Source organism: Bactrocera neohumeralis, chromosome 4, assembly GCF_024586455.1.
Source record: "Bactrocera neohumeralis isolate Rockhampton chromosome 4, APGP_CSIRO_Bneo_wtdbg2-racon-allhic-juicebox.fasta_v2, whole genome shotgun sequence".
NCBI lineage: Eukaryota > Metazoa > Arthropoda > Insecta > Diptera > Tephritidae > Bactrocera > Bactrocera neohumeralis.
In genome coordinates this window covers 87,860,057-88,148,414 of record NC_065921.1, presented here as the reverse complement: position 1 = coordinate 88,148,414, position 288,358 = coordinate 87,860,057, and the positions used below count along the sequence as shown (strand labels likewise).

The 288,358-nt window shown below is 38.0% G+C and overlaps 1 protein-coding gene and 1 long non-coding RNA gene across 2 annotated transcripts; both read left to right on the top strand.

The window, feature by feature from the left end:
* Positions 1–59,015: 59,015 nt before the first annotated feature.
* Positions 59,016–227,186, top strand: LOC126755612 (uncharacterized). The gene is made up of 13 exons (XM_050468311.1): positions 59,016–60,260; positions 74,972–75,257; positions 154,449–154,584; positions 173,643–173,851; positions 174,881–175,125; positions 185,707–185,779; positions 195,837–195,988; positions 196,267–196,474; positions 197,746–197,876; positions 203,615–203,768; positions 204,188–205,174; positions 214,824–215,518; positions 225,349–227,186. The coding sequence occupies exons 2-13, from the start codon at positions 75,155–75,157 to the stop codon at positions 226,051–226,053; spliced, it is 3,798 nt and encodes a 1,265-aa protein (XP_050324268.1). The 5' UTR covers positions 59,016–60,260; positions 74,972–75,154; the 3' UTR covers positions 226,054–227,186.
* LOC126755613 (uncharacterized) lies at positions 113,283–118,157 on the top strand. The gene is made up of 2 exons (XR_007666510.1): positions 113,283–113,525; positions 118,040–118,157. It is a non-coding gene; the product is annotated as an uncharacterized LOC126755613 (long non-coding RNA).
* Positions 227,187–288,358: the final 61,172 nt, after the last annotated feature.

Genomic DNA, 288,358 nt, shown 5'->3' with positions numbered 1-288,358 from the left:
TTTTCTCTTTGTTCCTTGCTAAGGGCGAGTTAAACGATTCCATGTGGTCTAACCCAAAAACACTGCAACCAAATACTTATAGTATTCCCTAGTTTTCTTCCAAAGCCACCAGTTCATACCTATCTCCTTATATACTTGTATGTATATATCCGAAGCAAGAGACTCTGACTGTGCCGAGAGAAAAAAATTTATTGAACCAATCGTTACAATTCTTTAGAAACATTCAAAATAAGCTCCTTCTGCGTCGATGCAGTGCAGCCGGTGCGATTTCCAAGCATTGAAGGCGTCACGGAAGGCATTCTCTGGAATAGCCTTGAGAGCCGAGGTGCATGCTGCTTGGATCCCCTCTATCGTCTCAAAATGCATCTGGGATGTAGGTACTGTTCACAAGAAAGACGGTGTGAGCCAGGGTGTTGTTGTGGTGCAACTCTCAATCGGCTGCCATGTCTTTTCGGACCCGATTGACCCTTCGTTTGAGTCTCTTGAGGACTTTCACTTGGCGTTGACGATATGTCCAGGAGGAATAAATTCATGGTGGACGATGCCTTTGATGCCAAAAAGACAATGAGCATCGTTTTCACTTTGGATTTGCTCATTGCACGGTCTTCATCAGCGACCTCTTCCCGGCCCTCCAAAAAGGCTTGGTGCCAGTAAATGATTTCGCTTATCTGGGCATCGGCATCAAGAGCTATAATGATGCTATCCTAGAGATCTAATATAATATTTGCGAATCGCTGCTGTAACAGATAAAATTAACACACTGCAAGTCGCTCAAAGAATCCCTGCTTCTTATTGGTACAGAAGCATGGACGACTTCGAAAAGTAATGAGTCGGCGATTGGAATGTTCGAGAGAAAAGACCTTCGCTAGATTTTTGGCCCCTTGTGTGTACTATGACAACTATCGTACCTGGACGAACGACGAGCTGTAAAAGCTGTATCACGACTAAGCAAATAAATATCTAGCTCCAGCATGAATAAACTGAACAGCAGTCCAGCAAATAAAGGGTTCGTTGAGAAAATCGTTGGGAAAAGAGGTGGAGGTAGACCGTGTCTCCATCCGTTTCCACGGCAATGGGGTCAAATTATTCGGTTCCCATGACAGTCGGGTCAGAGTAACCGAAACGGATCCGGATTTCATTCTTTGAAATAACGTCAAGAATGTTTACTACCGTTGGAACAACAACAATCGTGTCTCCAAAACATTACAGAAAAAGCAGTGATGCAATTTGATGTACCAAGACTGGAGCAGACGATAGCAGAGACGCCTGGAAAGGATTATTACGTGAGGCTAAAATCCCGTAGGGTTTGCTAAGGTAAATTATTATAAAATTATGACGCAAAAACTCGAACGGAATATAATAGAACAGAGTAAACTCTGTTTATGGAACTCCGTTAGCATTAGCCAGCCATTTAGCAGCCATCTGTCAGATCTGGTGTTCGTGCGGTGGCTTTTCTGAGCGAAAGCTTCTATTATCGTTACCATCGCAGGGTGTACGTTCAAATATATTCTGTCCGTTAACCTGGTTAACTTAACCAAGACTTAGCCAAGACTCTTTCTTTCGGTAAATAACCTTTTTTAACCAAAACTTAACTGGCAGATGGCGGCTGGCAATCAGATATAGAGAGTACGACTCTAAATGAATTCCTTACCTCGTAAGCACGAGATCTGCAGTACTTCAACTAAATTTCTGATGCCTAACGTTTGCCACGACTCAAGTATGCACACCTATTAAGCTAAACATCAACTAGTGCAAACTATACTACTGAGCGCCCATAAACAAATTGTCTATGCAAGCTTGTGCTAAAGCCAAATCAATCAACTTGAGAGTTGAAGAGTGAAGCTGTCAACTCCGATCAATTTCCACACAATCGATTCGGCAGGATTTGTGTTTGCTTTGCTGTTAGCGTTTAGCGGTCGCGGCGCTTAAGCGAGTGCTCATAGCACTAAGCTTTGTTGCGCCTCCCCCCACCACGCGAAGTCGTTGAACTTGCCCAATTAATTTATGCGCGCGTTGCCTGTGCTTGCACTGGTGAGCTATTGGAGTGCATGCATGTTGTTTTTGGTTGGTTTTGTTGTTGTCTCTTGTTATTACTACCATAGCATAGATAGCTTAGCGGCGCGCTGCTTAAGCACTATCTGTAGCCTTTATGCCACATTTCGCTGCCGCAGCATTCGCCTTTGTCAGCCATTGCTCTATGCGCCTTTGCTTTTGGTGTTGTTGTTGTTCGTTGTGTGCGCATACGCACAAGTGTACTTGTGGTGTTGTTTGTTGCCTTTGCACTCGTAATTATTCATCATCGTCATAGTCAAGCGAGTACCCATAGACGAGCACATACACACACACTCCCACATGCGCTCGCCTTGGCTGGCCTTCGCTGTGGCTCAGCGCTTACGTACGGGTGGCCATTTAACATATTTTGATATTCAGATTCATTGACAAGATTAAAATGTGCTTATGTCAAATTGCATTGACAGCATTTTTTCGCTTGTCAATGCCGCCATTGTTAGCGCTGACTTCACATGCATGCGCGCGTGTGTGTGTGTGTGGCGCACAAAGCTTTTCTAGAGTCTCTTGTCACTGCCACCCTTTGATGGCGGCGGCGGCGGAACTAGGCGTGCATAGCGCGGCATGGCCTTACTACTACTAAGCTAACAATAACAACAACAACCAACACACAAACGCGCCGATTAAGCCTGTGTATCGCGCTATCTTTAAGACAATGTAAACGCCAACGCGTACAAGCGCTTCGTAATACAGTCACACACACACTCGCAGTTACCGATAGCGCGCAAGCTGTCTTATGCGGCTTATGCCGTGTTATTGCTATGCGCGTGCGTGTGTGTGTCGTTTTTATCTACAAATGCATACTTTTTAATTACGTCCCTCACATACTGGTCGCATTGGTTGCTGGCAATGCCCGCTACGCGCCTCGGAGTGGAGCTCAAGTGATGCGGAAATTTATGAGGTATTAGATATTCGCCCTCGCGCCGCTATTGTTGTTGGTATTCTTGTACGCTGTCCAACAATTAAAGTGTTGAGTTCGCGTTCCTCGCCGCAGCACAGAGCTGCGTGGCGCCCCGTTTTCATTAATTTAACATTGCTCGCTTAACTGTTAATTGCAAGCAAATGAGCCAAGGAATTGTATTGTGGATTTATCTAAGTACGCGCATAAATAATACTTACGCACTTAAGTGAATTAAGCATTCTATAATAAAACTTTCTATTAACTGCAGCCAATTGAAGCAAGTGAGTGATGGAGTTGGTGGAAGAGCTAGTGGATATGAGCCGATGGAAAGGCGGCATTCTTGAGCAGAAAGGAACACTAATTCTGGCGATCGACATATTGAGTTTAATGGTGACTGTATGGCGTAATGAATGTTGGTCGCCAACAGAAATTAATTCATTTCATATCATAGGAAAAAAATTTGCATATTTTATATCTAAGGGTTCTATACTTATGTATATATTAAGGGCCATTTCAAATTTAATAAAACTCCTAAACTTAAACGATATGTGCTAAGGATTATTCTGAACAAATTTGCCTAAGAGACTTTGGGTCTAAAAACGCCTTCGAACCAGCGATTTTTAAGGCAAAATTGATTCTTCTGATTTATTAGCGTAAACACCGCTTCAGCGGTTCAGCCAGTTGTTCTTCCTTTTCACTGTTCAGCGCCAATTGGAGATTCCAAGTGTAGCCAGATCTCGTCCACCTGATCTTTCCAACGAAGTGAAGTTCTTCCTTTTCCTCGGCTTTTCTCGGCGGGTAGAGTGTCGAATACTATAAGCCCGAAATGACATTTAATGCTTTTGTGAACTTTGATATTCTATTCCTATTTTCTCGGAATCGCCCAGATCGGCAAATTATTATTCAGATTTTTTACACTTGGCAATAAAAGCACTGGCTCGAAACCGGTTTTAGACCCATATTCTCTTAGGAAAAGTTGTTCAAAAAAAATATAATAAAGTACACATTTAACATTACATAGTGTGGACACAAACCAAACCAACGTAACGCAACGCGTTAGCAGTGACACAAACCGATGCGTAATGAGCAGCAAGCAAAGCAATCGAATTGTAAGATTGTAAGTTGGTCTGTAGAACATTTCCCGCAATTTTTTCTATAAAAAAAATCGATCCGCTCTAATAAATAGTGATCACACAAATAATTTTATTTGTAGCCTTACCTAGTCAGGTTAGCGATAACACTACGTTAGTGCAGGTTAGATTATTGATTCTATAAGAAGGCGGAGGATTTATAATGTACGTTGAATGTCATAAAGTATAAGATGCGAGGTGTTGCATCTTTGATCTGGTACAGGCGGCACATACGAGCAGGAAGAGTTGAATATATTCTATTTCATTTCTTTTTAAGCAGCTTTTTCAATTTCAGTTAGCAATCACTAAAATGGTCAATCTTTCAGAATAAATTTCAATTATAACTCCTACAACCGTTTAAAGGTGACCGAAAAGCTCATTAGACCTCTAAGGAGGACCTAGCGACGGTAAAGTTACTAGTTGCTGGTCCACGCTTTAGCTGGTATAAAGCTTAACCATCCAGTCGTGAACCGCAAGAGCACAACAGAGCTCTTAGCCGTTTCCAAACTGTGGTTAGCGTAACTAAAATACCTGACCTAGTCAGCTCTGCTTTCCTGTTATAACGCTGTGCCCAGGCAACCAAAGTAGTCTAATCAAGTAGTAACTAGAAGTCAGAGATGAGCAGTCTTCATCCTTTCACTAGTCTTTTGGTCTTGAGCGTCGTTCAGCTAGAATAATATCCTTCTCTGTTATCGCAGTGGACAGTCACTACGCCGCAGGAGATAGTACTCCTGAGCAGAAGAAGCATTGCTACTTTTATAACAGCCATTCGCGCTTTGAAGACGCTGCAGTGGTCGGGAAGCCTATTATACAGTTCGTATATTTTCTGATCGTTTGTTTAATAGTAAAGTCTACGAAGCTGTAGTTACTTTAAGGAAGATGTACTAGTTTTGTAGAGTGTATTCCGAAGTTTTCAGTGGATCGTCCTACAGAGTAAGCTAGTTGTAGTACCACCAGCAGGTGAGTAGCGCCTTTGGGGTTCGGTCCGTCAAATAAGGGATTGAAATATAGTTTTTAGTAATAATAATGGTAGTAGATCTTCAAAGTTTAGGTGGAAATATGTCAGAAACTTTCTATAGGCGGATTCAGGTGGGTTAACTTAATCAGCGAAGTTTACTCGATCTTGCTTTCCGAAGCCGTTATAAATTCTTCATAATTAGACGATTTTTTTTGCGAGTTTTTGTATATCCGCAATGCAGGATTGTGATTGGCTATGATTTCAAAATCATGAGGGTTCAATGAGATTTTTGGCTTCAGTTCGTAATATTTCGGGATTTGACAACTTTAGTGCTGCAATCTGGAAACTCACAGTTTTAACCTAAAGTTTGAAACTTTTGTTATTATACATCTGAGTTTGTGTGTCTGGACATACGAGCGCTATTTGCGTCATTTACAGTAACTTATAATGTTCAGCTTCAGTCGAAAATCCATCACAGACCAGTGTTTGTCGATGATATGGTGAATTTAATCGAAGTCGGAGATCAAGGACTTCCTTAAAAAGGACATACATATGGATATAATAGGTTGTTAAAAAAGTCTTGCGGTATTTTCGCCAGTTTTGCGCTGAAAGCGCGTAGTTCTAGTTTTATTCGTCGCATCGGGTCATGCTATGCCTTTTTGGAAAGCTCATTTCAAGCGCTAACACGTGTTTGATTGATTGTCGTTTCTTTTAAGTCGTTCGTGAGTTATAGCGTCGCAAACATGGAGCAAAATAAAGAGAAAATACGGCATATTTTACAGTACTACTACGATAAAGGTAAAAATGCATCTCAAGCCGCTAATAAAATTTGTGCAGTTTATGGACCCGGTACAGTTTCCATTTCCACCGCAAAACGATGGTTTCAACGTTTTCGTTCTGGTGTAGAGGTGGTCGAAGATGCGCCACGCTCCGGAAGGCCTGACTTTTTTGACAACCCATTATATACACCAGAGTATATTATATATCTCCCTCCCTCTCTCTCTCTCAGTTCCAATTCATTTAGATTTTCTTTATCAATTTTGAGAATTACTTAAGTAAACAGTCCATCAGATTAACTTAACATACACTTCGAGCGGTCATAACAAATATTTACGAGCTTCTTGCAACACTCGACGGCAACAATTTTTCGAGCAAATAAAGTGCTGGCCATTAAGTTGTAACCATTAGAAAATTGTACGCGCCAACACGGACAAATTTGTCGTCGAAATGTCACATTTGTTATGGACAAAAGTGGCCACAGCTAATAACAATCAATATACGCTGCATGTGTGTATGTACGTATGTGTGGGTGTGTGCAACGCCCACCACTTTTGTTTTTTTTTTTCAGTTTTTGCTGGACGCTAATGACTTCATAGCGCAGCACAGCGATTAACACTTTACCCGTGCAGCGAATGTTGCAAGTACTAGTTTCTGTTGTTTTTGTTGTGGTAGTTGCTGCACACCAGCTATCGATGACACGCGCTGACAACTTGTTAACAACATAATTTATTTGCTTTCAGCGCAGACACGGACACTGGCGCTTCCGAGAAACGCCGCGCAGCGCTGCTTGGCCGCCGACCGCGCGTCGTTAGAATTACAACGAGACGGCGGAAAAAGACAATGGCAGCAGGAAAAAGAAAACAAAACAACAGCAACACAGCAACAACTGATGTTTGCTTTTTGCTGCAATTTTTTCCGCCTCAAATCGCTCATTGATAGCGGCGAGCGCCGGTGAATGGCAATTTGAATTGGCAACTTGAACAGCTTGTGAGTGGCGTCTTGCCGCACGCTGCGACACCCGCGTCGCCACTGGCAGTTATGTCGTTGGACACTAAAAAATTGCATACTAAATTAAACCGAGCAGCCGGCGAGGCGAGCGAGACGAGACGCGCGAAAGCCACCGCCGCAGCTAACCTTCTCGGGTAGCCGTCTCATCCACGGCAAACGGCAAGCGCCAAGTGGCATGTGGCAAAGTGGCAACAGCCAACCATCAAGTGGCAAAGTGGCAACTGGCATTTGGCGTGTGGCAAACGCAAAAATGCAAACAAAAAGTGGCAAAAAACGAAAATAAGTAAATAAATAATAGAATAAATTGTGTCGTCGTGTCGCCGTAGCTACTCGTTTTGACGTTATTACAATAACAAAGCGCGGGGAAAATGGCATAGCAATTTGGTAGTCAGAGTGGAAAATATTGTATGTCCGCCCTACTCGGCCGTGCATTTGTTGGTAGGGCGTGCTGGCGCTCGACTGTCCACTTCGTCATTTGTCAATGTCGTCAACGTCGCCTGCGTCCGTCGCTCGCTTCCATCAATGGTTGTTGTACATATCAGACTGCTCACTGCTTGGCAAGTATGGCAAGCGCCGTGGATCGAAATTGATGTCTTCCCGGTAAGTGACGTTCGTTGTTTATTATTATTACGAGCACTTATTGCATGATTATGTTGAAGTTGTTGTTGTTACTGTTGTGTTTGTGCGAGTATGTGTCCATTCATCATTGCCTGCATTTGGCATTTTCTGTTGTTGCTGTTGTCATAGGTTAATACTTTTTCGTTGTCAGCCAGCTATCTGTTCGCTTAATAACTGCTCGGAAGTACTCCGCCGGAATAACAAAAAAAGCACATGCAAAGTTCTGGTACAGGGTGTCAGGAAAAGTGTTGAGATGAAAACCATGCCGCAACTTTTCGATTTTTCGTGAATATTATTATTATCCACTTGGGTCAATTGGAATGTAAAGAGGTTTAGAATTAAGAAGTTGAATAACAGGCCACATGAAAAGTTCCCGGCCAACCATATTAAAACACACATTTTTGTCAAAATTCTTTTTTTTTTTATTCAACATATTTCACTGATTTCAGCTATTCTCCAAATTTTCGATACCATTTTTGTAGTACGATTTTGCCTTTCCTTTAATATGGCCCTCAGTTTCGGTGATCACCTCTTCATTCGGCAAAAATCTCTTCACAGCGAATGTTCTTTTGAGATCTGAGTACAGGAAATAGTCGCTGAAGGCCAGATCTGGAGAATATGATGAATGCGAAAGCAGTCCGAAGCCCAATTCATGGTTTTTCGCCATAGTTTTCACTGACTTGTGACACGGTGCATTGGCTTGGTGAAACAGCACTTTCTTTTCTTCAAATACAGCCGTTTTCCGGCGATTTGATCTTTCTTACGATTCAGTGGCGCTGTTTGAAAGTCGCTGTTGATTTTCCTATCTTCCTTTTTCCAATAAAAATAATTCTATACGCAACCCAAAATACAGACGTCATAACCTTGCCAGCAGACTGTTGCGTTTTTCCTAGCTTTGGAACGGGTTTATCGTGTGTAATCTACTTGAATGACTGGCGATTGGTATTCGGGCTGAAATGATGGAACCATATTTCATCCATTGTGACTTATCGGCGAAAAAATTCCGTTTTATTACACTTGAACATCTCCAAACACTGTTCCGAATCATCAATTCGTCGTTGTTTTTGGTCAAAAGTGAGCTCACGCGGCGCGCACTTGGCACAGAGCTTGCTCATAGCCAAATATATTCGTGAATGATGTGATATGCACCTTCAGTTAATATGCTTAGAACGACTCCTAGCTCAAACAACTTCACTTTACGGCCATCCCAAATTATTTTGTGGACTTTTTTGATGTTCTCGTCGGTAACAACCACTTTTGGGAGTCCACTGCGTTCACCGTTTTCGTTACTCATATCATCACCTCTAAGCTTAGGTTACCAATCCTTGATGGTTGACTTTCTTGGAACAGTGTTCAGAAACTCGTTATCAAGCCAGGGGCGTAGCTTCAACTACAATTTTTCTCTTCAAAAAGCAATAAATTAACAATATGTGAAACTCATTTTTATCAATTTTTTTGACAATAACTAAAGTTACTCCACTGAAAATTATATAATTCTTAAACTAATGAAGGTTAGGTCTAACTAAAAATCTAGTAGCGCCATCTATGTAACAAGATGGGGACTTTTCAGTTGACCTGTTATGTCTGGCAGTAAAAATGGGGTCCAGCCGGACTTACTGGGACAATCGACTTACTTTTTTCCAGAATGTTTTAATCAAGAAATTGAACCAGATAACTCCTTTCATGAAAACTAGACATGACTAGACAAACAACTTTTGTACAGAACCTTACCCAGAACGACGGCTTTACTTGGGCAGCTGGAGTTAAGACCCACAGTCCGTGGAAATCTTGTTTTGCTACTGCACTGACAAGTTATATTTTTCCAGTGGGAATGATCTCTAACTATTTCCTCGTGTAATTCCAGCACTCATTGAATATCAGAAATGTATGCAGTTAGTAAAATATCAATATCTCTTTCAATAAATTCTCACATTCGCTTGCATATGTAATCTACTTATTTCCACTCCCCGTCTTCCAAGTAACCGAGGCAATGATGTGAAAAAATTAATGTCCAGCACATTATACTCATTGCACTCGCTTTGCGCTCATAAATAAGTGCACGTCGATTCCATTAAAGCATTACAAGAACATTTCATTTAACCTTGACCTAATAGACAAGATCAAAAAAATCATTGTTGTCTACATAATTTGCACCCCTCCCGCACATATCTATTATGACCTATATGTACTATACCTGCGTATTGATTTTGCACTCAAACTTTTTCCATTTTAACTACTATTCTCTTCACCTCACTTCCCTAGCCCTTATGTGCGGTTCGGCATTTGACTTGAGGTCAATTTAATGCAAAAATATGCTGGACATTTAATTTTCGTAGGCGTTTGGTAGGCGTTTACCGTACAACGGCACTCATTAAATGACAGCGTAGACAGGGTTGTATTCAGCAGCTCATACACCCTCACTCAGCTGTCATTCGCTCTCATTTGTCCCTTACTCGTGCACATTTTCGTACGTATTTTATTAATCTACAAGGTTGTGGTCGCAACTGTGACCGCTTTTTGCCGCTCCATCACTCAGCGCTGATGCCATTTGCCATTTGACATTTGACAAATTAGAAACTGTCACACGAAAACATTTCGCATTTTCTTACATAGCTCTCTTTTCGCAGAATATGAGGTATATGCCATAGATTTCGCCGTCTTGCTTGTCAGCGTCTCTAATGTCTTTCACTTGCCATGCGAGATGTCTGAGCTATAATGTTCGTATTACTGCGGTTACAATGGTTTAGCGAGAAACTGTTAAATATTATGTCACATGTCATATGGTTACGTATCTTGAAAGCTTTTACTGTGATTTTGGTAACTGGGAAATGTGTCTGATAAAATGTCAAATAGAGGATGATGAGAAATGTTAAATTAAGTTGGCAAAGAAATTCTTAGAAAAGAAGAACGTTTCAGGGCTAGTACGTCTCCAGTATATTAAATACAATTATTCGATAGATTCACAACTCAAACTTTTCGTTACAGTAATACAAAAAGACAAAAGAATGAAAGCTTTGAACAAAAATGGGGAACATCAAACCTGCCAAGTAGGCCAAAGTCTGTAGAGCATTTTACTATCTTTTCCCCTAGGATAACACTCTTCTTATTCTTTGGCAATACAAAAGTGAGTCCGTCTGGGCCGAGAATCCGAAACTTGGCCAGTTGCCTTAATCACTTGCGAAGTCAAGCCAGATGCACATCATAAGTGCAGACAGAGCGCTGTGCAGTTGGTACTTCCATTGGATGCGTGAGTGGCCTTGCTTCTTTTGTTCACCCAGTCAAAGGAGCGAGCATCATCTTCCATCCGAACGACATGGCTTAACCAGCGTTGGATTTTTATGCGCTCAACTATATTAATGACACCGTGGAGCTAATGCGGTTCGTGGATCTATCTTCTTCGATATTCATCGTCCAGGCGGACGACTCTAAAGAACAGCTCTCGACTGCTCCAAGTAATTTTTCATCTGGGGTCGTCATCGTAAAAGCGTAATTTTTGTACGACGAGAGAGGGATCTGGTGCGATCCGATCCCGAAGTAGCACCTGCTGGCAAGAATTTGTGCATGATCTCCAGGCTCCAAGTTTTGGTATTTATTTAAGCTGGCGACAGTGACGTAGTTCACAAAACGCGAGGAATGTTTTTGCCTAAGTTCTAGGTACTTTGACTTGCCTTTGTTTCCCTAGGCACCAACCACTTTCGTTTCGTTTTCAAGGCTTGCAAAGGCTGGTGGCTCTGTTGGCATGACTTATGACTCCCAATAGAATTGTTCGTTTAAAGTAGACTGTTCCACTGCGGTTCAGATTAGCGACAGGTATACCTTGTCCGGCGTTATAGTGAAAAAGATGCACGAGAGAATAACCCAGCCTCAAACATCGTTCGGTATCGGACAGCCCGGAGGGGTGGTGGCTGTGTTGTTAAGGCTAATGCCTCCAATGGTATTGTTCGTTTAGGGTAGACTGTGCCACTGCGTTCGGTATCGGACGGCTCGGAAAGGTTCTTCTCGATTTTAACGGAGCTGATGATTGGGCTCAACGTCATTCTCCAGAGCCTTATGAGTTTCGCAGGGATATCAAATTTTGGTAACCTTAGGACAATATTCTATAGAGACTCAATTGTCAATCTTTGAATTCCTGCAGCATACTCCTTCTTTCAGGGGCAGAACTGAGTGTTTTAAGAGTGCGGAGCATATGTCAACACATTCAGCCTTCAATAAAGGAGAGGTAAAACTCAGTGTTATTTAAAATTTTTGGTTTAAGGAAACGAAAACGAAGAATCGTATAGAAGAAGCAGTGCAAATCACTGAACTTAATAATTCTGCTCTGTCTCTCTTTCTTCATTTTATTCGCAATATCGAATAATTCACTGCGCTTTCACCTCATTACTTATCTCACTCATTTATTTTAACGCACCACTTCACGCTCATAACCACAGCCAGCCGAAACCACTACTAAATCGGCGTTAATTTATCGCCAAAAAAGTGACGATTGCGCATGAGCCCATTGTCCTTACTGCGAACAGCACACAGTCTTTCGGTGACTTACCCACAAACCTGCTGTGGCACGATAATTCAAAGCGAATGCACTTGAGTGCCCAAAAAGTATGCATCCAACTATTTACAAAACATTCAAGATTGTTGCACCTACGTAAATGATGCATTACTTGGCGGACGCCTTTCACCACACGGACTACCGGCGCGCAGCCGCCGCTTCCCAGTCACAGCAACGGCGATTAATCATAATTGCGTAGGCTGGTAGCCGCCAGCCAGTGCGCACCAAGTACCAAGTAGCGGCCCGTAGCGTTAAGTGCGCTTGCAACCGTTTTTTGTTGTTGCTGCGCACCACATTGTCTCGTTGCCACTGCAGCTAAGCGCTGGTCACTGAGCTCTTCAGCGCGCACTTGATATCCGCTGTGTCTGCTTCGCGCTCATATCGCGGCGCTGCGCACATTCAATCTGTATATCGGTGTGTATCGGCGATTGTTCAGCGTGGCGTTGCCAACAATGTTGCATCTTAACCTTAGCGCTGTTTACCAAGTTTACCATGTTAACATTGTTTATTTACGCTACTTGCTCGCGCGCTGCTTGACATGTGTACGTGTGTGTGACTTGCGGTCGCTGTTGTTGCAATAATATTTATTTGATTTATATGTGTATATATTTTTTTTGGTTTTTCCATTTACCTCGCTTTGTGTGTAACTAATTTACGAAAAAAGAAAAGCAGCGCAGACATACGCCTTGTTGTTGTGTGGCACTTGAATAGGAAATGAGCCGAACAAAGCGCGCACTTCCTACACCAACCTCCCTGGGGTATTTGGGGAGCGTTCAAGTGCGCTGCGACTGTGTGCGTGTGCTTTCTTGGCATTTCGTATTCAAATTGGGTTAAATAAAGTCTTCGAGACAGCTGATTTATTTCCACTGTACTGATAAACGGCTGTCTATTTGCATAACTACGATATTTGTCAAGTGTTTATTGTTTATTCTTGGCTGTAATGTGTTTTTTCTGTATCAACAATAATTATCATTAATTTGATTGTAATCGTTAACCAATGTAGCCCTCTGTGCAGCCACGAACGCGACTGCCAAGGCTGTAGTTGGATTGTGTGAAAATGCTGGTGAGTTGTGGGCGCGCTGGCAAAGTAGGAGAGCACGAAGCGGTGCATGCTTCAGTTTGGCCTTTATGTCTTATATGAAATTTTGACAATTCATTAGAGAATACTTACGGTAACTGTATGTCATTTTCGTGAGATTGTTGGAGATTAAAAATGTTTTTTTTTTTTATTCAAAGAATAAAGCTGGGAGAGTTTGTAGTGCTGCACGAAAAACGGTGTATGAGTAAGACGTCCTGGTGTCACTGCTTTGTCGCTTGTTAGAGACAAATTTTGTGTTTATGAAATTCATAACCGGGGGATTACTGGAACGTAAAATGGTTGATGGGTGAGTGTATGCCGAGAATACTTTGAGTATGTCAGTTCGTTTAGCTGAGAATTCAATCTGTTCCAGAACACTACTTTGAAAACACTCCTAGGGTCTTACAAGGAAACTTCAGCTATGAATGTGCTCCGCATAATATTTTGATAAAGTAAATTCCTCTCCTAGCTAATGCCACTGGCTTTGATTTAAGGTGGAATCTGCAAAAGAATTTGGCTCTAAATCATGAACGCATCATACTCTTTATAGAGAATTGGTCTATTGTGCCCTCCCCTATATCACACATGGTAACCTAGATCCAGCATCCTGGACAATTCCAGAAGCCTGCTGTTCGCGACTGAGGTGATGTGACCCCTGTCCACGTGGATGAAACCTAGGGTCTTGAGCCTGCTTCTCCAAATTGCTGGGAAATCCAGAATCAGGAGTTATTGGGTTCACTGTTCCTTGTTGTAGAACCGTCAGTTTGCGAAAGAGTCTATGCCCATGTTGGTTAATTGCTTGCTGAACCTGCAGTGCCCTGTATAGAGCGCGACAAGGATTTTGTCTCTGGGGAGGTTTATCATTTTCTTAAACCGTGCGAGGTTGTACCCTCCCAGAAGCAGCTTGGCATGGCACATTCCTGCTACCAATTCTGTTCTCTCTCCACACTCTTCTCTGTGCGGAGCAGCTCCTTAAAATTCTGAGACCCCACTGCAATTCATGGTTCTGGCCCTATCATCGTGCTCGCTACCGCAGAGCGGGCTAGTTCGTCGGTCAGCTCATTGTCGGCTACCGCTCTATGGCCCGGCATTCAGAGGAGATGTATCCGGTTGCACATTGATAGGCGGTTCATCCTTCCTATACATTCCTCCTCTAAAAGCGATTTAACTTCATACACTAAGCTCGCATTTAGTGCCGCTTTGACAGTCGCGAAGTATGGCGATACGCTGATTGCGATAGTTGCGGTGGAGATTGAGTTCTGCGCACTGATTTATAGCAAAGACTTTTGCTTGAAAGATGCTCGGAAAACGTCCCATTGATAATGATAGTTTGGTATGCAATCCCGCAATGCCTGCTCCAATGCCTTCGAGCCGTCAGTGTACCATTGAATAGTGCTGCCGCTCTGCAGTACGTCGAGCGTTGAGTCATTCCACTCCGCCTTACTGCCGAGAGTAATTCTAAAGTTCTTTGTATAGTTAATCTTCTTTATAACGCCGTGAAACCTCCTTTAATCACTTTGTGGCGCTTATTTACACAGAAAGCTTCTGGTTCTAAGTGTATCGTGAAAGGTCTTATCAAGGTTGCAATGAGGAATATGAGGTGGAAACATCCAGAAACTTGCTCCTCATTGTACCGCTTTCGTCAGGCTAAGGTTAAAGCATCTCGGTTACCATACTTTTTATGAACCCTGTTAATCGGCCGTTGGAATTTATATTAGCCGACTCAGTAACTTTTTGAAGGCTCTAAGCGTTTTGTCGATATGCGACGTTCTATTCGATCCATCCCTAGGAGTTCTGGGGCTCTTTTTGATCCATACCAAAGAGTTCTGGGCATCACAACAAACAAGCGTCTCTAGCGGTCGAAGAAGGATTAGTCGTGTATTTAACACAACCTACCCACACGGATATAATCCGCCGGAAAACCAAAATAGTAGTTTAAAAAGCTTTTGCTGTCAAACTAGCGGCTGTCTCGTAAGCTGGCCATAACGTAGTCCGCTATAACTTCACTTAGGCTAAGAATCCCATTGATCCTTTCAACTTCTACAATCTCTAAAACCTCTAACTAAAACCTTTCTCTTACCTTTTACCTTACTTTTTCTCTTATATATTACGCCTAACAATTTCCCCTCACAAATTCTGCTTCTCCGGACAGGAAGTACCTATTAACTGCTATATGCGACTGCCACCACTGTACCCTCTATTGTTGGCACTATTTGCTTTGTGGACTCAAATGAAATTTATCTTGTGCCACTTAGTATGTGCGTTGCAGCTGCTGCGTGTTCCCCCAAAAGAAAAGCTGAACTCTGTTTACCTGCAAAGTAAATTTTGGGCTGACGCAACATTTTATTGTTATTTTTGTTATTTTTGGCATTGTTGACTTTATTGTCGCTGTAACAATATTGACTTGGTCCATGCTTAAACAATTATATTTCTTTACCACCGTCTTTTATTAAGACTATGTTTTTCTTTCGGGCACAAGTGAGACGCTGGTTTTAAAGTTCGACTTTAATTGTTTGGCGTGTAATTTTCAGGTGAAAATGTTGTGCTTCTTTCGGTGAATTCTATTTTTTGCTGACTTTGTGCTCTGTATTCTGTTTCCAGCTTTGTTTGTTTCTACTTTTGTGCTTCATTGCAGCTTTCTCCGTTTGATTTGTGACTACCTTTTGGTATTTATTTTATATTTTCGTCCACTTTGGCGAATTTTTTCTTAATTTTCTGTTTTTTGTCACTTCTTTCTCAAGTTTTTTGTCAATTATTTTTCTTGCAACATTCGCAGCACTTTCATTTATTTTTTAGTTTTTAGCGTGCCAGCTCAGGCTTCTCTGTTTTCACTTGGTTCAATGTGCCGTGTCTTCCTTGTTGATTTTATTTTATTTATTTTTGTTGTTTCTCGCTCATCTGCTGTCAGTGTTGACAATTCGTGTTGTTTGACGTTTCGCTCGTGATTACACGCAAAAGCTGCTGTCAACTGCCTGCAATTACAGGAGATCACTTGGTTTTCATACCATTCTATGGAGGACCGCTGCTGTTTTGTTGTTGCAAACACAGTTTCTCAGCTGTGAAAGAAACAAATATAGGATTCCTTAAAACGGAGGAAAAAAATGTAAGGCTGTGCACACAGTGAAGCGGACACGACAGCAAAGCGATTATAAGTTATAGCAAGTAAGGCAGGGCTAAGTTGGAGTGTAACTGACAACTGGTAAGAATGAAAGCCGGTGAAGTACACTTAGGTGCATATGGTTTGTTAGCTAAATGCAGTCTCTACGAATTTCTATAATATATCTCACAGATTAACTGACATTTTCGATAAAAATTTGGAGATTGAAACTTTGATACACATAATCGGTGTCTAGGAGCTTGAATGGCTTTGGTAAGATTTGGACAATTTTTATCACTATACATCGCTTCCAGGAACCATGGAATGCGTGGGGATACGTGGACACTGGGCTGAAGTCACAAAACTACACAAAATACACCCCGAGCGCATTTAACAAGGTGAGATTAGGCATATTGGTGAAGAAAAGTCTAGTTTGCCATTCTTGGAGAACAAACTGCTGTGGAAGAAAGAGTAAGGAAAGCCAAGCTTTATATGCGTGCAGGCAGATGGTCGGCGCAACCTGGGGGCTCTCTCCCTCTCTCATACACTGGTGCTACACAGATATTATTAGACCAATTTTGTTCTACGGTGAAGTAGTATGGTGAACAGGCATACGGAAATCCACATACCGCAAGCCAATGAGAAGTGTTCAAAGGCTCTCTACGCTGTGCATAATGAGATATTTGAGAACAACTTCAATGGCGACTCTTAAACTGGTACTAAACCTGTTACCTATAGAACTCTTCATTGAAAACTGCGCAGCAAAATCGGCGGAACGACTAAAGGCTGCAGGAAAATTTGCATATCGAACCTTCGGGCATGGCTCGGTGGGTAATGGCGGTTGGGCAAACACTACAAACTACATGACTCCACTTTTCAACTGGGAAAGAAGGTTCAAAGTAAACATAGAAAAATATGACCGGCGTAAAGCTATGTTAGCTAAGAGCAACACTCTAAACATCTATGCGGATGGCTTGAAATTAGACGAAAGGGTTGGGGCGGGAATATACTGTCCAGAGTTAAGCATAAGGCAACCTTTTAAGTTGCCGGACCACTGCAGTATATTTCACGCTCAGGTCTTTGCTATTGCGAAAGCCGTGGAGCTGTCCTTTAATGCATTTGCCGGCAGTTCCAGAGTCAACATCTATGTAGACAGCCAAGCAGTAATCAAGGCAGTAACCTCGTATCGCATTTCGATCAGAAGTGTCTTGGGAAGCAGGGCAGTAATGGCGAGTGTCGTCATAAACAAGCGATTTCACTTCTACTTGGTGCCAGGCCACAAAGGCAACGAGGGCAATGAAATAGCGGACGAGATTGTCAAGAATGGTGTACGGCTAACATTCGAAAACGTGATCAACATTAGGAAACCCATGCTTTGTCTATACGCCGATCTTGACAGAAGCTTGGTAAAGAAAATCAAAACCCGATGGAACGAGCTACATGATTGCAAAACTGCCCAAGTCATGTGGAAAACGGTAGATCAGAAGTACACAAAATTCCTACTGGCACTTAATAGAAGAGACTGTGGGAACATGAAGATAATACTAACTGGTCACTGTCTGGTGGCGACACACGACCGCGGGTGGAGGCTGACATATCGAGAAGACTACTGAAAATGTCTAGAGCAAGGCACCAGGGAAAGAATGGATCATCTCTTGTGCACTAGTTCCGCATTGGCAAGACTACGCTGTAAGCATCTGCGCTTTCAACGGTATGATACACTGGAGGAGGTGTTGATAATGAGGCCGCAGAGTCTGTTGAAATTCGCGTCAAGCGCGGGTATTCTTAAGGTTGACTACTCCTCTTGCACTTTGCAATTGAACTCAATCTGGCATCGCAAAGAACCAAAACTGGTCTATGCGTGGCTTACTGGCCTACCAGATTAACCTAACCTAACCCAACTCTACCTAACTCGTTTATTTTTAGATGATACAAACAGCCGTTAGGTGAACAAAACTATTCTCCACTGTAGCAACATGTTGCGAATGTATAGAAATGTATAGAAGATGAGAGGCAAGAAGTTCATAAATATAAATAAAGAAATTTTTTTGTAGGGTTTCATTCCGTTAAGCGCTCTTCCTCGCTCCACTATGTTCTCAGCTTAAGCTTGCGCTGCAATGGACGCAACAGCAGGCATTAAACAGTAAGTAGGTTAGTTGGTTAAGGAGAAAAGTGTTCGAAGCGCACAAAAAAAGAGGAAAAAGTAAACTGCGCATTCCAGCTGAATTCCGCAGAAAATCAGATATCCTTTACGCCACATTGCAAATATTTGCGCATTTTTCAAGCACAAAGCACAAATTGCTGGAAACATCACTTTATGACCTTTGCAATTTGCCATAATATTATTTTTGCTTTAAACCGCACTTAAATTTCCCGCACAACAATAACAAAAAAGGTGAATCGCGGCCATTCATCATGCGGTGCGCTTCAATAATAATCATTACACCATAAAAATGCCTATTGCATTATTGCTGGTAATTGATTTTGACGGCAATTTGTGCCCGCACACAAACACACATACACACGTGAGTGTTTTTGTTATTACTGTCCAATCGTAATTAAATAAAGTGTTTGCTTTTATGGTGCTTGATTTTTTGTATTTTCACATTTAATTGCTTTTATATTGGACAAAAACAAATACACACTGCCACACCCTTGATTTTCATGCAACAATATGGAGCACGACATGAGCACACACACACACACACACTCATACTCATACATACATATGTACTGAATTAATAAATACATGCTTAATGGCTTTAAGCTCATTGTAAAGACTGAAAGCTGAAATCAATTTTGATGTCGGCAAGTCTTTTGAAATGCCATCGGACAGATATCGACTTGTTGTTGCTATTGTTGTGTTGTTATTTTATGTCGCTGCACGCTGATTGCTTAATAATAGATAGAAGTATCATAACTCAAAACACACACAATCGCCTTTGACACTCAGAAACATCAGAAACACATAGGATTCTCAGCGCCCGCCGCACACTCCTTTATCCAACTGTCAGCGACATGCTCTCTGGCTCTTTGCCGTCATGCATTTATTAGATTTGCATGTCAATTGCTCATATTGGCGCCAAAGTGTCATAATTCTTAGGCTTTTTCCACCGCAAGAAATTCAATAAAGCCCAAAATTGCGGCGAAGACAATCTATTTGTATTTGTTGTTTTTATTCACCAGGAAAAGTGTCGAAATGTGGGGTGTTTGTCGAAAGTGGCAAGTTACGCTGTGCTGAAAAGTGAGGATTGGTTGTTTGTATGGTTGGAGGTCACGCATATGCATGTTGTGTCATAAATGTGATGACATTATTTATTTCAGCATTTTTCACACACTCAAATGTCTGACACGTGAAGGGGGTCGCCAGTATCCCATGCCACTAACAGAGGTTAACCTAAATGTTTGCTGTTGCGTGAAAAATTGCGTTTCCTTTGATTGTCATTTGAGAATGTCTTCCTCCCAAAAATGATAGGCTCACTTAAAGACTCTAAGACGGGGTTTATTGATGGCTTCTGTTAATATTAAAATTTCCTTAAACTTATAACTTCCATGCTACCAAGCCGAAGACTGAAATCCCTGCTTAATATGAGGTAGCTTTCTGCAACTTTACTTAGCTAAATCGCGATGTCTGTCTAGAACTTTTTTCAAGCTAACTTTTTCCACTCTCTAAATGACCTGTGTCCCGTTAATGTGAAGTTCAAACTGAAAAGATATATGCCTTTTTTGGCCAACTAATCGCTCTGTAATGACTTTGAGATATCTGACATATAAGAAAGTTTTACTTTTTCTTGAGCTACATAAAGATGGAGGATGGAGCCGTGTGTAGAAATTCAGTAGCCAGAAACGATTGTTTTGCATATGGCGCCAGCAGCTCACGACTTCCGATCTTATACCAAGAGTCCTCTGGGTAGACTGAGAACATCCGTTTAAAGGCGAGCTAAAGTGAGAAGGTGAAACTTCCATCCCTTAAATGGATTGTTTGATGGTTTCTGCGGCAGGTTGCGATGGCTCTCTTTTCAGGAAGCTTTCATACTGTTCTATAATACTATTTGTGTTAGCCGCTTTATCTCTTCGAGATCAACCGAGGTGCCAGCAGTCTGATCTTTAACTATTTCCCCGAGACCGAAAACCGCCCTCTGATGCCGGCTTTTCCTCAGTTGTGTAGTTTGGTTGGTACTCATGGCCGCCTTGGAGGTGGATGATTCTATATTTATGCCTTGGGTACTCTGGCTGGTATCCTCTTTCTTTAATGTTGTTCCTACTGAGTATGGATGATACAAACGGTAGTACTTTTACCGTCTCCTGACTGGAGGCGAGAAAGTTGCCCTCATCGGATTCCATTATAGTGATCGGAGCGTACCGTTCGCGAGCAGCTATTTAATTTCCACCCACTAACTATTCAGCCATCAACACGGGTGCCTCAACACCTTGGCTTAGGATGATCTTGGTGCGTGTATCCTCACACTTCCTACAATTGGGGGTTGGTGTAAGATCGAGGGATTATTGTGTCAACTACGAGGTATCCCTCTTAGCTAGTAAAAGTAATGTGCATTCCTATTTGGGATTGGAATGCGCCCATTAATATTACTTGAATCCCCCCGCAAGGCGACCAATATTGAAGAATTGTAGTTAATACAAATTGGACCACGAACCTGACGGGAAATTATAAGAGCTCAGAAATCAAAAAGCGTCATAAATATGATACTAGAAGCAAGAATTTATGGAAAAGCTATGTTGTTTCCAAAGAGTTAGTATTTGCGTACTTACTAAGTACGAATTTTCTCCAGTCTAAAGACCAGACCTGGAGCTTTGTGGCCTTTAGTTTACTCTCTACTTTTATGCCATTTTCAATCAACTTTCCTCGTTGAAAATATAAAATCAGAATCATATTAGCCCCAAAAGCCTTTGATTTTCTGCTGTCTCTCTAAAAGAAAGCAACTATAAATTCACACAAACGTTGCAACAAACTACATACCTGCTAACGGAATAGTTGAACTAATTTATATACTCACCATAGCAGTGGGTTTTCCAACTTTTGCAATCGAATTTCCATTCATGTGCTGCGCTCGCTTTCAGAGCAACACTATTTGACACTTTGGATATGGCAACAAATCAATTGGTTTCGTCCCACACCACCGGCACTGCCAGCGCCACCCCACCTGCAACACAACTTGTTTGCATTAATTGAGTCCGAAAATATTCCTTTGTTGTTCTATTGCTTTGGCAGTGTTGCTGTTGCTGTTGTTGTATCCATGGCACGTTGGGAATGTCGCATATGTGATTTATTTGAAATTGATTTTGTCGTCGCTTAACGTCAACCGCCAACCCAACAAAAACGCTGACAGCGCTGCGTCACGCCAACAATGCAACACCAACAACAACTACAAGTGCGCGCCACAATATGCGGCGGTCGCCGCACCGTCCACAGCCAATTGGCTCGATAGCAGCTTGAAAATCTAAAATCTAGTCAGCGTCCAGCGCTGCGAGCATATTTACCCAACGGTCGATGACAATCCAATGCGTTTGTTGGCATGGAAATTCGGTGGCACGAGTACGTGTTGGGGCACAGCCTGGCTGTCTTTTCGGTCTTTTTTGTTTTTGGTTTTTTGAGGTTTTTGCTCTTGCTTTCGCTTTGGCAGCGCATAGACACCTTCGTCGCTGCTTGACCGCATAGCCACACAGCGCTGCCACGTTCGCATCGGTGCTCGACTCGCTGCTTCTGTTGACATATCGTACGTTGGCCGCTGAGGCCATCCCCAGAACGCCAATGAGTTGTCGCACTCATTCATTGCCCTACAAGTGAGACTCGCTGCGGTGCTTCGAGCGTCAGTATTTCATAGTTTTAGCGACGTCGCGTGAGTATGGGAAGGGAAGAACTGCTGAGGCCGCCGCTTGCTGTCCGTCCTGCTGGTTGGTTGCGCGCGGGCGTACGTTCTCTGCATTTGTTCTGCGTTGGTTCGGTTTGTTAGACGGTTAGACAATTGAGTTGAACTGGATTGAATTCGATTGATGTGAATTGAATGGTGCGGCTAATGGTGTGCAAACGTGAGTTTACTTTTGATTTGGAAATTTGTTTAGCTGGAATTGTTTGAACTTTGATTAATTTCAATTTTGTATTACGAAATTTCCACGGAAATTAAATTCGGCAGCATACATTAGAATTGTTAACGGTAGTTATGTGGAATGTGTGATTTGTTTAGAACTTTTGGGGAGCGCGGATGAGTGTGTAAGTAACACGAAACATTTTGGTTGGCCAAATGTCAATGTAATTTCGTTTGTAGACTAATTTTCGCAATGAAACTTTGACTTAAATGAAAAGCTGCAGCCCAGGAGCTTTGGCTTTAAGCTTAACAGGTCTTTTGAAAATACGATTTTAAACCTTAAAACCCCTGAAGCCTTGACCTCGGCGCTGAAATCTCAGTCTTCGAATTTTTACTGTCTCTTCTAACTAATACGTTCCGCCTTAGAATACTCATAGGCTCACCGCCGGATCTTTTGATCGCTTGGAATATATGAAGCTTGGAACTAAACAGACATATTCTGACGATCTTTTGTCATCTTATGTGGCTACCGCACATCCTACTCAACAACAACATAGAGGCACGATCTGTGATTACGTTCCTTCGAAAAGCATTATTCGATGACCTGACAATTCCACTAATCTCTCTAAAAACTACCGAAGTCTTGCCTCGCTCCCGCCGCATCAAAAACTTAACTAACTAATTTGGTAACCTCTCGGAAGTTCGGCTGTGGTCTCGTCTAAAATAGAACATCTAGTATACTGAAGTCTCGTTTTCCTTCTGGAGCAACAAAAACTCAATAATTCCCTAACTTTTACAAAATGATACGTCCAGTTCTTTACTGCACCGATTAATCTAAAAAGTTCAGAATTTAGCGCCACATTACTTTAGAAAATACTGCTAGTCAATATAAGGAACAAACACTAGAGGAACACGGGGCATACCAAAAAGTTACTTTGGTGTGGTTTTGATGATGAAAAGACTAAAAAGCTTTATGTTTCTGAAGGCCCCTAGGTATAAAGGTTGGTACCCAGACCAAAGTTTTTCTGTATAACATCCTCCGCCAGCCATGACACTACTGAGTGCAAGGCAACGTTGACCGAACTACCTTAGCTGTAGACATGTTAAGCACATAAGAACCCGGTTTTTGAAAATCCACCCCTAATATACAGGTCCATAAGTCAGTGCGGGTATAATTTTGTTTGTTCCGGGAGACTTAAACGGTTTAAAAGATCTCTTAGACGACGGGAGATGACACTCACGCAGAATGTCTGAATAGGCAAAAAGTTACTTTTGTCTGGTTTTGATGATGGGCAAACTAGAAAGCTCCAGCTTCTAGGCAAAAGAACGCTTAGTAACATTTTAGGGCTCATCCCATGGCTCCTAGCCTTAAGGTCCCACTTTCAAAAATGCGAAAAGTGTCGGCAGAAATAAGAGCAGGGTCGGAAGATGGTGAGACGATAAAACATTATCTATGCGAAGAAAAAGCCTTCAGCCGTAAAAGTCCGGCTATATTCAACGTTTTCCGTTATTCAAACTTAAGACACATTATCAAGCCTTACACATAATCCACAGAAGATACTTAATTTGTTTACCTCCCGGGAGCACAATGGGCCTAATAAAGACCTAAATTCGGCCGCCTGCGATCTGCCGCCTATACGCCTCCCTTTTCAGCCAACCAACCAACCATAAGGAACAAGACCATAGTGCTCATCAGGAAACTTCAGTTGTCATTAAGGCTTTATAAAGGAAAGATCATATCAAAATGTATACTATAAATTTGAGGTTATGAGTCGAGCATGTAAAGCACTGTACTCTAGTCATTCGATTCTAATTACTTGTTTCCTTCATTCTCTTGTAATCTGCTGATAAGCTTATTGGGTTATTTTAATTAATTTTTCCCCTGGTTAACATCTAATATTGAGTAATTACAGGGTATACATAATTATGCGGCTGACGTTACGCTGACTGAATTTCAATATATTCGACAACCGAAAACAGCAAAATGAAATAAAAACCAAAGAAAATGTTAAAAAATAGAAAAGGAGGCGAGCAGAGAAGACAGAGGAGAGAAGCAATTAATTGCTTTGCTGCTGCTAATCCATCGCTGGTTGTACCCAAATCGATGCTGAAAGCGATTAACTGCCAATTGAAAAGCAACAACAAAAACAACTAAAGATTTGTTGTTGGGTCGCTTAATTGGAATTCTGTTGGTTTTCTGTTTTGAGGCGAAATTATATTTTTTTCGATTTTGCCATTTTTTTGGTTATACGCTTTGAATTTATAAAATTTATTTGGCAATATTTCATTTGTCAATTTAAAAAGGATCATTTGAGCAATATTTATTTATTGCACGTTTTTGTATGTATGCGTCTGCGAATATTTACTAAATGTTTTTGTGAAATGTCAAATTTTTTATTTCTTATATGTATGTATATAGATTTACTATATATAGGCATGAAATTCGGATATTCATATCTACAAGTTATGGAGATAAGTGTTGAATTGATTTGTCTTCCGAGCCAATGAAACTTTCCGTTCTGAGCACGAAACAAGAGCAAGAAGAACCTTGATATTATTATGAAACGAATAATTGGTTCTGAATTTGAAGCCAGGAGACAAATAATCTATATTTTTAGAATATCCAACAAATGTTCGAAGGATAGCCCCGCTCATTTTATTCAACCCTTTTGTCGAGATGACTTCATCTGTGGAATAAAAATACTCCATACGACTCTAAGACTCTCTCCCTCTCTCTCAATGACGCTAAGCAGAATCCATTCAAATTTAACCATCTGCTGATAGGTTAGTTTAGCTTAAGTCATAGGGTTGCTCCATAAATCGATAGATCTCACTTGGAAAAAAATATTTGTTCCTTGTGTTACCCAAAAACTCCTTAAAGTCCATCAGCTCATAGCTCGACGAAGCATTTTGAGCTTACCATAAATTTATTAAGGTCATTAATATCAGTAATGACCGCTTCTCTTGGTTCTCCAACGGTATGTCTATCGAGATATTTCAATTACGTTCTGAGGAAAAAGTGTCAAGACGAGTTCTCTTCGCCTTTCTCCACACATCATTGGCAAAGAGCGTTCGAATATTTAGTCGTGTCGCAGTTAATGGACAGTGTCCAATCAGAACAACTAAAATAGTTGCGAAATTGAACTTTCTAAGTGGAAGTAGTTTGAAGGATCTCTTACGATTGACTTTAGGCCAGAAGAATCCTGCATTCGAACAAGTTCTGGTTATCAACCAGCGCCTGTCAAGCTCATTGGAGGTCCATAGGTCCAACGCTGAAGCCCAAGAGGATATCTGGCAAATGAATTGCTTTTAATCAGATGCAACTGGGGTAAGGAGGATCCTCCTACCCTCCCTATCAAGATCACCTGCTTTGCAGGTTCCGGCGATTCCGCACCTCACAAACCCATCTTACCAAAGTCTAATGGTAGTCATCGCCGCTAAGCAATTAGCAGTCGTCATTGAGGATTGCTCTTTGAACATGTTCTAGTTTTACTAGTATAATTTTTCCGACCAGCCTCCTCTAGACAACGGCGTAACACATTATCGGCTTAACTACGGTTTAATAGACCTAGAAGACCACTCTTGGTAAGAAGCCCCACCTCTTCGTAGGTAACCACCGGACAGCTTCATTCATCAAGTCCTTTCGAAAGTTCCTTCAGCACTAAGATACGGAGCGATGAGGAAGGGACACTACTTTGCGATATGCACTTATTTACTTTCCGAAATGTTCGTGCACTTTCCCACTGCATCACAACCGTCCTGTCGCATAAGAGACTATAGATGATATGCTTGTGATTAGCTTCGACCTCACACTTAGTGAGACTTCCAATAACCGCCTTCGGCATTATGTTGTTGAAGCTCCCTAGATATCACGGAAGGCATCCACAGCATAGTTTTTTTGTATAAAGGGTCCCACCAGCCATGACACGACCGAGTGCAAGGCAGCGTCGACCCAAATGCCTTGCCTCCAGCCATGTTGAGCACATAACAGCTCATTCCTTATAATTCGACTCCTAATTTGCAAATCGGAATCTGACACATGATACTTGAAGCAATGCAGGTATAATGCAGTCTGATCCGGGAGACTTAAACGGTTTCAAAGATTTCATAGTCAACTTGAAGCGAGACCCGTTCTGAAGGTATGAAAAGGCTATATAGCCTTCTTGAAACTATTCAAGTGGTACTTCTTCTGTAGATAGGTATAGCGGAGAATGAGCGTCTAGGCGTAGATGTAGCGACTCCTCACTACTCACAGTCCAGTTCCAGCCTTATCTCCTTACGACTAAAGACATAGGACTCATGACAGCGCTCCACGCTTTCACAGAAGACTCGCCAAGAAAACAGTTTGGTCTTCCAAAGCTCAGATTTTTATACAGCAAGGCCCGCTTTATACGAACAGAGAATAGAGCAGGTGAGATTATGACGATCATCAGGGAAAGAGATTTTACAGCCAAACTACGAGGTTTTAATTGTATATAAAGTAAATGTCTCGAGCAAAATATTATTTTCGTTCTAAGTTGTCGACCTTGGCAATTGAAGCACATATGGATGATTTACTTCGGGTTCAAAGATCTAAAGTTGCTGTTATTGGAAAGTGGGAAGCACACACAAATTTATGCTAAAACCTCTATAAGACTATGTAAAATATCTACAAGAAAACCAACATAAATAACGTTAACATATTTGCGTATTAAAATAAATCGCAAATAAATACCCTCGAAAGTTCTCGGACCAAACAAGGAAATGTGAGAGATTTATGGAAGCTGGCGCTAAGAGCTATGCCGAAATTTGCGAAACTAGAGAGAGCTACAACAACACAAAGGAAACTTTGGCAGGAACAGCAGCTGTTGCACGCGTACACTTGAGTGTGGCAAATCGCTCAGCGACAGCAGCGGACACTGGGGCCAAATGCTGCACACAGCAAGCTTCACAAAAAATATTAGCAAACAAAAAAATGTTGAGAAAACACGAGTAAATGAAAACAAAGCGAACGAACGAACGAACGAAAACGAAAACAAAGCGCCGCAAAGCGCGGAGGCAGCATTCTCAAAGGCAACGCACACCAAAGTCGCTGTTAAAAAATCCGTTTGACTCAAACAAAGCGCGCGTCCGCAGGCCCAAAGCAGTGCCTTGTGCGGCACAGCGCGTCGCTGCCCGAAACCACTTGTGCTGCCGCGCGGCCTTTCGAGACGAAATGTCAAAAATTCTGCTCCCACAGTTGTACTCAAGCATTTTATGCCCCGTGCACTTACAGTTGGCGTTGTCGCCGCACTCGCATGTGTGCCAGTGTGGGTGTGCGCGCGTATTGTTTTGGTTGTAAATACATTTTAATGCTTTTAACGGTCACATAAAATAACCAAAAAACGGAAAAAATGTATTTACATGCAAAGAACAAAAAACCGAACGAGTAAGAAGGAAGGAGAGGAGAAGGAGCGCAAAACAGCAATAATAAAATGCAAAATAGCGGTCTGGCAGTCTAAAAGCCTGGCAAGGGCATAACGCTACGGCGCGTCCCCCACCAACAGCGTCACAAATGTGAAATAAAATGCGAAATAAGTAACTGCAAACAAAGTAACTCTGAAAAGCTGTTAAAATCAGAAAAAATATTGCCCAAAAATAATAAAATAAAAAACGCATAGACGTAAAGGACACGCACGCACACACACGCAAGACACATACACATGCTGGCAATGCATAAATTCGCTTCTGCTCGCATGTGTAGCCGACGCTCGCAACATCACTTCAGATATAAGAGGTCGCATGGCTTTACTACACACACACACACACATGCCATGCGCACATATGCAAAAGTATATTCTTTGACTTGCTTATATATTTATTTGCGTGTGTGTGGGTGTGTGTGTGCGTTGCAAAAGTGTTCCAAAGGAAGTCGAGCACGTTGTAATGGCATGAAGAATTGCAAATGGCAATGGAAATATTTTACAGATTTCACTTTTATTGTTTTCATTCGCCAAAATGACTTTTGAAATACCCAACTGCGTCTACACACACTCACATATGCGTATGAACACACTATATGTATGTATGTTTTTTGTTTGTATGCTAAGTGTTTGCTGAATTGAATAACGACCTACCGATTCGCCAGCTGGGTGGTCAGCAATGAGTAAAACAGCAAGATGTGGGAGCAAAAAATGAGAAAAATATAAATATATGCATACATATATGTAATTTATATATTAGGGTGGCTCAAAAAAAATTAAATTTTCATTCGTTGGGTATTTTGAACAAATATCTAAGAAAATCTCATCATATGCTCGCAACCAACTTCTTCTTCTTCTTCTTTACTAGACAGCCAAGTTAACAACTGTGCGACCTTTTTACTGTTTGACGCCAATTGGAGATTACAAGAGGCCTTCTTCAGTTAATCTCTTCAAAGGAGTGGAGGTCCTCTACTTTCGGCGGGTACTGAATCGAAAATCTTCAAAGTTGGAGTTTTTTCTTCCTTCCGGACATCACTGTCTTGATTCGCAGAACGATGTCAATGTCGCCTCGTACAGCTCATCGATTCCGTCGACGATCGCCGTTGCCAATGCGCCGACCATAAATCATCCGGAAAACATACAGCTTCTTATCATCGTTAAGCCATCTGCACCGAATGGTGTATGGTGAGTGAATAGAGTTTAGTTTATGTTCGTCGAGAGAGGACTTTACTTCTCTACTCAGTCTAAAAGCACCTGTTGGCAAGCGTGATTCTGCGTTGGATTTCAAGGCTGATATTGTTTGCCTTCAAACCGATGTTCTTTGGCTACCCGAGAGGCTACTTGGTCTACGACCGAAAGTCTCTGAGTTACTTGAGCCATAGCCCAAGTGAATGGCGATCGGATAACTTTTCTCACTTGCGTGAACTTCCACTCACGATCCCATCCTCCATCAAAAAGTTCATGCTTGTTCCAAGTAAGACGAAGTTATCTACGACTTCGAAGTTATGACTGTCAAGGAGAACCTAACATAATCGAAAAATTATATAGACTATTTTAAGAATACGGAGAGAGAAAAATATATTAGTTTTTTCTCGACCCACCCTAATATATATGTAGATATATGGTATACAGTTAAGAATGTAGCAAATGCTTGGAGATGAAAGCTTCAGATCAATTTTACTCCCACCATGATAGAAAAAAGGCAAAAGAGAAGATCTTAAAATAAATTACAAGATGATTGATAAGCTTATTGAGCAAGTGTCAAAGTTTTTTTCTATAAATCTATTGCTTAACAAACAAGGAGACCTCATTTAAGGTTACCTAACGGCTGTATACATTTTCTTTTGGCAGTTCATTCGTTATATAGTCAAGCGGTCACATATGTATAATACCTGTACCTGGTTAAGTTAAAAATTGAATGGTGGTCCAAATTCCTCGTATTATATTCTTTTCTGTTTTAAACACAAATTTCTTTTCGATTTTGAGAAAAAAATATCTTGAGAGTGTCAAACCATATAGTTGGAAACATTGATTAGAATATGGCAAATGATTGACTGCGCTCTGGTGGTTCTGTAAACAAGTTGGATACACAGTTAGCGCTCTCACTTATCGGATTCTGATCTTATTCTTATATCTTCAAATGAGGATTCAGTATTGATTGATTGACTATTGACATTATTGAGAATTCTTCCCCAAAATTGAGGGAGATCAAGAAGACAGGATTATCTTAGTTGCAAAGGAAGGCACAAGCAGTTCTTCTCGAAAATTGAATCTGGTAAGGTCAGAAAGTTAAAGTCTCGGACGGACTTTAAAGCTCTTCACATAAGAATGCTGCGGAAAGATGCCGTGACATATTCATGGAATAAGAGGTTGGCTGATGTTTCGAAACACTACATTAAACAGGAACTCAAATTAGAATGTAGAAAAGTTTTAGTCAACATAAAAATGGTTCTTCACTTGGATAAAACCTTCAAATGTCGATCACCATATGATTGAGTGATGAAAGCAAAACATTTTATACAATCACGGAATGGCCAGTTTTTTTCGGGCCATGACAATTAAGGCCGCTAAGCTGAAATAAACCAAAAATTCTCGGGATAAAGGTCTTAAAAAAGTCTTGCTTAATCTAACTCATGTGGAAAATGTACGCAAGTAAGCTAATTTATGTATAATATAATAGGCCCAAGCTGCTCCAGAGTCGCTCGCAGCTAGTAAGTATTATTGTTCATGTCTCAAAATCGGTGCCACAACCTATAAATTCTCAAAAATACCGTAGTCAACTCCTGAACTAAAGAGTCCACTTTCACACACATATTTAGCCCAACAAAAAATAATATTCCATACACTTCGTTGAGCACATTAAACAAATAGGCTATTTTGCACGATTCGCACAATTCATTCGAATTTTTTTCTCGCCCGCGCTCCCTGCCTAAGCCACTCAGCACTCAATTTCCTATATGTGGCCTCATTTTCAACTCCATTTTATTGTTCTGTCACTTTTACATACATACATATATACTTTAAGGGTAGAAACACATGAAAGCCTGCAACCGAAAATGTAAAACATAAAAAGTACATTTATGAAGGTTTGTAAGTGCAAATGAGGGTACGAAAAAAGAAAAGAAAGGAAAATAATAACTTAAAAGCGGAGTAATTTCTGCATGCAAATTACATAAAAACTTACAGAAGCGTAAAGTAATCATAAATAAGTTGACAAAAAAGTGTTAATGTGGAATTGTGTGAGTGTGTGTGTGTGAATCCATATTTATATATTATGCATATTACTTATATACATATATGTGTGGATATACATACATATGTATAATAATAATAAATAAATACGAAACTGTAAGCTTTAATTTGTGACTTTGTGACTGCGAAACGAATGCTTACGTTCCAATGAGCACTGTCTGTTTGCCTTAGTTACACAATTTATTTATGAATCCATACAGTTTTTTACAAGCTTTCATTTTTTTAACATTTTAAGCATAAAATAAAATTTCAGATTATGCTCTAATGAGCGTGATTTACTGCCCAAAAGAGAGAAAGAGAGAGGAGAGTTAAATAAATTTATTTTTTTTTCGGATGAAAATATTATTGCAAATATTGGCCAGTGAAAGCTCAATTAAAGCTTTAATAAAACATGAAAGCTACATATATGACAACAAGCTTTCATCGTGAAAGTTGTTTAGATGAGCGTAAAAATGCATGCACATTTTTTCAATAGCCTTTATTTGCCAGATCACGCATGAGACATGTCAAGCGGTCAAGTTACTTCTGTTCTGTACTGTTTGGCATTTCATTATGGAAAGACTTGCGCCTCAACCGAGTATACAAATCGTTCAACTTTATCACGGAAATACACGTTCTGTAAAGAATCGCTTCACTCAACTTATGGTCACTATTATTCGCAACATCATCACCCATCTTGAAATCGGGCACTCATTATTGAATAATATTCGACCGAATAGACTATGTCCAGCAAACAGTAAAGAAAATCTAGCAGCCGTATCTGGGACTGTACTCGAACAGAGACGCTTCAGCGCCGTTCGCAGCAACTCGAACTGACGTATGGAAAGACTTTGACGCATTTTACGTCGAGATCTTGAATTGAAAGCGTATCAAATACAGCTTTTGGAAGAACGGAAGTTGCTCGACCTCCCAACGACATCGCTTTGCTCTATGGGCTCTTAAAAAGTTCCAAGAAGATTCCACGGTTTCGAGCCAAATTTTGTTCAGCAAAGAGACCCATTTCTGACTCAGCAGTGAGACCCAATTCGGAACAAGCAAAATTACCGCATTTGGGACGAAGAGCAAACTGAAGAGATTCAAGAGCTGCAGTTTCAACCAGAAAAAAGGGTTTGGTGTAGTTTGCGGATCACTGGAATCATCGGTTCATATTACTTCAAAAATGATGCCGGGGAGAACGTAACTGTCAATGGCGATCGTTATCGCGCCATGATAACCTACTATTTGAGGCCTGAAATTGAAGCTCGTAATCTTGGCGACATTTAGTTTCAACAAGAAGGGTCCACTTCCCACATATCGTATCAATCAAAAGATTTATTGGGAAAATACTTCGGTAAGCAGATCGATTGGCCACCAAGATCGTGTGATATCGCACCGTTAGATTTTTTCCTGTGGCGATATGTAAAGTCTAAAGTCTATGCGGACAATTCTGCTTCGATTCAGGCTTTGGAGCAAAAAATCACGGGTGTCATTCACCAGGTTCCCGGTCGAAATGATCAAATGAGTCATCAAAAAGTGGACTCAACGAATGGGCCATCCGAGACGACGCCGCGGCCAACATTTGAAGGAGGTAATCTTAAAAAAATAAATACCAAAAATGTTCCTTCGAATGATAGTAAACATTTCCTAAATTTGAAGTTTCTGTGTTTTTTCTTTAAAAAAGTAAGGAACCTCGAAATGGATCCCACTCTATATTTATTTAAAAGGAAAAGTTCAATTGCAAATTATTGATTCATCCAGGTACTCTTCCGTATAAGGCATTGACATTCGATGGATTGTGCATTCCAGTTAACGTTTTGTCTACTCAAACCCGAAAAGTGACCTTTTACAAAGTCCAGTTCGCGAACCAGGTCTTTATCCTCGGCTGCTGTTTATTTTGTTCTTGCAATCGTCATGCCTTTCATTCCCACGATAATTAGGGAAGTGCGTACTTATCTCCTTTCTCTATATGTGACCTGGTCTGCGAAAAGGGGGCTTAGGTGTCAAAAAAAAGAGAACAATTAATGAGATAACGAGAAACTGACGATTATTTTTAACAGCTTTTCCCAGAAAACTAGTTTTCGCACGTTAGCCCCCTTTTCGTAGACCAGGTCACATATACTTTTTCCACCATCTCAGCGATTCCGTATCCCGAAGGTGTCAACTTTTCCACTACTTACAATTTATTCTCCATTTATCACTTAATTTTATATCTTTTTTTTGCCACACTATGGTACTTGCAACATAATTGCATTGCATTTCCTCGCCATTTCATCGTTTATCGTTGCATCATTAGGTCGCTTTCCATGCACAAATCGGACGTGCGTTCAACATTCCGGCTGACATTATCAATTGACACAGAAAAGTGAAAGAACACGAAGAAAAAACAACAACAACAAAGCAGCAGTAAACGCACAAACACAAAAGGTCAGCAATGTGTTGCCATTTCTGCCCTCCTGCTGTGCCGCCGCACCGCTTGCCGCCACACCAACTAAACACGTCCGCTCGCATTATGCTCAACAAATGTGCTGAAAAGTGCAAGCCACACAAGAGATTAGCACCGAATATGCACACGCACACCGGGCCGGCAGCCGTGAGGAGCAAAAAAGCAAACCGTTATTGCAATTCGCAACAAATAGATACAATGGCCGGCGAGATATGAGTGCTTTCACAGACGTAGAGGCGGACAAGCGGCAAATAGCAACTCATACATTGTGGGGTGGGGAGCTGTCAGAGGCCAAGCTGCCTCTGCCAAGTTGCCGAGCTGCCGAGCCGGCCGCGCAGTCGTGCAGAATGGCAATTGGCCAGCAAAGAGCGTGCAATGAGGCGGCAGCGCGTACCGTGCGAGCTGGCCGCCAGAGCTGGCTAATCGTGAGCCACGAATTTAACGCACAATTTCACTTTATGTGCCACAACAATGGGTTATCGCCACGCACACACTCTCAAATACACACACGTGTGTGGAGAACTTTGCTTGCTGCGTTTTTTGCAATTTTTTGTGCTGATTTTCGTCTTCTGTTTTGCTACCATTTTCCACATTGTTTGAGGCCGACTTTTCCAGCAACACCAACCACCATAATTGCAATAGCAACAACAGCGGCGTGTGCAAATGTGCAACAAATGTGTCTGCATTTGGCAGGCAGCTACGCTCAGCGGCAGGCGCTGCAGTCCTGGTCAGCGCGCTTGACGTCTAGCAAAAATCCAATTAAGTGTGCGGCCGTTGCGCCGTTTGCGAGTTTGGAAGGGCAAACGTGTGTGTGTTGTGTGCGCCTACATGTGTTGCTGGGCACAGTTTTGTGCAACATGCGCGTCCAATTCCGCAATTCTCTATTCTCAGCCTAAATTGACCGACATATGTACCACAGATTATTTCTCCGAGCAAGCAGCCAGGCAGAGATGCGTCCCGGTATATACGCAGTTGGAGCTAAATTGCCTGTGATATGCCCCTATTTCGTTGTAAGGTATTTAAAGCGTGAGATTTGTGCCGTCTTCTGTGATTGAGCAACGAATTCTGGTGAACCCGAAGAATATTGGTCGAAAATCAATTTAAGCATGCTATTTTTAGCAGCTATCTTAGGTCACCGACCTCACTAAGGTCTTCTATAGTAGGTGTAGTATATTATTCACTTCAAGTTGCTTGTCAGTTATAGTTCACATCCTTCATGGTCTACTACTCGCTCCCATTTTAATATATGGTCTAATTTTTCCCACGAAATAAGGGGTTAATAACTTCAATTAGCACTAACTGCGATATTTTCATACACTACTTCTAAGGCCTTTTAATATTGTTAACTCGCTTGATTGGTGTGTTGCTGTTGTTTTTGTAGCGGCAGAAATCTGCCGAATTCACAGTCCTAGACCGGATAAAAATTCGGGTTTGTTCTGGTTACGTAGACGTGACTGTCGTGGAAAGCGTTACTGTTGTGTTCAAACCATTTGGTGCCCTCAATGGAACTACTTTTCTTCGTTGTGCCTTTTGAAGAAAAACACTCAAGATTTGATGTAGGATGAATTCCAAAAGTTCTATATCGGGATTGTGTTGGAACTGAGCACTCGCAGAGTTACACTTCCTTTCCTGTTTTCTGTTTTCTTACTCCCCTCAAGTATGCAGCAACAGAAAGTTCTCTTATAAGATGTATTTATGTTTAACGATGGTTCTTCAAACGGCCAATGTCCCGATTTGGGATGATGGTAGCTGTAAGTCTATATACTTGTATATATCATTCCTGAACATAATTAGTAAGTCCTTGGTTCCTATCTTGTCATTTTTAGGTCATATCAGTTTCGCTATCTTGCATTTGGTTTTCGAATTCAATCTGATCAGAGACTATTAGTTTAAATTGCGTATTTACTTCCTTTTCCATCGTTCCTCGGTATTGTATCCGCCTCAGTCTAGTCTAGAGGGGCTCCTGGCTTGACCAAATCGTGTGATTTTTCGTTGCCGAAAATGTTCCTATGGCCGGAAACCCAAATTTTGAACAAGTGTAGTTGACCTACCAGTGAGCTTAAAGCCTTACTACATTTGTTTACTACGCTGGAGTTCATGTTTGGTGACGACAAGATTAGCAATGCTGCCTGGCTGTCTGTGTATATGGTAGCTATCTATAACATTCCCGAGTTATTCGGTAGATAGGTCTTCGGTAAATAGGTCTTTGTTGTTAGTGTTGTAATGAGTACCTAATCCCCGTTAAGATATTAAGGACTAGATAGGTTGTCGTTGATGTCATCCAACGGCCTGGGAAACGTGCTGTTTCGACGACAATCCTGTTGGTGCGGCGTAAGGCGTTAAGGACCTTTTCCTGGAAGATGCTAGCTGAGTTTGGTAAACGGAAAGAGAGCGCGATATTAAGATACTCGGGGTATACTCCCGTCCCTTCTCTGCAGTTCGTTTTGAACCCGTCGGTATATATTGAGGTAGTATTCTTCTCCTTTATTAAACCTCTTCTTAATTCACGGTTAAAGGATATTCTCACCTGAAATCAGTATTGCTATTCAACCTTGGGAGCATATAGTCTGATCTTATTCAGATATATTTCGAGCTGGTTCAGGATATCGCTATGTCCGTAACTTTTCATGTTCCAACTTCCTATCTTCTTGATTGTTATAGCAAGCTGCCCCCTGTATTCTACTTAATTTTCGGATATTACCATATATTCTTTCTCTCACTGCTGGCCACCAGACCTTAGCTTCATATGTAAGAATTAGTCCAATGATAATATTCATCCACATGATTAAATTCGGGTCAGTTTTTGCTGATAATTCTCTTGCACGTCTAATAAGCGATTATTTTTAAGCTCAGTTTGGTATCGATCTTATCTACTAGATATTTCCAGGTGGCGCTTTTATATCTTTGGAATCCTTTAAAGGGCAGTAAGGGCATATTTCCTTTTTATTATTGTAATATTAGTATGGGTCATCAAGAATCATATCTAATATAGATAGTTCGAATTAGTAAAATATCGAAGAAAAGGAGTCGAGATCTTTGAATGTCAGATCTTTATATAGAGTATGATACCACTAAATATTGAAAACTTAAGCTGTAGATTTGCGGATGAAAATTAGTTAGGAAGGAGAAGTGTGCAGAGAGTCATAAATTTATACAAACTCCACTGGTTTCTTAACCAACTTTTGCCACTCAGAATATCGGAATATTGGAACCACTAATGAGGTCACCCTCTGTGTCCATAGAACAAAGTGTTTTGCTTTAGCAAGAAAATTTCGTCGTTGCTCTCTTCTCTCTACTTTTCAACGAAAAGCAAATAAAACACGAATTTGCACTTCCACAAACCAATTGTGTGTCTTATTGTTGTTTTTGTGGCAGCATATCACTGCAGTGATTTCCAAACAAAACCAATCTATGCGGAAATAGCCACAACAACAATTGAAGCAGATCTTCACAGGCGGCCAACGGAAAAACGAACTAACGTCGAGAAAGAAGCGGCAAATCTAACGCAGAGCAATGGAGAAAAATGAGAAAAGACAACAAATTAACAACACGAATAAAGAACATTAAAGTGATACACAAAAATGTTGCATGCCGCTCATGAAAAGCATGAAATGGAAACATGACAATTTGCGCTGCACAAAACTCAAAACAAAAAACGCCATTTTTCACCGAAATTGCGAAATGGTCGCCACTCACAGGCAAGCGGCAGGCAAGCGCGCGTACAGTTATAAAATGCGACAATTTGTCGCGGCGTTTTATGAAATTTTTATGCGACAACATTTCTAGTTTTTCCAACTAAAAGATGTCATTCATATTATGGAAGGCAAAATTAAATAAATAAATAAGCGCTGCTGTCGAAAGCACAACGAAAACTGCAACAAGTTGACGAGTTTATGGTGGACGCACGACGACGCGACCGGCTGAGCAAACGCGCCGCCACCGAGCCCAGGAGCGACGCTGCCGGATATCATGGCAGCACGGCTACTTGCAACCCCTCCCGGGGGCTTTCAGTCGTCTCCCAGCTGCTTGGCTTGCTTTTAGGCGCGTTAGCCGGGCGCCTTGTTGTTGCACGCCGCGCCTAGCGTGTTGCACACAAAGTTGCGCAGCCACTTGAATTATTTATGAGCTGCATTTCTCGTAGAAAAAATGCCTTTTCGGGTTGCGCGCGCGAGAAAAAAATCGGAGCGCAGAACTATGCGAGGCACATAAAAAGTGCGCCACATGCAAATGTTGCAAGCAACTGCAAAATATTTTCATACACCATAACAAGCGAGCCAAACAAAATAAATAAATATTTGTGTTTGTAATAATAAGCGTGCAGCAATAAAAGTTGCATGCACAAGCCGTCGGAGGAGGCGAAAAAAAACTGCAAATAAAACTTTATTATGAATAAAAACAAGCGTTAGTGTGGCAAAAACAACACCAAATGAATTTGTAGCGTGCAAAAGTAAGCAATTTGAAGTGGTCTTACGCGGAATTCTTTTGTAGCAAATACGAAATCGCAATGTGTGAGCACTTCTTGAGAACTTTTTGCTGGCAAAAACAAAAGCGAAAGAAAAAGGTGGCAAGGGAAGTGGTTGCAACGCTGAATAATTGCTTTATATGGTTTTTAAGTAGTTTTGTCTGCAAATACGCAAATGAGGGGCTAAAGAAATAGGCGTGTGACTGGAAATACAAGTATATATTTTTGGATGGTATGACGGATAAATTAGATAAATTAGAAGTCGCACAAAACCAATTTTTAAACTAAAAAGTGGAAAAAACGTTAACTAGAATACATACAACAAATACGCAAATACAAAAAAACATTATACAAAAACTTGATTTCGTTCGCTCGGTTTGTATGGCAGCTATATGTTCTAGTGAGCCGATCTGAACAATTTCTTCAGAAATTTCATAGTTGCTTTGGACAATAATGCATGCTAAATTTCTTGGAGATATCTCGTCAAATGAAAGAGTTTTCTATACAAGCACTTGATTTTGACCTGTATGTTTGTATGACAGCTATATGCTATAGTGATCTGATCTCAACAATTTCTTCGGTGATTAAGGCGTTGCATTTAGTTATATTCTGTGCCAAATTTCTTGAAGATATCTCGTCAAATAAAAAAGTTTTCCATACAAAATATGAATCTGATCGTTTAGTTTCTATGCCAGCTATATGCTATAGTCGTCCGATCAGAACAATTTCTTTGGAGATTTCATCCTGGCTTTCGGCAAAAATGCATACCAAATTTCTTGAAGATATCTCATCAAATAAAAAAGTTTTCCATACAAGTACTTCATTTCAATCGTTCAGTTTGTATGGCAGCTATACGCTATAGTGTTCCGATATTAGTGATTCCGACAAATAAGCAGCTTCTTAAAGTTGAAAAGATGTGTGCAAAATTTAAAAAAGATTTCTCAAAAACGGAAGGACTTGTTTTTGTTTTGTTGCGTATAAACGAAAGGACAGAGGGTCATGGCTAAATCGACTTAACTCATCACACCGATCATTTATACTTATATATATTTTAAAGGATTTCCGACGTTTCATTCTACGTGTAGCAAACATTTTGGCAAACTAAATTAAATTGTTCAGGGCATACAAAATATGTATATCATAGATTATGGAAAAACCTTCCATTCTACCGCGAAAGTACAGCCTCCAAACTTGAGCTAAGCTGTTGAGCATCATTATTTCCAGCACAACAGTAGAGTCTGCATTAAATTTTCTTGAAATTGCCAAACCACACATTTTAAAACCTTCAATGCTTAAGCAAAAACCTGATATCGAAACAGCATCTCGGCTTAACCAGGTCTCTGATCGCTTCACAGACAATCTACACCCCAACATCTCCACACGTTTGGCATTTAAAATTTCAATTAACTCCACATTTTATCAGTTCTTCAAAAATGGAAATAAAATAAACTGAATTTACCCTTTAATCCATCATTACACATTTTAATCAGCTGTTGGCTCTCTCTGCCTACCAGACATTCCTGCGATTGGCTCGATCTGTTATCAGGACTCGGCAAAACACCTTCATTACGCGCATATTAACGCAGCGTACGCAGTTGATCGCTCAATAAAAGGAGTTAATTAAATTTTTTACTAAAAAAAAGCAGAAATATGGGCTTAAGGAGGCATGAAATGAGAGATTTGTATCAGTGGAAAGCAATGCTCTCGTAAGTTAACACCTTTGAGGAAGAGATAATTATTTACAGACAAAAACGAAGGTGTGGGAAGTTTGAAAAAAAAAAATACATGACGGACTTAAAAAATCTTTTGCAGGAAATATTTTCAAAAATCAACACAAAAGATTTGAAAAATTTAAAAGAAATAAGGAATTCAGAGGTTTTAAAAAAAAATTTTTTCGAATATTTTTTTTCAATTTTCAATAAATATTAGTTGGTTTATAATATCTAATTATTTATCGTTTCCAATACAGACGGCTTTTCCACATATTATTCCCTATTACTTTTTGCATCTCCCAAGCACCGCTACCTAAATTGGGGCGCTTTGCGGCCGCACAAATTGCCGAACGCGTTTCGCTTATCGCATTTCGGCTGCGCTTTAACCAGCAGCGCCAACAGCAAACGGTCAGCTTCTCGTTTTAAATGTGGCACACATGCACACACACAAACACAACAACAACAATAGCGGCAACATTGCGATATACAACATTCGGTAGCCTCCACAAAGCAGGCTTCGATGCGGCAACTCACCGCCTTATCTTAAACGCAGCGGCATTTCATTACCGCACCCAGCCCCTGCAACGACTTCGGCGTGTGTGCCGGCAACAGCGAATACCTGAAATGTGGAAAGAATGGAGTACTACGTTTTTAACCTTTCCGTAAACGCTTCTGACACACGCTTATCGAACTTAAGTGGCTGTTAAGCGGATGCATAAATGATTGTTGGGTAAGGATGGTGGAGCAGGCAGTCTAACTCGCATACGGATATATCTGTACAGATATACACTCAGCGCAGCGAAAATCCGTTGAGGTGAGCTGCGACTGCGCGTTGTTTCCAAGCCGCAAAGAGGCACATAAGCGTGGCGTTGCAAGGCGGTTTTCAGGCTGAGTGTGTGAAGTTGTGGAACAGCGACCAACGATTGCAGCTCTGCTGACTTCGCTGCTGCTCAGGCGTGTTTATATGCCATGCAGGAAATGTTGGTGGCTGGGAAGTGAGTAGCAGAACTTGAAAGTTTGTTATGACAGTTTCTCTCTCTTTCTCTGTTTAATTCTTGCTGATTATCCTATCAATAGCTGTCTTCGATTCGCCATTTCTCTGCTCGTTTCGGCTCTGTTGCCTTGAGAGTACCGCTTGCTCATCGAAAATATTCGATTTATTGTATCGGTATGCACCAACTGCCTTAATGGCCGGTTTCTTCAAAAAAGTATTCAAATTTCCTACTGGGTATTTTATCCACATTTCACTCACATTCACACACACACCTATTACTGCCACTTATTATTTAATTCAATACGTTTTACGTGCACCATCGGTCAGTCAGCCGCTCACACGACCGACTTGCATTTGTCTCACACTCGAACTCCTTCGGCTTTTGTGGTCGATTTGGTGACTTTGTCAATTTGATGCGTGGAGTCTAAAAGCCTTTAAGTGTTCTACGCAGGCGTTATTATTATTCATTTTTCTGTGCATTGGTTGTGTTGTTGTTGTACATTTTGGAATCAAATTTGTTGTTGTTGTACGTTTTGGATTCATTCTGTGCGTTGTTTGTATTGTTATTCTTGTTGTCGTATATTTTGGAATCAATTTTGCGCCGCTCTACTCTCTTATGTCGTGCGCTGTGGCTTGTAGCTGGTGGCAGACAATCGCCGAACTAGACTTTTCACGAGGCAATCCCATAACTTAGACAAAAGCGAAGAGAATTACAAGCGTAGAAAAGTAATTTTAATAAAAATCCACTTAAAAAGTTACAAGCACAAAGCGGGCGGCAATATTGAAGTTGGACTGCGTGTCGCAGGCATGGAGGTCGCTGGAGCTGCAGAGAGCATGGCCGGAAATCAAAGGAAATTGACAAATCTATAGATTGAAGAAGATGCATAAAAACTAGTGGCAAGATATTTTTACAACAACACTATAAAAAAATATTAAGAAAAAAGTGGCTTAACCCAGAAAACTTTGAAACTCAGCAACTCAGCGCTTATTCGTCATTCAACCCGCTAACATGCTTCGGTTCAAGCTTAACTCCCGAAACCTCAACGCTGCCCACTTCCAACCTTTATCTGCCTAATGCCACTTTTACAACTCACTTTCAAGTCTGCGCCGTGGCTCATCTTCATAACGCTTGTTCTCTTTTTCATCTCTTGAAGAAGCAGTTGTACCTGGGATGCTTCTACCTAACCCGCTTTTATGTACTTAATCGAAGATTGATAAGATTTTTATTGGCAGCTTAAACACTTCATTTGCTGTACGATCGCGCCGCGCAGAGATTAGCGGCTTGAATTTTCCCGTTGCCTTGTCTGAATTAGCTTGTCTCAATTGCGCACACTTATTTCCCCATATTTCAACGGCTTTTGGCGTCTGTGATATTGTTTGTATTTTTATTTATTTTTTGATTGCTTCTTTTCTTTTTGGCTACCACCTTTGTCTGTGCGCTGCGTTAATCTGGTTATTCATTAATCTTGACCTTTTGACCTGCCCCTGCCGCTGTGCAATTAAGATTGCATAAGCCAACATATTTCTTGTGTATTTCTTTATGTATGTATGTATGTATTATGTGTGTATATGTGTCGTGCCTCACTTACGCACACACGCACATTCGTCAGCGCGTTTTCCATTTTAATTGCTGATGTGTTAATTTGTTAGTGTCGCCTCAGCTGCAATGTTAGATAAGTGGTTAATTAAATATTTGAACTTGGTGTGGCAAGTCGGTGGAGAGATGCAGCTTTGCGGTGATATACATACATACATATGTGTGTGGTATTGTAATATATAATTCCTTTATATGTGCGTGCGTATATGTCAGAGGTGCTAAGTGAGTTCGTATCTTCCATGTAACAGTACTCTGAATGACTTAATAATTTTGGATGAAATGTTTTGTCATTAAAATTATGAAAATTTTTATGAGCTGAAATAATAATGGCTTAGTCAGTCATTGATCCCAGCTTGCATATGAAATCAGAGCTTTCAAAGTTGTTAACCAAAGTTCCATTGAAAATAATACTGTTCTTTATTATTTCTTTGCTTTGTAAGATTTACTTTACGGCAGTTTATCTCTAAGAAATCTAGAGGAGTTTAAGGCCATATTTAATATATGACGAGTATTCCTTCTTCAGGGTTTTAAGCCATAATCCATGACCGGTACATCATGTTTACAGCGGAACCTACGACTGTATCAGTTATACAAGAAATGTTGTTGTAAAGCTGGTCGGCGAAGCTGATTCCTATCACGAACCATTATAACCCAAAAAATATCAAAGTTCGTCACTTTTTTACTTTGCCATAAGACCTAGTTGTCTTTCATAAGTGTTACGGTCTTACACTGTCCAAAAACCTTGGAGTTGTTAAAGACTGTAAGCGATTATTTGTAACCAAAATTTGACTAAGCGACTCTCTGTCTAACAACCGCACTCCAAAAAGTACTCTCAACACCTTGGCTGCCATGTCACACGTTTTCGTACGACACACGAATATTCAAAATGTGTCACGTCGTACGAAATCGTCGGATATTCAACGTTGTCACGGTTCTCATGCTGTTTGAGCTATGTGTCTACACAAATTTTTGGACTAATTTTCAAGGCGCTATTATTATTTCTGCCGGTTTTATGTTAAAAACCATGAGGATCAACAAATTTAACAAAAAACGTGCCTGGCAAACGGTGAAAGTTTTCGCCGAAACCGCTTGGCAGCCAACGTGTTAAAGCAGTACTAGTACTATCCGGTACCGAAATCGATCGAAGAAAGAAGAACCGACTAAAAACCCAAAGATTTCCGACATTAGTTGTATCATTCGCCCAGCGGGCAGGAGGTAGAATTTGCCCGCGGTAAGGTATGCCTGTCCTAACGAAATGGGATTAGATCTCCGAAATTACAGCCCTTGGATGGATACGATCCGGATCAATTCCGATAACGTAGAATCGGCTGTTGAGAGAATTGTTAGGTATGCCTTGAACTTACAAGTACAAGTACTTGAACTGATATTATAAACTTTGAATGAGATTTCTTCTAATGAAAAGACGTTCAGCAGTTCAAGCGATAAATGTCACCAGTCATTGAGTTTGATGGGTGCTCAACCGGAGACTTATATCAGGTACCACGAGGAGCAGTTAGATGTTGTTGCTGTTGTGGCCGGATAAAAATCAGGTTCCGTTCCGGTTACGTAGACCCAACTGTTGTGGGAACGGGAGATCAGCTAGATCTTGGAGTTCTCTCTAATCTGTTCATTGAATTTGGGCCTTTGGGGAGATTATTGGTGGCTCTGGTTTAAACCTAAAGGCAGGTAGAATTGAAAATTCAGTTCAATAGTCGCACTCCGGCCAAGTGTCGGACTCACAGCACGGCAGAGGGCTTAAGTCCTCCTCGAGCCCGACCTAGTTGGAATAGATGTCCATTCTTCAGCACTTACGCGGTTATAGCCGAGTTAACAACAGCGCGCCAATCGTTTCTTCTTTTCGCTACGTGGCACCAATTGGATATTCCAAGCGAAGCCAGGTCCTTCTCCACCTGGTCTTTCCAACGGAGTGGAGGTCCTCCTCTTCTTCTGCTTCTCCCGGCGGGTACTGCGTCGAATACTTTCAGAGTTGGAGTATTATTGTTTAGTGGCATCATCTAATAATCTCACCGTAGGAGTGATAGGAGATCAAGAGATTTATATCCGAAACGAATGTACTGCACATATGTCGGGGTTAGACTTTGCTGAATGCTTGTAGACATGTCGTTTAAATCAGTAAATTAGATAAGTTTTAAAAAAATTATGGTGACACAAACTGAAAATAATATCGTCCACTTTTGAAAAGTAAGTTCTTTTAAAACCCCGTAGAAAAACTTCAACCACTCAACTCAAATCTGACAATTTTATTCCGAAGTTGTAATTAATACCGACAACTCGAATTTCGAAGCCATATTTTAGAAGCAGAAATCCCACATAATATCGGCTAGAATCTTCAACAATAATTAATCATTCTATTATAGAAAAGTATAGAACGCTTACTAACAGGAAAACGCAGCATCCACCTTATTCCATCCATCTTATCTCACTATGCTCTATTATCCTCATGCCTTTTCCACTAATTTCGCATAAACCCTGCTTCCCCCCAGAAGCAATGAAAATTTCGGAGAAAAATTTAATGAAAATTTTACTACGATCATAATTCATTTGGAGATCTTCGGAGATCAGCAACAAGCCTAATGGCCACTTAATGACACCAGCGGAATGATTAATGGCGGCCCAGCAATGCCAAGGCATTAAAGTATTTTGTAACAAACAACGTTGGAAACACAAAAACACAGCGAGAAACACAACAAACGCATTGTTTTCGACACGTTGTCAACGCGCCTAATCTGATCCTGCGATCGCAGCGGCCAAACGGATTACCTGAACGGAGTCCAGGCCATAACGTGCAAACATGCGTACATGTTAGCGAGAGAGAGGGAGAGAGAGAGCGCGTTCAGTTGGCATTCAGTGTGGACAGCGCTAATCGCAGCGCAGCGATCGGTGAAGCGAAGCTTCTGTGGAATTTTAAATACAGCAACAATGGGAATATGCAGTGAGCGGTAAGCGGCAGAAGTCGCGCGACTTGTTGCATGCCACAAGTGTTGTGCGTATTGCATACTCATAGCTGATAATTTAGTGTTGAGTTCAAAGGTCACGTAGCAACAGATCAATAGCAGCGATCACATAACAATTTGCTCGTATTTGTTCGTCATTTGTTGTATTTCCAATTATGGAAGGAATGCGTATTGTAGTAAACGTCGAACCCATAAATAGCAAATCGAAGTGGTTAAAAAGCTACTGGAAACATATTTCACGCTTGGCGAGGTACTACGAGTATATGCACGCATGTGGGTGTGGCACGTCCAAACGGTGTACGAAGAGTGGCAAGCAAGTGAGCAGGTGTTAGGCGTGTAAAGGCGGCGATGCTTTTGACGAAAAACTTACGTGAATATATTTTCATTGTTGGTAGTTAGCTGTCACTATATATGTGTATATACATATGTATACAAGAGAATTTGTCGCTAGGAAAGATTCCCTAGATAATTTTATGTATGCAGTTAAATCCGCGTACGTTTCAGTTATGTTCTCGGTAAGATATTCAATCTTATAACATGAATCCCGAGCAGACAGTGTTCAGTCGGAACTCCTATGACCATTGAAAGTTGTAGTGACGAGTTTCCTGAACATCCTGCGATTTATTCTGGGCCAGAAAGACTTCACACAGCTGCTGGTAGTCGACCACCGCTCGCTGATTTGGCCTGAGGACCAACAGTTCGGTAATGAGGCGCTGGAAGCCAAAGTAGAATTTATCTGTGCGAATTCCACAGTTATTGAGACTGAAGTGCTTTCTTGGAAAGTTCATCAGCCGTTCAACCTTCAATACCGGCGCGGCCTTCTTGCAAAATTTTATCCATCCTTCTACTCACAAAATCAGCGAGCTCACGGGAGGTATCGTTCCTCGATGGTATAATATGTAAGCAGACCAGAGACAGCTAGTGCTCGATTCAGCGACTTGGTAATGGTATGAAATTCCTAGGCTCGCAGTCATTGAAGTACCCAGACTCTCTGAATCTGAGGGCAGCTTTTGCGGGCATACACTTTGACATACATACTGGTCCTACATGTAGCAAGACATTTAGTGCTATAGTTGGTTTGGTTTGTAATTGAGCACAAATGCTGATCAGAGCAACTCTTTGAGCACCAGCCAAAGTTTTCGCGAGTTTGGTTTTTAGCGCCTTCCACCAAAGAAAAATGTCTTAGGAGATTACAAGCTTAACTATGGTTTCTATAACCAAAGAGCTACCTTTGATGGCAGCCCCCGCGATAGCTGTACAGGGAAATCGATGTCTTCCCTGTCCTCTCCTTGAAGTTGGGTTTCCAAGAGAACTTCCTGTCCAGTATGAGTACAGGATACTTAACTCTGTCATCAGGTCGAACACACGTTCATCCAATTGATGGTAGATGCGCCTTCGGTATTTTGTACTTCCTAGTACTTCTAGTGAGTAAAAACAATTCGGTCGTGATAGTTTTATGTGGAACCTGCTTCCAGCAGGTTTCAAGGTTCCTTTGAGTTAGCTCGTACACGGTATTCAGAAATTTGAACTCAACCATAAGCGCTAGATCGGCCGCGTAGGTAATCACCCGGCAGACGGTTTCCTCCTGCTTTTTCAGAAGATCATTGACAACCTGGATCCAGATAGTTCCAGATGCTCCAGCTCACATTTCGTTATTTCATAATTCCGCCACGATCGTTCTATCGCAGAGAAGTTCGAGGATGAGGTGCTTGAGGTTCGATTCAATCTCAAACCTATTCAAAGCTCTAATAAACGGTTCCGGCAGTACGTTGTTGAATGCTACCTCGATATCGAGGAAGGTCCTCACTAAAAACTGATTGTTCCTTATAGTCTTCTCGAGCCAGGAGACAGGAGAGGTCAAGGCAGTGTAAACTGTCCTACCTTTTCAATAGACAAGCTGTGCCTTTAAAAGCCGTATGTGCTGATCAATCAGTCTCTCTAAGGTTTTCAATAAGAAAGAGGAGAGGCTTTTGGTTCTGAAATGCTTGGCCGACACATGCGATCTCTTTCCGGCCTTCGGAACGAACGCAACCCTAACCTGCCTCCAAGAATCAGGAATATATCCGAATGTAATGTAGTTCGCATGGATGGCTACCAGCTGGTTGCATGAAGGCGTGGCAGTTGCACTGGTATAATGCCAGATTCCTAAAAATGTGTGTTTGGATTTTTTTTTTAATTTTTACAATTCTATAATTTTTTTGTTTTTTTCATATTTTATTGTTTATTTATTTAGCAAATTTATCAAGTTTTACATATCGCATATGTATATCCATAAACAGCAGTAAACACGACACGGCAACGCCGATAAATTCGGCCACATGTTATCGCGCTGCAATTATTTTTTCGAGTTTCTGGTATGTGCACCGCCCGCGGCACCGAAATCGGATAGCCATTTAACATTAATTATCACACAGTTTGAGATTTTCAACTTAAATAACAAGCCACCACATCCACACACACACACATACACACCTGAGCCTGAATTTAGTTGAACAACGATTTTAGTGGCCGCCAGCGAGCGCCAATACCTGGCAGCCGAAAATTTCGAACACTTACTGCCCCGACTGTGGGGCATGCCCCGTTGCTATCGCATATTTATCTTTTGCCGTTCACAAACAATTACTTTTGAATATTTTTCATGTTTTTACTTTCTGCCACGAATTCATTTATATTTATTCAAACCATAATTTCTTCGATTGTGTTGTTGCCCCTGAGCGCAAGGCAGGGGTGTGTGAGTGTGTGCGTTTGCTTGACAGCGGGTTGTCACCGATCCAAGAAACAGAGCCATATCGACATGCAAGCGACCCGCATTCACACCGCAGCGCTATTGTAAGCGCCAAAAACGGCAACAACAACAACAAGTTGTTTAATGTGCTTCAATATATTTTTGTGTATGTGTGCGTGTGTGTGGCAGTTGCCTTTTGTTCGCGCGTTGAATTATTGCCGAATTGATCACATTTATTGCATCCACACACCCCGGCGCTGGCCGCGCTTTGTGTTTTACGTGCAGCAAGCGTGTTGTTGTTGGCGCAAATAACTCCTTTTATTGTGTGGCCAAATCATTTGTATTCCAAAAATATATTATAACATGTTGTTGTTGTTATTGTTGTTGTTGGGCATGTGATTGTCGTTGGCGTTGGCACTTAATTGAAATGTAGCTTGTCGCTTGACCAGCAACAACAAGCACAATAACTTAACTATAAGCCGCACGACAACAACAACAACCACATCAAGAAATGGCATAAATACAGCAATAAAACATAATAGGAGCGAGCGGAAAAAGCGTGTAGCCAGTTCGAAATGAAGTCATTTTTATTAGTTAACGCATTTTTTATTCTACGGAAATTTGTGGTCGCGGCGCTGCCTCTCCGGCGGAAGACCTGCTCGCCTTCTAAGCATTTCCTCGCCCTCACATTGCTGCCTGCTTTATTTACGTGGTTAATTGGGTTTCTGCTGTCTTTGTCACTTTTTTAATATTTTTCTTGTTTATTTTTTCTCGACATTTGCTCGGACCACACACGCCGGCGCCCTTCGCAGAAGAGTTAATTTGAAGTCTCCTTTATTGCTTATAAAAATATTTGTTTCTAATGAATAATGATGATTGGGTTGGTGTGTCGCTTATCTTAACGACATTTTATAGCTTCGTGGACAGCTACCAAATTGAATTTGAATTTGAATTTTTATTAAATCTCGCGTTCGACATAAGTGAGGTTAGGGCGCCCTGAAGGCATTGCCGTTGAATTGGAAAACGAGAGATAATCAAATTAAATCAAACAGCATTGTTAGTGCCGCGCTTAGTCAACCTGTAGTTCGAGATTATAGATTTTGACGGCAAAGTGCGTGCAGATAATCGAAAAATTATTAATATGAAAATGTTTAGGAAATAAATTAATTAACAAACTCATTTGCATGGGCGCTCTTTTGTATAGTTTGCGGCGCTGAAAATTTCATGCTAATTAAATGATTTAAACTAAATGTCTTAGATAGACATACTAATGTTTGGTTTAGGATAATTTGCTTATAATTTGTGCACAGTTAGCTGCGAAAGGTCAACTAAAAAAGAAAATTAAAATAAGAAGAAGTGTTCAAGTAAGTTAAAGTTGTTAGAAAAATTAAAAAAAAAAAATAATATATTAGGGAGGTTCAACAAAAAAGTTTTCGTCTGATACTATGAAAAAAAGGTTCTTGGGAATCATATTCAAAACACAAAAACCGGAAATTGTAAATAATCATCATTACTTATTTTGTCGCCTTGAAAGTAATCCCCACCAGATGTAATACACTTATGCCAACGATTTTTCCAGTTCTCGAAACCCTTTTCATAAGCACTTTTAGGATGGCCGTCAGTTCCATCAGCGTCTTTCTTTTATTTTCTCAATCGACTGAAAACAAGTTCCACAGAGCGTCAATTTCGGTTTGGCGAACAAGAGAAAATCACATGGAACCAAATCTGATGAAAAAGGTGGTTGATCGTGTTTTTGCTCAAGTGTATCTATTTTAGGCACAAAGATCGACTATTTTGAGTAAAATACGCTCTCTTATTTCTATTGGGATAACTCATATGTTGGCCGATAAATGCGATGCAAAGTCACCCCGAAGTTCGAAAGTCTTTATATTAAGTATTCATTGCGTTTTTGGATTTAAATTCGGTCAAAAGCGAGGTCTTACACGATGATGCATTATTTGTCGTTTAAACGGTTTTCGACGGATATTCTCAAGCAAACGCCTCAATACGGCCAAATAGAACCCCTCATTGACCGTTTCTCCATCCGGAAAAAAAATTCATGATGCACCATACCACGTATATTGAAAAAACAATGAGCATCACCTTGATTTTTGGGCGGCTTTAGAGTTGGTTTTTTGGTTTCCAAAGTTGTGTTTTTATAGCTTCCATTCCGATGATTGTTGTTTGTTTACTATGAAAAGTAATATGTCTATATATTCAAAGTTATAAACCGAAATTGTGAATGAAATGGGATCTTCTTTTAAAAAATCCTTCAATGTCCTTTATCCGGACTTGTTTGAGGAAACCCTTTTAAAAAAAAATGATGGTCTTGGTCCGGACGTATCCTTCACTTTTAAGAAGAATCACTCAGCAAAAGTTCGTTGTGAATTGTCAGTTTGGCTGACGAAGAAGAATCTATAAATTTTTAATACTTTGGGTGATCAAATTTTAAAGTGATCGCATTTTAGGCACAAAGGATCGCTGAATTTTGGGATGGACTTCATACCAAATAAATTTTGGTGACCCGGTATCGATCGCAAAGTTTTTTGTGCATTCGGAAACTTATAGTTTCAAATTACATCAGTCGTTTATTAATAAATTTCCATATCAGTCAAAAATCACGTCATTTACACGACGCCCACCTTTAAAAAGGCATTATGTTCAAAATCACTAAAATCGCGTTAACATTTTCTAACAAGAGTTTCAGGTCGGTTTTCAACATTGATATTTTCGGAAGAAGTGGCAGAACATTAACCAAAGGCTTTTTTTGCATCGTTCCTAATTGAGCGTGGAGATCTTCTTATATCTCGTTGATGTCAAAAATTCAAGATGCTGTTTACTTATTTCAATGAAAATAACAATCATCTTCACTTGAAACGTGATTTATATGGGTTTTTTCTAATTAACACAACACACCCTTCCAAATTCTCATTTGAACTGTCTTCCTGTTTGTAAAAAGTATTCGAATAAAGCTCAGAACACAGCGAAATAGACTTAATCCATTAAGTAATGGATCCTTGGATCTACAATATTTCCATCGGCTATTTATTAGTTCCTCACGAGGCCAAAAGGTTTTCGTAATCTCTCAAGTGCTGAATGCCAGCACCCGAATGCACGAAGTCAGGGGAACCGCTGCTCGTCCCGATTATTATGGATTTTGGGTATGGGTGCCTTTTCTTGCAAGCTTATCGGCTTTACAATATCCGACGATTCTACTGTAATCAGGCACCCAGTCAAATTTAATATGGAAGTAGTTTGATGCTACTGCTAGTGAAATCATACACTCTTTGACCAGATTTGAGCTCACTGTCAGCGAGCTCAAGGTTTGTACAGCAGCTCTGTTGACGGAGTAGATACATACCGCCCTGAAAGAAATCGCACTTTCAAGAAGTACAACTCGTTACCTTGGTGGCTGCCACGTCTACTTGAAAGGCACTACAGTGGGCTGGAAGTTCTTTGAGAGCTGCAAACAGAATTTTAACTCTCCAAGCTTCCCCTAAAACTTCGATCTATTTGTGGAAAAGCTCACGGTGTCTCTTCTCCAGTAACTCTCCTGAATACATATAGTTCTTGGAAGCAGTGGTCCAAGTTCTGAGTGACACAGTCGAAATGAGAGAGAATTTCGGAATGTCCTTCTCTGGGAACTTTAATTTTTCCAGTTTGCAGATCTGGATCTGTTAAAAACGGTATTTCTTTAAAACTTTTCCTCCAACCACTTACAATCTATAAGTCCTGTTAGATTGTTATGCTTTTCGTATTGAGCTTTACAGTGACCTTAAGATGGCTCGTTAAGATACTCATGTCCTTTTTATATTTACTTTAAGATTACTTAAGGTCTTGCGTTGACTGAAAATCCTTTTGATGCAATCGAAATATTTTCCTACCAATTTATTCCGCTTAAATACATTTAACGATTTTTATCTGAGCCAAGTTCCAAGAAAACACAAACACACATATAGATCTGAAGGGGGGAAAGCTGCTATGAAACTTTTGTTCGATTTTAATCTTTCGCAGCGACGCAGGCGAATTGATTTTTATCGCAAGTAAACAAAAGAACAAACGAGCCAACAACAAGCAAATCAAGCAATTGAAAAAACATTGCAAAAACAAAAAAACTCCAATTTTTGCATCAGTTGCAAATCGAAACGCTCACGGAAAAAGTCGAAAGTAACAAAATCGACGGAAAAAAGAAATAAAATCCACTAAACAGAAAGAAAAATAAAAGCGAAGAACAAAAAAATTAAACAATCGAACCGACTTAATCCGCTTAGAGCGCATACCAGCGCATTCGCTGGGGTTTTACGGACCAATTAGGACATGAAATGGACAGTTGAGTTCTCGTAAAGACAAACAAACAAACGGAGGGAGTTATTTTAGCCAAAACAAAGAGTTTGCTGCACTGCGCGCGCTTGAGTGGGTAGCGTTGAAGCAAAAACAATGCGCGTATAGATGGAAGCGTTCAAGTGACAATGGACACATTTGCCGATAGACTGATAAGCGCTCAAATATGCACACACCCAATACGAACAGGCATAAGTTTGATGGCGCGTTGGCAGGAAATCCGCTGGCCGCCAGAAAAATATTTTTCATTTTAAAAATTTTAGTTTTGCTTTGAATTTGTTTGACCAAAAAATATCCTCACAAAAATACATACACACCAATGCACTCAAATGCAAATCTCTGCTAAGTGCCGAAGCAGACGAATAGCATAAGCGTATTAAAAAATTCCAAGCCGACAGTGTTTGTTTGGTCGTTTCATGACTTCAGTTTCTGTTGGCAATGCAATAGCTGTAAGACTGGGAAATCTTCTAGAATAGCCAATATTTTTGGAATATAATTTTGGAAAGAAAGTACTTTGAGTTAGGACCAATTTTTGGTAAAGATCGGTGGAATTAAAATATTGACTATGAATCTGTGATTGACATATTCAATGGCGGAATCTTCTTATTCACTGATCAGTCGTCCACAACGTTTCATTCTTCAATTGTTTTGTGATCCACAGTTCCAACAGCGAAATCTTCATATTCACAGACGTATCAAAGACTGAAACAGGAATGTAGCGGGCTTCTTCTGTAGTAATCCATACCCAGAAGGTAGCATCAAACTAAATGATTACAATTCAGTCTTTCGGGCCAAAGCCATGGGAATCACAGAAGGTGCCAAGCGTGCCTTGTTCTAACCGATGAGCCCATATGCATTCTAGTGGATAACTAAGCAGCAACGGAGACTATACGTAGCGCCAATACCAAGTATCATTGCGGTATGCGATGGCTAGACTTTTAGTAGAGAACTTGTTTAATAACATCTGGATATCATCGATCCGATCATATGGGAATAGAAGGAAATGAACAGACAGACGAGCAGGCTAGCTGGAAGCACAGTTTCGATAAGCTGTTCCATGTCATTCAACTCCTTCAAGCTACTTTGGAGTAGTTTCGATGGTGGAAAGACTGCTAGACAAATGGGAGCTTAGTAACATTTTAGGTATTATCACAGGGCACCTACTCTTTACCACCTTGACCTTCCAAAAAAAAATTGGATTCGTCGGAATGCAGAGCATGAGCGCAGGGTGATACGCTGGAAAATTGTTTTTGCGAATGCCCAGCCTTCAGCCGGATGCGAAGGGACATATTCCACGTCTTTCAATGCTCCAGCTGAAGATACATTGGCAGTTGGGTAAAAAAAAGAATCAATTTTTTTACCAATTCTACTGAGCTGCTGAATTAGGCTCAAATTGGTAACCAGCCAGGACCACAATGCGCCTAATATTGGCCTGTTGTTGTTGTAGTTTTTGTAACGACAGACCTCTGCCGAGTTGACAGTCCTTGGCCGGATAAAAATCCGGGTCCCTTCCGGTTACGGAGACCCGACCCGGACCGGAGACCGTCGTGGGAATGACTAATAGTGGCCTAAGTGCGGCGGCCTGCGGTCCGACGCTCAAGCGCCTCCAACCGAAAACCAACCTTGGCAACCCTGATTTGGCAGGAACAAAATACTTGAGCGTCAGACTGTTAACAAAATATCAGTGGTAAATATTAATTTATTTATTGAAGATTGACCTAGATGAAAGTGTTTTGCTCGAGTTTGGAACATAAAACAGGAAAGTTACGGATGGAAGCTGATATAGCAATGTTTCCATGTTGATCTCCTAGTAATTGCGTTCAAGATGAATACGCAATCATTCTAAAAACATCTTCTAAGGGATACTGAAGTTATTATTGTTAATATTTTCTCAAGGTTCCTGATGCCGGATAAGACTTTGCATTCCAAATTCGGACTTCTAATAAAACCAAGAGATCTTACAGTCATTAGAGAGCAATCTTTTTGTTTAAAGTTTGGTTACGAGAAATGTAAAACAATAGAAAGGAACTGCTATTTTCTTAGGTGAGGTTGTCTAAGCCTTAAGGACAGACGTGAATTCATAACCAACAGCGAATTATCGATGAAGATTCCCACAAAATCTTATACTTACAAGTAGAAAGAAAATCTTCTTTGGTATATTTTTGAATTTATTATGGAAATTGCTTGCAACATTCTTCAGATTACATGCCACAAATGCCGCTTTAATCGAGGTTTCCTCATTTAAACCATGTTATATTTTCTCCACAGCTTACCTGCAACAGCAAATTCCTGCTAAAGTATGTTGCCACTGATTGAAAAGTAATTAAATGCTACCCTTTTATGTGTATAAATGCATTTGCGACAGGACATTGACCTATTTTCACATAACATTCTAAGCAAAAGTATATATTCATGCTTCTAAACTCATTAGATCAACATGCAACATGCATGACTTGCAACAATTACGCGGTTATCCTCAGCCATTGCCACTGCATGACATGCAAATGCGGCTGTAGCAAGTGCTGCACTGAATTTCCCCACACTTACTTAGCTGGGAGGCGCAACCAATGCAGTTGCCTGGAGAAAAATGCTACAGCTTCATTAAAATAGAACAATGGACCGCCTTATCCCCAAAATGCCAACGCGAGCGCTGTGGTATGCCCACTCAACCGCTGTGCTGTCGCTGGTTTTAGCCACGGCCATCGGCTGTGGCATGATTTAATTAACATAAAGTACATTTTTATGATTCACTAATTTCGGTGAAAATCAAATAAAATTGTTGCGTTTAATGTCAGTTCACATACCTGCAGGCTGCGCGCCCGCAATGACACGACCCTTCGAGTGCACACAAGTATCCGCATACTCAAGTGTGCTAGCGACGCTGCCTGCAGCTCGCGCTCACATAAAATCAAATTCCAGCTTCACTCACCCTTCGTGTTTACGTGTTCTCGGCTAGAATTTTACTTTACTGTTTTTTTGGTAGAATTTCGATTTTTATTTAATTTTATTTGCGTTTTTGAAGGTATTTCCTTCGACAAATATTTTCATTTCATTGCTTTCCTTTTGGGTTTTCCCAGCTCGTTCGCGCTTCATGTTTGCCCTGCCGCTGCGCTATCAATGAACTCACTTGTTCCCAGCCCAGCGACCGGTTCATGTTATTATTTTCCTCGATTTCGTTGTTTTAGCCTAATTACCGTCGGTTGCCGCCGACGCTGCTGTTGCTGCGGCTGCTGGTGCCACTTTATGACCCTTCATCAATCCTTTTGCCCCGGCAATACCTAAATACCAACACAAGTAAATGGAACACAAACCGTTGGCTTCATCGCTCATTGCGTTCGCTCGTTTGCGCTCTGTCTCTTTCTTCCATTCCTCTGCGCTCTCCCCTATTTACCGCCGCTGCTTGGCTGTTTGTTTTCCTATGCCGGTGGCTTACCGCTGCTGCTGCTACTACTCTTGTTGTTGTTGTTTTTGTCTAATTTAATTGTCATGGTTATTGTAATTCATTGTTGTTGTAATCATTTGCTGTTGTTGCGCGCACCTGTGTTACTTTTATTGCATAACCGCCCGATTTTTCCTAATTTCTGTTTTAGTTGCTACACACCCCCTTGCCGCACGGTCGCACCGCCGTACTGGCGCGCTGAGTCCATTCGCTTCGCTTGCCTCGTCATTGATCCCACCTGGACGCTCGCCATCCGGCTGACCTGCACCAGCTCACTCCACTGAACCGTAGCCGCGCGCTCAGCTGCAATTCATTGCTCGCCATTTGCTCTGCTTTGCCGGGTTCAGCGCTGGTGTGTCCATTTGTCGGGCAGCGCTCGGTAATAGGGCGTTGAAAAAAGGGTTTCTCGCGCTGGCGCTCGCATTTGTTGCGCACTGCTGGGATTTTTTCGTTACCGTTTGGCTTGTCTATTTTCACTTCCCGTTCGCCGTGCTGCTGTTTGTTCACGTTTAATAAATTCATATTATTTTCCATTTTGCTGGCCGGTGCTCTATGCGTTGTTGTTGCCTTTGGTGCATGCAATAATGCCAGAAATTCAACTGTACGTGTGTAGAAGTACAACTTTTTCCACTTTAGTGTTTTTTGTGCTTTGTTGGGTTGCTTTGATAATTGTGTTGTGGAGTTTTTTTCTCAAATTGATACCGTTTTTAATGAAGCGATATTTAAATATGCTTTAAGAAATCCTTTTACACCATTTACCCGTTGGATGAGCAATGCTGCAGCTGATGCAAACTTAATGAGTTCGGTTGTTTTGATCAGAAGGAACGCTCGGCTATTTAAATGGCAATTAGCTCGGATTGTCTTTATGGAAAATTCCTTCGGGGATGCTTAAGCGTGGGAATCCGTCATAAAAATAAGCAATTTCCGAGGCACGTTGTCTATTAACTAAGTTTGCGAATACGCAGAAATTTACAAACGCAGTTCAACTTTCCAGTCGGCGGAACATTTCTACGTTACCCAAATTGAATTACTTATGTATTTCATTTATTATATTCGGAGCCGAACTCTTAAGCATCTAGGGTCCCCACGGTATGGTACGCTGTAGTAGGTATCGATAGTGAGACTGTAGAGTCTGTTAAAATTCGCGTCAAGCTTAGGCATCCTAAAGGATGACTACTTGGACCTAGTAACTGAACTCCATCCGGTATCGCAAATGAAAAAAACTGGTCTATGCGTGGCTCATTTGCCCACCAGATTAACCTAACCTAACTCTTTCTTTTCACTGTTTCTTAGAAAACCATCAGCAGCTCATTCTGAGAGTAAAATTGGCCACCTGTAAGTGTAAGTGGTTTAAAATAAAATAAGTGGCAAAGTAAGACCATGTTAGATCCACCCGAAAATAGGCTGCGAGTTCAAAAAATTATGACCTCTCGGTTCTTTACCTAAAAAATCTGTATTTGTTGAATGATTATCAATTTCTTCTCAGTAAGAGTACTATAAATAAGTAGTTAGTATAATCTGAGTATAATTCAGTTGCATTAGGATGCTGTTATGCTAACGAAATCTTTTTTATAGTAGAGAGAAGCATCAAAAGCCGGAGTGCAGAACCTTAAACCGTTAAACCTAACCTACTCCCAATTCATATCTCCTCCACGGAACCACTTGATTAAGTAATACTTCGTGGGAGTGATAAGCCATTTAAGTCTCCTCTATGGCACTGACTGGCGGACGCCTAATCTGCGCTATATATGCGATAACCCTATCTAAATCAGTATGCCAGATAAAATTTAAAGAACTTGTTACCTCAAAACGCAATTATAACCCTTGGAGGACTGTTACTGCAGCTCCGAAACCGTTGCACATCTAACGTTTCTAGCACACTACTGAGTTTCCTTACGTAACCTCGTTTCAAGACTTTTTGTTTGTCTGAATGTGTAAGCGTACCTTTTTCTCGAAGAAAACAAACCGAAAAATACTCCGAATAAATGCTTGACTTTGAATTAACCCACACTCTAAAGTCAATTTTTAGCACAAAAACAATTAATATCTGATTAGATTAGACACATAATGAACATAAAAAAGTCGGCATTCCGATGTTTGAGTTACTAGCTCTTCCTTCAATTAACTGCATTACACAATTGTAATCACCGTTTATTCACTCTCTCGCTCTCTTTAGTTAGTGGTGAGTTAACAGCACGCTGTCGTTGTTTGGCAACAAGTGTGGACCCTATTTTCACCACCGCTGTTATACTATTTACAGTTCATCTGCTCGCTGGATTTTGCTTTCCACAGCAACATGTTGCGCAACATCAAGGCGCTAACGTCGAATACATGCTATAAAATTAACTTAGTGGTCCTTAGTATAAGATTCGAAGTTAAGTTCTTGTTTCTGGACACATAAATATGTAAGGAAAACTAGATCACTTGTAACAAGAACTTAAACATCTTCAAATAAAGTGTAATGGATTCTCAATATGCCTGCAACATGTTGCCGATTTGCTGGTTTTTGGTATTGTTCTTCGAAAAAAGCATATATTTACCGAAATTAATAGAAAAATATATAACATACATGTAAAGCAATGGTCTCAAAGGAGAATGTTGCACTGATAACCGCTAACAGTTTCACAAATCTGTTGGTGAATTGGATTCCACTCCATTCGCTCTACAAAAAAGTTGTACACGGGTGCTCTCCGAGCAGAGAGCGCTAATAAATATTTAAATTCAATATTTTATTTACTAACATTCTCCTCTCAGCCGTAAGTGCATATCGCTGTAGCGTTTTCGAAAACACTTGCTGTCTGCAGCTCTCTAACACAGTTAAAACCACTGTTAAAGCAATCCACACACTGAACTATTAACCCTCTTTGCACCAAAATTTAACGCATGCGTGATATAGAGTAATCCACATAATACGTGAAAACATTGTACTCGAATACGAACTTCAAGAGAGCGCATACAATTCGTTGCACCTAGTCTAAACTAGCTGCTTAATGCATTTCGAAGTGTGAAATGTATAACGAACCGCAGGCTCTCAGCGAACTGGTTACATGCACTACATACAATCCACAAAGTCAAGCAACCTAAGCAAACGAACAGCTTAGTTAACAGCAGCACACAGCCGTACACACGCCTCATGGATTTATTGTAGTATCTGCGCTCTTTGTTGCCGTATTGTGCAGCCGAACGCTGGAGCACTTCGAATTGGACGAACAGACACTTTTGTGCGTGCGTACGAGTGTAGGTTTGTAGCGATGTGTGCTACCTTACTGCAATGTTCTACGCTCGCACGTTGGTTCGTAGCGCGTTCGGCTCGCTGGTCGATTGCGACGACCGCTTCGTTCGTCTGCTGGTTGGCTGCATTTCATAGTAAAATTCGAAATTCAGTGTTGCCGGGATATTGAAGCGATTTGGTGTCGTTGACGGGTTTTTCGTTGCACGCGTCACACGTACAACGGTACAATCAGCAAACAAACGCGATATATTTTTTTCGTTCTTTACTTTCGGTGACGAAGCCAAATTCTAGCAAGCAAAACTTAAAGCACACGAATACGTTTAATATATAGATCATTTGTGGTTGTTGCTTGAGTGAAAGTCCCAGTGACACGCATAGGTCGGCGGTTTCAATGAAAGGTTCGTTTGGCGTGCGACGTTTGGCGAAGGAGCGGTCGTCGTTGCGTGCGTGAATATTAACCCGGTTGTGGCACGAAACGAATTTGCGAGCTAAGCTGCTTAGTGTGCGTTGCCGCAGCAAATTTAAGTGCAACAAACAAGTGTGTGCAAATTCGCAAACATTACAACAAACACACACACTCACAAGGTGTTCAAGTTGAGCCGAGCGTTGTGCAGTTGCGAGCAGAACTTTTCTAACGAAATTATGTCAAACAGAAAAATGTGTGGCAAATGCTAGTGTAACAACAGCAACTTCTTAAATACAACAAGTGCTCAGCTGGCTTTTGCTAGAAATCGAATAAAAAATTGCAGAAAAAAGTGATTTCCGGTGAAATTCGAAATGATTTACGCAAACACGCAGCGTCTGTGGCAAGCAGGCACGCAACAGTCGTGCATGTAAATTGTGCCAATGCGTATGCCAGGGTCCTCAGCAAACCTTGAAGTGTTTTAAAAGCATTACAAATATAAAAAATTAAATTTACAAAGCGCACTTTAAGGCGTAAGCGCGTACTTACAAAATTTATAAAAGTAATAAAAAAAATTTCGAACGCCAAAAAGTTAGCGCCCGTGTGTATACCGTTTTAAAATTGCCAAAATTTCCGCGCACAAATACAAACAGCAACACAAGCACACGCCCACATATATACACATACAAAAGCTTAGCGCACAAATGCACCTACACCCACTCATACCCACAAAACAAATCGAACTTATTCCCCGGGTGTTGGATATGTGCGTCTAAAAGGATGAAACAGGATTACCAGCGAATTCCGAGCTCTAATGCCAATGCAATAATGTTTGAAAATGTTTTCGAGTGAAAAGTGTAACAGTGCAGATAACAATATTAAATTTCCAATGCAACAACAACACATTTAAATCAAGCGGAAACGCGAAAATTTCCAACCAAAAATTTCCTGGTTATAAATAATAAATATTTCCGCTGAAAAAGTGCTTGACACCACGCTAAGCGCTTACACCCACAGTTGGCGCGTTAAATTGACAAGGTAGGCTTAAAGGATTAAATACAATTTCTATAAAGGCGCTTATTCTGTGTTGCACGACAATTTCCAGGAAGCTTTGCAGGCTAAAGTTTTAGGAAATGCGCTTGGCTTAAATTAAATTGTCGGTAGAGGATGAGGATCAGTGAGGATAATTTAGTGGAATTGAACACGAAATTTCTGAAAAAGAAAATGAGCTTATTGCGATCATTACATATTGTATTAGCGATGATTTACATAATTCGTATACATACATATATTTGAACATTCTGAAGGCAGTATGGTCTTAAAGAAGTCAAAGCAAGCTCGCCTAGTCTTGCCCAGTTTGACTTAGTTTAAAGAGGCAGAGTAAGCAAGATAAACGAGAAATGCATTAAGGTTTAGTGCAAATAAACTAATTTGTCCTTTTTTTCATTTTTAATAGTGGAACTCAATACTCTTCGGGTTAATTATACCCTAACAGGGTGCCACGAAGTTTGTAACGTAAAAGTGTAGATTCTTCTTCTTTATTGGCATAGACAAAACTTATGTATGTGGTTATAGCGATAAAGGGCACATTAGAGACCTTATAATCCTGTTCATCTGTCTGTCAGTGTATATATACACGAACTAGTCTCCCCGTGTTCGAGTTTTGGATCTCAAATTTTTTCTTCTTCCCATGGAGCTGGTCACTTGTCGGACCTCAGTTTTTAACATATCGATCTAGAATTTTGCACAAGCTATTTTCTACCCAAGACGTTGCGCATTTGTCGCAACCGTGGATATCGTACCACTATAGCATATAGCTGCCATACAAACTGAACGATCAAAATCAAGTTCTTGCATGGATATTTTTCTCAGTTTAAGAGATATTCTCACGAAATTTGACATGGATTATTGTGTAAGAAGACAGTGCGATTTGAGAAAAAATTGTTCAGATCGGGGCACCGTAGCATATAGCTGACATACAAGTCGATCGATCAAAATCAAGTCCTTGTATGAAAACTTTTTCATTTCACGAGGTATCTTCACGAAATTTGGCACTCCTAATTTTTCAAAGCATCGCTACAATCTCCGAAGAAACTGTTTAGATCGGACCACTATAACATATAGCTGTCATACATACTGTGTAGGCTATTATGGCTTCCATTTAGCCGAAGTTAACATTATTTCTAATTTTTACGTCCAATCGGAACTTAAAGCAGAAGCAAGTGGTCGCACCTTCACTGTGCTTATGTTTATATGAATTATAATTATGAATATATATAAAAGTAGTGTCTATTGCAGTTTCTTTTGTAAAGACTTAGTGCTAAAGGTTTTCTGAATTGAAGAAATATGGCCCTTCTTCTCCGTGAACCAGATAATATCTCAAAAACCTGACTACACTACGTATTTGAGTGTCTGGAGAGTACGATCTGTTTTGAAAGCAATGGGGAGTCTTGAAGCAGTTCAGAAATATGAATTTATGTCTATATTGTTGAATCTTCTATTTAGTCAGTTAGTAATCTTGCTACACAAGTGCCCAACAAATTAAATGACAACTTCTTGCCTAGCATTAATCGACCTTATCTCATGTCTCTAAAAGGAAACAAGACTGTATTTGCTATACTCCAAGAAGTCTACTAAAGGCTTCTTAACTAAGTATTTCCTTTATATTTCCAAAAGTCCGAATAGGGCTTAGTTCGTTCAAACGGACTTTCAAATAGTCTACTGACTTACTCTTTAAGCCACTTATGAAATCAATAGCATGCCACAAAATCCCTCACTTCAACTTTTCTATCCGCCAAAGTCGCTTTTTATACATTTTAGTGTGTTATGACAAAAAAGTGGCATATAAAAATGAAGTGATACAGCAAAAAGTGCAGGCTCATAAATAATTTCGCGCTACCATCAAGGCCGGAAAATTAACCCAAAAAAGAAAAATGTGGCAAGTGAATATGGCGCTAACGAGACAACAAACAAAAACGCGCCACTCACCGGCGAAAAAGACAGGCAAGACAGCGGGTAGTTAGGGAGGCGAAATATGGCTAAAGCAAAAAACAAAAACCAAAACACATAAAATGAAAATTGGAAAAGGGAAAAGGGTCTACCCACTCCCGTTTTAGGCCTGCTTAACACGGACACACACACAGTGGCGCAAAAAAACACACAACAAATAGAAATGGTGCCATAAAGCAGCAAAAGCGATAAGCTGAAAAAGAATACAGCACGCCATTATCCTTTCACACATTTTCATAAATCCTTTGTAAGTTTCGCCAGTGTGTGTGTGCGTGTGCTTTATGCCTTCATTTGAGCCAGCATATATAATTTTCACACAAAGCCATGCAAATAAGCTGTGGCTGCTTTTTCGGTGGCACACAGCGATTGTCTGTTGCGCGCTGGCGCCTCGAAAAGGCGTTCATATGAAGTTATCAGAGAGCAAGAATCTCACTTTTACTTGTAGTTCGCGACTGCGTTCTTGTCTCTGCCTTAAACCCACTTTCGTGTTATTATTAATATTTTGGCTAAGTTCGCTTGTCGGTGTGCGCGCTTGTCTCGTCCTTTCACTGCTGCGCCCATTACTCACACTACCGTTAGGTCGACGTGTGGAACGTGGGGCGAAAACTGTCGCCTTATTTTGATGAATATTTCACCGCCAATGTGTTTTACTTAGTTTATTTCTATAAATACATCCATGAGAGTATGTGTGTCTGTGCTGGCAAGCACAGCAGACATGCATTATTTATGTTATAATGACAAATAAAGCACCAACCAGACACAACTACCGTCACACATAGTGGACACTTGCGCTGGTAAAGTGGCTGCGAGCTTGTTAAGCAAATACACACCCATCTGGCAACGCTGTGCATGCGTTAACTTCCAATCGCACGCGCGCACACTACCATAACGGCACTTTATTTGCATGCAATCGGCGGCCGTACTTTGCTGAAACCACCGTTGCAAGGCTTTTGTTGTTGGCGTGCTGCACAACCGCATCCGCCACGCAGCACTTGCTCGTTAGCGCCACCAACACACGCACATGCACTCCACTCACACACCGCCACTTGCGTATGTGTGTGCTCGTTCAGTCTGTTTGTGTTCTGACACGCATTTGTTATGCATTCTCACACTGGCGCTCGGGCGACCGCTTTTCAGCTTTGTCCTTTTTTAACCGTGCTGTGGCCCAACGCTTCGCTTTGGCTTTGCGGTCAGTTCACGTGCGGCGCTTTAGTCACTGCCTGCTGCTTCTACTCCTGCTCCGACTGACCGACCACCCACCGCCCATCGCTTTCAACACCCCTGTTATTTACTCTTTAGCACCCTCGTGCGTTGTTGCTGCTGCCGTTACTCGACTCCTGTCGGTTATGTCAGTTGTTGTTGCGGCCGTGTGCTTGCTAGCTGCACGGTAATGGTATTAATAAATGAGTACCTGCCGCTTGGCTCCCTCGTACATAAATTCCGGCTCACACACACACATGCAGGCATGGTTAATGCATTCATGCTTTCGTGCCCATAAATTGACCAGCCACCTTGTTCATGGTTTCCATTTAAAATTTATGCGCCTTTTGTTACTCCTTGTACGCCTGCATACCGGGATTAACTCATAGCTGTTGCATGCTACATAGGTGTTCAGGGTCTATTTGGGAACGCTGTTTGTGCGCTTAAATATTTCATGCATTTTACAGTTACTCTACTAGTCAAAATTAAATAATAAATTCACTTCCTCATTCCTTTTTTAATCATAACTCTCTGTGCTCGTTATATAGGGTTCACATATGTTTGTTCTTCGTCCTCAATTCATGTCCTCCTTCTTTGCCAAAGTTTCGATTTTTTGCATTTTTCGTCTTTTATTTCTTATTTTCAAATCTTGTATTTTCCAACTTCTTTTGCTGCCACTTTCTGTTAGACATTGAATTTATCTTTCGCTATTCCGAAAACTACTTGCCATAAATAATGTTCGCATTTTCTTTGATTTAGCCGCCTTTTCCTTGCTATCTGTTTCGTTTGCTATTTTTTTCAACTCTTCCAAGCCCTCAGACAACCCTTTGCTTTTGATTTATGTAAAAATGTTTTATTTTGAACTTATTTCAGGGTCTTCTTTATTTGACTTGGTGGAACATATTTAAACTCGTTTAAATATTTTAAATTTTTCTGAATCCTTCGGGTCTACATTGAACGGAAAATACCTAAAAATTAAATTCATAAAGTTTGGTTGAGTGAATTTGGAAGAAGATATTTATTTAGAATTTATGAATCAGATTTCTCTTGAGAGTCCTTAAGTCAAAAATATTCACTGTACTTCTCCAAATTCGAACTTATTTTTCTGGTAACAAATCAAATAAAACGATATCTTTGAGAACGGCTTAACATATATTATATGCATAGGTAATTTTTGTCTTGAAGAGAATATTCTCGTATAAACTTTTGATCTATAGTTACCTTCTTTTATTAAGATTTTCTGTCAGGAAACTTCCTCAAAGTTAGCTGTATCATGTAAGACTTACTATTCGTATATCGGGTGAATATATATTTTTAAAAAAAAAAAGAGGCATAAAATTTAAATCAGTCGATTTGAAAAAGGAATATTTATTTGAAGATAATTTTAAATCAACCCATCTTAGTCCAAAATGTTTATTCAATTTTTCGTAACCGATTTCGGCCGGAATAGCCCGAATTTATTCGGAAATTGTCTTCGATAAGAACTGGAATAGTTGCTGGCTTATTTCTGTAGACCCAAGACTTGACGTAGCTCCACAAAAAATAGTCTAAAGGCGTTAAATATGATCTTGGTGGCCAACTTACGGGTCCAATTGAGATGAATTTTCTGAAGTTTTCCCTCAAAATGGCCATAGAATCGCGAGCTGTGTGGCATGTAGCGCCATCTTGTTGAAACCACATGAGTCAAAATTTAAATGAAATTATCTTCAAAAATGGGTACATGTCATGACTATTAAATTTCAAAAGGAATAACGATAGATTTTGCAAATTTTAGCGTTTTTTTAAAAAAGGTGATCACTGTCTAAAAAATTAATGACGATATATATGCCAAAGACTGGCTTTGATCAGTCGATTTAAAAAAATATTTATTCCAAAGAGATTTTAAATCTATTCATTCAGGAACTGTTTATTCATTCCTTCGATAACCGATTGTTCGGTTACCGATCCGATTTTTTTCACTCCTTCAATAACCGACCTCGTAATCGGGGGTTTGAGGTAGGACCCGTATTTTTGTTGGCAATAACGAGATCCTCCAATATGTTTCAGATGTTGCCAGATAACACCTTTCGTACTGATGAACGTCATGGGAAGAATAGGTTGTTTCAGAGACGATACAATGAAGGCCAGTATTATTAGTGCTGGTGGTATCACAATGAGCCTTCTGAAGGCCTAGAAACACTGTTAGATGGCCATTCTCCCTATCTACCCAACAAAGTATATAAAGCATGAAGGCATCTTATTACATCTAATATTATATAACAATTCATATAATAATGAATAAAAATTCCTACAAAAAACGTTTAAGGTTACCATACGATTGTATGCGTCGAAAGCGCTTTTCGTGTAAGTGTAGCAATTGTTCACATAAAAGTTAATATCAACCGCTTTGTAGGTAGTTCTTTGTTGTACTCAAAGTAAGAGATTATGCTGCAATATTTTTTATAAAACTCGTTCAACCTAACCGCCAGCTTTAAGAATACACAATTTGTTGCAGTTTTGCGTAACTTATGTATTACCGTTACTAAGCCTGTTATCCTTCATGCGCTCCCTTTCAAAAACACACCTGATTCGCAGCCCATGAAACGCTTAAATCTGCTGCCTACGCATTTTTTACACGTTCTCCGTTGCTTACAGTTATACGTATCAGCTTTTAGTTGCTTGAAGATAGGCGTAATAGGCGCCACAATCGCCCCAACCGCTCATTTCCTGCTGTGTATTGTTTTATTTCCGTTAAGCTTACCTTTTTCTAATCCTATTTGACCATCGACATTGTCACGTTTACCACACACCCGCCGCCTACGCTAGCCACCTTCTACGGGAGCTGTTTGTGTATGTGTGTAAGTGGTTTCGTATGTAGTTGTACTCCTGGCCGGCAATCCAGTTAGCTTTGTGTTGCTTGTTAGCACTTTAGTTGGCTCCTGGTTTTGTGGCTTTTAACTGCTCGTTGACCTCGTGTTGTTATCCTGTTTGGTGTTTGCTCGCATTGTTTTCGTTTTTTGCTTTGGTTTTTTCTACTTTTTTGAGCTGTTTATTTTTTACACGTTTGTGTCACTTCCTTTGCTTTCATTTTACCTGCGCTTTGTTGTGCTTTTAGTGCGCCTTTGTTGTTTATCCTTTGGCCTATCATTATTTTCACCTTTTCCCCTCTGCTATTTTGTTTCGCTTTTTAATTTGCGCTCTTGTTTGCTCTAACACTTACAAACGCAACATTGGTTTCACTTTAATTTGCTTTGTCTTTGGGGTTTCCACTCCTTCTAAACCACCCTGCTGTCTCTTCTATTATTCATCCAATATTTGCTTTAACCACACTTTAACACGACCAATGGGGGCGCTGTTGTCCTCTCTATTAATTAGAAACTATGTAGATGAGCGAGATTAGATGTCGTAACGGCTCGGCGATAGTTGTTAGTGGCGCTTAGTGTCACAGACGATGTAAGTGATTGGGGTCAGTCGGTTAGACTGAAGCGCTGCGTATAATTAGCCATGATTTATAGTTGGAGATAGGATAAAAGAATGCGCTGGTGTTTTTAGGCGTGATATATTCGCTTTCAATAATTCGAAACATAATAAGGATAACAAATTCCACCCTAAAACAAGCTCCCCATAATTGTGTACAAATTAGGTGAGGTCTCTATGGGATTTCCGTCACAATTCCTCACTATGCACCTCTGTGCTGTCACCCCAGCCCCAACTCCGCGTAGTTACGCAACGCCATCCCTTTACTATCTGATATTCATGCTCCTTGCGGCGGGCCCACTTGTGGACCTAGTTACCACCGCAGCCTTGTTTACAGTCTAATAAATGTAATGCAATTTTTCAGTTTAATAATTGCATGTTTAATATGCCAACAAAAGCAACGCCCCGCCATCAACCAGTAGAATGCACACATTTAAATAAATGAACGTAGTGGCGACCCCCACCTGCAGTGACAACCCCAGACCACTTAGACTGAGCTAAATCATATAACCATGCAACACTAACCGCACTACTAACCGGACTAATTTTAGCTGGTGTGCTAACGAAGCAAACAATATATGCCGCATGCCGCATAAAAAACTCGGGCAACCACTCATACCCCAACTAACGCGCTGTTGTTGTACTTAGTTACTTTCACCGTTATGTCTATTTGAAGCTAGTTACAATATGTCAAAATACGTTTGCTGCCACAGTAGGTGGCGGCGCTGGGCGATTAGCGTGCGGTGGCGCCCCTAGTTCTCGAAATTAATGCACCGCGGGTGTGGAGTAAGTGGTCGCTTTTAGTATGAAATGGAAGGGCGGTATGCAAAGCTATGTTTATGCTTAACTGTAATTACTTTCTTTATTTACATGTATGTGTACTTCCAACATAATTATTCATATAGTCTGAATAAATATATGTAGTAGCCATTTATTTATGAGCCGTGTGTGTCTAATTATAGAACAAATGAATCATGTGTGCTTATATCAAAATATTTGAATGTACTAAAAAAGCATGCTGTACTTATATTATTCGAGGTTACTCCATCTCCGGCAGTTGTAGTAAAAGCTTTTGAAAGTTAAAAAAAAGTTAAAAAACACTTTTTTTCGAAATTTTAGGAATATTTCAAACAAAGCTTTCATTTGTGAAAGCTCTAGGAAAGCACAAGTTTGGAGCTTTCATCGTCGAAAGTTTTTTATTTTCAAATTAAATAGTTTGTATTTGTAATTCATGCAGCAACCATTTTCGAAAGCTTTCAAAAATTTGAATAATAATTTTGAAGTAATTTTTGGAATTTTAAGTAAAGCTTTCATTTGTAAAGCTCTAAAAAAGCACAAGTGAAAAGCTTTCATTGTCGAAAGCTTTTTTTTCAATTTAATTTGTTTGGCTTTATAATTTTAGATATTCCATGTGCTCCAGCTGCAGCAAACACTTTCGAAAACTTTAAAAAACAGTGTATATTAATTTTTTACGTGATCTTAAAAATATTTCAATTGAAAATTTTATTTTAAAGCTCTAAAAAAGCACAAGTGAAGAGCTTTCATCGTTTAAAGCTTATTACTATTCCGTTGCAACTATAGCAAACATTTTCGAAAGCTTTAAAAAATGTTCGACATTGTTTTTAAATAATTTAAATAAAACTTCGATTTGTGAAAGCCCGAGAAAAACACAAGTGTACAGTTTTCATCTTCAAAAGCTTTTTTTTTCATTTGAATGATTTGCTCATAATAGTTAGGTTATTCCATGTGTTGCAGCTATTTCACGTGTAAAAACTCGAGAAAAACAAAAGTAAATAGCTTTCATTTTCGAAAGCTTTTAAAATTGTTCAAATAGTTTTGAGAAATAGTTTTGGAAACACTTTAAATAAAGCTTATTCCCGTGAAATCTCGAGAGAAGCAAAAAAAGCTTTCACTCTCGAAAGCTTTTTGTTCTCATTCAAACGGTTTGGTTATAATATAGAGGTGTTCCAGTTTGTAGTGGAGCCCCTATTTGTTGGACTTACATATATACATATATACCTAGATTTACTTTATAACTTTCGTTTGAAAACGCGATTCTTTAAATATTCACAATTCACTCAGCAAAAGTGAATTAGTTCCACTGATACCGTCTTTAATAGCACTTATATGTCAAATCGTTTACTCAAGCACATTAATTCGCATTTCATTCCGCTTTCCACTCGCTTGATTTTCCACATCAAATAACAACCACTATTTACCATTTCCTGCAGAATCCAACGAAAAGCGAATGTTGATCCGAATTCCATTAACCCATTTCAAATTCGAGTAGCAAAACTATTTTGTAATTCAACATTAAAACTGACATTCATAGCTTGGCAGCAAATCGAACAAATGGAAAACTAAAATTCCTCAGCCCCAACACCCACCAACACTCCCTAGTTTACCAAACTAACGGCAAGTGTTGCAACAACCGTTCGCAGTGTAAGTAAATACTTCCGTTAGAATGTTGTCATTTATCTAAAATGTCACATAAATTAGCTTAGCCGTCAATGCGCATTGTTTTACGACGGCGTTGAGGAAATTTAAGTAGGTAACCAAGTTTTTCTTACTTTCCATACACTTTTCTCGCTGCTGCTTCTTCGACTTCGTCTTCGTTTGCGTTTGCGTTTCCTTCTTCGTCGGCTGTCAAATACGTTTGCGTCTAAACTTTTACGCCCCCAACGCGCTGGCAGGGAAATGTAGCCAGTCATATCGAACATCGAAAGCGTATTAGCCAGACACAAGGTGTTGTAAGGCAGGATGGAGCGAAGACATGGCAGGGAAGCGCTCAAGCGACGCAAGATAACCCTTGTACAAGCCGCGTCAGTCTAAGCAATAAATGTCAGAAACTTAATCTGAAGGGAATACACATTTACTGTCGTTGTCGTTATTGTTGTTGTGGTCGGATGCAAAACTATTGGCAAGACTTGAAGTTGAGCAATAAGTGTCTAATCGCAACAACAATTTGATGGCGGAGAAAGTGCATAAATATGCAAGTGTCTGCGAAATGCAAGCGCACACATTTATCTACACAAATTTATACAAATTTACTTATATATATATATATAAGTAAAAATATGTATATAATGTTGCAATAGAGCAAAGTCAGCCACTGAAGTGATGTCACACTATTAGCATTATTTTTGTTGTTATCATTGTTGTCTACCAGTTGAATATATGTTGTCATCGGTATATTTACTCTTTGCCAATGGCTGCTTGTATTTGTGTGTGCCCGTAGTACACATGAAGAATTCTACCGAGCTACTTTTGGTTATCCGCCTGTCTATTTTTCGGGTTATTTGTCTTTCTCCAGGGACTAGGCATGTCGTTTCGCCAGAAAATTATGGTTTCACTTCATACACATTTCTTATACAAAAACATATGTATATATTGTCTGTATATACTATATATAAGTATATATAGATGTATGTTATTTTGGGGTATTTCAAGTGTTTTGGAAAAAAGTGGTGTCGAATTACCTTTACGAATTAGCCCTTGAAACACAGAAATAATTTTGATATTTATTATTTGTTTAAAATATACGACAGGACACTGGGATGAGTTATATTAGACATGAGTCCACGAATCCTCTAATTAATTAGAAAATAAGTGTACATGAATGCTAGAATAGTCACGTTCGATTCGCCATTGCGCTCATTTCTGCCGTCTCTGCCATCTGTAGGCGCCGCTCTCAAGCGATTACTATAAAGAAAGTTGACGAAGGACACTTTGAGAGTTGCCACACACATATATGATATAATTTGATACCAGCCTTTTTAGCAGCTAGTATAGTTTGTTCGATTCGCTACTCTTAAAAGTTGTGCCAATAGGAAGAAGCTAATATTTTCGAATTTTTTTTTTTTTTTGATTAATTTTGGCATTAAAAATGTACTTTCTCTCTATTTTTAAATCTTCGGAGTATTAACATTATTGACCAAATATTTAGAGAATAGGTCAAAAATATCTTCCGTTTCTATAAGTAATTGGCTGCTCATTTCAAATATTTTTTAATAAAGGGTGGTCCAATTCGAGGTTTCCTATATTTTTTAGAAAAAAAATACAGATATTTCAAATTTAATGGGTAATGTTTATTATCATTCGAAAGAACATTCGTTGGCATTCATTTTTTGAAAATTATCTCTTTCCTATATTGGCTTTGGCAATTTTCGATGACTCGTTCGTGCATTTCGACTAGTAACTGGCTCCAAGGCCTGAATCGAAGCGGAATTGTCCGCATAGACTTTAGACTTTACATATCCCCTACAAGAAAAAGTCTAACGGTGTGATATCGCACGATCTTGGTGACCAAACGACCGGCCCAAAACGTAAAATTATCTGCTCACCGAAGTGTTCTGTCCATAAATCCATTGGTGGATTCGTTGTGTGGGAAGTATCCCGGTCTTGCTGAAACCAAATGTTACCGCGATAGCGAACTTCAATTTCAGGCATCATGTTGTCGGTTATCATGCCGCGATAGCATTTTTTTTTTTAAACAGCCCTTGGTCGGATAAAATCCGAGTCAATTCCGGTGCGTAGAACCGGCTGTCGTGGGAATTGTATACTTTGAATAAGCAAACATAGAAAAAAAACGTATGCGTGATAGCGGTCGCGATTGACGGTTACTTTTTGATCGGCATCAGTTTTGAAGAAATATGGACCGATGTTTCCATAAACCGCATCAAACCGTTATTTTTTCTATATCAAGTGACAGCTCCTGAATCTCTTCAGTTTGCTCTTCGTCTCAAATGCGCTAATTTTGCATACCCATTAAGCCAGAAATGGGCCTCACCGCTGAACAAAATTTGGCTAGAAAATGTTGAACTTTCTTGGAACTTTTCAAGAGCCCATAGAGCGAAGCAATATCGCTTAAGAAGGCCGAGCAAGCTTCAGTTCTTGCACAAGCCGTATTTAGTACTCTTTCAATTTAAGATCTCGACGTAAAATACGCCAAGTCGTTCCATACGTTAGTCAGAGTTGGTGCGAACGGCCTCTCAATGGTCTTTGTGTACACTCTCAGCTTCGGCTGCTATATTCTCTTCACTGTGTGCTGAAAGTGATCTATTCGGTCGAATACTATGCTGCTGCTGCTGAAATATTTAACTTTAAAACTTTAATTATTCGAATCACGGCAACATGATAAATACTCTACCACTCTACTTTCTCGGTACAATTTAATTTTTGTACGCAAATGAAATGTTTGTTTGTAAAATCAGCGAAGAACTTAGGCAGCGACTCGCCCATTTGTAGTCGGGGCATAAAATAACAAGTTAATGGCCTGTAATGTCGGCTAAGAAGTGATTTCAAAGCGCCCACACGCAAATTGTCACTTCTGCTGAAACAACTCCTTGCCACACGCACACACACATTCATACAAATATACAGACAACTTAAATTAATTAACTAATTCAATATTGAAATGGTTGGAGCGCCGGCAGGATGTACACGAGGGGTGCTGGTGGCTGAGGATTCGTGTAGAACATGAAAAAACAATTTGTGTTGATAAGTAGCGTGTCAAGTTCAGGACGACGACGAGACATTTGTGGTACAAGCTAATAGAGAAAAATTACTCTGCTGCTTACTACTGTGTATGTATGTGTGTGTGTGTGTGGTTTTGAAGACCATTTCATGTTTGTTTGTATGTGCGTGCATTTGTAAAACATCCCCAGAGCCAATGACACCCACACAGCGCACTCACACACACATATAGTACAAAGAGACACGAACCCTGCCAAAGCCAAAGTAGCCAGTCGAGGGAATACAGCGCTGTGTACTTTTTGTAACTGTATGTGTGCGCGCATATGTGCGTTCTTTCAAAATGAATACAAATTTGTTTATAAATATTTTTGTATGTGTGTGTGTGTGTGTGTGTGGCATGTCGTTAATATATTTTAACTGTAACTGTGTCATTAACACAGTCGCTTTGGTGATTTCACAAGTGTCACATATGCGCGCACAAAAGGATAACTTCGCAAATGGGTTCAGGGTCGACAGACAGTCGCTGGAATATGGACAAAAACAGTCAAGCTGCCATTAAATCGGGGTGTTGCACAGCTGAGTGGGACTTGAGACTGAAGTTGCTGTCGAAATTGTTGAAATTGAATTGAAATCGTAGCATGCTCTCGCTCATAGAAACAGCAAAATACAGAGCTATTCACGCCTGTCTGTGAGTGTAAATAACGGTTAATGAATTTTTAGACAAGTTTTTATGGTTTTACAAAGACACAAGGAAAACAGCTGCTGCAGCTAAGGGTTTTGTTTACAAACGTAATTGGCTTGTTAAACACCGTTAAAAATTTCGAAAAAGTTTGTGTAAGGAAAAAGATGGCACCCTTTCCTTTTTCCATTCACAAAAAATAGAAAAAAATTCAATGTAGAATAAGTATTATTGTCATTACAATTGAGTTTGGTGCTAAACTGTGCAAAATTCCACAGCTAACTGTAATGGATGGAACTTTTTCTTAGAGACAATTCTAGCTAGTTCTTAAATAAGTGGTCAATTGAAAGCTTCCTGGCCTGACATATAGATGGCGCTACTAGAATTGAATCCATTGGAATTTTAGTTAGCCCTAACCTTCAAAAGTCAAGTGTATAAATTTGTCAGCTGTCAGATTATTACTTTGTGAATTACATCATTTTGTGTGGAGTAACTTTTGTTATTGTGAAAAAAATTTATAAAAAAGAAATCCGCCTGTTGAAAAAATATTACTTTTTGAAGGCGAAAAATACAGTTGAAGCAAAAACTTGGCTTGATGACGAGTTTCTTGATACTAACCCAGTTAAATTAACCATTAAGGATAGGTATGCTAAGTTTAGACGTGGTGAAATGAGCACCGAAGACGGAGAATGCAGAGAACACCCTAAAGAGCTTGTTACCGACGAAAACATTACAAAATAATTTTGGAAGACCGTAATATGAAGTTGTTCGAGATAGCAGTTACTCTAAAGGTGTCAACTGAATGAGTATATAATATCATTCATGAATATTTGAGTATGAGAAAGCTCTGTGCAAAGTGTGTGCTGCGCGAGTTCACTTTTGGTCGAAAACAACGATGAGTTGATGACCCGGAGCAGTTTTTGGAGATGTTCAATTGTAATAAACGGATGAAACATGGCTTCATAATTTCATTCCGAAGCTCAATCGATGATCATCCGAGCGGACTGCACGCGATGAACCCGCTTCAAAGCGTGAAAAAACGCAACAGTGAGCTGACAAGGTTATACGCATGGAATAATTTTTATTGACTACCTTGAAAAAAGATGAATCATGAATTGGAAAGACTTTACATTGTGTTATTGGACTGTTTGAAGGATGAAACCGTCGCAAAGTGGCCGGATTTGTAAGAACAGAAAGTCTGCTTCATCAAGAGAGTGCACTGTTTTCCAAGTCAGTAAAAGCGGAAGCAAAAATCCATGAACTGATCTAGGAATTGCTTTCGCATCCACCTTATTCTCCAGATCTAACCTCTAGCGGCACTTTCCTGTTCTCAGATCTTAAGAGAATGCTCGCTGGAAAGAAATTTTCGTCGAGTGAAGAGATGGACGCCGAAACTGGGTCTCATTTTAAAGCAAAGGACAATCGCACTAGTAAAATGGTATCGTCGGAGGTCGGAGTATCGATCGTAATAATGAGTGCATCGCCCTCACTATAATCAGTGCATCACCCTTGAAGGGAACTATGTTTAATAAAAAAGAATTTTGCCAAAAAATGTCTTTTATTATGGAAGGCCGGGGACCTTTCAATTGTACTTATATAATAAAAAACATGTTTTCAATGGAAATACATAAATAAAATAGAATTACATGTAGACTACATATCGAGAATAAATAAATGGTGTGAAACTTTGCTAAAGGTTGCAAGCTTAGTTGTTGTTGATCTAAGCTCTCACACAATACAATATATGAAATTTTACATTTTCCAGTTCAATATTGCCACTTACATATAATTATAATTTATTGATTGATTTCTCTTAATAAAATATACTCATTAGCTACTCAAGCAGAGCACCAAACATTTAATTTTTTTTCTAGATTTAAAAATCTATATTAAATCATGTTTTTAATCGGCTTCTCCTTCTTTTTTGCAGAAACTTCTTATAACGCTAAAACCCAAACTGCAACACTTCACTGTTCTGTGAGTTTGTTACTCAAAATCTAACTCAACTAGTGACTCCAAGTTGCGCGTGGAAAAAGTGAAATTAATGCACACAAACGCGCACATACATTTTCGTGATATTTGAGAGAGTAAAACGTGAAATTAGTGTTGGAAAATGTGTAAAAAACGTGCGGCAGCAGCGTTCCTGCTGTTAGTGCTGACCATAATTGGCAGTTATACCACACAGGGTGAGCAACATCCAGCGACGGCGGATGAAGGTGAGTGCAAAAATTCATATTTTCTTAAAAAAAAAAAATTTATTCGTATTTTGAGGTTATATATCATAGTAAAAAAGTATAATAATATCAGTTGTTAATAATTCTTTGTTTGTTGCGCGTTTCTTAATAATTTTCATACGCTGCGGTTAAGAATTACTAGTTCTCAAACGGCTTATAAATAATTTCGAAACCCTGCCAAGCCGCTGACGGACTTTTAGCGTCTAAGTTAAACGCTTTTAAGCATTTCCGTTCGTCGTAATTTAGCATCTTTAGTACTGCATTTGTGTATTAGCTAGCAATCTGTCGGTTTCAATCTTAAGCCACGGCTTGTGAACTTGTGTTTGAGTTGCTTCAAAGTGAAATTCTTCGTTCTTCGTATCGTGGAGTTCCCATGCTGTCACGAATTTGTCATAAAATTAATAAAATTGAAAACTTAATGTTTTGGAAATCAATTCTCTCTCATTCACATACACATACATATATATAACCCCGAATTATATGTTCGTATGCAAACGTCACTGACAACCCACGCAGCGCCTTTCAGCAGCTCGCTCCCTCGACACTTTCTTCACGCAGCTTATTGAATTTCCACTAAACTCAAAGTGAGTTCGCCTGTTAAGTGATATCCCTCCAGCTTCATGGGTAAATAAATTTTCGAATTCTTCGAAGTTTTCTCACAGCAACAGCAACATGCACTCCAACGCACGAGCACTTACATTACACGAAATTTAATCCGACTAATAATTATAATATGCTGAAATATTCATAATTTCCGATGTGTTCGACGAACAGCGCGACGCTCGCTTCGCATACACATTTGCATTGGAAAGTGCTTGCACTTATAAGAAATGAGATTTTCCGAGGCGCTCTTAACAGAAAATTTTCAAGCACTTGAGTACTATAAGCATAAATACTTATACATGTGTGTGTGTGTATAAGCAGTGGAGCAATGCAAGCTAATCCCCTGCCAGGCACGCAGATACCAAAGAAAATATGAAATTCTTTACTAATCTGCGAAGTAAGTGGCGGCAAAATCTCAGACTCTCCGAATGTGGAGCGAACTGTCACGAGCAAGCGGCGGCTGTTGCGCGACGTGCGTAGGGAAAAATCGAAAAAATTTTATATTTTCACATATGTATATACATAAGTATTTAATGTGGCAAGGGGGAAGGGGGGAAATCGTGCGCGCGCAGCAAATCTACTAACAAAGTAATTGAATGTAATCGAAATTTAATCTTATTTAAGCGCATAATCACATAGTCATGTTATGGCAACAGCACCGCGCAACAACAACAGAGCAAGCAATAGCCTGCAGTGGGTTGGAACGAATGTGTAACATAATGACGAATGTCATTATACGCATACGCAGGCACACACACGCGCATATACTTTCATTTAAGCGTGTATATGGACGTAACTGTGGTTGTGTGCCTGTGTTGCTTGCAACGACTCACGCATAAATATGCCATAAACGAAAAGCGTTGGCACAAATCGATATTCTTAGCAATTTATTGGTACTTCGCCCTTCCGCATAGTCAATAAAAACGAAGCCAGCAAATAGGAAACGCTCATATAATTTCGATTTGACGATTTGATGTGTGGGGAAGCGCTCGGCAGCGGAAGTGCGGGGTTATGCGGGTGACAAATGCGAGCTACACACGAAAGTAATCAACACTTTCCGCTGGCAAGTGTTGCAAGTGTCGCTTAATGTGTGTTAGTACATACATACATTCATACATAAATAAGCATGTGATCGCATTATGTAAATATGTATGTGTGAGAATGAAGCGTAATGAATGTGACTTCGCCGGGAATTTATTGGAATCGCAAGCAGAGTTGTATGTGCAACCGCGCTTAATATAAGAAAAAATGCAGTTTTTTTTCATTTGAGCGCCTTGCCACATTTTTTTATATACTTGCAACATGTTGCTAAAAAGTATACCGTAATATTTTTGCTCACCTAACGTATGTATATATGTATATACATGTATAAGCGGTTAGTATGATGAGACGAGTTAAAATCCGTGTGACTGACTTTCTGTCCGTCTCCCTATTAGGATTGGGCAGAGCACACTTGAATTCCAATCGTCGGACATGCTTTCGTCCGAACTTACATATTCTACAAAGAACCTAACGCATGATAAGGAGATCAGTTCTTCGTCGCCGTATTTGAATAGCTCGGCCATCAATCCATCGGTCCCGGTTGTCTCTTGGTCGGACAGTGTAACGTCTGTTCCATCGTCATCGATTAAGGACATTGCCTGGAATTATGCTTTCACTGCCATTCAGCAGGCTGGAGAAGTGTTCTGTACATTTTCCTAATACCGAGCTGCTGATGAGTGCTCTCAGAGAGCAGGAGTGCAAATCGATTCTAAAATCGTACGACTGTCTGCGGTGATTGCAGCTTCTCGATGTCGAACCGTCCTTGTGTATCTTTGCTGCAACAAGATAGGGGTCTCAGTCAGTGTTAGGACTTCGGTGGTTACACACTTCAAAAACACTGAAGACGTATTTTCCGCCTACCACAGTATGATTGATCTGGTTGATAGCTTTTCGAGTTTTCTATGGTGGAATCTAGCTTGTTGAAAAAGTTGTCTATGGTGGAATCGATCCTTCACCCATTTAAAGATATTATCCGGCTTTAATCCTTGCAAGTTGATCAAGCCTTCAGAAATGTTGAAGTTATATCCAAACTTAACACCTCGTTGCTTGTTCTTATATTTTATTCCCTCCTTTGAGACATTATGAATGCTCATTTTTTTGTAATTGAAAACAATTTTTTACTAATTTTGTTAGAAAGAAAAGGAACAATATCTGAAAATTTGTTGAAAAACAACAAAAACTCAGCATCCAGCTTAAAAAGCTGTGGCATAAAATTTTCAGGGCCCATAATTAATTTCTATTTTAAATGGAACTCTTTTCTTTGCCTTTCGAAGCTGTCAACTCGAACTTTTGTTGATGTTAGTCGCACAAAAAGAAACAGAATTAAAAAAAAATCACCCAAAAACAACAATAAAATAAACCAAAACAGCTGTGTGTGTCGCCAGTCAACCCGAACATGACTACAAATAATGCGCGGCACACGTTGCCGAAGCCGCGTGCTTAGCTCGTTGGCCTGAAAACTTTTCGAAAACTTTACAACACAAATTTTATTCGGAAATTCGAACGACCTTTGACGAGCCAGACTATTTGTTATTTAAACGTTTTGTTTGTTTTGTGCCATTGTGCGCGGTCGTTACTGTTATTCATATAAATATATACATACAAGTATATCGCCCCTCAAGTGTTAATGTTTCAATTTCAATTTCAAACGGTATCTCCTTCAAACGCACACACACACTCTGAGCGAAATCTATGGGAGTATTTAACGCTTTGTTTGCCACTCCAAACGCACACCAACAACAATAGTGTGAAGTTCTGTGCTCTATTTATTACCAGCACACGCTTTTCGCGCAGCCGAGCAGCTTACCAGCCTACCAGCCGTTAGGCATATTACCCCACCTTTCTTCGCCGCCTCACCTGACTTTTAATACCGCTATGTTTACACACCTATCACTTTTTTCCTTTGTTACTCCCAATTGGTGTTTGAGTGCTGGCATTCAAGTGCTCTTGTGCTGCATGAGTTGAGCACTCAACTCCAACTCACGCTCAGCACAAATAGAGCCGTATCGAAATTCGAAAATTATACAAATTCGTACTACAAAAACAATAATCGTAAACATAAATCCATCAAAAACACTTCATCGTAGGCCGCCAAGTGCGGTTTAGAAGGAGAAGGGTGTGTGTGTGTGCCTCATTTGATTGCGTAATGCGGGTGAGCGCGTGAAGGAGAGTGCATTGGTCTCTTCTACGCATCTTGTGGTGATTATTGAAGTGTTCTTATGGAGTACAATGCTAATTTAATATAAGAGATATGTGAAAAAAGAAGAATGAAAACTCATTTCAGTCAATAAGAATTCGTATAATCGAGTATTGGAGAGCATACATACATACATATAAAGCGAGTTTTTTTTTAGCTCAAAGCTGTTTTTGATAGTCATTTTGGAGAGCTCACGTGGGTGACATTTATGTATATGCCAGTTGTAAATTGACGAAAACACCAAAAACAGCGCTTTTCTGACGTCACACTAGCGAGCCTTTAGATATACGACTTTTGTGCAATATTTCTTAAGCTTTGGCTGGTAGCTTTTAAGCTGTTTCTATGATACATTATTTTTATGCCACAATGCTCTCTCGCAGCACAGTTAACCTGATCTCATCTAGGCATTACAATCGTTGCCTATAATGCAATTCGCTCTCAAAAACCCCTGAATCTGGGGAGACTGCGTTTCAACTTTTTTTGATAAGAATACTTAGCCCAATATAGAGGTTATGCAAATACCGACTAAGTGACCCCATTTTTCTACTCGCAAAGAAAGTTCGAAGTAAAGATAGAGAAAAATGGCCGTCGCAAAGGTATGTTAGCTCCCGCAACACTCTAAACATTTATACTGTTAGCTCGAAAAGTGGACGATGGAGTTGGTGCGGGAATCTACTGTCCAGATTTAGGCAAAAGGCAACCTTTTAAGTGCATATAATATACAGCAGTATATTTCAAGTTGAGGTCTATGTTATTACGAAAGGCGCGGAGCTGGCACTAATGCACTTGTCGGCAATTCCAGAGTCAACATCAACGTAGACAACCAAGCAGCCATGAAGGCAATAACCTCACATATCGATCAGAAGTGCCTTGGGAAGTAGGGAAGCAGTGAAAAGTGTTGCCACTGTGTTGAAAGTAAGCAATTTCACTTCTATTGGGTCCAGGCCACAAAGGCATAGAAGGCAATGAAATAGTGGACGAGATTGCCAAAAATGGTGTACGGCTAAGATCCGAAAACGTGATCAGCATAGAGAAATCCATGCATTGTCTATACGACGATCTCGACAGAAGCGTGGTAAAGAAGGTCAATTAAAGCACGATGGAACGAGCTTCCGGGGTGCAAAACTGCAAAATTCATCTGCAATACGGTAGATCATAAGTACACAAAATTTCTAGTGGCACTCGATAGAAGAGACTGTAGGAACATAATGGGAATACTAACTCTTCACGGTCTGGTGGCGACTCCAGCCCGCATAATGGGGCTGACAATTCGAGAAGAAATGTCTAGAGCAGGTCACCACAGTGCTGAAGGTGGCGTCGATAGCGTTTTCGCAGGGTCTGTTAAAGTTCGACTCAAGCGCAGGCATTCTAAAGGACGACTACTTCTCTTGGACCTAACAACTGAACTCAATCTGGTATAGCAAAGGACCAAAACTGTTCTTTGCGTGGATCATTGACCTACCGGATTAACCTAACCTAATTGTGATTTATTCACTCCTGCATGCTATTGGCTCGCATTTTTAGTTCAACAGAAATGTAGTCCTGAGTTGCAGCATCTGGCTCTAAAAATATATTTAAAACACCGGTTGGTGTCCGGTTGTGAGGAATTTTACTGTTTAAAACATAAATGATCTGCGTGACGCGCTGAGTCGTTTTTCAAAACTGGTCTGTGCGTAGCTTAGTGGCCTACCAGATTAACCTAACCTAACCTAGCTCAATATGGTCTACTCTAAACTTTGAATAAATACACCAAACTGGTTAATATTGCTGTTGTCATATAACCGTAACCTCTGGCTTTGAAAAAGTAGCTTTTTCGTTGATTTTGCTTCGACACAAGCGCAGAAAATGGGAGAAAACTACGAAGGGACTTTCAGAAACTATGCAAAAGGGTTAAGCTCTGCATTTTTCTGTAGCTTTTTTCATGCAATTGCTACTGCATTTTATTTGTACGATATTTCTGAGCTTCAGTATGCTAATCTGATCCAATCCACATATTCTAGTACAATACTTATGGAAAAGTAGTATCTTAGAGTAGTAGATAGTTGAGTCTTAGTAATCCTCTAAAACACCAAAAAAAAATCCATTTTGAGCTCTTTTCATTCGAAAATTTACTCGTTTACTTAATAGCTAATCTTTATCTAAAATAACTTTAATTTAACCAAAACTAAATTTTTAATTTTAATTACTAGAATTTTCCCGCTGAATGAACCGCTTATGTGCGCTTTTCTAAAGGTCTTTAATCGAAATTCAACACAGATTTTATTTCGAATAATTAATAATCCAGCCAATAAAGCGAACTTTAATAAGCGAGGCCAGCATTTAAGTGGTATTATATAAGTATAGCTTATCTATAACTAATTTATGTAGTTATTATATAATTTTATCTCGAAAAATCTGCCATTTGTTTATGAGTTGCCAGCGTGCACATGAATTCACTGCTTAATGCTGATTATTATTATTATTTTTTGCAATTATTTTCAATTTATTCATGTGCGAAAATATGCATTACCACCGAAATTTCATTTCGCACCGCAATGCAACAACAAAATGCACGAACTTCTATGCGCGAAATGCCGAGCCAAAAAACAATGTAAGTGATAATGCTTGCCACAGAAATTATAATACGCATATGGTAAGCGCGAATGCATTTGCCGCGCTCGAGTGTGGAAAAAATTGCACGCGAAAACACCGAAAAAAGCAAAGTCAACAACAACAGCAAATATCACCAAATACTTGTGGCTTTCTAATAGCATTGTTGTTGGGTTAATTTATGGCGCATTTAACATCGCGATTAAATGAAATGTTGGCTTTGCAGAATGAAAAACACAAAAAGGATTTAAATGCAATTTTCCAACGGTGATTTTTAATATTAATAACGTAACGGCACCACACAAAGGCGGGTTGCGGGCCGCGGCAGCCACAAAGCAAATAATAAAAAGCTTGTAGCGGCTGAGGTTGGCTTTGAAGCGTAGTTAGTGCTGAGCTTTAATGAAAGCTAAATTTTATGCTTAATTTTTGTTGGAAATACTTGCCACAGCATCTATGTGCAAACCAACGCGCTTTTCATTTAACACCACAGTTGCCACATACACGATTGTCTTCACAGCAGTTTGCGTTTTTCAATTTTTCAAGCGTTTTTCTGAAATTTTTTATGATTTGTAAATCACTGACAGTTTCGTGGTTGCATGTGTGTGTGTGCAACACCGCAAAATATGCGCCTAACTGTAAGGGCATGCATTTTAGACAACAACTATAAAAAACCACAGCATTTAATCAGCTAAATAGGCGCGCACACACACACAGACCGACATGAACGCAACCAGGAAACTGTCGGTGTGAAAAATATGAAAATTTTTTTCTTCTGCTAAGTTTAGTGTTTGTGGCATACAAGGAAAACTGTTTGCGAAAAAAGGCAGCTAATTTCATTTAATTGCGGATATTGCGCACATGCTGTGAAAGGACTATTTTGCGGTTGCGTTGTTGCGTTGCGGTTAAGCTTATTTGCCTGCAGAAAAAGCTTATTTATTTAACACATATTCACTTATGTGGCTTGAATCAAACATTTGTTAGAGCGAAGCTATAATTTATTATAAAGAAAAAGTATAACGGTTTAAAACGCTTAACAAAAACGTTAAATTCGACTGCACCGAACACAATAGATTTTTTACAAGCACTTGATTTTGATAGGTGAGTTTGTATGGCAGCTATATGATCTGTACCATTTTTGCGAAATATGCATTTTTGCCTTAGATATTAGTCCATGCCAAATTTCGTGAAGACATCTCGTCAAATAAAAAAGTTTGTCATACAACAATTTAATATTGATAGGCCAGTTTGTATGACAGCTATATGCTATAGTGACTCGATCTGAATAGATTCTTCACAGATAACACCTTCGTTTTAGACAATAATTGTCGCCAAATTTCGCGAAGATATCTTGCCAAATGAAAAAGTTTTCTATACAATAACTTTATTTTGATCGGTGAGTTTGTAGGACAGCTATATGCTATAGTAGTCTGATCTAGAGAATTTCTCGGGATGTTTCACCATTCTAATATGAAATAACTCATGCCAAATTTCGTGAAGATATCTCGTCAAATAAAAAAGTTTTTCCTTACAAGCACTCGATTCCAATCGTTCAGTTTGTATGGCAGCTATACACTATAGTTATCCGATATCGGCGATTTCAACAAATTTGCAGCCTCTTAAAGAGAAAATGACGAGGGCAAAATTTCAAGCCTATATCTCAAAAATTGATGTTCAAGTTCGAGTATACACTGATAGAATATAAGACTAAGTCGTCTCTACTCGACAAGTTGATAACGTATAAATATACTTTATGGGTTTAAAACTCTAGGTTCCTTCTAGGTATTACGAACTTCGTGATAAATGCAAAAGAAACAGAAAGTGTAATACGGCAATTATTTATTAACTAGTTTTATACTTCTTCCACATATGTTATATATGTATCTAAAAGGGAGAATATCTCAAGTAGAGAAAAGGAGAACAGTTTGTAGGCAAGGATTGGTATTGTGACGTGCGAAAAGGTCAGAAGGCATATGACAACATGTTCTGAAATCAGTGCTGTTCCATAAAATTGTGGTATAAAAGAATAAACAAAGATAGAGAAAAACGAGAGTGATGAAGCGAACAATCTGGAGTTTGACGTGGGAAAACTTCGGATAGTGACGAAACGAAAAACACTGGTATATATGATAGAATAGTGCATAGCGTTAGTAGATATAGTGGCTGACCCACGAGGCAGATAGGGCTTTATGAGACCCATTGCTATACCACCGCGGCTAAAGTCGCGCCAATCTATTAGCGTTAGATTATGAGGTATGCCAAGATTTTCCAACTTCCAATTAGATGCTTTTGTTATTGCTTTAAATTATAAATTTTAGTTTGAGAAAAGTGCTATTGAAGCATAGCGAGTAAAGAAAGGACGAATCGAAGATGTCTGATATCTCCAAATACAATTTAGTGTCAAAGTAAAGGAAAATTATAACACAATGTTTTAAAATAGCTTCGAATTGAAAGCCTTATCTTGTGCCGGGAAATTTGCTTTGAAAGAGAGAAAGAAAGAACGAATGAAAAATTATATAAGAAATTCTGCGTTACAAAGCCTTATTCATATATTTCATTACTCCAACAAAACTTTCAAAGGCGAAAGTTCGAAATTTAAAGCGACTCAGATATATTCATCTTCTTCTCTTATCTCTTAAATCATTTCAAATTGTTTTTGTTGTTGTTTTTGCGCTGTTCCACATAACTCATATGTATTTCTCCTCACTATTTACACATGTAAACCGCGCATAAATAAATAAAATGGAAAATGTAAGGCATTATTACGCCAGACGTGGCGTTGAGCGGCCCGGCAGTCAGGCAGTCTAACGGATATGCGCTCGTACACATACATATAAATGTAGTGTACATATGCTTGTGTATATTGGACAAAGCGCGTTTCTTGAAGCAGCGGAATTTCAACACTTCTGCCGCGGCAAGGACATGCCACATGCGGCGCTGTAGCGCTACAATGATAAACGGCACGAAGGGGACGCTGTGCGAGCTGTTGAAATGAAATGGCTAACTAAAAACGCTGTCACGATAAAAATGAGCAAAAAATGCCGTATAATAACAGCGTGGAAAATCACAACGTTGACATTGGCACACATATGTCGCACAGCCGTGATATGTGGCACACGAGAGTAAAACGCGCACACATGCAGGCATAAAACCGTACACACACACACAGCCATGCTGAAACGCGCTGAAATGCGGCGCAAGATTACGGCGGATAAACCGCGCGAATATTGTATATTTAGTTGGCGGGCGGGGTCACCGAGCCAACCGAGCCAAAGCAAGCGCGTAGGCAGACAGACAAAGCTGAGTGCGCGTTTATTACCTAGCTGCTAAAGCTGCTTTGCCACAGTGTGCTTGTGGCAAGGATGAGCTTTGTGTATTTGCGGATGCCACAGCGCCTTGTTTTGGTTGTAAAAAACGCGCAACAGCGCAGCCACGCAACTAAACTGCCGCGCCGCGACGCAAGGATAAAGCGCCAGCACAAACCCAGCCGCCAGTGGTGCCACGTAGCGTATTATGTGAGCGCTGTCGGGGCTTACGAGTAAATTGGCGTCGAGCTCGAGTTGAAGTGCGTAGGTTGGCATGAGAGTGTGCGTATATATATCCGCGTGTGTGCGTGCTGGTATGCTATGACATTCGGTCAGTAAGCGTGGTTTCCGGCCGAGCGAGGGGTGTGTTGGGTCAGGTGAACAACTTCAAGTGGCCGAGTAGCAGTATGAAAAATATGCCTTGACGCCGCGCGCTTAAGCCAAATGAAATAAAAACATGCGAGCAGCATGAAGTGCCCCCAAACAAGCCGTAAAAGACAGCAATAACGGCACAGCGAATTAAGTGTAGCAAGGTGAGCAAAAACGTGCAAAGTAAACAAGCGAAGAGCTGAAACTAAAAAAGCCATGAAAAATCGCATATATTTATGCGCGTGGACCAGGCGCGTGGTGGGGGCTGCTTAAGGCGCAATAGCCATGCCCACCTGCCGCACAAATAACTACGCTTATACACGTATATATGGTTGTACTAGAATTTGTTTGTAAGTATGCTTGGCAGCTCACTTACGCAGCGCTTAGTTTAATTCGCTCTGAAGTTGCGTACGTGCTCAACGGTGAACTTGCAACAATTCCGCTTTAGCTCGCAGCGCTTTTATCGCATTGGCTCGCCGGTATGCTGAAAAGGTCTCAACTTGATTTTTATTAGCGTTAACAAAGCTTGTTACTTAGCGAGTTGTTGGAGTGAGTGCTAACTTCAAATAATTTTAAGTGTTTCAACTTTAAACAATCAAAATCAAGTTTTTGGGCTCTTAAAACGTTTGAAGAGAGTTTATATTTCATTCTTAGATCCTTTTCACTTTTCTGAGGAGGTGAGGAATGAAAAAATGTGTAAAAATATTTGAAGTCTCACTTCAGTCATTTTTTTGTTCCTGATACTATATTAACCTCGAATTAAAGAAACATGATTCCAGTACTGGGTTTTCCCTTTATTCCATCATAGTTTGTATTCTGGTGCTTATAGGTACTATATATTCTACCTGTTTCTATCGTAGCTCCTCATTTTAAGACATGGTATATTTTCTAATAAAAACTCTCAACTTTCTCAATCGTGCTGTCCCGTTATATCCTGTCGTACACATTTTCCCTGATAACCTTACTTCACTATATGTGATTTAGTTCGCTGAGATTTTAATTTGTTTTGGAATTTTTACACTACGTTCTGTTACAAATTGCACCACTTTACTTCCTTTCCTTTCAGACTGTATTATAAGGAGTTATCCCTTTACTTTTCTCTTATATCTTTAATAATTTACAACACAATCTATATTTTGCATATAATTTTCCACCAGGTTTGGTTAGGTTAGGTTTGGAGTATGATCATAAAATGATCTCGATTGAACAGCTTAAAGCGCCAATCCGTATCGGTACTGACAAACTCCTAAAAACTGGATCATAAGACGCTTACAGAGCGCTTTGAGCCTATCACAAATATGGCTGGCTCGCCGATGGTAAGATTACCGAGGTGTTTCAGGCTCAGGCTTGCAAAGGCTGGACGATGGAGAATAAAGCGCGTAGGCACCCTCCTTCATATAACTTTGTCAAATAGCGCCCGACAATTGCGCATGAATGCCTATTGGCCAGTATCCAGTAAAAACTTTTATGATTGCGGTAAGGTGAACGTTGCTCACCAGTAATACATCAAAGAACATTATTTGCTTGATTACGGTTTCGAGAGTCCTCTTCTTTTTCCCTTAAATCCTCTGCAGTAATATAAGGTAACCGATGCGTTAGTTACTCTCCTCAATGTTCCTCCATGAAAGTCTTTTCTCAAGTATAAGCCTTGGTATTACACCATACCAACGGGTTGAAGACGCGAACCTCCGAAGTAGGGCAGGGGCACGTTTGCGAGCTTATATTTCGTAGTAAACAAAATCATTTTAGTTATACTTGAGTTAACGGTTAAGCCGCTTCTACGCCCAGTTGAATATCGCGTTGAGATGCTCTTCGGTTAGCTCGTAGACGGTGTTTAGAAATTTTCTGTGAACAATAAGAACGACGTCGTCGGCGTAGGCTATCACCCGCCTATTCTCAGTCCCGCCTTCTCCCAAAACTGTTCTACTAGAGTTAACAAGAGTTCAGCAAAGTGGCAGATATAAAGATAAAAAAGCGCAAGCATTGCATATAATTCACTTTTTAAACAAAAATACTTTAAAACCTCTGTATACCGTTGTTTCGTAGCAACAAAACTAGCTGCTTGCCGTGTGCTAAAAAGTATGCAGCATTCCATATTCTTGCCCAGTACGCTCAAGCGCCAAAATGAATGCTTTTATAGTATAAGCGGAGAATATATTTTTGCCTGCATAAACCGAAGTTTGATTCACTTTTATTTCAATATTTTTTGTTTTCATTATTTTACTTTTAGGTTTGTGCTCTTCACTTATATATTTCCCACACCCAATGCCCCCCACTTATTTGCACCAGGCAAAAATAGGCGCTCTGCGTCCATTTAATTTCGCCGTTGCGTCCGCGCTGCGCTGCGCTATGCCGCGTTTCCAGGACTAGATTTATTTATTATTTATTCAAATTTTTTCGCGCGCACTTTAGCTCCTTTTTTAATTTCGCTGCGTTTGCTTTAGTTTTGCAGTTCAAAGTAAATATTTAAACAGAGCAGCATTCTTAATATTTTTTTTCGTTTCTCAGCTGCACAATGCTTATTTTTTTTCGTTGTATGCTCATTAAATTTCAACTTAAAGGATGAAAACTAGAAGGGCAACGAGGAAATGCCAGTGGCGGTGAATGGAAGAATGGCAACAGAGGTCAAAAGTACACTGAACTGGGTCAAATAATTATAAGCGAGTTCTGTTCGGCATCGTTTTGTGATTTTAATAAGGCAAAGGACTTTACGCTGCGAAAAGGATATGGCAGTAAAGAGAAATTTGAGTTTTTGAGTATTAAATTGCACTTTAGCTGGAAGGCAGAGTTGAAGAGTTGTTCAATGTATGTATAGTCAATGCCGGACTGTTGTTGGGAATATAGGTGGCGAGAATGTAGAAAGAAAGATTATAGATAGAGAGGGTACAGTTAGAGAGAACATAGATAGAAATAATATTGGCGAATATAGACAGAGTCGACTTTCTGCCTCAAAAAGATAAGCTGGGGATTCTTATGAGGCCGTAGGCTGTAAGCTGAGAATATAGATGGAGAGAATATCGATAGAGAGCGTATATACAGAGAGAATATAGATAGGGAAAGTATAGATAGAGAGAATATAGATAGAGAAAGTATGGTTTAAGAGAATGTAGATAGAAAGAATGTAGGCGAATATAGATAGGGTCACTTTCTGTCTCAGAAATATAAGCTGGCGATTCTTATGAGGTCGTAGGTAATAGAAGCTTGATTGATATCAGTACTTCATTCAAATAGTCAAATACTTTTCTAGGAATAACGTTAAGATTTATCTTGCGATAAAGCTAAGCTTCTGCAATTTCTATTCTTAGATAGACAAACAGCGGTTTTGAGGAAGCTTTATGAACAACAGTGAACTGATTTCACTTTATGAAGTCAAATTTCATTAAAAAAAAAAATCGAAAATCGCTGTCAGATAAAATAACCAATATATAACCATTTTATAACTAAAACTCAAATTTTGTTAACCAATATGAGTGTATGATAACCAATATATAACCATTTTATAACCAAAACTCAAGTTATGTCTAAATATGAGTGTTTTCCATTATAGTATTTTGCTTTCGCCTGTAAACTTATGAGTAATGATATTACGTTATTTTGCATTTAAGGTGACGATATGCACCTACGCTTATTCCATACAAAAGTTTTCCGACATTATATACCTACTCCCTCAATATACAAATTTCCCACGTAAATTAAACTATATCAAACCATGCGAAATGCCTTTTTAGCGCCCACAAGTTCAACAAACTGCCATCAAAGTCGAATTTAATAGTAATTCGGCGGCAAATTTCAAGCTCGCACACTTGTCACATTGCCACATTTCAAAGTCGATAAACGAAATCGACAAATTTGCGGCAAATTTCGTTTTAATCAGCGCAATTCCAGACAACACTTGGCCTAACTGGCAGGCCGACAGCAAAAAAGCGAGAAACAAATATGTCGGCAAACAGGCGAGCTAGCGAGCTGGCAACGCCGGCAAGCAACGGCGGCTGAGGCGCTTGCAACATTCATAAAATGCCATTTAAATTGCAATAATCGGCCAGCTAATGGCAAATGTGATTGCCAACATAAAAAGCAACAGCAACAAACTCAGCAAAAAACACATTAGTGAACAGAAACTCATTTCGGCAGTCGAAAGACAGCGAGTGGAAAATCAACAAAAAGCCCAAAAATAAGCATAAAAATCGCGAGAATTGCCACACGAAAGCAAAAAGTGGCGAGCACAAGCGGAGCGCGGCCAATAAGCCGGCATGTTGGCGAGCGGGCGGAACTTGTTTAAATTTCGCGGAATCGCAAAGCGGCTAACGCTGCCATTTTTCATGAAAATGCAATACCAGTTAGTCGAAATATGCATGCGCAAAGTGGTTGAGAAGCCGAAAACAAACTGTAATCTCGATTTGCCCGCGCCTCCACCGCGCCAAGCGCACGCTACGGCTTCGCTGGCGCACGCAAATGCAAAGCAAACATGCAACACGCGCCGTGGCGGTGGCAAGCTGCTAAAAAATTGCATGCAATAAGGATACAAGTGGCTGGCCTACAAATACACATATATGCGCCCACACACACACACACACACACACGCATAGAGACTGTGTTATAAATATTTGCAGAAAGCAATTGTGAGCACTCGAATGCCGGTGCATGGCTGAGGTGGCGCGGCCGGTGGGTTGGTGGACTGGCAGCTGCATGCTTGAGCCCAGGCGTGCAGGCGAGCGGGCTGACGGGTAACTGCGCGTGTGTTGCACTTGTATGCGGTTGCAAGTGTGTGCTTGAGTGGTTATTGGAGTGCTCACCCGCCCCTCGCCTCACCTAGCAGCTTGTCTGTCTAACTCTCGGTGTGCCTGTGTGTGTTTTGGTGTGTCTATGTGTTCGTGCGCCTTTGACTGACTGACAACTTGCCACTTGCCACTTGCAACAACTTGCCGCTTTGCCTTTGGCTTATTTTATGGCATTTTTAATTTCAATTTAATGCTTTCCAGTTTACTTTTTCCCTTTTTTTCTGTTCTAAAAGCCGGCGCTGATTTTGAGGCATGTAATTGTGGGAAATATTTGCGTGTTTTGAGGCTTTTCAGCGTTTTTGTTTCGGCTTTTTCGGTTTACATTGCTTTTATATTCGTCGTTGTTGTTCTTGTTGTCGTTGTTACTGAAGGTTTTCTAAAAATACCCAAAACGTTGTTTTTATGGCTGTTTGTTCTAGCGCGAGTAACGTCACTCAGTCATTGAGAGTGGCATAAACGGCAGAATTTGTTTATTGGTTTGCTTTCATTCATGAATGTGTTTCTTTTGTGCACGCAAAGAAGACGAAGAAGAGCGGTGAAAACGAAAAACCAAGAAGATTAAAGTCCTTGTAGCTTATCCTTGATTGGAAGCTTTCATGGAAGCCAAATACCGAGGACACCATGAAGAAGACATCGATCGGTTTTAGAGTAGCAACAGGTGTTCTGTTTTATGGGGTCGTTGTCTGGGGAAGGGCCTTCGACCACTACACCAGGTAAGCAGCAAGAGCGTGTTCCAAGAGGGGCCCTCATCGGCATTCCCAACAATGGAAGATAAAGGCTGCTATTATACCTATAGAAGCTGCGTACATTAGAGGCTCCAGGGTCACACAGAAACGCTGCACTGCTTCGATTGCATTCCTCACAATCAAATCTAATCACTGCATCTCAGAACCTTGTCCTGGCGATTCCGCTTCAGTTTACATACCTGTGTTGGATATGTGGGCTGGGCGGAGCCGTTAGAGAAGAGATGCAGCTAGTTTTCTCCCGGATAAATCACAGTTACGAAAAATAGTGGGTGATGGAAACTTCTGTCGGGAGTTTTCGTCAAGTCTAGTTTCAAACTACCGACAAAAAAATCAGTCAAGAAATGCGCGACCTCATTATTATTAGCTTTAAGTTTCTTCCATATTATACTTAGATTAAGGACCCATCATAGCAGGGTCTCTGAAAACTGTCAAGCGGATGAGCTTCTTAATAATGGTATCATTTGCCCAACTTCATCAGTTTGGAGTCGAGTCGTTTTTCCGAAGTCATCTTGCGTAGTGACGTTTTGGACCTCCAGTCTTCTCGGCAAGCCATGATCAAAAAATAACTTGAGCGACTGCGAGAACCTTCTCGCCTAAAGTGTACCATAAGGAGTCCTAAGAACTTCTGGCTCTTAACAAAGTCAATCTCGCCGCAATTCTAGCTGTTCTGACTGGAAAATGTCCAACAGACTGAGACTGAAATATCTCGGTAGACACACTGAAGTTGCTGGGATTGATATTAACCACCTGAGTAAGTATTTGGTAAGCTAAAATGGCTTCATGGATCTATTAGGATCTGATCACCACTTTTAGGAGCTTACGGGTAACACAAAGGCCGAACATTATATGTCTAAGTGAGACCTATCGATTTTGGATCAAGCCTAACCTGAACCTAAAAATCCTCAAGCGAGTGTTAACACATGTTCTCCAAATCATCAATGCCCCTTTTTTGCTAGCTGTATGTCTGTATACACATTTCCTGGACCTATATAATAAGTCCTTGGTTTTTGTCTTGTCACAACTTTTCCATATCTGTTTTGTTATCCTGTATTTGGTTACAGATTTCCATATATTTTGCTCTAATTGCGTATTGAGTACCTTTAGATCGTTTCTAGTGAACACGGTATTGTCTCTGTCTCAGAGAGGTTCCTGACTTAGCCAACTCGTTTGCTTTTACGTTGCCGAAAATGTTTCTGTGAGTCATAAATTATGGACGACTTGACCTGCCATTGAGCTTAAAGCCTTCATCGCTTTATTTACTACGCTGGAGTTGATACTTGGCGACGACAAGTCTAGTAGTGCCGCCTGGCTGTTTATGTAAATGGTCGCCTTCTGCATCCCCTTGTAGTTGTACCATAAAACTCCACGGGCCTTTTCTATGCCTACAACTTTCGCTTGAAAGTTGCTAACTAAGTTTGGTAGACGGAAAGAAAAATAAATATCAAGATCCTTAGAGTATACTCATACCCCTGTCTATACACCGCAGCCAATTTTGAACCGTCGGTAGAAAGAGATACCAAGATCCCCAGAGTATAACCCTGTTAATACAGCGAAGTCCATTTTGAACCTGTCGGTAGAAAGAGATACCAAGATCCTCAGAGTATACCCCTGTCGGTATAGATTGTGGTAGTATTCTCAAGTCTAGAGGGTATTCTCACCTGGAATTTTTTATTGATTTAGATTAGTTTCCCCCTGGTTCAGAACTTCGCTATGTTCATAACTCTTCCTGTTTCTACCACCAAACTCCTAAAATGCTCATAGCAGTAAATTGTAATCCATATTTAAGAAATTTTAGAAATTGTCCTACACCGCTGATTGCGCTGAAAGAACTTCAGCTCTGGCAAAAATATTCAAAAAAAATATAAAAACTTTACCACAAAGCCAGTGAAGCTTTTGTGACAGCAAACACACCGAACTTTCTACTGCCGTTCCACCGCTGCTTTAGAAAATCATCAACCATATTTCGGTGAATTACAAAACATGTAAAAAACGAGAAAAGCGAACTACTAACTAGGTATCATCTGTTTTTGCTGCAAAAAAGCACAAAATGAGCACAGAAGCGGCGCATAAAAATAGCGCAGCACAGTTAAACGACGAAGAAATAATACGAAATTCGTTGGTATGCACATAAAATTCCTATTTTGTGCCGAAAAGGCCCAAATAGCGCACCTTTGCTGACCCACAACCGAAAGCATTTAATGTGTGCAGCGAAGAAACGAAAGAAAAACGGCAGAAATTTCAGTAATCTACGAGCTATTCAGTGGCTAAACTGAACTAAACGAAGGCATGAGCGAACGAAAAACGAAAAGGGCGAAACAAATATACCGTAATGCCTTGAAATTGAGCGCATTTCCGGGCATACACATCCTGCGTGGCGAAGGGCGTGCTAAACAGACGCGGCGCGACGCGGCGCTGCCTGCCCCGTTCAACACTCTTCGACCGTGTATGAAGCATGAAAAGGGAACGTGATTTTCCACTGGCGCAGAATATCAAGACATAAATGGGGCATGCCACAGATACTTATTTTTCATGTGACCAACTGCAGTTAGTGCGCTTGTTTGTTTACTTTGCTTGCTTGTTGTTGTTGCTAGATTTTTTTACTTGCGTTCTGCTGATGTTTAAGGAAAAAAATTGAAATGTTGCATGAAGCGAAATATAGTAGCCGGTGACCCTACAATGAGGCAATCACACAGTGGCAGCTAAACACACACACACATACATGCGTGCGCATGCAAGGAAAGATAGCAACGAAGATAACTGCTTATTCAGTGGTATTCAGTGATATGGCAAATGCGAGTGAAAGTAAAGAGTTCAGCGACGTAACTAGGATATGGCAGCGAACAAGGATAAGCCGGCGTAATGTAGGAGACAACACAAGGATAAGCCGTGCTATGCCATTACAAGCATTCATTCGAAGAGCAGAAGCAGATGGCAATGTTGGCCGCATATGTGTGCGTGTGTGTGTACATGTGTGCGCGTGTGTACCTTTTACGGCTTTGCTACTTGCGCTCCTTTCACGCATGTGTGCGCTCACCTATATCCTGCGGCGCTGACGCTGGCGCCTGCCACAAACACACGCACACTTGCACAGCTGTTTGTTTGTGTTTTTGCGTGCAAGTGTGTGTGTTGTTTGTTGACTCTTTGTACGCGCATATGTCAAATGAAGAGTGTAGTAAACCCGGCGTCGATTTGTTGAAAGGCAAAGCAAACACTGCGCTCACATCTACGCGTTCGCGCTTATATTGACTTCCTTTTGCCTTTTTATTGGATTTTGCTGAGCTCATTTTTGCTTGCCACGGCCGTAGTAGTGCCGCTTGATTGACACATGAAACGGCGTCGCAAAATCGTAAAGACCGTAAATGGCTATTGAGCCATGACGACGGACCCGGTCCACGCGTCGCCGCAATCGATTTGTTGCAGGCGTGTGAACACAACTTTCCACTTGAGTCGCAGCCTGCGTCATGAGTCGTACGCATTGACACTTGAAACCGCTCAAGTTAACGGAGTCGCAGTCGCGTACTTTTTTAATATTTATTTTGATTTCAATTTAGTTGTAAGTGTGTGTGCGTTTGCGTGTGTGTGCACTGTGATTTATTTCATTGACAGTTTGTATGGTGCGCGGAAGTAAATAATCAAACGGAAGGAAAACCCACAAATACAATAAATATGCTTTTTTCGCTTGAAAGCAGAAAACTCTCGGCTTAGCGCGCAAGTTGAGAGCCGAAACTGCCACCTACCTTGTGGCAAGCAAGGCATTTTATTACGAAAAAATTAGTGCCACAACACACAAAGCCTTCTAAGTACTAGAAAAAAAGACGCATGAAAATAGAACGGAAATGGCAAATCAGTTGCGGTTGAGTGACGCTTCGTGCGAAAAAAGCAACACTTCGTAGCAGCGCCTTCGCCAACCCCGCCTCTTTTCGCCGACATAAAAGTAAAAATTGTGTTACCAAATTTCACACCACACCCGCGCTTGTCCTTGCCGCTGCGCTGGCAGTATCCAGTATCTTTTCAGCAACACTTGTTTGGGTCTTGCTTCGTCCCCTTGCAGCTGCCACACTCTGGCGTCGCTGTAAATCACTGAAATGACTGCGTTAAATGACTTTTGAAAAGCATCAAAACTTTTTGAATGACGGCGAAAAGTTGCAACACAAAAGCGAAGGCAAAAATTGTAGTAAACGCGCAAAGGCAGCACGAAATAAATAATGAAAGAATCAAGTGTTGCGCATTAGGGTGGAGAGGGACAAATGGTTGGTAACTGCCCCACAGCGCAGCGTAGCGTAAGTGGCAAGTTTTGTATGGCGAGTGCGGCAAGCGGCAAGTGTTGGGCAAATAAGTTGTAAATTAGTTGCGCGTTAGCTATTGAAAAGATGATTTTTTCTCTCCACTATATACAGTTATACTTTTCGCCACTTTCAATAAGTATTTTTTTAATTTGCTCGCAAGTGTTTGCTAAGTGCGCTTCACGCTCGTCAAACACGCTTAGCAAAAGTATGTGCTTATGGCCTATGCAAAGGTCATCTGCTGATTTAATGCTTTATTATAAAGTTTTGTGGATTTTTTTTTTTAATTTTTAAGTGGGTTCTTTTGTCAATTTTATTTTATTTTTTAGTAGAAAAAGCGGTCAGTTTTGCAACCCTTCAGAAAAGTAGTTAGCCAACTAGCTGACGGAAGAAAATATATTAGTAAAGACGCAAACCATTGTGGGCGTAGGAGGCATGGTTTGGCTGAGACACATACCTATTGAAAATCAATTTTCGCAACTCTTCAGACAAGTTGTCAGCTAACTAGCTATCGTTGGCGAATACTAGAAGAAATATATTAGTAGAGAAAAGAACCGTTATCGGCGGAAGAGGCATGGTTTAGCTTAGACACATACCTATTGAAAATTGATTTGTTTTTTATCCTAATCGCGAAGGGGCTTTCTTATAAATTGAGCAGCGTTACAAGAAAACATATTTGGCTAACTTTTAATACAAAATGTTGGTTACATAGAAGAAGATGAAGATGAAAAATTATTTTCTGATAAATAGCAGAACAATGGTCAAAAAAGAGTCAAAAATGGTCACATGATTGTAATTTTAAATGCTTTTTATAAGAGATGGTTTTATTTCGTAAATGAAACATTTATTTTGAGTGATATACTTAGGAACTAGGAATAAATTTCCATTTCATTTAAACCACCTAAGTGGTTTGGGTATTGGAGAGAATTAAACTGATGCAGAAAAGTAAGGTTGAAAAAGTTGCATAGGTTTACCAGCTCTCACGACTAAACACTAATTTCTCTACATTACAATTGTGAGTATGTTTAGACTTTGTCAAGCTCCATGTAGATAAAAATATATTACGAGTGAAATAAACTCTACAGCAATACAATACTCTCAACGATCTTCGACAACTTCAACAGTAGTATGTATATGTATACAATAATAACTCAGTCTATCTAACCTAGAGATTTAAAAAAAAATCCTTAGATCATATAATTTAATTATTCGTCTGATTTAGCCATAAATATTTATAAAAATTAAGACAACAAACATTCCACAACACCCTTCGGCTGCTAAGGATTAATTTAATTATACGAGTATCTAAAGCTCAAACATTCTGCCTCTTACAACCCCGCGTCGACGAACTTAAACACAATTTAAAGCCAGGCAGTTAATTCGCGTTAATGAAGTTGCAAAATTAAATCCACACAACCAAGGTAACCTATGAACAATAGAGATAGATGCCTAAAGACAACCTCAGACCAGAATAGAAAAGCAAGAAATTAGGCGCGAGGGCAAGATCCAATGCCGGAAGATAAAAGAAGCAACGAAAGACAACAGCGACGATGCTTAAAGAAATGGCGAAAACGGCAAGCAAGCGGTGTCACCATGCAACTAATGTAGAGAACTCACCAACTCCAGCTCAGCCGAGCGACAGCATGTTGGGAAGCGCCTCAGGCGATGCGCAGATTGGCTGCAGCAACTGACGCACAGACGCTGGCACGCTGTCGCTTATTTGTGAGGCTCTAGGTGGATGTGATGTGGATGTGCGGGTCCTCGGAGCAAGTGTGTCGGTATTTATTGTATTTTGGCGCGCATTTCGGTGAGACAAAGTCAATTTGCTTTAAATGAGGAATAATGCCTACGAGTACAGCAACGTTGTAGCGGTTGCGGGGCACGCAAATGACGAGAATTGGTGTGGGTAGTAGCGGACGCGCTTTAGTAGCCGAGAAATGAAATGAATTTTGCGGGTAAGAGCAAGAGTCAGCGTACAAATCCTTTCGGCAATAAACATAAATTATTTAGCGCGCCAATGGAAAAGCCAGCGAGTCACAACCAAGCAGCTACAAAGTCAAAGCGAACACCAAAAAGACTATTCGTTAATGTAAATTGGTGGGGAGAGGAGGAAGAAGGAATCACAACGCGCAGGAAGTGATTCAGGCGGGCTTGGCGGGAGCCTATGGAGACGCAAGCAATGATGAGCAGTGCCGAGGGCGCGCAGCCGAAAGGAAATGAAATCAGTAAACGAAGTGAAGTGCAGAAATTGATAAAAAAGAAAGCAACATTGATTTAAGTAGACGCAGACGATACAGCAAATATACAAAAGACAAGAAGGCAAACAAACTTCTGTGTACGGGGGAAGCACACACAGGATATTGCAGACATAAGTACAAACAAGGAGCAAGACATTTGTATACAGAGCGGCACCAGTGTACGTGGAATTGTAAGTAAATATGGATAATTGCAATGAAAGGATATGCCGGCGCAGCAGAAAAACAAAATCACTTGGCGTAGGTAGCGCAGTACAAGCAGGAATTAAAGAGACCGAATGCCATTGAGAAGGAAATTTCAGCAAAGCGGTGGAGTAAAAAACGGTAATGAAAATGGTGATGAAGTGGAGACGGCAGACGAAGCAGCACACAAGTCAAGCGGCAAGCAATGTGTGGGCGCAAGAGCCTATGGAGCCTATAGCGTTGGACTTAAGTTCAGAAAGTCAACTATGTTAAAGGCAAATTCAGCCAAGAAAAATTCGCAACAAGCAAGTAAACTGGGGAGGGAGACTGGGCAGTGGATTTCAGAGACAACACGATGAAGTGAAGTTTGGGGATATGAACTGTGTGGGTGGCAAGTGTGGACCGATACGATGGATGGATGGCGGCATGGAAACCGGCATGCAATCATGAAAATGTAATTGAATAAAACAACAACAACAGACGAGTAAGTAAAAAACAGCAAGTCAAAGGCAACTATGAAATAATATATAAATATGTATGTGTGAGTGCCTGAAAGTACAGCAGTCGAACCCTAATTTTGGGTCACAAGCGAAAGAAAATTAAAAATCACTCCGAGCCGCAAATGAAGAGAACCGTAAAAGTAAGCAATGAAGACGAAAAAAAAATTGGAGCGAAATGTGAAAACGGTTTTGAGTCCAAAAGAAAAGTGGTTGCAGTAAAGAAAAGTAAGGGAAAATGAAAGCAAGCAGAGAAAAAACAGCAAAACTTGCGAAGTGTGCGAGCGAGCGACTCAAGTAACACACATATTTTCAGCTGCAACAAAAGTAGGTGTGTGCGTTTATGTGCAACTAAACCGAAATGCAAAGCAAAGTAAAACATTAAAATTTGCAAATTAAAGAGAAAACATTTAAACGCCAACCGCCAGCCGTTTGCTGCTGCTCACATCCGTTTCCGTTCGCCCGGAGGTCGCCTGGTGTTGCGCCGCTGGTTGGCCGTGCGACACGTTGCGCTCCGGTATTTCCAAAGAAAAGTGCAAAAGTTCGTTTTTCGTTTCTCAAAAGTACAAAAAACGCAAACTAAACTGTCGCACAAAAAATGGAATGGAAATCAGTGCCGAATATCAAAGGCCGCCGCAAAAAAGGTTCACTTCTTCATGCTGAGTCAGCAGAGTTAAACTTTAAAATTGCGAAGCGCCAGCAAACGCTTGTGCCGGCATGTTGTTGCGCCTTTTCAAAGCTTTTTTGTGCCTGCAACGCAACGCCGCCATCACTTGCTCTTCTGCAACTACTCGGGTTGTTCTGCAATTTTCTTATTTTCTTTGCGGACACGATATTAAAACCTTTTTAATTTTTTCTTGCGGAAAACAGCTGCGTTACGCCACTAATTACGCTGATTTCTTATTTGCATATCTTTCGTTTCGTTTCGGTTATTTTTTTGGGTATAATTATGCTATTCTTAAGGAAACATGCGAATCACGCGTCAGCTACTTTACACAAATCTCAATTTCGCCTCGGTCTCTATATATTTGGTGTGTTTTATTTGTGTATTTTATTAATTTAAACTAAATCGGTGCCGTTGCACAGCGCAACCTTTCTTCTTCTATGATTCTAGGTTGCCTTCTGGAATCTTCTTCAGTGCCTTCTGAGAACTCAACCTAAGCATCGTATTATACTTATACTCGCTCAAGAGCAAACAGTTCTGTGATATTCAATGAATTTAATTAAAAATTCAGCTTTGTTGTTGTATTTAGTTTCGCTTTGCTATGTCACATTTTTCCTCGAAGGATGTTGCATTGACTGTTTCTTATGCGTGCTCCGTTTTCCAAACCGCGTGTTAAATGTATGCTTGTATGTGTTTATCAGACTTTTGTCCAGGCAACTTACTGCAAATCATTGGGTCGTGAGCTTTTTTCTATAAAAACAATTTTTCCGAAGCTTTCTTTTCATGAAAGTTCCAAGAAACCAATTAGGAAGTAAGTGAACCCTCTTGAAAATTAATGATGTAGCAGTGAAAAGGCAACAATAAGATATTTTAAGCTACATTTTGATTAAAAAAAACTGAGAGAAAGTAGTAAACTTATTTCATGAGAGATTTGTGTAAACACAACTACAATTATAATGGATCGATATGTTGTGATCTCATAGTCGCGATGTGTCCTTATCGACCTCTATGTCTATAGTACATAAGCGAAAATTGGAAACCAGCTCGGACGCTTTCTTGGCATTGAGATAACCTTGACGATAGAACATACTTTAGTCATTTGTTACGGCTTATTATCATGTTTCGTGATAGGCTTGAGGTGGCCTAGATTATATTAGGTGGGTAGCTAAGTTCCCGATATTTGTCAACAGATTGCTCCTGCAGTTAGTAGTAATCCATTTTGATATACTCAAAACGTGATAACCGTGACATATGGAAAAGAAATTGGGTTTCCACATTAGTGACTTTGTTTATGTGTCATAAACTTTTGGTTAGCGAATATGTGCGATTTTCTGACAAATACTCGTGAGTTGCGAGAAGTGTTGATTGCCTTCTTTCAGTCAAAGAAATCGGTGGCCGAAGCGCATTGGGAACTCCAAAAAGTTTACGGACGTGCCACGCCAAGTGCAGAAATGTGAAGTTATTGTTTTGTGATTTGAAAAACGCCGATTTCGATCTTAACGCCTGTCCGCATGAAGGAAGGCCATAAGCCTTCGAAGACATTGAATGGGAGACTTTGCTCGATGAGGATCAGTGTCAAGCCCAAGAAGAGCTTGCTTGAGTATTGGCAGTCTCCCGCCAAGCCATTTCAAGGTGACTACATGCGTTGGGTATGATTCAGAAACAGGACAGACAACAAATTCGTTATGACCTAATTACCAGGACAGACACGAAAAAGTGATTCTGTTGCATGACAACGTTCGGTCTCGCTTTACCGAACCCGCTAAAACTTATCTGGTAAGATTTTATTGGGAAGCCCTACCTCACGCTCTATACAATCCACAGGTATTGTTCAATCGGATTATTATTTGTTCCGTTCGATGGCACATGGTCTCGCTTGGAAGCATTTTTACTAACAAGATGGCGTAGAAAAATGTCTTCATTCTTGGACAGGATCACAAGATGAACAGTTAAAACTGAATGTTATTCGAGCTTTGCCAAAATGATGGTAAAAATTTGTGACTGGCGATGGGCAATACTTCGAATAATTGATTTCTAACAATTTCCTTACAATAAAATTTCATTTTCGTTTACAAAAAACGCGGCGAAAACTTAGTGGAGCAACTAATGCATAATCTAATATATACGAAGAACCAAAACCATTAGATATTCTCGGAAGACTGTCTCTGTGATCAGCAAGAACTCAGCTTGGGCGTCCATTTCTAACTAAAGAGATGCCACTTGCAAGTCTTGGAGATGATTTGGGAACATGGTTCTATATAAGAACTGAAAATCTTACTTTTTCCTTTTCATAGTGGAATATCCATACTAAATTATTCAGACCTAATAACTTGTACATTTAATATTATACGAAACAAGACAATCCAACTTTTCAACCTTTTCTTCAAATATCAAAATTTATACGTATATTTCCTTGAAATTATACATACATATATACATACATATATGCATATTTACACATCAGTCCTACGCGCTGACCAACCTCATGAGTGCAGCATTTTACTTTTCTTGCTTTATCACTTCATTTCCCGCTGCTGGGTCGTTCGCTTCTCTTATTTACACGCATTCCACTTTTCCACTTAAATATATTTGCATTTATTTTATTTAATGTGTACTTTGCTTAACTTTTTTGCGGTTTTCACTCACCACGCTGCTGCCACATGTTTCGACCACGGCACTCAGCCGACTTTTGTGCGTGCCACACTGTCTCCAGGCGACACAACCTACACATATTTGCTCCGGCACAAACACACATATGTGTTTATATTTGCATGTGTATGTTTGGCCGCTGGCGTTTTGGCGCGATGGCAAGTGAAAAATTAAATTAAGTAACCTTAAGGACACCTCAGTCCACGACGCTCGGTGCTCGGTGCTTGTTGGTGTTATGCCCGCCCACTCTAGCAACCAGGTCAGCGTCAAGTCAGAGGTTGCCTAGCAGCTTATTTTCATTTTAAATAATTCACTTGCGCATACAATGCCTCGCCCCCTGCCAGGCTGTCACAGCACCGCCGCCGCCACCTGCGCGCCAACTACTGCTCAGCCAAGCGTCGGAACGCGGCCGTGAGCCACTGATGGAGTGTAGCTAATTTCGGAATTACTTACCGTTGGTCGCTGCTCGTCGGCGCCCGACGTGGGTGTGCGGAGGAGCGCTCGTGCGCTGTGTGTGTGTGTGGCGCCATGTTGACATGCGGTGTCCTTGTTGTGCGCGGGGCGGCAGAGGGCTGCCGTTGTTGGCCACACGTTTAAATGGTAATTAAAAATGTTAAGCACAGCGTTTGCGTGTTTTGCCTGCCAGATAAGTAGAATACATGTTTTCCTTATTTTTTTATACAAGTTGCTTTACTTTTTATAAACTTTTGTCCGCCCTCCGCTGCTGTCCGTTTCAACCTACCAGCTACTTGTGACCTACTAGCTCCAACTCGGCAATCACTGCTTCTTCCGCTACTGCTGGCAGGTTCTTCTGCGTTTCTTGACTTTATCCGCTGGCGCGAGCCTTGTAAATAAGTGATTTGTTGTAACGGTAAATGTGCCAGCTCAGGTTCAATCGCCTGCCGCGCGCCCTCTTACCGCGCATCGTTGACGTGCTCGCTTTTTTCTCTTTTTCTGGCATTAATCTCTTGTTTGTGTACTTACTTTTATCCCTTACAACACTAAATTGTATAAATAGTGGGTGTGGCGCGACAAATAACGGTCACCGGCTAATAGCCCGCAGGATGGCGTTCGAGATTGTCGCTGGTCGCCGTGTTTTTCTACGGCTCGGATCAAATGGACTTTTTAATTAGAAGGATCTGTTTTTCGCGATAAATTGACACGTTTGCTTGCCTTCAGATGGGCAACGTAAGTGCGGCGGGGGAGGTATTTTGTTTGCATTGTTTTCTCGCTTTCATGAGCTTTTTATCTTGGCGAGACTTCTGCTTGCCAACAGCGGCTTGGTGTAAATGAAAACGCAAATACAAAATTTTTTTGCAAAAAATTGTTTAAATTTAATTTGATTTGTATTATTCTTTACTTGGCGATTATTTAACAGCTCAATTGAAATTTATTTTTGGAAAATCTTTTGGTTTTTATTCAATTTAGTTCCCTTCAAGGGTGATATATGTATATGATACCCTGATTATAATGACTATCCAACTTTTCGATGTAATTTTTCTTGTTCGTTTTGTCCTTTGCTGCAAAATATCACCTCTTCTTTCGGAAAAAATTTATTCTCAGCGAGTGTTCTTTTGAGATCTGAGTATGGGAAATAATCGCTGAAGGTCAGTTCTTCACCAACGTTTTCACTGACTTGTAACAAGGTGCATTTTCTTGGTGAAACGGCACTTTCTTTTTGGTTTAAAAGCGGCCGTTTTTCGGTGATTTCGTCCTTCAAATGCTTTAATAAAGTAATGTGATAGTCGCTGTTGATGGTTCTTCCTGATTTTTTTGTATTCCATACGCATACCAAAATACAGACCTTGTCATCCGGCTGTTGTGTTCGTGAGAAGTCCACTCGGATGACTGTCGATTGGACTTCGGAGTGAAGTCACGGAGCCTTGTTTCACTCTTTGTCTCATATCGATGCATAAACTCGGGTTTATTATGCTTTATCAGCCCCAAACACTGCTCAGAATCATCAACTCGTGGTTGTTTTTGGTCAAAAGTATTTTGCACAGAGTTTTCTCAGACCCAAATATTCTGAATCATATGATTTACAGTTTCAGTTGATATCCTTAGAGTGCCTGCTATCAAGAACATTGTCATTTTTCGATCATCCGAAACTTGTTTGAAGACCTTTTTGATGTTTACTTCGGTAACAACCTCTTTTGGGCGTCCACTCCGTTCACTGTCTCCGGCCTAGCGAATATTTTGTTATATTGTTGATATCTTCGTAAGAAGAAATTCTTATTTACATTACTCCCGACTGGTCTACAACTAATTTGGAAGATGGTACAAAGCTCTGTCTCCCAAAAAACGCAAATAGTTTGTTGTTTTCTATCGTATATTATCGGTCTCACGACAACAGAGATCCAAAGTACTTAGCTAACACTGCAGAGGTTGCTGATAATACGGCTCCACTAGAGATCAGTAGTGACAAAAAATATTAGCGTCATCAAACAAAGCAAATTCAAAGGGTCCAAATCTCATATTTTCTTCTAGACATTTTTTTCTTATAAAGCTCTGTCAAAGTTTGCAGCAAGTGCGAGCTTTAGCTACCAAAAAAGCACAAAGGTTAAATATATAACTTAAGCCTGCCTTTCCTCGGCTACCAGCGTTACTCCTGAGTGGTTTCCCATATAATTTTAACGCTCGTAGAAATGCCAATAAAATATAATTTTATACCCGCTGCCGCATATAATTCCTGTTTTTATTATTTTTCTTCGATAAATTCACACATGCAAGTATGCGTGCAGCGCTGCATGTGAACAATTAGGTATGCATGTGTGTGTAATGTTAGGGAAAACAGTCCGAAATCAGCTAAGCGTGCGAAATAAAGCGCAACGAGCCACCGTTCGTGCAACAGTCAAGCCAATGGGCCGACACAATTCTAACGAGCTGCGTCCCGACTAAGTAGTAGCTGGTTCTGCTTAGCAGCGTTTAAGTTGTGCGCTCTTTTTCGGCGCATTCCCTAGACACCTTTAATGGCATAATAAGCCAGTAGCGCACCAACACACATGCCGCGCCGCATATTATATTTTATTATAAGACATTCTAAATACCTGCGGCTGCGGCGCTGAGCTCCTGTGAGCGCTGCGTGAGGAGTGGCGCGCGCGGCTGCGTCGGCCAAATTCCATTTCACACGCAACGTTAAAAGCCCTTTAATGGCGGACATTTTTTTACGCTGCCAGATCCTTTTCGTGCGCGCCGTCTATTGCCTCCCAAAACCCTTTCTGCTGCGCGCTTAACAAACCTTATCGGCTGTGGGGCCAGTAGCTCGCTGCTTTGCGGCTTTCTGTGGCAGTAATAATTCAAAATCAATCGTCGTTATGCTTGCTCTGCCATTTGCCGTGCGCTGTTCGCTTTATTGTTTATTTATGTTTATAAATTGCCAAATTCTTTTTTTTTTGTTATTTTTCGAAGCGTTTCTTTGCTATTCTCGCCTTGAAACGCATGGGTGAGGCACACATATTAATTTTATTGTTATTTGCGGTTTGTAAGTTATGCTAGCCCTTGAAAGCATTTTTTATTTATTCTTGTTGTTGTTGGGTTTCATGTTGCCTGCTGCCAATAATGTCTGCTTTTATCACTTCATGTGGCACCAGCATTATTGTTGTTGTTGCGTTTGACGACGTCGCATATTTTACTTTAACGAGTTTCTGCATTTTGGCTGCGTGTTCTCATGCTCATGTTGTTGCAACTGCTTGTTGTTGTTGATTTACACTCATTGCTGTAAATTGGCAGAAATCATGCAAATGTGTTTTATTGATTTTTCGCTTAAGAGTTGCTTGTGTTTCACCTTTTTGACGCTTTTTTCGTTCCATCAAATTTACATTGAGCGCTTGACTGACTGCTTAGACGCTTAGTAAGCTCCTTTTTTCGATACTTTTGGGTTCGTTTGTGCCTTAGCGCTTAGCGATTTATGTTGAATTCAATTGAGCGTTATTAAATATTGCATATAAGAGCGCGTTTCCATGTTTTCGCTTCAACTTTTTTTATGGAAGTGGAGTGAGAACAACGTGCTGATTCAAAAAAAATTAATAGAAATAATAAATAAAAAAAATGAAACAAAAATAAAAATTATTTGAAGAAGAAATTTTATCTTTGACTGCATCAAAGCTATGATACCCTTCACTGCTGATTTCTTTATAGCATAAAAGTGTATAAAAAGATTTTAATTTTGATTTTATTTGGTCAGTTTGTATGGCAGCTATATGCTATAGTAATCCGATCTGAACAATTTTTTCGGAGATTGTGGCGCTATCTTGGAAATAACCTGTGCCAAATTTCGTGAGGATATCTTGTAAACAAAAACAGTTTTTCCCACCAGCACTTGATTCTGATCTTTCAGTTTGTATGACAGCTATAAGCTTTAATGGTCCGATCTGAACCATTTCAGCGAATTTTGCGTTACTGCTTTAGATAGTAACTCACGCCGAATTTCGAGAGAATATCTCATCCCATAAAAAAGTTTTTCTCACAGGGACTTCATCGTTTAGCTTGTATGGCAGCTTACATATGTTATAATAATTAGATATCGACGATTCCGACAAATGAATAGTCTTTGAAGAGAAAAAAACTATTGTGAAATTTCACATCCATGTCTCAAACCCTGAGGTACTTGTTCGTGTATATACAGACGTGGTTCAGCACCTGGCTGAATAAACTTCGTGACGCTTGTCATTTAAATACAAAATTTGCGTAGTCAATAACATTTTTTGGAAAAATGATAATAATTAATTTAAGCAAGACAGAAAATATTAAAGCCTTGACGAATTTAGAAAAGAAAAAAATTAATACTTTGCTCACGTCACCAAAGCTTCGGTAGGCCATTAGCTAAAACTTCGAGCGAAGTTTTACAAATTCTTGCTGCCCACGCTTCCATAAATTTTGCAAGTTTTTGCTGTTAACAGCTGGAATATCCAGCGCTCATTCTCTTTATGCTGACATAATTTTTGACTGAAACAAATGTTCTAAAAGTTGAAAGCAAAAAATTGTCTAGTAAACCCCACACACTCACAGCCCAATTTTGGAGCCAATTTATTGCCATAACTTGCATTGTTTTTGTAGCTGCCTCTTAATTTATGAACGCTGCCGCAGAAAAAGATGAATGCTCCTGTTGTTGTTGGTGTGTGGTATGTGTAAGCCGTGAAAAATTGCTGGAGCCTCTTCCGGCGTTGGCATGTCCAGCGCTAATTTGTAGAACTTGTAGTTTGCGCTTAATTTAGATAAAGAGCCTAAACAGCCAGCCGGCCATCGGCCAGGCGAGCGCGCACACGAATTATGAATTTGCGCTTACGCTATGCATTAATAATGCCACTGCGTTGTTTGCGCCGAAAAGCAGAGGAAGGAACTCGACGGATCAAACTTCATTTCAGTTTTGGTCTATAAAGAAAAAAGTCAGCACTCATTTTGCATGCACTTAGTCAATTTCGCACTTGCTGGCACAAAAATTACATATATATATGTGTTACGAGAGCGTCTAGGTGAGGCATGGCGCCCCAATTTATTCGCTTCTTATCCAGACTTGCCAAACTTGGCGCGCCACCTTTTCCCCTGCGCTTCTTGTCGCTTCATTTGGCTGCCTTTTGCGCTTCTATCACCTGATCACATAGGAAGTTCTGGCATTTTTCGCTGGAAATGTAGCAACAACTTTTCTGACACCTGCCAATCTCGCAAGCCCGTTACGTAAGGTTGTGCGCCTGTTTGTATGCAACATGTTAATCTTGCCATTACTGTTTCTGCACACTATTATAGAAAAAGCAATTTTGCTTGCATGCTTCCGGGCACTTTTGCCGGCTTTCAGTCATATGCATGTGTGTGTGTGTGTGTGCGTAGATTGCTCGGTCGACTAAAGCTCAATTACCTGGAAAAGTTTGATTAAAGCTTCCTGCTTAACCCTAAACGGCGTTGATTAGTTGCTTTAATTGTTGTTTATGCAGCACATTTTCTGTTGTTGCTGCTTTAACGCTCATTACGCCGTGCGCCGTTCTCCATTACACCGGCAGTGATTATTGTTATTGCCGCGCTGTTGTTGTGGCGCGTGGTTCGAATCGTACGCTCATTAACCTTTGTAGTACGTTCGCCCATGCCTGATCGCTTCGCAAGTTGTTTTGAAGGGCGTTTTGTTTTTGTTTTGATTGTCTGCTGCCCTGCCACCTTGCCGCCTTGTTTGCCCCGCTGCTTGCCTTGCGCATTGCGTGGCTGGTGGCGCACTTCACCAACATTTAGCGAAACTTTTCTTATTAGCCTGAAAGTAGACTACACGCACATGCGTTGAAATTCAATTTTAATTGTCTTCTGCCAATTTTCTGATTTCTGACAACGGGCCGCAACAAAACTTTTAATTACCATTTTAGCCGAAAGGCACTCCGATTTCACTTTTCCAACGATTGCCTAGGTTAGGACAGCATGACAGTAAAAGTGTTGTCGTTGCCCACCTTTGGGGGCGTAGCGCGGCAGGAAAGTTTCAGCGGCGTATTGCCAGGTGCAAGCATTGATTTTACAACAAATTGCCGTTATGCTGAAAGCGTTGATTTTTTCTCGATAAAAGTTTGCGTGTTCGCTCGCATTAGAGTCTTGTTGCTAAGTAGTAAGCCGTCGAAGGGTTTAAGTGGAATTGAGCCGCCAGCAAGCGATAGCTTCCCTTTTGAAATAGAAAAGCGTTTATATTGGTTACAAACTAAATGTTATTTAAGTCTGTTTTTGGAGTGTGTTGCAATTTCATTATCAAAGATTAAAAAAATCAAAGAAACGGAAGTAATGGGCTTTGCCAGTAGATTATTTTTGTTGGCAATAATCCTCATTCCGTTAGAGCGGATTCAGCGACTCCTTATTCTCTACATACCGAAAGCGCCAGGAACCATTTCTACGGCTATATTAGAACGACTACTGAAGCATGTGGACAGACTAGGTCAAACTAGAGGGTTTGAGACTCACCACCGGAACTTATAGCATCTATACAGACTGATTAAAAATGGCTAACGGAATGGAAGTCGGAATCTAGTGTTCGGTGCTGGTTCTTAGGCGACCCTTCAAGCTTCCGCAAAACTGCAGTATCTTCCAGGCGGAAGTCGTGGCAGCTAGCAAAGTGGCCGAAAAAGCTAGTAACACAGGAAGCAACATAAAAATTATTAATAAATATGTCGATAGCCAACGCATTACGTCAAACAATGCGCTTAGAAGAAGGGAGACTGAACATAGAGTGATTGCCGGAAAGCATTTCAAGGTCACAAAGAAATTCCGGGAAAGGGAATAGCTGATGAGATTGCCAAAAGTGCCATCCGTCTGGCATGTGAAATACGGAAGTCTGCCTTGACAGATTACATGAGAGTTGGACTGGCATTAGTAATGGCGAAACATGCAGGAAGTGCTGATTAGTTGGCAAGAGAGATGCTGAAATACTTCCTATCTCTGTATCCAGTAATATCTAGAACTCGTCTTATGCATCAAAGAGCTTCGGAGTTCAAGGGACTAAACAAGGTATCAAACTTTGAAATCAAATCGCTCTTACAGATCGCAAAAAGCATTATCGTCTAGCATGACAAATACTTCATCTCAAATTGAACCGAGTCTCCATCTGAATTTACTAAGGACCAGTAGATCTATGCATGCCGTGACAGCCGGCCATTACAATCTAACCTAACCTAATCCCTCTTTCTTTGTCTCAGTTTGTCTTCAACTGTTTTCGTCAGAGAAAATATCACTCAGTTTCTGGTATTCTTTCATAAGTCCAACTAATCTAGAAAACCAAATTATAGTGTTTTCATACCTATATATGTATAACTGATGTTGTATGGCTGTGTTTGATGAACTCTCATCTTATTTAGCTGCGTCATCATATTAATCATAAAAGACACCCATGGTGGCATTCAGCGACTCCTACGTTTTTAAGTAGCAAAAAGTAGGATCAACAAACCATAAACAACAAATATAATACAGAAATAGAATTTAAAAAATTCCAAAAAAAAATTAAAACAATAAAAAAAAATAATAAAAAACAAAAAAATATATAAAAAAAGAATACAAAGAAATATAAAAAAAAATATAAGAAAAAGTAATACAAAAAAAAAACAGAAATATACTTCTTAATGAGAATTTGAGAAATATAATAAATTACTTTCATAATTTTTTACCCAAATCTGCGCTCTTAAATATTTCAATTCTTCCACCATCACGCCAAGCGCTGCGCTGCGCTCCATTCGCGCCAGTCATTGACAACTTTTCAATTGCGTCTGAATGAAACGGGCTGGCTGTGTGCTTGTGCATGGCTGTATGCGTGGTTGCATCTTTATTTTCAGTTTAGATTTTCACTCACAACACTTGCGACCGGTTTCCTTTTTTTTATCTTTTTTATCGACAAAAGGACCTTTTCCAACAACAACTACAACCGCTGCTGCTGTGCTCATTAATCATTGCGTTCTTCCCTCGCCGATCTTTACTTGTGTATTTTGTCATTTCTTGCTGCTTGTGGCTGTTTTTTTTATTCCCTTGCTCACTTAATTGTTGTTGTTTTTCACTTTTTCGTTTTCGGTGATATTTCTTTTTGCTGGCGATATTTCGAAATGTGTTCGATAATGAAAGTACTCGTAATGTTGTGGCAGTCAGTCAATGCAACGAAATCATTCATGTGGTTGCTATTAAAAAAACCAAAGAAAAATAAAAATAGAAAATAAAAAAAATCATGGAATAGCAGAAAAGCAGCAAATAAATCGTGGAAAATGTTGGAGAAATAGCATGATGTTGCAAGAAAAAAATTTTGGAACTGTTATTGAAATTGTAAAGAAAAATAAAAAGCAAAGCGAATGAGTCGCACGTTTGCCACCGCCAGCAATAATACATTACACTTTTGGCCAAGAGCGAAAAGGAAAATATTTTGCAATGCTTTTTGGAGGAAGAGAAATTTAATAGCATTTTTCTTCAAGCATCTTTCAAGTTTGGAAATAATGTGACAAGTTAGGTTATCTCTGTTATTAATGGCGCACATATTAATTAAGGTATGTTATCTTCAGCAATTCAACGGCATTTAAATATTTGTCGCTTTTTGGTTCAACTTCGCTCTAGAAGAAAGCCACAGGAAAAACATTATTTTCAACTCTAACTACTTCTGTGTTTTTGGTTGACTACCAAACGTCCGCTTCCTGGTTGGCCATTGTTCAAGGTCGGAGAATGCAACCTAAAGTAGGCGTAGTCTCGACACTTATTCAAAACTCAACACTTTCTTCTCAAATCTGTTGGAAAAACCCGGTTATTCCATGAATAACTGATATATTGGTTACTCGTATTTAGCTAATTGATGTCGTTGCAGTTGCATAACTCCAGTGCTACCAATCACATTATGTCATACCATATATGTACCATTATCATAAATAGAAGAAAGTAAGTTGAAGTTGAAATCCGAAAAGACTTTTTGGACTACTCAATAATACTAACAAAAGAATAGACGTTAATATAATCACCTCCACTAACTACAAAAAATGTATCTAATCGAGCTCTCGAAAAAATCGAACATTAAAATCACAGCGCGTGAAAAGCGGCGAGCAGCGTGAATAACAAGCATTGCTGAAAGCGATAAGCAATAATGTCATTCAACAGCGCGCAACAGCAACGAACAAGATGTTCTGACAAGCGGTGAACCTATAAATAAATTTCGAACGCCAAAGCATGCTGAAGCCGCTGGAAGCTGCCGGAAAGCTCTTAGCGTTTGCTGCCCCTGCAACTGCTTTCACTGACAACGCACGCCGCCACAAACTGTCGCAGCGGCATTTGGGTATTGGCATGACGCATAAAACACTCGTCACCGTGTAAAGCTTGGAAAGTTGCGCTGGTATTTCGGAAAGCCATTAAATTAGTGTGACCCAGCGTGTGTATGTGTGCTGGGAAAAATGCGTGTGCCTTTAGAACGCGGCGACCATTAATAAAGCTAAACAAAAACATTGTTAGATGCCAAGTGTAGCGCGCGTTGCTTGAGCGCCGTGCGTTGCGCGCGTGAGGGCGCGGTGTAGAAGGTGTGCGCGCATTGGTGAGACATACTGCCAGCTATTGATGTACCAACACACGTGCATAGACCAATAAAGCGTCACAAAAACAGCAACGTAACGGCATTAAGCTACATGGAAATTCATCATTTTGCTGTAAATCACCGCGCGCGCCGACAATGCCACAATGCAACAAACAAAAGCGGCACAAATATGTGAATTAGGTGAATTAAGAAAACGAGAAAACATGTTTGGGAGCGCAATGTTGTTCGAGAAGGCGCGCGCGCGGCGCAAAGTGTTGCAGCAACAAATGTGCTTTGGTACGCTTTGACACTATGCGGAGTAAAAATTATTGCCACATTGGGCGACAAGAGAAGCACACAATGGAAAAGTGTTTTCGTTGAAGCGCTTTTTTATTCAATTTATGTTGTGTTCTTGTTGTTTTAAGAAAGCTTGTAAATAGTTGCGGCAGTGTGCGCGCTGGTGCAGTTGACCTCCCAAAAATATGCGCGCCCTAAGCAAAGCGCAACAACGCGACAAAATTGAACTGCTGCTTCAAATCCAGGAATTTTTCGTAGATTTTGTTTTATTATTAGACGCAAACAATTTGACAAAGTTACAGCATTCCTTTACTTTTTATTTTTATAGATACATTTTGTATATCAGTCGCGCGCGTCGTCGAATTTATTAACTGCGCGTGGCTTTCATTCATTTTTGCATCGCCGACGTCGAAGAAATTAATTTGACAAATGTCGCTCATTTTCCCCAGGTCATCGCTAGTTGATTAATTTCAAATTTTATTGCCGCTACTTGTCATAGCGGCGATCAGTAGCGATAAGTATTTGTGTTCCTTGCATACAAAAAAACGTTGCTACATAATTTTAGGCGCGTGGGCGTTTGCCACGCGTTTCGCGCCGATTGCCAAGGCGAGCTGTGCGTTTAATAAAACAGAAACATCTACATTGTATTATAAAGTGGCAGTCAATCAATTTTCCAAAATTAAAATGGGTCAATGCGACAGCGTGAATTGAGATTTATAGCGGATGGGGTCTGCTATGGCGATTATACTCACAAAAAGATAAATATGTATACATTATTTCTGAAGTAGGCGCGCCTGTCCGCTAAGCACCGCTATGTGTAGCGTTTAGCAGCAAAAGGGCAGCCAATTTGCATAAAATAGCAATGAGTGCGCCTGAAACTAGGCCAACGCATAAATTCACTACTTTAACGCCTGTGGTAATCAATATGGCAGCGGCTTTTTAATCAACCCACTTCGGCGTACTCTTTAATATGGCGCGCACATTGCCACACAGTCGCCAGCAACAGCTTAAATGCAGCAAGTGGCACGTACTCCGCCTCCGCTTTGTGCCTCAAATTGTTTGCCTAAAATGCAAGTCAAGAATTAAAGTGCTAAGTATGTTGCAACATACATATTACTACGCCAACTATTGATGTTATGTGCTTAGTACACGCGTGTGCTTTACGCCCAACTAAATCAAGCGTGTGGCATCGCATGCGCTGCAACAATAATAGAATAATACCCGCTGTGTCTGCCATTGTTTTGGGTGGCTGCAAATTGAGGTTAGCTATTGACGTTGCCGCACAATGCAGCGTGACGCTATGTTGCATGCAAATGACGCGCTGTCAGAAAGTTCTCAACGCACACAATACAACAACAGCGAAATAGTGAGCGCTTACACAAACACAAGCACACATGCTGGCAATTTGACATTCTCACGCATGTAATATGTTGCAATTTAGCGGCAAACTTCATATTTGACACACTGTCTAGAGATTTGCATATCGCGCACTCATACATACATACATACAAATATGACAGACATATCTGCCTGAGAGACTATGGGAAACAATGCAAAATTTGATATGCGCGCGAGTTGCGTCGTCAAACGACTCCACCACTGTCAAACTTGTCGACACACAAAAAAAGACAAGTATTTTTTAAATATTTGTATTTGTCTGAAATGTAAGTTGAATCTTCAGATTCAACTACATACATATGTACATATAAAATTGTAATATAAGATATGCCGGGTCGTTGATGCTGAGGAATGTCAAGTCAGCACAACGGCTTCAGGTAAATTTAGCAAGTAAGATTTTTATAAAGGTTTCAGGTAAATTTAGGAAATAAGATTTTTGGTAAAGAATAAAATGATGATTAATAAACTGGACGGCAAGCCGCTCAGTACGGTAAACCGGAGTTTTATTATATCGTAATTGGCGCAGTCGGTAGGATACGATTCCATATTCTCTCTCAGCTTCGCTCAGCTAGCAAAGAAAAGCTAAATAAAAGCTAAATAAATTATTATTAAACAAAAGTACCATTATTAAAAGAAAAGTGACAAAGATACAGCTAATCATATAAATCCCAAAGCAGAACAAAATAATACATTTGAGTTGGAAAATTATAGCAAAAGCAAAAACATAATTCAAAAAGTGAAAAAATTTGTGAAAAGTGCAAAAAAAAAATTATTTTGAGAAAAAATAAAGAAAACTGTTGAAAACACTAAAACGGCAACAGCGGAGACAGCAGAAGCAGCTTTAACAAAAAAAAAAAAAAACAAACAGCAATATAAACAGCAGCAACAGCGGAGACAGCAGCAAGATCTTCAGCAAAAAAAAAAAAAAAAAAAACAACAACATCAACAGCAACAACAGCAGCAGCAGCTATAGTGCAGAAAAGTATTACAAGTGATGGAGCTGACCGGAAACGAAGGCGGCGACGAAAACCACGAGAAGGATGGTGAACGAAATTCAAGCTACTGACAGCGGCAAAGGGAAAGTGAAATATTTATGATCAACAGGGAGAAGAGAAGTTTCTAACAGCAACAACATTAACAAAAAGCAACAACAACAACATTAACAAAAGCAAGAGCAGCACCAACAGCAAGGTAAAATACTATTCAACTAATAATTTAGTAATTTAAGTAGTAGTTTTATTTGAAGCCAATACTTTCTTTGTAAAATGTTTCAATCAATTCAAAAACAATACCATTAGAAAAAGAAACGAACAAACGAGAAAAGAAAAACAAAAAGCAGCAGTAGATACAGAAGTTAATTTGTTAAAATTCCTTTAAAATATAAAATTGCGTACTTAGATTATGTGTGTAAAGTTATAGCACTATATATATGAAATATAAAAGCTACTTTTAAGGGAAATTATGGATTTTTTGTTTGAACCTCTACCTGAAACAAATTTTCAAATGAATACGGAAGAGTTACGTTTATGGCAACGAAATGCCATATTCGAGTGTGAATGTGATAATTTCATTAATAGACGGATAGAAGCTGGTCGAACACACCTATTGCTTTTCGAACGAGAGGGTTAAGTGCAATCCGAAATCCTTAATGCTACTCGAAATAATCGCTATTTAAGTGAGCGAAGGTGGCAAAAGTGCTGACTTCAATAAAAATTAATAAAATATTGTATGTATGTATCTTAAATATTTATGAAATTTTAAGTAAGACACCTCAATTGAAAAAAAATTCCTTGGAATTGTATCTATGTAGCTCGAAATTTGTAGAACTTTACGGTAATTTTTAATAAACCATATGATTTGTTAATAGGAAATGATTCCTTTAAAAAAAAAACGTTAAAACCATTGATATCGAAAAAATGACAATAATTTTGAAAAATGGTGTGAATCTTCCATTTTATATGAAAACTATGCAAGAGCAAGTTTATTCATTAGATATAAGTGAAGTAAAGAACATCAACCTTGATCATTTAAAATCAAATGAGAAAAAGGAAATCGAAAAATTATTAAAGCATTTCAATAAACTTATCTAATTAGAAAAAGTCACAGTAGATATTGCTCACCTATTCTTATAATACCGAAAAAGATAGATAATTCAGGAATACAAAAATTCAGGCTAGTGGTTGATTATAGGAGGTTAAACCAATTGACTGTAGGCGATAAGTATCCTCTACCGAATACTGAAGGAATCTTAGATAAATTGGGCAAAGCACAGTACTTTAGCACCATAGATCTAGCAAAAGGTTACCATCAGATTTTAATGGCAGAAAGGGACATCCAGAAAACAGCTTTTGTCACTCCGGCAGGACTATATGAATACGTCCGAATGCCTTTCGGGTTGAAAAATGCCCCAGCTACTTTTCAGAGATTTATGAATGACATATTGAGGGAATATATAAATAAAATATGTTTAATTTAGATGACATATTAATTTCAACTTCATTAGAAGAGCACATAAACTCATTAAAAAAATTTTTTTCAAACTACAAAGAATAAATAAAAATACAGGCAGATAAATGCAGTTTTCTTAAAGAGAAACTACATTCCTAGGACACATTTTAACAAAAGAACATCAACCTAATACTGATAAAATTATAGCAAAAACTACCAATACCAAAAACTGAGACATTAAAAGGAGGACAACAGGATATTATCGAAAATTCATAACAGAAATGAGGATAAAATATTTGAAAAAGGGCAATAAAATATAAAGATCCACAATATATTGAAACTTTGAAAATTTAAAAGCACTCATTTATCTCACTCAACTATCAAATGTTCTCCAAGGGACGCCAAAGAAAACATTTGTCCATCCATATTACAAGATAGAATAAATACAGTAAAACAGAAAACAATAGCCAAATTAAATCAAAACAGAGAAGAATATATAGAAAACAGACAAACAGGACCAATTAAAAACTACAAAAGAGTACGGCATAAGGATCAACCATATTTCAGAATATTTCCCTTACAAAACGTCCATCCGGCAAATATAAAAAGACCAATGAAATTAGCAAACATAGAAAATCCAAATGAGGATGATGACGATTCATTCAGTCTAAGGGCATTTAATGGAGATAATAACATTTAATTTTTTTTTCTACATATATATACATGATTTTTTTTACCCCAGTGGGTAAGGGGTCTTTCTAGAATATACCCATGGTAAGAGATGCCTGTCGTAAGAGGCGACTAAAATCCAATTTAAGTTTTTTTAAATCAAAACCTAAAACGGTTATACATTTTTACTTTTACAGATGACGATAATAATTATTTTTTTAACAATAATCATATCATTGGTGACAGCACTTTTGCAAATTACACCAATAATAGAAGATGCGGGGTATACAATTATACAAACAGCGGACATAGAAATAGTTAACGAAATAAGTACAGTTATACATACTATAAATCCGAACAAGATAGCAGACATAGTTGATCAGGTTAAAGAAAATATTGAAAAACTAAATATTGAAAATAAAGAAATTTTGTTTGATGAAATAAAAAATATAAAAGCAAAAATCACATCAATAACACCGAATATCAAAAAGAGAAATAAAAGAGGCTTGATAAATATAGGAGGAATAGCATATAAATGGATGTTTGGAGTCATGGATGATGATGACAGACAAGACATTTTGAACCATTTAAAAATTATTGAAGAAAATGGCCATAATGCCATTGTAAATTTAAATAAACAAATAGTAATTAATGAACATTTAAATAGATCACTAAACTTATTAAAAGGAACTATAGAATCAGATAGGAAACAAATAATAGAAACTTTAAATATAATAAACAAAGAGGAAAATAGAATTGAAAGTAAAATTTTGTATAATGATGAAATGAATAAACTAAAATTCATAGAAAGTAAAGTTCAAGAAATACAAAATAATATAGCGGCGGCTAAATACAATATGGTACATCCAAGTATGTTAACTAGGGAAGAAATTGAAAAATACGAGATTGATTTTTACAAACTAAAATTATCAAAAGTAGGAGTAGTAGTATACAGAAACGATACAATAATATTTGCAATTCAGATACCAAGAACATTTTTTTCAAACTAAGATTCAATTAATAACCCCAATGCCAAATAGAAATAAATTACAAATTATTGAAAAAGAAAAATTCGTTATAAAAATTGGCGAAAACTATTTTGATTATGTAGAAAATAAAGCATTTAAAAATCTAAAATTGAGTAAAAGCTGCATATTTTCAAATACTTGCGAATTTAAATATAATTAATACAAGAAATAAGCGATGCAAAAAATGATGTAATAAAACAAAACTGCGATGACAGAAAAATTGTATTAAAAAATAACTATATAATCAAATTTGTAAATTGTAAAATGGAAATTTTAAAACAAGAATTTAAAAATAATAAAACAGAATATATTCATACAATTATATACCCTGCCGAAAAATTAAACCAAAGTTACACACCAAAATTAACATTCAATGATATTGCAATAAAAAATATAGAAAACATAAAAGAAATTGCAGAATTAAAATACCATAAAAATGTATCATATGGTATTAATATATCATTGATAATCATTGTAATGGTAGTAGTAGCAATCCTAGTAATAATATTAAAGAAAAAAACAACAAAAATAAAAATTGTAAATACAAGAACTCAGGAGAGTTCAAACAGTAACGCTGGGGGAGTTGCGTCGTCAAACGACTCCACCACTGTCAAACTTGTCGACACACAAAAAAAGACAAGTATTTTTTAAATATTTGTATTTGTCTGAAATGTAAGTTGAATCTTCAGATTCAACTACATACATATGTACATATAAAATTGTAATATAAGATATGCCGGGTCGTTGATGCTGAGGAATGTCAAGTCAGCACAACGGCTTCAGGTAAATTTAGCAAGTAAGATTTTTATAAAGGTTTCAGGTAAATTTAGGAAATAAGATTTTTGGTAAAGAATAAAATGATGATTAATAAACTGGACGGCAAGCCGCTCAGTACGGTAAACCGGAGTTTTATTATATCGTAATTCGCGCGAAAAGTATTTATTTATAACAAAATGTAAAACTTCGCAACATCAATAGTTGGTTGCATGCAACGCGCGCCTGTTGGTATTTTCTATTTCGATTTATGCGCATTTTTGCATATTAAAAGGGTGGAATTTGACAGCTCACTGATCGCGCTGGCGGCTTCGGACCGCCGGTGCTGTCGCTGCTGGCATGTTTTAGTTTAAAGTGTATTCTTTTGCCTATTCTCCAATATTTGAATAACTAAATGTCAACCTTCTGCAATATAGAGTTAAAACTTGCAGAATTTAACAGCTTTTCTTTCGAAAATTATTTTATAGATAGTAAAGTTTTAAGCTTTCGATTTAGTAAACTTATTAATGACAATAAATCTTTACTGAAATGACAACAATAATAAAGGTATTTATGTATTTTCACGGATTTCATGCTACTTTTGCACAAATTATATTATCACTTGACCTAATTAACTGTTCTGATACTGAAGAATAATGGCACCCGAATTTGGTAAAAAAAAAGGCACATGAAAGCTAAAAAAAAGTACACGAAAGCTAAAACAAAAGCGCATGAAAGCTCAAAAAAGCACATGAAAGCTCAAAAAGCTTAAGGAAGTTAAACAAAAGCATATGAAAGCTCAAAAAAGCACACAAAAATTAAACAAATACACATTAAAGCTTGAAAAAGCACATCAAAGCTCGAAAACAACATATGAAAGCTCAAAAAGCACATCAAAGCTCGAAAACAACACATGAAAGCTCAAAAAAGCACACAAAAGCTAAATAAAAACACATGAAAGTTCAAAAAAACAACATGAAAGTCCAAAATAGCACATGAAAGCTCAAAAACCACATAATAATTCTAAAACACTTAATAACCTAAAAATCTTGGCGATCCTCTATATTAAAAAGAGTTTTTTCAAACTTGATAAAAGAAAATGTTTTTGGTGCGAAGACGCTTTGACACAAATTAAAGTAAAATTTAAGCTTACATGTGGCTAGTTAAAGCAAAAAACCGAAACAATGCAAACCGATGCAAGCTCTTAAAACATATGAAAGCTCAAAGCGCGCATGATAACCCCAAAGACGACTCCTGAAAAACTTTAAACCCGCAAATCTTGTCGTCTCTCCGTATAGAAAAATCTTTTTGTCAAATTTGATATCAAATGTTTTACGCTAGATCGCGCTATGATAAATATTTGAGTAAAGCTCAAGTTTATATATAGAAGGCTTCATCAAAATTGCTGAAATAAAAAATATGAAAGCTTTCAAGCCATCTGCATTTCATTACACATTATTTTATTAATTAAAATATTATTTACATTTAAGCTCGAAGGCATAAATTACAGTTATTTTCGAAAATCATAAAGGAATTATTTCTGATAGTAATGAAAGCCGCTATACCCGCTGAAGGCAAACTCAGCTTTGTCTTATTAAGAAGGCATCAAAATATATATACACATAAAATATACATAGCATGTCAATACAAAATTTCTAAAATATTTTCCTCATTTCTCTCTTTTCAGGTAAGCCAGAATTCTAATATTTCATGAAAGTGATTTGCGACAAGGCTTCAGCTGTCAACTTGCAAGAAATAGAGGGCTTCCAACGAATGGGGTAACGACAAAGCGTTGCCTAGCCTTCAAGATTGTAAGACATACATACAGTAGGGCGGTACTAAAAAACGAAAATGCGCCTTTTAGTCTTAGCGCTAAAACGACAATAGCACTGAAGTTCGACAATAGCACAGAGCACTTTGAAATGTAGAAGCGTAGCAGGATAAAGACACCAATCCAATATAAAGATATGTATGTATGTATATATACGTGTGTGGCTAAAAATAGAGCGCAAAATCATGATCTACCGCTCTGTCAAGATTTCAGAGCTTCTATTCTATTTTCAACTCGAATCTATTTTATTTATATAACGTTCATATATTTCCTTGATATGTCTTGCTGTGTTGTGCGCGTTGTGGGTTTGACGTTGGAATAAAGTAGAACGATAATAGCAAGAGAATAGCTAGCAACTAAAAATAAAATAAAATCTGGCTGTGAAAAGCAATAGAAAAGCACAACTTACACACACATGCGGACACACACATATCCACTCAAAGCAAACAAAATGCTTTCCAAGCCACAGTTGTATTGCACTTGAGCGCAACACTTGGCGTGCTTGGCTTATAGAAAACAATACTGGGGAAGCGGGGGCTGGTGGTAGCTTACGATTGCTGAAAAGAAACAGCTTCTTCATCTTATGCGGCTTCCCAGGCTGCCAACTGTCAACGGCATGAAATGAGATACGCGCGAAGTCGGTTGGTTGGTTGGGCGTTGCAAGCGGCGCGCAAGGGGCGTTGGAGGCGCTGATAGCGGGTGTGACAGTGGCTTCAACTCACACATACACACGCGCTTACCAACACACCAGCGCGCGCACTATCACTGCGGCAAGTGCCGATTAGGTTCGTTGCTTGCGACAGACAGAGCCGTGTAGCATATGAGCGCGCCGCCGTTCCCTAGCCGCCACAGCAACTACAACTGTCAAGTGTGGCATGCCGAGTGAGCGTACGAGCGTAATATGCTGCGGGTAAACAAATTCATACAAATCTTATTTGTACACAAATCATTGTTGTCGGCAGCGGCGACCGGCACTTGAGCTGCGCGCACAAAAGCAAGGAATTTCTAAAACAAAAATAGGGGAGCAATGAAAAGACGCAAGCTACGCACACAAAGTGGTTGGTTGCCTGGCAAACGCGCTGCATAAAAGTGTGGTAGCAATAAAAAACTTATTCAAAACAAATTAAATAAATTGCGAAATATAAAAACAGACGAATATCACAATGCTTCAAGCAAACAAATGCGTCTGTCAATCAGCGCTGAGTATGAGCACGCAGCAGCATTGAAAATTCCCATAAAATTTGTAATTTGAGCGCTCGTACGCATACACCCCCTCGTTAGCGCAAATATTGCATGCAAACCCTTGACAGCCGATACAAATGCGTTCATACTGGAACTCATTTAAAAATACGCCATTTCTGGGCCTCTGTCAGTGGCACTTGAATTGTTTATAAACAACGTCACGACCAAAGTGTCAAGTGCAACACTGGCGTTCGCCATAAAGAAGCGCTGCCTTGCAATGTGCAGTCGTGTTAGTCAGCGGCATGCAGCTGCCGATTGGCAGAAGGCTACGCTGTCAGCCAGGCAAACGATTTGACAAGTGTGTCTAATCCGAGGCAGTTACGCACGTATAAGCCCATATTCGCATGGATCCATAAAGCAAGTCTTAAAGTGTGTGTGTATGAAAGCAAAAAATTCTGTTCAAAAATATATGTCTTTGATATTTGAAATGTCGGGACATGTGCGTGGAGTTTCAGCTGAGCAGTCAAGCCAGGCTTATGATAGTCAACTTGGATGAGTGCGCGATGATGACACTGGTTAAATTTGAATAAATTTCCTCCGAATCTTATTTAAATTTATTGCATTTTTATACCCACGAAGTTTTTAATATCTAAAAATGTTGGGGACCCTAGAAAGTAAGTATAGAACTAATCGAAGTATGGAGTTGAGTCGATTTAGTCGAACTAGTCCGTCAGGTTTTGAGATATCGATCAGAAATTTTGCACAGGTCGTTTTTGTTCTAAAATGCTGCTCATTTGTCGGAACTGCCGAAATCTGAACACTGAAGCATATAGCTGCCATACGAACTGTCCGTTCGAATGAAGTACTTGTATGGAAAACTTTTTCAATTTAAGAGATATCTTCACGAAATTTGGCGCAGTTTATTGCCTTAGGCAACAAAGCAATCTGAAAAGAAGTTGTTCAAGTTGCCATATAGGCATAAAAACAAAGTCAAAATCAAGTCCTCGTATGGAAAATAGAAATTGTTCAGAAGTTATCTAAAGGATGAAACTATTCAGATCGGATCACATATAGCTGCCATACAAACTGAACTATAAAAATCAAATCCTCGAATGGAAAACTTTTTCAGTTTAGGAGATATCCCTATGAAATTTGGCGCAGACAGTTACCTAAGGAAACAGTTCAACCTTAAGAGAAATTATTCAGATCGGATCACTATAGCATATAGCTGCCATACAAACTGAATGATCAAAATCAAATCCTCGTTTGGAAAAATTTTTTATTTGATGATCGTCACCAAATCTAGCATGTATTATAATCTGCATAAGGCATTTTCCGAAAATTTTGTTTAGATCGGATCACTATAGCATATACATATATAGCTGCCATACAAGGTGACCTATCAAAAGCAAGCGCTTACATGGAAAGCTTTTTCATTTGGCGAGATATTTTCAATAAATTTGTTATGGACTACTGGCCAAGACAACGCTACAATCTTAAAAAATTTAAAAATTTGAATAAATATTTCCACATTTCCACAACTCCGTCCCACGGTGAGTGCGTGTGCTCACATACTTGATTCGCTTTTATTTTTACACATTTTGAATTTTTTTTATTTTCGTCAGTTGAGCAGTAAAAAATATTTCACGCACACTTCAAAAACACATTCAAAGCAACTCAAAACACCATTTGACACATGTGTGTACACCATCCGTGCGTGCGTGTGCTCCTACTGTCAGTCCACATGTCCTTTGGCAACAAACAAAGCGGAGCGCAATCATATTCGGCGGCGCCTTTCACACACAGAGCTCAGCTGAACGCATTTTTTAGCAGCACAAACATTTTCAACAGCAACACATACAAAAAGGCAATAAAAGTACAAAAAAAACAAGGCAAAACAGCAACAACAACGTGCCGTGGGTGCCACTGAGCGTTTGGGTTGTGGTGTGAAGCGTTGAATTGCTTTTGTCAACGCATGTCTGTCAGCCCGAGAGTCGTTGGCAGTCGGCAGTCGGCTTAAATTTTTGACATTTCAGTTGACACTTTCGTTTGCCCTGCAACGCCCGAACTGCTCGTCATACGGCCAAGGGCTCACCGGGTTGCGTGCGTTGCGCCAACAACTGATGTGTCTGAAATGGGCTGTTATGTGTTTGACTTGAATTTCTGTGCATGTATGTATGTGTGTGCGCCGTTTGGCGTGTCGGTGTTTGTCCGTTTGTTGGTTGGCTGTCGCTTTGTTGTGTCGTTGTTGTCATGAATTTTTATTAAGGTACTGGCTGTTGCTGCCGCCTCGGTCCTGTGGCTGCTGCACATTATTTAATTCAAATTTTCCGCGAAAATTCGCAGAAGGTCTTCATTTCATTCACCAGTCGTGCCATTGTTCCTTCAGTCATTTGTTGCACCCTTTGGCGACCTTAGCGCGCACTTGAAGACAGTTTTGATGACAATGTGACACGGTTGTTGGTGTTGCAGCGCGCAGCAAAGAAATCAGTTAACGCGTTACGTATTAGGATAAATGAAGTTTTGAAAATTAAATCTTATTTTAAATATTTGAGTGTACTAAATGTGTCGGCGCTGTTTGGAGCGGTTTGTTACATTGTGTTGTTGTTATGATCAAAACATTTGATTTTTTTATTTTAAAATATTTTTTACATATTAAGTTTCCTTTGTTTTTTCATGATTTTTATTGCACTAGGAGGCTCACCTAGTGTGACAGCCTAAAAAAAATTTATTTATGGGAGTAGTCTAAAAGTAAAATTCTACTCATACTAATGCACTGGACGGATTCTCTTTAATGACTGTAATTCAGAACCTTCTAATGACATCGATTCGCTCAAAGTATATTATTTTTAAAGGTATAAACTATCGAAATTTGAAAAAAAAATATTTTTTTTCTAAATTTAAGTCCAGGTAAATACCTCATAAGTCAATTTTTTTGCTCTAGCCCAACTGTTTGCATACTTTTATAAATTTCGTATAAAAAATCTATTAGAAAAATAGTTTTTAACTCCATTTTCTAACTTCGATTCAATACTTTTTCATTTAACCTATTCAGCTTCTTCCAAAATGTAGGTAACACTTAATATTTTTGCAATGAAAATTAGTATTGCCTACAATTAGGCTTATTTTAGCTAAGTCACACACCTAATGAGCTAAAAATACTGCTATAGTCTACACTACTACTAAAATATGTTTGTCTGCTAGAATTCTACTCCCTCGTTTTATATTTTTTTCATTTACCATATTCAGCAAAGCCCTAAATGTAGGAAACATTTTAAATTTTTGTAATGAAAATTAATCTTGCCTACAATTGGGCCTGGTTTAGCTAGGACACACACCAAAAAGGCTGAAAAAGTCTTCATTAGAATCTCTAAAATATTTTTGTTTACAAAGTAATATTATGCTCTAATGGAAATTTTTAAATTATTTTTAAGTTAAATTTATATCGAAAACTATTATATGCCTAAACACTTCAAATCAGTTCTTATTAATTGCGTACTTTTTGCATTCTTCAAACATTTTGACTACATACTGAAAGTATTAGAAGTCTTCCCATGTTCTTAACAATATGCTTGGTGCTCCCCCAGTAGCTCTTTGTAACACACTGCCCGCGAAATACATTTTTTTCTCAAGAAAGAAAGTGCTTCGTTCTTCATAGCTCAAACTGTGTGCTGATTTTGTGTACCCTCAAAAGTGTAATTTTAATAAAAAATTATATTTTCACTCGTAAATCTCTGCCAAACGCCAAATGTCACGCAAAGCAAATTAAAACGCCTTTAAGTAGACTTTACTTAGCTGCTGATGGCGGCGGTGTTGATAAGATTTTCAAGACACACAGGCATTAACTTACGATAAAGTTTATGGTTGCGTGTATGTAATGTCGTTAAAAATTTTATTAACTGTAATTGGGGGTATTATGACTTTAATTTTTTTATTTAGAATATTTTTGTTAATCATTTTTTTATAATTTTTATTTTTTTCTTTTTATATTTTTTTTTTGGTTTGTAGTTCTATTTTATTAATTTTTATCATTATATGTTTTATGAATTTGAATTTATATATATTTTTTTTATTATTTTTTTGTATATTAACTTTCGTCTTATTCTTTTTTTGGTTTTGAGTTTTGTTTTATTATAACTTTTCTCTGATTTTTTTAATTTTTTGTTATATGAATTTCAATATGTATTTTTATATTCTTTTTATAATTTTTTCCTTGTTTATTCTTTCTTATTTATATTTTTTTGTGTTTTTTTTTTATTTCATTATTATTATTTTTTTGTTTTTTAATTCAGTTTTATTCATTTTTATTATCTTTTTTGATTTTATTATTCATTGTATAACTTTTGATATTTGTATTTTTATATTAATTACATTTTTTTTTTTGCATATTTTTATTTATTTGAGTTTGTTTTATATTTTTTTTTCATAATTTTATTTAAGTTTTTTTACAATATTTTAATATTTTATATCATTATTAGTTTTGAGTTTTGTTTAATTATTTTTTTATTTTATTTTTTTTAGTTTTTTTTTTTTGTCATACTTTTTTTTACATTTTTTGGTTTTATTTTTTCTTATAATTTTTTTGCATATTTTTATTTATCTTAATTTTTTTTTGTATTACTTTTTTTATTTTTGATTTTTTTTAAATTATTTTTTGTGTTTTATTACAAAAAGAAAGTGTTGAGCGCCTCAAAATTAAATTTTTTTCTAAATTATCGTTTACTCTTACTTATTTTCCATTCCGATTAGAGTTTGGTTGAGTTATAGAGTAAAGCAAATAAATACGACAGCAAAGTAAACAAAAAAGCTGGAGATACCCGTTGGGGCTTATGCATGTTACGTGTTAATGTCGCTGTTCAACTACTTGTATACATATTTATACACATGTGCAGCGATAAAGAACCTACCTGCCTACATAGTTGCCCACATAACTTACAGAACTTGCATTAGTTCGTGCATGTCGCTTGCAAGTTCGGTTGCTGCAGTTGTTGTGGCCGTTCTCCGCCACTCCGCGCTATCTCCTCGTTCATTGTTGTTGTTGTTACAGTGCATACTAAATATATCAGCTGCCGGTGTTTGCCTGTGTGTGTTAGTTTGTTTAATTCTTGTTTTTCTGTTCGCCGTACGACTTGCTTTCCTCCCGCTTTCGCCTTCGTTTTTTATCTATTTATTTTCTAGATTCTACTTCTGTCACTTGCATGCGCTGTTATTTGCTTTGCCATGTCAACAAACTAATTTCAAATACAACAATCGCTGTGTCAACAATCGGCGAGGAGACGAGCGGTCGACCGGCAGTTGCACCGCCAAACATACTTACACGAACAGCAAATACTTCGGTCATGCTCTAGATTTCCACAAAATGTTTTCCGCCGCATCGCCGCTGCTGAGCACTTCACTTCAATTTACTTTTTGCTTATCTTTCTTCTGTCCATCAACTGATAAGCAGCCTTCTTCTTTTTCTTTGCTTTTGACACTCTCCTCTCGCTTATTGTTCGTGGCACCGACAACTCGTTTGCAACGTTTTCATATTTATATTGCGAGTAATTCATCAAAAATAATTCATTGCCCACATTTCATCATTCAAGCGCTCGGACAGCTCGGTAATCGATATTTGGGGCTGGCTCCGGCGGCAGGCGGTGTTCGCCGAGGCGCTGTTGGGGACTGGAGAGGCATTTTGTTCAAGCTGGTGCTCCTTCAAAGTGGAAAAGTGTCATGAAAGTGAATGGCGCTGACGCCACTCCACCGGCGTCGTCGGCTGTTGAACGCTTCACTTTCTTTCGCTGGAGATTGAATTTTCTTTGAATTTCGCAGGCGACAGTCACGACACACGCCGATATCGATTATCAATTGATTTCAGTTCTTATGAATATTGTGTACTTGTTGTCGTTCCTTGAATTTTCAGCGCAAACAAAGGGGCTGCGCCCACGTGTCCGAAAGTGGGCGCAGATTAAGCGATTTGAACTCTAAAGCGCAGTTAAGTGGAAAATGAATGGAGAATTGTTTCAAAATAAAAGCGGTTATTAAGGTCATCGGCATTTTTGATAAAATTCTTTCCTTATCGTAATCGCCTTCCGATTAAGTGCTTGCTTAATGAAAGTATGAAAATGAAAAGTAAAAGCGAGCTCTTTAACTGAAAGTTTATATGAAAGATTCGAGTTTTACCACCCAACAAGACAGATAGGTAATAGTGTTGGAAGAACTTTTGATGAATTTGTTCACTAGAAGTAAAATTAAATATACATGAAGTCACAAAATACCCGAAAAACACCCTCAATCGTTAAAGTACCAAGAACATAGCAAAATAACGTTTCTCTCGATCTTTTCTTGTCAATAATTCCTCGAAAATAATTAATCCGGTGCTCGTCAGAGATGTATTGCTTCGCCAGAGCCGTTTTAGTTTTTTACTTCCCGATACCCGTGTGACCTTGAACCACTTTAAAGAGCTTTCTTAAAGTTCTTCAGTTCCTAATGCTTTAACCTTAGCTACGAAGACTCAACCGCATATAGATTAGTATTTTAAACCCTAGACTGCATTCTTGGCTTTCCTCCTAAACTTTGATCTGTTTTAAAATACCCCTGCGTAGCCTTAGGGCTTTTGATTTATTTCAGGGTTTAACTCTTCTTAAGCTTAAGAGTCTTTCAAGCAAAAGTGACCAACCATCAATTTGGAAATTGTGAAGCAGAAGAGCTTGCAAGAAAAGGCACCCATAGCCAAATTCTTTAGGACCGGAGCGAGCAGGGATTTCCCTGTCATTGCCCATTCTGGCGCTGGATCTATGAGCTTCGCGCGAGCTCAGCAAACTCCAGAGTGAAACATAAATGTTCCATTAGCACATCGCTGCAATGAAAGGCGTCCTATTTGAACTTCGTCTCAGTAGCACTCCTGCAGTGAGGCTAAAGATTTTGTAGGACGCAGCTTGTTAAGGTTGAAATGAAGAAGATGAAGTGGAAACATCTAAACACTTTCTCCTTCACTTTCCAACTTTCGTCAGTCTAAGGTTGAAGCATTTCGGTTGTCACACCTCTTATGAATCCGAGGAATTAACTGGTATCCATTCCAGTCTCAGCCTTAAATTTTTAGCAAGTTCTAGGCGTGTTGCTGATATGCGAGGGTCTTTCTGATACATACCTAGAAGTTTTGGGCATTACAAGGAGCAATCTATAGCAGTCCAAGTGGGATTTTTCGTAACTAAAGCTTAACTTTTCAGTGACCTTTTTCAGTGTCGCCTGACCTTTTATGGTTACACTTATTACCACATCTCAATCTTAACTGCTGTTGAGACTTCCATGCAATTTTATTTAATGCTTGTTCCGTTCAGAATCTTCCCAAGTTTCGAAAAGCCTTTGCTGATTTTTACGATTCGGTCGAATACAGTTAGAGGCGTCTAAAATGAACTCTCGAGATAAGTGCGCGGTTCAAGGTTACAAATCACTGTCAGAAGTAGCGCAGAACTCTGTCGAGTTGACAGTTTTTGACCGCATAAAAAATTCGCGTCCGTTCCGGTTAATTAGAGCCGACTGTCGTAAGAACGGCAGTGGCAGAAGTGGTGATATCTATTTATAAATTATATAAAAGAGAATAAGGCTGCTTTTTGATAAATTAGCCAGAAGAAAGTGTATAATTTAATTCTCAAGTTCTCGCTGCTTTCGAATCTGTCAATATCATTCCAGACTCACACCCAAAAAATGCTTACCTTCTTGTCTATAAAACTTTCTTCCAACTTCTTTATTTCCATTTTGGTAATAAATAGCTTTCCTCAAACAAGAAAACTATTTCAACCGAAGCTATCTACAGAACTATCAAACTATATCGCTGCTCATCCTACGCGAGGCAGCAAGCGCAATGCCTTCTTCATCGCTTTGTTTGCTGAAACACACGACACGATAAACTAATTTCCGTGCAACCGGAAATCAAAGCCAGCTGAAAAAGGAAAGGCAAAATTTAAACAGGAAGTGTGATAATGCAAAAATCGAAGTGTGAAACGATTGAAGTGCACGCACGTGCGTCGACTCCCAAGCAGCGCGCAGCAAGCAGCAGTGAGCAAAACGAAGAGATAACGACTACAATGAGCAGATAAGCGGATGAGCGTGTAAAAAACAAAATGGAAGAGTGCGCAAAAATCAAAGACAGCCACAAACGGCGAGCATGTGCAACGCTGCGTGCGTGCCACACTTTATGCTTGCGTGCTAAGCGTGCTGCCAACTGACGCGATTGCTAAATAAATAGCACAAAAGCAGAATGCTGAACACAATGGCAGCGCGTGTGAAAAGCTGCTTACAGAAACAGAAACAGAAACAGGAAATTAGAAAAAAAAGTTGAAAAATTCTACGCAGATAATTACCATATACCAATATTGCCACAGCCATAAATTATTGGTCGCCACACGCCCAAATATTTATAGATTTTATTAGCGTTTATCGAATGGCTGCCACTTCTCCACTAGCAGCTCATTTTCCGCGCAACGCCTTGGCCGCCTGTGCCAAAATTTTAGTTGAATGTAATGACTGTGGAAATAACACATGGTTCCGCCGCTTCCTACGCCTGCTGGCTTAGACTTCGTGCTGCCACAACAGCTGCGTCCGTTGCCACAATTCTCAATTTTTTCTACGGTTTCGCCGGTTTATTTTCCATTTTCTTTTGCGACCACCGCAGCACGAACGCGCGCACACTCTTCCCTTGCCTTCATCGCATATTTACAAAGTTGCATGTTGCTGCCGCTGTCTGTGGTGTTGCGGTCTTTTTATGTTGCCACTGCTGCTTGCCGTCTCCGTGCAAGTCGAAATTTCATCAAAATCCATGCGTGATCCCGCCGTACATACGCCTCAGCCGCACGTCAATTAAATGGCTGCGAATTCCACTTGTGAGGCGGTGCGGCGCGGCAGCGCGCTGTGTGCGCGCGCGTAAATCAGCTATTTTATGCGCGTTTTATGGATTTCCGTGCGTTTTGTGACGCGCGCTTGTTTACATTTGATTACACTTGTTGTGTACACGCGCGGCATAAATGCGGCAACTACAGTGCGCTGCGCAGCGCTCACGGCTTTGCTGTTGCACTCAAGCGCTCGCCTTACACATTCAATTGTTTCACCAACATTTTGCTACAATTTCGAAAATTGCGCTTTGTTGTTGTTGCAGCGTCTCAAATTTTGTTTTCATTGTTCGTGCGCCAATATTGCTGATTAACAAGGGCAGCAACAAAGCAAAACATGAGTGCTGGGTGTAGTTGTAGTGGGTAGTGAAACCACTTCACCAGCGCCAACAAACACTCTCAGCTGAAGTATTGAGTTTGCGTTTATTTGATTTTTCTTGTTGCTGCTGTCCCTCCGGTCTATTGTGCCGTTAACCAACTACCCGAACACAATGGGTCCGGGTTCACAACAAATGCTTCGTAAATACTTTCGCTTTTGTTACGCACCCCCTTCGGGATCCCTTTGATTTTTAGCAAACCGCACGCTGCTCCCTCTCTCTCTCTCTCTCATTCTCTGTTTTTCGTGCGTATCCTTCACCTTTTGGCATTCATCATAAATTCCACTATACAATACACCAGCACAACAAAGCTGCAACAGTCCGCCCACAATCAATATCGTTTATACGCCCACGCCGCCCTCGCCCTCACCCTCCACTTCACTTCATTTCATTTCTTTCCTCGTTTATTTGTCTAGGCGTACGGGTTCATGCGCCTAGCAGCGGTCCGCAGCCCTTCCGCACCCCACGCGCCTGCCGGCTCTGGCTCCTTTTGCTGGCGTTTCATGTTCTGTACGTGTTGTTTGCTTGTTGAGCGAAAATCTAATTATTGCCGAGCTTAAATATTTGCACAAAATACTATTTCATACACTTCGTGCGCTCTCGAACGCATTGTTGTCGCTGTTGTTGTTGTGCATTACCTCAAATGTTTGTTGTTGTTGTTATTATTATTGCTTACGCTGTTGTTTCGACTTTCTGCTGTTCTTTCCAATTTTACCATTGTCGTTTTCGTTGTTGTTGTTGTAATGTTTGTTATTGGCGAGTTGTTGTAATTTCAATCATCCAACACATGCTTACAATTCATTACAAGCAATCTCCCTTTGGGAGTTGGCCTCTCCACAATGGCTACGCACTCACTTTCATCGCCCGAAAATGGTATTTAATCTATGAAATGGAATTTCGTTCTAGATTTGCGCTTCCATTGAATTCATTACTCGGTATGGCAGCGAGCGTGTGTGCGAAACGTGTTTAACATAAATTTTACATAATTTTCGGTTGTCATTTGGTTAAACAACTTGACACGATAGTTGGTTGGACTAAAAAGTTTTTAATTAAGAAAAGAAAGAAATTAAAGAATTAGCCTTTGGTCGAAAGAAGCTTTCAAAATGAATTAGCTTTAAAAGCTTAGCTGACTGCGCTTGCTTTGAAAATTTAACAGCAAATGTCCAGAAAATACTGTCTTAAGAGAAAATTAATGATGAAGAGCAGGCTTCCACTACATAATTTAGCAGTTTCACTCTGAAGTCAATCCCTAAGTGAAGATCTCCACTTATCCGAGTTTAAAACCAATCAATGAATTGCTTTACATTAGCAACTTTAGCGGAGTGTGTTTTTTGGTTACAAATATCGAAAGATGTGCTAGAGATAAACGAGTAGAAAACTCTATCCACTGACGTTTTGAAAGTGTGTCGTTTAGTTGATAGAAATTCAAATTCAAATTCAAATAATCTTCAAAAGTAATATATATTGACTCTTTGGACATGATATCATACACGATCTCAGGTTAAATTGGCATTCCGATCAGGAAAAAGCGATCCATTAAGAATTAATTTCAATATTATCACTCCCGGAACGAATCTTTGTTTCTGGGAACGACAGTTCTGATGACGACGTCTACACGTTCACTGACAGTTAAAAGAGTGAAATAGGAACAGTGCTGGGCGTCTTCTGCAGTAATCCATACACAAAAGGCAGCTCCAAACTAAAAGCCTACAATTCAGTCCTTCAGGTCGAAATTGTGGGCGTAACAGAACGTGTCAAGTGGGCTACTGTTCGAACCAGCAAGTCCACTAACCTTCCAATGGATAGCCAAGCGGTAATTAAGGTTCTTCGTAGCCACAATTAAGGCTATTCGTAGCGCCAATACACAGCTTCATTGCGTTAGATTGTGCAAGCAGGCAATAACCAGACTATCAGTGGTAACTCGGTTAATATCATATGGATACCCGGTCATATAGAAGGAAATGAAAAGACAGACGAGCTGGCCCGTTGGGAACCCAGTTACATTAAGCTGTCCAGGCCATTCAGTTCCTTCAAGGGTTCTTTGCAATGGACTCTATCAAAGATACTGCAGCACATTACCACAAAGAAACTTGGGGTAGTTTTGATGGTGGACAAACTAAAGAACTCATATTCTAGAATAAAGATACATTGTAATATACCCTTAAAATTTGGGAAAAGTGGATGCGGTGATATAATTTTCAAAAGACAAGAAAAAGCTGGGTATTGGCGCCGGGGATAATGAGAGGCTGGACCTCCAGACAGTTAATACGGAATACATTCCATGGCTGCCAATTCTCCAAATTAAGAGTCATTGGGCAGCTGGTGTGGAGGAAAAATCAGATTTTTGGCCAAATTTACTCAGTTAGAGATAGATAAGGCTTAATTTGGTTACCACCCGGAAGCATAATGAGAGTAATGATGGCCTAAGTGCTGTTATCCGGCGGTCATGCGAGGCGCCCCTTTTCAACTAAACAAAGAAGCAACCAAGATTTTTGATTTACGCTGTCGCCATACGGCTTGCGATCGTATCTTATGTTATGTTATGTTATGTTATATTATGTTATGTTATGTTATGTAATGCTATGTTATGTTATGCCATGTTATGTTATGTCATATGTTCCTGCCTCGCACTCACGCAGCTGCCGAATATTTGTTAATAAATTTTTAAATAATATTTTCAATGATATTATAATTTTCTGCTGCGAAGGAAACATTAAGCTTAAATATTTGACTTCATGCGATATATTTTTTAATCATGCCTTAATGATTTCATTTCCGAAAGATTTCAATTAAACATTTCTTCAGCATGTCTGTAGGCTATTATAAATATTTTCTGTTCTAATATACTATAAGCACGAACTGAAATCTGACAAATTAATTAATTGCTTGCGAACATCAAAGATTTCAGCTTTCCATATGCAAATTAAGCTAATTCTCTCATGTTCCGTTCTGTGTCTTTGCAAAAGTCTTACAATTTGGTCTTTTATTAGTCTTACTTCTTGGTAAGGGTGCCAGCTTAGCACATAAGTATCTCTTTATTATTATAAATATTCCAAAAATATTCTCCACTTATTAACTTTTAGCAAATTTATATTTTCTTAAAGAAAATCAAATATTTGTTGCCAGCAGCTTAGCTTTTTCATGCCACATATAGTCGTAAATTAAGTCGCCCATATTAAATTGTTGTAGCATTTCACACATAAAATTTCTCACAGCCAACTTTAAAGCCTGCTTTGTTGAAATTCCAATTTAATTGCTTGCATTTTCAGCTTCATTGCACAAAAATTCTTGTTTTCAATATCGTTTTTGCTCTGCGCAAAGAAATTTAAATCCAATTAAAATTGCATAAATATTAAAAAGGATTTAGCTGGAAATTCAAGGCACTTAATACACCGGCTTAGGTCACAAAAGCAAATAACTGCACATATCTGTGTGCGTATGTGTGCAAGTGTGCGTATGTGTGCAAGTGTGCTGTTAGGCTGATATTAAATATGAAAGTTCTGCACCTCACCAAAGTCCATTTGAATCGATAATTTAATTAAACGCTTACATTTGCATATGCGTATCGAATTACTACCAATTTATCTATCACATAACGGCGCATTTTACAACTGCAACATGCATATCGTCACATAAAATGCAAAACAACGTAACAGCAAAACAATCGAAATTGAGTTTTTTATTGCTTATGATTCACTACATCACATTATATATGATATGATAAAATTTTCAGCTTTCGCTATCAGGATAACCAATATATAAACATATAACCAATACATAACCATTTTATAACCAAAACTCAATTTGAGTTACAATTACTTACGATTTACCACATCATATAACAAATATGTGTACAAAATTTTTAGTCATCGTTGTCAGAATAACCAATATATAACCAATGTATAACCAATACATAACCAATATATAACCAATACGTAACCATTTTATAACAGAAACGCAAATTTTGCTTCAAATAAGTGATGCCTATCATATCGTTTTTCCTTCGCCTGTAAACTTAAGAAATGTGATGTTACATCATTTTGCATATTAGGTGAGCATATGTGCTATTGCATGTGGTGCAACAACAACAACAAGTTGAGCAAATATAAATTAATATTTAATAATTCGATTTACATGATTTATTAGAAGGAGAATTTGCGAGCGCTTCGTCATTCAATGTAATCGTGAGCAATGCACGGAGATTACGGACATTTTTTGCTGAGAAATTGCCAAAAAATATTTTGATAATAATTTTAAGCTGAGTTTTCGCCCACACTGCCGGGAAAGATTAACGAGCATCATAACTGCCACAGTGATTTAATTACCGGCGTTTGGCTCGCTCCCTAAGCGCGATTTTTAAAAACGGTAATGAAAAATTTCATTGAAAAAGCAATGAATTGCACAAATTAATATCGCATAATACGCTTAATCGACTGGAAGTATGCACATGCAACACTTTTGTTATTCGCTGAAATAAATCAAAATTCATTTCGAGTTCGCTACTTTTTCATTTTCGAAAGAATTTGCCACAAAAAAATTAATTAATCACGCTTAGAAGTTTTTGAAAGCTGCAGGCGCCAACCAACACCCACAGCGCAGCGTTATTAATTGCTATTTGTTGCATGACAGCAACGCAGGCGTAAAGCGCGTTAAAGCAGCAGCAGAAAGAAAAATCTTTACGAAAACGAAAAGTTGAAAAATTAAAGTTCAATTTTTAAAACTCAGCAGTCACAAATTTCGATCTCACTATTTATTGTTGTTATTTGTTGCCTGTTGTGAGGTCGTTGCAACAAATATTTTGACAGCGCGCCAGCTGGGTGTGTGTGAAAGTGCCACCGCCACCAACATTATGACAACGCACTTGGCTTTTAAAGCAATTACTTAACAAATATCACTTACGCGCCCTGCCACCAGCCAGCCGCCAAAAATTCGAAAAATATGCGTGGCGCTTAGTCTAGATCAATGGCATTAGTTTGATGAAATGCCATCATCACTGTGGCGGCAGCGCGCACACACATAAGCTTTGGCGCCTAAAAGCTGCTGGCGTTACGAATTTTCATGTGATTAATCAAAATAATCACAACATTCTCTCAAATCTCTGCAAGCGTTCACGCACGCTGACGCCGTCTTCGCTGTGTGCTTATGCGGAAGATTGCGTTTTTGTTTTGGTAAACACATCAATCGTTCTTTGATTGTCGGGCGATAATTGATTTTCCAGCAAATGAAATGCGCATCAAGTGAAATATTTACAAAATAACACACACAAACAAATATATTGATACATATGCACATACATGCATATGCATAGTTACAGACCTATAAACACAACATATACATATGTTTACACTTGTAATGCGTGGAGAGCGTGGCAAATCGATCACTTCCGTCATACACGATTTATTTGATGGACACAGCTCCGCTTTCTTATCTCTCACAGTAGCTGTTCATGGTATATGTGTTGCTTGCGGTATTATAGTGGAAGCAAGGCATGCTTGGGAAACTTGTTTGGCCACTTTCACTTTGTTTGAGACATTCTTTGGTGATATATTTTATACGCTGTACTTCTCAGCTAGAAAGCGACAGAAACAGCGGAGAGTTGAGCGGATTTCTGAGAAGCGTATTCCATTTTCTTATTCCGGGAAAATGTCGATTTGCACGATACTTCTGCTTAAAGTCTGAGTGGCAGCTATTTTTAAGTTTGTCAGAGCTATGATTTTGCTCTCATTTTACTCCCTACTCATTTGCTGACTTCTAGTATTAAGAAAAGAAACATTAGCGTCCTGGTTTTATCTCTTTAGAATTCTATAATACCTTTGTATTAATAAAATAATATTTTGAGTAATTAAAGAAACATTAAAAATTAGTTATTCACTTTTGTGTATAATGCTCAACTGGCTTATGAAATATGTATGATATTTCGAGGAGCACGCATATAATCTTCTCTCATTATCACTTCAACTTTTCGTTCCCACTATAATTGTTGATACTGAGTATCCATATCTTTATTGAGTCGATTATAACTAAAATGTATGCAGAAAGTAAGGTTAAATGAAGTTCGATGGCTGATCCAGAGATCGAAATTGGACTACTATATACGGTTCTTTGTGCTGCCATAAACAATAGAACATCTGTATTCGATTATACAAGTCAACAAAGTACCTTGTGGGGCCACAAAAAATTTTGCTCAGGCATTTAATTTCTATTGCCAACAACTCCGTGGGATATCTCAAGGTGCGAGCTCCACAGGGTTTGAGTCTTGACTTCGCAAAAGCGGAACAATCCAGAAGGACGTGTTGAGATCTTTCCACTTCGTCTTCTTCCATATAGTTTCTACAGCTGGTGTCTGGTAAGGTTTTCAACCTTACATCACAGACGCCGATAGAATGGTCTGTTATAACTTCCACAAGTGGTAGAGGCTGAACTTACTAAGGGGACATAGATCACTGAGTCTTTTATTATTGATCTCGGTCAAAAATATTATTATTTAAACGCATGTCTAGTAGTAGAAGGAGTATCGACCCGTTCCTATTCTACTGATAGCGAGGCTAGGGTACCTTTCCTTGCCAACTCATTAGCCTTTCAATAACCTGCGATTCTGCTGTGCCCTAGTACCCATACCAGTTTTATCAGAATGTGGCTCGCTGCCATTGATAACGAGATTATGCATTCCTTAACCGGCCCTGAATACAAGGTCTGTGAACCGCACCCGGATTTTTATCCGTTCCCACGATAGTCGAGTCTACGTAATTAGAACATACCCAGATTTTTATCCAGCCAAAGACTGTCAACTCGGCAGAATTCTGCCATTACAACAACAACAACAAGGTCAGTGAGCTCAAGACTAGTATCGCCTCTCTGCTAGCAGAGTGCATAGTTGCTTCTTTATACTTTCGTGCACCACACATACTGATGAGCGCCGCCCGTTGAAGGCAATTTTCTTGGGCCCTCCATCACACAAAGACCCTATAGAAGATAATGAGCTTGACTATGGTATCGTAAAAGGGACTACTTTCGATGAGCGACCCCATCTTTGGCAATGGCTCTGCTCCAGCGGTATAAGGCAACTATTGCCTTCCGTGTTTTCTGCTCAATATTATGCTTCAATGAAAACTTCCTTTCTAGGATGAGCCCTAAATACCTCAACATATCTGCAGGCTGCAGCCGGAAGCTTACCATTCGCGACTGTGTAGCCTCCAGGATTTTGTACCCCTGATATATAAAACCAGCTCAGTATTTTTGGGTTAATAGCGAGGCCACTTTCGGTCGACGCTGACTGTAGGGAAAAGGAAAGTGTGAGGCCTTTGGGTTTTGACTATCAAATGGCAAAGGTATTATGTAGTCTCTCAGAAATTAATTACAGACAGACACTATGCATGTTAAAGATCAAACCGCTTGGTTATAAACTCTTAAAGAATTTTTTTTATGACGTCACTTTAGCATTGCTCAAGGAAGAAAATAACTTATATTTATTTTTAAGAGCGAGAAAATACCAAAATTCAAATATTTTACTTATGAATTAAAAAAACAATAAATCAAACTAATTTTTTAGCAAATATTTCATACCACATACAAAATATTCTTATTTAAAAAAATGCGTTTCTTTTATTTTTAAGCTTTCGTTCAAGCTCCCTGCTCCCCCCAACATTCACATGAAAAGTTCGAAAATGCTTAATGCCAGCTTACGGCTTAACTCGCCGAATACCTGCTTAATCAGTCCGGTTAATGCGCGCCGCATGCGCTCGCCTCTCCCAATCCGAAAAGTATGCTTTAAATGCGTGCAAAAACACTGTTAAGATATGCAGATGGCCGGCGCTTTAGAGCAGCGCAAATTCCACAGTAAGAAGTGCAGAGTGAATGCGAAAATCAACAAAAGTTAAAAATCATTAAATAAAAAGGACTAAAGCGCGCTGTTATTCTTTCGTTCCGTTGGCCGTTGGCGCGGAGTTGAGTTGGTAAATTGCATGGGAACCGACGCAACTGGCGCGGCGAATAATTTTCAGACAAAAGTAGTCAAACAAACACATTCATGTGGACACCTACATACACATACATATGTAACTGTGTATGTGTGCTACTTAATGCACTCTTCAATGTGGCGTGGATTTGGCGACTGCTGCAAAGGCCGCGCTCAAACCGATATATTTTTCATTTTTAATGCTTTTTTATCTCTTGCACTTTTTCCTTAATTTTTATTTAACCACGCCAATTGCCAGCAACTTTCATTTTAATTAGCGGCCGCCGCAAACGTACACAAATGAGCATACAAACTCACCTTGCGAGTGTGTATGTGTGTGTGATTGTGCTGCGCGGCATTATTTTTTCTGCTGCTGCCTTTGCTTGCCCCAGCTGCGCGGGTTAAAGGTTAAAATAGCAAGTTTGCTGTAATTATTTCGTGTAAATATATACTGGCAAGCGGCTTGCAATCACTGGCTGTTTGCTGTTGTTTGTGCAACGCTTTTTTCAGCGCCAGATCGCACGATAATTGCCGCTTTATGCGTGAATTCTTAATTGAGGCCGCTCGCGCGCCGTAAACACGCGCAGAATTCGCTAACTAATTAATGCATTTTATTTCCCAAATCCTTTTTTGCACAAAAATATGTCTGTGTATTTGAACAGTGGTAAATAACCGTTGTAAATTTCTTTCCTTTGTTTCGATTAATTACTGCCACATAGGTCCCATATTGAATAAGTGTGATAGTATTCGCGCTGTGGCCAATGAAATGACTGTAATTAAATCATGAAACGAAATTGATAAATTGAATAATTACACAATAAATAACTAAGTTAGTTTTATTTAATTCTCACGAAATACCTTAACTGTATTATCGCGATTACAAAAATGTTCTTCTCTGTCAAGGCTAAATATGAAATAATATAAAATAAAATTTAAAAAAAAAAACAAAGATTGTTAGGAGAAATATTCTAAATAAATTTTTAGTAACGTTTTACATTTTTTTTTATATTTATTTTATTTTTTTTTTAATTTTTTTTTGTTTTTTTTTTCAATATTTTGTAATTTTTTGTAATTAAAAAAATTTCGTTGAATAATAAAAAAATATTTCAACGAATTTTACTACTTTTTAATATTTTTTTATAAGTTTTTTTTACATAATTTTTTAGTTAAATATTAGTAAAATTTCCAAATAAGTTTCTATTATTTATTTCCTTTAAATCAATTTTTTTAATTTTTTTTAATATTTATAAATTTTCGTTTTAATTTTTATTTTTTTTATTACCATTTAATTCATTACTTTTTAAAACTACATTTTTATTTACGTTCTTAATTTTTTTTAATTAATTTTATTTTTAATATCCTATATTTTTATAAATTATAGTGAATGGTAAAAAAACATTCCAAAGAATTTTGTTACTTTTTAATATTTTTTTTTGAGTTTTTTTCTAATTTTTTTTTCATATATTTTTTTTATTGTTTTTAGTTAAGTTTTTAATTAAATATTAGTAAAATTTTTAAATGAGCTTCCATTATTTATTATTTAAATAAATTTTCTTAAATTTTTTTTAATATTTATAAATTCTGTTTTTAATTTTAATTTTTATTTTTTTATTACTTTTTATTTCATTATTAAGAAAATTTCTAATTTTTTGTTCACATTTTTAATTTAATAATCTTAAATTTAGTAATATTTTCAAATTTTGTTATATAAAAATTTTTTTTAATATTGTTATAAATTTTAAATTTTTTTAATATTTTTAAAATCATTTAAAAAATAATATTTTTTAATTGTTAGAAAAATGTCGAATTTTTTCACATTTTTATTTAATATTTTGTTATATTAAGAGTTTTTAATTTAGTACTATATTTTTCTTTGTTTGTTTTACATTTTGTCATATTGTTTTACATAATATTTTCAAATTATTTTTAGGTAAATGGAAATTTTCAGAAATTTTTTTATTTACTTGTGTTTATTAATAATTTTGGTTAAAATGACAATTAAAATTTTTTTTATAAATTATTTTTAGGTAATTGTTAAAAAAATTCCAATTTTTTATTCACGTTTATAATTTAATAACTTTTGAATTAATAAATTTTTTTTATTTAATTTTCAACGTTTCCTAACAGTTCTAAATTTTTTATATTTTTAATTTAATATTTTTTAGTTTTTTTTGTAATTTATTAATATTTTCTAATTTATATTATTTTTTTTTTAACTTATTCAAGTTTTTTTTTTATCTTAAAATTGTTTTTAGTTAAATGTTAGAAAACTTTCCAAAAAATTTTTATTGTTTATTATTTTTTTACATTTTTTTTTTATATATAATTTTACCAATTTTTTATTTTAGTTTTATATATGATTTTATTATTTTTTAATTAATTTTTAAGAGAATTTCAAAATAAATTTTCATGCACGTTTTTCTTTTTTATATATTTTTCTATTTCTATGTTTTTATTATTTTTAACTTTTTGTTTTAATTAGTTATTTTGGAGTTCAATTTTAGTAAAGTTTCCAAATAATTTTTTATTTACTTTTTGAATTTTTTATTTTTATTTTTTATTTGTTTCCTTAGTATTTTATTTAATTTGTTTTTGGATTATTTTTATTTATTAAATTTTTTTCATCTTTCTTTAAGTCGTTGGTAAGCGATCTTCTGTTGAAATATAAAATAACCGCCTCGCCTATAACCCACACACTATATCTCTCAATATTTAGTATCAAGTTTTTGGTGACAAGTCATTTGCACCATAAATATTAACTGTGAAGCAATAAAAAGTACATGTTTACAATAAAAATGAAATTATAACCAATGTGTCAAACAAAAGACACAAACTCAATTAAATTTATTAAAATACGACACATAAAACGGACGTCATTGCAGCGCACGCGCCGATTGAGCGGAAGAGCTTCGTAGGCGCCACACCCCTGCCCACGCGAATACACACATGTGTGGTGCTCAATGTTGCATGAACAGTGTCTCCCAACCACACACACACACGCAGCCGCTTGCTGCGTGTAAACTCCGTCAATTTATTAGAGGCGCAGCGCTGCTCGGCATAGCAGCAGCGTTTAAAAGCTTCGTAATTGCGCCTAATGAATTTCGTCGATTTTCAAATCAATTAAGTTTTACATATGTTCTTGTGTACTTAAGCAAATGTCTCATTAAAAATCTGTGTCAACCCAAGAGCGTGTGATCGATCGTGCGCTTGATGGATGAAGTGATCGATGCGCTTTGCATGATCGCTTTGCTATGTAAATGTGTGTGTCGCAGCGCTTTCAATACTGCACCACATAAAAGCATAGATATGTTTCTTGGAATATGTAATGGAAAACCTAATTTCCTTGAGATTTGCTTGCGTTTTACGCATTTGTCAATCAAGAGCATATTTCGGCCGATTTACTTAATTGCTTCGGTTCTATGCACGCCATGATCGGTTTCAATTAAGCATATGCAGGGTGGAGCCTTTTGCTTTTTGCCATTTGTATTCGTTTTTATTCACGCATCTGTTGTCATGTGACAGGGCAAGCAATTAAGAAGTAATGGAACCATGCTGATTCTACTGCAACTCTTTTATTGGAAGTTGATGAAATGTCGTAAGATCACTCATTGTCTGGCATGGGGTTCAAAGATCGCTGATTGTTGGCTATGGAGTTCAAATGTGAGGATCGATTATGGAACAGAAAATATTGAATGTTTGCAATATAACTGCCTAAGAGTTGTAGATCTAAGCTTATCGCAATATTAAAAAATGTGTCAATATAAGCATGCTAAGGAAATATTTTTTTAATTTCCTGGCCAAATATAGTAAACTAAGAAATTTTACTACATACTAACTAGTTAAAGAAAACCATCATGCTCTGAGAGTATTCGACGAAGTACCCAACAGGGGTAGCAGAGGTTGAGGCTGACCTCCACTTAGTTGGAAAGACCAGGTAGAGAAGTGTCTGGCTACACTTAGAACCTCCAATTGCTGCCAAATAGCGAAAAGGAAGAACAACTGGCGAGAAAAGTCAAAAGATAATACTGTAGATAAATCATCCAAAATGTAGGCAACATTTTCTGTTACATGAAAAAATAGCGCACATGTAAAATATAGTCTACATTTAGGCGCATCACTTAACTTATGTTAAAGCTGTAGTTTTTAGAAACTGTCTAGGTAAAACTTACTGAGAAACTATGAACTTTTGGACAAAATAATTACAACACATTCAAGCATGTCATCACATCTTAAATAGCACAAAATAAGCAGAGAAGTCCCTTCACAAATTTATAATTATTTTGGAGATTTCTTACCACTGTTATCTAGCATACTCGCTCGCCATCGTAGCGGCGCTCGCTTCGTGCTTTTAACTTATTAAAAAAGCCATTGCAGTAGCTTGCTTCGGACTTAGCATTCGTTCTGTAATTTTTTTCTCACAAATTCGGCCTCTCGCGCTCTTTGCATTGAGTATCTCTAAATTCCGTTTCGATTTCGTTTAAGGAAACCATTTTAAACTTCAATCAAAATTCCTGCAGAAACGTTTTCAAGCAAAAACTTTTCGGTATCACCTCTTCGCAGCTTCGCCTTGTACATTTTCGCTTTGAAGTTTCTTCAACAATTTTGTGCCGGCAATTCCTTTTACCTTTTTTTCGAAGAGACTATTGACTCAGCCTAGAACGCTTACATTCGACTTGTAATTCTACAATTTATGTTTTAATGTAAGAGTGTATGTATCCATAAAGGTTGTGGCAATGCTCAAAATACTTTCGTTTCTTTGCTTTGTGTGTCTCGATTATATTTAAAACATTTCACGTTTTCGCCAAAGAGCAATTTTCCTGCTCGCTTTGCTAATTTATTTGAACGTATTACACGAAAATCAATTGAGACAATAACAATAAACAATGAAATAAATGAGTGTAAATGTGTGTGTAGAGCACGAAATAAAAATATGAAAGAATGAGGCGCACACACATACATACATACATATATATTCACGTGTCCGGCTTCCTCGCCAAGTCAAAGTCTGGGAAAAACTTGCAGGAAAATCGCTGTTGGCAACGCGCGTACAAACATATACATATGTACGCAAGTGTGCGTGGCTTGAGTGGCAAGCGCGTACGTGAGTTGCAAGCCAAAGTCACTTTAGGTAAAAGGAAAATGGCTGCTTATTTCGTTAGGATTATTTGCAGTCGCCCGATATAGTTTATTTACTGATATTTGCGGTCTGTGCCCTCAAGCAGCTGGAAGGTAATTTATTCTGAATTCGGCGCACACACTCATACCTATAGCGCCATAATAACTATAAGTTTGTAGATGTATACATATACATACATATATATTATATACTCATATGTATACAGGTATATACTTCACATATGTGCCTGCATGTCTTTTGTCTGAATACCATGTGTAATGTCTGTAATGACCCAAGGACAATGAAGCAATAATGCAGGAAGCGTTAGCGGCTGGGTCGGGCAGAAAACGTGCCGTTATAATTTAACAAATTTGTGTCTTAACTAGTTTAATGTATGCAATATGTATTTTAATCGCGCTAAGTGGTCTGCAACTCTTTTGGTTGGGTGTTTGTGAATAATGTTAAAGAAAAGACGGACACAAAACGGGTCTAAGTTCATTAAGTTGGTCAAAGCTAACACAAAATTGACTATAACAGACTTCAGAATAGAGATGAGAGAGTATTTTTCGAGTTCCTATAAGCAAACAACTTAATTTTGACCATTTTAGAATAAGCTTAAAGCTCTATATTAAAATAGAGAAAGGTAAAGAAGAAAGACAGTTTCTCGAAAACCGCTTTGACTCTAAATTCAACCGCCTTTTTTAGAAAACAAATATTTTTTAAAGCTGAAGTGATACAAATGTTTGCTAGAGAAATTGAGCTCGAAGAAATGTATAAAGAAAGTAAAAATGAAGGCATAATGAGCTACTGGAATTACCTTCTCGGCAGATGCCTATAAAATGTGGTTGATTAAATCTTTCAAACTCTATATTTAGTGGTTGCATTTGTTTGATTAACAGGTCAATTGAAAAGTGAATACATTTCCTAAGCAGAATTCGTGTTTGTTATATAACATGGTTTCCTTCAAGTGTGATACTCTGTCTACACCGACCTTCAATAACATTTTTGTAGTACGATTTGTTCTGTGCTACACAATAGGCCTCAGTTTCGCCGATTACTTCTTCATTCGTCGAATTTGTTTAATAGCGAGCGTTCTTTTGAGATCTGAAAACAGGAATTAGTCGCGGGAAGGCAAATCTTGAAAATAAATATAATGCGGAAGCTACACGGAGACCAATAAATACTTTTTTGCCATCGTTTTCACTGCCTTGTGGCGCGGTGCTTTATCTTGGTGAAACAGTACTTTCTTTTTCATCAATTGACGTCTTCGACGACTTCTTCCTTTAAACGGTCCATTAATGCTCTTTAATAGTCACTGTTAATGGTGCTTTCTTTTTCGAGGTGGTAAATAAAAATTCTTAAGAAGAAGAAGAAATAAAAATTATTCCATACGCGTTATTTTCTTGGGAGAGGGTCCGGAAGTCATCAGCAAGCCAAGTTCTTACTTCAATTTTAATTTTAACCTTCAAAAAGCAAGCGAAATTTCTTTTTATTCAATATTTTCACAATAACAAAAGTAACTTCACTCAAAGCGATATAATTCACGAGCTAATGATCCGTCAATCAAATTTTTACACTCGCTTTTTGAAGTTTAGGTATAAGTAGTAGCGCCATCTATGTGTCAGGCCGTGGAATTTTTCAATAGAAATGTTAAAAACACATGCAAGAAAAGCTACGAGAACTGGACCACCACTGAAGCCACTCAATCGTAACTTTTCTATCAAAATTTACTTCTTTTTTTCTTTATCGAAGAGTTTACAACAGCGAAGGCTGTGGTTTGCTTTGCATTGGGGGTGTTTTTAACTTGGCACTTCCCAAACCCAGCGCACAACCCTGCGGGTGGATGGTTCGCCTTCTCACATTAGCTCGACTTCAAACAGATGTTCTATGGCTATCCAGAGGATACTTGGTGTAAGACCGGAAGTCGTGAGCTGCTTGAGCCATGGCGTCTCAAATGGTGCTCACTTGCGTGAGTTTCTTCACCTGACTCCATCCTACAATATTTACTTTATGTTCTCAATAAAGCCAGAAAAATCCAGAAGCGAAAGCTAAACAACTGCCAATTTTCATTCAAAACTTTGATATATTTCTGATTGCAATTTCTATAATTGTATTCATACTCCGCTAAGCAGCACACGCACCCCAACGGGGGCTGGCTACTCAATCGCTGTGGTCGCCTCTATCTAAAAGTCTTAAAGCTGTACGCTCGCATTAGATTTGCTTCTCATTGCATGCACTTTATTCATTGCGCTTGCTGACTCGCTTATTACTAAATCATGCTTTGCTACTTTTGATACGCTCACTGCCTGGCAGCCACCTTCACGCACCCTTTATGCTGCAGACGTTTTTAAAGTGCATGCCGTTGCTACAAAAAGCATCAACTCAATTTGTTTGAGTGCAGCAAAAGTAACTGCGAGCAAAGCATCTAAAGCATCTAATGGATTTGTCTATTTCTCAGTTGCATTTTAACATATTCTCGTCTTATTACTTTGCTGATGCAATTTTCTATGCGTTCAATCCATTAGAAGCAACAACAACAATAGCAGTAGCTGCTGGAAGTGATTGCAGAAAACTTTAGAAATTACAGAATTCTGCTAAGAAAACTAAAAGTAAGCTGAAATTGCTAGTTTTGATGGAACACAATTTAAAAGGAAGCGAAAGCTTTGAAGAAAATTCAATGCAGAAATTGAGTAAATGAAGAAAAGTTTGTAAGAGTGATGCTAGAATTGGCAGAAATGAACCTTTAAAAATTGCCTATATTTGCTATAAACTCTCACCAAATGAACTTTACATTTATATTTTGCACTTGCAACATGCACCCAAACTTCATTGCAACATATAAAAAAACTGCTTCTCCACGCCTGCCACATCCGTTGCAATAACTGCCACGTCATTGCCCTCAGCGCTGCACATTCTCCTAGCAAATGCTCAATTTAACTTTATTGCCAGTCAATAAAAATTGCTTGACTAATATTCATATGGCAACTTCGCGCCTGCAACATAAAAACAATAAAAGTTGAATGCTCGGAAAAGTAACTAATTCAAATTAGTCAGCTGCGTAGGCATTTCGAAGCGCCATGCAACAGCGAATGTGGTGCCACTTGCAGCACATATGAATATGCACACGCACATACAGTGAGGCACAAAAGTACGTGACCAGCACATTTTGAATGCTTATTGACTAGGCAGTGCACTTTAAGTGAAATTGTGGTGCTTACGAGTGTGCTGTGCTGCGCTGAGAAGTAAATAAAAATTTATATCAAGCGACAGTCCTTCACTCAGCCACTCTCATGTGCCTGCCGTCAATTACTATGTGCACAACTTCCTGCCTTCCTGCCAACGCAACGCACATCCATCATCGCTGAGCAAATATTTGGTGTGAAGTAGGAAGCGGTGGCACTGCGCATTCACAAATATTGTCGCAGACGGTTGTAATTTGTGCGCATGCGTGGCGTCAAATGCTGATTTGGCTGCGTATGTCGCTGTGGAAAGTTTATTTGAAGGCGCTAAAATAAATTACAACTTCTAACAATTTAAAGTTAATACATTTGAAATGTAATTTAGCGTGACTCACCATTTCACAGGCTAATGGTGCTAAGTAATGCAAGTCGGAAGCAGAAAATTAGTTGAAAAATAGTAAAAGCTAATATAATATAGTAATAACTTTTAGGGTACAAAAATGCACAGTGTTGTTAAATTATAGAATTGTACTCATATGAGAACAGCTTTAATGACATCAACTAATAAGAGAAATGTAAACTCAAAGCGCTGTAAACCTGTGTTACCATTAGTGTAAATATATCAGTTAGAACAAGAAATAAAAAACTGAGAACAGTTTTCAAAGTGAGAACAGTTTAAAAACGTATCTTCCTTGGAAATCGTTTACATTTTTGAACAATATTTAACAATTCACGAAAAAACTGCTATATTTAAAAGTGAGAACAGTTTGGAAAACTTGTCTTGCCGTTTAAATTGTGCACATTCCTGAACTATATTAAGTAATCTACCAAAAAAGTGGTATCATGTAGTGCACTAAAAGTGGGAACAGTTTTAAAAACTTGTTTTCCCGTGCCATCGTATACATTTTCGAACAAGATTCAGCAATTCACCAAAAATCTGTTATCATTTGAAGCATTAAAAGTGGGAACAGTTCGAAAAATGCTCACTACTTCATATTTTCTACAATTTTCGTTTAAGTTCTCGCTTTCATTACAGTTTTCTTTACAAAAACTCAGCTATATTTCATATACACTTCTTTCAGTTATGCCTTTACCAGGTGTCTATTTTTTGTTTTCAAATTAAACCAAAACGCCACGACACTTCCGTTCTGCTGACTAAAATATTTGAATTACATATGTATGTATATATGCTTGGTCAATTTCTAGTCTCTCCTGCCAATTATTTATGACTTGACAAACCACCTTCTCATAGCAGCTGTCTGCGCACCGATCTGTGGCCCTGTGGCTTGGATGGTGGCGAATTGCGCTAATAACGTCGTTAATCAAAAACGAATCTCAATGCAAATAAAAAGAAATTCAATTTACGCTTTTAAAGCCACTTTTTTCTAGTAAAAGTCTTCGACTTGTTTTCTCGCGAATGCAGCTCAACCGCCCGCTTACATGCAGGCGACTAAGATAAACATTTTAATTATTGAATTTATTAAGCCAACTGGTAACTGGTAGCACCACCGCCGCGGGCATATCAGCGAATCGCTACACAGTGTTGCCCCGCAATGGCGTCAGCGAGTCCGCGCGCCGCCACAAAGCACGGCTCTGTGGCTTAGCACCGGCTGGCGGCGCATCTCGTGGCATTAACTAAATGACATGGCGTAGATAAGCTGCCGCTGTAGCAAAATCATTTTTCAATTTGCTGGCGCACTTTATTTGCTGTATTTTGCCATTTTCGCTTGTAAACTTTTGAAATTTATTTCTTTCGTTTTTAAATTAATTTCTTTTTTGTTTATTCACAAATAAATCTCGGCAATCACATGGATATTGAAGCTTTAAAAGCAAGACAACAAATGCAGCTGTCGCTGTGCCTCAAGTGTGGCTGAAGTCTGCGCTCGCATAGCTGTTTTCATCAATGCGTTCTGCAGCCGCCATAACAACAACAATAGAATACGCGTCAGACCTGTTGAAGTGCTCCGCAGTGGGGTTCGACAGCGTCGCTGAGCCCTGCAGGAGGCTTCGAAACTGGTTCACGTAGTTTGTTGTGAGTTTTATTTTCTTTTATAACACCTTCCTTCTGTGCAACAGCACGTCTTCAAATGCGTTGTTGCTGCTTCTTTTTGTACTCTTTGGCTGCTTGAAATTGTGTTGAGCCTGTTTGCCACTTGTCATTCGAGTAATTCGTATTTTTAGTACAGAAATATGAAGTAAAGAAAGGAAAATAGGGAAGCCAGTGGCACACCAAATACTCGTATGCCTATTGGTGTACGCATGCAGAAACCTGTGTGTAGACCACATATATATACATATATATCTATATATAGGTATATACATATATACACGCATATTATATTCACAACAACAAAAAGCACTGTGTCATGAATGAAAGACGCAGCGCGTATATTAAAAGGAATTCCATGTTTTATTATTGGAGGCAAGCAATCATATAGCATATCACTATTGCAACAACAAATGTGTGTTACACGAAATGCGGTAATCAATAGCAAACTAACAGTAGTCATATGTTGTATGCGCGGTAGCTGCATGAAAACTATGTAAATCACGCTTGCGGCAGATTGCGCCTCGGATTACCGAGCCGTAAACAAAAAAGCTCGACTCTTCAGCTCTGAACAACGCTGATTCATTTGATAACCACGAAAGCGAAATGCGCAATCGATTGTCAGTGGTGGTGTCCGTTACGTTCAGCTTAAAATGGATTTTCAATGCGCGGGTGTGCTACGCAGATCACTGATTCAATCGATTGTAATTGGAAACTTTCATATAGAAAATAAAGTGCGTAGGTATTTGTTTGGAGAGTTTGCTGTGTTTATTCGAGTAGGCGAAAGGTTTTCAGCTATAAAATATATTAATATAATATTTCTTCATAAAATAGTAAATTTTTAGTTAGTGGATGCGATTTTTGAAACTGAGAAGAGTTTTGTTAAAAGTGGTCATTTGAGTAGGCGAAAGATTTACACTGTAAGATGTGTTTATATTCTATTATCTTAAAAATTAGTAAATTTGTAGCTAGTGGGAACACTTTTTAAAACTGAGAAGAGTTTTCTTAAAGGTGTTTATTTGAATAAACGAAAGATGTTCACATGCTAAATGTGTAAGTGTAAAAATTAAAAAAAAGAGTACAATTGTAGTCAGTGGGAACACTTTTTCAAAATGAGAATAGCTTAAGGTTTTTGTTTGAATAGGATTACAAAAAATATCTGTAGTGAATGGAATTTTTGTGATTGGGAACACTTTTTCAAAATGAGAACAGTTTTTTTAAACTTGAAATAGCATTTCTTAGTAGTGATTGGAAATCTTATGAAGCCATGCGCAGAAAATTCGAAAATTAATTTATTTTTCTTTTCTTTTTTAACTAAATAGTAAATAATCTTCGTAAAGAACTTAATAATATGTCTAACCCTCTTGGTTTTTATAGCAAGCACTACCTTATTTCTTTTTGCTTGTAGCTATTTTGTAGCGAAAAATCCACGGCTCTTCATTTGAGGTGCCAATGAAATAAAAAGTTGGGTGGGAACAGTTTTTTTGTTAATGAAATGACATATATGAATGTAGCTTTAAATCATGTCTAAGCTTCAACAGGCAATAAAATGGTGTCAATTTTAGGTGCATATCTAAGAAGAAGAAAAAAAAATTGCTTGGGAACAGTTTTTTTGCTAATGAAAGAACTTAAAAGAATTTTAGCTAAAAATAATACCTAATCTTCAACGTTAGCACGCTGATAAAATGTCATTTTAAACGTGGGAACAGTTTTTGCATATAATATTACTTAGCAAAAGAATCGTGAATAATAAATACGCGTGTATGCACATACCACACGGGTCCTAAAAATTATAATACACAAGTACACTTATACATACATACATACTACTTGTATAGTATAAACATATGTACATACAAGTATGTAAGTACACACCGACAAGGTAGATTCCGTGCTTTAATTTTGTCCGACACTGTATGTATGTGCAACGCTTAATCCCTGTTAAAATATCAAATACTTTTTCTCTGAATTTTTGAACGCAGCATTTAAAATAAACAAAAACGCGCATTTAGAAAAAGTTTAGTCAACAAAGCCTATCATAACATACTCCCACATATGCACATAAAAACGTATGTAAAGCAAGTGTATGTATGTAAGCAAGTGCATGCCTGTGTTCATAAAATTTACATTTTTCCCATAAAAACCGTATTGAATGCAATTCCTATCAACAGTTATTGTTCATAACTACAGGCATTACCTTGGCGCCGTTGGCAACAAACGTGACCGTCCAGCCTAATGGCAACTCAAAGGTAAAAGCAAAACAACAAAAATAGAAATCAAAACAAAACCAAACATATAAATAATAACAAATTGTCATATTAAGCATTAAAAACACAGAAGCCGCTGCATTTCAATTTCTGTTCATAAATAAATCGAAATTGAACAAACTCCTGCATAATAATAAAAATAATAACAATAAATGTAAATATTCATGTTTGCATTTGTGTGTGAGTGTGTTTGTGTGTAAATCGTGCGCGTAGCGTTTTTAGTTGGAAATCAGCACTAATTTGTTTTTGTTATTGCGACAGTGACTTCATTTTTTGAGAAGACTTCTCTGTGTACACATCAGGCAAATTGAAATTCGAAGCTTAAGTGGGCAGCAAGAAAAACAACAAAAACAAAAAAAAAAAACAGAAGCAATTAACTACCATTTAGTGTCGTGTGGTATGTGCGTTTGTAAAAATTTCACATGAATTTGATTTGATTTGAAAGCATTTCATGTGCGAGCGTGTGCATTTATGGCACTATGTGTGTGCGTGCTCATACATATGTATATGTATGTATATGTACATACTATGTATGGTTGATTCGTAGAAAAATGTTTATCACCACCTTTTTTTTTGTTATATAGGCCACTAAGTACTGCCTATTGTGATCTTTTCACGTATTTCCTTTTTGCTACAATTAAAAGCTAACTGTTAATACGTTGGCAAAAAATGGTTGTCGAATGAAAGTTATACTTTTTTTTTTGCAATTTTTTTGTTATTTAATGGTGAACGGATTATATGAATAACAGTTAGAAAGCTATTTTTCTGTAATATTCGCACAATCATTGAAAATAAATTGTAACGTAATACTTTATCTAGTACAGTGTATTACAAAGCAGCCACTCGTTTAAAACTGGGAAAAAATAATGGTAGTATATGAAAATCAGCCAATTTTCAGATTTTTTTTTATTTTTTGGAACTACTTCTGAGAAAATATGCAGATAGATTTACTGAGAACAGTTTTCAAACTGAGAATAGTTTTCTTAAAGCGCTTAATAATTTAGAACTTTATTAAAAATCGATCACTTGTAACCACCTCTGAAAGCACTATTTAGTACATTTTGAACGAAAACATTTTTCAAACCGGGAACGGTTTTATTCAAAGTGCTTTGCAACTTAGAGCTACATACATATGTACATATATTAAAAATCGATGATTTCTGATTTAAACTTCATCCAGAGCAATACTTTGAAATTTTCAACTGAAAGCAGTTTTTAAACTGAGAACAGTTTTTCAAAATTTTTGGATATTTAAGTTGAAAAACAAAATGTTTGAGGCAAACTTTTTATAGTTGTGCTATTTTACATGAAAATTTGAAATCAAAACTGTTTTCAATCCAGGAACAGTTTTTCCATCTGTTTCCAGCCAGTTTTAAAACTGGGAACAGTTCTTCCAAATAGCTTAGTAATTTAGAGCTTTATTGAAAAAAGATAGTTTACGACCTCAACTTGCACTAGAGTCATTACTTTTGAATAAGAACTTAAAAAATAAAATAAGCATTTTGACATATTGCTATCTACCATTTTTGATATTTGTTTCTTCTTTTGATTCTTTCTTCACACAGTAAGTAATATTTTCTTTCAAAAAACAGTCACCGAAGGTGACTGAGAACAGTTTTCAAACTGAGAACAGTTTTTCGAAATGTTTGCTTTTTCTCACAAACGATAAATTTTAATTGAAACTTGGTTTAATAGCTTTGTTTTAAAATTTTAAAATGATAACAGATTTCTTTTTTATTATCTTTCATATTTTTTACTCATCAGCATTTGTGTTAAGTGTAAATGTTATTTGAAATATTGCATAATATTGTCATTTCCTCTCAAATTGACTTCTTAATCAATCCAAAACTTATTTCAACTCAACTAGTGCTAGCAGTAAATTGAATATAAAATTTCAATTTTATAAAAATTATTTCAAAAAGTACTTATATTCACTCCTTCGATAAATTATTACCCCTAGTGACCTAACTAGACGGCTACTAGTCTGCCCGGAATTTCAACAACCTTCATAAATGTAACTTAAAGCATTTGATATTCAAGTTTATTTTCAAATATCGGTAATTCTTTCAAATATAGTAGATGTTTGTACACAATACATTTTAGAGTCTGTTCAACATTTCTATAAAACCATTTCTAGTCGTAACAAAAGTGAATGCTGCCATTACATTTAGCTCAAGGTATCGCACTTGCCTCCCGCTGCATTTATATGAAAGCCATTTGTGCTATTTATGCACTCTATATACATTAGGGTGGATCGAAAGAAACGAAATTGTTTTTTTTTTCTGGCTTGCAGCTACGAAAAATAGGCTCTTAGACAGCCCATCAGATTTGAAGTTTGCTATCTGATATAAAGAAAAAATAGAAGGCTGCAAAGCGGAGAACCTTCTACCTCACGCTGGAAGAGCCTTTCTCAGAGCAGTCTAAGAAGCTACTAAACAAAAAAAACTGGAGTTTTTGACCCACCCTATGTATGGTTTACATTTATACAAATATACATACATTTTTTATGCTTAAATGTATATTCGTATATATGTATGAACGCTTGAATATATTTATGCGTCATTGGAGCTTGGCGTATTGTTCTGAACGCAAGGCTTTGTTTTTATTATACAATATGACATCGATGCTCGATATTGATAGTTGGCGGAGGGAAATAAACATTTTGTGGCTTTTATTATGCAACTCTAACAACCACAACAATTATAGCTACAACATTATGCCCAGGGGGCGCGCGAGCGCGAATTCCAGCTGTTTGCGGTCTAAATGTAACACACAACAATACACAAATGCCCACAGAAATTCATACCCTCACACACACACACACATACCTACACATAGATGGCATAACTCGTCCTCGATATCTATTGTTGTTATTAATATTGCAATTCAATTTGCCTAATGGACTTCGACACTTTGTGGACGGGCTGAGTCGCGCTGAAGCAACGCGCTCACACCAATGCAGGAACACATACATAAACACACTCGTGTTGCACTCAAATCTACTATTGGCGGCTTTTGTTCACATTTCTATGTTTTTATGATTTTATGATACGGCATGTTTACGCATTTTTTAACGCTTTCCTGCCTCCTTTGTAATTAATGACACACGTTTTTAGGGAAAATGACGAACTTTTTCCAATGCAAATACTTTAACTCCTCGCTTCGGCTAGTTGCGGCTGTCGGCAGTTTTCGTGAATAGCGGGAAGAGCGCAAATCAACTACTATATATTAGATATATATACATTTTTATATATAATTTCCGATTATAAAAAATATTATTAAGCTAATGACCAACTTTTGTTTGTCAGTCATTTTTATGGCCGCTGTGTGGCGCTGAATTTTTAATTATCAGCGCTCAATTGCATTACCAAGTTAACTGCATGTAACTATGCATAACTGTAACTATAGACAATGGTCCCACTTGTATTTGTTTGTGTGTGTGCTGAGTCGCAACGCCGTTGCTCATCTGAAATTCCAAACATTTAATTAATTAAGTAATTAATTACGTTTTATGGCGTTTAATGCGCCTATTTTACGCTAATGCTGCTGTTATTAATAAATTATTTTAATTAACATTTGTTAATATTTACGCTTTTATTTGCTCTTATTTTCGTTACAGGTCCGCTATCGGAGGTGCAAACAGCCGTGGGGCTGGAGGTGGCGCTGCCATGTGACCTATTGCCGGGCACCATGTCGGCTGATAAGGTGCAATTGGTCATCTGGTATCGACAGGGCAACGTCAAGCCAATTTATACGTAAGTGCAATTTTTATAGCATACTCAATATCTATGTTGTACTATAAATATTGGGTTGCCGAAAAAGTCTTCGTATTTCGTCAATAGATGTCGTTGCCGTCAAAGGCGTTGAAGAGTTATTTGAGAAACAGTATAAAACTCTTGAAAAAAATATACGATATTTGAAGCTACTCATATTCTCAATAAAAATCCTTGCCTACATTTTGGCGTACTAATATAAAATATATAGGGAGGTACGTTGCCTACATATTGGCGCGCCGAAAAAATGCTCACCGGCTACAATAAACCAAAAATAGAAATATAATAGTAGCAAAACAAACCAAACCCAAAAATTAAATTCCATCATAATTTTTTCATTGCTTAAGTGCGCAAAGTGACTAAAAACATATGTACATAGTGGCAAAAAAGTACCTAGAAATCGTAAATAAAACGCAAGATATCAAATCAAAAATCAATATTTATTATGTCGCCTTCAATGTAATCCCCACCAGATTTATTACACTTACGCAACGATTTTTGCAGTCGTAACACTTTCCATAAGCACTTTTTGGGTTGGCCTTGAGCTCCTTCACCAAAGTTTACCTCTATGACCTACTGAAACGGTTTCCAAGGAGAGGCAATATCAGTTTGGGAAACAAGAAAAAATCACACGGAGTCAAATTTGGTAAATACGGTAGTTGATTGATGGTATTCATTGCGTTTTTGGCTTTAAATTTGGTCATAATCGTACTCTTTTTGAAACAAATTCGGCTTTATCGGGGCGAGTAGAGCAAGAACGCGTTTCATAACCGAAATATCCACCAATAGAAGTAAAAAATTTGAGACTTTCTTTGCTCAATGTTTTCATTAAATTTTTCATTAAATTTAAATTACAATTTCGTGGTACCTTTTGTCATAAGGTATACTCTCCATTTTGATCCAATAGCTTTTTTCAGCGTTCGGGCAAGATATTGATTTCAAGCTCATAAAATTGTTGATCCTTGCAGGGAAAAACTGATCCAAGTGATTTCCGACGTTTTGATTTGCGATGAAGGTTGTGTCATCATAAAAATTTTGCAGAGACCGGAGCATGTAATAGTCTGAAAGTGCCGAGACTGTTGAATATTGTGAGTGTGGTAGCACATTCCATTCAGACTGCAAAGGCTTTTGGCGAGTGGTCAAACTTTTATGACATCTCGCATCGACGGAACTCTACACCTTTTCTATTGATAAATTCTGACTTTCTGGTTTTATATTCTTGTGAACAACCCATTTTTTGTCACCAAGTAACAATGCGCTTCAAAAAAGTGTCATCGCGTTCCCGCTTGATAGACAAATCACAGTCGTTAATGCGACGAAGCCAATTCCGTTCTATAAGAACATGAGAAACCTATTTGTCAAGCTTTGAAATTAATCACAGACGTTTCATGTGCTTCTGAATAGTCGCATTAGACAAATTAGACAAATTTAATGACTTTATTTTATCCACAACGTCTTCAAGAGTGCTGCCAGGATCTCAAATTGCTCAATATCAAAATTTCTGGAACGAAATTATTCATTCAATTTTGGCATTGGCGTTCGATCAACATCCCAAAGTACTGTTCTATTGGCCAGCATTAAGAAGAGAATATAATATCAGAAAATTATATGTAATATTGTGGGTAACCTGTTAAGGGGTTACTGGGCCATTAACTCATTTTCGACAGTAACGCTTTTAATATGTCGGTGTTTCAGTTTTATAAAGTTTTAACAAGCCCAAGGGTTGTTGAATACAAGTACATGCCCCTCTCTGAACGTCCTACGGCCACTTCAACTGAAGAAAATCGTAAAAATATGTTGCTTGGAAATCGTCAGCCAATTGTTAGAGAAATGACAAGAAAACTCGACATCTCTCGTGAGTCGGTTCGAATGATTTTGGCGGATATTTTTGGTCTTCCTCGCACGTAGCACATAATTTTTTTCGACTTTCTTGAACTGCATTTTTCCCTTTTGATAGTAAATTGGCGAAATATGCGGAGAAATATGTTTTCGATGTTCCATCTTCGATAGCACAGCAAGCAAAAACTGTTCCAAAAAATTTAGAAAAAATTTACGAATTATATCAGCTGATGAAATATATAACGGTGATGGGATTATATGCGAAGTTAGCTGCGGAAAAAGTTTATTAAGATCAGCTATTGTCATGAAGCAAATTTATTTAGTGACGAACTCAGTATTAAGTGCTTCCAAATATGACTTATTAAGACCCAAAATGCATACAAAAATATATTGGCCAAAATATTTCTAATAAATTCAATTTATGCCCAAATATCGACACGTTCGACCAAAATATTTGTAATCACTTGAAGGCGGCCAGCTGGTCTTATTAAGTCCCAGACGGAGTAAATCGACATAAATTGGCACTTTAGAAAGCAATAAATCAATGGAATGCATAAAATACAAACGAGCAAGGGCCGCAGCACCCTTTTGTGTATTAAAAGCATAAATATGGATCATAAATCGGCAGCTCGTTGCGGCGTTCGGAGCCTTTATGGGCGCATGTCAAGACAAATTAAACCGCAAAGCCAAATCTACTTAAATGCAAATGTGCGCACACACACACACACATACTCATTACATAAATCTAAACAAATTGGAATGATGAATGTGCAACGCATTTAATGCTCGAATTGCATACAAATGGCGTGTGACTGGCAACATTCTGAAATGGGGCAACATTAAGAATTGACTTTAGAAATATTTTTTATTTTATTTTTTCACTGAAAATCATCAATGCTTCGCTTTCATGGCTAGAAGGTTGTAAAATTTAATGTTATTAAGGAAAAGTATTTTAATGCGCCAACCAGCGCTGCAGGGGAGTGTCAGTGAGTGCAACAGCCGCCTAGCGCTGCAGGGATTAAGGCGCGCACTCAGTGACTAGCAGCTAGCGGCTGGCAGCTAGCAACTGCATATGAATGCGCGCTTTTATGGGCGAATGCAGGGCAAAGTGCTAAATAACGGAATTATGCTTACAAGGCAATTAACAAATATTTGTGGCTACTTACGCGTAACATTTTGTGCGTGCCACAGCGCATATGCATGCGGGCCGTGCACTTGTGGCAAGCCATTGCGCGCACGTTTGCCTAGCATATGCTAGTGGTGAAATCAAATCGTATGCGTTCTTTGATTATGCTTGACACTTGGCCGCGACCAGTCTTTATTGGCGGTCATAAAAATTGATGACTTGTTGCTAACGGTTTGCCAATGATGCCAACCAGCTACGCGCTACAAATGCAAACATCAGCAAGCAGCAAATGTAAGGCAAGCGGACGCGCACGTCCATGTCAACATGTTTGATTGGGGTCACGCCGCTTATACGCGCTGACTGATGGCATTTTTTTGATGACTTCGTTCAGGAGCGCGCGGGTCAGCATGCCAGTTGATAAGCGCGGAAAGCTAATAAAAGCGCAGAAAGCGCTTAAGACGAGAATAACGCAATAAAAACGTTTGCGCTTGCCACACGCTGCCTACAACGCTACGCGCGCCTTGCCACACAGGTCGCGCGGCGGAAATCGTAAGTTCGCCACGCTCGCTGTACTTCCTTCCGGCTGACATGCTGCTACTATTTTTTACGAGCAACTGCATTTATTTTATTCTAAGTGCTTTGTCTTGCCACGCTTAATTCGATTTGTTTGCCACAAAACAAAAAAGTGGGCATCCGCCTTGCCCGCCGCGCCGCTGTGGCATCCCTTTATGGTGTTTCGCATGTGTGTGTGTCCTATATAACACTGGCATTTAGATTACCGCAGCCCACCAGCATATAACAACAACAACAACATAGTACTGGTGAGTGGCGACCATTTGATTTCTGGTCCGTCCAATACCGTTATTTATTTAGTTATTCGCCGCATTGGTGTTGCCCAAAGTAATTTGTTTTCCAGCCCATAAATCATTTCAAGTGTAAGATCGACCCAACGGCAAGAGCAACAAGAACAACAACAACCCCAAACACATTAGAAACTCCAACCATACCAAAAGCAACGCAGTTCAAAGTGCTACGAAAACAATAACAAATACAACGCATGTTAATCGTTATTGGTTAAGTTCTTTATTCTTTGTGTCCTTACTGGTGTTGTTGCTTTTGTTTTACGTGCCACGAAATTTATTTGTATTGTAGTTTTGAAAGTTTCAAACGCTTTTGTGTGTTCTTGAAAAATGCCAGCCAACAAGGGCCGCAGCTGCTCACACTTCAATGCGTTTCTTTAATGGCCGTGTTTCTTTAGCAAGATTTTTCTTGTTCTTCTCTCTACACAAAAGGTCACGGAGCGGCACAACTTTGCATAGCACTTTGTGCGCTTATTTTACACGCCCACAACTGTAAATGAATGTTTGTGCCCGAAAACGCGACCAAGACAAAGTGTGTGTCTGAGTGTTAGTGTGTCTGTTTGTGTTTTGTTTCTTCGAATGACCAAGCGGTTGCGGTCCTACTCCCAAGTGTCCAATAAAGATCGAAAATATCGCGTAAAAAGTGGCCACTCGGGGGCCGCTATTAGAGAATGAGGCATGCTGTTGCTGAAAATCGCGTAGGACTTATAAGTTACCCAAAAGTAAAACAGTTTAGATTTTCAAATTTGGAGAAAATTACATATTATTATATAAAAAGAAGTATAGCTATTTAACAAATAGAAATAATATTTGATTATAACGATCATTTGCTATGTGTAGCATACCTTTAAGCGCGAAGAGAGGTTAGCATACATTTAAGCGCGAGGAGGTTATTAAGGTGACATGAGGAAGTATATTGAAAGTGGATTCCAAGCAAAATAAAAGTGTATAGCTCACAAAAGATGCCTCAACGCACTTAACACAGCGCGCTGTTGCCATACAAACTGAACGCTCAGGTGCAAGTTTTTATACGGAAAACTCTTTTATTTGGCAAGGTATCTTCATGAAACTTAGCATAGTTTATTATCCAAAGCTAAGCAATAATATCCGCGCAAATTGTCCAGATCGGTTTACTATAACATATAGCTGCCATGCAAACCGACCCAAAATCAATGGCTTAAATAAAAAGTTTTTTTATTTGTGAAGAGTACGACAGCAAACACTTTTTCTTTTTTTGTTGTTGTTTTTTTTTTAATTTTACTTTATTACATTTTCATTGTCTTGCACTCTTCCGCACCCCTCACCACTTGCACTTTAAATTCTTCTGCTTTTCAAACACATAAAGACGATCCAAACATTTCAGCCCGTGTCATCACGCTAATCCAAGTTTGCACTTTGCCGCCGATAAATTTTATTCGATACTTGTAATTTGATTTCGGCCCGCACACTGCCGCTTCGCTTGCGCACTCACTTTGCTTGCTGCAAGTATTTATTTTGTCACTTCGACGGCACACAAAGTGCGGATGACAGGCATTATGACTCTCCGAGGTAAGTAAATCTGGCCACTAAAAGAATGAATGAATAAATACATAAAAGCCAACAATAACAACAACTGACTGCGCTGACGACAACTTCTCCATCAACGAGCGATATGGATATCCGGCGCGCAATTTGGCGGAAGAGCTTCGCAGCAATTTCCATGAAAACGAAAACAAAGGAGCCACAGCGAGCATCAGATTGAAATAATAAAAAAAAGTGAAGAGACATATGAGTATGCGTGTGTGTGTGTTCGGGTGTGAGTGAAGAAAAGTGCGAAGTGAAGAAAAGCGCGTTTTATTGCGCAGAAAGCGTAGGCGGCGCGGTGAGGTGAGGTGAAGTATGCCGTATAGTGTGGCAACGTCGGCCGAAGCGTTGTTGTTGCGAGGCAAATAACTGGAGTGTGAGTGTAGCGGCAGCTGTGGAAATCAAGTTTTTTTTTGCGCGGAAGCACAGTGGCCGAAGTGACGCTGGGGAGTCTTTTATTGGCTTCTTTGATTTTTACCGAACTCACGCGTAAAAGTGCTCGCGCAAAAGTTTTTCGGCAAAAATTAAATAAAAAACAACAGACGCTTGCGCTTTCTTGTAGCATGCGCTGGCATGTTGTTTTTTTTTGTATTTTCTTTTATTTTTTTACTTCCCAATTTACACACACCACCAGCGTTGCAGCGCCTATAGAATCTTCAAACGCTCTACCCCCTACTAGCCGTTGTTTACAGCAATTTGCCACCTTTTGTTGCATATCAATCGCGCGCATGCATCAGCGCTTACAATGCTTCATTCATACAGGCATACTGGGGTGCCTATATGTATATCTCGTCACCTAAAATGCAAAACAACGCATCCTCAAAAGTATCGAAATTGAGCATGTTTTACTTACGATTCACTACATCAGCCGTCAGATATAACCAAAACATAGCCGATATATAACCTATATATAAGTAATATATAACCGTTTTATAACCGAAAGGAAAATTTTGTTCAATATGAGTGGTTTCTGTTATATCGTTTTGTGCATGAAGCATAAAAATTTCTGCTTCTGCTGTCAGATATAACCAATACAAAACCAATATATAACCAATAAATAACCGTTTATAACTGAAACTCACTTTTTTTTTAATTGTTTCCGCGGCCCTTAAACTTATGAAATGTGATGTTACGTTATTTTGCTTTTCAGCTTTTCAGCTACATTTATAAGTGTGTATGTTTGTATCGATGTGTTTATGCACATTAAAATGCCGCACATAAAACACAGTCTTCTATTGTCAACATTTTGTTCAGTACAAGACATTAAAAAAATTCTAAAAATACACAACAACAGTTTACATCATGTTGCTGTGTCAGAATGTAACAAAATCACAACGGCAGATGTGGCCAGCAGCAGCGCGCCCCCAAACTCAGCAGCGAGTTGCTAAGCGCCGCGGAAATCAGCGCCACATACACACACTCACATACCTATATACACATACAACCATATATCTAGCATAGCCAGGTTTAAATAAACTCATGTAAGACCTAATAAAGGCCAGCGACAGGCACTGCGGTGCCCTCATAAAGCCCATAAAGCGTCAGTGAAATGTAAATTGTATTTAGTACCACGAAGTGAGAGAAAAACGAAAAAAAACTTAACTTGTCAATTTCATTCATGTCGTTATTTAAATTATAACATTTTATTGATTGACATATTTTTTCAGATTTTTCCCCGCGCTCTTTCGCTTGCTGCGCGCTTGTAGTTGCATCCATTAATGCCACCTTCGTGTGGCATGTACGCTATGCTTACCTAAATCTATATATGTATATGCCTGTAGTTGTTTGTGTGTAACATGAAATAGTCGCTGTCGTCGCTTTATTGCTGTTGTTGCTGATCGTTTATTGATTTTTTTATTGTTTTCATTTTTATTTTCGAGCATTTTTAATGAATTTCATAATTCGCCTGCGACAAGCGCAGCAAGAAATATTTAATTGCGCGCACATACACACACATACTTGCGCGTGCACCCACAAAGAAGCCCCAAAAGCAGAAGTCAAGCGTAAAAGCAGCCGCAGCGAAGAAAGCAAAATGTTAAAAGCGTAGCTGCGTTGCGGTGACGTGCGGCGGCGCGCGGCTCTTGTTAATATTTTGTATTTTTCTTTAATGTATATGTATATTTGTCTGTGCGCCGCTGTTGCATGCATAATACATGAGCGCCGCACCCCGCCAATGCTGTTGCTGCGACTTTTAATTTAAAGTCACAACAAAGTTGTAACATTTCAATCAATAATTACGGTGCTTTTGTTCGAAATTACGTGAGTGTAATAAAAGCACGAATTTGTAAGCAAATTAAGTAGCTCAAACAGAATTACTAAATATAATTATGCAAAAAGCGCTGCAGCACTTAAGGTGTATGAGGAAAGTTAATGGCAGAATTTCTGTTTCTGTTTCTGTTTGTTTAACGAGCAAAGCTATTTTCATTGTACTTTCGGGTGATAAAAATTAGCAATAAAAAATATCAGAAACTTTAACGTTTTTTCTTAATATTTGACAATTTAAATTATTATTTTTTTTTAATTTACTAATTGTGAAGAAAGTTTTTTTTAATTTTAGATTTTATTTTGGCTCTCAAAAGTCTCTTTAGGGAATCGCAAGCGACCAGCCTGAATCTGCTAGCAATGTTGCCCACAAGTTATGATACGCTGAAATCAAAAACTTAGATTCTTACTAAAATTTTCAAAAACATCTAGTCTAAGTGAGACTATTTATGGTTCCTGCGCAATCGGTGAACACTCTGAGGCAGCTTTAAGTATGCGCTATCTGAGCTCATATTTGGTACCAGGAGGAATTACATATATACATACTTCGACTAAAAGCCATGAATTGATCACAATTCTTCTGTAAAAGCGATACAAATACTAAATACTTACACTACTGAAGAAAATTTTAATTTTTTGTCACACGAAAACTTCAAAAATCCGAAACTCATTAAAATCCGAAAACCATCTAATTTTGACTGGGCTAGGACCTCTTAATAATAATATGTGAACGAAATAAATTATCTGCCCAGGCGATATGTTGAAGAACTTCGCTTAGATGCGGATTGTGGGTAGACGTTCATCCACAGGAGTATTCACCGCAAGACTCGGCGACGGAGTCTCTCTCCCACCATTAATCCCACACCAAATTTACGCTCCTTTATATGGCCACTGTAGGAAATGCCACAAGGACCTACTCGTCTCAGTCCTATTCAGTCCAACTCAAATATAAATTCATTTAAATAAAATATGCAACCATCCGAAAAATACAAAAATCACAGCCTTTCACGAAACTAAAAAGCATGCCTTCATACCGGAAAACAATAGCAACCAAGTGCTTTTCTTGACGCACAAAAGTGAGCACATTGGCGCTGCGTCTCACTTTACACCCTCTAGGACACATACCACCGTGTACTTAACAGCCGATATTCATGCCACGCCGTCAGACGCAATGAATTTTTGAACAGGGTCAGGCAGTTTTTTGCCTTGTCACGCCGCTTACTTAATTAATTCGTAAATATTGTCTCTGCAGTGACTTTCCCAATGCTATTTTTATTATTATTGCTGTGTTCACTACGCACTCTTCCCACGCTAGCGCACGCCATTGCCAACTCCTTGCGCACTTCGTCTTCAAAATGCCGTCAGCCGTTTGGGTTGCGATTCCTTTTCAATGGCATTGCTGTTGAGTCAATACTTTGTCACTTGTTTACGATTTTGAATATTTGATGCGCAAAACGGTGCGTCAAAGAAAACTTTTGCTTGTAGACTCCTTTCGAGACTTGTCTTACGCTCGTGTAGACGGCTTGTGTTGCATCTTGGACATTATTCATTTAGCAAAACTTTTTGTATTTGAATGATATCCTTTGTGTTCTTCATAAAGTGAAATTGAGCGTTTTTACCGCATAAACCCTGCCAGCTTCGCTTTAAAGTCTCTCACTGAACATTTATTGCCGGCAATCGCTCGTGTAAATTCTCCAATATTATTCTTATTTGTCATGCATATTACATACATATGTGTGTTTGCCTCAAGGCCATCGGCTATTTGGCGTAATTTCAAAATAACACATAGCAAAGCACCGCATAACACAACATAGCATGGTACTGCATAGCAAAGTGTAGCAATGCCATTATGCTTTTTAGGCCGATTTGTTTGTTGCCCAGCGGCGATGTACCCAGAAAATTAGGAAATTAAATTTTAATGCAAGCTCGACGCATGATAATTGTTGTAATTATCGAAATGTTAGTTATGCACTACGCGCGTCCGATGCGCGTTCTATTCGCTCTGCATGTTTGTGCCTGTGTGAGTTGCTTTTTGTGCCATTGATTACGTCTTTTTTGTTGTATTTCGCTTTTAACATTTCCAAGCTAATTGATTTAGTCAACGCCGCCGGTTAGGTTTTCATAATTTTCTAACATCGATATGTAAATATTTAATTCTAATGGAAATTAATCACATTCATTATATAATAACGAGTGTAAGTAGGTCAAATATATAATTGTAATCGTAAAATTGTTACATAATTTTGCATATATTATATACGTATGTATAGGTGTGTAAGGCTGGTTTACATTAACATTGTCGAAAATTAGGTTGGTAATTATTATAACAAAATTATTTTTGGCAGTACTGTAGTTTTTTTTATTGAACTTGTGAAACACTGTCATAACAACAGTGAAAAGTGTGAAAAATATTTATGTTGAAAATTAATTACCATTCGCTAAAGTACAGATGATTAAACTCTAAATATTTTCAAGCTTGCAAGGCTTACATTTGGGCCTTAACCTCTACATTAAGACCTTCATAAGATAGTATCATAAAAATTCAGCTTCAGCTGCTTTGTTAAATATGGCGTGAATAATAACAGGTCAGTTGAAAAGTTCGCGGCCTACCATAGTAAAATATACTTTTTTGGCAAAATTCGGTTTTTGTTTCTTATTCAACATAGTTTCCCTCAAAGTTGATACACTGACTAAAGTGACCCTCCTACTTTTCGACATAATTTTTGTTGTACGATTTGCTCTTTGCTTCCAAATAGGCCTCAGTTTCGGCAATCACCTATTCATTCAATGAAAATTTCTACCCAGCGAGTGTTCTTTTGAGACCTGAGTACAGGATATTGTCGCTGAAGGCCAGATCTGGATAATACGGTGAATGTGGGAATAGTCCGAAGCCCTGTCCATGGATTTTTGCCAACTTTTTCAGCGACTTGTGACAATTGCCTTGTTTTGGAGAAACAACACTTTCGTTTTCTTCAAATGCGGCAGTTCTTCCTGCGATTTCGTCCTTCAAATGCTCCAATAACACTATCTAATAGTCGTTGCTGATGGTGCTTCCTTTTTCAAGGTAGTCAATAAAAATTATTCCCTGCGCATCTCAGAATATGGACGTCATAACCGTGGCAGCCGACTGTTGTATTTTTCCACGCTTTGGAGCGGGTTCTTCGTGTGCAGTTTATTCGGATGACTGTGGTTTGAACTTCGGAGTTAAGTGATGGAGCCATCTTTCCATCCATTGTTACATATCGATGCAAAAACTCGGTTTTTGTACGCTTGAACATCTTCAAACACTGCTTCGAATCAACAACTTGCCGTTGGGTTTAGGCAAAGCTGAGCTCGCATGTACCCAGTTTCCACAGAGCTTCCTCAAAGTCAAATATTCGTGAAAGATTTGATGTAGACGTTCGGTTCATATCTTTGGAGTGGCCTGCTATCTCGAACAACTTCACTTTTTTCTGGACTCTTTTCATGTTCTCGTCGATAACAAGCTCTTTCGGGCGTCCACTGCGTTTACCGTTTTCGGTGCTCATTTCACCACGTCGAAACTTAGCATACCAATCCTTGGTTGATTTTCCTGAGGCAGTGTCCAGAAACTTGTCAGCACGCCAAATTTTTGCTTCAACAGTATTTTTCCTCTTCGGATAGCAATATTTTATCAAAACGCGAAATTTTTTTGATCCATTTTTTTCACAATAACAAAAGTTGCCTCACTCAAGGTGTTATAATTCAATTCAAACTAATGACTTGACAGCTATCAAATTCATACACAGGACTTTTGAAGGTTAGAACGAACTAAAAGTCATATGGATTTAACTTCAGTAGCGCCATCTATGTGTAGGTTTTAATTGACCTGTTGTATGCATTTGTTTTTGGGGGCTTCGTTTTTGGAACTAACAGTATGAGGTACTGAGATGGTAAAAACCCTATAAAATAAATACAAAAAAAGATCAGCATGCCAACCTGACTTTATTTAGCAATGTTTTTATACAAATAACAACAAAATTCTGCAATGAATTATCGTTTCCTAATAAAATATTTTTGAACCCCAACCGCCGAACTCTTACCGTTAGATTTCCATTAGACGCTGTTAAGCTCTACAAATCCATTGCTGGCCCAGCCTTCAGGAATACGGAATACTTTTAATGAACATTCTGGCCACAACACTTGACATAACAGAGTGGGGCCCAGTCCGCAGCTGCCCTTTTAGCAATTATAATAACTAAGCAGCACCACACCTACACACACACACATAAGGCTGTAGAAATTGTAAGCCAGCGCTTTGCTAAACCATTAAATTGTGTGGTGCCATCAGCTTTTATGAGCTTACAACAACAGGTTTGCAGCATCAAAATGCAACACTGTTCTAGCGATTACATTTTCTGGTCTATAAATTTAATACAAATTTAATGTGCGCGCGGCAGACTTGCTCCCCAACATTTACCAGTAAGTATGTTTTAATAACCGACTGCTGTCGATATTCTAGCGGAGAGGAGGAGGGGGTAAAGGAAGCTACACTAAAATGTCGTAAAATGACAGTGAAAAAGAGAAAGCGCGCATGAGAGAATGAGTGAGATAGAGAGGGAAAGAGAAAGAGAGACATGGAAATAGACAGAAACGGAGAGACGGAAAGGAAGAGAGAGACAGATAGACGGGAAATGTATGGAGAATTTGATATTGAGTTGGAAGGAGGGTGCGGAGAGCGCTTGTGTCACCAAAAATTGCTGTGCTGTCACTAATCCCTTCTGTGGTTTTAATTTGCCATATAATTTTCCGCTTCCGCATGCAAGTGCCACATTCTCGGCGCTGCTGTTGCTATTCTTCTGATGCTTTATATGTTTGTATGTATATGTGTATGTCAGTGTCTGAATGAGCGCGTATTTTATGGCCTTGCCAGCGCAGTAGCAGCTCAAATTAAATGCCGTTGCATTAAAAAATCGTTTAAAATTTGATATCGATGATTTTGGTGCGTTCAATTTTTTTATTTTTAGTTTTGGATTTTAGTCTTAGATTTTAGTTGGCGACTTTAGAAATTTATACGCTTACATATTCACAAGCAACCGCTATGCCGAATAACAACTATTTGACTTGCTTTCAATTTTTCGTGTTTTTTCGTATTTTTTTCGTGTTCTCTCGCTTGTAAAGCTCGGCATTTAGATAAGCCATAAAATGGCTGGAGCAAAGCGAATGTGTGAGCAAACGTCCAACGGCAATAAAGGTGGCAATAACAACAAAATGAATGTGAAGTTTGTGTGCACAGCAGCGATAAAATATTTTCGAAGAATTTTGTTGTTGTAATTTCGTTGCTTCGACGCTTCTTTTTACAGCTTTCCGCACCGTTTTCATTGCCTTGCTGGGCGGAGAGCATGTAAAAATATGGAACTCGTAAAATTTGAATGCGCCAATGCTTATTGGATGAATTGTGTCAAAACATTGACAAACAAATGGACGGACTGTCAGCGAGCTGCTAGCAGCCAGCAGCTGTGGCGTGTTCACGCGCAGGTTTACAAGCAAATACGCTGCTGAAACGCAAGCTGGGAGGCTGGGGCAGCGCATTAACGTTGTTGCGCTGGACAAAACGGCATTTTGTTGCCCGCCAAACGCAACACACACACGCACTAAGCAAGCCTGTTGGCTTCAGCCCCCCCTCACACTACAATCGCTGCACCCACCTTGCGTGATACACAAAATACACAAAATATGGGCCATAAAAATGCGTTCACATCAAATGCTACACAATAACGGCACACAGAGGCGCTTGAGCGATTGTCAGTTCACACGTCAACGCCAGCATATTTGCTTTTACAAGCAGACAACAATAATAAAAAGGCAGCAACAAACTGTTAGCAACAAAAATTGGTATACAACAACATTTGGTATACAACAACATTTCGTATACAACAACAGTTGGTATACAACAACATTTGGTATACAACAACAACAAATTGTATGCAAAAACAAACATGCGACGGTGAAATTGTTGCTGTCACTGCCGGCATCCGTGTCAATGGTCGGGCCTATAGGCGCCTTTATAGCCTACCAAACGCCGTTAGCTGCTGTTGTTCTTATTGTGCTTTTTGTTGTTTATGTACTAACTGAAAGCTCCTCAGTGGCTCATCACACAAATTTTTACGTTCGCTCTCACGACACGCTGGCCGCCAACAACAAAAACAGCAACATAGCAGCAGCAATACAAGCAACAACAGCTTTGTATGGCTTAGCGCCTAAAAGCGACTCGACACGTTGCGTTAATCGTGTGCCGAATACAACTCCATGTGTTTGTATATATGTGTCTGTATGTGTGTATGTGTGTATGGCGGGGGAGACAGTGGCTAAGTGCATTGACGCTGTCATCAAATTATATAGCCGAATGTCACAAACGAAATTGTTGTCAATTTTAATAAAAACTTTTATTTATATTTTTAATTTTATGCGCGAGAAATTTATGTCAGGAATTTTAATACGAAGTGTGGAGAAAAGCGCATGCCAGTCATTTTCGCTTTCTCTGCAGCTGCAGTCTTCTTCCTTTGCCGAGTGTCGCTGAGTTTTAATGATAAGTGACAGCCATTTGCTGCCACACTGTCACTTTGAGTGAGCTGTCAACAGTTTTCATATGAGCGCTTGTACGTGTGTGTGTGTATGTGTGTTGTAGCTTCTTTTGCGCTTTTGAAGTTTCATAGCTGCAACATTTAATTGCCAATTTGACACTTTTGACACGCTTGTTTACCATTTATTTCATTATAGTGCAACTATAGCTTGTGCTCATGCCGCTTTTGTTGCTATTGTTGTTCTGTTCTACTATTGTGTATGTTTACACTAATTTATGTTGATTGCTGACAAATGAAACATTAAGTTCACACTTTTGGAAAATTGCAATTTTATTACGGTTTTTAATTTGGTTTGAGGCTAATGAGTGCTTAATTGTGGCATAAAGCAAATGCAACATAAAACGGTGGAAATTAAAATGTTCATAAAATGTGTGCTATAGCAAATAAGCCATAATTTTTCTAGCATAATTTTGAGTTTAAAAATTTTCAGGAATTTAAAGCAAATATACAATAAATGCAAGAAAAATATGGTTGCTTTAATACCGTTCACAAACAAAACACTTTTTTGTACAAAAAACTGTAGTTTCTAAGACAACTACATGATATAGCAGACCGATCTGAAAATTTTCTTTCGAACATGGTTAGTAGCACTGCATTGGACAATTAGCCATACCAAATTTCGTGAGTTTATCTTTTCAAATTAAGAAGTTATCCATACAAGCGCCTTATTCCAGTTGTTCAGTTTGTATGACAGCTATATGCTATAGTGGTCCGATCTGCACATTCTTTACAGAGATTGTAACGTTGCTTTAGACAATAATTCTTGCCAAATTTCGTGGCGATATCTTGTCAAATGAGAAATTTTTTCATACCAGAACTTGATTTAGATAGACCAGTTTGTATGGCAGCTATATGCTATAGTGCTCCGATCTTGACAGTTTCTTTGGAGATTGCACCATTGTCTTAGATTATTATCCACGACAAATTTCAAAAGAATATCTTGTCAAATGAAAAAGTTTTTCATACAACAACTTGATTTCGACCAGTCAGTTTGTATGGCAGCTATAAGCTATAATTGTCCGATATGAGCCTTTTCTTCACAGATTATAACGTTTTAATATAAAATAATTCATGCCAAATTTCATGAGGATATCTTGTCAAATAAAAGAGTTTTTCATACAACCCCTTATTCCAATTGTTCAGTTTGTATGGCAGCTATGTGCTATTGTAATCCGATATCGGCCGTTCCGAGAAGTGAGCAGCATGTTAGTGAGAAAAGAACGTATGCAAAATTTCAGTTCGATATCTCATAAACTCAGGGACTAGATCGCGTATATATAGACAGACCGGTAGATCGATGGACTTGACTAAATCGACTCAGCTCGTCTTGCTGAGCAGTTATATACATAAATTATATATAGGGTTACCCTCGTTTCTTTTTTCACCATCAAATTTACCTCTTATATTTTTATTAATCTCCCTCGCCTTGATCCGCTTACATTTTTATTACTCACTTAACCTTCAGTATTACCTCCCCTTCTTAGATCAACCCCACTGCCCCTCTTATACACACGCAAATGCATACTTATTACCACCTCTAACTGTTTATACTCATTAACTATGAAAGCCAAAAGAAAACATAATCAACCCCACACAACAGTGGTTTGCACCTTCTACTCCTATTCGGCATTCGGTCGGCACTTGTAACGTTACTTTTGTGGCACTATTGGCAACATGCCACGCATTCGCAGTTTATTACACGCGAGTATATAGATTCCTGGAAGTGTCGGTGCTAATTTGACGGCCTGTTAGTCAGCTGATATGAGTGCCAGTAATCGCTCACGCTAAGCACATATGCTGCCGCTGCTAATTGAACTCAATTAGCATCCATAATTCATTCTCAGCGTAGCTCAGAAAAACTTATAGTAATAACAACAACTGCTATGCATGATTTTGGGCGAGCGTTGGCACTGCTTAAGGATACTTTTAGCAGGAATTGCATACACGTGTCATAAAGCAAAATATGGAAGTGTATGTATTTGTATGTGTATGTATACGAGTGACATGAATCTTATATATAATAATGGATTACTCTGAAATATATTTCTAATACTACAGAAAAATATAAGAAAATCATTTTTGACATTTTTTTTTGGTTTTTTTTTAACAAAAATCTACTATTTGCTTAATTAGCTTTCATCTTTTAATATTTAAATTAATTTTGCGGTAACTCAGTTGAATAAGAGATTTTTTTTCAATAATTAAATACCGGGTGATCCAAGTAGAGGTACAGCTTGTGCTAGAAAAGCAGCCGCTCGACCTTCTCAAGTGATATCACTTCGCTCTATGGGCTCTTGAAAAGTTCCAAGTGGATCCAACGTTTTCGAGCAAAATTTTGTTCAGCGATGAGACCATTTCTGGCTCAATAGGTATGTAAACAAAGTAAAATTGTCGTATTGAGGCAAAGATCAAACCGAAGAGTTTCAAGAGCTGCCATTTCATCCAGAAAAAACAACGGTTTGATGTGGTTAGTGGGCAAGTCGAATCAACCGTCCATATTTCTTCAAAACAGATGCTAGAGGAGGCGTAACCATCAAATGGATCCTCGAGACAGATCACCCTTTAAAAATAGCGTACCTTTAACAAGCATTTCTTCGTTGAAAAAATTTGAATTCCATTGATCCTTTAGCAGATCTCCAGCAGGACTTCTGAATAGAGTTGTTTGACGTTAAAAAAGATTTTTCTGCTTATAATTACCTAAATAGGTTGCCATTTATATTTCGGGATTAGAGAAAGAAAACGTATTAACCATCACAAATCTCTCTATTGTTTTTCAAAATATTCTCCACAAAGGTCTATAAACTGTTGAATGCGTTTGAACCATTTGGGAAACACTTTTGTCACTCTAATAGACATATCTACAAAACATGACTTTTGAATGCTTGAAGAGACTTTTCTAGCTTCCAAGAACGTTGAATTCTTAGTCAAGTTTTTACGTACGGAAATAAAAAGAAGCCATTCGGTGTCAAGGCATTACTATACGGTGGATGACTCATCAAGTTCATGTTTTGAGCGCTCAAAAATGCAGTTGTTTCAGTCGATGTGTGAGAGCTCACATTGGCGTGGTAAAGAGTGATTCATGTGGGATACAACATGTAAATTTTTCTTCTACAATGAATGTTAATACAATATTCTATGTGTGCTGGTGCTGCTAATGCCTATAGTTGCCTCTACCTCACGATAGGTCAATTGATTATCTTACAATATTAGTTAGCGCACAGCACCAACATTTTCCGGCAAAACAACTGGTTATGAACGACCTTCACGAAATTCGTATTGGAATGATTCACGGTCTCGATTGGATTCACAATATCGTCGATAAACAATGGTCCTTGATTGAGCTTCATTGCCAAACACTGAATTAAGTTCTTCCATGCACTATTGCTGGCTTAATCCACGTCGAAAGTTCTAAAAAATTATCGCTCAGAAATGTTTGCGATTTAATGCCAACTTTTGGCGGAGATGAATATTTTAAATTACTGTAAACAACACAAATAGTGGTCGTATGTCAAAACGTTCTGAGTATGTACAATATCAAAAATGTGAAACTTTACGATAAAGCTAAGAGCTGCAAGATTGAAACATTCGAGTTGCCAAATACTGATATATAAAAGACAATCTACGTAACATGCGAAAATCAAGAAAAATTGTTGTTATTTTGTTTGATTTATTTTACGTAATGATCAAAGGAGTAGCCTAAGTTTTGATTTTTGATAAGGTGGCGGCTTCTAAAAAATTAAGTCGGTTTCTGTGAAAAATTTATTTTGCAGAGTGGTTCAAAAACCGAGATTAATGTTAAAAAATCTTACTCCTTCTATTATTAGCTGACTAATATATCATCAATTGTCGCGTTTCGAAGAAATTTTCCTCAACAACTCTGAAAACAACGCTTCGTTTTCGGCGACAATTAACTAGGCTCAAAAATTCGTACAAATACTCTCATATCTCCGAAAGTATTAGCGAATGAAATCCAAATTTTTGGAGACTTTTCTTAAATAAACGAATTTTGGAATTTTTCGCAAAACAAAAAATTAATTTTTTGAAATTCGTAAGTGAATGTAAACACTAAAATCCTTCTATCCCTCCACCTTGCCACTCCATATGAGGTCCTCTTTCAAAGTCGTCCCCACTACAGACACTGCTGTATATTCTACTTCCTCTTTTAAGTCTTTTATATCCTTCATTTGGCCATAAATTACTGCTAATACCAATAATTATTTATGGCTTATTAATTTTTATCACAACAAGACAGAACTTTAGTTGATAGCATTAATTTTTGTTTTCTTTTTTGTTTTGTTTGTATTTCTGTATAAATTGCTTGCTATTTTCATACTGAAAAAATTTCGGTAATCCATACTGACTTTTTGCAAAGCATTTTTGTCTCAGCATTACATGCAAACATATATGCATTCATACAGACATACACACATGCATAGATACATACATCCATATACAGTAGGCAATGGAAGCTTTTATTAGAAGAGCCTCACTCTTCTTCACTGCCCCTCCGCTTCAAGGGCAATTAATAAGCAGGCAATTAACAAATATTAAGCGCTTAAGTATCCCCCATTACTCGGCTTATTGAATACTGTTTTTGGCTTAAGCCACAACAACAAGAACAACAAAATATCAGTAATAAGCTTAAAGCCGCGCACTTCATTTCTTTAATTATAGTTTGTACCTAACATGTCTATGTATACGTATGTGCGTATATATGCCACTTTTATAGCAAATAAAAATCGATTGCTTATTTATTAAACAATTTCATTTCTTGCGCTTTCTTTGCAGCTTTGACGCGCGCGGCCGTCCACTGCATCAGGCCATACCCTGGGCGGACGAGAATGTCTTCAAGAACAAGGCGCACTTCTACTACGACACAAATCCGCCGGCGCTGCGCATTAAGAACATACAACTGAGCGATGCGGGCCTCTATAAGTGTCGCGTGGACTTTCATAAATCACCGACGCGCAATTGGCGCATTAATGTGACAGTCTTAGGTGAGTTACCACAGACAAAAACAAAATAGCAGTAATGCTGCTCAAGAGAGAAAAGTTGCAGAATGTTGTGTGCAGAATTTTGCCATTTCAAAAAAAAAAAATAAACAGGGATGTGAAAAAAACGAGTGTTGCTGGCGCTTAGCGTTGAAAATTGATTTCTATGAATTTCTACGAATTTAATCAGCTACACCCATTTACAGGCTATTCACATTTCATTGTGGCAACGAGTTACGTTTCGGCAATACAAAAGCAAGCGCTTAAATTGTGGAAGCCCTTTAAATTACAACATACTTCCCTACAAAATATTTGCCTTTCTTTTTGTCACCATTTTTCCACTCGCCGCACGCCTTTCCTTTAACTTTGCTGTCACCAAGCAACGCTGCGCTCCTTAACTTTGTTGTGCAAATCAAATGATTTCATATTTTTCATTTGGCATTAGCGTTACACACACACTGCGCTGGAGCAGCTACTCACTCTCCCACTCAGGCATGAGGGTGATCTGTGGCGTATACGCAACCGCCCGCATCTCATGCTATCCCCAGCCACTAAGCGCACTCGTGGCATTTCCGCTTCCGCAGCGCACATTTTTCATTTCCCTTCCAGCTTATTTGCCACACTCGCACAGCCAGTGTACGCTTGTGTATGTGTCTGTGAAAAACGCGTACATTCACACCTTCGTAAGAACGTCGTCGTGCAAGGTGTCACCAGTCAGCTTGCTGACATTTTCATAACATTTTTCACTGTAACCAGCAACTTTTTTTTCTCCATTTTTTCTGTGCTGAAATGCCAATACACTCGAACGCCAATTTTGCTGCCTTTGAATTGCGACTAGCATATAGTATTTGCCTTATTACATCCGTGCAACATTCTCATCCGGCACCCAAGGCAATATTTCTTTGCGTTTTTCTTTCACCTTTTTCGACACACATTCCGTGCAACATTCTCGCATACCTGAGATTCCTGCAGTTATACGTCCTCAAGCTCTGTGCTCATACTCTGCTTCATCCTCTTCTTCTTTATCGCCCGCAGTGCCGCCCACACGCTTAACAATACTGGATCACAATGGCGCTGAAATACGCGACCAATTGGCCGGTCCCTACTTGGAGGGCGACAGCGTTAATCTGACGTGCCTGTCCAGCGGTGGTGTGCCGCCGCCGCGCGTCTCCTGGTGGCGCGAACACGCGCTCGTCGACGACTCCTTCCATGTGCAGCCAGATGGCACCGTTCGCAATATACTACACTTGAAAAATATCGCACGGAAGGATTTACTAACGGTAAGTACCGCCATATACATTTATATTTGTGTAAGTGTGAGTGGGTTTGCTCTCTTCCACGTCTGTTGAGTTTGAGTTGTGCGTTGTGGTCTCGTTCCCTTGTGTGCTGACTGCCCTTAAGAATGACTGAGTGCTGTTAATAAAAGTTGTTGCTGTTGTTGTACACTTGTAAATGTATATAGTGTAAGTGCAATTTAGCATTTTCGGACACTTTTAAGTGAGTTTTGGCAGGTATATATGCGGTACAGGTGTTCTCGAAGCAAGTTTTTTGAGTTATTTTGGAGCCCAGAGGGGTCGAGCCATAAGTTAAAATGTGGAATAAATTATGAAAAATTGAGTTTAACTTAAGAGGAATACATTTCGTTCATTCTTATGTTTTCTATACATAATGTTCAAGTACCTATGAGCTGAAGAACCTCTCGAAGTAATGAAAATATTGCTACCGTTCAGACAAGTGTTGTTAAAGACCGCAGAGTTCGAAAATTGTCGATTCCAAGACGCTCTCAGGAATTGGCACTGTCTCAAATCACAACCTGATGGATTTAGGAAAAGATTTGGGTTTGCATCCATAGAGAATTGTTCTCACTCAATAACTTAAGCCATTGGACCTCCGTAAATGTCGTGAATTTGCGGGGATTACTTTGGACCAATTTGAAATCGACCACGATTTTTTTTAAGAAAATCATTTTCTCGCTCACTTTCAAGGGTGTGTTTCGGAAAATAAACAAACCTATCGGTTCTGGTGCAAAAAAAAAATCCACAAACTATCTTTGGTATATGAAGTTTTTGGTCTGGTGCAATCATCTATCCGTACTTCTTTCGAAATGTAGCTGGTAACACCGTTCCTTTTAATGGCAATGGATAGTTGCATAGATCGTTGATAACCAACAAAACTGGGCTGCGTGCCATACAGCTGGTGCAACAACCGAATTTTTTCGAGAAAAGTTTGGTGATACGATTATTTCAAGAAATTGTGATATTGAGTGGCCACCAAGAAGTTGTGATTTAACATCTTTAGACTGCTTCTTGTGGGCTTATTTGAAGTTATTAGACTTTAGCACTAACGCAGACTCTATTCAAGCTTTAGAAGTCAATACTAAACGTGCTGTTCATAACAACGACTTGATTTAGTGGAGAAAGTACTCGAAAATTTGGCTCCTCGAAATCGTTGCTGCAAAAGAAGTGGGCCATTTGAAGGATGTTATATTCAAAAGTTAATTTCGATTGTACTTCACAAAAACATTGGGGTTTCCTTAACAAAAAAACAAAACTTTATATTAACTTCAAAACAAAATAATTCAAAAATTTAGAAAAAGGAAGCGTATGACAATAGAGGAGTTATTCTCGTATAACGAAAAGCATAACCTTTGCAACATCTCTATGGAGACATAACGATTAAATAATATAAAAAAAATCATACTAGAAATGTTCAATGGCGCAGGGTACTACTTTAAAATATTCCAAACTTACAATTCGGCTTTTTAAGAAAATCCGGTCCGAGAAAAAAAAACTAAAAGTAAATATCCATATGATCAAATTTGAACCGGACTTAGAAAAAAACTAAAAGTTAATATCCATATGATCAAATTTGTTCCGGACTGAGAAAAAAAATCTAAAAGTATATATCCATATGATAAAATTTAAACCAGACTGCGAAAAAAATCTAAAATTATTATCTAAATGATCAAATTTGACCCGGACTGAGAAAAAACCAAAAGTAAATATCTGTATGATCAAATTTGACCCGGACTGAAAAAAAAAACAAACTAAACGTAAATATTCATATGATCAAATTTGACCCGAACTGAGAAAGAAGTTACTCAGAGACATGCATATATTTGCCTTTTACCCAGTTTTTCCACTGAGCCCACCCAATATAACGTATTCATATTCTAGGACGTAGATATACATATATTTCATTCACTTGTGTGTATTAAGTTCCATGCATTAATGTTTACCTAAGTAAATGATTAATTCTTTTGTTAGGCGTAAAAAGTTAATATACTTGACTACAGTGTATCAAAAAAATATATTTACAAATATTTTATAACAGAGGAAGCACACACCCTCTTCATTCCTTTTGGTAAATAATAAACTGCAGACAATATTTTAGGCCGCTTTGCTGATTAGGCATGAGCGCGTAACACATGCATTAATATTTCATTATACAAAAGCAAATAAATGTACAGTCTAATGGCGAAAAATTGGTAACACTAACATATAATATAGTGATTGTTGAAAATATTATAAAAACACATTTTTTATGTAGCTATTTGTAATAAAAACTAATTTTTCTGCAAGCCTCAATTAAATAAGATTATTAATGCCTAGACTTGCTTTGAGTTAAGCTATCAAATATACTCTAAAATATTTAATACCAATTTTTGAACTCTCTTTTCCACTCACAACCACAATACACAACAACCACAACTAATATTTTGTGTTCTCACAACGCCGTGCTTCCACTTAGTTGGCCAGCAACTGTAGTCAAATGTGTTGCGTTAACGTTTTTGGCGTGTTTCGCATGCAACCAATGATTATGACATAAAAAATGAATTAACATAAATTGCTTACGCCTTGACAAATGAAGTGGATTTGTCGCGTAGCACAACGCTTTCCACCTCCACGAAGCGTGTGCGTCTTCGCGAGGCTTCAAATTGCTTTTTGGGAGTTCACCTATAAAATTTGATATGCCGAAGCGAAATTGTCATGCCACATGCTGGTTTGCGGTGAAGCTTCTACGTGGCTAAGTCACCTTATACGTGTATGTATGTATGTCAGCTTTTTCAGCTTAGCAAGCTTTCGTATGACAGTGAAGAAAAGCACAAATTTTTCACCGTTGCTTAGATGTGACACACATATTGTTTTTGCTTTTCTTTTTTTTTTTTTTGGAACTGAAGTCGCTTTGTTTATGTAATTTTAATTCCTTATAATGCGCATAATTTTTCTTGATAAGCTTTTTAATTTCCCGCGAAGCTATGCAAAAAGGAAGCGGTGGGGTATTTATTATACAGAAATATTTATATCATAACCAGGGTATATTAAATAAGTAAAGATGTTTGTAACACCCGAAAAGAAACGTCAGCTATCTTATAAAGTATTTGTGTAAGTGATCAGAGGGTGATGAGCTACGTCGATTTAGCTATATCCGTTTGCATATCCCTCCTCTGTCCTTGACTCCGTACATATACAAACTAGTGCTTCAGTTTTTGAGATATCGATCTGAAATTTTGCGTCCATCTTTTTCTCGCCAAGAAGCCGCTCATTTGTTGGAATGGCTGATATCGGACTAATATAGCATATAGCTGCCATACAATCTGAACGATCGGAATAAAGTGCTTGTATGGAAAACTTTTTCATTTGACGAGATATCTTCATGAAATTTAGCGTGAATTATTATCTAAGGCAACACTGCAATCTGAGAAGAAATTATTGAGATCAGATAACTATAGCATGTAGCTGCCATATAAACTGAACGATTGTTGTCAAGTGCTTGTGTGGAAGGCTTTTTTAGTTTACGAGATATCTTCAAGAAAATTGGCATGAGTTATTATCTAAAGCAATTATGCAATATCCAAAAAAATTGTTCAGATCGGATAACTACAGCGTATAGCTGTCATATAAATTGAACGATCGGAATAAAGTGCTTGTATGGAAAGCTTTTTCAGTTTATAAGATATCTCCTCGAATTTTGCCATAGTTTATTGTCTAAAGCACCGGTGCAGTCTGACCAAAAATTATTCAGATTGAACAACTATAGCTTATAGCTGCAATATAAACTGATCGATCTCTTTTAAGGAACCTTTTGTATTTGTGAAGGAAAATAGAATTTTCCCTTAAATTTCGTACCAGGTGTGCACTTTAAACGCTTGCGAACACAATGTGTATACACAATATATGTACATACATATATATGTTTATATTAATTTTTTGACTATATTCAATCAGTATTCCACAAGTATCTCCGAATCTCTCCAAATGATCCAGCAGCTTAGAGCAAAATAAACAAACACAGTTATGCAGCATTGTTTACCTGCCCGATTGTCTGCCAACCTGTCTACTCACTCATATTTTTGGCAGATTGCTTGCCGCAGCAGCTTCTGTTATTGTTATTATTATTGTGATTGCGCTGAGCATTTATTATTTAAAGCGCAGCAACTATGAAGATGCTCAGAAAACAAACGCAACTGTCACATGGCTAACAAAAAGGCATTCTGCTGACTTGACTCACGCTCCAAGTGTGTGTTGATCTTTTTCTACGTGCATGTGTGTATTTTTTCATATGTGTATGTGAGTATGTGTTGGTACATATGTGCCATAATCTTAATCCAGTTGGATTATTCATTATGCTGTCTCGACTGTGTGGACCATGAATGGAATGTAAATAATAATTTAGGAGATTGCCTGTGCGGACTTGACAGCCAGCAACAACAGCAGCAACAAAAGATGACTTTAAGCAAATAACTACACACAACAACAACAATACACGTAATACAGAGAGGCAAATCAAGTGCACGTCCCCATATACAAATACGCTCCCTCACAGCCTGCCATAAGCTAGAGTGCACTCGCCTTTCTATGTGTGTGTGTGTGGGTGTTTGTTTTTCATTTGTTCAGCGTTGTGTTCTTTGCACGACGCCATTCGGGCCTCTCATGTGTTCGCCTTTACTCATTTCACTTCACTTCACTTGACTTCACTTATTTGGGGGCAAATTCTTTTCAATTTAACTAAAAGTGTTTATTTTGGTATCCTGCGCCACAACTAGCAAACACAGAATGCATAACAAAAACAACAATAAACGACAAGTCGCATATAGACGCCGAATTTACTGCTGTGACGGCTTGGTGCGCTTGAAATATGATTACGGGATTAGGTGTTGGAAAGTGACAGTTCCCACTGTGGTGACTTGTCAGTAGGCAAAGGTGCAAGTATGTCTGGAATGCGGTTTGATTACATGCATTCATAACTCTCGACATGATTGTAGCATTTCGTTGCATATTTTTGAATATTTGGCCTAAATCTCTTTTGAAGGAAGGTTACACTTAAATATAATTGCTTATGAACGTACGTAATTGAAGGTCCAAGCAAGCGCTAAGATGTAGGAAAAATTAATAATTTCTTCAAATTCAAATTCAATTTCAAAAGCATACATTTTGGCGAACCTTACGTAGTAGTTATTTCGTTGGCGCAGAAAGGTATGCTTCGTTTTTTTTCAAAAGCTCAAAATAGACAGAAGATTTGTTTAGATTTTTAGTCTAAAAGTATTTAATTATTATAAACTTTTCTTTAAATTCTTTATATCACAGCTTGTGAATAAACTTAAGGTAGTTTGCTCGATCGGTTTTTACTTCAAGGCAGATTATATTGTGAACTGAACTATTTATACTTTAGGCTTTTGTCGAGTTAATAAGATTTTATATTTCTTATGTGATACAAAGAAATAAGCGCTAATAACTGACCTAAAGCGTTTTCGGTGTATACATTCATGACCAAAACTGACCCGGACTAGTCCGTATAAACTGCATGCGTGAACCAAACCGACAAATATTTGTTTTTGATATAAATTGGTATGACTGTTTTTAATGTTCACGTGAAGTTTCATCTCCATAAGTCAATTAATGTATGTTTAGCAGCTTGTTATTCATGAAGCGAACAGCCTGTGGGACGATTTTTCCTTTGAAACTTCGAGAATTTAAAAAAACGATATTAATTCACTGGAGCCAGAAAAAAACTGTGAATAATAAGAAAACGCGTTAACTTTGGTTGCACTGAAGTTATGATACTCTTCACATTACCAAAAATTAATTTCAAGAATTTTATTCTCATCGTTCAGTTTGCACGACAACGACGTACTATAGTGTTCCCATTTGAACAATTTTTTTCTCAGATTGCACTATTGCTCCAAACTATTATGCATGCCAAATTTCTTGAAGATATCTCATTAAATGAAAAAGTTTTTCATACAAGGACTTGATTTTGGTCGTTACCTTCATATGACACATATATGCTATAGTTATCTAATCTTAACAATTTCTTCACAGATTGCATAGCAAGCTTAGATAATTACCCAGGCCAAATTTCGAGAGATATCTCCGCAAATTAAAGAGTTTCCCACACAAGCAGTTGAATCCGATCGTTCAGTTTGTATGACAGCCATGCGCTATAGTCTTCTGATATCGGCGATTTCGACAAATGAGCAGCGACTTGAGGAAAAATATACGTGTGAACATTTGCAGATCGATATCATAGAAACTAAGGCACTAGTTCAAGTGCTAAGAAACTCGAAAATATCTAACCTTAAGATCGGTTACCTTAACTTTTATTTATGTGCAGTTAAGCCGACTAAAGTACTGGCGATAAGCTTCTGTAAATATGAGCATCTAACAGCTAAAATATTTCATTCATAGTTTCAACTTTTTTTACATATATTCTACATTCTCTACTGGCTATATTTCTGTACTCCAAGCCGTTGCTACTTAGCACACAACGTGTGTGGCATGCCTCATTTTCATTTCATTACCATTTACATAATTCAACTGCCACCGCAACAATACACGCACACACACACACACATACACTCAGCCATAAGTATTTAGGTGTAAAGACCACTCACGCGCGCTTATTGTTCGCGCTCCTCTAAGCCGTTCTTAACGCCCACCCGGAAATGATGAATCTCTCTTTGTGGGACAATTTTGGTGCGACTCGCCGCGTTCACACATTGTTCGCGCCAACGTGTGGCACTCGAGAACATTGTAAATCGTGGTTACAGCGCTACAATTTATTTTCACTTCTTTGCCATTGTTACAAGTTAATCTCGTGCAACGCGCCGCAGCAACGTCGCGCCGACAAAAGTGGACACAAATGTCACACACACATGCATACTTATTTATCTCGGCGCTCAGACGCCACACACGCACATTCATACATTCACACATACATATATTAATGGTAGATGAGCGTGTGTTGTGTCAGCGCTGGACTGTGTGTGTTGTCATCAATGCTGCGCGGCTTAAATAATGCTTGCGTCGTGTCCATTGCTTAGCTTATTTGCTTTGCTTCGTTCTATTTGCTGTGTATTTGCAACTTTTTGCGTACAACTACGGCACTTCCTCTGCTTGCTGCGCGGCCTTCGTGTGTTGCAAGTTGTCCTGCTGCTCGAATTTGCGGCAAGCTACAGTTGCTTTGTACAGTAAACTAATTTCTACACCTGACTTGCATTTCTCCGTTTTTTGTTTGCGTGTGTGTGTAGTAGTTTTCTTCCAGCAATTTAGTCACTAAATGCTCGAAGGCTGCTCTTGTCTTGCCGGCTTAGCTTTTTTGTTTGTTCTTCTTTCGAAACTAATTTCAAAACACATTTCTCTGCTCTCCTTTTTGCCGCTCTTTACTACGCTTTGCTGCCCGCTGCCCACATGCTTTGGACTAAGACCGCACTGAGTTGGCTTTGGTTAGCTTTGTGGCTCATATGCTATGTGTCTGTGTATATGCCGGGGCATCTGTTGTATGGTGAATGTCTGAAACGGTCTTAATCGGCTTTACTACTCAGGTTTTATACTTGAAATTTTCAATTACAGTTATAGTTTTCTCTCTGTTACAGAATTCATTTGTTCGTTACAACAATTTTTGTTTGTTTGTTTTTTTTTCTTGCTTTGTTTGATTTGTCTATTGTACTCTGGATTTTATGACAATTCCAGCAAAAATTTGTTTGACTGGTGGTTTGAGAATTCTTCCAATGACTTTTAAATTGGTGGTAGTCGAAGCTGTATGCTTCCTACAGCGTCTTGGTAGGGATAACGTGTTTTAACAGCTCGTAGCGACCATGTTTGTTTATGGTTTTGTGTAAAATTTTGTCAGTGCTTTCAGTAAAATTTGCCATTTTAGCATGTCATGTTTCACTTTGGTGCATATTTTGAAAATTTCCAAGGCTACTACCCAAATTCACGTTCTCCGAAAAATTCACAAGTTCACGTTCATCGAAAAATCTTCTCATCTCAGATGAGGCCCACATCTGATTTAATGGCTTCGTCAGCAAAAAATATTGTCACTATTGTGGCCCCATGTGGCTTAGGATATGCTGTTGCATCTCCAAGAATTTACCTTTTTGTGCTGATTGCGATATTACGGCATCTATTTCCTTAATTACAATATATCATTTGCGTGCGTTATAACACTATGTCGATCGATTTTTTTGTTTTTTCTTTTGCCGGAATTTGATGAAATCCAAGCGTGCAATCTTTATTTCGAAAAATACGATGTCCTGCCTCATGCTTCACGTCTAAAAATGGACACTTTACCTACAAAGTTTGGCGACTCGTTAATTTCGATAAATGTCCCAGTCAAATACTCGTCCAGATCATGCAATTTAACCTATAGCCACTAGATTATTGTCTATGGGGGTATGTTAAATCAATCGTTTGCGCCAAGCAACCGAAGTTGATCAGGACCGAGGAGTTCAAAGAATTCGCAGACAACATTCAACGCATTATAACCGAAGTTAAGTCGAAATGCAGCTCTGGGTCATTCAAAATTGATGTAGACGGCACATAAAGCCGTGGTGACCATTTCGACGATATTTTGTTCAAGTCATAAACAGTATAAAATTATCCACATAACAAAAAACCAGAACCCATTTTGATAAAAATCCATTGGATCATTTCATTTTTACATCACAATGTTCTTTTTTTACCATTTATATTAACAGTATCCTTCTTTTTTGAAGGGTTATATTATCAGAGTAGTTCAAAAGTAGTTCAAAGTTATGTTATACAGATTAGCAGGTTAATCAGAACCATATTCTATTATGACTCTGGCCGCTCTACACTTGGTCGTTTCAATGGATACGTGGCCGTCCTTACTTCCATTGTCCACCCATCGGTTTCGTGTTGAAGGAACTTTACTCTGTAGCATCATCTTTCATCCAAACGACATGTCCTGACCAGCGAATTCGTTGAATTTTTATGCGCCTAACTACCTATATCTATGTCTTCATATAGTTCATACAGTTCGTGGTTCTATCTCCTGCGAATTGCACTATTTTCCAAAATGAATGCGCTCCCCATTAGTTGAACAACTTTTCAATATTTCTTTGCCTCAGCTCGAATTGCATTTAAAGGCACTTAGCAAAATCATTTCTAATAAATCTCGGCGTTTTCGGCAACACAAACAGATTTTGCCATGTGCTGAGAATCGGCAAAGTGTTTACCTCTGTCAAAAACTTTACGCCGCCAAGTTGCAGGTGAAACTATTTGTGCGCTTACGAACGTGCAACAAACATAATTCGGTGAAGAAAACAGCTATTTATACAAGGCTGGCAAAGCTTTTAAGATTCTACCGCTGCTGCTGTAAGTTTCATATAAGTTTGCGCAAATTTTGGCTCGCAGTTGCGTCGCAGCCATGGAAAAGTTTCTGCCGGATTATCGTATTATGTCAGGAATAGTTGCGTACAATAACTGTGCCGCATTCTAACGGGATGTGGCATTTAAATGAGCTTGCGGCAAAATGCTTAATAGCAAATTTTGCTGTTTTATAAAGACAAGTTGGTTCACTTAATTTTAAGTTTTCAGGCAACTTGGGGGGAGATTATTAGAAATGAAAACATGCTTTTAAGTTTTTTGACATTGAAGTTGAGTTGTATAAAGGAAGATTTGCAAAATTCACAGGATTGCACGTTTTCAGATATTATTCAGCTTAAGAGAAATGTTGCTGAATAAAGAGCAATGTAGCTGAATAAGGCGCTGAATGCCATAGCGCCTGGCAATCTTGCTATGAAGTTATTCAGCGCACAACAGATCTCGTTAATTCTGCTCCAAAGCTTACAAATATCAAAAAAATTTTGTTTTATAACAAATTTTTCCACTGCGTGAGCTACTCTCCTCACCCGCTCTCACTCAATGTAGGCAGTATTTACACTCCATTCTTCATGCTCAGTTATATAATACCAAATCAGCGCTGCAGCGCCGGCTAATCAATGCTCACCCTTTCGCTGTCAGTCCAGCAGCGCACCCCTGCTGTGACGCGCTTTATCGGCCGATCTCTTTTGTTGCCGCATTGAAATTACCATAATATATTAAGCAATTTGATTCAATAGTAATTTCTCATTTACTTTCGTCTCTTAATATACTTAATTAAAACATTTGGTTGTGTACGCTTTTTCCACGCTTGTGTGCGTGCACATATTTGTGTGTGTGTGTTTGGTTGTGGTTAACTAATTACCTGCGATATGTTGACGATATGGCGCCAACATACCGATTAATAAGCATTAACTAATAATTCGAAAATGCAACCAAGTCATGTGATTGAGTGTCGTCAACATACACACATACATACATACACATATGCATTGGCATGCTCACTGCGTGGGAACATTCAATCGTTTGCGTGTTCGCTTCGACCATCATATAATTACCACAAATAATGACTTTGGGCGAGGTGGCAACGCGTTTCGTTTGCTTTTCTAGGCCGCTCGTGCTTTATTACCGTTATTAATATCTAGCCGGGTTCGTTTGTACTCGTATGTGTGTATGACGCTGCTCTTCATTTCCTGCTGTTCTGCTCTAAATTGAACTCTCTGCTTCTTTCCACAGGTTTACACGTGCCAAGCGAGTAACGGACATGTTGTGGCGGCTCTGACGAGGAAAGTTGTGCTGGACATGAACTGTGAGTAGCAAAAATATAATTTTCATTTCTTTAAATTATTCATACTTACTGTGAAGAATTGAACAAAATGTTTTTTAATTTTTTTTATATATATTTTGTTACCTGGAAGAACCAAAACCCCAACGAAAATATTGAGAAATATTTTTTCTTGGAACTATCACCACATGTACTTATTCCCAACACTTACTGGCAACAGATTTGTTTTGTGAGCAACTGGCAGTGAAGTGAGCTCGTAGATTGAGGGAATCCTCCCATTAGGTGCCGCTAACAAGCGGCTTTCTAATATAGTTCATAAGTTCCCGTTTCCCGATTTTCGAAATCCTATAAAATTGAATTAAAATTTGTTAACCAATGTTACATTATCTACCAGAGCAGGATGGAAAAGGGTTGAGTAGGACACGACATTAGAGATGAGCATCTATATGGATGGATTCAAACTAGATAATCTCTTCAGCAAAACTAGATACCAAAATCCTCCATCTACTATTTTCAAAATCCTGCAGAGTTGAATCTAAATTTGGTCTTTAATATCGCCTTACCTTTCAGAGATGACTGATAAAGGGTTAGGTAGGCAAGGGCGCAGGAATAAGTATCTAAATGGATGGTTCCAAACCTATTGGGAGGTGGTGTCCTCTCTGCCTTGATCTCTTAGTAAATCTAACGCTTTATCTCACGATAAACCTGCATAGGTTCCAAGACATAGTGATATCCCTGATATCTGTGAAGTAGATGAATGAGCCAGAAAAGGCACTAACCTACAATTAGACTCCGACAAAGAAGGAATTTAATGGCGCTGGTTACTTGAAGATATTTAATTGATAAACATGTTTTAAATATGGCTGAGTCTCGGTAGAGTCAATCCCTGACTTGCCCAATAAGCAGGAAAACGTGGCATGAATGGAATATGGGCCACACTTGGCGGCTTTTAAAATTTAGAAGTTCTGATTTTGGAACTCTAGTAGGAGTGCTAGTAGGCAACTGTCTAATTGACAGACAGGCCAACAGACAGGCCAGCAGACTGGGAACACCGTATATTGACGATTGTAGAAGCTGTTAAGATGCAGACGGTTAAAGCTGTTCATACTAATGAAATTCCTCACAATCACAGGGTGGTTCACAAAGAATACAATTGAGTGAGGGGATTTTAGTCCTCGGCAGTATCACAATGGGATCTCTAAAGGGCTTTGTGCGTCCTTAGACAGCCACTCTACATACCTTTCAACCTTTTCAAAAGTGCATAAAATTTGTTTACTTCGGCTGTATGGTTATAACCGGGTATAACACTTTACAAAGTTCCACTGCTTGTAGCATTAAAAGGTATAAATATATCTTTATTTGGATTTTGATCGATCAGTTTGTATCAATAGCTCAAAAATCGAACTCATATATTTCTTAATTTGTAGATAATTTTCAATATAACTCTAAATAAGCAGTTGACAAGAGACTGAAGGGTTTACATATCGACCGAGGAAAAATTTTAAATAAAGTCAAAGAAAATAACTAAGGGTGGAGCTTGCCTGTCAAAATCAAACTTATATCTTTATTACTGATAAAAAGCAAATTTTAAATCTAACTGTACTTCAGAACCGTCTAAAGTATTGTGTGAACTTTTTAAAGCTAAGACACGAACCGAAAGAGACAGGAACTGCATCTGCTGGTTTCTTCTTTTTCGGTTCGTGTCTTCGCTTTGAAAAGATGTATGATTAGTGTAGTGATAGTTCACAACTCAGCGTGAATTCTTGAACTGAATGAAGTATTCGTATTTTATTTTTGAAGTATTTTTATTAAACGCTTTCCGCGAACTGTTCACGAACTGATATTGACAAAACCACAAATGCAACATTTTGTCGCCATTAGCTGTTCGCTTGAGCAAATATCTCTTTAATAACATATATATAATATGAGACCGGATTCCACATAAACATATACTTAGCTACTTCCATGACGAATTCGCATTGACGTAAGGATATTTTTAATAGCATTCGCTAAAGCTCATTTTCTTCTGCATTTTCCAGCTGAACAAGCATGCATACTTACTCAAACTCTAACACATATACGATTATATATATGAATTACATATGATCATGTATGTATGTACGTATATGCTCTGCATAATCTCCCCTTGCGTTTGCTTTGAGCGAATGTGCGTTGACTTGGTTTATGATGCCGGAAAATCCCTTTGAAATTGCGTTCATTGCTAATTACCCCGCACATATTAAAGTACAGGTGGCCTTTTTGCAGATTTGCGCTACCCCTGCAACCACAAGTACACATACACACACACACACACAAATGCGCTGCGAATGCTAATAAGTTTGCAAGTGTGTGTCTGTGTGTGGTCGTGTGTTTGCCAGTGCCAAGTGTACATTTGCTTTCATATGGACTAAACATGCAATTGTATGCTAAGTAGTGGCACATAAATGTCAACTACAGAATTGGTAATAACATAAAATAGCCGGTCAACAAACGTACAAATAAAAGTTTGGGTATGTGTGTGTGTGTGTGTGGTGAAGTGGTACAGTTGAGTGGAAGAACATGTCGGACAAGGCCAGTGCCCAGTTTGGTCACAGGAACACGCCGAGGAAGTGGAAATGTAGGCAAAGTTAATTATTTGCCATGTCGCTGAGGGATACTGGGCAGAGAGTCGTAAAAAAATGAAAGTAAGAAACTGTGGAAAAAGTGAGCAGCGAGCAGTAAACCGTTGTACTTATGTAGGCTTGCGAGATTTATGTCGAAACATAAAAAATATGCTCACGAAGAGCTGTTTGTTGACTTATGGCCATCTACGGCATACAACTGCCTTATTGATTTAAGTATGCACGTGTGTGTGTGATCTCATTTCCATACATACGAGTCGCATAAAACATATGTGTCAATGTAGCGTGCGCCCAATTTTTCGGGTTGCAGCGTAATTAAGTTGTACTACAAAAACAAGCGGTTACTTTTTGGGTTAAGTGGCAATTCTAGAAGTTACATGAGTATACATACATATAAATATATGCATTAACTTAGTGGCAAAATGACTTTTGCTGTAACAAAATTATATATTTTAAAGCGAAACTATTTAAGTTGGCAGAAAGAGTTGAAAAAATGCGGAAAATTGAGTAATGCAAAATACATTATAAACTTGGATGTAAAAAGTGTTGAATTTTCTAGAATTTTTGCTAACGATTTTTCTATGTCAAACAGCTGGTTGCGGCTTAAGTCCTTGGTATCCAAAGTATATACTAGTTATTGCACATATTTGCTTAAGTAACAAGCTATCAGTGTTAAATTTCGATTTACGAATTTCGCTTTACAGATTAACACTAAATTCTTGTTGCGCCTAAAAGCAACTATATTAATTGCAAGTTGCACGTGTATATCGTCACCTGAAATGCAAAGCAACGTATCATCAAAAAAAACGAAATTGAGTTTTTTATTGCATAGGATTCAGTAGATCATATTACATATAATAGCAAAAAATTTCCTGCTTCCTCTGTGAAATATAACCAATATGTAACCAATATATAACCAATATATAAGTAATATATAACCATTTCATAACCAATACTAATTTTTTTTTTCAATATTAATGTTTTTTGTTATATCGTTTTTCCTTCGCCTGTAAGCTTTTGAAGAGTGATGTTTCGTTATTTTGCATTCTAGATGACGATATATATGTACATGCAGTGAGCTATCGAGTAAATAGTTGCTTACTTTTCAGCTTGTTATAAAAACAAGAAAAAAGGCTAACTTCGGCTGCACCGAAGCTATAATACTCTTCACAAGTGCACTATTTATATCATAAAAAAGTATAAAAAGATATTTATCTTGATTCGGTAAATTTATATGAAAGCTATATGTTATAGTTGTCCTATTCTAATAATTTCTTCGGAGATTGCATTATTGCCTAAGAAAATAAACCAAGCCGATTTTCTTGAAGATATTTTTACAAATGAAAAAGTTTTCCATATAAGCGCTTGAGTCCGATCGCTCAGTTTGTATGACAGCTATCTGTTACAGTGGTCCAATCCTAACAATTTCTTCGTATATTATACCGAAGCCTTAGGTAATATTCCATGCCAAATTTCTTGTAGATATCTCATCAAATGACAAAGCTTTCTATGTAAGCGCTTGATTCCGATTATTCAGTTAATATATCAGTTATATGCTATAGAGATTCCATATAGGCGGTGCTCACACATAAGCCGCGTCTTAGTAAGAATAGGGCGTGTACAAAATCTCTGGTCGATTTCTCAAAAACTGAGGTTCGATTCAGCTTCTCATATTAATCAATTATATATATGTATATTTATGTATGTATATATGGTATATACTTTCTAGGCTCTCTGACGTTTATTTTTGGGTGTTACATACTTCGTGTCATACTTAATATATCCTGTTCAGGATATACAATTGAAGTTTATACGACTAATTCACTCCTATCGAATTGCTAAAGGTATTAAGTGAGTCTCAAACAAACTGAAGTATCCTAAGCTGGAGTTCTAATGTTTTATACCTTTTTAAAAATTCAAGGAAATATTTATATAATTTCTGGTTATAACAATTTTCAAAATATGATCGTATGCTGGCATACGTCTTAGGCGGTCATGCCTAAATATTCATTCAACACACTATATGGCATATTATGTATAAGCACACGATTCTTCAGTTTTTAACAATCTTTGTCTCTTCAAAACCCCAATTTTTGTACTTAACTTCGGCTTTATTTCCGAAGTGCTTTTGTCTGCCACACAGACTAGTTAGAGCACCCAAAAGTATGCTTCAGCTTATTTGCTTGCTATTTAGCGAGTTTTTCAAAAATATTACTCTGCAGATGCTCGACTTTATTTGCGCATACTTTCAGGCGGCTTTTGTACGAATTATGGGCCTAACAATTAAGCTTTAGACAAAAAGTCAATCTAGCATATTATCTCAATTCAAAATACTTGTGTTGAGTGCTATTTAAGGCAGGCCAGATATGTCGCGTTGCTTCTTTCCTACCACTTCTTGCTTTCAAATTACAAAAGCTGCTTTATTTGAAAAACTCCTTCCTAGCCGTTGATTGACATGAGTGAGCTGTGCTGTGCGCAAAAATCTTGACAGAAGTCAAGTTGAGAGATTAAATAGGAAAATTGTAGACATTAAAGCGCGATTTGACAAACATTTAACTTTTGACAACAACAAGACAAAAGCACCAAGCGGAAGCACAAATAAGAAAAGCTACGAAATAAACAAAAGACCAAATTGGAAAGCGCAAAACAAAGGCAAATAAGCAAGTGCGCGCTTGCTGACTTTATCAGGCTTTATTTATCTCTGTGTGTGTGTATGTGGGTGCATGATTTGTAAGCAGCAAATAAAGCGCGGTGAAGTAGTGGGTCGCGACGGCAAGCGGAAGCAGCGGGGCGGCGGAAGTGTGGCACTAATTTGTGCGTGTTGTTGGTGGCGTGCCAAAATCCTTTGTAAATTGACAAAATGCAGCGCCAAGAAACACAAAGTCAGCGTGTGATTGGCAGCAAATGAGGGTGGCGACCAACAATAGTGATTAAGAAGTTAGAATTGAAAGCAGCGCCAGCACTCCAAAATGGTGTTTACGTAACGCGAATGACGCAACAATGACTGAACGTGCGCGCACTCGTGCTGTCCGCTGCCTTTCGCATATCACACGCTGCTCAACTCACACCTGTCACTTATCGTAGCGCGGCCTTTTGTTTTCATGCCACAAACGCGGCAGCGCCACACAAATACACAGCGCACAAGCAGACTGCCTTACAATTGGCAAATCAAACGGAGAAGAAAGTGCAGTACATGTATAATAATAACAACGGCAACAGCACACTTTTCAATTACCGACATGAAAACAGCGCACAAGGGGTGCGCACCCCTGCAAGTAGGCAACGAACAAAGCACATCAATGATAAGTAACAAGCAATAAGCAGGCAAGACGCGATGAATGCCTGCATAATTTCTAGCGCGTGACTGTAATTAAAAGTCGTACAAAAGGGACGGTAGCGCGCCGCACACACACACACACACATACATACAAGCGCGCACGCTTACACATGCCGCAGTGTTGCTGGTGGTGGCACTGATGGTGGCAATGTGGACCTTATCGGCTCGCTAATGCGAAAATATGCACAAATTGCACGCTTTTGTTGTTAGCGCACAACAGCAACAGCGCTGAAATCTGCTTTGTATTGCTTTGTGCCAATGCAATTCCTATTTTCTTCAACACAAGCAATATTTCTGAGTGCCACGTCACCCTGATTGTGATTGCGCTGATTTATGCGCCCTTTTTGTGGCACATGCCGCGCACGCCGTCACATACGTGACATCGCTGCAACACGTTAACGACAGTGGAGTGCGCGAAAACGCAGCAGTCATCAGCCTCAGCGGCCGGCAGCGCGCCACAGTGCTAATTGCACGTTCCAACTGCCGCTTTGGCGCCTGAAGTGCATCTTTGCGCTCAAAAACTGATTGTGATTGGATGTCACTCGCATGCGGCACGCGTGATTACCAATAATTAGTGCGCATTGGTGGCCCCAAGCCAATTTGCGCTCGTTAGTTTGCTTATTTCTCTATTATCTGATTTTGTACTGCATTGTTTTCACTTCCGTTTCCGCTTTGCCTGTCAATAAGCCGTATAAGTTACTCAAAGAGTTTTCGTGGAAGGTAGCACAATTTTATTTATTTTGGGTAGTCGAAAAAATCTTTTCGTATTTCTAATCAAATTACTTTTTGCCATTTTTCCTATCTTTTTCTACTAACAAAACACGAAAAGACTTTTTAGACTACCCAGCAGCCACCAAAACCCCACATTTTACTCCCAATTTTCCTCCAATCCAAGCTAAAACAAAAATTCCTGCACTCACCGCCCTCTATTTGTAGGCAAGCGGCGCTCTTGTCTGCCTCTCACTATCTGCCGCCCCTTTACTGCCAACTCGTAAATAATTCCCCACAAATAGTGCAATAAATTTGTGCCATTTCATTACAACTTTTCGAGGATTTGCTAAAGTAAACAAGCAAAATTATATCACAACAGCAGGCCTAGAAGTATGCTATAAAGCTGAAATGAACTAAGCGCACTCATATCGCTACAGCATGCTTCAAAGCAAATCATATTAAGCGCCAGCCAGTTGTTAAACAATCAAAGCTTTGTATTTGTCATATAAACAAGGAAATATATTTGCACGCATACAGAGAAAAAAGAAATACTAGGCAAAGCCAAGCTAACGTAAGTTGTCTATTCATATCAAGACTGGCGTATTTGCTTGAATTTCTCTCACAAATGCAGCGAATAAGTCAGCAAATAACATAAGCAGCTATAGCATGTATGTATATATGAAGAAATGCGTGATGGACAGCTTATATATATTTTTCTGTAAAAGTAGGGCACAGCGCCTAGATTTATGCAATGTGTGGCATTAGTATGCTTACTACAGCCAACCAAGTTGATGCAGACACAGAGAAAAGGTTGTGTTACACTTTAGCAAACTTTTGCGTAAATATTTATTTCCAGTTCCTGCCACAGTATATGAAATTTCCGTTATAACTGCACTTTTATATTTTTATAATCTTATTTATGCATGAAAAATATGTATTTAAATTCATTTTTATTTTAAATTTTTTTCACTAAACAAATTTTGTGTACACAAACCTCTTGTATCACCCTATATTTCTCGTTTGCAAACAGCAACGCCCAGCTGTCGACTTTAAAAATATGTTGCATACATTCGTGCGCGCATATAGTTGGAATAGTTCAGTACGCCCCAGTGCAAATTTAATATTTTAGTAGTTCAATATATTTGCTCTAGTGAATAGCGTAGTTTATGAGCCAAACACATAAATAAAGTGCCTGCACATTTCTGAAAATAAGCTTATATGCTTACGTAAGCAATGCATTGGCAGGTAGCTAAGTAAATGGTAAATACTATTCGTAAGTCTAGGCTATGTAGATTAGTTTGTTAAATAATACCCCGGATTTATGGCCAGTGCTCAGCTGTTCAGTGTTTGCAGCTGTGGCCGAATGCTGGAATTTTTTATGCGCTGCTGAGGCTCAGCGCTTTCACCTGCTTTTCTGATTCTTTTCTACTTTGGCTGTTATACGAACGTTTGCATATAAAGATATACGCTTCATGACAGAAGATGTGCATAAGAAATTAGGATATTTCAGGTGAGACCAGAAATTGATAGTAACAAGCTGTTAGTACAAGCTGAACAAGCAGCGAATATTTGAAGTCGAGAGTCTTAAGTAAATACCATACGTAGTGAATATACAAAAATTCAGAGGAAGGAAGGAACACATGCAGGAAGACTTTGTTGATCTCTTTGCCCAAATCTAGCGTTCTTTTTCAAAGTACTAAGCTCACATATATGCGGTCAATGAAAAAGCGCCTTGATGTATGCTATATTTTTTCCTTTATTTGTACAAAATTTGTTTTTGAACAATATAATTATGTTTGTAAGTTCAACTCGGTATAAAGCTTACATAATTATGAAATAAAAATTAATTCTGATGCTTAGAAATTTGTCTATTTTTATTATCGTATGCAAATTTCATACGTCTAAACATATTTATTCCTTTAATTTGCTTTTCGTCAACTAAAATTGGTTAGAAAGAATTTTGCGAATTATGCCGTAGAAAAGTTAGACGCCTTGAAGTAGGCTATATTTTTATCATGCTTTTGAAATTAACTTTGGTTATGAGATGTGGGCTCACAGTCTGTTTGCGTATCTATGGATTAGCAGGAACTCTATAAAGCAACCCAACAAAAAATACTAAAAATTATTTTTTATTTTATTTTATTTTGCGTTTTATTCTCTAAAATTACTTAACGCACATTATTTTTTGAACGTTATTGATAGATAGTAAATTTAAAATTACATTACACATATATTAAATTACCACACATAAGCTGCAGATGAGCATAGGGCCTTGATGTATACTATATTTTTTTGTTGTATAGACGTTAGACGCCTCGAGGTATGCTACATTGTTATCATACATATAAAAAGATCATTATTTTAAGAAATGTGGACTGAACGTATGTTTGCGAAGTCACAGATTAGCAGCGCAGTTATAAAGAATAATAACTTAAAAATAATTTAATTTAAATTAAAAAAAAATAATCAATAATTTTAATTAAAAATTTTCTTTGAAATTTGATTGAAAGAAAAAATAATTTAATTAAAAAATGTTAATAAAGAAAAAACTTCAGTTAAGCAAAAAAAAATACATAAATAAAATAAAATAAAATAAATTAAGAAAAACATTAAATAAAAATTACTAATTTATAAAAGTCTTTAAATAAGTAAAAAAATTTATATGTTTGTATGAATACAAAAATATAATAAGTAAATATAAATTAAAATAAAGAAATTTAATTAGTAAAAAACGTTATTTAAATAAAAAAATTAAAAACATAATACATTAAACAATATGAAAAAACAGTAAATAAAAATTATTATAAAGCTTTTATAAAAATTTTTATGTAAGCAAAAAAATATATATAATCAAAAAAATATAAAACTAAAATAAAAAATATTTTTTTAAAAAAACCTTCTTTTAAAAAAAAATTAAAATACACAAATATAAAACAAAAAAAAATTTAATAAAAAATATTTAATTGTTATATCAAAAAAAATATTGTTTTATTTATTTAAATGAAAGTTTGGTAAAATATTTTTTTTTATATATAAAAGAAAAAATTAAAATAAAAAATATTAATTTAAAACGAACTTTATATAAGTAAAAATAAAAAAAAAAAAATATACATAAATCTTAAAAATATAAAATTAAATAAAAAATATTTAATTATTAGATTAAAAAAATTATTGTTTTATTTATTTACAAGAAATTTTTGTAAAATAATTTTTTTTATGTTATATTTTATTTATATATTTTATTTATTATTATTATTTTTTTTTGATTTTATATTATTTATTTTCGCTATTTAATAAAAAAAAATATATTTCTTTCAAATTTCTTTTCTAATTTTTGATAATTCCTTAAATTTTATTTTAAGCCACGTTGAGCACATTCATAAAATATCTTTCTTTTTTATCTAAATTTCAGTACCGCCACTAAGTTTGCTGCTGCAAGGTCTAAATCACGCGCTCATCGCTGGCACGCGCACACATGTGACCTGCACCGCAGTGGGCGCACGACCAGCGCCACAAATTGTGTGGAAAAAATCGGGGCAGGTGCTCAAGGGAGCAACACAGTCGGTAAGTTTGTGATATTTGGAATGACATTATTGAAATTTTTCTTAAAAGTAAAGTGAAAATAAAGTATAGAAACCACCTTGGAACGTTGTCTTAATAAAATTACAACTGCGCAGCGATAATATTCCCCACCTTGGATCACACACAATTCGCTAAACAACTCATTCATATATATTTGCTGTTAACACATAGTCTCATAGACATAGCATATGCACATACACGATCTAAAGCTCGTTTGCGAACATCTTTAATCCTTCAACTTCAATATTTTATCTTTGCAGACTTCCAGTGATGGCAACACCACCGTCTCCGAGCTGATGCTTATACCGGTGCCCGAGGACAACGAGCGTCAAGTAGTCTGCTCCATTTCATTAAATCCATCTATAACGTCGCAGCAGCTGCACGAGGGCGATACGACCGTGTTGACGGCTCAGAGCAATGGCAATATGGGATTGTATTTGAAGGATTCGCGCGTGCTGAATGTGACACGTAAGTCAATTGTCGACTCGGCGACTGTTAAGGCGAGCTTATGCTTGGCTTTGCATGCAAACACAGCCGCACACGTGTATGCTGTGTGCTTGTATAGCACATATATCAATGTATGGGTGCCTCTGTATATTAATGTATGTGTGTGTGGAGGTTTATGTGTATGTGTGTGTGCATTTGCTTAACTAGTTTTGCGCTCGAGTTGGTTACATTCAAGTGCGAGTACTCGCTTGCACTTCACATTAACTGAGCACTTCATAAGTACAGTTAGTTTCACATGCATACCTGCGTATATATGCGTGCGTATGTGTGTGCCTGTACTTTCTTACTTAGTCGCGTATTCTATAACTTGCTTCATATGCATTCAGCTAAGTGTTTAAGCATTTATGCCCTCGCACTTATGCGAATGTAAGTTAACTATGTAATAATAAACACTTACTCGAGCTTTATTCGCAGTCGGTTTTACGCCGACATAAGCAGCTTTCGCTGCACTAATTAAGTTTTTAATTGATTTGAGTAAATTTTAATTGGATTCCGAGCTGGAAGCTGCACGTTGTTAGAAATCAATTTCGTTGCTGAATTGAAGTGTACTCTTGTTTTAAATTAGCTAATGCATAATAAGTGTTGCCACTAAATGTTGCATGTGCGAAACATAGCTCTTGCGCCTATGAGAAAGCTGCCATGTATGTAATTCTTAAAAGAAAACTTACAACTTAACTTAGATGAATATAAATACAAACAATGCAAGCTGAATAACCTTTCCATGACTTTGATCGGCCAGTTTGTATGGCAGCTATAAGCTATAGTGATCCGATCTGAACGATTTGTTCGCAGATAATACAGCTACTTTGGACAATAATTTAAGCCAAATTTCGTTATGATATCTTGTCAAATAAAAAAGTTTTCTATACAAGGACCTCATTTTGATCGTCACTTTGTGTGACAGCTATATGCTATAGTAGTCCGATCTAAACAATTACTTCGGAGGGAGATTATATGGCTGCCTTAAGCAATAACCCGTGAGAAATTTCGTGTAAAGATCTCGTCAAATAAAAAAGTTTTCCATACAACCCTTTGATTTCAAATGAAAAAGTTTTCCATATAAACATTTGAGTATTGAGCAGAAAAGGACAGGCAGGACACGAGCAAAATTGCAGATCAAGCCAACAAAAATCTTATTAGAAGCTGCAAGTTTATTATAAATAAATAAATATACATATATATATATTTTACCGTTTTATAATTCCAAATATATTTCTGCTCTTCTCCTACAGATGCACCCATTGTCTCGCTGCGCTTGGGCGCACCTCTGGATCCGAACAACCTGCTAAAGGGCTCCGATGTCTACTTGGAGTGCGATGTAAAGGCGAATCCGGGTATAACCCGGGTCGAGTGGTATCACAATGTAAGTTATACTAAACACACACACACATACATAGGCAAACGCAAATAGTCGTGCGAGAGCGCATGAGAATTGCAACAAAAGCAGACATAGAGTTCTGCATGCAACAAAAGCGCGCTACTAATACACCCACACACACACACAGGCAAGCAGGAGCACAATGTGTCTGTGTGTGGCTTTCTGCAGCACAATGCATTTTTAATATATTCACAAAATTTCAAGTAGCGCCAGTCAACAAGAAACAACAGCAACAACAAAGACAACAAGGCAGTAACAAACAATAACAAAAATGCCAGCTAGCGTGTGGCACACAATAACAGAAAGCATAAAATTCATTGACGCGCTGAAACAATGCGATCACGTCTGTACAAAACGTACTTACACACACACACACACACAGCGAATAAAAGTAGTGTTCGTACATTTGAGAGCTTCTAGGCGCTGTGGCTCCTTTTCACTTGCGTCGTGTATACATATGTGACCCTTTTTAGCGCACTCAAAGCTTTCTTTTTCAATTTTGCTCCTCGCCTCTCAGCCGGCACCTCATTTTTTCTTGACAGTGTCGTCGTCCTTTGTTCGTTTTCATTGTTTTTGTTTTTGTTTTTTACAAGTTGTTCGCCAATAAAACAACAATTACACTTGAGACATAAAAATGCTGCTGGCTCTGTTTAATATGCACTTCAATTCTTTCACATTCGCTTATGTGGCGCATTGTTGCTATTGTTGTTGTTGGCTGTGTAACGTTGGTAACTGCATATTGTAATTGTGTAGCAAGGCATTCTTCATTATAAAGAAACAGACTTTGCTTTAAATTGGAATTTAAGTGAAGCATGCAAGGATTCCTTCGACATGTTGCACATTTTTTGCTTCGAGAATATGTTTTAAGACTTCACAACGATGTCTTTAAGGACAGTAAGTGAGGTTGTTCAAATAATATAGTTTGTTCTTTCAAAGTTTTCTTAAAAACTTAAAATTATTGCTTTAAAATAGTAAGTGAGCACCATGCTTAGTAAAAATTCGCCGGACGGCACTAGTCCTGAGCTAGTTCCATTAGCGTTTTTTCACTGTGTGGACTGCTGGTTGTCCTTCAATCGTAAATTAATAAAGCAGGGAATATTATTTAGGCTTTATGTTTTAAAGCCATACTATAAAATCGAGACACTTGAGACTCTGCCACAAAAACTAAATGAACCACCTCAGTTGCAGCATCTACACAGATATTCTTCTCAGCTGTACTAAGCGCCTCATTACACTCAACTTATATTTTTGTCTAACAATAGCTGATATGTTGTAGCCACCGTCTTCAATTTCTTCATTGCGATACCATACTCCATCTGATCAAATTTGACCCAGACTGATACATTTTCACATATTTTACTAAATATCTTTACTATAGATCTTGCAAAAGATTCAGTTTTTTTAGAAAATTAACCAAAATATGTTGAGGAGATCCATAAGAGATGATGTCCTTTTCTATCTCTCTGATGCTAATGCGATGATTTTCAAGTACTCTTTTTCCTTCGATATTGTCGCCATTATTCTGTTAAATGCGAATGCCGTCGGTCCTCTCAGCGAAACCAAAGGAGGCATTAGCTATGGCTTCGCAATGTTGGGCTTCAAGAGACCCTCCAACCAGATTCGGTTGATTTCGTCATGGATTCGGCTAAAAAGCGGCCTCATTAATCAAACAAAACTGAGATATTTCAAATACTTGTAGATGGGAAGAATCAAACTGCTTCCTGCAAATACTTTGAAGTATTTAGGGATCGCTCTAGAAAGAAAGTTTTCATGAAAGCCTAATATCGAAGAGAAAGCAGAAAAATCATTGTTTTCCATGTACTGAACAGCTATTGGGATATAGTAGAGTCCGTCGTCGAAAGTAGTCCTCTAGCTCTACGTCATCATAATCAAACCCATTATATTCTGTACAGTATTTGTGTTGTGGAGAGCCATACAAAATACCAGAGTATCTAAATGTTTGAACATTCGGAACACTTCACACACTTTGACTTTATATATGTAGTTATACCGGATCTTTTGGATTTTGAAGTCGTCAAACCAAACTCCAGTGACTTTTTCTCTGAGGTAGTGAGCTTCCTTACGGATATATCAAAGCTTGGTTGTAAGGTTGAGGGTGGGGTATATTGTCACGAAATCTCCATCAACTTCAGTCAGATTTTCTGATTATTACAGTGTTTTCCTCCTTCAAAGAAATGACAATCCGCTCTGTTAGAAGGCGGCCACTTTGTCATAAGACTGGTATGGGTGCCAGGCCACAGCGGAATTGCAGGCAACTGAAAGTTGATAAGATGATAGATTAACCTAGATCCGCTATCAGTAGAATTGGTTCGGGTCGGTGCTCCTCTCTCCTCGTGTTATTGGATAGCTGGACTTCGCAGGAACTTGGTCAGCGTTGGGATAGGTTCAAGGACTATTGGCCCAAGATTTATTGCAAGAGATCAAGTAAGCTCGTTACCCTCAGTAAGTCTTGCCCTTTCTAGTTTTGGAGCGGTTCTAACAGATCATTGCCTTATCGGAGTCCATGCTGTAAGACGAAAATCTTTCCGGACCCCAGCGGAAAAAAAATAATTTAAAAATTTTAATGGAACAGTCCGGTTTAATTTTGATCAGATGGTATATTTTTCTCTTAATTTCCACATTGGCTCATAATCTTATACTAATGCTTCTTAAGTATTCGTTTACACGTTAGCTATGTAAAGCACGCATCTGCACATTCACACATATAAACAAACTTTAATGCATCTACATATATATACATATGTATATATGGATGCTGCTGCACGCACTTACCCCCATTTGTAGCAGTGCAAATATTTAAGTACCTGTTTACCACTCTGAGGCACTCAGCATGTGGAAACATCATTTCATCTGTAAACTCATCAAATCCATCTATATGAGGCATCAGCAGGTGTGTCTGTGTGTGCGTGGGTGCATTTGTTCCTTGCCACACCTATGCGCTTATAGCAGCGACTAGTCAGACAGTCACTCAGCCGGAGACTGATGGCAAATAAGCAAGGAGATCACATGAAAATGGAATTGAGAAAGAAGAAATGTTTTAAAAATTCCTCAATAAACATAAAAATGTGCAGCTCGCTGCTTGCGCTGCTGCGTGGACTCACATTTTAATGCGTATTTGTTTGCCTGTAAACAGTTTATGTGCCGCATACAAGCGCGCCAGCAGACAGTCACACAGCAGAAGGTGCAAATGCATTTGTTGTTGTTGCGCATTTTTAAGATTTATTATTATTATTTCTTATGCCGGCTTTATTTGCATTACTCTTCGCAAATAATGCAATGCAGCAGCGTGCGCGCATATAAATAAGTAATAAATAAAGGCACTCAGCTGACGTGCCGGGCGGCTGCCCCAAACCCAAGCACATACAAGCACTTGCCACTTCTGCGCCGTCTTCGCACGCCCACTGCTTTTGCAGCTATCGCCAGCCTTCAGGCCTTAAGGATGCTCGACTACTCGACTACTCGCCTGCTCCGCTATTTGATCTTCCTTGTTTGCCCTGCTTGTTTTTCCACTGATCGAGTCCGTTGTTGTATTTATTTTTTGTTTGACATTTGCTTCGATTTTCAGCCGCCAACACGGTGTAGTTGTTGTCTCGAACCAGTATGACTTCGCCACTGCAGGCAGGCAGACAAACATATACGGATTACTCCGCACACTATGCAGTAAATATACAGTTGTGCAGTGGCAACGGTTTGTTATCCTGCAGCCTAGTGTTTTTCTCGTCCTGGCTTGCACATCCATCACCGAGTGCTACGCTTGGTTACCCTTTCAGCTTTTTTCGTACTCCCTTTTTTGCGACTTGCAACTGTCTTTTTGTCGCCATTACTTGCCTATTCTCTTTCCACGCTTGTATTTCCTGCACTACACTACTTCGCTACTTTGGAACCCCTCCATTCGAGCTCGTCGCTGCATGTTGCTTGGCAAAAGCAATCACTCGCCTTCCTCCGCTCGCATACTTCACCGCACTTGAAGCCTCAGCACTTCAGTGTTTGTTGCAGCAGCGGAAGAAGTCGCAGCAAAAAGTCGCAACTGGATTAGGGTGCAGTGCTCATCCGCTAGATGGATGTGTGTTGTTTATATGGATGCTTATGGACATGCATACCACATATATATACTATATTGCAGCAGACATTGTCATGCTAATTCGAAGAAATTGAATGGAAAGCAATTTGTTTTGTGGCTATAAATAGAGATTACCATACTCTTCCAACAGCAGCAAGCACCGCACACAACTCGGTCTTCACTTACTTCACTCTTAGTGTTGCAAAAAAGCATTATACCCGGGCGTTGATGATATTTGGCGTGTGCTCTGCCCATTTTCCTCTGTTGCTGCTGCTCACTTTGCACCCGTCTTTTGCACCACGTTTCACTCGTTGACAGCATACATTACTGGCCATGGTCATTGGGCTAAGTAACCGCTACATGACAGGTGTTGGGTCTGTGTAGCTTGTGGGAAACTTGAAAAGGGTTTCACTGCCAGTAGCAATTCCTAACCGTGGCTTCCATTTTTTCTAATATTTCACCCAGTTTTTATGCCTTTAATCCATCAATCCATCAGCAACAATCCTAAGCTGTTTATACATACATAAATATATTTGTGTAAAGTGCGCTTGGTAAAAGAAAAAAGGAGTCGGTGTCCTTTCAGCGGTGATTGCTAGTGACTTTGACAAGGATTTAAGTACGAAATGGATATTTTACGCTTCAAAGTGTTTGAAATATGACAAAATGTAAATGGCGCAATCAGCAGAAAAAATAGTTCACCCAGTCTGGGTTAATATGGTTGAGCAGTGACCTCTTAAAAGCTCATTTATTTCAGTTTCATTATACTTTTTCCACATTTTCTTTTTAGTTTTTGTATAGTTTTTTGCTTTTTCACTGCCTGCTGTCTTATTCCCCAGAGCGAATATGTGTTAATAATGATATAAGAGCTTTCTATACCGAACTCCAAGGTTCAGCTTCAGTAGGGGTTTTTACCACAAATAGGCATCCTAAGACAAGCCGTCAAAGCGTTTTCATTAGAAGCTCTTCCAGTAATACATATATTTGAAATTTCTGTCCAATGGTGACATTTAGTTTTACTTTGGGAAGCCTCATTTATCAGGAACGCTTGCACAGGAAACGTATTCCGTGAAGATCTTACTAATGGAAACATTATCCAAGGATATTATCGAAAAAGTCAAATAGAATTTCAGGGAAATTTTTTCCGTTGTCACTAGGAAGTTAATTGAGAGTTCTTAAGAGGACTGAGAAGTTAAATACGATACGAGTGTAGATGGGTCCTTTTTCACCGTGTCTTTTCAATGGAGTAGAGGCCTTCCTCTTACTCTGCTTCCCCCCCAGGTCCTGAGTCGACTACTCTTAGGTCTAAACACGCACCTGTCCACAATGACATTCGTCGCCGTAAATCAAAATGGATCCAGTACACGTTGCGTAAGCCTCAAGATGACATCACAAGAACAGCATTAGACTGAAATCTTCAAAGAAGTCGCAGACGTGGAAGACCAGCGAGTACGTGGAGACAACAAATTAAAGCAGAGTTATAAGAAAGAGACCGTTACTAAAGGCAAATCGAATTCTAGCATTAAAGAAACTGAATTATAATTTGTTGAGGTCGTGGAACGTTAGGAACTTTGGAAAAATATAAATATATATATTCTTAATATATGATTTCCATTAAAATATCTATATTTTTCTATATTTCCAGGACAAACAGCTGCATCTCTCACGCGGTGTTATCATCTCCAATCAGACGCTCGTGCTGCAAGGAATTTCGAAAATATCACACGGCCAGTACTTCTGTCGTGCCACAAATATACAAGGAAGTGTGTCCAGCAATGAAGTCTATTTGGATGTGAAATGTAAGTGAAAGCAAATGCTAACTGATGTAGAGGTTACCATGATCCTAAAGGCGGTTCCTCTGTAGCGAGGCTTGGCCTTTGCACTTTCGGTGGAGTTGACCTCCGCGATTATGCCTAACTTTCCCTAAAATGCCAAACATATGTTGCAAATACTTAAACTCCCATTTCAAAATAATTTTCCTCACCGTGTATGTTTTCTGTTGTATCCGTGCAACTAAAAGCCGACATAACTGCGCTTAAACCCCTGTTTATGTACTTAATCCCTCATTATTTTATATTTTACAACCACGTCTATGCCCCAAAGCTAGTCATTACAATCAATTAGACACGTGACTTGTATGCAAATATTTAAAATTATGCCGCAAGCGCAACGCAATTCAGCCAACGATCTAATCATCTCTGATGTGTTTCGCCCGCAGATCCGCCCGTATGCAAAGCCGAATCGACGACCATACGCGCCGCCCTCAAGCAGACCATCAACATTACGTGTCAAGTGGACTCGAATCCACTTGATAATCTAAATTACAGATGGCATTTCAACAATTCACTAGAGAGGCTCATCGAATTGCCCGCAACGTTGGCGACGGCGCCGGCCGCTATGCCGCTACTGCTCTATCCGGATGTTGGTGGTGCAGCTGGAGGGCACACATCCGGCGGATATTATCAGCGTAGCAAGCGGAAGCATGGTCATGCGCAAAAATTTCTGCTCGGCCGACATGGACGTGTTGCGGCGGCCGCCAGTGTATTGGGCAGCGGCAACGTCGCCGGAAGCGCATGGTCCAACATTCGTTTCGAAGATGTCGACGAACAGCAAATGCCGCCCCACCAATATGTCGATGAGTACGATGACGGTGAATTTATAGAAAACACTAACAGCAACAACGACGACGACGACGAGGATATGGGGCTCGGCGGCGATGTGGTCGCTAGCGTGCCGCGTACACAAATGGTTTATTCGAATATGATTTATAAAAATCATTTGGATAACCGACAACAACAACAACAACAGCAACAACTGCTGCAGCCGCAACACGCACAGCACACACACCAACAACAACAACAGCAACAGCAGCAATTTTCGGCGCACCAACATCAACAGCAAGGCCGCATGGCTGGCGGCATCGGTGGTGGTGGGCCGTTGGGTGGCGGCGCTCATGACATGCTCCCACATGGCAATCAATTTCAGTTGGCCGAACGCAAACGACTCACGGCAGCGCTGCACAAAAAACAACATCATCGTCCAATGGCCGGTGTGTCGATGACCACGCAGCCACCAGCGGCGCCACCGCTGAACAACGTCTACAGCTACCACATAGATTCGTACGATAGTTTCGGCGCGATCTCGTGCGTTGCCAGCAATGCGATGGGCCACAGCGAGCCCTGTTGGTATCACATACAGCCGGCAGGTGAGTGCGCACTGATTGCTAATATTTTAACAGTAGATTGTATGGGGGAAGGGGGGCGTAGTTTATTTATTCAATGTGTGGCGCTGTGCATTGCTAAAATTCTGTTTGTTTTGCTGTGGCCAGATTTCACAAGTCTCCAAAGCATTTCGCATACGATAATGAAGTGAAGGCCCAGTTGATTCGAGAGTTTATTAACTTAACTACATTTTTAATGGGTAACCAATACATAGGGTAGTCGAAGAAGTATTTTCGTATATTGTCAATGTCGTTGCAGTCGTATATCTCCAGTGCTACCAATCACATTGTGAAGGGTGAGATTTTAAGTTCATTTAGCCAAAAAAAAATAAATTCGGGGATGTTGAAAAACAGTTACAGCTGCTCAAAAGTGAAAATAATGAAGAAATTCGCTATATTTTGAAATCTTTGTATAAAAAGGGAAGAATGCAACGCAAGCCACCCATGAAATTTGTGAAGTTTACGGAGACGTAATGTTCAGTTCGTTTAGCACAACAATTGTTCGCTCGCTTCTGTTCTGGAAATTTCGATTTACACTGATAGAATAATGTCTCCAGCGGAAAAATGGCCTCAAGTGTTCGACCAAATTTGGAGATATTTGTTAATTTCTTCATTAGTATAAATAAAACAAAATGAGTGAAAGTTTGATTAGAAATACGAAAAGACTTTTTCGACTCTCCGTACATATGCTCAAAAGGCCTAAATTATTATGCCCTTTACAAAATAATTTCTCCATAAATTTTCATTAACAATTCAGTTTTATTCTAAAAAAATAATTTGTGACTTCTTGTCTTTATGAATTTGATTTCAGTTACTTTAACTGCAAGTAAATCATGTGATATTGTTTTTTCAAATCACACACACATATACAATTTCGCTGACGCTCGTCTACCATTTTCATTTGCATTTTCGAGCACCTTTCCGTGTCACTCCGGCGGCAGTGCTAAAAAATTCAATTAAAATTTTGCCATTACCACAATCGAGCAGCAGCGGCGCCGTGCGCACTTGTGCCGTGCCAGCGTTTTTTGCACAAATTAATTAATGTCAAAAGGTCAACGTTGACTCAAAAACCAAAGCACACTCTGCAGCACACACATATGTACATGTAATATATACTTAAAATGTGCGTGTATGCAGCAAAAATAAAATTGAAATAAAAAATCTCGCACTCACGCCTTTTTCAATGGCAAAAGCAAAGCTGCCGAGGCACTTAATATGCATTTGTATATATCCTTCATTGGAGCGGTGCATGTGTGTGTGTGCATATCTGAATTTACATATTGTATGTGCATATGTATATGTGAAGGGCGGTGTTACAAAGTGACACTGTGGCTGCTATGAGGACCTTACACTTATTCACCTTAAATGTTTGCTAATTTATAAGTGCCTAAAGGCTATGCTTTTCTTAATTAAAATATATTTTTATAAAAGTTTTAACAATTTTTAATTTTGGTTTATAAGTGATTTCCATATATTCTTATCAAAATAAAACATAATATTTTTTTTTAATTATATGTTTTTTAATTATATCTTTTTTTATTTATAAGTTGAAGAGTACATTTTTTTATCAGAATTAAATAGTTATTATTATTTTTATTTATAAAAAGTTGAATAAAAAATGTTTTTTTTTTAACAAATTAAATATTACTTTTTACCAATATTAAATATTTAATATATGTTTTTATTTATAGTCGGTTTCATAATTATTTTTTTATCGAAATGAAATAATTATTGATTGTTTTAATTTTATCCATTTTTATTGATAAATTGAAGAATACGTTTTTGTTTAAAAACATGAAATCGTTTCTAAAATAAACAAAAAACATTATTGTTTGTTTACAAGTATTGACGAATATTTTTCTATTGATCAAAATTAATTTTTTTTTGTCAAAATTAATTAATTACTTTATTTTTTTTATATATAAGTATCATAGTTGAAGACATTATTTTTTTTTTACAAAATAATTATATATTTTTTTGCAAAATGAAATAATTATTGATTTATTTATTTATCAGCAATTGAGGAATATATTTTTTTAATTTTTGTTTATTATTTTTAATCTAGAAGAAATTATTTTTCATTTTTTATAAGTATTGAAAAAATTTTTTTTATACAAATTTAGTAATTTGGTTTATCAAAATGAAAAACTATTAATTTTTTATTTAAAAATAGTTAACTAATATATTCAAAAAAAAAAATAAGTAATTATTTTTAATCCCACGCAAAAAACGGTTTGGTTTTTTATTATTTAAATAATTAAAAAATATGTTTTTTATTGATTTTTTTATATTTTTTATTATTTATTTATCTTAATAAAAATAAATATTTTTTTATATAAAAATCTGTTTTCTGTTAATTTAATGTTTATAAGAGTTAAATAATATTTTTCTTTTATTACGATTAAAAACAAAAATTATCAAAATGAAATAATAATTATTATGACAATGAAATAATTATTGTTTTTTATTTATAAGTAGTTGAAGATTATATTTTTTTATAAAGAATGGATATTTTTTTATTTTAATAAACAAATTATTGTTTATTTTTCCTCTTAAAGGTTTCAAGGATATTCTTTAAAAATATTATTAATTGAATAATTTAAAAATTAAATAATCATTACAATTTTGTTTTATTTATGAGTGTTTGGAGAATATATTTTTTTATAAAAAATTGTTATTTGGATTTTTTTTGATAAGTATTGAAAAATTTTTTTTATTTTTTTATCAAAATTATGTAATTATGTATTTACTTGTAAGAATTTCAAAAATAAATATTTTTCTATAAAAATAATTAATTGTTTTTTATAGAAATAATAATAAATTTCTTATATAATGTAATTGAAGAATATAATTTTTTTTATAATACTGTGATAAAAATATTTTATTTTTTTATCATAAGCTTAACATTTTTTTAAATTAATGTATACAAATATATTTCTTTATAAAAATATTTTTTTCTTTGATATAAATAATAATATATTTTTTTTATGTAATGTAATTAAAAAATATTAGTTTTTTCTTATAAAGATATTTTTTATTGTGATACAAATATTTTATATTTTTTTCATTATAAGTGTTGAAAAATATTTTTTTTAATAAAAACGAAATAATTTTTTTTATCAAAATTATATTGTTATTTTTTTATTTCGAAAATATTGAAAAGTATAGTTTTGTATAAAAATAAAAAATGCTTTCTTATAAAAATATATTTTTTTATAAAAACAATAACACACTTTTGTATATAATGTAATTAAAGAATATAAAATTTTCTTATAAAAATACTTTTTTTTTTACTTTGATAAAATGATTTTAGTTTTTTTATGGAAACTAAATATTTTTCTATTGTTTTGATAAAAAATTATTGTTTAGTTTTTTCTTATTTCTCAGGAAAATTTTTATATAAAAAATTTTGAGTAAAAAATTTATAGTTACTGATTTTTTTATGTATAAAAATTGATGAATATGTTTTTATATAAAAATTATATAATTTTTTTTATTTTGATGATTTTGAAAATAAAAAACTTTACTTTTTGTTTGTTTATAATTTTTGATGAATATCTTTTTTTTTAAGTTTTTTATTTAGTTTTTGATCAAAATGAAATAATTATTAATTTTTTTATCACACATTTTCTTAAATTATTTAAAATTACGGATAATTAGCAAGTGCTTGAGCTTCAAAGTCTGTTTGTATGTATTTTATAATTTTTTTTTAAATTTATTTCTTTCGGAAAGTTTCGTTATTTTTGATTTCCTTTAACACACACACACATTTTATTAGTAATGTAATTGTTTGGAAAGCGCACTACTACATATACACATAGTACATACGTACATCGGTATTTGAACTCAATGTCTGTAGCTACCACACTACCAGCGTGCAAACAGCACACAAATTGCATGTGTGTGTGTGCGTGAAGAGGAAAAAAGTTTGCTGTGTTGACTTTGCGTTAATTAAAAGAGAAATTGTTGAAGAATTTCACTTGAATTACTAGGTAAATCATTTGTTTTTTATTTCCCAGCACATGTTTCGATGTGTGCGTACTTGTAAACACACTTATACATATTTACACGATTTCAATGTGCAGGTTATTTGAAACATTGTATTTTTTTGCCGAAGTCAAGGTTTTGATTAAATGAAAATGGCATAAATTTCTTTGTAAAAGGTATTTTTCGCTCGAACTTTGCTTTCTGTACTGTAATTTTGCTGTTTTTTGCTTTTGAATGATAGCCACATATTTTTAGTATTGTCCAATGAATCCAAAATTAATTGGAAAAATTTTGCAAAAAAATATTAAATTCCAAGCCATTATTAGAAGGTTTATTAATCACACATTTGTCCATGTGGATTTTCGTTAATCTGCGTTGTCTTCCGCGAAAAATTTTTTGATTTTTTGGTGCACAGTTTTTTATAAATACTGGGTAGTCGAAAAAGTCTTTTCGTATTTCAAACTAAATTTTTACTTTTTTTATTTTAATAACAATAAATAAATAAACGAATATGTACCATTCTGGTCGACCACTTTTGACATTTTTCCGCTAAAGACATTATTCAATCAGTGCAAAACTCTCCTCAGTGTATATCGAAATTTCGAAATTTCCAGAACGGAAGGAGCGAACCATTGTTGTGCTGCACGCACTAATACAGCATCGTCTCCGTTAACTTCACAAATTTCATTAGTGGCTCCCTTTTTTATACAAAATTTTTAAAATATAGCGAATTTCTTCATTATTTTCACTCATTTTTGAACAGTTGTAACTTTTTTTCAACTTCAGCAAATTTAATTCTTTTGTGAAATGAAGCTTGAAATCTCACCTCTCCAACACTACATGGTATGACGCAATGTGATTGGATCACTGGAGATACATGACTGCAACGACATTTTTGGACAAAATATGAAAAAACTTTTTCGACTAGCACTCAAATTAGTTTCCAGTACACCACAAATAGCACACAGGCTTCTTAGACATCATCAGCAGCAAATTTTTCCCTCAGATATGTATGTTGAGTAGTGTGTTTTAACATAACCCCAAAACTGATAATTTTCATATTTCATTGAAGTTTTCAAATTTTTATTTGATTTTTTTTCCTGTGTGTTTTTCGTACTTGGTCACTTCTTAAACATTTTCTTTACCACTTTATCCCTACTGTCATATACATTTGCAGCCACTTCCGACATTTTAAGTGCATTTGCTGCTCTCAGCAGTTTCCGAAATTAACCGCAGACGAATAAAAATATGAAGCAATACAATTATCATACTTAGAGAATGAACTTTAGTTTTTGAGAATGATTTTACCTCGCTTAATAGCCATGAGAGGTTGCATGAGTTCCCTCGGGTTAAAAACAGCCTTGTTCAACAATTTTTTTTTCATATAAAAATGAAATATTTTATTAGATTTTTTTTATTTTACTTCGCTCAATGACCTTAAATAATTCTATGATATACTTGTATAACTGTATTCTGCTTGCACTTATGACATTTACCCTTACCATGGCATGCAAACAGCATTTCGCCACACCTCAACTCACCACACACCACCTTAGTTTTACTTGTAAGAGTACTTTTTGTCAGCAGCATGTAGAGGCAGGCGCTAGCCTCTCAAACTACAGCGCAGCCAAGAGTCACTGCAGCAACTTGACTTTTTGTCAAAATTTGCCAAATTATTGTAATATCTCATACACTGTTACGAGTAGTTATACGCATATACCGTTGTAACTGTTTTCATGTGTGTGTATCTAGCATTGCCAGTGTTCCCAGCGCTTGCAGCAATTGTCTGTGAATCGCTTGCATTTTGCATATTTACAACGAGCAATTCACAGTTTTTACTGTCCTTTTCACAAATTGAGCATTTCGTCCAACACACGGCACTTCGTTGTGTGTCCACATGTGTGTATTAGTTAACAGTTAACAGTCTCTTTCTCCTCGCTGCAGCCATACATTCCGGTGTGTGGCTGTGAGCCAACTGCTCGGCGCTGGCAAAATGATCGACAAACGATTTGAAAACTAACGTTTTGCCGCAAACTGTTTGTTGTTATTGCATTTCTTATTTGTATATAGCTTACGCCACAAACACGCATAAATGGAAATATACACTGTATTCAGCTGTTGCTCACCTTGCCTGCCTGCAAGTGCTCGGCAGGCAGTTCATTTCATTTCTTTCACTTTTCTCCGCTCACTTCAGCACTACTTCGAGCCTTCCTGCACTCGAGTTCGAATAATGAATGTCATTTAATTGTCAAGTGCAATACTCGTTTGTGCTGACCACAATTCGGCAATGCCCATAAATCTCCGATTAAGTGATTTCAGCAGATAAATCATTTGTGAGAATAACAATTTGTATTTTGCAAATAACTAAACGACCGGATGCTTGACAAAATGCCGCATACGGAAATGAAAACGAATTTTAAATGCTGATTTTCGAATATGCGTATTCATCGGTAAATGAAGGCAATAAAGGCTGGCCAAGAAATCGGAGTGTGCACAGAAATATAAAATCAAGTTGAATTCTGGCGTAAAATTGTCTATGCGTGCTGAAATAGCTGATAATGGCAATCAATAGCGTGCAGCAGCCGCTCCGCCTGCCTCTGGAGAGTGGTGTTGAAAATCAGCTCGCCTCCTACGTTTTATCTTATCTTATCTTATCTATAACAAAAAAATGCTTATTTGCGCAGCCAGTCCCACTCAGCAAAAATTTCTTACAAAACCACTTGGAAAAGTCTTCATAAAAATATTAAAAATAAGCAACGTTCCACTTTTCTTTATTAAAAGCCTGCTCTTATCTCTGCACTTTCAACTCTCAGATAAGCTTTCATCAATTAATTGATCACATTTTGACCCGCTTTCGCAAAAGCTCTTTAGCCATGCTTTTTCACCCTTGCGCTATAGTTACAATACACTTGTGCTGCTTGAACCATTCAAGTGTAGGGCGCCACTGCCGCCGCTGCTTTCTAGTTAAGTTTTCGCTGTGTGCACCCACACAAAAGCACTGCCACAAACACAAACATAAATAAATAAACAATATGTGCGTAAGATTATAGCCGAGGTGTTGTTAAATATAAAAGTGAAACCAAAGTAACCGAGCAGCGCGCAACTCAAGCAACCCTTGATAATTAAGACTAACAACTCAAGTTACCACAAGTGCTGGCTTGGCGGTGGCTCTGGTGGTGGCGTTGTGCGTTGGCGGCAGCCTGCTTAGATAGGGGAAAAGTAAGAAAGAAGCACACTTTGTAATAAAAACTTTGTGTTGCATTGTTTTAGCGCGCGCACACATACACATACTAGTGTGGTGGCGTGTGTGTTTGAAAAGTTATTTGTCTTGCAAAAGGGACTCTAGCACAAGATTTACAACCACACACATGAAACCCCAACCGCAAAATGTGTGCATAAGAGAAAGAGCAACAGTAAAATATAAACTGTCGGTGGTGTACCTACGCTACTTTTTATACATATGTATGCGTAGACATATATATTTTCTTGTGCGCCTAAGAGCAGAGGGACTAAGCTGGTCTGGGTTTAGAGAGTTTCGTACGGAACTAGTCGCGGTTCTGCTGCTACTCACAGGCATAATGATACTCTGAACAGTTTTTCAAATATCTAAATAAAACTCTTCACCTGTATTTGTATCATTAAGACGCTGCTCATTTGTCGGAACGGCCGATATCGGTCTACTAAAGCGTATACTGCCATACAAAGTGAGCGCTCTTATTTGGAGAGATATAATTGCTCGTATGGCCTAAAACCTTGTTTATTTGAAAGATATATTCAGAGAAATTCATAGTAGTTTTTGCGAAAAAACAGAAAAAATTCTTGTTGGAGATTTCTTCACGAAATTTGGAAATTATTCAGATCGGACAATCTGCGGAGAAATTATTCAAATCGGACCCCTATAGCATATAGCTTCCATACACCATACAAACTTAAGGATCGGAAACAAGTGTTTCTATGGAAAACTTTTTCAGTTGGGGAGTTAATGTCATTAAATTTGGTATGGGTTATTTCCCAAGGCACTGGTGTAATCTCCCAAAAAATTGTTTAGATCGAATCACTATAGGATATAGCTGCCATACAAACTGGCATATCAAAGTTCTTATAAAGAATCTTTTACATATTGAAGGCTATTATAGCTTCCGTGCAACCAAAGTTAACATTTTTTTGTTTCATATTGCATAATAAGAGTTTGTAGTTCTTCTACGAGTAGCCTATTTGAACTAGCTCGCAATTAGAGTCCCTTGTTCGACCGCAAATTCGACTCTTCTTAATTAGGCTTTATACTTTTCTGCACGTTCCAAGCAGATTGTTTTCGTTTGTTTAACTTTCGCAAAATCTTTTCATGAATTCCTTTAAGAGTTAATGAAAATTGTATAATCACTCGCAAAATAAATGTCAAAATTAAAAATAATTAAAAAAGTGTAGCATACTTTTAAGGATAAAGACAATTTCTCACTTTCTGTAGACTTTTACAATATTTTAATGAGCGTTATGCGCGCTTTAATCGAAGTTTTACTGCAAAAATATCATTGGCAGAGCTTAACCCTTTACTGACCTGCCAAAACGACTTTACAGACTTTAAAAAATATATTACATAAGCATTTATTTTAAAAAAATCTCGTGTGGAAGCTGATTGGCTCCAAAACTGTTCATGTTAAAGTTTTACTAAAATAATTTTATTAATTTCGACTTTTACAAATATATGCTTTGGTCCCTGTATACGAATTGAAGTAAAATTTTTGAGCTCATAACAACTTGCCACTATCTGAAATGGATCGAGTCACTTGACTAACGAAACTATCGAACAATTTAGACCCTGAAATTGCTACCCAGTTATAAACTCATATCTACTCTGCAATTTTTCCTACTGGGACTTCCACGCCTCCTTTCCTTCATGTTTTTTTCTAGCTTTTGTTTGTGCGTTTGACTCCACACTGCTTGTTTAGTTGGTTGCTGATTCAATTTTACTGCTTGTCTATACACTTGTAAGCGCTTGTCTTACTTGCCACTCACACATACACATACATGCATAGCCTTACTCTGCATTTTCTGCATGGTTACCTTTTGTTTTTGCTTCTGCCTTGCAAGCGCTTGCACTGCTAAGAGCGCATAGGAAAAATGTGCAAGAAATGAGTAAACAACTAAACTACAATAAACCACAATTGCACACCCCGCACACCACACACACAAAACACTAACTTGCCACACGAAACGAGTACGGTTTAAACCGCTATGCGGCGGGCAGGTGCTATGGGAACCACAGCCCACACTCATGAGGCCTTTCTGTGGCACACTCAAGTGCACTATTGACCCTAAAAGGCTGAGCAGCGTTGCCAACAGCACTGCCAAGGAACGCGACACAAGTGCACCTTAGCCTAAACGGCGTGGGCGTTTGTGTGGCATAAATTTTGGCGCATAAACTATTTGGGTGTGGGCCTCCATGTGATTTAGTTGTGCGTTTAAGTGTTGACAACGTGCCTTTGTTTGTGTGATATGAGCTATGAGCTATATAATAAATCAAGGTCGAAGCTGAAGTGCAGCAGCGTATCACAAAGTGCCGTTAAATGTGCCCATTACCTATTTCCATTGTACTTTAAGCCGATTTTGCATTTTTACTGAAAATTTTATTTTTTATTTCTCCTCACAGACTTTCCCGACCCGGTGAAGAACTGCACGGCCTACAATGCCACCGCCAACTCCATACAAATCCAGTGCATCGCCGGCTATGACGGCGGCATACCGCAGCACTTTCACGTGCAAATCAAGGACGAACTCACCAATCAAATACTCTACAACACTTCCTACAAGTACGCCGAGTTCACCATCAAGCGACTGCCGAGCGATTCGGTCTTCGTGATACGCGTAACGGCCGTGAACGCACAAGGACCGAGCAAAGTAGCATACCGCGTGCGCGGACGTACACTCTCCGCACCGCTGCTACGTACCGCCTCCTCCACCGCTGTGTTGGTGCAGCTGACACCGCTGCTCGGCGCCTTGCTGGGCATTGTCGCCACGGTCGTGCTGATCGCTATCTGCATTGTGATTTTCCTACGTGTACGCCCGAAGGCGACGCGTCGCCCGAACGGTGATACCACCACCACGGAGGCGGATAAGGGCAGCGCCGAGCCGCTGTCGCGTAACATGGGCAGTCACTCGAGCTTGGAGGACAAGAATCCCGATGTCGTGCCGCAAGAGACAAACAGCGAGGATGAATTTCACTTGGAGGAGAAGGCGTTCGATCGGCTGAACATCGAGTCGCAGCGCATACTGTACACGCCACCGACGCGCATTAATACGGCGTCTCCGCCACCGCCTTCGCTGTCGCCCACATTTGGCAAGCAGGTGAGTGCTGATTGATATCACGCATATACATACATATACAATATATAAGTAGCTGTAAGGGAAGTAAAGAGAATTGATTATTATTAAATACTGTTCAATTAGGCACACACATGAAATCAGTTAAAAAGCTGTCAGTCATGTTCCTACAACATTTTAGGCAAGCCTTGCCGATGCACCCATACACACGCGTGTATGATTGCCTTTGGTCTCAAGCGCGCTATCTGTGCTCTAATCTGTTATAATTTGGTATATTCATACGTCCTCTTCATGTGATTCAAGTTAGCTCTCGGCGCTTAAGCTAATTAGTTTTGTTGTCAAACAATTTTTGTAGAAGCAGCCTTTGGCGTAGCCGCGCAAAAAGCTTCGACGCTTATAAAATAAACAAGTTTGCCTAACGAAGTAACTTTTCGGCAACGCTTCAACGCCTCAAAGTATGTGAAAAGAGTTGTTGTCTAATCTGATTTAACAATCTTCTGAGTGACCCAGAAAAAGGCAGGCCACTTAGAGGGACGCAGGCAAAAAGTTCTGCGAAAGTTTCGGCGTACTTTGACGCTTGCAGAAGAATATGGGAAGGCAGTAGTGTAACTGTTTGTAACAGGTTGAAAGTGTGTAGAAATACTGAGGAGTGTATAAGATATGATAACGGTTAAAAAATGTGATATGTTGACTTTGATTATTAAATGGCTTTTGTAGGTCAATTCTACCTAATCTTTGAGGTGAACATATTGAATGAGGTCAATTCCTCTCATTATTTGAGTTGAACATATTGAATGAGTTTAATTCCTCTCATTATTTGAGTTGAATATATCATCAATAATTTTTTTTAAATATTGAGTTTTAAGCAAATATTATAGTATTTTTCTTGGCTTTAAAGACTTATTTTTTGAGTATATTCATTGTTTTTCTCGGGCTTCAACAAAATATTGAGTAGTCGAAAAAGTCTTTTCGTATTTTAATCGTCAATAGATGTCGTTGCAGTCGGATATCTCCAGTGCTACAAATCACATTGTGTCATACCATATAGTGTTGGAAGGGTGAGATTTTAAACTTCATTCGACCAAAAAAAAAAAAAATAAATTGGGGAAAGTTGCTAAAAAGTTACAGCTGTTCAAAAATGCTGTGAAAATACGGTGAAGAAGTATAAAAAAGGTGAGTATAAAAAAGGTCTCCTGCCACGCAAGCCAGCAATGAAATTTGTGAAGTTTACAGAGACGATGCTGTACCAGTTCGTGTAGTACAACAATGGTTCGCTCGCTTCCGTTCAGGAAATTTCGAAATTTCGATTTACGCTGAGGAAAGTTTTACACTGACGTTAATGTCTCTAGCGGAAGAATGGCAAAAGGTAGTCGATCAAAATGGTACATATTTGTTTATTTATTTCTTAGTATAAATATGAAAAACATAAGTTGAAGTTTGATTAGAAATACGAAAAGACTTTTTCGACTACCAATAGATTTTAAGCCAATATTATAGGATATTTTCAGAAACTTAAAGAATTATTTTTTGATTATGTTGTTCTCGGTCTTCAACAAAATCAGTTCGAAAAATTTTGTTCGAAAAGTTTTTTCGAAAAAATTGTTCGAAAAATTTTGTTCGAAAATTTGTTCGAAAAATTTTGTTCGAAATATTTGTTTGATTTTTCACCGTAACCTTGAATAAAATAAACATACCAAATAAACGCGCAAAATAAATCCTCCACTTGCCAATCAGCTGCCCTCATTACTTTTATAAGAATTTATTATTTAAGTGGTTTTGTGTATGACAACCACACAACTGTATGCTTAGCACACTTTTATTGTTTTTGTTGTTATTCAGCTGAAACTATTTGATAAACTGTCAACAGCGCGAAACAATTTGACGTTGTCATCATCATTGTCAACATCGTCGACAGTTTTTACACCCAGCAATTTTCGAGCAGACGCTGACAGCAATGCCACCGCCCCTAATCCATATGCTCGTATGTATTTGAGATTTTTATAGGCCTGGCATATATAAGTATTTCTGTCATACTGACAGGTTTATTTCATTTTATAGCCTCCTTCTCTAGAAACAATGTCATCGACATTATATTGCGGCCTAAATGGCTTATTATTGCAGTTTCTTCCACTTGCTTGTGTCGCGCTGTCGTTATTTACTGATTGACAACTTATTTTCTTCTTCTAACTTGTGTTGTCTTTTGAGCCCTCTTTTCGTTATATTTCCGTTATTTAATGACAACTTCGATGTAGTGACTATGTATGTGCACTTTCTGTATATGCTGTAAATACACATATAATAGGCGTATGTGGAGTTGCATTGTATTAAATAATAACCTACGTCTGCTTATTATAAAATCTGGCGCTGAAAAGTATGCTTCCTTATAGCTGTCCTCGCAACTCGCACCGTTTACGATGACACGCAGCATAATACATGTTTTTGTTGTTATCATACATTGATCGCACTTAACATGAGACTTGTCTTCGGCAGCATAAAAGCGTGTCAAAGCGGAACCGTACGCTCTCCACTTACAAGCGCGTGTCAAAAAGCGCAAAAATCCACATGACCAAAACTCATACTCCTTGTGCTTGCTGTCTTTAACAATGTTTCTACGCCATCGTTGCTGGGAACTCATTGTGTTCTACGGCGGAAGTGCGTGCTCGGACGCCTAACATGTGGCTCTTTGATATATACCTGTGTATATATGAAACAACAAAACGTAAGAAAGCACTGCAGCAGCGGTTGTGAGGAAGCGGAAGCGGAAAGTAGATATTTTCATCAGTTAGCGGCTGAGAAAACGGCAAAGTGCTGCGAAAACATGACAATCATGCGAGCACAGCAAAGTGGTCAGCACATGGGTGACTCGCACATAATAAATAACTGTTCATACATGTATATATATACATATATTTGTGCACAGATCAAAATTTCACTCTTACATGCATTTATCGAAACGGGCATTAACATCACAGTGTATGTTTGCATGTGCGCCTTGCGGATAGGCTACAATTTTTTGGCAGCCAGCTAGAGCAGCCGACTTTGTTTGTATGCCACTGATTATTATGGCCTGTTAAACACCACTCGGATATATGTATATAAGAGCACACAACTGTATATACTTGTGGCTATATAGTTTTCAAATATTTGCCACACAGCATATGTAAATATGTGTGTGTTTGCGAACTCATTTGTCAGGGTTCAATTTTGTTGACAATATCCTCAACTATGAAGACACACACACACACACACACGCACACACAAGCAACTGTGATATCCGTAAGCGGCCGTAAGTGTGTCAGCGTTCATTGTTTCTGTCATTCAAGTAATTTTGTGTCGAACCCTTAACGAACAATCCATGCCAAGATATGACACACTTCGGAGAATTCGCTTTGTTTGCTCATAATAAGCCGCACAAACTAACATAAGTACAACAACTATATATATATATATATATATATGTGTGTGTGTGTGTATAGACATATCATGTTTGTGCCTGCTGTTGGTCGATATTGCTCATACCCATTGTCGGAGCTTAATTAAAGTGCCTTAATTGCGGTTAATTTGTTGCAAGTTATTCCAAGTCGTAGCAGCAGAGTGTTCGACCTAACAATCTCGGCACGCGCTTGAGTGTATCATTATGACAGAAAAATATCTGTGAGGATATATACATTATATACATAAGTGCTTGTATGTATGCAGCTGTGCTTCAGTTCAGGCTATCGAGCGTCAGGCGTACTCCTTACTCGCTCTCACAATGCAATTATAATAATCTAGGTCTGCATCTGTGCTAATTTAGGAAATTGGCAGCAAAGAGTTATTACTTGTGGATGAGTGAGGTATTTACTACTGCTTTTTTGCTTTTGTTTTTGGTTTATAATTGTGCTGCTCCTGTGACAAATTACATTCTGTTTGCATATTGCGTTTACGGTTAATACATATGGGCAAATGAATTTTGTGTGTTGTGATTTTCAGCAGAATTTGTGCTGATTTTGTTTTGAAAGGTTTCTCTAATTTGTCCCAGCGCTTGATTATGTGAGTGGCAACTCAATTAAGGCAGTTTGGTACAAGTGTTTGCGGTTATAATGAGTACACTGTTTCAAGGTGTTTTAAAATACTTTCGAGTTAGTTTTGCTGCGGCATTGGAATACAAGAAATGAATGTGACTTAATACAAAAGAAAAAAACCGTTAATTTCAGCAACATTGAAGCTAGAATACCCTTATAGGTGCTCTTCTTATAACATAAAAACATATAAAAATTTTTTTTTTCATTTTTAGCAATCAGTTTGGATGGCAGCTATATGCTATAGTTGTCCGATCTGAATAATTTCTTCGGAGATTGCATCACTGTCTTAGAGAATAAACTATATGAAATTTCGTGAGGATACTTTGTCAAATAAATATACTTTCCACACAAAAACTCGATTTGAGGCGGTCAGTTTATAAGGCAGCTATATGCTACACTGATCAGATCTGAACAATTTATACGGAGATTATACCAGATATCTCGGGAATTGAAAGAGTTTTCCATTCAAGCAATTATACCGATGTTAAACAATTTTGTCGCAGATTGCATCACTGCTTTATAGGATATCATATAGCAAGTTTCGTGAGAATATCTTGTGAATCAAGTAAACTTTTCACTAAAAAACTTGACTTGGAGTGGTCAGTTTGTACGGAAGCTAAACTCTATACAGATCCGATCTGAACAATTTTTACGGAGATTATACCGCTTCCGGGGAAAGCAACTCAAGACAAATATCATGCAGATATCTCGTGAATTGAAAGAGTTTTCCATACAAGTAATTGATACCGATGGTACAGTTTTTTGTATGACAGCTATATGCTAAAGTGAACCGAACTGAACAATTTCTTCGGAGCTTGCCATAGAGAATAACCCATGCTAAATTTCGTGAGGATATTTTATCAAATAAAAAATATTTCCATACTTTCCACAAACGGTCAAAAAATAATAGAAATAAAATAATATATAAAAGGCACACCTCGGTATCCTTCACATAGTTTAAGAACCTGAAATTGCGTTTCTTTATGTTTCACTTAGCGAAATCTCATATGTCGCCGCCAAAAGCAGTTCATTCATTCTCAAGCCGCCACCCATCAAATTTTCGGCATTTTCGTTTCTGTGTTTAACAAACGCGTGTCTGCTGTAACTCATTTTTATGATATAACTTTTCCATCTTTCATATTATTGATATGAATTCATGCTCCATACACGCCTCTACCACCTACACTGCATTTAATTATGCGTGGATCAGCTAGTACGAAGCCTTGTATATATTTGCCGCGTATATGTGGCACTGACAAGCATTACAACTGCGAGGCACCTGAAGAAGTCCACCACACACATACAAATGTCACTCACATACAAATGTCACACTTTCATTGACGCATTCACGCGCACATTCATTGTCAGCTTACTTGCACATACATTTGTCAGCATACAGCCACATTTATATGCATATACTTGACCCAACACACATACAAATGTGACATAACAAGTGAGTTCATAACCGAAATTGAATTGAATTCTTTGCATTGACATTTTTATTAGTTTGTTTGCAATATTTCATTGGCAAATAAATTTATTAACCTCGCAAGCCGCACCGTGTGTATGCAGTTGAAGGTGTTGTAGCCAACAACAACTACAGATTGTGCTGCAAAATGTGTGCAGCTCTCAGCATTTCATGCCGTTGGCAGTTGCTTATTATTTTCAATAAATTTTTGTCTCACTTGTTTCTTGGGGCATGCCACATTCTCGACTTCAACGTTGTTACATTTTATAGGCATGTTTTTGATCTGCTTTTGTTGTTGTTTGCGTATTGTTTTCATGTATTTGCGTGCTTTCCTTGCTGTCACTCAGTCCATTTTCCCCCTGTGTACTCGTCAACGTCGCGCTGCTGCGACACCTGCCAATTCGGCATGAACAAAGTAGTGAGGCTCACTGTTTGCCTCACTCTTTTATGCTTAGTTTAACACATTCTGTTCTGGGAGTTCTTTGTAGTTTTTGCCGTGAGCGCTTAGCGCTTCTACTTCCACACTTTGCCTTGTGTATTTCACTGCTTGTGCTCTCGACTTTTTCAGCAACTTTTTGTCAAAGTTAAATAAATTGCCTGCTTGTTGTACAACGTCAGTTCTAATGCAGCATCAAACTCCAGAAGAATCTCCTGTTTGCTCACGGCAGAGTGCTTCCTGTGCTGGGTTTTGTATTTTTTGCTTAGCGTGCGCTCCAATACGTTTGAAACTACTGTGCGCGCACCTGACAGCGTGCTAAGTGCTGAGTTTCGCACTTTCTTTGTGCAAAAACGTTTGGAGAAGGCAAGCAGCTGCAAAAAAAGCCAACATAAGAATCGTATGTGCGCTGTGTAGAAGCTGCCGACGAAAAAAATAAATTTGTTGCTATTTTTGGTACGCTAACAATTATTTGAAGACACTAAAGCAGTTAGGTCCAGCTGTGCTGCTAATTTTCTGGTTTGCTGTAATTGAAATGGATACGCTCTGTGGAACGAACCAAGCATTTACTAACTGAAGGCCACGCACAAGCACACTTCCATGCAAGCGTCTTAGTAGCGAGAACTTGAACTAATTTTTAATGCACACATACATATATATATGACTGTGTCTGTGTCAAGGCATGCTTCTCCCATTACAATGCGCCGCGGCGTATGAGCAACATTTTTTGTTTAGTATGCAAAATATTGCCTTTGGCAAACTTTTCAACACAGAATTTAACACGGAATTCAGCATTATGTGTGGAAACTTTGCACAACCGACTAATGCCAACACGTGCGCACGAAACGTATGCATGTATATGTATATGCGCGCCGCACACCAATGAAGGCCATATCAGCGCCATGAAATCGATTGACTTTGCGCGCGCCGACACCCTACACTTCACCGACACTCATATGTGTGTGTGTGTGTGTGTTTTTATGCTACTTTTTCGCGTCAACTTCATCGGGCATTTGCGCGCTGTGCAAAGTCACAATAAAGAAATCGTTGTCACGTTCTATCGAGGCATAAAGGTGAAGCACACGCACGCACACACACACATGCAGTGTATTTTGTGTTTGGCTCAGGCGCTGCTCTAACGGCCAAGTTTGAGTAAGCACCGCAATCGAACGGCAGCGCAAACAATGGCAGCCAACACAACACAATGAAATGCCAGCAAATACCAGCGAACAGAAGTCAAATGTCAAATGAATGCCAAACGAAATAAAACGACAACAACGACGCCCCGCTCACGGCGTACGTGCAGGTGTTCACTCAACGGTGTTTGGGCTCACATATGCAGCACATACATATATGTGTGTATGTGTGCTCGCTAAAGTTATTGCCGCCATTTGGCGTGTACAAACACTCTTATATTTGGTACATACGTGTGTGTTATTTATTCAGTTGCGTCAATATTTTTGTATGTAAATCGTCTGTCGATTTAGTGAATTAGATAAATTTGGGGCACAATTGCTCACGCCCCGCACGCCGAACGTTGTCTGGCAGCTGATGCAATTACTAGACCTTTGTCTTGTTCGAAAATGGCTGATCATTTTTGTTCTTTAGATGGACACGTGGTGTAAATATTGAATGCCAGTGAGGACATCAATGGATTAAAGAAATATTTTATATTGTAATGTCCCTGACTCAGACGTCAAATTAAAGTGCGCGATTGACATTTTGTAGGACATGTCTCTGGTGCCTGTCTGAGGGGAAATCAATAACAATTATTTTACACCTCATTACAAGACAGCTACCAGTTATTTTCTGTGTATTTCGCTAAAGTGAAAAATTTGCTTGCCTCGCTGTCAACTAAGACTTCAACACTCATATGATATAGAAAAATGTTAACGTCGACTGCACGGAAGCTATATTAACTTCTAAAGATCAATTTACTACGGCATATGTGAATAAAAGCCTTTTTCTGGATTTTGGTCGTTTAGTTTATATGACAGCTATATGCTATAGTGATCCGATCTAAATGATTTCTTCGGAGATTGTAGCTATGTGTCAATTAATAATATGTGTGAAATTTTGGACGATGACTTGTCTTATAAAAAAATTATTCATAGAAGGACTTGATTTTGATCGGGCCACTTGTAAGGCAGCTATATGTTTACTGATATGATCTGAATAATTTCTTCAAGCATTGTAGCTTTTCTTTAAATAATAATATGTGCCAAATTATGTGAAGATAAGTTTTCATTTAAACAATTTATACATACAAGGACATGAGTTTCATCGGTCAATTTGTATGGCAGCCATATGGCATTGTTGTGCAATTTCAACCGTTTCTTCGGAGATTGTATTTATGGCTTAAATAATAATATGAGCCAAATTTTATTCAATACCTATACAAATAAAGAAGTTTTCCATACGAGCACTTAAGTTGCATCGGTACTTTGTGTGGCAGCTACATGCGATAGTTGTACGATCCGAACAATTTCCTTGCAGAATGTAGCCATGCCTTAAATAATATTATGTACAAAATTTCATGACGATACCTATTCAAATAAAAAAAATTTCCATAGGAGCCCTTGAGTTTGATCGGTACACTTGTATGGCAGCTATACGCTATAGTTGCACGATCAGAACAATTTCTTCGGAGATTGTAGCTATGACTTAAGTAATATTATGTGCCAAATTTCGTGATGATACTTAAACAAATAAAAAAGTTGTCCATACAAGTACTTCAGTTGCATTGGTCAATTTATATGGGAGCTATCTGCTATAGTGGTCCGATATAGGCAACTCCGACAAATGAGCAGGTTCTTCATGAGAAAAGAGTATATGCAAAATTTCAGAGCCATAGCTCAAAAAATGGTTAAAAAACATGGCTAATAGACTCAGCTTGTCACATTGATCAATAACACTAGTTTGTAATTACCGTTCCATCAATTTTTAACTCCAATAATTATGGCGGACATCAATTTTCATTTATCACAAATTTATTTCCAATATCCACGATACGAACTGCCGCACTTCTGCGCCACAGCTACCTATGTGCGTGTGTGTTTTTGCCCAGGCGACTGTCCCCAGGCGAATTAGCATTATTGGCCAACTTATGTTCGCATGTCAAGTGAGTGTGAATTTGGTTTGTTAAGTCTAAGTAGAACGTAACTTTAGCTCGTACACAAATGTATAAAAAACACGAATAACAACAACTAACAAGAGCACGCAGCATATGTGTGCATATGTGCTTATAAAGGTAACACAAGCATACTTAGCAGTTAAGTTGTGTGCGGGTCACTTTGCATAATTCAGTATTAATAATGCTGTACAAGCATAAAAGTTGTACGTTTTCAACAAAGCAACAAAGTTGTGCACCATTACTCTTGCCACACGGGCGTTATGGTATGCCCAAGGGATGCGAGCTTATTTTTAGTGAAGAGTGACCAGGCCGACACACCGGGCGTATGAGTAACATGCGTGCGTAGTAGGCACTATTGGACCCAGAGGCGAGTTAGGGATGGTGTGACAAGTTGCCTTTTGCTTTTAATGCCTTCTAAGTGCAAATGCTAAGTGAAGCGTAAAAGGGTTGCATAGCAGACCAGAGGAAATTAGTAGTAGTGCATAGACATGCAAAGATAACAGTGAAAGCGAGCGCGAGTGTGGGCTATGAAAATAGATTGCTACCGGAATTAGCATAATTTAAATAAAATTTGCTTTCAAAAACGCCTAAATATTTAAAATGGTCACGCGCACTGGCAACATGTGCTCGCCCCTTTGGCGCACATATAATGAAAAGTATTGCATAACTAAGCAGCACTTAAAAATTATTAACAAATTCATACTTTATGCATTCAATTTATTTACTTATACCACACACTTTTCGTCTTTGCAGTATGGCGAACTCTCGCTCACCACCAATCCCGCCTTCAGCCTATACAACACGCCACAGCGCGCGCCCGCCGCCCAACGCCCCGTCTACACCGCACCACCGCCGCTGCTCTCCACACGCACGCCACCCAACATCTACACACGCATACCCGGCCGCTCCTACCTGCCCGCCTACGAGACGCGCACCTCACCCACCTCACCCTACGGCTCGACCACCACCTGCACCATACCGCTGCTCAGCGGCCAATCCAACGGCTCTCTACAAACGAACAGCAGCACGCTGGGCAGCACTTCGGGCGGCGTCGGCACCGGCGGCATGGGCGGTGGCAGTCTCACCAGCAACGCCAGCAGCGGCATGCACTGCAACACCTTGCCACATCCGGGCGCTTTGCAGCATCACGCCTCGGCGGCCGCAGCTGCCGCGGCGGTGGCATCCATGACGACAAATGGCATGCCCTCGACGCTCACCTCATCGATGACATCGGGGAATATTAGCCTGGCCGCAACACAGTCGCTGCTCACTTCGCCGCGCACGCACAACGGCGCCGGCGTTGGTGGAGCTGGTGGTGGCAGCGGCGCGCTCTCACTTGGCGGCATGAGCATGGGCATGTCAGCGGCTACAGCGGCTGCAACGACGGCCGGCATGCCGTTACTCAACTCATCGTCCGCGTTGCTGGGCAGCGGCAACTATGAGACAGTGGCCTCCTGAGAATTACCGAAAGATGACATTAAGTGTCAATTTGTATGCATCGGTGGGAGTAGTACGTGTACGAGCAACGCGGAGCGCACCACAATCGTCTAGTGGGACGTGGGTGCGCAAATGGAGATGCGGAAGCGATGGAGAAAGTGCCGTTATGCGGGCATTGTGTAAATTACTTGTAATTTAAAGACTTAGCAATAAGACAGCAGAAGCAGGTTCACTTGTGACAAAACGCCGGCCGAGCAAGTGGCGAAAGCAAGTGTGGTGAGTTTTGAGCGTGAAATTTAACTTTGACTTATTTTCAGAAATTATGTGTGCGCTGAGAAACAATGTTTTGTAGCAAAAAAAATTCAGTTTCTGTATCATCGCTGAACTACTTGCACAAAGTACCTTAAGTAACTGCTAAAATATTTTTTAGAATAAAGTAAATTTTGTATATTTAATGCAATTACTTTCTTGTCAGTTGGCACAAACGAGTTTCTAAATTTAGTTTTTAGTACAAAAGTGTGCAGAAATGCCAGAAATCGGCGCGAATTTTGCAAAGTGAACAAACATATATAAGACTTCCAAATGAAATGCGTAGTTAAGTTATAGTAGAACCACTTAGTGCGATATATGAATGTATGTGTGTACTATAAATCATAAAATGTACTTTAGATCTAGCCAACTACAACTACCGCTAAGGGCAATGCATTTATAAAACAAGTACCTTTACGCATATCATTTATAAATATCTATCTGTGTGTAAAAGCGTTTGCCTAAAGAAAAACCTGAAAATGTTTGTAAGCTTAAATGGCGCTCACAGTGTCGCTGCTATGTATACCTAGTTCCTTAACTGATTTGAGTAAAGAGCGCGGTATGAGTTGTGTATTTTAGTTCTGTTGGTTCTTTTAGGCATGCTGCCAATGTTTTGCAAATTTGTGGCGCAGCTAAACTCTCTTGCCACATGACTTTTGAAAGACTTCGTAATATAATTGAAAGAAGCCTAGGCGGGCATAAAGTGGTCCGGAAACTTTTTTTATGCTTGCTTGCTATTTATATAAATTGTTCCTATGTTATTTTCTAGTAGCCTGTGTATTGTACTATTTTCTTATGCTCGCGCCAAAATGTAGGCAACAGTTTTTAAATTAATAACAATTTCCTTGTTTTATTTTCTCACTTTTATAATTTTTTCAACTTAAATTTCTAAACACTTTTTAAACTTTTGAGTTTTTTTTTTGTTTTATAAATTTTTAAATTTTTACCTTTTTTTAAAATTTTGCTAACATTTTTAAAAATTTTTTTTAATATTTTTTTCATATATTTTTTTACGTTTTTCTAATTATTTTATTTATTGTTTTCTAAATTTTATTTTTTAACTTCTGTAAATTTTTAAAAAATTGTTTAACTTAATATTTTTTTCATAATTTTTTTTTATTTTTTCTAATTATTTAATTTTTTTTCCAAATTTTTTATAACTTCAGTAAATTTTTAAACAATTGTTTAACATTTTTTTTAAGTTTTTTTTCTTTTTTTAAGATTTTGCTTACATTTTTTTAAGTTTTTTTAGTTTTTTTTTTTGAAATATTTTTTTTTTATTTCTTTTAGTTACTTTGTTTTCTTTTATAATTTTTTTTTTAACTTCTGTAAATTTTTAAACAACTTTTTAACTTTTTCTTAATTTTGTCTTAATTTTTTTAAATTATTTTTTGTTTTTTCAAATTTTTAATTTAATTTTTAGTTTATAAAATTTGCGCACATTTTAAAAATTTTTTTTTTTTTTTTTCTAATTATTTTGTTTTTTTTTATTTTTTTTTTTAACTTCTGTAAATTTTTATAGTGTTTAGTTTTTTATATTTTTTTAAGATTTTGCTTACGTTTTTTAAATTTTTTTAGTTTTTTTTAATATTTTTTTCATATATATTTTTGTTTTCTAATTATTTTGTTTTTTATAATATTTTGTTTTTAACTTCTGTAAATTTTTAAACAACTGTTTCACTTTTTCTTAATTTTGTTTTTTTCAATTTCTTTAATTTTTCTCAATTGCAAATTTTTAAAGATTTCTTTTTTTAATTTTTTAAACTTCTAAAGATAAAATAATGATAAACAATTAAATTTTAAGCAAAAATTAAATTTTGTATTATTTTAGGCAAAAATTAATTTTTTAACTTTTTTTTAATTTTTTAATATTTTTTCAAAAATTATTGATAATTAGTTTAAATTAAAAAACATCTCTTAAAATTAATTTTTAATGTTTTTTATTTATTTAATTTCCTAATTTCAAAATTTTCAATTTCTTGATTTACTCTTAATTTGATATAAATGTTTCCATAACCATGAATTGCAGCGTGAGCGCATAGCAGCCAAATCACTCTGTGCGGCGAAGCTTACAAGTATTTTACAAACAGAATTTAATGCAAAATTTAAAGCAGAGCCATAAATAATATATGTGTGTATATAAAAAGCAGCAAAAGTCTCTTTTAGTTAGTAATATATTTGGCAAAACTATAAAATACGCGTATTAGTGGTGGCTAAGATTTTCAGAATAACGCGAATCCTCAAAGAATTTCATAACCGGTAAATGTAAAAGGTGTGCACCCTGTATTGGCAACGAAAAAAGAAACATTGCAAAAAATCAGTTGAATTATGAAGAAAAAAATATACAAAAATTCTTCAAAAATCCACTAAGCGATGAGAGATTTGAAAGCAATTGGCTCTCTCTGTAGCAGCCAAAAATATTTCTGAGCCCCACTACTACCATTAAAATAGACTTTTGCACGTAAAAGCCTCAGTGTGTATATAATTGTATATAATATCTATAAAGTCTTTCATACATATAGCGTACAACAACTACAACATAATATAAATTAAAAATGAACGAGATGTAGACCTTTAGTTAGCCACATTGAACGAAGTTACAACATAACAGAAAAGACTAAATCTTGCGCGAATACTATGTACTACAGCAAATACATACAAAAATCCAACTTTAGCATATATTAACGAAAAACACTATATAAGTAAACGCAAAAATAAGCGTACAACAAACACTTAATGTAAAAACTGTGCTGCATTCTAAAACTAATCGAAATTCAATGACAAAGTGTGGAAACATATTTTGATTTTATGTATGTAAAAAGCATGCTATATAATCTATGTACATATATAGTATAACCGTAGTTAAAGAGAAATTCTTTTCATTTACATGCGATAGCTGAAAATTAAAGCGGACCAAATCACAGTGAACAAACTGAAAACTACATTTAATGCGATTTAAAATACATACACTAAAAAATTAACAAAAATATATAAACATACATATATATGTTTAACTAAAAGCTGTTAAAAGCAACTAAATAAATTACAAACAAATCAACTAATCCTTTCTCCCGCCCACAAAAATTGTAACTCGATGAATTTTTCTACCTACAAACCAAACAAAAAAAAATATATTAAAAAATTACGAAAACACACACACATAGAAAAATATGTAAAGTTATGGACAAAACTCGTATTGATTGTTGACTAGTTATGCAAATTTTATATTTATTGCTCTCACAGTTTTAGCTGAACGTCTGGTTTTTGGTGAAACAAAGTGCTTCTTCTCAAAGAATATTTAATATTGTAACAAAATCAAGTGAAAATTTCCAAAATACAACCAAACTCTTATATGTATGTGTGGAGGGTAGCTAGGCAAATACTTTTTAAATTCAATTTAAGTTAAGAAAATTTAAATTTGAAAATAATTTTTATGAAAATTTATGTGAAAATTGCAACAAAAAAATTATTTATAGCAGCTGCGTGAAAACTACAACAAAAAAAAATTATTTACGACAGCTATGTGAGAATTAAAACAAAAAAATTATTTTGAAAGTTACAACAAAATTTTCGAAATAAAAAAAATTTTAAATTAAAAATACGTTAGTTTGTTTGTATTTTTAACATTTAAACGCACAAACTTAAAGCGTACAATTATTTACATTTAAGTTAAATTAGTTGTAGAATCGTAGTGTAGCCATTTTTTCAAACAATTTGCAGTTTTGTGTAAATATTATGATTTTATTTTTGTTATTTATTATTATATATATTTTAGATTTATTTCTATGTTACGTTCTTTTATGGGAAATCAGCATCAAATGTTTTCAATTCTTTTGTTTTTAGAATTTCTCTCGAATTAATTTTTTTCGATGTTTTTTTAAAAAAAAATTGTAATTTTCTAATGTCGTTTTATTTTTTATTCAAAAAACTTCGTACTCTTTTTTTAAAATAAAGTTTTGTTTTGTTAATTTGAGGAAACAATTTTTGTTCCCTTTTTAATTTGATTTTTTATTTATACTAATAATTTCTTTTGTTTAAATTTTTTGGTTTATTTTCTTCGACAAAATTTATTATTTTTTAAAGTAATTTCTTTTTAGTTAATTTTCTTCCAGTTTTTTCCACAATTTATTACTTTCTACTTTAAAAAGTTTGATTTTTATTTTTTATTCAAAAAACTTTATACAAATATTTTTTAAATCAATTTTTTTGGTTCATTTTCTATGACAAAATTTATTATTTTTAAGTAATTTTTATTTTTTATTCCAAAAATTTGAACTAATATTTTTTTCTTTTTTAATTAATAAATTTTTTAAGTGATTTTTTATTTAAAAAAGTTATTCTAATAATTTTCTTTAAATTGCATTTTTTTTTATTTATTTTGTTTTCAAAATTTATATTTCATTTCTAAATATTTTTTATTATTTTTTTTAAACTTTATACTAATAGTTTTTTTATTTGAAAAGATAATTTTTCATTCATTTTGATATAGGAAATTTTGATTTTTATTTTTATCGTATTTTAATTTGACTTTTTATTTTTTATTTAAAAACTTTATGTTAATAATATTTCATCGTAATTATTTTTTGGTTCATTTTATCGACAAAATTATTATTTTTTATTTTTTTATTATTTTATTTTGTTTTATATTTTATTTTATTTTAATTTATTTTAATTTTATTTTGTTTTATTTTTTTAAACACTTTAAAATGGAGTATTGCGTGTGAGTTGTGAAATTTATGGCAAATTTGTAAAACTTTTTATAAATATAAAAAATTATTTCTTATATTGACTCTATAATTGACTAAAGAAATATTATATGAAAAAATAATTTCTTAAGAAATTTTATGTCAAGTAGGATATATTGTCAATTTTTATTCAAGAGATATATGCTTATTATATTTTTCATATATTTTATTTATTAAATTTGTTTCCTGTATACATTGACTTAATGTTTAAATATTATTTTAAATATTTTAAAGAATTATTTTTTATTGTAAATATTTTTTTATTTCTCTGCATTTTTACTGTTTTTTGTTCACTTGTTTTAAGAAAAAACTGAACAAAGACTTATATCTAAGCTCTTTTATGCCCTTATTTTTTACATTTTTTTTTTTTTTTGTAAAAATGCCCAAACCCTACTTAAGTATCTTTATTGCACGCCTTTATCAAAAAGTACGTGTGTATGTAGTTGCCACAAGAAAAAAATTCTATTATTGTTTTCTTTTCTTATCAAACCAACTTTATTTTTAATCATTAGCTGTTAAAAACACTTCAGAAAATATGTGAGAAATTTTAAACCAATAAATTGACAACTTTTTTACTTATGATGAAGAAAATATTGTATAATAATTAGCGTAAATTAAAAATAAAACACAAGTGGAATAAGAAATTATTAGATAATTAAAAGTAAAAAACCCGAACATGAATAAAACGAAGATATAAGCAACAAAAAAATTAAAAAGCAAGCTATTTTTATTTAAAATCATGAAATAGCATGGGAATTTTATGAAAAGTTTCGGAAGTTTCATATTACGTGGTGAGTGATTCAAGCAGCTCAAATTAAATGGCATGCGATTTTTTATAAAAATTTAGGACGTTTCATAATACATTATGGATAATTTCAGTGATTCAAGCAGCGCATAATATTCAAACCGCTTTACCGCAAACAGATTTACCTGGAGCCAGGATTCCGTCACCACGCTGCTCAGGCAGAAACTAAACATCTCTATGGAAATGCGTTCCATTTACATCCATCAAAGAAATATGCTCAAACATCTTAAGCCAACAATACAAATAAATTTACTAAATAATCATTCACTTCTACTAAATTTGCACAGTGAATCTTTTTATAATTGCTTCTTGCTTTGTCTTCTGCGCGCTCCCTGCTTCATTTAAGCTAAGCAAACACTCATCTAAGAGCAGATATGCCGAAATGTCAGCACAGGTCAGAATCAATAAACGCCAATTTGTTATAAATTAATTTTGCAGCATTTTCTAAACAAACAACTTTGCAAAATAAAATCTAAATAAACATTTCTAAGAAGAAAATCTGCATTTGCTAAGCACTTCAGCGCTGGTAAAAGCAAAGCCTGAGCAAATATTGGCTTTATTAGAGACATTTTATTTTAATGCCAATACAAATTGGTATTTGATTTCTTGTGATGAAAATCTAACGATTTTTATTTATTTTGCGGAAATATTTTCATGCTTTTGTTTGATCTTTGCTCAAAATAATTAATATTTATTGTTTATAAAGAACTTAAAAGGCATTGATTAATTAACTTTTTTAGTTGGCAAAACATTTGAAGGCAATGATTCAGCCATCACAGCCTTAAGGCCTTAAGGTATGCTACGCATTGGTGAGGATTCTCGGTTTGTTCTGCTGTGCTATATGTTTTGTATTTGAATTAATATTTTTCAATTTTCTACCAGGCTTTTAATGCATATTAGTAGCACTCAAGCGTTACTTCACAGTAATATAACTTATAACTTAACTAATCCATACCCGAATTAAAGCTTAAATATTATGTCCATAAAAGGAGAAACGTTCAGGCTTGTTGATACTAGAATTGAAATCAAAAGCAGCAACAACTGCGTCCGCTAGCAGATTATGAAGCGTGCTTCCTGTTTATTTGTCAAAATATACCAACCTAAAAGTGCTATTATATATATGTTCATATCACATATCAGCCTAAAGGTATACTACGACTCACGGCGCATTTTTTCAGCATGTCTGTAGTGCAATTTACATTCTTTTCTGTTGTCCTACGGACATGTAAAAGTGTTCGACAAGATCCCGATGCATTCTTGTTTAAAACTTGCGCGATTTCACTTGTCGTTAGAAAGAGGATTCGCTATGCTAGCTGCTCAAAATATTTTCAACTAACAAATGTATCGATTACTAAGTAGATTAGATGGCCAAATTATTGCTCTTGCTTCACTAAAGAGGATTTGATAGACATAAGTCTTCAAAAATTACTTTTGAAATTAAGTTCAACGGGTTACGTACAGTTTAACATCCGGAAAATGCCCACATTCACCAAACCTTTTATCTCATATAATAAATGAAATCCAACTTTTGAGCATATCAAAGACCTTGAATAATGTTTTGATAATTTTTGTTAATTATTTTTGCAAATTGAGCCATTGGCAACTAGTTTCCGGACAGATTGGCGGACGAAGGATTGGTAAGTAGATGAGTATAGGTTTTGATTACTCGAAGGATTTGAAAAGAACTAAAAATACCTTGAAACCTTAGGAAAATATTCCAGATAGATCACAGTGTTAAAAAAAAAATAAAAAATAAATATTTTTTTAAAAAATAAATATTTTTTTTTTAATTTCAAAACCAACGTTATCCTTCATTTATGATTTTTTTTTTTGATATTACAAAAGCCACATATTTATGAGTTTACGCTAATTTAATCTACCATTACGTTACTTGCCAAGATAAAAGGAATTATGCCTTTGCCAATGGAAAGGGTTTATTAGCAACGACATCAAAGTTCATATTTTTACCCCAAAAAGTCCATTTAAATTGTAACTAAGCGAGTGAATAAGCCTGCATAGAGCTGCTGCTGTTAACTCAAATCAAACCATGGCAACCTGAGCTATCGACTTCGGTGCTAGTGGGTGTGCTTGTCTTTGAAAATTTAGAATCTCAAACACAAACAAGCAAACCCGTTCACACACACATATACAAAACATCAAATAACCTACTAACATTGTTGTTGCATACCGTTGTATGTGTGCGTGTGCGGCCATGCACGTGCTGTTAATACGCAATTCCGGCTAAGCGATGTATGTAAATGCCACCAACAGCAATGCCACGCACAATAGTTATAGCCGCAGCTCTTGCTCGCATGCTTGCCTCACTTGCCGCTTCTTACCTTTCGCCATTTGCGCAGTCAAGTCGAAAGTACACACTTGCCACATTCGCAAGTAAATGTGGCCACATTGTCAAAACAACACAGACAAATTCACACCAAATGCCTAAATTTCCAATGCAAATTCGCCCGAAAATTTGTGCTAACCAACTTTCTTGGCCTGCCATATGTTGTGGTGGTGTTTGCTCTGCCATTTTCAGACCCACTTTAACATATTTGCTAATGTGAGTTTAGGCGAGCGGAACATGTGTCGGCTTTCTAGGACTCTATTTGTAAAACAACGTGAGTAATAGTTGCTCATGAACCGCTCAGGTTTAAAATTAATGACCGAACTCACTTAGTAAGATATAAGCTCAAATTTTAAGCATTTTTTTATGCAGTAATTATAAAGCCATTGGGACCTCACATTGATTTTGTCATGGCGCAGGAGATTTCCGTTAAGTAATCGCTGCTGCTCTAATGAAATACTCTTTTTTCAAAGTATTTTATTGTAGCCTACAAATGCACACTTGCTTACCTTCCATCTTGGAATATAAATCACAGAGGCATACTTTTAGGCACTTAACCTAAATTCACACAATTTTACCTATAATAGCAGACCTAACACTCTGTAAGTGCATGAACCATTAAATAAGCAAGAATGTAACAATATATTTTAAAGTTCCGAGAGTATCAAATATGCTCCAATGTCGCCTACCCCAATCCCTGAACGAAAGAATGTTCCTGGAAGCCCGATTTCCGTAACTTTGAGAAAACCCCATTTACGTAGCTCTTTCTACTCGAGCATACTGTTTAACCTAATTTAGGTCTAAGGTTTGACTAATAAATCTGATTGAGATAAGGATTAGACCTACAAATTTTCACGCATAAACCAGATATTACAGTATCTTTCAGGTGGAAGTCGCTGCAGTCAGGAAAGTGGCTGGGATGAAAAGATATATATACGCATTACAAAAGATAATTGTCTTTAGAAGCAGGGTGGCAAAAGATGCCGAAAAGCGGCCGCTTATACGCAAGGTTCCAGGCTACGAAGAAATTCCGCGCAACGAAAGAGCTGATGAGATTGCCAAAAGTGTCAAAACGATATACAATGAAATTTCGAAAGAGCTTACAGATGGATCAGGGCAAAATTGGAATGCTTCAAGTACATGCAGGGTCAGCAAAATCATATACAACAGCCACGTGTGAAATCGCATGTGTTTTAGCAGCGTCTCGAAAGTACTGCCAGACGATGGCTTGACAGCTCACAAGCTACTGGCATCTCTTGCGAGCTGGATGGGTATAAATAATGACGATACTTGCAGTAAGCGCAGAGTAGTTGAAATGAGAGAAACAATATAAGTATTAAACACTATCTAGAACTCGCCTTAAGTATCTAAGAGCTTCGGATTTCAAGGGACTAGACGAGCTTTCAAGCTTAAATATCAAATGCCTCATAAAGTTAGCACAAAGCGTTGACGTACTGCATGACGAATACTTCAGCTCAAATTGAACCAAAGCTCATTCTGGCATTACTAAGAGGCAGTAGGTTTAGGTATAACGTGACAGTCGGCCAGTAAAAACTAACCTAACTTTATACAGGAATTTAAACTGAAGCTTTTCTGAGTCGAGTCTACCTTTCGATATAAAACATGCTTTAAGAAAAACACAATTTTGTAATCTCTAATAAAAATCGTAAGTTCCCTAGAACTAAACATTTTTCCTAAGTTTAAACCTTTAAAAACTTTTAGTTCGATTACAAATTTATTAAGAAAAAAGATTTACAACAATTAACCATTCTTTAGTTTTCGCGGTTGTGCTCGTCAACGACTGTATTCGCTTTTATTAATATGTACCACTGACATTTTTCCAGCCTGTCAGTTCAATTCATGCATACAGTCATTCAATCATATATTCATTACATTTCAACAATCAGCTCCTCCATTTACACCCACACACACGCACACCCATGTAATTTGTTGGCAGTTGGGCGAACACTCGTAAACTGATAAATGGAAAATGCCAAACTTTGTCGATGACTGAGTCAGCCATGCAACCGAGAATGAAATGACCGAGCTACACTCTCAACTCGATACAACTGAACACGCGCTCAGCCGAGCTGAACCGTGCTGAGTGGACTGAGCGCACTGAACTGCTGCCATAATCATCGTCAATTATCAACCAATTTCGTTTGTTATTAACTTGTATGTGTTCGCATTTTCCACTGATTGCTACTGTCAAGTAATTTCCACTCATATATCTGTCTATATTATATAATACGTATACGGATATATGTATACGAATGTATGTGTGTTTGATTTTTGGCAATTTTTCTACGTTCCCTATTATCGCGCAAATGATTCATTGGAAATGTTTCATATATGTATCTATATATCGGTGGACATAAGTATAAATATGGTACATATACGAGTACTATGTAGGTTATATATAGCCTGCAATGTCAAGTAGAATTTCGCAGTATTTTAACGCCTATGAGTTTGATCACCACTGACAAGGTTTTACTCGTTTTCGATGGTTATTGTTGTGTTGACCATATTTCGCTATAAGCTGTTTACATATATATGTATATATATGTAAATTTATCTATATGCATTAGGGTGTTCGCAAAAAAGTAAAATTCATGGTCTCCTCAATCGCTTGCGCTTAGTCCATGCCGCTGAAAACACTGATATATATAATATAAGTGTTGCACCAAACGATTGCAGTTAATCTCAGCCGAGCAGAGCTTTCTCGAGCTGCCAAAATCTATCCAAAACGGTATGTATATGAAAAGCTATCTTTTCAGGCCTCTCAGCACAAGTTGAACCCTGTCTTCTATCGCTCAATCAGGAGCCACCCCAACACACATACAATAGCACAAATTGTTATTGTCAGTCCATATGCTGGAGCCTGTCAATTTCATTCATTTCTGGCTTATTATTTCCTGTCATTTGTACGGCATCGACAATGCAGCTCGACAACGCTCAACTAAGTTCAGCACAATGCCGCTGCGGCTAGTTGGCCACCGCGCCAACATACACTACTCGGTGGGCCCGCTCTGACAGCGAAATACAATTTCATCGAACGCATCTCACTTAGCAGATAACAAGGCGCCTATTGTCCAGTTACGTTCAACACACACACATATTATATATTTCATTTATGTATGTATAGAAACTGTGTGCCTTGGCTTATGTGCGTGAGTCCCTACAAATGCTAAAATATATATACTTATATGGTAAATATGGATACATACCATATATATGTTCGCAAACAGGAAAATTAGGATTCACAATGCCGCACATCACACAAATGAAAATATACATTTTCAAAGTGAAAAAAGCGTCAAAAAGTAACAACAACGAAAAGCAACAACACCAGTTAGCTGCACATTTCTGTTGGCATTGAAACTCGTTAATATTTCCACGTCAAATTTACTCTGCTCAATATGAACATTGACGTGTTGTTGTTATGTTTTGCTGGAGTTGAGTTAAATTTTCAGAATTTATTTCACATTTAGCTTTTCAGCGAATTCGGTGGAAACTTTTCAAAAAAAGACAAATTAATAGTATAACCTTCAATTGAAATGCAATATTTTCAAATTTGACTTCTCGTTGAATTTTTTAGTAAACAAATAGAATTAAATTTTTATAAACAGTTACATATAGTCACCTGAAATATAAAACAACGTAGCATAACTTTTCATAAGTTCACAGGCGATGGAAAAGCGGTATAATTGCAACCACTCATATTGAAACGAAATTTGAGTTTTGGTTATAAACTGGTTAAATATTGGTTAGCATATGCTTGTATTGAAAAAAAAAATTGAGTTTTGGTTATAAACTGGATATACATATTTTGGTTATTGTATACTTATGTATATTGAAAACAAAATTTGAGTTTCGGTTATAAAATGGTTATATATTGGTTATCACATACATATCATATCTTCAGGTATAAAAATCTTCAGCTAACTGCGAAGACCGCTTGGTGTGGATTTTTGTACCCCGAAATTTAGAAAATACGTTAAAATGACATTTTCAAGCTTATGCTAGACAAACACTTGTCTACTGGCAGAAACACAGATAATATGTACAAGCTATAGAGTTTGTAAAATCCGTCGCTAAATCAAACCTCTAAAGAAGAGCTTTTGAATCAAGGAGAACTATTTTCGTTGCCTACCTTTAGGTTGGCCTATTTTTAATATAGTTTCTGCCACAACCTCCCACGTAATCTATGGTTTCGAACTCATTCGGCATGATGTTCAAACACTTTCCTTTCAAAACATACACCAAACATCTAGAACAATAACTTTGGAGCCAAACTAACTAAGTTCCAATAACGTTCCTGCGACATTAGGGTCTAAGTAACCGGAATGTACCCGCATTTTTATCATGGAATGGACTGTCAAACTGGTAGCTTTTCTCCAAATTACTTCAAAAGTATTTTCTTTCACTACAACAATAACAACAACAACAACTAACTAAGTTTTAAAATAGTTCAAAAAAGAAGCTGGCAGGACTACAAACTTACACCAAGCATGAGAGTTGTAAGTTGCGCAGCTAATTCAAACATCTAAAGGAGAGTTGTTGAATCAAGAAGATCTACTTACGTTGCCTACTTTTAAGCAGAACTATTTATTTATTTATTTATAATAATTCATATAACAAAAAGAGTTTTATTATATAAATACATAAACGCAGCACTGGCTACGAGGCCTTCAGCCGAGAACTAATTTTACTATCGTTGATGCTAAAGCCTCCTAAGTACTCTATGGGTACAAACTCATGCGGAATGATGTCCAAAAGTTCTCCAATCGCCAAACATATAGAGCAGTGACATCGGAGACGAAGTAACTAAGTTAATTTAAGTTTTATTATACGAGTAATTCAAAAAGATCCTTAAAAAGCATTTTTTGAATTCAAAAGCCATCATAAACGTTTAACATATATATAAAAAATGTAATATTCCAGGCATTAAACATTCCATTGGTGCACACACATTCCAGTATATGCGCGTGTATGCAGTTTGAAAAAAAGAGAAATGTTTGTAACATGTTAAATATTTCCGCGCCACTTGACCGCCACAAATGCTCGTTAAAGAATTTAATTAAGTTAATGGACTAACCTGACCGATGCAATGCTGATAAACTTAAAGTGGTTAAAATAATTATAAACATGTGCTGAGCACCTGCGGTCTGTGCGCAACAAAGGCCAAAGCACATACGCACACACTCACACACATGACCAGGTGTTTGCCTTGCCATAATGCACATACACATATGCAAAAGTTGTGAGTGTTTGTGTGTGTGCGTGTGTGTGTAACACAGTTAACAGATCAAATCACATTGATTAATTACGAAGATAAACATTTATTTGGCTTTATGGCATTGTATTGTGTAATGCTTTGTACAAATATGTGTGCATGTGTGTGTGTGGATATGAGTGTATAAGTATATGTGTTGGTATATATGCATAAGGTGTATGTTTACTTAGCTTTGTGCGATGACTAACTTATAAGCAATTAAATGTAGATAATAAGCGAACTAATTAATTTATATGCATTTATATAGGGTGTAGCAAGATGAGCGAGAATTATTTAATAGAAAAGCAAAGGGGAAGAAAACGCTTCGGTTGCACCAAGCTATAATACTCTTCACAATTACAAAAGTTTCCATATAATATCTTAATTCCGACAGTTCGGTTTGTATGGCAGCTATATGCTATAGTGATCCAATCTGAACAACTTCTCGTAATATTACATTTATTGCATCAGATAGTAATACATGCCGAATTTCGTCACAATATCTCATGAAATTAATAAGTTTTCCATAGAAACACCTAGTTCCTATCGTTCAGTTTGTATGACAGCTATCCCCTATAGTTGTCCCCTAGAGTTGTCCGGTTCCAACAAATGAGCTTCTTCTTGGTTAGGAAAGAAAGTGTACAAAATTTCAGATCGATATCTCAAAAACTGCGACGGAAAGATGTCCCTCTGCTTGGCTAGAGCTCGCATCAGTTCGTCATACTGAACATATTTTATAGGACTCCGACGCTGCCTTCTGTATGTTACTAACTTCGGTGGAAACATAATTTACATAATATAACGCTTATGGTATAATTAAAAGATACCAGTTGTCTCTTCTCTCTCCCTCTTTCTCTTTAGAGTTCCCTTTTACTTTCTTCAGAAAATCAGTAACGTTCAATTTTCTTAAAGTTTGTCTGAAAGCATTGAAACTTTTGCTTTCAAAATATATGAGACGGTATCAAAAAAGTTGAGTCTGTATGTTCCATTTAGGCACTACTGGTAGCAAGGTAAAAACTGAAAATATATAAAATTCTTTTAAAATTATTCTTTAAAATTCTGCTTCTTGATTCCCTCATATTATAAGCGCCAATATTGCATTAAGTCACCCATTATACATTTGCACTTATACTTCGGTAAATATAGGAATTATTCCATATTGCTTTCGATATTGCTAATGGTATATGCTCATTACTAATCCATAATTGCTGGCTTGTTATTAATTTTCAAGGACGTCATTAAGCCAATCGGGTAGTTATTTCAATGAAAGTTCGAATACAATACGAATATAATATGAGTTAATATTTCATTTGCTGTCGATATATGTTTGAATTATTCTATTATAATAATAATAAATTAGTTTAAATATGGTATTTCTAAGTCAGTGAGTTTGTAGGTAGTTTCGAAATTTATTGAAGTTTTGACACGCGAGCGCTATTTCTGTTGTTTACAGTAACTTAAAATATTCTTCTCGACTAAAAAATGGAAATAAGTCGCTAACATTTTCGCGCGATTATTTTTCACAACTGCCGACATGTATTGAGTCAGCAGCCGTGCATCGATGCACTTAAATCAATTTTTGGCGTTGAAACTCTTTGAGAATCACTTTTCATTGATTGAATAGGAAATTAACACGGGGTCAAAGAGCTCACCAAGGCGAACTTCGTGAAGATCGCCAAAAATTGTTATTGTTCCGGAAACTTTGATGCCCTGCGCAAATTGATATTATAAGAACGTCATGTGACCATTTCGGGAGATTGAGACAACTAAAGGCATTAGTGGTACCGGCATACATTCAATATATTTTTTACGTTGGATTTCACACAATTTGTCTATCGCTCAGAAAAAGGCTCGTGTCGCTTGGTCTGAAATATAAAAGAGAGCTCTCGTACTAAGAGGAGATAGGGTATATTAAGTTGGTCACGAAATATGTTGTACTCAGAAGGAAACGACACAGACCGAGTATATAATACTGTGATCAAGTTCGTAGTACTTTTAGGGACATCTATGCTAAATTTCACGTCAAAATATTCATTTGTATTTCAGTTACCCGTCGTTTTGTGTGGCTTTAAAAGTAAATTCTTCGATTTATTTTTACTATGTCGGAATTTATTGAACAAAGAAGTGCGATAACGCATCATCTCATACTGCATTGGTTATTCGTGATCGTTTCGCCACATTTTCAATTAATATCGTGCCGCAACTACCGCATTCGCCTGATTTACCTTCATGTAACTTCTGGCTATTCAGCAAATTCACATGAACACTCCGAGAATACCGTTTTGACGTTTTCTTTGAAGAAGGCGCTGAAGGCCATCACGAGAATTTTTCCAAGCGCTATGATGACTGGAAAATTCGTTGGCATAAGTGTATTGCAGCGGGAGGGGATTACGTAGAAGAAGATGAAATGAACAAAATTCACCTTTCAATTTGATCACAGTACTATGGTATATAAATGTCAGCTGCTTCGCACTAATTCACCAGTTTCGAAGATATCGAGCTGAAATTTTGCATAAATCCTTTTCTCTTTCCGAAGTTGTTCATTTGTCAGAACAGCCGATATTGGGTCGCTATAGGCTATAGCTGCCATACATACTGAACGATAAAAATTAAATTCTTGTTTGAAATTTTTTATTTGTGCGGGGTGTTATAGCTTCGGTGCCTCCAAAAGTGAATAAATTTTTTTTTCTTGTTTTTGTTAAAGTATTCGGATCACTTTTGTGAAAATTCATCTTCTTTTTAATTGGCGTAGACACCGCTTACGCGATTATAGCCGAGTTAACAACAGCGCGCCAGTCGTTTCTTCTTTTCGCTACATGGCGCCAATTGGATATTCCAAGCGAAGCCAGGTCCTTCTCCACTTGGTCCTTCCAACCTCCACTCCGGTCTTCCTTTTCCTCTGCTTCCCTTGGCGGTTACTGCGTCGAATACTTTCAGAGCTGGAGTGTTTTCATCCATCCGGACAACATGACCTAGCCAGCGTAGCCGCTGTCTTTTAATTCGCTGAACTATGTACATGTCAATGTCGTCGTATATCTCGTACAGCTCATCGTTCCATCGAATGCGATATTCGCCGTGGCCAACGCGCAAAGGACCATAAATCTTTCGCAGAACTTTTCTCTCGAAAACTCGTAACGTCGACTCATCGGTTGTTGTCATCGCCCAGGCTTCTGCACCATACAGCAGGACGGGAATTATGAGCGACTTATAGAGTTTAGCTTTTGTTCGTCGAGAGAGGACTTTACTTTTCAATTGCCGACTCAGTCCGAAGTAGCGCCTGTTGGCAAGAGCAATCCTGCGTTGGATTTCCAGGCTGACATTATTGGTGGTGTTAATGCTGGTTCCTAAATAGACGAAATTATCTACAACTTCAAAGTTATGACTGTCAACAGTGACGTGAGAGCCAAGTCGCGAGTGCGACGACTGTTTGTTTGATGACAGGAGATATTTCGTTTTGCCCTCGTTCACTGCCAGACCCATTTTCTGTGCTTCCTTGTCCAGCCTGGAGAAAGCAGAACTAACGGCGCGGGTGTTGAGGCCGATGACATCAATATCAATGAAAATTACATCCATTTAAAACGTTTGAAGTATTTTTCCAACTTTCTTGTATTGCTATCACCACATCTATCACTTTCACCATTCATTAAGCAGAAATGCCCTTAAATAGCATTTATAAATGTTAAGCGATATCCGAATGCGAATGTATGCTAACTGAAACTTCTTAAACAATGCGGCCTCCTCCTTACTACTGAGGCATTTCCGACTGTAATTATTTGTTTAATTGAAATTCTATTTGCGCACACACACACACTCGCACGAGAGCATTGCAAATAAGCACCGCAAGCGCATTACTCACTCCAGTATTTATGAAGCTGGCACTTCCGCCGTACAATGTACGACTAATTGTTTTAACTATTACTAACTACCCGCCACACATACACACACACATGCTTTAGTGCACAAATACACAGCCATTGAGTTGCGCGTGTGTGTGTATATGTAGTTGGGTGTATGTGTACGAATGGGCTTCAAAACAAATATTCGATAATGAAACGCAATGGCCTGATTTGCTTGCAACATTAAATTCCCAGCATATTTTGCTTTATGTAGTGCACGGCGTTTTTGTTGTTATTTTCTTGTTAATATTTTGTGTAATTTAGTACATAGTTGCTGCAGCATGCATAGTTTAGAGCAAGCTGAGGTTGACTGGCGGTTGGCGTTATTGCCAAACTACTAAGCAAATTTGCAATTGCCAGCAAGCGATGGCGTACTTGCCACACACACACACGCACGCTTAAGTGTGCTGCAGCTCAAGCGAACAATATGCCAATGCACACAAACAAACAAACAAGCAACGCAAATGCACACAAGTTTGCATACGAGCGTGTGTGTGTGTGTGTGCTTCCTATAGTTGAGCGCATGTGGCAGCAGCGCTGTATTATATAAGCAGTGCTTCCCATATAGCGTTGCGTTCGTCGTTAATTGCACCTCAAAGCAAATAATTTGCATCGTTGCATTTAATTGCTAAACGCATTAATATCTCGGTAATATATTTACATGAGCACTTCGCCAATACAATTCGAAGAATGAATGAACGAGTCAGTAAGCGAGTGCCAGGCGGTGGGTTTCCAGCCAAGCAGTGCTTAAATGGCAGTGACATGAAAGGCAAAAGAGCTTTGCTTAGGTATGAATGCCTCTGAGCTCATATTAACTGTATTATATAACTGTATAATATATTGTTGTTGCTGTAAGCATAATCTGTGCTGGTATTGAGGTAAGCAGAGGAAGTGCGTGTGTGTGTGTGTGTGTGCATTACTTGTAATCGAGTCATTATCAATTTGCCTTTATTGAATATTTATTAAACGAAACAATGCGATTGTGCAAATTTACTAAATTCCTAACGATGCTCAAGGCAATGCCGAACTGCGGCAAAATGCGAAGCCATACCCATGCGTGTGTATGTGTGTATATGCGCTTAATCGCCTTGAACTATGGGGCACCTATTTGCATGTGATAGCGAGGCTTACGGAGCGAGTGGTCTGAAGTGGACTCGTTTTCAAAGTTACCTGATTTGGGGTCGAATACACATACATACATACATATGCACAAGGGTAAATTTAAGTATTTTTAAATAATTTTTCAGATGAATATTTGCTACGTAGATGACTCTAGCTTATGAGTTTATTTATACAAGAAAAAAAATTGTAGTAAATTATGTAAAAAGAGACAAAAAATTATATAAGAACAAAGAAATCCGTTAACTTCAGCTCTGTCGAAGCTATTATACTCTTCATAGTTACATTTCTTAAAGCAAAAAAGGTATAAAAATATTTGTATCTCGATTTGGATCGATCAGTTTGTATGGCAGCTATATGCCATAGTAGTCAGATCTGCGCAGTTTCTATAGAGTTAGTACCGTTGTGTTAGAAAATAATCCATGCCAAATTTCATGATGATATCTTGTCAAATGAAAAAGTTTTCCCATACAAAAACTGGAGTTTGAGCATTCACGGTCAGGATGTTATCGTTGCTTTGAAAATAATCCATGCCAAATTTTGTGAAAATATCTTGTCAAATGAAAAAGTTTTCCATACAAGTACTTGAGTTCGATCGTTCGTTTTGTATGGCAGCTATATGCTGTAGTAGTCTGATCTGCACATGTTTTACTCAGATTATACCGTTGCTTTGGAAAATAATCCATGCCAAATTTCATGATGATATCTTGTCAAATGAAAAAGTTTTCCCATACAAAAACTGGAGTTTGAGCATTCAGTTTGTATGGCAGCTATATGCTATAGTCATCCAATCTGAACAATTTCTATGGAGTTAATACCGTTGCTTTAGAAAATAATCCATGCCAAATTTCATGACGATATCTTTGTCAAATAAAAAAGTTTTCCATACAAGAACTTGAGTAGGATCGATCAGTTTGTATGGCAGCTATATGTTAAAGTGAAACGAATTGAATAATCTCTTCGCAGATTATAACGCAATTTTTTTCTATAACAACAACAAATTTTCGTAAAGATATCTTGTCAAATAAAAAAAATTTTGTACGAAAACTAAATTTTAATCTTATAAATTGTATGACAGTTATATGCTTTGATGGTCGAATTTACGTGGTTCCAACAAATGTGCAGCTTCTTCAAGAATAAAGTATGGGTGCAAAATTTCAAATCGATATTTCAAAACCAGAGTGACTAGTTTGCACAAATACAGATATACAAACAGATGGGCTTAATCGACTCAGCTCGTTATGCTGATCACTTATATATATGTACATATACTTTATAGTGTCCCCGACGTTTCCCTCTGGCTGTTACAAACTTTGCGGCAAACTTAGCAAACCTTGTTCAGCATATATGAGTTTTATAAAAAGTATATACAAAGTTATTATCAAGCAATTAATTAGAATTATGTTGCAACATAACATCTACCACAATTATCGTACAATCCAATGAAAATGCATTGAGTGAAATTGTCATATAAATCGAAAATTTCGATGAATGTACAAATACAGGAAATTATGCCGAGTCATGAGATTGCGAATGACTGCACACAGCCTATTATGGAAACATACACTTAATATGCAACAACCGAGGTTTATGTGATAATCAAGTATATGTAGATGCATGCATATGTTATAAGTTTTTATTGTTGTTGTTATTATGATTTTCATTGTCAACGGAAATGAATAGTTTCCGCTTAATTTCGAATATTTCGGCCGAAAATGCGCATGTATGGGTGCATATTAAGCTTTTCGAGATTGTATGTAGCATACTTTATGGCGCTTTCACCGAAAAAAGAATTAATGCGCTACAAAATAATAGAAAATAATTTAATTTTATTTTATGTCTTGCTTCTGGCAACGAAGCAGTGCTCATCGAAAAGTATTTCATTGTACTTTTTGAAGCAAAAACTTGCATGAAAATACCGTTCATTATGGCAGAGTGACGAAAAGATTAGTGAGAGTGTGAGTCAGCAGTATCCCACGCCAATTAGTATAGGTAATTTGAATAAGTTTTTGGTAAATTTTGAGCACTTTTATCACAGTGTTTCTCTTACTTAGCATGTTCTATAATGGGAATTTAATAGGAAGGGTATTGACAAGTCAATTGAAAGGTCTTCGGTCTCCCATAGTGACGCACATTTTTGGCAAAATTCGTTTATTTATTCTTTATAGTCCCCCACCAAAGGTGATTCACTGATTATAGCTATCCTCCAACTTTTCGATACCATTTTTGTAGTACGATTTGTACTTTGCTATAAAATAGGCTTAAGTTTTGGCAATTGCGCCTTCATTCGACGAAAATTTCTTGCCAGCGAGCCTTCTCTTGAGGTTTGAGAAAATACTCACTGGGGACCAAATCTGTAGAATACAGTGGAAGCGGAAGCGATTCAAAGCCCAATCCATGGATTTTCGCCAATGTTTTCAACAACTTGAGACACGGTGCATTGTCTTTCATCAAGATCATCACTTCCTTTTCCTTCAAACACGGCCGTCTTACGGCGATTTCGATCTTTAAGTGGTCCAATTACGTTATATAATGGTCGCTGTTGATTTTCTATTTTAAGGTAGTCAATAAAACATCTTCCATGCGCATCTCAAAATACAGACGCCATAACCTTGCCAGCCACTGTTAGGTTTTTCCACGCTTTGGAGCGGATTCACCGTGCGCAGTCCACGCGGATGACTTTCGATTGGACTTCGGAGTGAAACGATATAGCCTCACTTCGGCCTTAGTCATATATCGACGCGAAAATTCGGGTTTTGAATGCTTGAACATCTCCAAGCACTGTGCGGAATCATCAGCTCGTCGCTGCTTTTGATCAAAAGTGGGCTTGCGCAGCACCCACATTGCACAGAGCTTTCGTATGCTCAAATATTCATGAATGATATGATGTACATGTTCAATTGGTATCTTTAGAGTACTTGCTATCTTCACTTTATGGTCAATAAAAATTATTTTATAGACTTTTTCATTATTTTCGTCGGTAAAAACCTCTTTTGGACGTTCGCTGCCTTAACCGTCCTTGGTGTTCATTTCGTCACGTCTTAACTTAGCAAACCAATTCTTGATGGTTGATTTTCTTAGGGCAGTGTCCGGAAACTCATTATCAAGCCAAGATTTTGCTTCTACTGAATTTTTTCCCTGCAATAAGCGTTAGCTTATTAACAAGCAAAACTTCGCCTTATTAATTTTTTTCGCAATAACAAAAGTTGCTACACTCAAAATGGTATAATTCACAAACTAATGATCTGACAGCTGTCAAATTTGAGCACGAACCTTTTGAAGGCCAGTGTTAACTAAAAACCTTATGGAGTAAATTCTAGTAGCGCCGTCTATGTGTCAGGCCGGGAGACCTTTCAATTGACCTGTTGAGTACTTACTATAGATAATAAACACGAGTGCATGTGGGATACAGCTTCAAGTGTCACGCTGATGTTTTTCGATGTTCTTTCAATTTACATTTGTGAATTGAACCCTATACTTTACGGAACTAATACCTAAGACACAATTCGATTCAAAATCTTCCCAAACATAAAAATAAACTTTGCTGATCTTTTCAGCAAACCCTCCTTTAACCCAATCTATTTGCAGCAACGCGCTTCGCTGGCAAACGCCGCAATTTAAAATAATTTCTAGCACACACACATCCGCATATGCATCTAGTAAATTGTGTTACATGGCTGTAATAAAAATATATTTTAAATTTATGCGAGCGTGTGTATAAAAATGTGCACATTTCAGAGTGTGTTGCTAAAACCGCCAACCACAAGATATGGCAAATAAAATAGAAACACGTCAAAGTGCACGAATTTCTCAATAAAATGAAATGTTAGAAAAATCGTGCAACACACACACACAACGCCGTGAATTATTTATGAGCGCAAATGTTAAATATGCTGCTTGCACAGCACACGCCGCTGGGTTTAGAGGCTGCCTTGCGATCCAAAACCCGGCCACCAACGCGAAAAGCTAAACCACACACACATATATATATATATATATGTATGTATATGTAGATAGATGGAAAATGCATAGTACACAACACGCTGGCGCACGCCCACTCACGTCGGCCCAAGCGCGGCAAACGTGCGACGCATTGACGCTGTATTGGTGAATCGGTGAATCGGTGGCGCTCGCGAAATGGTAAAACGTTAATTTGCGGATGCGGAATCAAATCAAATTTGTTTCATTTACGAGTTTTATTACATTTCAAATGCCCAGAGCCAAGCAGTGCCAGCTAAAGCTGAAACACGCTGTACGCCCACATGCGAACACCTGCAGGAGGGCGGCGCAGGGCCAAGCGTTGATGTCAATGTGGCCAAAAGCATATTTTGTCTGTCAACTTTAGTGAAATCGTCTTTCAAATTTTTATTTCTGCAGTTGTTGTTATTGTTGTATGCTGCTTGCCACGCACGCATTAGCATTGATTTGTATATTTTAGTGTTTGCGTGTGCGATTGCGAGTGTGTGCGTGTGTGTTTAGTGGAATGTGCAAGTATTTGCCTGCCGTACATCTATTTATATTTGTATTTGCTTTGGTGTTGGTGTTGGTGTTGGTGTTGGTATTGGTATTGCTGTTTGCGCTTATGTTTGTACTTATTTGGCTTTCATGTCGGTTGCTGACTAACGGCGTTTAAAAATGAAATGCGTTGCAGTCGGCAATAAATGTTGCACGCGCGCTCACTCCCACCGTTTAAATTGAACGCGATTGAATGGAATCAAATGAAATTGTATTGAATTTTCAAATCTTATTTAAGTGTAGCGTTGCGTTGCATAGACATATATATATATTTATATATATATTTTTAGATAAAAGTTTACGATCATCGTAGAACTGCGCGCTTTAGCAAAGAGAAAATATAAACATAGAGACATTCAGACTCTTATTTTTATATATAAATATATATATATATATATATATATATATGTATATACATATACTCTTTATATTATATAAGCTTCTGGATTAGTCTTCCGTTTCATGTGTCACGTTCACCAGCTGACTTCCTTATTCACAGTTATGTCACAAATGTGCGTAAGCCTTCGAGTTAATGCGCACAAACGGAAATACGAGAATATTTTAATGAAAAATTATCATCAAGCTTTAAAAAATGCTATGCGTAGCTTGAATTCAGGAATATTAAAGTAATTCGTAGCATACATATAGGCGATGATTAATTTTTCAACCATTACCATATGAAATATTCATCATACGCCATGTTATACCATCCCAAAACGACATCGAACTGGCATTTAGTAAGGAAAACATATATTCAAATTAAATTTTTAAAATAAAACTCAGAAAAAAATAAACTAAAAATAAAAAAAATAACTGACACTTCAGTTTCGTTACACCAACTCAACTCTGCCTAATACAAATACAAACAAAATTTCAAGGCCTGGCTCAAAGCAAATCAAACCCCTCACTGAGCTCTAAAGCAGTGAGTCTTACTTTCACCGCACCAAAATTTCACAAACACTTCTCCCACAGTGCCACTGGCATTTTCAACCCGTAGAGTAATCATTAATTCTTTTTCGAATTTTTGTTATTGTAACTGCCATTTTGCATGAAAGGTGTGAGCGCACAACAAAAACGATGTGCTGCCAAACAGCAGGAAGGAAACAATAAACAGAAATGTGCCATAAGAACAACAACAGCAGCGCATAGAAGTTAGTTGTTTCAGTTGACAAGCATTGTGCTGATGATTTTTATGCCAATATGCCACAACCATTTGCCGTTATGCATGTGTGCTGCTTTGTTTACCTAACGACGATGGCGCTTTGGTGTATTCCTAGGTGTGCAGCTGCATTTGTTATTGTGTTCGTGTGTGTGTGGTGTTTGCGAAGTTTTCTTTCCATGTTTACTTTCAATTCAGTCAAGCAACAATCCAACTCCCAAATGCAATTATTCGCACCACATTGATTTCGTTGCATTGTGCATTTTCAATTTGCATTGAACTAGAACTTTTCAGATGCGAAGAGTGTGAATTTTTTTTTGCTAGAAATGCAGTTACTCAAACAGTCATGTGGACATATGCGTAGCATGCAGCAAGCCCATCAAATTTTTTAAGCAAATTTCGCTGCAAAAAAGGCATGTAGAAATAGGGCATTCTCTGTAATTCTGATATTCCTAAAAATAGCCGGTCTCAGCAGCCTTTCGGTGTTGATGCTTTGGGAATTTAATAGAAGAATAATGTTGTTGTGTTCATATTTAGCAGATAGTTCTAAAAGTGTATCTAAGTCTAACTATAATGAGTAGTGTGGTGTTACTCGAATGATGCAACATGTATGAGAAGTTATGTGGTGGTGCCTATTTCACAACAAAAGGTTCAAGGTTTATTTATGTCTTGTCAAATAACTTAAATTCGTGGCTAAAAACGAAAAATATGCACTCTAAGACTTTTTTTAAATTATCTGCAATCAAAAATATTCCACAATATGTTGCAAGAAGTTGATGATCTTAATGTCAACCAATCCCTTCACATATCATCATAATTGAGCCATCACGACTGTGGTCTCGTAAAATGTCTGAAAAAGACATAGAGATATACATAGAACAGCTAAAAAAACAGCCAGACACCATTAAAGAATCTCTTTTTTTAAGGTTTTTCAGTTAAAAAAGCACTTGGACTTTCGGTAACAACCTAAAATATTTTGTCGGTATATGACTTCTTTCCATGTCATAAAGGTAGAAGGGTATAGTGACCGTTGACTGTTGGATTCAGTTGGCTTATTATACTAAGTGCCTGTCAACAACTCACCGATGCTGAAAAAAATCCCCTAATTTTTTCACATAAGCTGCCCAGTTTCTTTTAGATAACTGTGACTGTAAGAAGCGTTGAAAGTATCCCGAAGTGAGGCTCAATTGACTCGAAAATTCTTTACCTTTGGTGTACCCACTGAACCGGCCTAATAAGTTCAGCTTCTTTGGTGGCTCTTTATATTAGAAAGATGACCAAAACATTCTTTTTATAAACTGCTTTAGAACCAGTAAACAATATAAAAAAAAACAGTAACAGAGTGGTTAGGTTAGGTTATACTGGCTGGCTGTCACGTCATACATACACCCACCGATCTGTAGTAATGTCAGATGAAGGTTCAGTTTAGTTTGAGGTGAAGTATTCGTCTTACAGGACGCCAAAGCTGTTTGCGAACTTTAGGAGCGATTTGATATCGTCTCGACTCTTGAACTCCGAAGTTCTTAGATACTTAAGACGAGATACAGATAGTGCTGGACACAGAAAAGCAGATGTTACAGCGACTCTCTGATTCTCTCATGCGAACTTCTCTGCCTATCCGGCTCCCATTTGATCCTCTCTAGCCCAAGCCAGCCGTTTTACCTTTTCTTCCTTCAGGCTGCACTTACCTTCGAAATGGTTGCATATTTCGACCGCCGCCTTGCACCTCGAGTTTGCCTTCAACCCTTCTTTGCTTGGCTTCTTCCGGGCCCTCTCTTGTTGCCAGAGTTGGAACCCTCGGTCGCCATCACAGGAGTCTTCGCTCTCATCTTTTTTGCATTAATGCTTGGAGCGCTTAATTTGGTTCGAGTATTCATGGACTGTGGCGCCTGTGCGCTGTAAAACTAGTTTGGCAATGGTACTATAACAACCGAAATCTGCTTCCGTTGCAGTGGAGGTGTGACCGCTGGCGACGCAGCTCATAAGATCGCTAAGCCCGCCGGTGATACCAACCTCGTCTCCAAACGACGTTTGGACCGATAACCCAGTCCGCTTCGTTCCTTTGTTTTCCTTCATGTTGAGTTTTTGATTCGGTGGTCTCTACCTCTAGCGTTGTATACCTACCGTCAGGTACCTCATTATCAATGTGCATTGTACTACCCATTCACCTACTTCTTAGGATGCATATAAAGCAGTCCAACATTAGGGGATGATTGGGAAAGTACATCAACTTTCGCTAGGAGTCGCCTACCTGCAATGTAACGACTTTAACAGGAGCCAGCTTGAGATCGTTGCACTGTAAGCAGCGACACCGATTGCCCAGTCGACGCTCGCGCGGAGGATAGAGCTAAGAGGAATTTTTGCTGAACGGCTTGGAATTTAGTATATATGCAGTCACTTTCCAGCAGCCACTACTTCCTCTACTTGCCTGCTTCTAAGGACATTCTCTGACGTAATGCGATTTGCGATTATTGCTTTGACCTTCGCCTGGATATCTAAGCATATATTTTTATTTTTATACTATTTTTTGAGTTTTTAGCAATCTCAGCTTCTTTCCCAACTTTCGCCTGGAAAATACTGCTGTACTGCACCTGGAAGCTGTATTTAGAAAGCTTGAAGGTCGCTTGAAATCCAGCTCCGAGTACTAAATTCCGCCTCCCACTGCATTACCCATTTTAGATCTCTGTCTGTATAGATGTTTTCAGTTCCGCTGGTGAGTCGCATGCGCCTGCACCATCCACCCTCCTTTAATGTGACCTGCAACCTTCTCAGCCTCTTGCTTTTTGAGCTATACCCGAAGGTTCTTTTGGAGAATTGACCTAATGGCGCCCATCTTTTAAATAATAGTCTTGCATTAAGGTTAATATTCTATGTTTTGTTCAAGTCCTTATTTAGTATACATCAGCTTTCATACAACATAAGACTTAAGTATATTTTCAGTCTAGCAAGAAGTTAGCCATTTGAGGATTCCTGTGGGAAAGCGAATCCCAACTAAAATATTTCATGCAGATGATCATGAAATCGCCAACAATTTCATCCGACAAAATAAGCTATAAACCGTGCCATTTTGCATGCTAACATAAATTAAGCAGCCAAGTCAAGGGTGCCAAGGTACCACGGTGGAACAAGCAACAACAGCAAGGCAACGGCAATTTCGTAACCATTTGAATGCATTAAAAGTAAAATATGCTAGACACTCTGCCACCGGAACACTGGATTGCAAAGGTTAAGTTGTTGTGTCAACTTGAATGGATTACATTTGTGCGATAACAGTGTACCGAGTAAACCTCTGGCGCACACAGACACCGACAGACGCATGCAAAAGAGATAGTTGCCTTGGCAGCGCACCTTTTTCAATCGCCGGAGACGGCAGAGAGCAAGGAGTAAATGTATGCCCTGCAAATAAAACAAAACAAGTTAAAACGCAGCAGGGCAACAGTAAGGTCTACCAACTTGCTACTCGCTCTATATATTTATGCAGTTATGTAAGTGTGTGCAGAACAAAAATAATAATAAGGATGTTTCCTCAATGTCCTTCCTGCATGATGTGCCTGAGTAGACGTTAGCGCAACTCGCTTTGCTTTCTTGCTCTCTGCTGCTCTTCGCCGCTTAATAATTAACTTCCTGCGAATGCAAGAGGGGAAGGCAAATGAAGACCCCGTTTGTAATTCCCAGTGGAGCCGGAGGAATAGCTGTGAAAGTTATAAAAACTTGTTGTTGCCTCATAAATCTTGATTTTTATGCCACCAAGAGGCTGCCTTGCCAAACGAGCGCCTTTGCCTACGAACACAGACGCACACACACACAGACAACGCACACAGGTGCTGTTGTCTTACAACGAAAATGCTTTCTGTTGTTGCGCACCGCCTTAACAACGTCTTTGTTTTTGCCGGACAACCCACGCTGCTTGCTCCACTCATTTATTGCGCACATTTTTTATGTTTGCTCGTTTCCTTGCCGGTAAGCGGATTAGCATCCTTTAACACATCCTTCTCCTTAGTGGGCATAAAGTATGGAAATATAACAAGACGCACTCACGAGGCCTTTACTCTTGAGGGATGGCCTAGGCTCCCCGCTCGCCTGGCCCCGTGGTTGCTACTTTCCTACATTGGTAGCGCTCCTGAAAGCGGCTCCACGGTAATTTATGCACATGAAAAGGGGTTGGTTGACCCGCAATAATGGCTATCAGTATTAGCGACGACTCGCAACAGACACTCAAGAGATACTCGTCCACAGTTGACCACTGAAGCACCAGCAGCAGCTGCTTCGCACTTGCCTCTGGCGGCACTTATTTTCGTCTGCTTATCGACGGCGACGCACTGCTGTGCTGTCGGAGAACATAATTTACGTACAACGCAGCCGCTGGTGGTCAAAATCACTTTCTTGCAACAGCGCGTTCTTGTATGTGTGGATGTAGCTGCAGTTGCACACATATATACAGGAGTAATAAAGCGATTTGCACTCTGCCCAGGCAGCGTGAATCAGCGCCACTACTTATGTTTCGGTCCGTGAGGCTCTCTCTCAGTATATGCGTTGCAGTATTCATTGCTACTTAACTTCTGAGGGCGGAGCACATGTATATGCGCACATGTGTGTGTATGTGTGGGGTAGTGCACATATGGAAATGGCATTAAATTTGATTTTCTCCCACCATCGGCTGCCACTGCCACCTCCTGTCTCACTTACGCTGTACATTTTTTTGTAATTCTCGCTCCATTATTGCCGCTCGCCTTTTGTTGCAAGTTCTACGCTGTGTTAATACACATATAAATCTGGAATTATCAACGTGAACTCTACTTTATTTACAGCTGCTTATCAATGCAAGCAAACACGAACACACACACATATATTTTTACATATTTAACACATATATGTGTGTATGGTTGCAAATGTTTGCTGGAGCAGCTTACTTGGCTGCATGAAAACGGTGTCGAATGTCGCACAGAAAACCAATAAATATTTTAGTGCACTCATACCGTTGCAAGCACAGGTGCGCTGTCGATATTTGTCGAGTTAAAGGTGGATATTTGTCAGCATAAATCCGCTGGATTGGAAACTTTTATAAATTTATTCCATAATATTTAATCTGAATTTATAAGGACTAGAAAACTTTAGCAGATATTAGAAGTCTTTTCTATATTGATGAGTTATGGAAGAGAGTCCAATAGCGTTTTAGAGGACGGTGCAGCAGAGATAGGGAAATTATTTCAAATCCTTCGTAGGACTTAGCTATCATAGGAGAATTTTAAACTTCGACATTATTTTCTTTACAGCTTTTCAGTAAACATATCTCAGATGCTGGCTTATAGCTGAATATTGTTGTATAGAGATTTGAAAAGTTCCAGACTCTTTTTCAGCGCTCACTTTAGTACAGATAAGACTCGATATGTAACCAGAGAAGGTCAGAGAAGAAACTACAATTCTTAAATCATTAGAAATATGAAAGTAAAATATTGACGTTTGTTTCCATGATAATAAATCAGCAATATCCAATACCTGAAACAGAGTACCAGAAACTAATAACTGAGCCACATATAATTACTCAAGAAGTTACAGTACAGCTATTTACGGATGGATCGAAGCTAAGGAGGAAAATGGAAGGGAGATCTACAATCGAGAACTCTCCAGCAACTCTTAAGCCTAATTGTCGACTGCAGTTTTCTTCAAGCGGAGGTAGCTAACATCAAGTAACTGCTATCAGTAGATCTCCCATTCAATAAGTATTTCACATATTTATCAAAAAAAAAAAAAACAAGCTTCTTAGTTATCTGACTGGTGTGAATGCCGGGTCTCAGTGGAATCGCTGGAAACAACAAGGCAAATGAGATTTGCTAGAGAGAATAATCAAACACCAGTTTCATCAGATTGGCAACGAGCTAGTACTCCGATATCCCTTGCACCCTGGAATTGGATCTATGGAACACCCGTGAGGTTGGCAAGTGTCATTCAGCAAACAAAACTCGTACAACAGGGATTTCCACTACAGGGTTTGTCCGGAAAGTAAAAGGACAGAGTCGATTTAATAAGCATTGAAGGCGTCACGGAAGGCGTTATCCGGAATGGACTTGAGTGCCGAGGTGCACGCTGCTTGCATCCCCTCTGTCGACGTGTGACACTCGAAAGATTGTTTCTTTGTCTCGTAATCAATCTCAAAGATCCATGACTCGTCACCTGTGATTACGCTATTCAAAAATTGGGGGTCACTTTCACATATGTTGAAATTTTTTTGGCACACTTCCACTCGCCGCAATTTCTGGTCGTCAGTGAGCATTTTTGGGACCATCTTCGCGCATTTCGTGCACATCTTGGCAATTAAACGAATACTTTGTAGACGGTCCAAGTTCAAAACTTTGCGCACAAGCGTAACATTGTCGGTGTTTGTCAAAGTTGCAGGTCTCCCAACACGGTCTTAATCAGCGACATCTTCCCGGACCTGGATAAGCCTGCTTGATGAAATCAAACGTTTCTGTCGCAGATTTACCGAGTTTCACACGGAATTCAATCGCACACTTTTGCTCTAACGAACGCTACTTTTCCGGCTTGCTAAACTCACGGAAACACGTTGCGCGAAAATGTTTGTCCTGACTCTCAGATGCTCGAAGCCGCTCGTTCGTTAGCCATGAACGCTCTCTACCGAATCCAGTCGGTGCGCGCTTGCTCCGAAGTATAGTTTCGGCGGAAGAAAATCAGTCCCATTACTTCCCGGACAAATCCTGGAGTCTCAAGTGGACTGCAGGGGGCTTTTTAACTTCTTGCTCTTAAAAATGTTCCTAACGCCGCCATGGTAGGCACTTTGGCTGCTCACTGTCCAATAGGCTCACATGCGGGGAGGTCATACGTCACGTCGGAAGCAAATTGACATAGCCGCATGGAAGAAGGCGACATAGATCACCTAGTTACGGCATTTCGTATGCATGGAGGATGATGTCCCAGCGGAAAACTCCTTCGACTCGATTCCAACAACTGGCGAAGTTTCGTATTCGCGGCCCAGACCGACCCACGGTTGTATTGTTAAAAAGGGAGAAAAAGAAGAGTATAGAAGTAGGCGAGGTGTAATCAACTAGACACTTTCTTCGCAACTATTCAGCTATTGTCAAATTGAGACCTGTCGAAATTGCTGGGGTTGATTTAGACGCTTTAACAAATTTGTTGTGAACTCAAAGCGCCTCGTTGATCTATAAGGAACTGTGTCAGTCATATCTAGGAGTTTTGGGAATCAAAAAGCATCGGCATTCAAGGTAGGATTAATTTTTATCTTTGGAGCGATAATGAATCGGTTCTACGACCAAATCTAACCTAACATAACTACAGTAAATAGCTGAAAAAAGTTTGAATTACAATTCCATTTGCTGTCAATAACATAAGATCTTCCTTTGTGTTGAGGTAGTACGTCAAGCATTGTACATTATTAAACAACTCAGTCATCAAGGAAACTACATCAAAATCCGCACCCATCGTTCAGAAAAATAGGCATTCTTAGCGCCTTGCATTCAAAGCAGATATTTTTATGTAATGGTTAAAGTATTTTACCCTTTTCTTTCTAACATTTTTCGCCCTTTTCACATTTTCAGCCAAATTCACTTGTTTTGTTTTAGATAACAGCACAAGCACTCGGCACTTTACACTTTATTCATTTATTATTTTTGAACCTTTTTCCTTTACACTCGTCTGCGCTGCGTGTGCCCGCTCTCCTTTTGTTTATAGTCCACCACTACTGCCGCAACTACTTTGTTGCTGGCCACACTAATACCCGTGTCCCAATACTATATAGTATAGTATATAGTGCTTCGTGTAACCGTGTGTTTCCGTAGTGAGCGCTGAGAAATTCGATGAATTCACTATAAACTTTCAACAACTTTTCTCGCTTCGCAGCTGTGAAAATATTTACAATTTATTTGCATACGATTTGCTTAAGAAGCAGAGTGCTGCTGTGGCATTGAATTAATTTCTGCGCTAGTCGGTGCTGGCGATCGCCGGCTGCTGCTTAAACTGCATTGGAAATTCATAAATCCCAACTAAGTGCGCTTGTAGTAGTGTTGTAAAATGTAGTTGAGTATATCGAAAATAAAATTTGAAAATAATTTTTTCGAAAAAATACAAAATAAAAGCTTAAAATATTTGCAAAAACCACAAATGGAAATAAATTTGGTCTAACGACCTGTGAAAATGCAGCAAAATTAGCCACATTCCTTATTTTATTTGTTGTTTTTGTGTAGACGGTGTTTGTATATGTGTCTGTGCCGAGCTACAAAGCAATCTATTATGCAATAGTAATAAATTAAAACCAAATATCTTTAGTAAAACCGGCAATTTGTCTTTATCTTATGGCAGCAGGGTAGCATTTCCGAAAAATCTAGTTTTTCTCGTCTCTGACCATAAATAACTAAAGCATTTGATGTGCGAATTGCCATGAATTTACGTACTTTGTGTGCAAGAAAACAATAACACACATACACATATGTGAAACTGTGTGAATGATATTTTGCTATAAGTTTGCTCGAACGCCTGCAAGTAGGCCACATATCGAGAAATCAACAGTAAAATATACAAAAGTAATTTTTGGCCTCCAATCAGCGTCACCAGCATCAATGTCATGTATAGCATACATACATACATACATGTATGCAACAACACATACAATTACAAATACAAACATACGCACTTAGCAACCTTGTACACACACATGCATACAACGTCCATAAAATTAGTATATCTATAGAAACTATATTTGACATGTTGTTGCTGTTGTTGTTGGTATTGTTGTTGTTGTTACTTAGTCTGCTGCTCGATAGCATCTTTAATACATATTTAAAAGTCTTGCTGGCACTTTTGTTGCCGCACATTTTATTCGCCTGCTGATGTCTTTATTCGTTGAGCGGAGGCCACCGAGTACATGTGTAATGCCAGCAATAAATGGTTTTCTACAATCTAACGCACACACGCACACATACGCTGACACACTTGTAGGTGCATATGTGTGTGTTTTTATGTGAGTGTTTGGCATCTTATCATGACAACTAAATCAGATTTATTAATATTTACAGCAAGGAAGAGTGTGATAAAAGTAACAATGGCGCATGTAATGTGTGTACCGTTTACTGTGTTTGTATGTCAATACATAAATTTTTATGTATATTTGGGAAGTTTTACAACAAAGCAATAAATTTAAAATTTTCATAAAACTTTCTCAACTAAAAATAATGCAAAAAAATTTTTGAAATAAATGGAAATAAAAAATTATTTTTTAATATTGCAAGCAATACTTTAAAATAAAATTAATTTTTGTTTACAAAATTTTCCATAAAAATTTAAGAATTTAAACAATTTATTCCAAGCGACTTTTATTCCAAAACTTTGCGTAAGTAATTCCTTTAAGGAAGCACCGAAACTATAATACTATTATATGTCTCTGACTTTTTTATTTACATTTTATGGGATCAATGACATTAGGGATTACATTTAGCCTAGCCCATAACCTTTGTTTACATGTCACCGAGTCAACAACCTCTCTTTTCGTTTGAGATCACTGACTCTTTCGCTTACATTTGTTAGGCCAATAACCCCTTCGTTTACTTTATCAGACCATTGACCTTATTATTTACATTTTCTGAGGTCAATGACCACTTTGTTTACTTTAAGACCAGTCCATAACCTTAGTTTAGCCAAGTCAACAGTATTTGTTTATACTTAAGGTCTCTAACCCTTTCGTTAACATTATGAGGCTATTGACATTATACTTCATATTTAGCCGAGGTCAATTATCCCTTTGTTCTCCTTTTATGGGGTCAATGACCCTTTTGTTTACATGTAGCCATATACACAACCTTTAGTTACATTTAACCAAGTCAACAACCATTTTGGAAAAAAAATCATTTTATTTGATATCTTTACGACATTTAATATAGAGTATTGTCTAAGGATATAATGCATTTTTCGATGAAATGGCTTTGATTCAAATTACACTACATCGCGGCGTGAAAGTCACCTAAACACTGGCTAAGAATGAAGCCTGATTTTTTTATAAAGCCATCTGGCAGCCAACTTCTCCTGAATACACCTTGTGACGAGAGTCTACTAAACACCAGTTAGGTTCGGTGCCCACTTTACTTATATAGAGCCAGCTGTCAGCCAGTTTCTCGTGAGATAACCTCATGACTTTTAAATTAAGTCACATCAAGAAGCGGGAGTCCTCTAAGCGTTGATCAAGAAAGAACAATATAACTTTGTTTGCACTGAAACCAATATAACAAAATATCACTTGCAGGAACTCGATTTTGATCGATCCGTTTGTATGACAACTACATATATGATATAGTAGTCCGTTCTTAAAAATTGGCATTGACGGTTTAAAATGTAAACAAAAGTTTTTGACTTAGCTAAATGTAAACCAAGGAGTCATTGACCTCACAATGTAAACAAAGGTTGTTGACTTGACTAAATATTAATAAAGGTTGTGGACTTGGCTAAATTTAAACAAAGAAGTCCATAAAATGTAAACAATCTGGTTATTGACCTCATTAAAGATCGATCTTTCTATAACTTTTCATGCTGTAATAAATGCCTCGGTTTAGGGTACTAGCGCTTGGGTGCAGGTGAAGCTAAAGTTTTTTAATTTAATGTAAAGTTGTGTTGCTGGGTGTACATGCCATAGCTATATTTACCACTTTCAGTAAAATAAAAACCAAAATTTATGATTTTCTGAATTTCCTACTCTTGGAAATTTTTTTAACTTTTGTGCTTCCGAAATATATTGTTTCCATGAAATAAGCCGCCACAACTCAAATTATTTGCATGTAAGAATAGGATTTGGAAACCGAATTTACAAACAAAATATTATTGTGAATACTTATTATATTTTGTAACGACCATCAACTCTCTATAATACATGCACATGCATTTAATCATGTCTTTTGAATATACACTTGTAAACTTGTAAGTAAATCTGCTACCAAAAACAGCACAGCAACTCTGCAGCAGGGACAAAACAGCAACAACATGTGAGTACATGCATGTAGTTACACAAGAAGATAAAAGTTGTTAAGTGGCATATACTATGTAAGAATGTATGCATATATATATCTTACTGTTATCTCTGTTTTTGCTGCCTTTGGCTACAATTTTCGAAAACGATTGCCTCAAGTGTTGACAACACAAACTTACAATTGCTTACAAACAGGCATTCCAGTGTATTTACATGTGTCTGAGCATGTAAACGAAATGTTACTGATAAAAACAGATGTACACTCACACACACATGAGAACGCATGCTGTGGCTACAACTAAAGCAATATGCTAAACAGCTAACACCAACACCACCTCACTTACTTTCCGGACCAGTTTTCCGCACAATTTCTAAGCAATACAATTAATTTTCTTAATCTGCTTAAAAAGGCAAAAGTAATCTATAAAATTAGCAGAATTTAGTTGTTGTAAGTCAACAGATTTGTGTTGCAGAAATTTATAGTGCAGAAAGCTTAGGCAAATATGCGCAAAGAAAAATCGAATGTGGAGACTTAATTCATATGTTTGGGCACAGTTGTTGGAGGAGCGTGGCAAAATTAGAAAAATGTTTAAAGACGCTTGCCAGCGCTTATTGTGTGGTTGTATTGGAGATATATGTTATATTTGTCCGACTTGCTTTATTTTCACTGTTATTGTTAAGTATGTATTAGAGAAGAGTTCTGCAAACTGTTCGTTTGATAATCGGTTGTATGGGTAATATGTAATATAGTTGTTCGATCTGATCAATTCAGACAAATAATTTCTGGTTTCTCGGCGAAAAACTTCGAAAAGTAATTTTCACAGGCTTCTCTTTAAAGCCAACTTTACTCCATTAAGGGAGTTCTCCATTGACCGAAACAACTGGTTGTTCGATGGTGCGAGGTGATGGCTATATGGTGGATGCATCAAAACTTCCCAGCCAAGCTCTTCCAGTTTTTGCCCAGTCATCAAAGATGTGTGTGGTCTAGCGTTGTCCTGATGGAAGACGAAGCCCTTTCTGTTGAACAGTTCTGTCCGTGTTTTTTTCGATTGATTGCTTCAATCTCATCAGCTGTTGACAGTAAAATGTAGAATCCACAGTTCGACCAAGCTGTAACAAATCATAGCGGATGATTCTTTTCCAATCCCACCAAACACTCAGCATAACCTTTCTAGGCGTCAATCCTGGCTTTACGACCATTTGTTGAGCTTCACCACGCTTGGACCATGATCTTTTTCACTCATTATTGTCATATTCGATCCATTTGATCCACTTTTTGTTTCCAGTTACCATTCGCTTCAGAAATGGTTCGATTTCATTTCGTTTCAGCACAGAATCGCGCATGTCAATTCGGTCCATTAAATTTTCCACAGACAATTCATGTCGTACCCAAGCATACAGCTTCTTTTTGTAGCCAGCTTTTTTAAATGGTTCAAAACCGTTTGATGATGAGTGTTAAGTTCCTTAGCGATGTCATGGCTGCTTATGTGAAGGTCCAGATCAATTTTTTTCATAATTTCATCGACCTTTTCAACGATAGGTCGACCAGAGCGAGGTGCAGCTTTCACATCGAAATCCAAAACGGAAGCGAGCGAACCATCGTTGAGCTACATGAACTGATACAGCTTCGTCTCCGTAAACTTTAAAAATTTCATTGTTGGCATGCGCGCCATTCTTCTTTTTTTTATAAAAAAAATTTCAAAATATAGCGAATTTCTTCATTATTTTCCCTAATTTTTGAACAGCTGTAACTTTTTTTCAACTTCGCCAAGTTTAATTTTTATTTTTTTTGGTTATGTGAAGCTTGAATCTCATCTTTCCAACACTATATGGTAAACACGAAAATAGTTTTTCGACTACCTTATATAATTTTGGCTCTCTGCAAATTAACCCTCTCTAATAAATACGTATTCTTTAATATATAAATTTGAAACAACTATTCAAATTATATTGAGCTGGCAGCTCCATCTATACTATAAATGTTCCAGATATATTTATTTCAGACACTGACCTCGCCTTCAGCTTAAATGAGGTTAGATTCAAAAAAGCTATGAACCACCTCAGCTTCATTTCAAAAATATACACACACGCAGTTTTCGAATTATAATTCGCCACGAAAAAAAAATCAAAAGTCACTTACATAACCTTTGTGCAACCACTCTTAAATTTGAAACATTTCTATTTGCTTCCATTTCTAACTGCTTTGGACTATTTCCACCCAGTTCAATTCATTCAACCTTTAGTCGAGCTTTATCTATTAACTGCAGTCAATGCGAAGTGTGTTAGTAGTGCACTAGACTCAACTCAACTCAACTCAATACTCATGCAAATATTATCCATTCTTCGAACTCATATGCTTTTGCACTTGCCGGAGTGTTGGTAAATGCCGTGAACCCTCATATTAGCAAAATGAATGCATTAACATCCGGCGGGTCGTCGAAAGTTTGCCATTTACAGCACACGCTCCGTTAGTTGTGTGTGTCTGTGTGTGCGTGTATACACATATATTTGTATTTGTGCCGTTTCTATTTTCGAATGCGCTCGTCTGCATATAGTCATAGCTATTGGCATTATATGGTTACACACACACACACTCAACACTAATAACAGCGGCATTTTTGCAATGTCTGCCAAACGGAAATAACAAAACTTTTAATTGAAGTTAACAGCTCCTCGCTTTGCGCTCGCAGTTTGACGGAAACAACCCGAGCGCTTCAAATGCAAGTTGGTAAATGAGTTTTATGAGGCAATGAGCATGGCATTTATACAGTTAAATATCTGTAAATGAGTGCGAAAGTATACTATATGTGTTTGCTTAACTCTGGATAGTGTGGATACCGTTGGAGTCTATACTCGTATTTACACGCCTGTGTTTGAGATATCGTTCAGAAATTTTGGCAACATCTTTCTTCTTCAAGAAGCTGCTTATTTGTCAAAACCGCCGTTTTCGGATCTCAGTATCATATTGCTCCCATGCAAACTGAACCATCGAAATCAAGTGCTTATATGGAAAACTATTGTATTTGACGAGATACCTTTACGAAACTAGACATGGATTATTTTCTAAAGCAACTAAGCTATATTTCAAGAAATCACTCAGATCGGATCACTATAGCATATAGCTGTCATACAAACTGAACGATGCATATGAAGCCCTTGTACGCAATTTTTTTTTATTTGATGGGGTAAGACAAAGCAATAATCTCCAAAGAAATAGTTCAGAACGGTATACTATAGCATATAGCTGTCATACAAACTGTCCTATCAAATTCAATGCAAATAAGTTTTTGTTCACTTTTGTGCAATAAAAATGCATTCGTGAAGGGCATTATAGGTTTGGTGCAAGCGTAGTTGACGTATTTCCTTGTTTTAACTTTACTTAAGTCCTTATTCTTATTATATGGCGTATCTTAATATACACAACTGCATATATCCAGTAATAAACTGCAATTAATTGTACTTGCTTCCTTGCTTCTTTACTTTCTAAAATCCAGCTATCAACAAAAACAAATAAAGCAAAAATAATCTATTTTTAAATAAATACTTACATCTAAAAGCATTTAAGATCCTTTGCGCAAATTGCAATGGCTATTGTGTACGACACGGCGTATACGCAACCAAAATGAATTTAGTAAAGCAAAAAAAATCGTTTCTAGTTCCCTTTATCTAACTATTTTCGGCAGAAATTTTTTCAAATGCCGCAATAAAAATCAGTGAATATTTGTCGTTTGCGGGATTTTCACGAGCGCAATTTCGGTTAGTTTTATGCCTTTCAGCAACTCGCCCACCTTGAGTTAGCAATTTTCTTAAAACGCTGTTACTACGCACCACACAGACACTTATGTGGGCGCGCAATAAAGGTAAATAGCAAAATAAAATGATTAAAAATTTGTGCGTATGACCTTTTCTGTGCGCCAAGTGCCTTGTAATGGTCGCTTTTATAAAGGTAAAATGCGTGACAGCGCCAAGCGACCTTTTTACTTTCACTTGACGCCGAGATTTTCTTGCGAAACCGAAAATAAATGATCTCATTTTGCGGTTTGCTTTCTAGTGAATTGCGCAAGCTTCTTTTGAGATGAAAAACAAATAATATTTGTAGATCTGTGTATGTGTGCACTGAAACAAAATCGAAAAACGAAGCTATAGAGAAAGGAAGAAATATAATCTTGAGTTTCAATCAACATGATTTGATTATTGAACTACCAGTATTTCAAGTATTACTTCAAATATATAACTAGTTTGAGTTATAAATAGTAGCTAATTTTTTTTCTTAATATCAAAGCAATTAGTTGATACGAAGTCGGAACAGAAACAGAAACAGAACAGAATTTACTAAACGTTCCAAAAATTATGGCGATTAATTACACTTGGCGAGTTATATTCACTTTCCAATATATATACGAATAGATTGTAGAACACTCTTCAAAAATTTGATGTTGAGTAGAAAAATAGTTTCGGAGTTAGGAGCGTATTGAACATTTTTTTAGCTTTCTTGAAACGAACTTTTCAGTTTCAATTATTGTCTAAAAAATTGCACACGAACTTTCTAGATGTATATCTCGATCAATAATCGAAGGTATAAGATTTCCGATAATAATTTCGATTTGTTAAGTCACTCTGAGGTCTAAACTTTTCAAAAAAAAAAAAGGATTTTTTTTCATTTTGTTGAAAAGAAATTTTGTTGTTGTTGTTGTAGCGGCATAAACCATGCCTAAAGTACTTTCGAATAATTGTGCTGAATTGACTGTTCTTTGCCGGAAAATAATCTGGATCTATTCCAGTTGCTTAGATCCCACTGTTGTTTGTCTAGTCCTTCTATCATAAGCTATATTTATGTATTGTCATAATACAATATTTGGTTTGTGGATTTTGATAAATTTAGACAGCAAAATCCTCTTCACCGGCGGACACCTTTTTACGCTGACCTTCCTGGAGTTCGGCTACAGGAGTTTCTGGTATATGAAGCATACACTCGGGCGCAGTCAAAACTATATGAGCTTACACTGTCTGTTTGTCGGTAGTTAAAGCTCGCCAAGAGGTTCTTGTTGCGGGTTTCTCAGCTGCCACTTTGATCACATTTTTACAGGCAAATTTCGTGGTAAGAGTCTATACTTTGAACTCCACTATTTTCGTATCTCGACATTCCACATATTTTAACAACACAGGTACATATGCATGTATATTTTTGAGCTCTTCCGCACTAGCTCTTAGCGCTGCAGTCGCCCACATTTATGACTTTCTACCTGCACCACTACTCGTAACTACCATCAAATTCAAGGTGATTGTTGCCTGTTCGTATAACCACTATAAATTCCTTGTTCATGCAATTCCTTTAGCCTGCGTCATTTCAGCATTTTACGCAATTTCTGCGCCATAAACGGTAACAACAACAGCAGCAGCAGCAGCAACAACCATGACAGTGGTGCACATTCCTGGTAAATTGTGAGTCTTATCTGTGGTCACAAAAAATGCGGTAAATGTCGATGTCGGCGCTTGAAAAGCAACTTGCTGCTCGCACTGGCGATGTATGCTCACATATGCCTGTTTGTGTGTGTATATGTTTATGGCACAGCGCATTTGTTTCTCCTTTTAGACATGTCAGCACAAGGGATTTAAACCACAATATTAGCAACAATAACAACTACAGCGCTGAAAAATGGAAACTGTAGCGCTACACACACACATACGGTCACCGCACAACCGACGCCTCAGTTAGTTAGGCGTCCAATAGTGAATGCAGTCAAGGAGTGAATGGTTAAAGCGAACTCACACACACATACACTTATACGAGTAAGGGTGTATAGAAAATAGGAGCAAATATACATACATATGTAGCTCTTTTAGAAAATCTCGCTTTTATGTGCTTCGCATCTGAGTGGATTTATTTTTATAACCCAGTACTATCAACGTTATAAGATCTTCGTAGGAGCGCAAAAGATATCCGCCAGTAGTACAAACTCGATTGTGCGTACAACTTTAGATTTGTATTTATTTTACGTTGCAGATATGGTTAGTGCGTGTGGCAAGGCTGATTGTGCTTCATTTGGCGCGGCTTTAGTTGTTGAAAGGTGCCAGGTTCGTTATCACGGACTATGCGGAGAGCATGGCAAAAACGTCGCCAGCGAAAGAGTTTCAAAAATGAGTGAAGAATTTTATGAAAGAAAAATCACCGATTGCCAAAATACCCTTCTCATATTTCTATGCTACACCATTCCCAACTCTAAGAATGTCAAACATACGTGCAAGATTCGGCCCAAAACCGTCAAAGCGCCATTCACAAGACTTCACTCATGCACACACACACGTACACATTTTAAGAAATTACATTTCTTGTGCTCAAAAGCTGCAGCTTTCAAAGTAACACACGGCCGCGCATATCGTTCGCTTCATCTGCTTTACAGCGCACTCATAGACTTACTGTTGGCCGCCGTAAAATAGTAAATGTAAAGTAAAGCACATAAGTATGTCGTGTCGTAATAGTAAAAAGTTTATTTGTTTATATGTAGTCGATTTTGATTAAAAAGTGTTGCTGCTTGATATTTAAGATAACCATTTTAATGGCTTTTTAAATAGCACTGCACATAAATACATACACACATATACGTATATGAGAATATGAGAACGTTCTGGGCTAGCAATGAAGCGCCATGTTAGCGTGTGTGGTCATTGCTTAAACATATGGGCGCACCTCTAAGAAGTCAACACACAAAGCTGCTTTATCGCTTAATATCGAATGCCTTTTATGTGTATTAAGTAAGACTATGTAGGTTTGTATACACTAGTTTCTATTTTAGATGCTTAAATGAAAGAAATCAGCATAATTCAGCTCGGCGTTTTTTCTGCGACTTTTTTAGGGTCAATGCCCTAATATTATACATCTAATCTTTATACAGAGTGCTTAGCGTTCCTGCTACTTCTTCCGGCCCCATACGGAACTGAAATCTCAAAATAAGACATTATTTTAGAGACCAAAACTCAATGCTATTCTTCACAGGTGCATTTCATATAGCAGAAAGAGCATTAAATGAGCTTGATCTTGATTTTGATGAGTCTGTTTATAAGGCAACAATATGCTATAGTGGTTCGATCTTAATAATTTCTTCGTAGATTGCAGCGCTGCTTGGAATAAATTTCTGTGCCAAATTTCGTCAAGATATATTGTAAAATAAAGAAGTCTTCCATACAAGACCTTGAATTTGAACGGTTAGTTTGTATGACAACTATATGCTATAGCCGTCCGATCTAAATAATTTCTTCAGAGACTATAGCGCAGCTTTAAGCAAATATCTGTGCTGAATTTTGAGAAGATATATTGTCAAATAAAAAAGTTGTCCATACAAGGGCTTGAGTTTGCTCGATCAGTTTGTATGGCAGCTATATGATATAGTAATCCGATCAAAATAATTTGTTCAGAGATTGTAGTGCTGCTTTGGGCAATCATCTGTGTCAAATTTCAAGAAGATATATTTTCAAATAAAAGTGTTTTCCATACCAGAACTTGATTCTGGTCGGTCAGTTTGTATGACAGCTATATGGTCTAGTAGTCCAATCTGAATAATTTGTTCAGAGATTGTACCACTGCTTTATGCAATAATCTGTGTTAAATTTCAAGGAGATATCTTGACAAATGAAAAAATTTTCCATACAAGGACTTGATTTTGGTCGCTCAGTTTGTTTGGCAGCTATATGCTATAGTCAACCGATTTCAGTGATTCTGACAAAATATGACCAGTTTTACGAAAAAAGCACGTGCGCAAATTTTCTGATTGATACATGAAACACAGATTACATATATGTATGTAGCATAAAATTTTCAGCTTCGGTTGTCAGATATAACCAATATATATCCATTTTATAACCAAAACTAAATTTTTTCAGAATGACTGCTTTCTCTTATATCGTTTTTCCTTCGCCTGTAAACTTATGAAAAGTGATGCTACGTTATTTTGCATTTTAGGTGAGGATATATATATTTTGGGTTTATTTAAATTAATATACAGGAATTGGCATATATGCTAAGAAGTTGAAAAAGTGCCATGAGAGGAATATTAGAAAAATCATTTTATCGATAAATAATACTCATGAATCCCTCTTAGCAACTCTTCGTGATAAAATACATTTTGCTCGTACAGCATTGAACGAGCTACATCCCACTAGTCACACTTAAAAAAGCACTCCATAGCATCCAGTATAAAATCAAACAGTTCGGTGCGACCCTTGACCAAATCATGAAATGTCAATTGTCATTTTTTGCCAATCATTTGGTAAGCCACTTCGTTTGCAATGCTACTCTACGCTGCGATTCCCTCACACATCTCACATTTTTGTCGCTTTCACCACCGATTGTTGCTGTCCTAGTTAGGCATGCTGCTGCAGTATTTAGCCTTGAGCGCAGGCGCCTTTGTGTGTGACAGCACTAGATGTCGCTCTCAACGAATCAAACTTAATTGCCATGAAACCAACAACTCGTCCAGCAGCCATCACTTAATAACGCTTTGTACAAATAAATACTCAAACACGCACGCACACTCACACACACACACACAGGATTTACAGTTGCAGATATACAACCGCTTACAAAGAGCTGTGCACCCAGTGATCCCAAAAATCACTGCAGCATAGTTGTTGTTGTTGTTGTTGCAGTGACAATAGCTTTACGAGCTGAGTGAAGAGCAAAAGAAAAGCATCATTGGAATTTTAAATCGAATCAGTCAGCGATTACTGACTGCAATTCTGCTACAAAACCGAGAATTGTGCAAATGGATTTGTTATGCGATTACACATGCACTTACCACTGGCACGCACACACACACGCATACATAAATAGTTCCATGAAGATGCGCATATACTAGCGTATGAGTGTGTGTGGAAGGCAGGGTGTGGTGTATGTTATAGTTCGATTACTGCACCTAAAAATCGAGGCACACAAATAAACCATATTTCTCCCCGCTAACAGGCATTTAAGCCAACCCTCACCCAGGCGCCCTTCGCATGTGGCTCGAGAGCTGCTCACATTCGCCCCACATTGGACCACGCACAGTAAGTGGCATTTTAGACGAGCAACCTAACTGTACCCTGTAACCGGCTTAACAGCTGAGATGTTGCTTGCGTTTTGGCAGTGCCGATTTTGCGTGTGTGTGTGTGTTTGTGTGTTTGCGTGGTTCTTGGCTGTGTGTTGGCAACTAAACAAGCCAAAAATGCGGTTAGTCTGTAATACAATGAACAACAGACAGCTCGGTCGTCGACCGACGACCCGCCAAGGGACTGACGGACCAACCGAGCAGCCTGACAGCCCAGCAACAACAACGACACGAAATCGAGTTGAGCCACTGCAAAACTGAATTCAATATGAATTTCAAGTGAATTTGTGTAAGCGAATGAGTGGCTCTGGCGGCGAAATCACGTTTCGTGCAATTTGGCGTTGAGCAGCAATCGACTGCATTTACTGCGCCACAGCCACACAGTTACTTTGCTACAACACTGCATGACACATGCCACATGCCACATGCCAATGGCGAATCCACTGCTCGTTTGCCACATGTCAAAAGCAATCATGGAAAATTTAACAAACTAGACAATCGCTTTACTTGTTTATTTTCTTCATAAATGTGTATTTTTTATGTTTGTTGGTTTTTTTCTATACGAAGAGATCAGTGTATCAATCATATATTTGACGGTGCCTTTAAACGGTTTGCTGTGATTCGGCAATTTCTACATTTTATCATATAGATTTCGGTCTCAATAAACAATTATTTGCCTAATTTAGTTCACTGAGCCCCTGAAGCTCTCCAATACGGTCCTTAGCTATTTGCTAAGAGTTGTGCCGAGCCCTTAAGCTTTTACCTATATGAAGTCTAATAAAACGAAACCCATAATTTCCGGGAGATTTAGTACTCTGTATCTCGCGTTATATTTGGTAGTCGAATAAGTCTTTTCGTATTTCTAATCAAACTGCAACTAATTTTTTTATATTTATAATGAACTTAAACTGCACCATTCTGGTAGACAGTGTAAGACTTGTCTGGTTTCTCGCCGAAAAACTGCGACAAGTAATTTTGACAGTCTTCTCTTGAAGTCAACTTTACTCCAATAAGGAAGCTCTGTATTGACCAAAACAAATGGTAGTCCGATGGTGCAAGGTCATGGCTATATGGTGGATGCATCAAAACTTCCCAGCCAAGCTCTCCCTCTTTTTGCCGTGTCATCAAAGATATGTATGGTCTGGCGTTGTCCTGATGGCAAACGAAGCTCTTTCTGTTGATCAATTTTAGCCATTTTTTTCAATTGCTTGCTTCAATCTCCATGTAGAATCAATCGTTCGACCAGGCTGGAGCAGCTCATAGTAGATGATTCCTTTCCAATCCCACCAAACACTCAAGATAACCTCTCGAGGCGTCATTCCTGGTCATGCGACCATTTGTTGAGCTCCACCAGGCTTGGACCACGATCATTTTCGCACATTATTGTCGTACTTTATCCACTTTTCGTCTCCAGTTACCATTCGCTTCAGAAATGGTTCGATTTCATTTCGTTTCAGCAAAGAATCGTAGATGTTAATGCGGTCCATTTCACTAATTTTTCACAGACAATTCATGTGGTACCCAAACATCGAGCTTCTTTTTGTAGCCAGCTTCTTTTAAATAGTTCAAAACCGTTTTCGGATGAATGTTAAGTTCCTTAGCGATATCATGGCAGCTTATGTGACGGTCCTGGACAATATTTTCCATAATTTCATCGACTTTTTCAACGATAGATCAACCAGAGCGAGATGCATCTTTCACATCGAAATTTCCAGAACGGAAGTTTCTTTATAGGTGTTACAAACTTCATAGCAAACTTAATGTACCCCATTTAGGGTATAAAAGAACCGTACAACACAATTTAGGCAAGTAATACTGCATTCGCAGGTCACGAAGGCATGTGTCTAGAGCACCTCACGTGTGCAGCCGAGTTTGTCAGTAGTTGCAAAACTTTCACTACCACTAAAATGTTGGCTCAGCCTAAGAGCAACGAATATGTATAAAACACACACATACATATATGCATACATACATATATACAGATTATAACAAATATCGCTATAGACAAGGAAGCTAAACTTGCACAACAAAACTCATCTACGCAGCAGAGCCGCAACAATTTGCCACTACTCAGCAAGCTAACTTTCTGTCAAAGCAATGAAAAGTGAAAGCGATTACTTTCACATACTTTCAAGCTAAATTTCAGGGTTGCCAGCACTAGAACGCCATTTACCCAAACTAAACTTTAAACTGCTGGTTACCCACCGCAAGTCAAACTAACGAACTACCTTAAATTCTACAACGAATAGTTGCGGCATATTTTAGGCCAGCAGCAGCAGCAGGAGCAGGAGCAGCAGGCGCATCAAATGCTCGCCAAGCTTTAAACAATTTCACAAAATATCGATTTAAAGTGAAAATGAATTTCGCTTGAGGAAAATCAGCTAATTTCGCTTACAACAACAAACAACAAACTTTGCGTAGTTTCCCTCCAAGCACGAGCAACGCGCACACACACACACAACCGGAGGGCGATCAGTTTGGCCAAGCGTCAAAATTAAATTACAACAACTATTATTTTGGCACAGCGCATTAGACAGCAGCCGCAGCATTAACATTAAAAGCAGAAATATACTTGCCTTACTCATTTGGTCATTATCACAAACTCACACATACACACACACACATGCATATACAATATTAACAGCTCACATTGTTGTGCTGATAACCTCATCGGAGACAGAAAAGAGCAGCTGGCACATCATCAACAGCCGCCCACCAACCGCCGATCTCTCTCTCCAGTAATTAACAGACATCGATTTGTAGTGTGCGTGTGGCAAGCATATGTATTATTATGTTTGTATGTGTGTGGCCGGCTTTGCGGTTGCCACCAAGCGTAGTAGTTAATTTTTCGCGCCATTAAACACCACTTGGTCGTTGACACAAATGATGAGCATGTGGCGGCCATAGCGACACGCTACTCGCCCCACGTTGCCGAACAAGCAGCGAACAGTTGGACACACTCCAAGCAACTGGCACTAGGTCAGTGGCGTCAATATGTATAGCTAGATTATATCGCCGAACTCCTACTCACATACAAGGCAGCCAATATCAGTGGCAACATTTGTCTATTTCGGGCTTTTCACACCAAATATTCACAATTATACACACAAAAGCGTGTTTTTGTTGTCTTAATCTGTTGCTGTATTTGCATGTATTTGTATATATTTATGTATACGCCCGCGGGCGTTCGTTTGCTTAACCCAATTCTCTTTGGTATATAATTAAGCCGCCAGACAACTATTGAAACTCTTAATTACGGCGATTAGCAGATTTCAGTTTATTGTTGCTATTATCGCTCTGTAACAGTTATTGTTTTATTTTCTGTTATTTTATTCAAAACTGTCTTTTTGTTGTTGTAGTGAGCAACAAATGTGGCTATTTTATAATCACAAGCTATTTTTAGATAACATTGAACTGGCAGTTCCTGTTGGTTGGTATTAATGAGCGTGTATTGATATTTTTAGCCAAAAAGTATGCTACACAAATTGCTGGCTGCTTCATTGCCATAAAGAGTGCGTCTTTAAAACAGCATTTGCCATTTAAAATGACAGATTTTTGGAATTTTTTTAAACAGTTAAAAGGCAAAATTTTTGCTGGCGCTCAGTGAAATTTAAGGCGTGTGGGTGTTCTATTTTTTCGACTTTAAAAAATAAATTGTGGATGGAACCAATTTAAAAAGTAGGTTTCAAGGTTGAAAATAATCATATTAGTAGGTGTATGAACGACTTTGGTCTCCAGAATCATCACTATAATAATTATCTTGAATGTACTGTTGGGTAAAAAATCTAAGACTAAGAAGCTTACCGAAAAAAATAGGCTTGAAACAAGTCAGTCAACCTTTAGTTTATTAGAAAGAACTTGGCAATATAAAAAATTTATTAAGTAACAAATTTATTAAGATTTTTGGTAATTTTTTATATTTTTTTCTACATTTTTTTATTCGTGTGATTATTTTTCGAATTTTCCACCCACCTTTAAGAAATACTTGTCACCATCTGCATAATTTCCAACACCAAATCTGTAGTGTGTATGTCAAGAATCTATCACACATGTCACCCACACTTGCACACGCCATAAGCCGCACCTTACTTTCAGTTTTCCACTACATACACACGTACAACTAAAAAAGCGCCTTAAAGTATGCTACCGCTACTGAAGTGCGGGAGATTTAAGAAATGACTACACATTTATTCGCTGCCAAGTCATGACATTCAAAGCCGTACCTTTTATGTCTCCCAATTTGATTTGCACATTTTTTACGAGTACCGTTATTGCAAACACAGACTGAACTACAACACATGCAAACAGAAATATATACATAAGTAAAAGGTTATATTTAAATATACTACGAATTGGCACTTATATATTTGGCACAAAAATTCAATTTCATCTTGAATACGGAGAATTTTCGTAATATTTCTTGTAGCTATTTTTGAGCAGTGACTTATTCACAGGAAATGACTCAATTTAAGCACAAGCCGACGCACACATGTTCGCTGATGCGAAATATATTTATTTATGATTTAGTACACAACACACCTTTTGTGGAGCGGCACAGTGGGTCAGTGGGCACACTTCTTCTTTACTGGCATAGAATATAGCCGTCAGGATATACAGTGGGCTTAAATATAGCGCATCACACTACCAGCCGGCTTATAGCCTTCATAATTCAAGCAATGTGCGTATGTTGTGCACAATTAATCATATTTGAGTGAAATGTTGAAGAGTAAGCTAAATGAAACTGCAAAATTATGCTGCAAATTGTAGGCCGTACTTGGAAAAAGACTGCAATTTCCGTATAATTTAAGGTGTAGGCTGTAAGTTGAATGAAACTATTTTCACAAACTCAAAGAGACGGACAGTTAGAGTGCTGGAAGTGGAGCTACTTATATTTATAAAGTCTGACAAAGCGCTGATTTCCTATTAATGCTTGCTTGTTGTGCAGGAAATTGAAAAAAACTGAACATTTTCGGGATAAGGATACGCTTTTACACTTTTCTGACTATATGAGCGTGATATTTTCATTATTTTTTACTCCTTATTATTATTTTATTAGTTTCTGTCCTAAAAGTATCATTTTGCTAGAAAAATCTTAGCTTTTTCAGTACAATTTTTCTCGTTGAAAGTAGTATAAAGCCTGAAATTCTGGTTAAGCAACGAAAAGAAGAAGAAAACGCACTTAGCTTTACTAAGCTAAGCTCACGCTCAAGCACATGCTTTGGACCGAATCGCAAAATTTCGCATTTTCTTCCTGAAAATCACTGTGTTTAGTGGGTTTACAAAGTATTTTTGGCCTTATTGCCAGATATAGAGTTGAAGACCATAAAATTAAAAAAAAATGCGGCTAAAAATACTAAGCATATCAAATGGTGGTCTCACAACAACAAAAAAGTGGTGTGGTTCTGCTTGATTCTTTGATAGTGATAACCGCAAAAAAGGAATCCACACACTCGGTTACATTTTTTGGTTAAAAAGAATCTCATCCAAGCTGAGCATGTCAACGCACACCACTTTACAGCAGATCCAAGGCGCTAACAATTAGTTAATTTCATAACTGTCACATATTATGCACACAAACATCAACACAAATATGTATATCTCAGTGACACGCACTTAATCCCGCTGCAATCTGCTTGACTGACTGGCATGATTTGGTGAGAAAAAAGTTCTAAACGACTGCAAAAAACAACAGTAGCATAAAATGAGAACAACAAAAAATCATATAATCAGAACAACAACAAACACCTTGGCTTTTATTATACATATAGTCAACAGTCTTGCGCGCCTTTGTTCGAAGTATGCGCCCACTGCAGGCTAGCGCCGCCCATCCTTGACACAATTTGTGCTGTCACTTCAAGAAAAATTCGCTTGTCTTACCACTTTCACATATACATATATTTTTCTTTCGGCGTACATATACGGCGCTAAGATTTCTCATACTTTTCATTTCTTTCTTTTCGTTTTTGTTTACACTTTTATTTGTGCTTGCTTAGTGCAATTTCTTTAGCTGCTTAAGCCAAGCGCGCGCTGTGCTGAGGTTTCAGGGCAAATGACACTTTCGAATTTCGCGCACTTCCACACACAGCAAATCCGCCAGCTATTCTTCATTCATTCGTCACACCGGCTATGTGCACCCGCCACCCCGCTTTCGGTTGTCCCGCCGAACGGCGCTTTGAGTGCATCAAACCCCAGAGCGTAATTTTTCGTTTTCTTTGCACTTTCAAATATCCAAGCTGTTAGTTTGATTTCGCTGCTGTTTTGCTTCTTCTACACTTTTTCACGTTTTTCACGACTTACTCGCTTTATTTGAACCAACACACACACACACATGCATACATGCGCGTTTTCATTCATATTTTCTTTTGCTTGCGCTCATTGTGCGCTTCACAGCTTCAATGGCAGCCGCGCTGATGTGGTAAGCAGAAAATTTAAATAATGAGCGTTTCCAAGACTTCGTCAAGACAGTGCTGCTGGCGCTTGCGAGTGTGTATGTGTGTGTTGATGAATCTGTGATTGAGAAGTGCATGTGTATGTGTATTGGTTATGAATTTGCAGTGTGTTAGTAGACGCTTATTATTGTATATATTTTCATATACATATATACATATACCCCAGCACATTTTATATCTTTGAATATTTTTTTTATATATTTGTACATACGGTAAGTGCACACTGTAAGTTGACAAATAATAACGGTATGATATACCGTTAGCTTTTATTTTTTGCAGAATGTGCACTTGTTGATGATCAGTTGAACTTTGCAGGCGACAAAATTATGTATACCGTGGCAATATTTGTGCGTAGTGCTTCTTTGCGTAAATAGTTTTTGCAAATATTTAGAAACAAAGTCGACAAAGGTAAAATTTCATCATTTTATACTCGATAAAAGTGTTTGGGTAAATAATATAAAGATTTTATTTAGTGAAATGCCAAGATCTGCAGAAATAAGCGTTGACCTGCGAAAATTGATTGTTCATGATCATTTAGATGGAATGGGATACGGAAAAATTGCAAACAAATATTCTAAAAGCAAGGCCACAATCCAAAAAGTGATCAAAAATTACCAAAAAAATGGTGGGCTAGAGAGTGCTCCAAGATCAGGCCGCCCTAGAGTAACTACAGTGCGCGAAGAGACAAAAATAGTGAGAGAAGTGACAAAAGATCCGATGTATCAGCCCGATTTATTAAGCAGAGCCTTCAAATAGATGTTTTGAGCGAACAATTCAACGAAGAATTCGAGAGGACGGGTATTCCAGCCACTACAAGATTAAAAAACCGTTCATCAGCAAGAAAAATTTAAAGGCACGATTGGAGTTTGCAAAAAAGTATTACAAACTGCCACCAAATTTTTGGAAAAAAGTAATTTGGAGTGATGAAAGCAAATTTGAATTTAAAAATACTAAAGGACGGCAAAAAGTTTGGCGAAAGAGCCACGAGAAGCTTCAGAGTAAATGCATTCAAAGCACCATAAAGTTTGGAGGCGGAAATGTATTGGTTTGGGGTTATTTTAGCTACAGTGGTCTCTCAAATCTCCTAATGATCGAAGGTAAAATGACGGGAGAGTCTTATGTTCAAATGTTAAGTACCAATTTGGAGCCAGCTACGCAAAAAATGGGCATACAGTATAACTTCATATACCAGCAGGACAACGACCCCAAGCATACAAGTAGGGTTGCAAAAGAATGCTTCGAACAAAAAATACTCCTACCAAGCCCCGACTTAAACCCCATTGAGCACTTATGGCAATATTTGGATGACAAGCTTATCTTCCTGCCGTTCAAATAAAGGCGAGATTTTTAATAAATTTCCTGGGAAAATATACCCCAGTCACTCCTTCAAAACTTGGTTGACAGCATGCCTCGACGTCTATTGGCATTAATTAATGCTAAGGGTGGCAACACTAAATATTGAAGCTCTAGTGTGAAGGTAACCTCAAAATTTATTCGGGTATACATACTTTTTTGAATTTCTCTTTTTCAGAACCGCGTATTTTGCAGTCACTAGCACTAAAATGCAGAAAATTAATTTAATTGTTTGTATGTAGTATACTCATAAGCAAAAACAAAAACCATGCAAAAAAATAAATTTCACTTTTCAAAAGATATGATAATTTTCTTTTCAACTTTCAGTATACATAGTTTTGTCGGATACTGTATGTATTTATATATATTTTCATATATACATATACATATATTTTTTATATTATATATATTGAGATATATATTTTTTTCAAATTCTGGTTTCTAGCTTCATCTGCTGTGCTCACACATACACAAGCGTCCGTATGTAGCTGAATTGCCGCTGCAGGCGGGCGCTGAAAGCCAAGTAATTTGCCCGATGTCACTGCACAAGTGTGTCAACGTTGTTTTGAACTCAACCGAACTGCGCTGCGCGAAGCACTGTTGAGATTATTTATTAGGTTTGGCAGTTCAACTGAAAGAAGGGTTGCGAGGGCAAAAAAAATTTATTTTAATTTTACTAAAATTTATATTAAATAATAATTATAAGTTTTTGTTAGAAAATTAAGTAAAAACTTTTTAAATCTGCATTTTGAACGCCTTAAAAAATTAAAATTATGCAAATGCTTTGTATGATGTCCTTGCAGTAATTAAATAAATGATCATTTTTGCTGTTTACTTTGCGGTTTTCTATTGTTCTATTGTCGTATTGTTTTGATATTTATTGTTCGTGAGCGTGCATTTTAGATAAGCTTAGGTGCTTGTGTATGTGCGATTTGTAAAAATATACAAAGTGGCTTGATGTGACAGGGCGTATGAGCAACATTTAAAATTAGTCGAGTTGGCGGAATTCATAGAATTTAACGCAAATGGCAAATGTAAATCAAAAATTAATAAATACTCATAAATATACAAATCTAAATAATTATAAATACTCATAAAAATACAAAACAAAAAATTTAAAAAAATAAAAATATAAAATTAAATAATAATGATTAAATTGTAGATTATGTAAATGGTCATGGCAATGAACTCAAGAAATAAAATCATAACACCGATCAACAAAAAAAAAAAACATTTTATGAATTTACGTTTTCTTGCTAAAATTCTGACTCTAGACATTGAAAAACTCTGGCATTTTTTGTTTAGGACTTAAAGTTTCTTTTGCCAAAATTGAAATTTTGAATTGCTAGAAAGGCAAAAGTTACTCAAAAAAAAAAAATCCCTCTTATTTTTTGTGTAGGAGATACTAACATTTAACAAAAAGTTGTTGTTAAACATAAACCAAAAAGTTGTATCAACCAGTGTAATATATATTAAAAATATATGGATAGTACATATATATTAACCGTGTAAGCGGTGTCTACGCCAGCAAAGAAGAAGAAGATATATTTGAACCATTTTACAGCTTAAACGCCATTACAAAAATAATGTATTCTAACCTGAATATATTACTCATAGCCATAGAATATATTTTTCTAAAGAAATTTAGTAGAAAATTATGCAGTAAACAAGAAAAAACCTTACGTTGAGGTACATCATAGCTATAATAGCCGACACATTTGTATTTTTTATAGCATAAAAGGGTATAAAAGAACCGTATCTTGATTTTGACCAGCCAGTTTATATGGCAGCTATATGCAATAGTAGTCCAATCTGAATAATTTTTTCGCAGGCTATAGCCTTGCTTTAGAAAATAATCTGTACCAATTTTTGTGAAGATATCTTGCCAAATAAAAGAGTTTTTCTTACAAGAACTTGATATTGATCGATCAGTTTGTATGGCAGCTATAGGCTATAGTGGTGCAATATCGATGGTTCCGACAAATGAGCAGTTTCTTATAGAAAAAATATCGTTTGCAAAATTTCAAACTGATAACTCAAAAGCTGAGGGACCTGTTCGCATATAGATATGTTTGTATAAAAACATCTAACTATGCGATTTTTCGTTAATTCTTTACTTTTGACGCTTTAATAAATATTACATAACATAAAAAACTAAAATAATTAAAATTTCAAAAGTAAACTAAAAGTTGTATATATACATTGAACAATTTATGCATTCACTCACAAGCAATAAATTGTCATAAGGCAGTTAATAAGCGAAATCAATAATTCATACGCCACGGTGTACCTGCTGAGCCCCTCACACACACACACACATACAACTCAAAGTGCAGCTTTGATTTAACAGCTAAGCAATGCCAACAGCAGCATGCTTGCGTCCCAGCAAAAGCTCATAAAACGCTTAATAAAAGCGTGTGCATGTGTGTGTACGTGTGTCATTGCACAAAAATCTATTGCCTGCGTGTGACTTCAAATCTGAGTGGACATTCATATTTGACACACACAAGCATATTAGAAACTGCTGTCTGCTGCAAAAATATTACTTTTCAACGTGGACAATGTGTCAGCGCAGAAAACATGAACGCATGCAGTGCTTGTGCAAATTTGCTAGAAATACACAGAAATAACTGTAAATTTCCAGTTTGCATGCGGTTTCTCACTTTACCGAAACGCATTTCATTCGGCCACTGAAGACGTAAACTTTTATGCACACACACACACACACGCAAACGGACAAACATGTGTTCAGTGGAGAGTCTTGTGGACTTTTAATTTTTATATGTGTGTTTGTGTGTGCCGTATTTGTCAGTTTGATGGCCGGAATTGCGGCAATAACTGTCGGCAAACTACTCAAGTGAAAGCAAGAAAAGCTGCACAGCAAGCAAACTCAACCAAGCAGCAAGTGTTTATGGTCAAAGAAAACGTATGAAGCTGCCGCACCGACGCACGCACACACACAGACAAATATTTGCATAACCCACACGCATGCAAGCGTGTGAGCGTGTGTGAAATATTTTTTAATGCAATTACAGTTTCAGCTGCTGCAGTTGTTGCCGCAGGCGGTCGTAGCAGCCGGAAAGGAATTATGGCTTTTCGACCAAATTTTATGCACTTCCGGGCAGTCATCAGTCAGCTTTGGCAGTCTCTTCGGCAGTCAGCCAGTCAGTTAGTCAGTTATTCGTTAGTGCAATAATAGTGTTCGGTTAGTTTGTCGTTCAAATTGATTCAATTGCCGGTGAAGGCATGCAGACGAAAGCTCGAAAAGTGCGTGTACGTGCGGCAGCAGCAAGCAAAATGCAAAGATTGTATATATTGATCTGTTTGTCAGTTAATTTTTGTGCAATTTGTGCAGTGTAGCAGGCAGCACTTAGTTGTTGCACTGAGAGCTCAGAACATTTTTCTAACATATTTATGCTTTTCTGACAAATTGAGACATGTTGATTTGGACTACTCAACCTGTGCTGGCTTGGGGTTTTATGCATGGATATTTGAAATATTAAATACTGGCTTTAAGATGTTTAAATAATGCCATAAGCTGTTTTAGTTGAGTACAAAGACACTCGATGCTATTGATAGCGAGGTTAGGCACTGTTTGACCAGCCCTGATGGGACTGTTTATGAGTTCAATGCTAGTATCGCTTCTCTGATATCTGAATCGATGGTTACTTCTCTAAACGAAGCTGTACGTCTACTGCTTACGTCTTCCTTAATGGCTACAACCTCGGCAGACACTGCAATAGTCAGGAAGTCTGTAACTGGAGTGGATAAAGAGCACTTGACAGTAAACACCTCCACCAACCTTCCCCCAAGCTTTGACACATCCGCGTAGAAGCTCACTACACCTCTCCTCAACAGTTTCTGCCCACTCACTACTCTAAGATCCAAGTGATCCGGTATGAGGTCAAAGTGATTGAGGATTTCCAAGTTTTCACAAACGTGTTCTTCTAGGAACCCAGACACTCTGAATCTGATGGCAACTGTCGCAGCCATACACCTTTCGGCGATGTCCGCAGGCAATATGTGCAAGATAGCGTTAAGGGGTTTGGAGTGGAGCTTATGAACATTAGCCCCGCCGGTTGAACGTTGGGCTTGACTATGGTATCGTAGAGTCAGAGGACCACTTTCGGAGAAAGACTCCACCTTTTGCCAATAGCTCCTCTACAGCAGTACAAGGCAATCGACGCCTTGTTTGCTCTATCTTCGATATTCGACTTCCAAGAAAGCTTCGTATCCAGAATGAGCCCTAGATATTTCACTGCTGGTTGCAGACGGATGACTGCCATTTGCAGGGACGGTGCTGCCGGGATCATGTATCTTCTAGTGAATAAAACCATATCGGTTTTATTTGGGTTGATGGTGAAACCGTTTACGACTGCTCAACTTGTTACAACGCTGAGATACCGCTGCGTCAATTCGTAACCCATACTATGGAACTTTCCTTTAACCATAAGCGCTAAATCGCGTGCATAGGCAACCACCCTGCAGCCACGATCATCTCGTTTTTTTATTCAGGTCGTTAACGACCAGGATCCATAGAAGAGGAGAGAGAACTCTACCTTGTGAAGTTCCCCCACTCACATTTCGTCGAGCACGTACGTTCCTTATTCCGTTTCAATCACTCTGTCGCACAGTATGCTGAAAATTAGGTATTTGAGGTTTGATTGAACCCCACAAACATCCAGAGCTATTGCTTCCGTCAGTACGTTATTGAAAGCTTGATCTATATCAAGGAAGGTCCCAACTGCAAATTCCTTAATCCTAATGGCTTCCTCAAGCCATGATACGATGGTATGCATGGCAGTAACTACTGATATGCCTTTACAATAAGCATGCTGCTCTCCGTATAAATGGTCCCACGGAATGCGCCCTTAATGTACTAGTCCATCCGTCTCTCCCGAGGTTTTAGTAAGAAGGAGAGGCTGATGGACTTGGTCGTAACGTGGAAGACCCTGCTAGCCTACGCGATGAACGTGACTCGGACTCGTCTCCATGCCACCGGGGAGTAACCCAGTCTTATGCAGTTCGTATAGGTAGTTGCCAACCAATTGCATCACACCTTAACAGTCTCTTGTAGCTGCGCTGGTATGATCCCAAACTGTTTTCCTTTTACCGACCACAGATCGTCCATAAATTGTTTTTTCGTTAATGTTTGTTAGTTTATTTTTCATTTCTGTTGGGTGTCACCTTACAATGAATTTCTTTCTTTTTTATCATTTTCAAAGACGTCTACTCTACTATATACCAGCTGTATGTTCAAGCGGTTGCAAATAACTGTACAAATTTGTAGTTATTAACCAACAAAAAAGGTAGAAATATTGAAGTAGCATAGTAACGGCAGCAAACAGTTTTGTCAACAATAAAGACTGCCAAGTATGAGCCACAAACTCCTTTAAACTTTCTGTTTGTGCGAAGGGCAACTGATTTCGAGCCACTGGAGCACCGTACGCTGTACCGATTTGCATAGAAATGGCATCTCACTGGCTTCAGTAATAAAAAAAATGTGTGTCGCCACATATTTATACATATTTGTGTTTGTATGTGTGCATAAATGCTCGGGGCAGAATTGAGTTGACGCTTGATGGCATTGCACTGCCCACTTGTTATTATTGTTATTATTAATTTTTTTTTGTTTGAAAGGCAGATACTGATTTATAGCGCATTTGACTGGCCTTCAGCGCTTCCAATAAACAAATTGCACGCATACACACACACAAATATGTATAAATGGAAAATGTCACTTCAACTTTGCCGCCTGACCTTTAATGTCGCCCATAATTGTTGCTGTCACATTCTTTACGCAAATGCACACACATACATATATACGTATATAATATGTATACTGACGCTGTATACTCTTCAACTTATTGCTTGTACAATATGAAAGTAGTGTGCCTTTTTTGCTTCGCACTTGACGCCTTTAATTTGCATTTTTATTATGAATTCCGCCTTTTAACTTTTCTCCATTTAACGCCATGCCACGCGTGCGCTCTCCTTGTCTTTGCCACCACTAGCTTGACACTGACACTATTCTATTAAGAACTTTCCATTGTTTGCAATTGTCATTTTATGCATATTCGTTTGCTTTTCTAAGGCTGTCTTTGTCTGCATACACACATTTGTATGTGTGTATATATGTGTGTGCTGGGACGTAAAAGTTTAGTTTTATCAAGCAAAGTGAGTATTGCTGCTCGGAGACTTGTAACTCAGCGGCAAAATGGTTCATTTATGCAAATGTTCGAACACTTTTTCCACTTAAATGCATTCCTAATGTTTCAGGGTAATTAATTTTGCGCAAACTATTGCCTTTATGTTTGTGTGAGTCTGTAAAAAACGTTTACTCTAAGGCATAAAGACAGCAAGTGGATATTTGTAATTTATTAACTTCTAAAGTAAAGATTTTGAATTAATTTGCGCATTAACTAAGATAAGCAGTTAACGGGAGAAGGAATTTCGACAAAAGTACCAAAAAATCATCAAATCTTTTGCTAAAACGATGTTAAGTAGAGATCGGCAATGAGATGCTGGACAACTTCGCTGAGTAACCTATCTTCATCAAAAGCTTCACTACTGAAGCCAACCGAGCCGAGGCTTTTGACAAGTGTATGGAAACTTGAATTAAGCGTTGACTTGTTTATATTCGCTCCAAAAAATTATATTTTGAAGGCGATAATGAAGATCTGTATTAAAGTCTATTTGCATGACCTTCATCTCACCTTTTTTAAAACATAGTTTTTTCATTGTCAGTCCGTTTTAAATTTGATCAGATGGCATAGTATTCAGAAAAATGAGACAAAATTGTTAGTTAAAGAAAAAAGTACACAGTTTCATGCTCAAATGTTGCCCATTAAAAAAGTCACTACCCAGTCATCATATAAGCCTGCTTCTAGAGCTTCTTCTTCTAGCAAGAAAAAATATCCATTCACTCCTAATTAATCCTACATCCATTTAATCTGTCAACCGTTGTCTTCACTCCACTCTCACTACATTACCCCGCACATTTTCCTTCAAACTTACACGCAAACTTTTATAATATGCCACATTTCTGTGGTTTCTCAAAATGAAGGATATTTAGATCGCAATTTAAAAAAAACGATTCATCACAACAAAACACAGAAAGTGAATTAAAAGCGCCTAAATGTATATTATAAATGCTAACATGTATATATCGTGCGCCTAAATGTATATTTGAAGCGCTTAAATGTATATTATAAACGCCCAAATGTATGCTTGATGCTATGCATACAATATGTATAACACACCGCCTGAGGTACTTTTGAATTTTCAATTGAATCAAATAAATCATTTTGTAAAGCTCTTCATTTCCGCGTTTTTGTTTTTGTGAGACAGTAAGAAACTGAACAACAATATACCCAAGAGTAACCCAAGAAACTTTAACGTTTCACTGCCTATTGTGCTCAAACTACTCACTCTCAAAATATATACTAATGTAGGCGCTCGTACTCAAAGCCTATATGTAGCTGTGTTCGCAGGCAAATTTCTACACTTCATTTTACACAGTTCAACTATTTTGTACGAAATATTTTGCTAAGCGATATTGTGCCCCAGGCGAATTTGGTTGATTGTTGATCTTTGGGTTGGTTGCCTTGCTGTCGCTTCCTCATTTCGACTGCTCTTGCTCTCATCGCTTGCGTGTGCTTTGTTTCAGTGTCTGCCGCACACTCCCCGTCAGCGGGCCAAGTTTATCGCCAGTAAATGGCATGTGATAGTGGAAATCTCTTACAAAAGCGCCATTTGCAAACTATTTGAAAGCGCAATATTAGTGGCTAAGCCCCAACTATTATTTGCTGCTCGCATGAGCAGAAGTTACATGAGTAGTTTTGGAGAAAGCTTTCAATTCGTTGTTTGTTTCGAGTGTGCGTCTTTTGTAATGACTCTGACGTGCCTTCCGGCGACGGAAGATTTATTTCATTAAATAATTGATTTCTAAAGAAAAAGTAATTATTTGTTTTTCAAATATTTCAAATTTTGAAGCTCGGTGACCTTATAAGTTTTTGAATTTCTAAGCTGTCGATCTGAAATGTACCATACTTTGTTAAAGAAAAAATACATAAACTCCTAATTTAATGGGAAAGCATATTTTTTTCTCAAAAGAACATTTTCTGACATTTATTTTTTGAAGATTATATCTTTCAGATGTTGGCCGCGGCTACAACTCACATGGTATACTCGTTGAGTTCAATTTTCGATGACTCATTCACAGCACTTCGACTGGTAACTGGCGAATGACACGCATGATGTTTTGCTCCAAGGCCTCAAACGAAGCGGTATTGTCCGAAGAGACTTTAGACTTTACATATCCTCACAGAAAATAGTCTAACGGTGTAATATCAAACGATTTTGCTGGCCAATCGACCGGCCCAAAATGTGATATTATCTGCCCACCGAAATGTTCTCTCAATAAATAAATAGATTGATGGGATAGAAGGCTGCTATTTATATTCTGGCCTAGGGCAACACTAAGTGTTGCCAGGTGCAATCTGACATTTTCATTGGAAAGTTTGACATTTTTTAGCATAACATCACTCAGAACGTTTTGTCATTTAATCGTGAATTGTTTTATTTCCAGGGAATTAAAAAATTCACCTCGGCCAAAAAATGGAATTAACTCGTGAACATTTTCGTGCGATCATTTTTCACAACTTTCGACGTGGATTATCACGACAAGAGTGCATCGATGAACTAAAATCTTTGTATGGCTATGAAGCACCATCCTATAGCACTGTGAAAAACTGGTACAACGAATTCAATCGTGGCCGACGCACGCTCAAAGGCGAATTCCGTGAAGGTCGTCCAAAAACAGCCGTTGTGCCAGAAAACATCGATGCCGTACGTGAACTGATAATGCAAGACCGTCATGTAACATACCTTCAGATAGAGGCATGCCTATGCATTTCTCCCACCAGCAAACCTTCGATATTGCATGAACACCTGGCCGTAAAAAAGGTTTGTTCTCGTTGGATCCCGCACAATTTGACAATCGCTCAAAAAAAGGCTCGTGTGGATTGGTGTAAAGAAATGCTGAAAAAATTCGATCGCGGTGCTTCAAAAGACGTTCATAAGATCGTCACAGGTGACGAATCATGGATCTATGCGTATGAGCTCGAAACAAAACAGCAATCGACAAAAAACAAAAAAAAACAAAAAAACTAAAAACAAAAAAAACCATTTTCGTTGATAAATATGCCTGTTTACATTATTAGGCCAGAAATATATAAGTATAGCAACCTACGTAATGGTCGCCCTTGATGGTCAGGTTCTCACCGGCATCATTTTTGAAGCAATTTGGACAAACCAACCACAGTTTTTTCTGGGCCAAATGGCAGCTCTTGAATCTCTGCTCTTTGTCCCAAATGCGGCAATTTGCTTGTTTATACACCCATTGAGCCATAAATTGGTCTTATCGCTGAATAAATTTAGGCACGAAAACTTCGGAACTTCTTGGATGTTTTCAAGACCCCACAGGGCAAAACGATGTCGCTGCGAAGGTCGAGCGGCTTCTATTCTTGTACAAGATCAAATGCATCAAGTTACTTCATACAGGTTGCTCTATAATATGCAGTCTCATTGAACTTTATAGAAGAAGGAATTCTTCGAAGAAAGTTATCAACTTCTCCATTCGCAAAAAATGTCGTTATTGATAAATAAGAGTACTGTTTGCTGTATTATGCTCTGACTAGTTCGCCTTACCTTGCAATAAATCTATGTATCTAGCCTAAAAGTTCTCTGTGTTTTATATTTAAAATAATTTATAATTTCTTTGTAATGCAAAAAGCTGCAGCTTCCTGAGAAATTCCCCACATCTCGTTTAAACACTCACTTTACTCGAAGAGAACACAACGTGGCTATGGCTAGTCCAATAAGTTAGCTGTTAGAGCAGATGTTTTTTCTCTTCATCTCCTCTCAAACTCGTTGGCAATTCAGTTTCAGCAAATTAACTTAGAAATCGCTAATTGTCCTTAAGTGTTTCTGATGAAATTTTTTATACAATTATAATCATGGCCCTGCCACGTTTTGTCAATAGAAAACAAGAGCAAAATGCTTTGTAAACTTATTTTATTCCACCGCTAATATTTCCATCTCATCCCCTTACTATACCCTTACCATGCAGCGCTACAACCTTGTGTCAATTCTAAGTCATGCCCAAAGCTAATTGTACAACTTCTCACACCTTTTTGCATACGCCCGCTAGGTGGCGCACAGATTTGTTAATCCAACCATTTGGTGACCATTTTGATGGCTGTAATTACACATAAAAGTAGTGAAGACATTCTC

What these genes read in the sequence shown, in the direction of transcription:
- LOC126755612 (XM_050468311.1), top strand. Translation starts at nt 75,155, where the DNA reads ATGTGTAAAAAACGTGCGGCAGCAGCGTTCCTGCTGTTAGTGCTGACC. An exon ending in TCAAGGGAGCAACACAGTCG is followed by an intron (nt 195,989 to 196,266) that starts GTAAGTTTGTGA and finishes TTATCTTTGCAG; the next exon opens with ACTTCCAGTGATGGCAACAC. An exon ending in CGCCCACATTTGGCAAGCAG is followed by an intron (nt 215,519 to 225,348) that starts GTGAGTGCTGAT and finishes TCGTCTTTGCAG; the next exon opens with TATGGCGAACTCTCGCTCAC.